The sequence below is a fragment of the Rhineura floridana genome, chromosome 1 (assembly GCF_030035675.1).
Source record: "Rhineura floridana isolate rRhiFlo1 chromosome 1, rRhiFlo1.hap2, whole genome shotgun sequence".
NCBI lineage: Eukaryota > Metazoa > Chordata > Lepidosauria > Squamata > Rhineuridae > Rhineura > Rhineura floridana.
Window position 1 is genome coordinate 76,221,059 of NC_084480.1, and position 279,783 is coordinate 76,500,841.

Here is a 279,783-nt window from a genome sequence, read left to right on the forward strand (position 1 = left end):
TTTTACTTAGCAGATTTTCCATGTGTGCTGGCCTGTACCCCAGGGAAAGGGGCACATCAAAAGAGGAGTGTTCCATATCTTCTATGGGCCCACACCTGATTAAGGGGTCAAAAAAGGCACTGACTCACAAGTAAGGCTGCAACTCTGGCCTTATTTCAGGTCTGTTGCTTCACAGGCCAGCTTCCACCTTGTCCCAGGTTACTCTCAACAATAAGTACAGTCCTTCTGTAGGCCTCCTCTCTTGGGGAGTCTGGCTTCTGTGCTGTTGGTCTCGGAAGGTTTAAGTCCAGGACTCCTCTTTTTTTCTGTAGAGGACAGGGGCTGGGCAAACCTAGAATGCAGCTATTCCCTCTTTGCTGCCACTCAATGGCTTAGAGACAGTGGTGGCTAGTGCTCACTGGATCTGGGGCAGGCCTGCTAGGAGGTCAAGGAGGAATGGTCAGTGAGAGGTCACAGTGCATGGGAGCATTGCCAGCTCTCAGGATTTTACTCAGAGATTCTGGGTTTTGGGGGTCTGCCCTGGGTCTCTGGGGGATCCCCTCAGTCTCCAGGCAGGCAAGATGTTGTGTGAGAGGCAGCGGCGGCAGCCGCAGTAAGTGAACCCAGGCCTCCCCAAAGGTTGAACATGAAGGAGGCCTATACCACCCAACATGAGGCTCCAATGAAAGAAGGTGATGTGTGGAGGTAGGAAGGTGCCTGGGGGAGTGAGAGGGATGGGGTGGGGGTAAGAAAGTGAGTAGTAGGGTGGATAGGGGAGTGAGTGGAGTGGGGTGGGGAAGGTGCCTGGGGGAATTAGTGGGGTGAGTGGGCGGGCATAGGAAGGTGCCTCGAGGAATGGGGGTGGGGGTGGGGACAGGAAGAAATGACATCACTAGGGTTTATCCCTGAAATTTCAGGGTTTAGGATGCGTCTGACCTGGCAACCCTGGTTAGTGGCCAAGTTGTTCTGGTTTTGTCCCCATCCTCCTATCTTGCAAAGATACTGTAGACACTTAAAGCATTACAGTTTTACAAACAGCACATAACTAAACTGAAAAGTGTCTTACTTTGGTTTGGTTTGGTCTCTGCTATTGCGGTTGCTGGGGGGGGGGGAACTGTGTGGGCTGGCCTCCACCTGTACTGGTTCTCTCCCTGTCCTCCTTTGCAAAGAAAAAGCAGACACTTAAACATTCAGTTTTATTAATATTTAGCACCTAAGTGTTATACCTTGGTATAGAACTGTTGTCACAATTTCTAGTGAGTTCATGGCAAAGAAACCATACATTACTGAGGAGTAATCCCTACTGAATTCCATGGGGATTGCTCCCTGTTAAGTATGTACAGGACTGCAGCCTAAATTGGTTAGTCTTGAAAGATGCCACACAGTATTGTTAACGAGGGACCCCATACATTTCCAGACCGATGGGAAAATATTATTCCCCTCCACCAGCTTATTCATTTCTATATCTTTTTCTAGAATGTGGAATAAGGTGTAGGGATATTAAGCAGACTAGGACCTGAGAGACAAGAATTGTAATCAGCCATAAAACTCACTGGGTGACCTTGGACCAGTCGCTGTCCCTCAGCCTAACTGCCCTCACAGGGAAATGGAGACCCTTGAATACCACCTTGAGCTCCTTTGAGGAATGGATATAAAAGTATTACTCATAAATAAGGAATAATTTCAATGAAAAATCTCTCTTCAGCCTTTGTTGTTGTTATGTGCCTTCAAGTTGATTACGACTTATGGCGACCCTATGAATCAGCGACCTCCAAGAGCATCTGTCATGGACCACCCTGTTCAGATCTTGTAAGTTCAGGTCTGTGGCTTCTTTTATGGAATCAACCCATATCTTGTTTGGCCTTCCTCTTTTTCCACTCCCTTCTGTTTTTCCCAGCATTATGGTTTTTTGTAGTGAATCATGTCTTCGCATTATGTGTCCAAAGTATGATAACCTCAGTTTCATCATTTTAGTTTCTAGTGATAGTTCTGGTTTAATTTGTTCTAACACCCAAGTATTTGTCTTTTTCACAGTCCATGGTATGCGCAAAGCTCTCCTCCAACACCACATTTCAAATGAGTGGATTTTTCTCTTATCTGCTTTTTTCACTGCCCAACTTTCACATCCATACATAAAGATCGGGAATACCATGGTCTGAATGATCCTGACTTTAGTGTTCAGTGATACATCTTTGCATTTGAGGACCTTTTCTAATTCTCTCATAGCTGCCCTCCCCAGTCATAGCCATCTTCTGATTTCTTGACTATTGTCTCCATTTGGGTTAATGACTGTGCCGAGGTATTGATCCTTGACAAGTTCAGTGTCCTCATTGTCAACTTGAAAGTTACATAAATCTTCTGTTGTCATTACTTTAGTCTTTTTGACGTTCAGCTGTAGTCCTGCTTTTGTGCTTTCCTCTTTAACTTTCAACAGCATTTATTTCAAATCATTACTGGTTTCTGCTAGTAGTATGGTATCGTCTGCATATTTTAAATTATAAATATTTCTCCTTCCAATTTTCACACCTCCTTCATCTTGGTCCAATCCTGCTTTTCGTATGATATGTTCTGCATATAGATTAAAGAAATAGGGTGATAAAATACACCCCTATCTCACACCCTTTCTGTTTGGGAACCAATCGGTTTCTCCATATTTTGTCCTTACAGAAGCCTCTTGTCCAGAGTATAGGTTACACATCAGGACAATCAGGTGCTGAGGTACCCCCATTTCTTTTAAAGCATTCCATAGTTTTTCATGATCTACACAGTCAAAGGCTTTGCTGTAATCTATAAAGCACAGGGTGATTTTCTTCTGAAATTCTTTGGTCCATTCCATTATCCAACGTATGTTTGCGATATGATCTCTGGTGCCTCTTCCCTTTCTAAATCCAGCTTGGACATCTGGCATTTCTCGCTCCATATATGGTAAGAGCCTTTGTTGTAGAATCTTGAGCATTACTTTACTTCCATGGGATATTAAGGCAATAGATCAATAATTACTGCATCCCTGGGATTCCCTTTCTTTGGAGTTGGGATATATATTGAACACTTCCAGTCTGTGGGCCATTTGTTTAGTTTTCCATATTTCTTGACAAATTTTTGTCAAAATTTGGACAGATTCAGTTGCAGTACCTTGTAGCAACTCTATTGGTATGCCATCAGTTCCTTGTGATTTGTTTCTTCCAAGTAGTTTAAGAGCAGCTTTCACCTCACATTCTAAAATTTCTGGTTCTTCCTCATACAGTTCCTCCATGAATGAATCTGTCATCCTTGCATCTCTTTTATAGAGTTCTTCAGTGTATTGCTTCCATCTTCCTTTTATTTCATCTCGGTCAGTCAGTGTGTCCCCCTGTTGATTATTCAACATCCCAACTCTTGGTTTAAAATTCTCTTTCATTTCTCTAATCTTTTGGAATAGGGCTCTTGTTCTACCCTTTTTGTTGTCCTCTTCTATTTCTGTATAGAAACTATTGTAATAGTTCTGTTTGTCCCTACATACTAGTTGCTGTATTGTTGCATTTAGGGTTCTGACCGTGCTTCTATCTCCTCTTGCTTTTGCTTTCCTTCTCTCTTTAACCACTTTAAGAGTTTTGTCAGTCATCCATTGAGGTCTTTCTCTCTTTTTAACGTGAGGTATTGTCTTTTTGCATTCTTCCCTGATAATGTCTCTGACTTAACTCCATAGTTCTTCTGGTTCTCTGTCAACTAAGTTTAAAGCTTCAAATCTGTTCCTTATTTGATCTTTATATTCTACTGGGATGCTATTTAAATTGTATTTTGGCATTATGATTGCTTTGTTGTTCTTCTTTAGCTTTACTCTGATTTTCGATACGACCAGTTCATGATCTGTACCGCAGTCTGCTCCTGGTCTTGTTTTCGTAGAAAGTATGGAACTTCTCCATCTTCTGCAATTTAATTTTTAAATGGAAATAAGACACAAAGTTTACTGGGTGATCATGGGCTACGCACCATCTCTCAGCCTAATCTGCCCCTCAGGGTGAAAACAACAGAGGGGGCCCATGACCACCCCAAGGTGCAATCCTATGCATGTTTACTCAGAAGCAAGTCCCAATGTATTCAATGGGGCTTACTCAAACAGGAAAGCATGCACAGGGCTGCAATTCAGTGATAAGGAACTTCACTCACCCACTCCAAAATTCAGAAACATGCCACATTAAGCTGTTTTGCAACTCTTTTATATTTGTTTTATAGTTACTGGACTTTAAATGGCTTTATTTCTTGTTGTGAGCTGCCTTGGTTTCCAACCCTACCTCACAAGGTTGTTGGAAAGACTCCATGTACACACACACACTGGAGATGTAATAATACATACTCCCCATATTTATTGTCAAAATCAGTTGCCATTGCAAAACATTTTCTTTAAAATATAAGTATTAGTTTCCTGCCAAATAAAAGCTGTGACACATAAATAAGACCTGCCTAACTGCTTGAAAAAAAAGGATCAGAGGGGGAGAGAAAGATTTACAACACAATCCTTTTCTATGTTCACTCAGAAGTCCCATTGATTTTTAGCACAATCCTAACCACATCTACTCAAAAGTAAGTCCTACTGAATTCAAATGGGTTAACACCCAGGTATGTGGAATTAGCATTGCAGCTTTACTCCCAGAAAAGCTTCATACTGGGAAGGTTTTCAAAACAGGTTATGAATATGACAAATAAACTGCCCTCTTCAACAGTCCAGTAAAATTTAAACTTGTTTGACTCCTTAATTAGAAAAGTATAACACTGCAGCATGTACACTTTTTAAAACTTCTGTTCAAAAATTATTTGAAAGTTAAAATGTATAATATGCCATTTTTGGAGGTAATCAAAAAACCCCGGAATGTACTCTTTTATGCCTACCAAGATTATGCTGTGATCTTCTGTTGTAGTGCAATCCTATGCATGTTTACACAGAAGCAAGTTCCAATCCTATGCAGAGAAAGTACTCTTTATGCTGCTGAAAGCTTATATATTTACTGAATTCCTGATGTGAGACAAGCAGGAAAAGGAAACCGAGTTTAGCTATTGCCAACAAATCTTGGCAATCACAACCCTGACTTCACTTATTGGCTAAAAACCTGAAAGGGCAGGGATTAGAGCAGCTGGTAGTAACAGAAGTTGTGGGGGGGGGCGGCAGCTGACATTTTGGTCTATATCTTTTGAACCAGACCACCTAGAAACTCAGTTTTCTTAAAAAATGAAAGCTAAGAGTCCTGAGATTAAGGTGAATCACACAGAGAGAACTGGAGAGGACCCAAAAAAAATGAGTCTCTGGGGAAAAAAACGGACACCTGGCAACCATAAACCACACCCTTTTTCTGGCTAGAATGCGCTCTGAGCTGTTACAAGGTGTGGGCTTCAAGGAAACAGCTCTGAACATGCTCAGACTGCTCTTCAAGCAGCCCTGCTTCATCCTATTAACAGAGGCTGAAATTGCTCTCATAACAACAGAAGGGAAGGGGAACCTTCACAATAAAAGGTGAAAGACTGGCAGTTCTACTAATATTCAAATTTCATATGGTTTTCCTGCCCAGACAAACATGGGAGTCATCTCTTTGCCTTAGTTATACTTTTGGATTAGGATTTGCTGAGTTGTGCAGAGACCTGATTGGCCAGAGAAAATTAGATTGACAGAAATGTCTGCAGAGCTTCTCTGAGTTCAAATAAAACGTGTGGGACAGGAAAGAATCTGTGGCTTTGTGATTTGGTTTTTTTTTTTTAATTGTTCAACATTCTTCTTGGGAGGGTTGTACCCCAGTAGACCTAGCAGAACAGCCTCCACTGCTTAGGGGAACAGCCTGAAGATTTTGATTAAATTGGGGAAAATGTGGGCTGGCAAAAACTTGCGTATATGGGCAGCACCAATGCCACAATAAAGAACAACCTGGAAGAGTTGCCACTCTCCATAGCCAAATCTTCCTGGGTCAACCATGAGATTTGATCTGTCTGACTCTTGTGCAAAATGATTTGGGAAGCTGACTGCTGTGGTGCTAGCAAAGCTGTTTGTAAGCTTTGTTTACTATAGTCGATCAAATGGTTGACACTGTAAGTTTATGCACTTATTTACCCCAGGATAGTTGCCATGTCTAGTCACATCTTTTTGGTGGACTGACGCAAAGCTTGTACTTGCATAATAGATAAACAGGACCACCATGCTCCAAAGCCAAATTGTCCTGTGTCAGCCAGGATTGAGGAACATCAGGGCTCTTTTGGGAAAGAATTTAAAAGTTCTATTAAGCCTCCCTAGAATAACCTGGTTTAAAATGATATCCAATGAGTCTTCCTTCAGTCTCGTAAAACTGAATCCATGACCCTATCAAACACACTGAGTTAAAGCCTGCTTCCTAAGTGAAAGAATTAAAAAAAATTGACTATTCAGATCAGGCATTATGACACAATAAATAATGCATTAGATGCAACTATAGTAAAAAGACTCTTCTACTTGTAGAGGGACTATTTCTGACCTAGAAGAAGAACACTGGGTAAGAAAAGTGACCCAAATTAGTTTTTTTCCCTGTTTGCATAAGTTCTTTGTGCAAAACTTTGTTCAGTCTTTTTCTCAAGACATTTAATGGTCAACTGCAGCCTGTACCCATTTTCCTTATTCGCTGTTTCTCATTCTGTAATACAGTGCCATAAATATGGTGGTGCTGCACTGTGAAAAGTGTTCCTTTAGCATGTTCATGGAACAGCTCCAATACTAGGGTTGCCATATTCCAGTTCCAGAAATCCGGCAGGCTAATTTGCATATCATGCAAATTATTTACTAATTATGCAAATTAAAAACATTAAAGGTTGCATTGTCCACTTGTTTTGTTTTAATGCCTAGTAATTACCACCAAAACTGGGGAAGGATGTGAGGTGTTCCTTTTTTTTAAAAAATGTACATTTTCAGCCTTAAATGCCTAGACTCTAGTTTCTAACACCATGGAATATTTATTTATTAAGAGGATTTTATAGCCTACCCTTCCACTATTAAAAACAGAGCTCAGGGCAGCTTACAAGCACAATAAAAACAATAAAAATACACAATCAATGTAAAAATATAATAAAAACACAAAATGGAAACAAACATAACACAAGTCAATACAGCAGTACAAAAATCCAGCATAAAAAGCCAGCAAAACATCAATTAAAAGCAATATTGTGACTGAGAGGCTGTCTGTACCAACAATTAGGAAATATGAAATGAACACTCCACTACAGATTGTAACAGATAGAAATCAAGATTTCAATACTATCAATTCTGTCAATCATCTTACCTAAAGAAAGTAGTGTCTGAGCATGTGAGAAGTGTCTTTAATACACTGGTTCTAACATACCACATCAGGGAGAGGGGAAATGCAGCCTTCTATGATAAAAACTGGAACTTAATGGAGACTTGGGTGGTGGCACCTCTTTTTTCTTAAAAAACATGCAGTGAATTCTAGAGACCTGGCAAGCTATGCTAGCATTAGATAGGGCAGCTGTTCCATTCCTATTGGTCTTAAGGTGGAAAAAACATTTCTATTGGTCTTAAGGTGGGGGAAAGGTAACATCCACCACTGCACTGAATATATATAATATAGTCATACATGCGTGTGTATACACACATGCATCCATTCCTGGGGATGAAATGAAGTAAGGAGATCTTTGCTGGGGGATATGCCTGCAAATCATTTTGAAGAAGGATATTATTAAAATACATTTTAGTTTTTTCTGAATTGTTGAACAGTGGCTTTGCCAAGGAACAAGGTGAGTGAGGCTGCATTCCAATGTAACTTTACTTGGGAGTAAGCTTCAAGTACATGAAAGGTTGTCACATAGAGGAGGGCCGGGATCTCTTCTCGGCCGTCCCAGAGTGCAGGACACAGAATAATGGGCTCAAGTTGCAGGAAGCCAGATTTCAACTGGACATCAAGAAAAACTTCCTAACTGTTAGAGCCATACAACAATGGAACCAATTACCTAGAGAGGTAGTGGGCTCTCCAACACTGGAGGCATTCAAGAGGCAGCTGGACAGCCATCTGTCGGGAATGCCTTGGTTTGGATTCCTGCATTGAGCAGGGAGTTGGACTTGATGGCCTTATAGGCCCCTTCCAACTCTACTATTCTATGATTCTATGATTAACAGAGTTGGGGCAGGGCCAAAAAATGCAAATACTAATACCTCAGGTTTTCTTCAGAGAGGTCTGCTTTTATATCTTGTATTTATTCAGGGGCGGGAGTGTTGGATGGATTCAAACCCCTTTATTCCATTGTCCATGATGGCATTACATTCACCACTTAAGACGCATACCTCCAGACACAGAGGCCATTGAGGTGAAGGCTGCTTCTCCTTACTGACTCAACTAGAAAGTCTGTGGATAAGGGGAGGAGCTGCAGATATTGATCAAGTGAGCATGTGCAGTTTTCCAAATTGCCTAGATTCTGCATATGTAACAGACAGGCAGACTAAATTTTTTGATTTTCCCAGGACAGCCATGGTGTCCCTCATCAGCTGAGAATAATGGAAGGCAGCAGTAGGCTGATTTCTCACAAAAGGAGCAGAAAACTGCCTCCACATTTTGCCTTGTATCTCTGAATCCACAAAGGCTAGGAACTTTCTTTTAAAAAAATGAAAGCTAGGAATCTGGGCCACCTAATGGGCTAAGTGGGTGCCAGGTAACTTGGCTAGAAGATGGTAAAATTCAGCTAACTGGGCAATATGGCAACCCCAACCACAACATTCTCTGCTTCTACTCACAGTTCTTTAGATCTAAGCCAATGTATTACATATTGTGGAAATTATTAATATATATTTGGACTCTTACTGTTGTTATTTTATATACTGATTGCCAAGGTGGCTTTTATTGCCTAAAACGGGATGGACATTTACTTTCCATGACATTAAAAAAATATTCTACCCAGTTAACCTTGCTTCTGGAAAGTTCTAGGCACTTAGGCTGCAATCCTACATATAGTTGCAGGAACTCAGTGGGACTTACTTCTAATGCATAAGATTGTATCATTGTGCCATGGGTCTTCAAGAGAGTGCTCTTTCTTAGGTTAACTACATGTAATGCTAAACGCATTAGAAAGCTCTCCAGGGACTTTTTCTTCTCTATTTGACAATAGAGACCAATTTTCATTGGGACTGCAGCAAATAGGGAGAGATTATTTAGTCCTTTCCTCTCCAACAGCAATCCTAGTTGAACCCCCTCACTGTTAAACTGGGGTGTGTGTGCTCCCATTGACACCTACAGGGGAAAAGATGGTAGTGACAAAGGGCTCCCTCAGATGACCTAGTTAATGAGCTTTCATCCTGATTTGCTTACACAAGGGTGGGGAACCTCCAGCCCATGGACGAAACTTTGTGCACTAGGCCTTTCCATTTGGCTTGCAATACTGTTTAGAGAAGCCATAACCATCCCCTACACCTGACATCACACATGATGGCAGGTGCAAGGCAGATAAGAGTGGAGCGTCAAAGAAACAATTGAGAGCTTAAAGTGGGCTCCTTATTGTTCCTTTGCTGAAGCAAAGCATGCTGTTAACCACCCATCACCTGGTTGGCGATAGGAGCGTACCTTCCTCAAAGAGGGAGAAGCAGTTTTCATTCAGTGGAATTTTTGAGGTTTAAAGAAGCATTGGACTACTTGTAAAGGGCTATGCAAGCCTCTTCACACAGCTCCTTTAAATGTCCAAAGTTATAGTGAGGGAGAAGTCGTTTCAAATGAATGGAAATCACTTTCCCCTCCTTTAGCAAGGAGCACAGCAAAAGGGCTTTCAAACAGCCCAGCACTGTGCTTTTGAAGTCCCAATAGTCAGGGCTTCAAAGCACAGCATCACCTGAAGTCACTATGATATCAGGTAATTGATTGGTGGGTGGCTGTGCCCACCTGTCAAGTTTGGCTTGCCAAGGGGTGGGGAGGTAACAATCTGGCCTCATGGCTAGAAAGGGTTCCCCACCCCTGACTTACACATTGAGCATTGATTTTGATTTGTTTATGGGGCAGTTATATGACAATGAGCACTCATCCTGATTTGCTTGTGGGGTGTTTATATGTCTTTCTGTTAATCATTTATTGATCCCACACTTTTCAATGCACTTCCCACCCAGTCACTTTCCTAAGCTTTTAAAAAGTGGATTTGTTGCGTTAGGGCCACAGAATGCTTTAATCCACTTTAATTGCACAAATCTAAATTTCCTGGTATGAGCTTGCCTTGAATCCCTCCTACAAAACACTGGCAATCTAGAGGCATCCAAAAAGAGTCTTGTGGCAACTAACAGTAATAAATTCATTATGGCATAAGCTTTTGTGAGCTAGAGCCCACCTCAGATGTGATCTTGCATCTAATGAAGTAGATATTAAATTGTAAACACTTATGTCATAATAAATTTGTTTATTCTGTCAGGAACCACAAGACTTTTTGTTGGTTTTGCTGCAACAACAGCTACCTGTCTGAAAGCTGTAACTATATTCTCATTCAGCTTGATCTGAAAAAGTGTCATTATAGTCAGTATAAGGCTGAACTTTTTCTCAAGAAATATGTTAGGAGCACATTTAAATATGTATTAATTAACTGGGCAAAAGGAAAGAGAAGCCTTGCTGGATTTGACCTCCACCTGTGCACTCACAGCTAAATCAATATCTGGTACTCATTTTTGTAAAGAGCAGCATTTTAATCTGAAGTGACTCTTGAACTTCAGTCTGTTTTTACTGAATTTTACATCATACATTTGCAAAATATTACTGTTTCATTTCAGTGTGTATTTTAAAGAGGATTGTGTGTACTAACCTCTGCAAAGTTCTTTTTCAACGTTTCTTCAAATGAATAATCTCCCTTGTCCTTAAGGATCCAGGCTGGTAAATTACATTTCAGGATTTTGTAAATGCCAACAAGAATCCTGAGTAGAATGTAAATGATTGCTATTTCCATGTTGCCGCTTTTGCTTGTGGCCCCACCCACCGCTGGCATGTTGCCCCCCAGAAGGGAATACAACCCTCAGCTTGAAAAAGGCTCCCCACTCCTATTTACAGTCCTCAATGGACTGAGTCAAACATATCTGAGAGGCTGCTTTCATTTCTTTTATGTTCCATTGTGATTCTCCTGATCAACCAGGAGTGCCCTCTCTGGTCTAGCTCCCACAAACAGCAGTGATAGTCTGTGCCTGGATCATGCCTTTTCATATTGTAGGTACGGATTCACATGACTGAATACTGCTTCCATACAAAACAGTTCCCTCCACACATCAGGGAGAAGGATTCTAGCCTCACCTCCCTGACATGCTAGCTTTCTATGTGTAGGATCCCCCCCCCAATGAGGGAGTATTCTGTCATGAGCCCACACCTAGTCTCAAAGGGTACAATCCAGATCTAGGCTTTATTCATCCATTTGAAGATTTACATCCCACCCTTCCAATGCATATGCATTAGTCAAGGCAGCTTACATCAATTAAAATATTACAACTTCATAATAAATAAATAAAACACAGCAAAATCAAAATATAGACAAGCTCAGCAAATAAGAACAAAGTTGACCATGTAAAAGCATTAAACCGAAAATTCCACTTTCTGGGCCTTAAAGCCAACAGAAAGCATCTTCTTCAACCATTTCTGCCTACTACTTGCATAACCTTTTAATCTTACAATCGAAGAGATTGTGCCTAATATTCTTTTGCTATCTAATAGAAACTAAGGCTCTGTTTCTATACTGATAATGTGAAAAATAACTCCTTTGTGAGCTGATCTGCCATTAAACATTGAAAAATGAACTGCCTTCAATTCCGACTTATGGTGACCCTATGAATAGAGTTTTCATGGTGAGTGGTATTCAGAGGTGGTTTACCACTGCATTACAGCAAGGTAAACCTATGGAAAATCAATTTTCACAGCACTGCTATAATATGTGAAGGTCACCATTCTTGGAAGCAAGGCCCATTGAACAATGTGCCACTTCCTTCCAAGTAAACACAATTTAGGCAGCCACTGCAAAATGTCTCCCTTTGTGTATGTGATGTTAGGCACAATTAGAATGGCCACATAAATGCAGAAGTAACTGTCACCCTTCATTTTTGTTTAATGATTATGCTATCTCTAACCCCCGTGAAAGGGCATCTCACACATTACAATGACACCAGCAAAAAAAGACAGGATAACTTGCATTCTTAATCTTAATACATGGAGGCCCATCAATTTTTTACTGCTGCAAATCTGTTAATCTCTTAGTAATGCTTCCATATGAAGAAGAAGAAGATGATGATGATGATATTCTGTCAGATCTATGGGATCACGAAAGCTGTTTAGAGCATTATAAACAGGAGCTTGTTAAAATACTTGGAGATAAAAAATTACTTAGATTACACAACTGTGGATACAAATTACTTTATTTGCCTTAATGACTTTCATTTTCATAATGCCACACGGAACATCACTGAGGGCATTAAATTATAATCTCTAAGGGCTCAAGAGAAACAAGTTAAATCATCTAAACTGGTTCTGTTTGGTACTTCAGGGCAGAACTATTTCTGGAGTTTTTACTGCCCTAGATAAGGCAGGAAAGATATGGCCCTCCCAGTTCAGTTAACACTTTGACTCTGTGGAAAATAATGGATTCCTTTTGTACAGCAATCTCTAGTATCTTGAAACATCATAGCATTCACCACACCCAGCAGTTAACAGCCACCAGCAGGCCCAAACTGAGAGAGAGAGTATAATGACTAAGATGTTCACCCCAATCATTAGAAGCTGGTAAAATATAGCACTCAAGAGTGTCAGATTAGGGCTGAGGAGACCCACAAAATTCAGTGTTGTTGAGCCAGCCAGACTCAGTCTAACTACCTCACAGGGCTGTTGTGAGGATACAATGGGAGAGGGAATAACCATACAGTACATATATATGTCACCATGAGCTCCTTAGAGGATGTGTAAGATATAAATGTAAGAATAAAAAAATTAAAAAGCAACTGATAACATAAGCTTCACAGTGTTCTGCTTGGCCCTAACAGCTACCAAATCTCTCTCATGGCCTTCTGTACTGCCTGGTTAGTCTGTTGGATCCCATTTCCTGAAGGGGATCCCTTATCATTGGATAGTAAAGCCATAGAGCCAGCCCTTTCTCCTAAACTAACAGATTTGTAGAGAATGATTTGCCAAGGTCTTCTTACACATAAGATGTCATGGTCTTAGTAAAGCCTGTAGGATCATATCACCAGTGCTTGAACAAGTTTGGCCTGAAAGGGTCTCCTGCTGATGTTTAATCACATTTATACAGGAGTACCTGGTAATTACCTGGTAATTTGCGCATTATATTTGATCTTTCACATGAATCACAAGCTAACTTCAGAATTCTAGTGGAATGTAGTGGAAGTTTAGGGCAAATTTCTGTAATAAATGATGCCAGATATAATCCATTAGCAAGGCTGGGAACCCAGAAGATTGCAAGAGTTTTTTGCTAGCTGCAGTCGCTCACGTAACAGGCATCCCAGCATGCAGTGTGTTCCTGCCCTTTAGTCTCGTGAGGGTGGGTTTTTTGCCCAATGAATGTTGTACCTGTATTCCGGCATCGGCGCAGATAGCAGCGGCATTCCCCCCCCCCCGTGTTGATACAACTAAAACAATTTAAAATGTCAAATCCTAAAGGGAGAGAGCTTGCATAGCAATGGAACGAGATTTTAGACCTCCTACACAGTGGGGAACAATGCTCATGGGGGACGGACAAAAACAAGCCGTGTGAAAGACAGTTGCGCGAAATGCAGGTATATCAGCTGAAAAAGCTGCTCTTAATGCAACAGGTACTGCAGTGTGAAAGGGGTTTTAGAAATCAGGACAGAAGCGCTACCTTTTTAATCTGTTAAACTAATGCAATCATGTGTGAAAGCAGTCAAAATTGCAATACATAATGCATATGTCACAATGTTACCCCACAATGCACTCTATGCCACACAGACCCAAAGAGACCATCAGCCAATATTAAATGTCATAAACTAATATTGGCATAAATCTATTATCATTGTCAAAGAAGCATGTATTGCTGGCAGACAAGGGTTATTTTTGTAAAAGTATTTTTAAGGGTGTGTTTTAAACAGTTTTAACCAATCCTGGAATTTCAGGATGAAGGTTGATGATGATAATAATAATAATAATAATAATAATAGTTATTGTTATTTCTAAGCTTCTGCTGCCAACTGTGTGTCATACTATTAGCACATTATAGGAATCAGAGGTTCCTTTCAATCCTAACTAATTGATTCAAAAGAAATAACACTACTTATATATTCATGCCACCCCTAATTTGAGTCCAGAGTCCAAGGTAAGCTATTAGCTCCTGTCCCAAGGCTTCAGCGGTAGCTTACACAGTCACTAGTTGTTTGTTGTTCTCTTTTTTCATACCTGTTGCCTCATAATTTGTTTCCAGCAGCAGAGTCAAAGCAACTAAATACAGACACACATACACACAGGTAGTACTACTGTCTCAAACATATTCTGAAAGTTGTTTTTTGTTCTCTAATCCTGGTTGCAGCTCAGATGAATTAGCTAATTATTTGTGTGTTAATTTGTTACTGCACAGATTGATAGTTAAAATATAGTTTTAAACATTGAGAGGCGCCCTCCTAAATGTTTTGAGATATAAGATGAAATATACATTTTATACTAAAAGAAATAATATTTTAAGTGTATTTAGAAACATAAAACTATAACAGATTAAACATCATGTAGGATTATTACCCTGATATTTTGCATACCAATTAGTTTTTTTTTTAAATGGCAATTTCTCCTTGAATTTATTTAACTCTGGCCACCTTCCTCTATACAGAGATGAAAATAGGTAAGCTTGCAATAGGTCAAAAGGTGATGCTTTTCAGACTGAAATTAGTTTTGTTGGTGAAATATATTTTGAAAATACTTAGGGCTTTTCCAGTTTCACTCTTGGCAGCTAATGTTCAGACTTTGTCTAGAACTGAGTGCTGAGGTGAAACTGACAGAGAATTTTCCTGATTTAGCCTTGACGTTGGTCAATTAACAGCTCTCATGCAGTGCAATTTTCTTGGCAGGCTGAGCACATGTCATTTTTAAACGTGGGTGAGGAAATGGTAACACTCCCAAATCTTTTCCCGGTTAAGCGTATCTGTGGAGTGGATATCAGCTCGTGCCTTTGAATTTAGAGCTTTTTTAAAGCTGTCTCACAATGACAAATATGAAGGAGGACAAGCTATGAACATATAAACCTGGACACAACCATAGCAAGTTTTTTTTAACCTGGTCCTTTGAATTCCTATCTGACTTCCTTATAGATAATGTTGACAAGAGTCTTGACTATGTTAATTGGATTCTTTTTCATCATTTTCAACCCTCTATATCATGTCATCTACATAAAAACCAGTCCATCGTTCACTGGAAAACATTTAAACCATTTCTAGTTATTAGTTCTGCCCCGCAAGAGACTTTACATAATTGTCATCAAATGATTTCTTCCTTTATTAATAAGTATTATTAAAGTGTAGATGCTTGTATTCTAGCTCTACATACTTAACATTCTAAGCCAAGTCAATATACTAGACAGAATGCTATGTTCTGATTTAAACAAACAAATTTGAGGGTTTTTTTCCTAAATAAATGTTACTATTCCTAAATAGCTTTTGGGGGGTCCACCCCAGAATGAAGATGCAAGGGTTTAAGGTGACACTTTTATTAATGTAAATAAGAGATCTGTAATGAGGAACTCTAACTATCAAAATCCTGTGGGCACCCCTATGTTGGGAAAAGGGCTGGGAGAAGCTCCTGGCTCTTGTCTTGTGTGACACCAACCTGGCTCAAGGCCCCTGATCAGAGTATATTGACCAGTGCCTTTCTTCACCCACTTGTCTAAAATGGCTAGGTGAGGAGGATACCCAAGAGAAACATCTCCCCCCTCCCCTGTTGTCCAGCATGCAGAGGTAAGAAGCTCCTGAGCCCAAAGTCAGCTCTTTGTCCTGTTTCCCCTTGAGCCAGCCCACAGTTAGAGCTGTGGAAATCCCTCTCTGCAGAGCTCTGGCCTCTTCACTGTATAGCTTTTGGCTTATGCTGAAGATTCACCTATTGTTTTAGTACCCACCTTTTTCTTCTGATTGTAAATTGTTTTAACTGATATTGTATTTTTAATAGTTTTGTAACTCACCCTGAACGGCAAGTAAGAAACTGAATAAATAATAGGTGGACAGAACATCTCTTCACCATGTAAGTGCCTCTGAGTGTTCACTTGGGCAGCTACTTTAAACCCTGCTCACAAGAGGAAGTCAGCTTAAGTGTGACCTTCTCCACCCTATCTGCCATCCACTAGGTCAAGTTAGCCTCACTGCAGATCCCTGATGAAACTATAATAGCCCTCAGCAGACAGGTGGATTCTATCATCCTGCTTCAGGCTTGGGATAGAATGTCTGATCACATTGTGAAAAGCCTTCTGTTTTCCTAAATAAGGTGTGGGGAACCTTTGGTCCTTCAGATATTGCTGAGCTACAACTCCCATCTGCCCTAGCAGTCTTGGCCAATTATCAGGGATGATGTCATTCAGCAACATCTGGAGGGCCAAAGGTTCTCCATACTTGTCCTAAATAAATCTTACCATTGCTAATTAACTTTTTTTCTTGGCCTGGGTATTCTGTAATGCTTGTTTAGCTACACAAAAGATGCTAGCAACTTCAAAACATTTCCATTTTGATGTAACATAGAGGAGAGACAAACTGCCCCACTGGATAGCTACCTGTGTTACATAGAAAATATGTGTATTGATGTATTTTAGTTTTATGTTTTCACCTGACTCTTGGACCCATAAAATCTAAATTTTTAAAAATTGTTTTTTAAATTGTTTAAGTGTTTTTAAATTTGTATATTTGTATATTTGTTTTTAATGTTTTTAATTGTTGTAAACCGCCCAGAGAGCTTTGGCTAAGGGGCAGTATACAAATGTAATAAATAATAATAATAATAATTCATCCTATATAACAGCATAAAAAATTGCTAGTCTTCTGCATATATTCATGAGTGTTAAAAGTCACCCCAAAGTAATTCCAATAGTGGCAAGTATAAGAGTCATCAAAAGCAATTTCTGGAATCCTCATAATGATATTTCTACTTCACTGGGGTTGACAATATGATGATCTCAGGTTAAGCAGAGAATTCCCTCTGCCACTAAAACAAGTCAAATCTTGCTGTGTTATTATTACTGCTTGGGTTTCAGGTTTTGTTCAGACATTTCACTTGAATGCCAAACTTATATGTGAGATGAGAATACATGCCAACATCTGGTGTTTTCTTTTAGCCAGTGGGTGAACCTAGGATACTGATACAAAACACATATTTGCAATTTAATACTGCACTCAAGCAAATGCTTCTTCAGCTAACAACATTGACCTGCTCTTAACCAAGTGACAAACCTCTTTGGTCAACACTTGTGATGAAGTACATTGACCTAAAAACAGAGAAAGCCAATTAGAAATTCTGGCCCTATTCCTATGTAGAACTAGCTGGTTAAAAGTGCTCTTTGTTGATCAAAATTAAACATAGGAACATTTGTTTCTTTGTATTTTTTAACTTACCCATTCCCAAAGGCTGTATATAAAAAGAAATATAAAAGAGCTAGTTAAATTAGATAATTAAATGTTAAAATCCACCCAGCAGTGTCCTACTAATTTCTCCCTGTTTAAAAAACACTAGACCAAAATTTTAAAATTCACATAGTGATGTAACTATCTCATTTGGCCACTAATTTGAATAATGCAGTTTCATGTTTGTTTTCTGAAAATTTTCAGATGCATGGTTGGTTAATCAAATGATTGGCTTGTCATGTGGTCATCTGCCACATGCACTTTACTCACTGTGCACTCAGGATCAATTTTGCATCATATGAATTGTCTGAAGTTAGTGGGAGATGTATTCTGTTTTCTCTAGTGGATGCCATGTTGGGCCAAATTGAGCGCACATGGTAACCCTGTAAGCCAATAGCATGAGCCCTATTCATGTATTCAGTACCTGTGGATACCAGTGTGTGAATGAGCTTGTAGTATGCATAGGACTAGCTGTTCCCCTCAGTGATGACACACACTACCCGCCTCCCAGCCAAGATGTGATTAGCAGTGAAGAGAGCTACCTACAGCCATGGAACTCCTTTGTGCATAGAAACTGCCCCATTCAGACCAATCCTATGCATCAGCATGCGAGTCATTGTTATGGGGCGGGGCTAACCAATGTGTCACTGTAGGCTCATTTACACATGCCTGGTCAGCTTGCGGGCTTTTTTCCGTATGCATTTGATTGGCTGCTGTAAAAAGAGGATGCTGTACTAGATGAGCCTTTATTCTGATCCAGTAGGGCATTTTTTATGTTCCTTGAGAACCAAATGCCTGAAAAGAACCATGAAGCATCTTGATTTAAGCCAGTTCGGTGTCATGAATTCTCATGGGACTATTCTACCTAAAATCCAATACTCTGTCTTAAATGGTTAAAAGTCAGACTATCAATATAATTATCTTAATACTTCTGTATAAGGATATGCATTCAATTGTAAACTGTTTCAAATTAGAACACAAACTAAAAACAAAACATCACTAGTGAGGTTGTTGTTTTTTAACATGGTGTGCATTTTCTGAAATATTTCCTCCTTGTTAATCTGTACATAGTTTTGGTCAGAAAAGGCACAGATTTTAACTGTGGAAAGACTTTTCACACTAGTCTATACTTCATGGACCAGTGTAAGTTTAAAGAATTCAGAAATGACATTATATTCTGAAATGTATTTCACAGTAAATAGTGGCAGAATCCCAATTACATTTTTATTTTCTAAAATAGCTAGCCTAGTTAAGTTGTATGCAATACAATGTGAAATCAGGGCAGCTCATGGAAGAGATCTTACAAAAAGGTATCCCCTTTTTGAAGATAGCATGCCACTGGTTGCAATATAAGACCTCAAGAAAGCCCTTGTGGCAACATCATTTGTGGGCTCTTTACCTAATCACAATGGAAATTACCTTTAAAGACACTAAAAAGTAAGTTGGGTGGAACTTTTTTATTGACAGAGCAAATATTATTCCCTTTATTTCTAAAGTTAACGGGAGAATGTAGATCTTTATGTAATTTGTCTTCCCACATGAAGACAAGTTTGCCACAAAAAATTGTTGAAATGTTATTGGGCAAAATCCAATGGTCTCCTTGCAGGAGCAGAATTCTAATATGACATTGGATGTCGCCCAGTCTCTTTAGAAACTTGATATAAATCAGTTGCTTTAACTTGCTTCAGACCATTTATATGTGCACAGGAAAAGTAGTTTAGCTGCATTCTCTTCTGAGTCAGTGATCCCTCTCCAGATCAGCAAGATCATGTATGCAAGAATTGATTGCGGAGAGTACCACTCACACATTTCACCTCATCTCTTTAGGAAAAATTCAGTTGGAATGAAGGCAATTTATTTCTAGGAGACATCTATGGACTAAAGGATTACTGTCTGGCTAATTTTTTTCAGAACACCTTTGATTTCTCAATAACCCTTTGATCAGTGAACTGCTAGGCCCATACCCACCTGTGCAACTTTGAAAAAAAATTATATAATCCTTTCTGCAAGCTAGAATTCCAAATCTCCTTTTACTCTTAATCTCTTGACCCTTGCTAAAAATTAACAGTGCAAACCTAAACATCTCTGCTCAGAAGTAAGTCCTATTGATCAATGAGGTTTACTCCCAGGTAAATGGGGTTAAGACTTGTAGCCAAATCAATAAAGCTGTAATCCTGTACACATTTCACATGGGAGTAAATCCCACTCAAGTAAATGGGACATACTTTTGACCACTGTCTACTAGCTAGCTTTCCATCAGAGACAGCTGGTGGAGATGTGTGTGTGTGTGTGTGTGTGTGTGTGTGTGTGTGTGTGTGTGTGTGTGAGTGTGAGTGTGAGTGTGAGTGTGAGTGTGAGTGTGAGTGTGAGTGTGAGTGTGAGTGTGAGTGTGAGTGTGAGTGTGAGTGTGAGTGTGAGTGTGAGTGTGAGTGTGAGTGTGAGTGTGAGTGTGAGTGTGAGTGTGAGTGTGAGTGTGAGTGTGAGTGTGAGTGTGAGTGTGAGTGTGAGTGTGAGTGTGAGTGTGAGTGTGAGTGTGAGTGTGAGTGTGAGTGTGAGTGTGAGTGTGAGTGTGAGTGTGAGTGTGAGTGTGAGTGTGAGTGTGAGTGTGAGTGTGAGTGTGAGTGTGAGTGTGAGTGTGAGTGTGAGTGTGAGTGTGAGTGTGAGTGTGAGTGTGAGTGTGAGTGTGAGTGTGAGTGTGAGTGTGAGTGTGAGTGTGAGTGTGAGTGTGAGTGTGAGTGAGAGAGAGAGAGAGAGAGAGAGAGAGAGAGAGAGAGAGAGAGAGAGAGGCTTCACTAATCTGTGCACTGTTTGACTGGTGCTTGTTTGCTTTCTTTTATCTATTCCCATTTTCTACATAATGGCATGTGTGCAGGTGGGTGGAGAATGAATTTATGCCTTTAGTGAGCAAACACAAAATGGATAAGGAGATACTCTTCACAGCAAACATTTGTTCTTCATCTTTGCTCACCTTTTTTGTCCTTGGCCTTAGGTTGGGGAGATGAAATTGCAGGGCCGAGCCTAGCAATGTGTATATTCCTCCTTAAACTAAAAGCCTGCTTCCAGATCAATATGGATACATTGTCTACACATCCATTTGCTCATTCTTTTCACTTATTTTTGTGCCTCTCCTAAACCTGGGAGAAAATGTTTGTTCTGCCAGGATGTAACCTTTCCAAGGTTAAAACATGCAGTCTGCTTGTGACTACTGTCTGGAATTACATATTAAAAACGCTTTTTTATTACACTGTTTGGCACTTTCCTGTCTTGAACATTCTAAATTTTATGTTTAAATGAAATAGAAAGTTAGTAACGAGGACTTATTGTGACACCAACCCTAAACCCCTAAAGCAGGAGTGGCTAAAATGCAGCCCTCCAGATGTTGTTGGACTATATCAGCCATCAGCTCCAGCCAATATAGCCAGTGGTTGTATTGGACCATCAGGGGTGCCAACAGGATTACCTGTGCCCTGTACACTGTTTGTAGATTGGGCACCCTATATTCCCAATCCACCTCCCGGCAATGTTTTGGCAAAAACTGCTTCTTATGTACATATATTAACAATATAAACAGTTATTTTGAATCCACAGTCCTGATGCATTTACTTAATAGATTTTCAACCTCTCCTTTCAGAGTTCCTGCCCTCACAAGTTATTTAACTATTTACAGTTATAAATAGTTCAAAAACCATAACAATATTATTAAATAACATTTAAACATTAAAATAGCATTACATAGATAGGAGTAGCAAAAAAAAACCTTGCACAGCTTGACTTAACCAACTCTCAGCCTAACCCACCTCACAGGGTTGTTGCAAATATAAAAGGGGGAGGGAGGACCCAGGAAGAAAAGTGAGGTGCAAATATATCATGTCATATTCACAAACCATGCAGGTAGGGAGAGAAAAACACACAAAGGCAGCCCCCCTTTTGTTTTAACTGCAGCATTCCACAATCCTGATATTTTTACAGGAAATTACCAAAAAGCAAAACAAAAACTAAATACTTGCCAACACACATACCCAGAGAGAGAGAGAGAGAGAGAGAGAGAGAGAGAGAGAGAGAGAGAGCAGCATGACTGAACCAACTCTCAGCCTAACCTACCTCACAGGAATGTTGAAAAACTCCATACATGCAAGCACGCATGCACACACGCAGACACACACACACACACGCACGTGCACACACACAGGAGAAGTAAAAAACCATACACCCATTTAATAGTTTGTCAAAACCAGTTGGTCATTGCAGAACATTTTTGAAATATGTTTTTACATATGTTTATGCTGTATTTTATTATGAGATTTTGAGATTTTTTGTGTTTTTGTATTTTGTTGTACACCGCCCAGAGAGCTAATGCTAGTCGGGCGGTATAAAAATCTAATAAAATAAATAAATAAATAAATAAAATAAATAATCAGTATTTGTTTCCTATCAAATAACAGTAGTGACACTAAGGTAAGCCCTGCCTAATTGCCTTAAAATATGATGGGGGCAGAGAGAGGTGTGAGATTAGGATTGCATCTTTACTCTCCGAAAAGTGAGTGTAGGATGAAAGCCTCATTTTGGAAAGGTTTTCAAAACAAGCTATGAAATAGACAAAAACTGCCCTGTTCAGTAGCCCAGGAAAATTTAAACTTGTATGATTCCTTATATTTAGAAAACCATAACACATTGTAATGGCATCATAAGCTGCATGTACACTTTTTATTTCTGTTCAAAAATTATTTGATAGATAAAATGGATAATATGCTGGGGGTTTTTGCAAAGGATTTAAAAAAACCCAGCATGACATGTTTCCTGTCCCTTTTCGTGACACCCACTGTTAACAGCAATAATCAATTATGCTAAATTGGAAAAACAACAAATTGAAAAGTGTGGCCATATTCAGTTTTATTTAGGTTGTTGGGCAGGTTGTAATACAACTCACTTTAAAAACTAAAAGTTGATCCAATTCAACATCATTAACAACTTTTACAGACTTTTTCTCACAGAACAAAACCATTGTACAAGACATTCATTATTGCTTCCATATTTTTTTTAAAATCAGGTCTTAACACATAAGATTTTAAAATGCGCAAAACAATTTTTAAAAGTTCCAACAGATCATTAAACCAAGGATAAAATGAGGTGGTTAATAGTATACAGTACAGAGTATAAATGAATACAAGTTAATGTTAACAAGCGACATTACTAGTAAAACTGGCATACATTCAAACTGGTAGGGCTGTTAAGAGAATCAAGTCATACTCAAAAGCCCGAATGCTGAAGTTGTGTACATAGTCCCAAAAGTAGAAATGAGGCAAAAAAGGACCCTGGCTTTATGGTAGACTGCAAGAGACATCTGAATTCTGCACCAATACGTCACACTACTCCCTTTAGTATTCAGAAAAAGAAGAATCATGAATTATAACTACATGACCAAGAAGCTGTTCTATTGTAGTCCTACATAAAGATTATTCAGACACAGCTTGGTACTTGCATCAACCATACAATCCTTCTGCTCTGGTTTAAAAACAAACCAGCAGGTCTTGTGCTTTTCAGTTGTTCTCTTGTGAAACTGTTGTTGCCTAGAAAGAGAGAAGACAGACAACCTTTATTGCCTAGATTTTGCAATTGTTTCAAATACAGAACTCTCTAAAGTAAAACATCTAAAAACATATTACATGAGTGAGAAGAGGATAAGGAAATTCTGCCATGGCTCTCATTTAACAATTTTTTGCAGATTGGGCATGTGCTCCAATTCCCAGCATTCTTCATACATGGGTGGGTTTGGGATGTACTCATATTGTTCAATATACCACTCTTCCACCCAAAGACTTCCAAGAATTTTAGAAAAGGCTCAAAGTCAGCAATATACCAATACTAAAATAGTAAGTAGAACAGCAAGGGATCTTCACAAAGCAGAGAAAAAGACAAAGAAACTAAAAGGGCTGGGCAAATAAAACGTCCATTCACGACCACTAATTTTAAAAAGTTGGGGGACCTAGAGAAGGGCCTCTGAGGATGATCTTAATAGGCAGGCTCATGAAGTGGCTCATCATTACTATAGGGAAGCCTTCATTAAAAAGCCATTTAAAAATTATGGAATGATTTCTGTGACGAGGTGCACCTGGCACCGACATTTATCTTTTCAGCACTAGGTCAAGACTTTCCTCTTCTCCCAGGCATTTTAGCATGTGTTTTTAACTTTTTTTAAAAAAAATGTGTTTTTAAATTTGCATATTTGTTTTTAATGGTTGTAAACTGCCCAGAGAGCTTCGGCTATGGGGTGGTATACAAATGTAATTAATAATAATAATAATAAATACCAGGAATAGATATTTTGCTCTTATTTCATTCTACTCTACATATTCATAAACACCATGTAGTACAGTCCTTTCAAAATTGAAGATAAAACAATTGCATATTTTAATATTCCCACAGGGCAAACCTCTTCTCGAGGAGAGCTGCAGTATCAGGGGTAAGAATTCTAGCGTAATCTTTTAATGGAATGCTAATTTTCTATGTTTTTTACAGTTTTATTCGTTTTTAAAAGAATTCTCTTCTTGCAGACCGAAGTGGTACAGTGGAAAGGAAGAGATGTAGCTGAGTGTTTCAATGAAATCTTGGTTTACTGTGTATTTTTAAATGGGAAATTGCAGAACATCTTTACCCATTTTAACTCTTAGGCAAATAAAAAATACCCTCCCATGGAACACCTAACTCTGCAAGTCTTTCTTCCCAGTTTGCCCAGCTCAGGGTTTATTGACCCCCAAGCTAGCTTCTTTGAGGCTTTCCCTTTCTTTCCAAACAGCATGGCAGTATACTACTCTCTACTATGGTCCTTGATCCAGAAGATTTGCCGCTCTTCAGAAACCCAAAGAATGTAGCAGATGATTCATTTATTTGCATGATATGCATCAGCTGAGAGTAGGGATGGGTGAGAAATTCAATTCAATTTGCAATTCCAGCTGAATCTACCAAATTTGCATTTTCTGGAACAATATGAGAACCAAAACACAGCCATTCTTCAAAATTCTCACATTTGAATTTTGCAATGCAGTTTGCCAACTATTATCATTATTAGATTTATATCCTGCCCTTCCTCCCGGTAGGACCCCAGGGCACCAAACAAAAGCACTAAAAGCACTCTAAAACATCATAAAAATGGACTTTAAAATATATTGCAACAAAACATCCTTAAAAATATATTAAAACAAAACATCTTAAAACATTTTTTTTAAAAATAGTTAAAAACATCTTTTTTAAAACAATATTTAAAAACATATTAAAAAGCAATTCAGATGTAGACTGGGATAGGGTCTCTACTTAAAAGGCTTGTTGAAAGAGGAATGTCTTCAGTAGGTGCCAAAAAGATAACAGAGATAACAAGGTTTACAAAAATGCATGTGTCAAGGGAAAGTGTGTATAAAAATGAATGAGTGAAAACAACATACAAAATGCATTATATTAGGAGAAGTTGCTTGTAAAAATGTGTACATTAGGGATAGAAAGATCTGTCAAGTTCAGTCCTCTCAGTTTTACATTCTTCCAATCTTATATTCAGTTCTCTACATTTCTGGAAGAATTCACAGATTTTTTTTACACATCTTTGCAAGCCATTTCTTGTCATATATGGCATTTTTGTATTTTATCCTCACTCTTATTCATTTTTATGCACTTTCCCCTAACATAATGCATTTTTATAAACATTGATTGGCGAACCGCAAAATTTGACTAAGTGCAAATTTCAAAGGATGGCTATGTTTCGGTTCTCATATTACTTTGGAAAGTGCAAATATGATAGACTCAGCTTAAAATGCAAACTGAACTGAATTTCTCACCCATCCCTAGTGTACATTAGTTAAAACTGCCTACAAAAATGTGTTTATTAGTAGAAATTCACACTAAAATGCTGAAGAATTTTCAAGAGAATTTTTTTTTAAAAATTAGTAAATTGTTAGAGAAATGTGGCAAACTGAGTTCAAGAATGGAAAAATGAGAAAGTGGGAGACCCAAAATTGACAGATCCTTGCAACCCTAGCTGAAAGCTACCATGTTTCCACAGAAAGGTTACACAGTTGAGCTAATGGTTAGAGGCAGGATGGAAATCCTTATACTTACATATAGAGTCCTTTCTCCAAACTGACTATAGAACGTCATTTTAACTTTTTGTTTGTGTCCAGTTCTTTGGTCAAAGGTATTGCAAGCTTCAAAGGGTGGACTGTACAAATGGAGACTAACAGCAGTTTCTGTATGGCTTGGGTTCTCCACACGATGCAAGCCAATGGAGTCTAACAATATAAGATATAAAGAGCACAGAGTACGTACAAAAACTTGTGTCAGATCATTTGTGCAACTATTTTCCCTTAGATTTTAGGATCTATTAAAATAAAGCAAAATGTCTAGCTTCTGTTACAAATCTAGGTGAATTATTTCATATTTATAGTCAGGTAAAGGCCCACTCGATGTCTGTTAATGTTTGTGGGATTTCAAATGCTGTGAATCTATCTACTGCAAAAGAATGCAATATTCCATTTCCTAGAAGATACAGGAATTCTAGGAAAAACAAATAAAATAGATATTTATTTTTCCATGAAGTCAGGAAAGAGGGATCCTATATGGCTATAATTTAGATCAGCCCCTCCCTGGCCACTCAGTCTGGGCCTAAGGTCTCTCCCTAGGCCACACCATCACCAGCCCTGTTCCACACTTTCTTAGAGTTCTTTTACCAGGCTGAATTTGTCTGTGAACTGCAATACTGCCTCCTGCTTGCCTGGCTAGAGGATGGAGAGGGAAGTGTGCAAAAAACCTGACTTCTGCATGACTAGAATGTAACCTATTGTATAAAGATAAGAGTCACATCTATTGCTCTGCCCACTTTTGCCTTTAGTCTCACTCCTCACTGGCATGTGGTCCCTTGAACGTTGCTCACAGGAGAACATGGCCCGTGGGCTGAAAAAAGGGTTCCCCACCCCTCTTTTAGACAGATAACACCAGTCATATGAGAAAGGGAACAATTGTTTTGGGTTGCTGCCTTTCTTCCAATCATTTGTTCTTCTGTATAAAACTACAGGTAGAACTAGCCATTTTAGTCCTTTAAATCAAAATATTAAGATGTGCTTTTTTCTACTCTATTTGGTCTGAATATCTTTCCTCACCCATTCTACCCATTTTTGAGTACTTGCCATCCCCCAATTGGATCACTCTATTCCAGCCATAGCAACCAACACCACCTGTTGCCAAAAGGATCCCAAGTTTGCTATCTATCTACCCGTCAGACAATTTCAGTCCTTCAAAGAATAGTGCTGTTCACTTAGGTCTCAAATGCCATCCTGGGCTCATTCAACTTCTTGGGCATCCATTTCCTCTACTTTCTGCTAACTTTTCCCTGACCCTTTTGTTTGTCAGCTCCTTTTCCCCATCTGTTTCTGAATGTTGAGCTCCAGCTCTCCCAGGGGAATCAGGGTGGGGAGCCGGCCGAGTCTCAGCCTCCTCAGATAGAGCAGGGGGAGGAATCAGATGATTCAGATGAGACTTTTGAGGACAATGAAGGAGGGGGAGTAGTTGACAGCCTGCCAGTTCCCACAGACAGTTCTGCTGCTGAAACAGACTTCACTTCCCCTACAGACACCCCAACAAAGCCATTGGTGGATGACTGGGTGGGCGCAGCAGCTCCACCACCCCCCAGGATTCCCCACCTGGCACTTCAAATGCTTTCCCACCTCCTGAGGCATCTATTGAGCCTGTACTGTCAGATGAGCTGGTGGAGGCTCGCCCCCCTTTGCCCCGCATGAGACGTCGAGAGAAGGTGGGACTTCACAGGAGTCAGAGATTGAGGGCGAAGACCTTCCCTACTTAAGGCGGCACCCTGCTGACCCAGTTGCTCAGTCAACTTTTTTCACACGCTGCAGAGTATGCCTAGGTAGCTTAGTTAGGGACTGTAGTGAGTTAGCATAGCTAAGTCTATGAAACGCATTGCCTTTGATGTTACTCTAATAAAACAGGATTAGTTACAGTCTCGTCTCCGTTTCGTGACCTGCACTCTGGGCAGGACACTGAACAACTGAGCAACAGGTACTAAAGCAGCAGTAAGAAAGCAAAGTCCATTCTGCCTGCCATTGCAGCAAAAATGCTGTCCCTTGCAGCCACAATTGTCAAAAATGGGGATATGGTATACACTATTTTAGGTAGTATGGCAATCAGGTATTAAAAACCAGTATTTTAGTACCAATAAAGCTTTTCGATTAAGGCTAAAAAACAAAAAGGCACCAGAAGTTATAATGTGCGCATGAAGTATTACCATGCAACTAGAGATTATTATTCACTTTCAACATCTAGTTCTTTACTTTGCGCAGTATACCGCAGATATAGTGAGAAGCGTGGAGCCAATTCTCATGTTCATTTTGGTGCGATAAATTCTCATATTTACTTAATTCTGTGATGCAATAAACAGGTCTTTTAAATATGCCACCATATGGTGATATCCAAGGTAACTATACCATGGATATAAAAAGTTAAGTTCTACAAAACTTGGCAAGTTTCAAATGTCAGCATAGGGTTTGTAAACATCCTATTATGGCAGCGCTACTTTAAAAAATACTGTAGGGCCCCACTCATACGGCGGGTTATGTTCCGGACCCCTGCCATAAAGCAAAAACCTCTGTAAAGTGGAACCCATTGAATAAAATGATGTGCGATGCCTGAAAACTACCGTAACAGCGGAACAAGTGCCGTATGAGTGGGGTTTTAGTCTAATTGCATCTAATTGAGACTGCTGTATTAGCGAATCGCTGTAAAGCAGGAACCTACTGTATGAACACATGAGCTAATCTAAACTGCAAAGCTTAAAGCTAAATTAATGTTGTGATAAGGGGGTCAAAATTGCCACCTACCCATTCTTGAGCTGACATGAAGATTCATTAGTCTATAGAGTTTCATTAGCAGAATACTCTAGCACATGTGAAAAACTTTCATTCTGTTTAGCATACCTTTCTGTGTAGCAGCTATTTAGTGTGAAGATGTTCAGATACAAGATACAAAATGTCTTTGGGCAATTCAAAGCAACTTGTGTGCACACAATATTTTTGATTTCATTCCAAACTGAAAGTGCCTGGGCATGAAAACTTAGCAGAGATTCTAGTTGCTGGAGAGAGTGGTATGCCAAGTATCAATCTGAAGTTCTTTCCCCAGGGAAATACAGAGAGGACATTTTTCTCATCTGGCATACAAGATCACACCACAACTGAAAATAACCAACCAAGATCAAGTAAGGGCAACTTTGCATGTGCCATCTTGACATTATACTGGCACTATTGGCTTCTGTAGTTAAGAGTGGAAGGATCACATAGTATCCTATCATTATTTAGCTACATTTATACCCCTCACTTCCATTAAAAAAATGCCAAAGGCAGCTAAGAATTATGAAATCCACAACACAAAAATAATCAATACATAATATGAGCTTAAACATTCTAATAATTAAAGTCAAAATAATTGATCCCACCTCAAATGAAAGCTTGGAGAATGCAGGTGGCAAGCATAAGCTAGCCACATTTCACAAAAATCTGAACAGAATTGGCTGAGATACAGTACAGGAGATTTTGCCTTGAAGTGCATCTTTCACTCACTTGTGATCCTGCTTTTGCAACTCCAAACATATTGCTTCTTTTTGCCTGTTAAGACTATGTCAAAAATCCCAGAATACTGCCTCTCCATGACTTGAATGAAAAACCATAGTGTAAGATTAAAGTTGTGAGCTCTTCAAATCCCCATTTTGATCCATGACGAGTGCACTATAGGCATCTGTTGCAATGGATGCCACCCAATGGGTCTAAAGCAGATACTGTACAGGTCCGGGTAAATGTTGTTGGCAGCCATGCCAGTAAATGGCTCCTGTATTATAGAAACGGCTGCTGCACAGGAAGAATTGGGCAAAAGACTAGACTGGAGGCAAAATAAGGTTGCAATATTTCGATTTAAGGGTGATGATAGACACCAACCCTCAGCTGAACATCATGTTGTTCAAAAAGACATACATGGGGACTGAGTATTTCTTCCTCATTGCAGTTCCTTCTGCCTACTCACACTTGCCTTTTGGGTCTCACATTTGCTACAGTACTTGGGATGGTATTCAATGCTAGTCCTACTCAGAGCAGACCCGCTGAATTTAATAGTCATGACTAACATAGGTTCATTACTTTCAATGGGTCTGCTCTGAGTAGGACCTAGTTGAATACAATCCTTGAATAGAATTTTTTTTGGGGGGTAGCTCTACCTATATGGTGTATCTTAGTTTTCAGAACCACAATAGTCGCCTTCAGGAGATTTAGCACCTTTTGGGATATAATGCAAGATCCTGAAAACAAAGATGAAGATTTTTTTATTTTTTTTTAAGTATAGCATGAAACCTTGATACCTATAGCAGGGTTTAAAATCTGTCCCATGGCATCCATTCCACTGGGTTTGTGTGTTTAAAGCAGGGGTGGGGAACATTTTTAGCCAAGTGGGCCAGATTGTTATCACCCCCACCTGTCAATCACCTGACATCACAATGCCCACAGGAGTCTTCAGAAGCCCTCTCCAAGCACTATTTTGTGCAGTGCTGGGAAATGGGCTTCTGAAGTGTTATGCTTTAGCAGAGAATTTAATTAAGATGCAACGGAGTTAAGCTACATGTTTTGCATGATTTACCTGAAAGGAGCAGGAAGGAAGACAACTAGAGTAGCACAGGTAACAATAGGCAGCCTAGCCAGCTGGAAGACCTTCTTCCTATCTCCCCTTAAGTATGCAAAGAGAACCAAATAGGAGTTGTTCTTGTCACACTTCCTATACCCCTTCTCAATACATATTTAGTTCAGGTCATGAATTTAATTTAATTTATTGGATTTCTTAGTCGCCCATCTGGCTGGCCATCCAGCCACTCTGGGCGACGTACAAAATGAACAACATAACACAAAATGACACACCAATACAATAACATTAAAATCTAAAAGCGATAATGATAACATCTAACCCACCCCAAAGTACATCTTTCCTTGTAGCTTCTGATGTCTGACTTTGCCCAAGTCTTGGTCAGAGCATCTTCAGTCATCTCTTCAGTTGCACAGTACTCCACCTTGAGTAGTCCTCTGTAACAGGTATCTCTGAGGTACTGGTGCTTCATGTCTATGTGTTTGTTTTGTGACCTCACCTCTTCTGATTCCATGAGTCTGATGCATGCTTGCCTGTCTTCATCTATCATGAGAGATGCTGGTATAGAAATGCCCAATTCTTTGAATAGTGCAAGCAGCCATGCCAACTGTCTGCTTGCTTCAGAAGCTGATACATACTCTGCTTCTGTGGAAGGGAGTGCTACAGTTTCGTTTGCCCAGCAGATCATGGAATTTCCATAGGAGATGTGTCCACTGGGGGATTTTCAACCCGCAATGTCATCAGCCCAGTCAGCATATAATATCCTACTAGTTTGGGATCTTGGGTAGCTGCTAACTTCAGCTTCAAGTCTACAGTGCCCTTCAGGTACCTCACCACTCTTTTGACTGTTTCCCAGTCCTTCTTGGTTGGCAAGCTGGTTTTCCTGCACAAGTATCTCACTGCTCCCACCACGTCTGGCCCTGTAACAGTGGTGACATACACGAGTTTCCCAATGGCTTGTCTGTAACTCTCATGGTCTTCCCACGACTGGTTGTTGTGATCTAGTTTCAGGTATACTACCTCATTGGAGTAGGTGCTACATGTGCATCCTTCAGTCTCAGACTCTAAAGATGATCTTGGATATTTTGTCTTTAACTCAGCAAGAAGAATCCATATTCTTCCCTTTCAATTTGTATTCCAAGGTGGTGAGGGACATCACCTAGGCACCTCACCTCTATCTCCTTGTTCAGATGATTCACTAGCTGTTGCTTGTCCTGTGAGTGTTCATAAGCTAACAGTATATCGTCTACATAAATAAAAAAAATTAGTCCATCTGTTATTTCTGAATCTGATGTACAGGCATGACTCTGGCTATGCTTTGTACAAAGCCTTCTTTCAAGAACATTTGGCTTGGTTTCTTGTCCTCTGCTCTAACAGCTTGTTAACTGCATAGAAGAATTTTTGCAGTTTGAACACTAGGGTTTCTGTTCTCGAACTTCAAATCCTGGTGCATGTAGATCTCCTCTTCTATTGCCATGCAAGAATGCTATTTTTATCTCCATGTGTTTCACTTGCATTTTCTTGTTGGCAGTGAAACTCAAGAGTCTTTTGATGGTGGTATGCTTGATGACTGCAGCAAAGGTCTGGTTGTAGTTCACTCCATATTTCTGTGGGTATGCTTTGGCTACTAGCCTTGCCATGTTACTCTCACATTTCCTTCAGTGTCTGGCTTCTTCTTGGAGATCCACTTGCAACCCATGGCCTTTCTCCCTTGAGGAAGCTTGGTCAGTGTCCAAGTTTATTCTTGTGTAGAGCTTCTAGCTCTTCCTTGGCTGCCTGCCTCCACTTCTCAGCTTCAGCTTTGGATAAGGCCTCCATATCCTCCCAGGTTCTGGGAGTTCATCATTTCTCATGAGGTAAGCAAGTCTGCCTGGTGGTACACTTCTGTTTGTGCATTCAGTGTATCTGGGTGTTGGCATTTTGGCTTCCCCTTTTGGCTTTGATGCCTCTTCTGGCTCAGACTCCTTGCCTTCCACATCTGGTGCATAACTGTAATCCCTTCTGTTGTGGAAGAACAACTCAGTTCCCTCTTCCTCATTACTGTCATCTGTTTAATGTTGCACCCTTCTAGTTTGTGTGCGTACTTTCCTTCATCAATGTGTACAGCCCTGTACCCTCCAACTTTTCTGGACTTGGAGTCTGTGACTCTGTATCCCTTCTGCTTTGCAGAATACCCGATGAATATTCTTTCTTTGGCAGTGTTGTAGAGTTTGGACCTCCTTAGTCTCGAGATGTGCACAAAGATACTGCACCTGAACATCCAGAGGTGGGCCATGTGTGGTGTGTGCCCATGCCACAGTTCAAATGGTGTCTTGTTGGTTGCAGCTTCAGGAAGTTGGTTCTGCAGATAGGTGGCAGTAACCACACTTGCCCTTAGTACTTCTGTGGTAACTGTGCATCTTCCAGCAAGGAATGAATCATCTGCCCAAGAGTTCAGTTTATGTGTTTCACCAAGCTGTTCTGTTCTGGGCAATATAGGACAGTAGTCTGATGGTCTATGCCTTCTTCATGCAGGAAGGTTCTACAGTCTAGATGCAAATCCAAATTTACATCAGAAATTGAAGAAATTAAAATGCTGAAAACTTTACAATTTCTGTGTTTCCCAGTGGTTGAGGCTGCTTCATCTTCGACTGGAGGCTGTTCTTTATTCAGGGCTTCAAGCAAATACATCCTTGTAGAAACACTACTAATCTGAGTACTCCAGAGAGCATAGTTATTTTTGTCCATCTTTTCAATATACATTTTAAATGCAGATTCTTCAGCCATGATTCCTATCCTAAGCTTCCCCCCCCCCGATCTAAACTCTCCCTTTCATCCGTTGTAAACCACACACCTTTTCAACTCTCCCACGTGCAGCATGCAGCCTTGTTTAGTGACTGGTGCCCATTAACATTTGATTATGTTAGCCGAGAATTTAATTAAGATGCAACAGAGTTAAGCTACATGTGCTGTGTGATTTACCTGAAAGGAACAGGCTTTTACCCTGCATTCAAATAACTGAGACTCTACTTTGTAAAATAAGAAAAGCTACTTTATTTATAGAATCACATAGTTGATAGAAAGGCATAACTAGTTCTAACTAAACTGAAGGAGCAATGGCCAGGCTTGGTCATTTGCCCCATGCTAGAGGACAGGAAAAAGCCAAAAATGTCTCCTCTCACTCTGCAAGATGGAGAAGAGGAGGATGGAAGTGAGGTCAGCTCGCTGAGTTTCAGTTTACAATGGAAGGAAGACAAGCAGAGGAGCACAGGTAGGCAGCCTAGCCAGATAGAGGACCCTCTCTCTATTGCCCCTTAGGTATGCAAAGAGAACCAAATAGGAGTTATTGCCACACTTCCAACATGAAGATCCAACAATCAGCTGATGGTCAATTTTCAGAAGCCTCTTTCAAAGTGCTGCCTAGCCCTATACTTTGAAAAGGATCTTGCCTGCAAACACCCTTTCAGCCAAGCCAAGTTATACATGCCCCACACCTGATGTCATATACAACAACAGATGTGGGGCAGATGGGTGTGGTTTGACCTAAATGGTCTGTTGGGCGATGTGGGGGTGCCTGGCAGGCCTAATTGGGCTTACGGGCCAGAAGTTCCCCACTCCTAGTTTAAAGGTATTACCAGCAGAGACTAGCATCAATATATACAGGAATTTTATATCCGACTTTTAAAGTAATTTAAGCTTTACTTTCAAATTTCTGAGTGAGCTGGAGTAGCATCTTGACAACAGATCACTGCAAAATGATGCAGTAAAGTTACTTGACTGATATGATTTGAAAAGCCGTGTGCAGAATTTGTTCATAAGGAGGAAATTGAATGGGCCATGAGAGAAGGCTAGATTTATCTACAACATGGTTTGTCCCCATGTGCAGGGCTGGCTCCAGGTTTCTGGGGGCCCTTGGGCATAAGGTATCAGTGGGCCCTTGTCCCCTCCCTTTCCTCCTCAAACCACATTCCTCCTCCCTTGTGGCCCCACCCCTTTCAAAGAAAGCAAATCTTTGCCAATATTGCAACTCCCTCTTATAAAATAAAAATACAAACTTTCAATTTATTTTAATTTGTTGGGGTAAATTTACCTATTTTGTAGGCCTCAACTCCTAAGAATTTAATCCAGTTTACCATGTTAATGGTAGGCAGACTATATGAATAGTATCAGAGCCTGGGATCTTCCACAAAATGTACTGAGAAATAATTCTCATTTTTTGCTGTTTCTGTTGGCTTCTCTACTTTAATGTTTTCACAGATAAAAAAGTATGTGTGTGTGTGGGGGGGGGTTGAAGCCATCTTTTCTAGTCATTTGCAAAGATCTTTCAAAAAAGGATTTCAAATAAACATTTTAATTCTCCACCAGGATTTTCTCCACCAAGAATCAGACCATTGGTCCATCTAGCCCAGTACTGTCTACACTGACTGGCATCAGCTCTCCAGAGTTTCAGGCAGGAGTCTGTCTCAGAAGATCCCTCAGGTTCAGTCACTGATAGCATCTCTCCTACCTGGAGATGCCATTGGGGACTGAACCTGAGGGACCTTCTGCATAAAAGGCAGATGCTGCAGTGGCACAGAACTGGTGGAGATTTAATGCTCTTAGTGCTACTAATATAGTGCTACTAACATAGCTCTTTGTATGAAGGACTGAAAAAAAGGGCCTTTCTAGAGACAAACTATAAGTCTCTGAACATGCCGTGTTACCAGCAGGCATCATAAATGTACAAGTTTCCAAGTTAAAGAGGCACATAACAAGGACCTCCTGCCAGACCTGGTTTCAAATCCCTGCTCAGCCATGAAGCTCACTGGGTGACCTTGGGCCAGTAACTTTCTCTCAATCTAACTTACCTCACAGGGGTGTTGAGATGATAAAATGGGAAGGGGAAGAACCAACTTTGAACTCCTTATAGAAAAAGCAAGATATAAATGAAAATAATAATAGCAGCGCTACAACTGGGAAGGTGGGGAAGCAAAGGGTGGGGGTGAAGGGAGATAATTCATATACAAAAGCTCCAGTACAGATCCAAACAATGGAATCTTGTCTGTAAAAGGAGAGGGAAGCTCTTAACACATGCATACACACACACACACACACACACACACACTTATGAGATCAGTAGGTCAAAGGAAATGAGGGGGTGGGGAAGCAATAATTTTTATGTAATTAAGGCTGCAATCCAATGCATTTACCTGGGAGTGAGTCTCACTGAACCCAATGGAGGTTACCTCTGAGTAGATGTTACTGGATTGCAGCCTAAGGAAACCAGGAAAGCCTTCTAACCTTCCTTCCAAGCTCCACATCCCACTATTAGGCTGCAATTCTAAGTACATTTACCTGAGAGAAAGCCCTTTTGAATTCAACAGGCCTTACTTCTGAGCAATTAGAATAGCCATAGATAGGCCCTTTTCCAGCCCCTTCATCCCCTCAGCATTGCCTCACTTCTGCTGCTACAGGCCAGTAAGCTCCGCCCCTCCTCCCATGCCTGAAACTCAGGGCAGGTGGGGCAGCTCCTGAGCAACCATCCTGGCACTTGTCTTCCCAGCAGCAGTGCAGCTGAGCAGGACAGACTCAGTTGCTGTAGAACTGGCCGGGACTTACCTGCACCACCGCCTGCTAATTCCCTCCTCTACTATTGGCCTGTGTTTATCCCAGGTAGGCTCCCTGGGGCCCTGTGTGAGATCCTGGACCCTCGGGCCAGTGCCCCACCTGGCCATGTGCTAGCGCAGGGCCTGCCCATGTGTCCTATTCTTTTAACCAACACAACTAAGAAATGTTACCTTCAAAATTTGAAACTTCTAGCCTAGTTGTTCTAGGTAAATATTATTTTAGTATTTACAATTTATCCAAACAAAACAGCTTACCTTTAATATAGGCACACTGGTTTTCTTTCAAAACCCTTTCCGATTTCTTCAGCATCTCTTCAGTCCCCTTTTTGCCAGGCCACTCAAACAGCGTCTCCTTTAAATTTCCTTGAAGTATCTTCATAAAGCAGTGCGAATCTGTGTGATCATGGATACTGCTATATACGTACACAAACGCACACACACAAAACCATATAAAGTCAACAGAGTTGATATCTTTATATAGCGCATTTAAAATGTTCTGTCATGTACTACAAACATAATGTACCATTAGATGACTTGGGCTGCAATCTTCACCCCATCTGAGTAAGTTCAGTTCAATTCAATAGGGCTTACTGCGCTGTGGATCTAATGCCAAGAGAAACCCTGTTATCACCCACACCATCTTAGAGTGGCCTAGCAAGCGGAATGAAGCTTAGGTCAAAATGGGGATTTGTTTGCAAAAACATGATGCAAAAAAAGGTCAGACTGAAAATGCAGAGTAGTTTAGGCAAGAGTGATACTATGATGCCACCAACTAAGTACTCTGTTAATCTGTTCTCTGGCAATGACAGGAGATGCCTTGGCTAAGAAGTCCAATTAAACTTTAGCACCATGTCTCAAAAGCATTTACTGGGAAGATAAGCTTGGGCTACAGTGAAGGACCCATTTTGACTAGCATTTGTACAGCGTGTACAAATTAAAAGTGTGGGGAAAATAGTGCCTCAAAGAAGAGATATCCATTTGTACAAGGCAGGGATGGGGCAGAGATGGGAATGTTGCTGGCTAGTTCTATGCTACTAGTCCACAGCAACTGCCACTAAAATTGGCACAATCTCTGTGTTGCTTCTGTGTACCAGGAGTGCAGATATTTAGCCTCCCTGATACTTAAAAACCCTCTGCATGGATGTTCTCTTTTGGATGTCAAATGAATTTAATTCCATTTAAGTTCACAACTGATACTGAAACTATATTTGGCTTTGTGATCCAAGTCTCTAACAGAAAAGCACTGTACTCATTCCATAGATGAAACTTCTCATTTCTGATGCACAACAATAATTTTAAAAAATCATGAACTAGATTAAAAACCATTTGCTCATATTTTCCATTGAAAATAGATGTGGCCATGTGCTTGATTTGTTATTGACTATTTTTTTAACAGGAAAGAAATGCCATGTTGTCACTCTTCATTCGGATTTAATTGAATGCTTGGCTATTTGGTGCTCCTTGTACAGCAAACTGAAATAAGCTGTGGTCTCTTATTTTTAAACAGCTGTTTGTCTATGACACAATTCACAATGCACTTGGCAGAAGCTTAGAGTGTTGTACAGAAGAGAAACAGAACTAAGACAACAAATGACCCTGATTTGGATACAACACTAGCAAAATGAGCCTTGAGCACCTGTACTCCCCCCCCACTCCAGCATGGCTGCAAGTAGGAGACTAGGAGCACCCACTTCTTGGTTTAAACTAACCAGTTTCTCCTTATATCCAGCTTTGGAACTCAGTTCAAACTGTGGTTTGTTGCAACAAGCCAGGATCATAAGCCATGGTTTGATCCTTGCTTGTTTTTTATCAATCACAGTTTAGTGGCCACAGTTTGCCCTTGTGATACGTTTGCCCTTGCCACCTTGGGCTCCTGCTGGGAAGAAGGGTGGGATATAAATCGAATAATAATAATAATGATGATGATGTAATGATAAATTGTGGTTAGTCTAAAACTACTTGCATAGGCTAATTCCTGTAGTACTAAAGTGTGGCATAACATTACATACAAATTGAGTCATTAGCTTGCTGTGATGAAATTATACAGCCACAAGAGTGGCTGTATACTATAGCAAGCATGGATTTTTCACATTTTGCAATGTTAAATTGAAAATACCCCCCATGCCATTCTGATGCTTCCCATAAGCTCATTTCAAAACAAAACCTTACAAAACTTATAAGCCTGGACTCAGAAATGCTTGCTTAACAACACTCTAAATTTTCATGGCAAAACACAAAACAGTCAGAATCAAGAGTTCAACGTCTAAAAAGAGAGAAAAAACCCAGAGCCCTTTTGGACTTTTTTCTGTCAGAGCTCTCATAATCTGTTGAAATTAATTAAAAATCAGCCATGTTCACAGAGTACCTGTAATCCTATTACTGACGTTGCCCCATACTCTGACCTTCATCTTCTTCAGTTTAAAAGTTTAAAAAATTCCTGGCAGATTTTTAATTAATTTAAGAAATTTTGCCTTGAACACAATGATAGTGTCAGGCATGCTCAGTAAGAATGAACTGTCAGTGTTCTAAAAGCCAGACTCTCAGCTATGGGGCTTGGCTAATCAGAGGGCTACACCCACACCAGACCTTTATTTCACTTTAGACAGTCATGGCTTCCCCCAAAGAATCCTGGAACGTGTAGTTTGTGAAGAGTGCTGAGAGGAGACTCCTATTCCCCTGACAGAGCTCCAGTGGCCAGAGTGGTTTAACAGTCAGCCGCTCTGAATGAAGCTCCATGAGGGGAACAGGACATCTTCTAGCAACTCTCAGCACCCTTCACTAACTACACTTCCCAGAATTCTTTGGGAGAAGCCATGGCTGTCTAAAGTGAAATAAAAGTCTGGCGTGGATGTGGCCAGGGACAGCTTTGGTTTAAATTTGGGTGGGAGGCTACATGTGCCTGCTGTAGAATACAAAGGTGGGTGAAACCCTGAAAAAGAATGATACTGTTCACAATGTTTTCCTTTTGGAAAGGAAAGGGGCTTCCCCTCTACCCAGTGCCCACCCACCCAATCTCTTCCCCTCCCCCTCCTACACCCCTCCCTGCCCCTCTCCCGGGTCAGTGTTGGACTATGACCTAGGAGACCGGGGTTCAAATCCCCAGACAGCCATGAAACTCACTGGGTGAACTTGGGCCAGTCACTGCCTCTCAGCCTCACAGGAAGGCAATGGTAAACCACCTCTGAGTACCATTTACCATGAAAACCCTATTCATAGGGTTGCCACAAGTCAGGATCGACTTGAAGGCAGTCCATTTCCATTTCCAAATATTTGCACAGAAATAAATCCCATGGAACTCAAAAACTATGCAAATGATCAAACCCACCCTCCCTTCTCCTCCCTCCTATCCCCTTTCTCTTGACCTTTTCCTCCCCTTCCCTTTGTTCCCATCCCCATCCCCTTCCAATCCCCTCCTCCCCCTTTCCTCTCCTCCCCTTCCTGTTCCCCATGGTCACTTTTACCTATCTTAAGCATGATTGCATGGGAATAAATACCACTGAACTCTATAAGCATGCAAATGATCAAACCTGCCCTCCCCTCCCTCTTCCTTTGTCTCCCTCCAATCTGCTCCTTCCCCTCTCCCCTCCTCCTTCCCCATGGTCAGTTTTACCTATCCTAACCAGGATTGCATAGGAGTAAATCCCATTGAACTCAATGAGCATGCAGATGATCAGACCTGCCTTTCCCCTCCTTTCCCTCGCCTCTCCCTTCCTCCTCTCCTGCCCTTTCCCCCTTCCTCCTCCCCTGCCCACTCCAGCCCTCCTTCCCTCCCCCCAGTCAGTTTTACCTATCCTAAGCATGATTACACAGGAGTAAATCCCACTGAACACAATAAGCATGCAAATGATCAATCCATTCTCAGCAAATTTGTACAGGATCCCATTTCTTACCTCCCAGATTAAAAAGCAGAGAAATTCATTAATAGGCAAAAAACCTTGAGGTTTAAGAATGCACCTATAGCCCACAGATCTTTCTATCAAACTTTAAAAAGCAGGGAAATTGGGCAGCTATAGTGAATGCACCAGGGGAACAGGAGACCTGACCTCCTCTCTGAGATATTGTACTGCCCTACAAATTTGTCAAAATGCAAACACAATTTGGGTTAGTTTTTCACAGTCCAATCCACTTCCTGTGTAGCTTGGAAGCTTAGTTATTGTAAACCGCCCAGAGAGCTTCGGCTATGGGGCGGTATATAAATGCAATAAAATAAATAAATAAATAAATTTTGTAACATGTGCCTCTGAGCATATGGTGAGTGGTGGAAACACCTGCAGTCAGCCCAAGTAATAAGAAAAATACATGTACTGTGCTGATCTTGTTTTAGCAGGGAGGAAGCAACATTATTAAGACAGTTGACATTGTTCACATAGTCATTTTAGATATGTCTGATTTACTCTGCAATTTTAGTAAAGTTTCCCATAGGACTCATTTTTTTTGCTTCTATTTCTGTGAATATGTGAAGTACAGCAACACTTTGCAAAATTTACACTAAAAAAGTCCAAAAATAATTGTGGAATAATGGCACTGACTATTCTGCCAAATAGTCTCCAGGGGACACCAGGAGTGTCTCAGTAGACACAAGATAAAACAGTGGAAGGTGAAACATATTCTAGCAAAATTCTTGGTGTGCTCTGTTTTTAATTTACTCTGCCCACCTTGCCTTAAATGAAGTGGTTTAAACATAGCAGGCTGAAAACATGCATCTTTGGCAGGCTAAGTTTGTTTTTTCCAACAACTAGAGTCACTCCTGAAGTAGCAACATATTGTAATCAGTCTGATTTTACATCAAACTGCAGTTTCAGATTCAACTGTTAATGCACCCAAAACAGAAATAGAACATAATCTCCAATTTGAAACACAAAAGACTGTCTTCACCATCATATGACACTGATCAATAAAAAAAGCTTTGAAATTAATAAAAATAAAATTGACAAAGATTTCTAGGATGAATAATGAGAGAAAAATAATTTTCTAGATTAGATTCTCTGTAGAAACAATAGTAACACAGGAATGAAGCAAAGTAAGAAGAACACCAACAAACACACAAAAATATAATTTTCCTTCTTTGGAGATGGCAGGTGTTGCCATCACTCACCATATGCTCAGAGGCACATGTTCCCAAATTCTTCCAAGCTACACAGCAAGTGGATTGGACTGTGAAAGACCAACTCAAATTGTATTTGCATTTTGACAAATGTGTAGGGCAGTCCAATATCTCAGAGAGGAGGTCAGGTCTCCTGTTCCCCTGATGCATTCACTGTAGCTGCCCAATTTCCCTGCTTTTTAAAGTTTGATAGAAAGATCTGTGGACTATAGGTACGTTCTTAAACTGCAAGGTTTTTTGCCTGTTAGTGAATAAAGAATGATCTTATGCTAGGTTTGTGATCTATCACCAAGTCAAATATTGGCCAACAGCCACATACTATGCCCTGCAACAGACCCCTGGTTTTTGCAGTCCCAGACAGGCAGAAAAAGCAGATTTATTAAGCTGCTGGCAGGCTGCTATACATGGTTGTTCAGCTTGATAGGCAACCAGTTGGTCAGGGTAGCCCTAGAGAAATTCATGTAGTGATGTGCCAGTTGCGTCACAGCTCCTCTTTGGGGAGTATGAAGCTCTGGCCCTCAGTGTTTCTCACTGCAATGATCTGTACACTTTGAATGGACTTGCACCAATTCAAGTTAGAGCAAGGTTTCTTAGAGATACAAGGAATTATTAATACTGTTTCCTTTCCGCAGGCCTGTAGCCAGGAAATTAATGGCAAGGGGGCCCAATGGGGTGGGGAGACATTATAGATTCAGTTATCAGAACTTAACACATGTAGCCTAACAGAGTTAATATTATATAGTTGTATGGCCCTGCTTTCCCCACTCATTTAACATACACCCAAGGGTGTTTGACCATTATATTCAACTAGTGCATGATTTGTGTACCCAGATAATTGGATTGCATACTCATCCAGTAATTCATATGTAACACTCAGCAAGTGTACAATCTGTGCACACAAGATCTGAGTCGTACAAATCAACAAGAATACACTCTTTCACACAACACTTGCACATGTGTAGACAGAGTTTGTACCTTGTTCAGTGCAATGTGTGAACTAACCTTTGGTCTACTACACACAGGGCAGAACGAGGTCACAGAATGGACTGTACTACTTCAGGCTGTAGGTGGGTGAAGTCTTTTTCCAATGTTCCCCCTGGGGAAAAGAGCCTCCCTTCAAATAAATAGCTAACATGTAAGCAAAACATTCTATCCCAGCCAAGTTCTTCTACTTGCACAGAGTTTCTAATGCAGGGAAGAAATGAGATCACTATCTGTAGTCTGATGCGGTAGAGTCTGTTCTACGACCGCATTCTGCTGCATCTGTAGAGCAGGTCACAAACAGTTCTTCAGGCACAAATTTCTTAATTTCAAACCAAGCACAGGGATCACAGGCCATTATGTCAGCTTTAAATGTGTATTAGGAGTTCAAGGCAGGTAACAGTACTGTTATTAAAAAGATACCATTCCCCTCCTTAAGGCTCATCTGACACCAGATTAAAAGTAAGCAAAAAAGTACAAAAAGATTAGACAATGAACTGCCTGTCATCCAAAGGTATATTCTCTGCCAACTTAACTTGTTGGATAGCTCACTGTGGCATCAAAAGAGCCCTGTAGTGCAACTCTTCTTCAGTTCTTTTTAACACTAACTGTATGAAGCTAGATGCCAGGCTCCATCCCCTCCACATATATCTTCTACTGTCTCAGCATCTTATCTCTGATGAAGCTAGGCAGCCAGAGGCCATCACGGATCTGGGAATCTGTGCTGCTGCTTCCTTGCTACACGGGGGTGTGTGTGCACATACGCACACGAACATATTTGCAGAGGAAAGACAGCAGCCAGGAGAGCTTCATCCTTTCCGATCTACTGAAACTCCCTCTCAAGGCAAGGCATGAAAACACCACTTAACTAGCGGCTTCTGTATTGTCAGTCCTAGTTTGACCCTCTGGTTTTCCGTAGAGGCTTGCTTGGTTCATCAGCAAACCACAAGAAAGTTCCATGCTGTAACCAGACAATAAAGACTGTTCCTGCTAACACTGCCTAAATCCCGTATTTCCATGATGCTACAGAATCCCAGCTGGAGGAAAAATCAGCAGGGGAAGAAGGGTTAAGAAACCCCCACCTGTAGCTTTCTCCTTAGAAATCACTTCTTCAGCCTTGCTGCAGAGAAGCTGCAGCCTCAGTTTCCTAAAACCATGTTTGCCATTGAGTATTGAATAACTGTATATCCCCAAATGAAAGTGGGTTTTTTTATTCAGCTCCTCACAAACAGAGAGGGTGAACTGAAAAACACACTCCTTTCTCCTACAATCCTCAGAGCCTTAAATAATCACATAAGATAGCAACAATGCATATATGTGCAGACTTGAATTATTGCTAGGGGCAATTAAGGTACATATTTTTACCTAAAGGAAAACAGGGTGTTTCAGCCCAGCATCTGCAGCTGCAGAGACTGCTGAACACAAAAGATTGGAATATTCTCTTCTGTAGAGTTGCCAAAGGTACATTGTACAGATATTATTCATATCTGATAACTAGATTTACAAAATTGGGATTAAGAGGAACTGTCTATCCCTTCACAAACACTGCTTGAGAGACAGGCAGAGCACAATGCCCCTTCAGTAAAACACTAGGACACATAGGAGTGTTCAGAGCAATGAAAAGCCTACTACCATTGTAAGAAAGCACAAAGAAGTAAGTCGCCAAATGGTTCTACAGCAGCTTGTTCTGACAAAGAAGGATCACATTCCTCACACGTGAGAGTTTTCTGATAAGTGTTTTGCAAAGGCTGGAAAAAATGGCATAGATTTTGTATCTATTCTAATACACAGTAGGAAATAGTTATCAAAAACAGGTATGACTTTTTTAAAAAGCTGGCGAGCCCCCTGTGGAAGCACTGCCACTGTATTTGGGACAACTGTCTCCTGTGGACTCTGGAGTCAGGTCCTTCTGGTTTGCAGCTGAAGCTGGATTTGCAAAGTGACAATTGGCCAACAGCCTTTGTGTCAACCACAAATCCCCTCCCCACTCCTTGAGCAGGGCGTACACAGCATTGATTGCCTGGCCCTTGTGTTAAGTCATGAAATCATCTTCTCCCTCCCCACTTTCATGCAGTCTTTTAAACGACTCTCTGCTTAACTAATTTAGCACCACAACATTAAAGTGTTAAAATTAAGGTGCCAAACAAATGTTTGGACAGATAAAAGCCAAGCAGACAGACTACCTAAAGCACTGGAGGGAAAGTATATCACTGGATCAACAGACCATAATATGCCATTCCAGGAGCACAATGGGAAATGAGAAGTGTGCTGCCCCACTTCACTGTGCACTTCCTTTTCCTGGTGGTCCTCCACCCCGCTCTAGCCACTAGAACCCACTGATAAAATACTGATTAACTGATCATCCCTAAACACTAGAAGCAATCAAATATACAAAAATGGCCCCTAAAGAGCTTCAGCACTAGTTTTGTTTTAAGTTTCGGGACTTTTAAAAAGCTGTTTCATGTAATTAACCACCCTGAGCTTTTGGAAAGGTTAGATTTAATGATATACCATCTATATGAGGCTACAATACAAATTATTGTAGCACAGATGCAATGCATTCTACAGTTTTATCTACATCATGGAAAAAGTTACATATATTTAGCCACAAACCTGCCATGGCCTTCTCCCCAGGATAAGATCATCAAATTGAACTTTCCATTTCCTTTATCCACAAGATTTCTTGTGTACCTGAAAGATAAAGATGCAGGGTTTTATTTTTAAGATCTGTCATCAAGAAACAGAAACAGGTATTGAGAGCACATATCTCCTGAACAGTATATCAAATGTACAAAAAATGGCAACAACCATTAACAAATTTCCATCCTGCCCACCACCCCATCATCTAGTAATATTTCCTGATTAAGCTTATCCCAGTTCTACTCACTGCATTATTATGAACCATGAACACTTATTATGTACAAGTGTCTTGATGACATTCTGCTGCCTCACCAGGCAGTTGTAAAGGTGACTGAGGTAATATGCGATAATATACATGAAGGGCTTTGATCACTCTCAAGTTTTATCTTTTATGAATAAACTTGTATCCTTTCTAGCATCTCTCTGATAAAAAAGAGAGCTATTAGAATGAAACTAAAAGAATTTGCTTTTATATAAAATGCTAATTATTAAAAACAAGGTTGCAATCCATGTGACAAACTTTAGGAGTTCAACTCCATTGATTGCAGACTTGGTATTATTTTATATTTATGTTACAAATACATTATATAGATGGGAGCATGAGAAACTGCCTTATATATAGTCAGACCATTGGTCCATCTAGGTCAGCATTGTCTGTGGATTGGCAGCAGCTCTCCAGGATTTCAAGCGGGAGTCTATCCTATCCCTAACTGGAGATGCCAGGGATTGAACAAGGATCTTTTGCATGCAAAGCATGTGCTTTACACTGAGTAACAGCCCTTCCCCCTATATTGACTGGATTGCAAAGAACCACGCAGCTCCTCCTTCTATTAGTTTTAAGATTCCAAAGCTGTCTGTGATATGGCATAATGGTTTACCATTCAACAGAAAAAGATTAATAAATCCCACTGGCCATGTCCTTAGACATAGCTGAAGTAGCTCTTTGAATTCCATCCGTCATTGAATCACAGGCCCACAAATGTGTTTTCAAAGCTACAAATCTAAGCGCATTGATCTGGGAATAAGACCCGCTGAATATAGTGGGACTTCAAAGTCAGTGGGGACTGAGTACACAAACAAACTAGATTCTGGTGTAAACCTCGTTTATTGTAGGCCAGTTTGAAGCCCATATCTGGAAATATTTATTCCTACTGCTATATTGTTTCAATAATTCTGAAATAGACCAAACAGATAAATATGAATTTCATATGAAATATAATGTTTAAAATTTGGCAAACATTGGTAAGTCAAGAACACATTTGAAGAAAAAATTCCAAACTACTCTGTAAATTAAATTCAGCAACAACTTGTAAACTGAAAGGCCAATGTAACCCAAATACGTCTTGGAAAATGTAATTTCTGCATTGAGATTGTAACTGCAGAAACTTCATTACAAGGAAGCTGGTGAATAGATTTTTATATATAGTTTTTTTTAATGGACTTGTTAATTCAAGCTACTTTTCTGCACTTACACACCCACACAAATTTTATAATGTTTGTGTGGGGGGGGGGCAGCAAGACTTCCCTCCTGATAAAAAGCCAACTTTACAGGGAATTCTGCCAAACAAGATAAGAACAAACTAGTTTTGCAGGACCAACAGCAAGTGTTGCACAAGAATCAAAGATTAGGAATTTCCTGCATAAAAAGATGAGAAGATACAGCGGAGTGGGGGTGGGGGAGTTGCACAGAAACACCTCTTACGCATTTAAATCAAAGTCTCCCTTCTTATATGGTGCCAGCAGACACACCCTGCTAAAATATTTTCATTAGACAGTGGTGTGTCTCTTAAATATCAGCAGGTGTATACACAAGTTTGGACCAGGGCACAATCCAAACATAAAGGCAAGTTTGCAAACTTGGATTGCAAAGAGACCTTTCCAAATGTGAAACAGAGAATTGGAATGAGAGAGGATTGGGAAGCCAGAAAGCCACTGATCTGCTATCAATGCCTTGTCCATAACATTGCTACTGAGAACACAGTAACTTCACACGGAGCTAGAAAAGTAAAACCTAACTATCACGGCCATGCCTTTCTCTCGGAGTTAGCATTATGCAACACAAACCGTTTCTTCGGGAAGCGAGCATGGAGGCTTAAAACCTGGCACCTTAAATCAATTCCTTTTCAAGCTAATGGCGGGGCAGCCTCTGAACTAGACATTGTCCTCTAGACCCGCCAACGCCCCTCAATCAATTTTTATAAAAGCACAAAAAACAAGATCCAGCCGCCCCGGGCGGGTCAGTCTGTCTTTTACCTTGAGCCAACTCTCATTGGCGGAACACTTCAGGGGTGTTGCTCAAAGGCGGACGCGATAGGCTGCCGGGTCCCCGCCCTCTCTTTGCCTCTAAACCTCCCTTCACTGCGTGGCACTTGGGTGAAGCCGGGGCAAATCAACAAGGAGTGGGAGGGGCAGAGAAAGTGTAGGGAAAGTTAGGCGAGAGCCGCCAGAGGCACTGCTTTCTTTCCCGAAAAGTGATCCAGCTGAACTATCCTGAAACGCGCCGCCCCCCGCACGTCCCGCAAGGCAACTCAAGAGTGCACAGAGAGGAGGGCGAATACTTTCCATGGACCTTAGGAAGCTGCTGCATATTGAGTCACACCATTGATCTTCTGGCTCAGTACTGTCTACACAGACTAGCAGAGGCTGTCCAGGGTTTCAGGCAGGGAACACTTCCAGATGCTGGGGAATTGAACCTGGGCAGGGGGTATAGTCGTTCAGGGTCTCGGCGGTCTTAGACCCCTTACTTTTTTTGGAGCAAAGTCCCAGCAGGGTCCCTATGTCTCCAACATCCTATGAGACAGACAGCATGAAAGGGGAGTGTGTTAGCCACTGAGAAGAGTCTTCTAACCTACTTCCTTGTCCTTTCCTGCAGAGTGAAAGGAGGTGAGTCAACCACTGAAAATACTTTTCTCAGCAGCTAACACTCTCCCCTTTGATGCTTATTGGCTCCTGGAGATATTTGTTGTTGTGAGAAACAGTTTAAAAAGGATCTCATTCTTAACCCAGCTGCAGAAAGGGGGGTCCATGGCTGTGACTAACATGAAGAGACACTGCACTTTTGGATTTGCCACTAGACTACTGTACGTGGGACCTTCTGTATCCACAGATGTTTTACCACTGAGCTACAACTCGCACTTTGCAAACGTTACAGTGCTAATCTATAAGGGCATCCATGGAGTGAGATCCAAAAACTAGTAGGCGCAGGTAATGCCTTGGGCTATAGCAGCCTGGTTAAGGAATGCTTCCCCACAGGGAGGCATTTTCTGGAACCGATTCTCATGTCTTCTGGACCAGGTGAAGCCCTTTTTATTTGCTAGGCCTTAAAAACAACTCCTCCTCCTCAGCAGAAAGGAATCTGCACCTCAGAACCCCAGCCATTGTTTTGGGTTGATTACCAGCCTCTTAATGACTTGCCTTTTAATCCACCTTTCTGCTGCTGTTGCTGCTTACATCCCTCCAAAGAAACGCTGATGGTGACTCATTACTCCTGTCCATATAAATAATTTAGAGGCCACAAGAACAGAATGCCAAAGCAGGGGGGCAGGGAACAGCGAATCCTCGATATGGGATGGGAAAATAGCTGTTTTAGATTATGCTAAAAATAAATTAGCAGAAAAATGGGCATTTGGGCTAATTATTAAGAAGCTCACTATGAACATACACACAAAGTTCTGTAGTTGAAGGAGACTGGGCAGAACAATAGCTAGGAGGAAGGGCAATAGGCATTCAGTGCCATCCAATGGACCATACTATGGTTTATACCCTCTTCAGTGAGGTGAAAGCTAGAAAGAACAGATAATGGGATAAAGTACAGATTATACCACACACACACACTATCAGACTATACATACACATGCTAACCTGGATGAACCTTATAACATACTAATAACCCACATATGTTTCCTCTAATTACTATTAATAGCTCCATAAAAGGATGCTTTAGTTTAAGTGCTGCGGGTTAATCAACAGTCATGCTCATTCATTCATATTAACAGCAGCTGTGTGTAAAGCCATTTGATTGAAGCAACTCCCCAAGTTGTTTGGGTGATTTTCACTACTCTTTCCAGACTGGGGGAATCCCATCAGTATGAAGTGATCATACATGCACACTGCCACAGATATATATATATATATATATATACACTCAAGATTGTTAGGGGATAACATACATAAAATGTGTCCCTGTAGTCGCAATTGCATGTAACGTCTTGGCAACCTATGGAGGAAAATTGTCAGTCACCTGTTCAGGTACAGATGAGCTTCTGCAGTTAAACTATTTATTATTTATTAATTAGTAGCAGAATGAATAATCAATAATTATGATCAATTATGTTACCACCAAGTTAATAAGTGCTTTGAATACTCTTTAAAGTGTTATATGACTGCATTGAAATATTATTCCTTTCCACTTGACAGGATGTTGCAAACTTCCCAAGCAGTTAGGCGCACACAAGCAACCTTTTCCACTTGGTCATCCAGTTCATCCTCCAGTATACTCAAGTTAGTACGATGAAAGTGAGGTCCAAGGGGCAATTATAAGTCATATTTATAACATGTATTTCTTTCTCCAAGAAAAAGAACTCAGGAAAAACTGGGTGGACTTTTGACCACTTTCAAACCCATGCTTATAAGTAAAGCAATTGTTTCCTTTTGGTGTGTGCCCCCTGGAGAGTTTGTAATTAACCAGTATGGCCCTCAGACTGAAAAAAAGGTTAGCCATCCCATTCTATTCCATGCTCTTGATTAAGGACCAACTGAAATTTTTGAACAGTTGTGCTGGTGCTGATGAAAAGCAATTGCTGCATGGTTATAGGAGGTCACACTGCTATGATTTTAGGGTCTCTGTTATACAGATTGATCTGTTGGATTATATGAAATGCCCACTGACAGAGGTGCTTGCTGATGCATATCCTCCCCGTGTAGTCCAGCAAACCATACGGAAAGGAAATGTAGATGCAAATCGCCAAGTACTTAACAGCTATCACTGTCCAAATTGGGTCTTGCGATTATGAATCAGGCCTCTGACTAAAAATGAGGAGTAACCATTTTTCAATAATGAACTGAACTACCAGACTGTCATCTCATGTTATGTGGCACAAGATTTAGAACTGCACTCAGCAGGCACCACTTTAGAGGCCCCCAAGGCACATGTGGAGCAACTTAGGCCAGGGTAGCTAACATGGTGCCTTCTAGATGTTGGTGGCCTTCAGTTCCATCAACCCCAGCCAACATGTCCAGTAGTCAGCAATGATGGATGTTACAGTCTAACACCATCTAAATGGCACCGCATTAGCTACTCCTGTTTTAGGCTATCTCCAGATTTCCCCGTGAAGCATATTGTGATGTCATTTCAATTGCATCCCTCAAGCGCTGGAATAAGAGACAGCCCTTTGGAAAAACCCTAATGCTGCAAGATACTATGTTACCGCACTGAGTGTAACATAGTCTAAAAGCCTATATACAGTCTAATAGCCTGGAGCACTAGTAATGCAAAAAACACAACATGCTAGCTGCAAAAAGAAGCCTAAGCTAGCAAAAACAGCTGTGACACAAAAGGTCGATGTGAGTGCTATTACCTTGACTCCCTGCAGGGGCGCTTTGAACTCGACTCGTAGACATCATTGGTACAGCGAAAGGGCTGGGCTGCGTGTAAGTTTCTGCGAGTCAGGAGGCCTTGCCCCAAACCTTCAAACCTTTTCTGTAGGTGTTTTGCTCCCAGCTGTTTCTAAGAGACTAAATTGTCTTTAAATCGCCAGCCAGCTCCAAGCTGCGTAGCCTCCCATCTCACAAGAATTGTTTAAGTTACTCAAATCACCCGTCTGAACCCAAACTATTAAAAAAGAAGCAGCTTTCTAGACAACACATGTATTGCCTATTAGAGGCAAATTAGATATAGAAAGTTCCAAGAAAGATACACGTAAAGGAATTTGAGAAAGGCATTTGGATTTGCAAAATGTGCAAAATACAAAGTATCACAACGTGCAAACAAAGAAAAAGTGTGCGCGTTTTGGAGAGTATAAAATTGCTATTTAGTTTCTAAAAGATCCGCACTAATTTTGTACCACAGTTAAAGCATATTCCGAGATAATTAGGTTAGTTTGGTGTTTTAAGAAAGACGACTCACGTAAAAAAAGTCACAAAAAGAATGCTTTTTCTTCCTGGGAGACTGGATTAATCTATAGTAATAAACCACCTGGCTTTTTACTTGGGTGTCGTTTGTTCAGGCGAACTAATCTCCTTCAGCTTCCTTCCAAGCTTACCTGAATTGGTCAAACTGGGCATATTTAGTCCACTCCGGCGGGTTGCTCTCGTAAGATTCCATTAAGGTTTGCACTTCTGCCACATTGACTTTATCGCCAGAAAACAACTGATGCAGGATTTGAATCAGTTCTTCCAACGTTTGTGGTTTCCACACTTCTGTTTGCATAGAATGATCCATGATGCACTTTCGAGAGCCTCTTTCGGGTTGGACAATAAAGGCGCTTTCCCGTGCGCTGCAATGAAAGGCAGTCGGTTCGGAGCCGGTTCCTTCACTTGCCTCTATTTATCTCCCAGAGTTAGAGTGGGAACGTACCAAGTGCCCAAGGAGAGCAGAGGGAGGCACTACCAAGCCGTTTTAGCTAGTTATGTTCCTAGGGTAGGCTGAAAGAAAAGACACCCCCACCGTCCTCACGATATAGTTCGCAGGCTGATTTTTCAAAGCCTCTCAGTTTCTCAAGATGGGGCGCCTGCGCTCCCCGCCTTTTGCGTTATCCGTGGCCTCGCTTCTCAAGGGGGCGCCGACTGACTTGGCGCAGTAGCTCTACAGTACAAAAACCCTATTTTGCATACTTAAAGAGGGGCGGGGGAAAGAATATACAATTGAAGAAATTAAGAACGATCCCCTCCCAGTGCTTGGGTATTCGAATCGACACTTTTAACTCAGCAGCATAGCAGATGCTGAAAGTTGTACATATATTCACTCACACTGTTTTACCGGGGGGGGGGGCACACTTTTAATTAGTCTCTACCTTTCATGGTGCAATAACCAACCAGTTGGGGGGAAAAACCTACCTCATGCTTATAAACTGAATCACATAAGACACTCAGACTTACCTATTACAAATTAAAGATACCCACCATGCAACACCCTTTAAAATAATCATCTTGTTTAAAAGTACAGAATTCTAAAAGGCATTTCTTCCAGGGTTGTCAGGTTAGAGGCATCCCAAACCCTGAGATTTCAGGGGCAGATCCTACTGATGTCACTGGGGAGGGCCCTAGCATGGTCACAGGCTTGGCCCCTAGTGTTGTCATTAAGCATGATACATTGAGCATCAACCACAGTTACTTGGAACATACCACTCAAAGAAAAAAAATTATCTGATTGGAAATTAGGATAGAAACCTTAGCAAAATGAGGGTGTTCTCAGGACCAGCTGAAATGGTGGGATCATTCATTCTCACCTGCTTAGGGAGCCTAGTGTAGTGGAGATGTTATATGGGAGCCCTCAAGAGTAAAGATAGATGCCCCTGTAGGCTGCAATTCTAAACACCCTTACTAAGGGACTAAGCCCCATAGAACTCAACAGGACTCACTTCTGAGTAGATATGATCAGGATTGTGCTGTTGGTAAAGCATAACTAACATATCAATACAGTATCTCCTATTGGGCTCCTACTGGGATATAAATTTAATAATAAACAAATAAATAAATAATCAAAGTAGGGTTAGCAATCTTCTGCCTGGAATGCCCTGCCTGCCTTTTAATGTGGCTGCTGTAAAGCTCTTTACAGATTTGACCCTTCACTGCAGACAGGTTTCAGAAATGAGTAAGAGTTAAGATTCTTTACCCTTTGTTGCCTACCCTGTGGGCTGTTATAAACTCACTTGGACAGTCAACCCAATTCTAGTGAGCAATACTGACAGACAGAACACACATGGTTTGATCTACCTTCACAGGCAGTAGTTTGGGAACAGCAGCAATTGAAGCCATTCATCCTGGTATATTAATTCTTTTACCACTATTGGACAAGAAATAAATGGTCATGCAACCAACAAGGTTCACCATCAGTGGATTTAAGGGGGTTGAGTTGAGTGTGTGGAAACACTGTTATTGCTGCTATGGATGTAAGGGAGTGAAGTCAGAGGAAAATGAAATGCAAATAGAAAAACTAAAGACAGTGATGATTTCCTAAGTGCAATACAGTATCAACTACAACAAGGTTCCTACGAGTAAGGCAGAAAACTCAGCATCCCATAACCAGAAAAGGTTCCTAACCAAAAATTTTAAAATCCTGGCAGCCAGTCAGCCAAAGTCAAAGAAATCCCTATGCAGCACAACTTGACCTGGGGGCTGCAGTTAGTGCAGAATGTTGTGCAACAATTTCTGACATGAGTGAGACTCTTTCAGCCCATGACACCTCTGCCCTGAAATATGCACTGGATGCCGATTTGTTACTAGGCCAAGTTCAAGGTGTGCTTTCCATGTTACAGGTGCCACATAGTTATGATCTTGTAAGAAATCAGTCCTTTAGTGTGGCAGCACCTACTCTTTGGAACTCCCTGCCTATTGACATAAAGGCAGATGCCTTCATTGTACTCTTTTTGGCACCTGCTAAAAACATTTTTGTTTAGGCAAGCCTACCCAGGCATGTAGAAGCTATTGTGTTTTTATGTTTTTAACTCATTGCTGGTTTTATTACTTTGAATGTTTTAAAATACCTGTCTTTAACTGTTTTTGCCAATTATTTTAATTCCTTCTGTAAACTGCTTTGAGATTTTTTACAATAAAGTGGAATATACACGTAGTAAAGAAAATACATAAGTAAATTCTGGAGTCACTGTGGCCCTTGAGACTCTTTCCACTTTTAAGAACAAAGGAATCTGCCTTATACTGACAAAGGCTGTTTGGTACTTTTCCAGAGATTGGATTTTGGACATTTGCAGGCAAAGTATATGCCCTACCACTACCACCCTTCCCGTTTTAAAAAAGCATTTTTAAAAAATTGTTCTTTCCAATTCACTAATGAATGCACATCATACCTAGGGCAGATCCACACCATCATTTAAAGCACATTCCACGCTTATTTGAAGCACATGAATCACACCACAGAATCATGGGAACTGTAGTTTGATAAGGGTGGTAGGAACTATAACTGTGAGGCAGAAACTACACTTCCCAGGATTCTTTAGAAGTCATACACTTTAAATGTGAGTTGGATGTGCTTTAAATATATTGTGTGGATCTACTTAATAAACCTTGCCTGTATATAAATTGTTTTAATTTTTTAAAATGGAAATGAGCTGTAAAGTTTACTGGGTGACCATGGGCACCTCACCATCTCTCAGCCTAATCTGTCCCTCAGGATGGAAACAACAGAGGGGAACCATGATCACCCCAAGGAAGGGCACACTTTATATGTAGAGGAAGTAATACTGTACAACCATACTGTGAAATCAGATACTTACCAGGACATAGTATGAAGAAATATTTATATAAGCATAGCTATCAAAGATGTTTATTTTTTACACAACCTGAAATATTTATATTTCATTCCTATGTTTGTTTACTCAGAAGCAAGCCCCAATGTATTCAATGGGGCTTACTCAAACAGGGAAACATGCACAGAACTGCAACCACAAGTGATAAGGAACTTCATTCACCCAACCCAAAATTAAGGATCATGCAACTTTAAGCTGTTTGAAACTGTTTATACTTGTTTTTATGGTTATACGATTTTAAAGGAATTTATTTCTTCTTGTGAGCTGCCTTGGTTTCCTATCACCAACCCTACCTCACAGGGCTGTTGGGAAGACTCCATACACACACACACACACACACTGGAGATGTAAAAATACACATACCCCATATAATAGTTTATTTCAAAAACCAGTTGGTCATTGCAGTACATTTTTTAAAAAAGCAATTATTAGTTTCCTACATAATAAAAGCAGCCCTGCCTAATGCTTTAAAAATAGGATTGGAGGGGGCAAGATTTACAATACAAACATAATTCTTTGCTACGTTCCCTCAAACACCCACTGATTTACAGCACAATCCTCACCATGTCTACTCAAAAGTAAGTCCTATTGAATTCAATGGGGTTTACTCCGGGCATGTGGGATTAGCATTGCAGCTTTACTCCCAGAAAAGTGAGTATTGGATAAAAGCTTCATATTGGGAAGGTTTTCAAAACACTGTCCTCTTCAACATTCCAGGAAAATGTAAACTTGTTTGATTCCTGTTTACAAATGATATTAAGTTTCTCAAACACCTGGTGTTTTGTTCCCAATTCTGCATTGTTTACTAAAAGCAGATAGATGCATGCTCCCATGAAGAACCCCACTGAGGTCAGCAATCATGTACCTTATTTAGTGAGCAGGTTTGTTTTTTTAAAAAAAATGGAAGCTAACCTTTAGCCCCAGATATACTGATAGCGAGTTACAGAAGTAAAGCTTCCGTGTTTAACAGGCAGATTGTTCTTCAGATATGCTTCATATTTTCTACAGTCAATTGCAAGTCCAAAATTCTCCACTGGGACCCAAATTATGTAATGCATTTTTAAAGTATAGCAGGCACTTTACCTTTTTAAATATCAAAGTCAGTGAGTTTTATGAAAACTTAGTACTTGAACCATTCCAATTTCCTCTTACGGCACTGTCATGTGGAACAAATATTTAACTGTGGCATACTGTGTTCTTGGCTGTACAGCTTGCCCTCTGTAGCTGTATTGACACAAAATTGACCAATGACATTTTGATCTCTATTAATGTTGCATTATATTAGTCTAGCTGGCAACGATCTAGATGACATTGTGAAAGGAAAGCTGTCCTGGCTATCTCGTTCTTAGAGATGTTTCCATGAACATGTTTTATTCATATATTACACTACATTGGGTCATGGGATGTTGTGACACCCAACTGCTCTTTTCACACAATGATTTTAGTGGTACAACTGCAATATGATCAGTACTGCATATATTTTTCAGAAACTGTTCAACTTGGTAACTATTGTCACTCTCCTATTAAGGAAGGAGAAGGCCACGTTTCATCAGAAAATTTGCAAATCAAATGACCACTAATGGAAAAATCACTGTAGTACATATTTGGAATGCTATGTATTGTAATTTTCACTTTTAATAGGTTTTGAATAATGAGAAATGGTACATTACTATAGATACTTACTACTTTGTTATTTCATTTCCTGAAGCTAAAATGAATAAAGCTAATGTGTGATCTCTCCCTTCCTACAAGGTCACTTTGGGTGTTGAAAGTTATTCATTCACCTAAACAATGCAACAGGGTCTAATAGGTTTCATTTGATGAAATCTGTTGTAAAAAATACAAGATGAAAGTCTAAAATGAATATAAAGGGCAAAAGGGCTCTACAAAGAAATAGGGATGAATACGCAATTTGTTAAATAAAAAACTTATTCTCAAAGCACTCCAATATTCTCATATTCACATTTCTGCAGTTCATAGTATATACTGTGTCATGTGACGGGGGAAGGAAGAGGGATTGGAGGGCTGTTGCTTGAGAAGCACCATTTTAATGTATATTTCAGCTTATTGACCCCAAAGTTAAATCCCAGCTACAGTATTTAAAACAAGGAGTCATAAGAAAATATAACCATTTTATGCAAATACAGATACTTATTGTACATGGGCAGCTGAAGTATCTTAAAAATGAGACTGTAAACTTCCACACAGTCTGGTGAAATGAGGATCTATTTACTCTTCAAGTCAGGAGATGGTATCCTTTCTCAGAAACAAAACTCTGAAGTCCTAGAGCAAGGAAAGGCTGTTCAGCTACAGATGGCACATGCACAAATTATTTGCACACAGCAAATTATCAAATGAAGAAAAGTGAGTCTGAGAAGCTTATGTAGTTCTTCTACTTATCTCCCATACTGACATGTAGAGAAAACAGGAGGAAGAATAAAGTGACCTGCATGGGCAACAATGCAGATATTTGAGTTTCTCCATGGGAATGTCTCTGAAGACAGCCCATTTTTCACTTTCTAACAATCTCAAGGAATTGTAGCTCTTATTTCATCCCCAGGCCTGAGATTTACAATAATGCAGTACAAGCTTGCCATCACTTCCAAAACACTGTAATGAACAAGAAGCAGAAGAAAAAGAAAAGTTAAACAATTTTAATATTTAATTAAAACTTATATCTGCAAACTATCAGGTTACCGTATCCTCTTGTGTCCCTATTATACAGCCCATTATATAAAGAGTTAATATTCCACTGAAGTTTTTTTAATGAAATACTGCCCTCTGTTGACAATATACTTTGAGAGTTGTCCCAATCAGATCTCTTTTAGGTATGTAGCATGATGGTAATCAAACTGAGACGTTTTACAGAGTAATCCAAATGCGGGCCAGGCAGTGGTGGGGCATAATGAAGCAACTGAGCCACTGATACTCAATTGCTTGGGGGATGAGGTAAAAGCTTGCTCCAGGTTATGCCAGCTGGGAGCTGGCATAGCAATCTGGCCTGCATTAGGCCCAAAGATGGCAAGTGACAACAGTGGGGGCCAGCCTGGGATTCAGTGCATTCCATGCTGGCTCAGCCACTCCTCCTCCTCTCCCCACATGTGCTCTGTTCTGGGGCTTTCTATGTTTTGCCACTGATGGGCCTGCCCTTTCAGTGGGTAGAGCAGGGAGCTGCATACTGACGAAGATGTTCTGGGTAGGGCAGGCGGAGACCTTTTCTCCATCCAAACTCCCCCCAGTGTGGCGGATCAGGTGGCCAGATTGCATCCTTAGTTTCCAATATAAAGGAGAAAACAAAATATTTAGAAGTCGACAATCACCTCATACAGTGTTCCAACTTCCTGGTCCGGTGAAGGAGCAAAGGACTGATTAACATAAATAAACTGCAGGAGAAAGACACATTAGTTAGTTTGCTTTGATAACCTTTACAGGAAGTTACACATACACGCTATAAAGAAAAAACTTTTCTCCTTTTATATGTGTTACAATTGTACCTTTGATTGTGCTAACCAAACTCTTTAATATTCACTCTGAAGTCGCAGTTTCTTATGGGCAACAGGAGGGTCATCAGTGATCATTGCAAGGGTGATAGAGGTGTGGGGAACCTTTGTCACACTGTATCTACAAGGCTGAAGGGAAGAAGAGCCTGCCTCCAGCGACAAACTAGAAGACCAACAGGTCCTCCCAAAAAGAGGCTCAATAGTTATCTTCAGTTACAAAAGAAACACAGAAGGCAACCTACTCATAGTTACAGGCCTGGAGTGGTTGGAGGTTTCCCTCCTTCCCTCTCATCTGCAGCTCTTAACTACTTCAAGTCCTTTGTAACAGGAGTGAAAGGAAGAATAACTTGCCCTGAAGATAACCTTTACAAGTTTCTGTCACTCTCACCCACAAGAAGAGTAACAACTGCAGTTTCTTTATGGGTAGCTGTCAAGTGGCTAATTGTGGAAGCTTTGGAGGAAAACTAGGTTGGGTATGAATCTAAATATGTGAGCAAGCTGATGTTTATGCTTTTCAATACTCAGCACATGATGCTTCTCTATTAAAATATTCAGTTTCAACATAATAATTTCAGAACAATTAGGTTAGCATTTGCAGACTAAAACCACTGCCAGTATATAACATGTAGATGCTTTGGCACCCATACAACCATTTCAATGGATGGTTTTTTATTGTTCAAGTTTACTAGCTTCTATGTTTCCCAAGCTTTTGATAGACTGAGATGATGTCATTTTGTTGCTAGTGTGCTGCCAAAGCTTCCTGTGGCTGTTATGGGAGATAGTTTTATATATGAATAATAGGTGTTTTGTATGATTTTAAAAAATGGTATAATATGTTTATGTTTTTAAATGTTTTGTAAGTCACTTGGCGATCTTTGAGTAATAAGTGACTAACAAATCTTAATCATCATCATCAACTTTAATGACAGATAAATCTATAGCTGTAATCTCAGTCATTCACTTGAAGTTGCCTCTTTTCATTACTTTTAGTTTCAAGTCACATCTGCTTAGGATCTAACTAAATTCAGCAAAACCAACAGGGCCAATTTATATCTTAAGCCATAATAATTCCACTACTTGGAGAAATAACTCTGGAAAGCTTGCCCATGTGCATTGCAGTAAATTCCCCAAGTAGAAATGGGGACTCATTAACAGTACTCATCAAGTATATATTTTGAAGATGGGTAGGGACAAACTAGGGAAGGTCTGATGCCTTCATGCCCTGCTTGTGAGCTTCCTGGCAGCATCTGGTTGGCTGAAACAGTATGATAGGCCTCTGCTCTGATCCAGCAGGGTTGCTTTTATATTCTTATTGTTGTCCTCATTTTCCTATTTAAAAAGGAGAAAACCAACACATACCAGTTGTTCTGAGGCCACTAGTTTGAGAAACTTTTTGATGAAATCAATGAGGCCTTGGATTGTACGGGTTCTCTCTACTGTCCATTTTTTGGTTTTCATTATAGGGGTATCTCCAACAGCCTTGAGCAAAACATCAACTAGAAAGCAGAAAACATTGTAAATGAGCACAGAAACGGAGCAAAAAATATAACTGAAGCATACTAGAAGATTATTAATAAAAGATAGAAAAAAGATGGGGCAGGATAATGAGAAATGCAACAGAATATGCAAAAACTCTCAAATCATAATCTCTTGTACAATTTAGCCATATATGCCTAAAATACAAATAAAGTGCAGTTGAGCCATTGGAGTAGAACAGAAAATATATACATATTACTATCTATTACTACTGCTACTGGATTTCTCAATTTGTGGGACTGCACAGTAAACCACAACAAATAATTTGATTTATGGAACCCTTTAGCACAGAGAAAGAGCAGCACTACGAAAACTAGGTGCACAACTAACAAATGAAGAGACAATAGGTTGGGTCTACTTTGAAACTTAATAGGATAACGTCAGCCCCCAACCTGTTAGGGAGAATTGCGTTATCTATTTACGGTGGCTGATAATATTTCCCCTCCTTCATCCTCACTATCAGAGCGCTTGCCATTTCGCCACCCCCTACTTTACTTTTTTTTCTCGTGTCTCCAGCAGGTTCCTCGGTCACTGGGGAAATAGCTGAAGAGGGAGCCGACTCGAACACCCCCAATGCAGGTCCGCCTCCGCTTTCCAAGGTATCTTCCCCACCTTCCCCGCGACCATCCTCCTGAGACGAAACAGTAGCCACAGCCGGCTGTTCTTGCTCTTCACCCACTTCCGACATATTGGCTAAACAGCGGAAGCAACGCTCGGCCCTGGTCTCGTTTTTATAGGGCGGTGTCACCACGGCGGCAGTCTTTTATCCCTCTCGAGCTGCCGTCTTGGTAGTTTGCGTCAGTCGGATGACAGTCCCGCCCTCTTGCTGTCACGTGAGCGAGAAGCAGTTCCGTGCATCAGTCGCGCGCCGGGGCTGTGTTTTAGAGGTGTGTGGGGTGGTGGCGTCTTCGGCCAGAGTCGAGAGCCTCAGAGTGGGGGAAAAGCAGCAGGAGCCCCCCCACCGCCCTTTTGGTTCCTCACCATGATTAAAGCAATCCTCATTTTCAACAACCACGGGAAGCCGCGGCTCTCCAAATTCTACCAGCGCTATGTGAGTGCCTGAAGGGACGAGTTAGCGGTCGAGGGAAGGAGCGGCGGGTCGGACTCGAGTCGGTACCGTGGTTGTGAGGAGGGGTTAGTTGCAAGTAGCGTTCCTGAGCAGGAGTCTTTGATTCCGTTCGTGGCGCGATGTAGATACCCTCTTCCTTCAGGCAGCGCCCTTCGCCCAGGCCCTTCCAGAGACGAGTATCCTCCCCCTGTTGGGCCTCTGTGATTACTTGCAGAAAAAGCACTTTGCACATGCTCGTTCCCTATCCCGAAAGGCCTTTTGTCGCTTCCCTCTCCCCAGTGTCTTTTTTTTCGAGTGTCGGCGCTGGCATCCAGGTTGACGTCGCGCGGCATCGCCTGCCCGTATTCTGGTTTCCAGACCGCAGTGTGGGAAGAGAGCTGAAGAAAACGGAGCATTCCCCACACCGCTTTTCCTATAGGTTCACGCCGAATAGTGTTCCCTCCTCCCGCAGTTACGGTTCACGGATGTCTGCCCGTGGCCTGTTCTTAACAGGCAACGGGTTATGTCCGAGAATGGAGGGAAAGAAGGAGTGTGTATCCGCTCACCATCTTTAGGAATATGCAGCTTCCTTACAGCGAGTTAGATAATCACTTAGTGAAGTTCACGGCTCCTCTTCGTTTTTGTCTGGCATGGTGCTAGGCGTGTGTCAGGCCCAGGATGTGACTCAGGAACCAGACCAACGGCTGTAGTTAATTCGTGTTTTATTAGGGTAATGTCCAAACAAAGACTGCGTTTTCTCATGAAGCAATACAGGGATACAGGTCCTGCGGCATTGGGAGAAAGTTGACAGAGCAAGGGACTTCTTCCCGCCTGTTCTTTAAGAAGGGGCCAAACGGGCGCGCAATCTTTCGCTCCTCCTTAACTGCCCCTCAGGTACTGCCCGCCTTCTCCCCCTTCTCTCCTGTCTTTTCAGCTGTCTGCGTGTGCGCGGTGAGGGGGGAAGCATCACCCCCTCCTCTTCTGAAGTTTCCGATTCCAGGATGGGGGATAGGGGAGGGGCTGATGGTAAACTGCCTCCCCGCTTTTCGGCTGTGAGCAGCCCTCCCTCTTTCCCCTCTTGCTCTGAGCCTGAAAGAGGGGGAGGCGTGAGAATATCCAGGGAGGGCTCAGGCTCCCCGTCGCTAAGCGACCTTATCACTGGCAGTTCCTCTGTTTCGTCTTCGCTCCAAAGGGGGGAAGTTCCTCCCCCTTCCCTCTGCCATCCATCCGAATACTCTTCTCCCAACTCTCCGGGATCCAGCTCCCCGGGATTGGGACCCCAGCTCTGCCTTCCGACAGCGTGCAGAAGTGTGCCCTGCCGCTGAGCTACTGCTCCCTCTCCCATGTTCCCCCCTTCAGGGCGCTCTGGAGTTGGCGCTGATGAATAAAAGAAAGCGTTCATGGCTTGGGGCTCTTTTCCCTTTGTCCATGGGGGTGGAATAGGAGGGGGCGGCAGCCCTAAAGCTCTTTTAGTAGGTAAGATGAGAAGCAGGAGACTAGTTTGATGCAAATGAGTTCTTATGTTGCTTGTTAGCTGAGAGTCTCTTCTAATCAATTACATGTGATACTTTGTCAGCCTTTTGGGGTAATGGTTGGTGTGGATCCAGGATGTCTATTAGCAGGAGGGGAATGGAAACTTACTTTTAAAGGTTGCTTCCCATATGACAGATGGAAACAGTACAATTTCCAATCAGAAAATGTTGAGTATCCTTCAATCTGTTTTGTGCTTGTGATTGTTCATTCTGATTGATAGCAGGTTTGCCCAGTGAAATGCATGCACATTTGCTATGCATGCAATATTTTTTGTAAAGAAGTATTCTTGTAGGAAAACTGTTGCATGTCAAATTGAAATGGCTCATAAAATTCCATTACTTTGTGATTGTCAGGGGGAAGAAGGATAGATGCTAATGTTCTGTTATGACTCTCCTATCATTCTCTGAGTTGCAGGAGGGAGTCTTGGTGGCCATTTTAGCCAAACTGAATGTTCCTCTTTTAGGTTAATCTGAAAATATTAGCCCTGTTAATGTATTACTCGCATACAGGGCCATACTGGCTTGACATACACTTATTCAATTATTTAATTAAAACAGTTCAGTAATAAGGGCACCGTAAAGTCTCTTTGAGCTAGGAGCTAAATTCTAAAAGATAACATAGAAGCTGAATGCTAGCGGTAGGAACCCTATAGAAATCTTGTTTTCAACACTACCTTAGCAGAAAAGCTTGAGGGGACACAGTAGTTGTTGTTATGTGCCTTCAAGTCAATTTGGACTTATGGCAACCCTATGAATCGGTGACCTCCAATAGCATCTGTTATAAACCACCTGGTTCAGATCTTTTAAGTTTAGGTCTGTGGCTTCTTTTATGGAATCAATCTATCTCTTGTTTGGTCTTCCTCTTTTTCTACTCCTTTCTGTTTTTCCCAGCATTATTGTCTTTTCTGGTGAACCATGTCTTCTCATTATGTGTCCAAAGTATGATAACCTCAGTTTCATCATTTTAGCTTCTAGTGACAGTTCTGGTTTAATTTGTTCTAACAACCAATTATTTGTCTTTTTCGAAGTCCATGGTATGCGCAACGCTGTCCTCCAACACCACATTTCAAATGAGTTGACTTTTCTCTTATCTGCTTTTTTCACTGTCTAGCTTTCACATCCAGACATAGAGACCAGGAATGTCATGGTCTGAATGATCCTGACTTTGGTGTTCAGTGATACTTCTTTGCATTTGAGGACCTTTTCTAGTTCTCTCATAGCTGTCTTCCCAGTCCTAGCCGTCTTCTAACTTCTTGACTATTGTCTCCATTTTGGTTAATGACTGTGTATTGATAATCCTTGACAAGTTCAGTGTCCTCATTGTCAACTTGAAAGTTACACAAATCTTCTGTTGTCATTACTTTAGTCTTCTTGATGTTTATTATTTATTTATTATTTCAATTTATATACCGCCCTTAGCAGAATAGCTCTCAGGGCGGTGAACAAACAAGGTAAAATACAATATATCATGGTAAAAAATCACAAAAACATGTACAAACAAACAACAGAAAGCACAACAAAAACAAATACAACACAAATTAAGGATACATATTAAAAATAGAAAGATTAAGAAAATTAAAAGATTAAAATGCCTGGGAGCATAAAACGGTCTTTACCTGGCGCTGGAAAGATAGAAGTGTAGGCGCCAGGCGTACCTCTTCGGGGAGGCTGTTCCACAACTCAGGGGCCACCACAGAAAAGGCCCTAGATCTAGTAACCACCCTCCGGGCTTCCCGATAAGTTGGTACCCGGAGGAGGGCCTTAGATTCTGAACGAAGTGAACGGGTAGGTTCATAGCGAGAGAGGCGTTCCACAAGGTATTGAGGTCCCATGCCGTGTAAGGCTTTATAGGTCAAAACCAGCACCTTGAATCTCGCCCGGAAGCAAATAGGGAGCCAGTGCAGACGCGCCAGAATAGGTGTTATATGCGAAGACCGACTGGTCCTCGTCAATAGTCTGGCAGCCGCATTCTGCACCAGCTGAAGCTTCCGAACTGTCTTCAAGGGCAGCCCTACGTAGAGCGCATTACAGTAATCCAATCTTGAAGTTACCAGAGCATGAACAACGGAGGCGAGGTCGTCCCTGTCCAGATAGGGGCATAGTTGGGCTACCAGACGAAGATGGTAAAATGCATTCCATGCCACCGAGGCCACTTGGGCCTCGAGAGACAAGGAAGAATCGAAAAGAACCCCCAAACTACGTACCTGTTCTTTCAGGGGGAGTGTAACCCCATCCAGAACAGGGTGAACATCCACCATCTGAGCAGGGAAGGCGTTCACCAGCAGTGTCTCGGTCTTGTCTGGATTGAGTCTCAGTTTATTAGCTCTCATCCAGTCCATTATCGCGGTCAGGCAACGGTTCAGCACATCAACAGACTCACCTGAAGAAGATGAAAAGGAGAAATAGAGCTGCGTGTCATCAGCATATTGATGGCAATGCACTCCAAAACTCCTGATGACCGCACCCAGCGGCTGCATGTAGATGTTGAAAAGCATGAGGGACAAGACCGACCCCTGAGGGACTCCACAATGGAGAGTCCAAGGTGTCGAGCAATGTTCCCCAAGTACTACCTTCTGGTGACGGTCCGCAAAGTAGGAGCGGAACCACTGCCAAGCAGTGCCCCCGACACCCAACTCCGCGAGTCTCCCCAGAAGGATACCATGGTCGATGGTATCAAACGCCGCTGAGAGATCAAGGGGAATCAACAGAGTCACACTCCCCCTGTCCCTCTCCCGACAAAGGTCATCATACAGGGCGACCAAGGCTGTTTCGGTGCCAAAACCGGGCCTAAAACCGGATTGAAACGGATCTAGATAATCGGTTTCATCCAAGAGCGCCTGGAGCTGGCCGGCAACCACCCGTTCCAAAACCTTGCCCAAAAAAGGGACATTCGCCACCGGTCTATAGTTGTTCAAGTTATCTGGGTCCAAGGAGGGTTTCTTTAAAAGAGGTCTCACTACTGCCTCCTTGAGGCTACCAGGGACTACTCCCTCCCTCAAGGAGGCATGTTCAGATGTAGTCCTGCTTTTGTGCTTTCCTCTTTAACTTTCAACAGCATTTGTTTCAAATCATTACTGGTTTCTGCTAGTAGTATGGTAACATCTGCATATCTTAAATTATTGATATTTCTCCCTCCAATTTTCACACCTCCTTCATCTTGGTCCAGTCCTGCTTTCTGTATGATATGTTCTGCATAGAGATTAAACAACTTTGTTGTTGTTATGTGCCTCCAAGTCGACTGCGACTTATGGCGACCCTATGAATCAGCGACCTCCAAGAGCATCTGTCATGAACCACCCTGTTCAGATCTTGTAGATTCAGGTCTGTGGCTTCCTTTATGGAATCAATCCATCTCTTGTTTGGCCTTCCTCTTTTTCTACTCCTTTCTGTTTTCCCCAGCATTATTGTCTTTTCTAGTGAATCATGTCTTCTCATGATGTGTCCAAAGTAGGATAACCTCAGTTTCATCATTTTAGCTTCTAGTGATAGTTCTGGTTTAATTTGTTCTAACACCCAATCATTGGTCTTTTTTGCAGTCCATGGTATCCACAAAGCTCTCCTCCAACACCATATTTCAAATGAGTTTATTTTTCTCTTATCAGCTTTTTTCACTGTCCAACTTTCACATCCACACATAGAGATCGGAAATACCATGGTCTGAATGATCCTGTCTTTAGTGTTCAGTGATACATCTTTGCATTTGAGGACCTTTTCTAGTTCTCTCACAGCTGCTCTCCCTAGTCCTAGCCTTCTTCTGATTTCTTGACTATTGTCTCCATTTTGGTTAATGACTGTGCCAAGGTATTGATAATTCTTGACAAGTTCAATGTCCTCGTTGTCAACTTTAAAGTTACATAAATCTTCTGTTGTCATTACTTTAGTCTTCTTGACATTCAGCTGTAGTCCTGCTTTTGTGCTTTCCTCTTTAACTTTCATCAGCATTTGTTTCAAATCATTACTGGTTTCTGCGAGTAGTATGGTATCGTCTGTATATCTTAAATTATTGATATTTCTCCCTCCAGTTTTCACACCTCCTTCATCTTGGTCCAATCCTGCTTTCCGTATGATATGTTCTGCGTATAGATTAAACAACTAGGGTGATAAAATACAACCCTGTCTCATACCCTTTCTGATTGGGAACCAGTCAGTTTCTCCATATCCTGTCCTTACAGTAGCCTCTTGTCCAGAGTATAAGTTGTGCATCAGGACAATCAGATGCTGTGGCACCCCCATTTCTTTTAAAGCATTCCATAGTTTTTCATGATCTACACAACCAAAGACTTTATTGTGATCTATAAAGCACAGGGTGATTTTCTTCTGAAATTCCTTGGTCCTTTCCATTATCCAACTTAAGTTTGTGATATGATTTCTGGTACCTCTTCCTTTTTAAAATCTAGCTTGGACATCTGGCATTTCTCACTCCGTATATGGTAAGAGTCTTTGTTGTAGAATCTTGAGCATTACTTTACTTTCATGGGATATTAAGGCAATAGTTAGATTAAACAGTAAACCAGGCTAAACTTCAGTTTTGAAGAAGGGATTGTTCACATACATGTTTGTTGGGAACCTGTGCGTGTGAACCCAGGTATCCCATTAAAAAGATGCCTCCTTAAGAGGAGGGGGATCTTTTGCTAGGGTTAGACCGGGCACTTTGCCCTGAAATGTGCCTAAATAGTGTGTGTATAACCCCCAAAAATGCAGGTCCAAATCAGCCTAAGCAAAGCTTTCTTATATTGAGAGAAAAGAGTAGAATAGCAATACAAATTGGTGGGTGTGTGGCAGCATCATAATCCATTCATAACTCTCAACTGAAGAGATAGAAGGTCCCTACTGCTACAAGAAATAAGAAGTCACAGATTACCTATCTTAGGTCCAAGGGAGTGGGCAGTGGAATACAGTTGAAGTGATGTGAAGGAGTTCTGGCTAAAAGGCAGGAAGGAATCTCTTTGCCTCAAGGTTTGCACTTAGATACAGACTCCCTTCCCAATCTGTCTCCTGCAGTCCTATGCTGCATTATTTTGAGAGCGTAGTTACTCATGTTGGAGCTTAGGTCCATATCTTGGGTCTCAAACCCTGTTCTTAACTACATGTTCTCTCTTACAAATCAATGTGAAAAGGGGAGGGGTCTGGGTATGCGGTGATCTCATGTTTTGTGTGTATTTCTTGCTAACGCTTTGAGAAACTAGTTCTGCTTTCTAATGCTGCATTTGAACAATGGGATTGTTCTGCTGGGTATGACGGAAATCAGCCAAGAGGTGAGATAACATTTAATGCAGGGTCTGCACGTTCCTCTGAAAGTGCCAAAAGATGGCCCTTGCTCCTTGTCTTCATTTCACAGTACTCAGGAAGGCACAAGAAGTCAGAAAACAGAGGGAGTGGAGTGGGAAATATAGTCCAGAATACTCCAGGGCTTTGCCATCCCTTTAACTCTGCATGAACCAAAATGAGGGTCAGCCAGAGCATTCCTAACAGGGTAAAAAGGAAACTCCACCAATACATACAGTGGAAGAGTCAGCTCAATTTTTAACAGAGGAAGCTAAGCCTGTTTTGCTAGGTTAAAAAAAAGGTTAGGCTGTTCTGGGTGAAAAAAAAATGCACACCTCAAAGTTTCAGCCTCCTCCTTACATAAAAAGCAGCCAAAAGTTCATCTAGTTTGTCCAGGTTAGAGTGTAAGGCGTCACTTAAAACTACAGGGGAACTTGCATTGATAAAAGTGTGTTGTTGTCAGCAAATACAATAACAATAAAGCAAAAGTAGTTAGCTTATCTTGATAGCATTAGTAAGTCTTTAAACAGGCCTCTTCTCTCAGGAAGGAGCTCTGAGGTAACCCCCCAAGGAGTTAATCCCCAGTTGACAGTTGAGCCATCAGCTGTGTGCTCTTTATTGCACTCCCCAACCCCAGGAGGCTAAAACTGACTGGAAATGGAAATGGTTTACCATTGCCTTCCTCTGAGGCTGAGAGGCAGTGACTGGCCCAAGGTCACCCAGTGAGTTTCATGGCTGTGTGGGGATTGCAAGGATTTAAGCCACACACCCCTGAACTCATTGGCTGGCAGCAGTAGCTGGGAAACACCAGCCACACACATAAATTTAGAACACCACAAGCTAGAGGGAGCCACCAGCTGATGAAGAAGCGTCAAGGCGAGTTCGGTAGCAGGGCAAGGAGGTCAGGGCACACCATGCTGCCTGTCTGTCCCTTGATCTGAACTAAACTGTAGCTTTCAACCAATTAAATCAATAAATTAGAAAAAAAACAAATGCAGGTGGGAAGCCAGCACGGGTGTGAGGGCTTTCCAGTGTTTTGAAGTACAGTAGGGCCCCACTCATACGCTGGGTTATATTCCAGACCCCCGCCTAAAAGCGAAACCCACCGAAAAGCAGAACTCCGTCAATAAAATGGCACCTGATGCTCTAAAAGCACCGTAAAGGCAGAACAAGAGCCATATGAGTGGGGCCTTACTCTAATTGAAAACCGCCATATTAGCAGAATGCTGAAAAGGTGGCCGCCGAAAAGCGGGGCCCTACTGTACCTGTAATGTGTATGACTGTCTACCTGTTGGACAGAAGTCGTGGGTGTGCTCTTGGTGCAGCGAGCTCCTGGCTCTCCGGGAACAAGTTCATTTCCTTGAGGATAAGGTGGCTGACCTGGAGAAGCTGGAAGGCAGGGAAGTTTGTGGATGAGGCCTTCAGGGACATTATAGCTGTGTCCCACTCCTAGGATGACAGCTCTCCTGCTGTGTATGAAGGCCTCAGGGAAGGACAGTGTCCATCCGAAGAGGGAAACGATTCCTTAGAAGGGACCCATTGCTTGGGGAACGAGCAGATATCCTCTCATGCCGAGGATACTTCTCCGGGAGGATAGAGGGATCCTCAGAGTGGGTGATTCTATCTTTACGAACGTAGATAGTGTGGTGTGTGATGGGTGTGCAGACCACAGGGTGATTTGCCTGCCTAGTGTGAAAGTTGTGGATGTCTCCTGTCATTTAGATAGCTTGGTGGATAGCGCTGGGGAGGGGTCAGTGGTCATGGTGCACATTGGCACCAATGACATGGGGAAATGCAGCTGTGAGTTCCTGGAAGCAAAATTTAGGTTGCTAGGTAGGATGCTGAAAGCCAGAACCTCCAAGGTGGCTTTCTCTGAAATGCTTCTGGTTCCGTGCACAGGGCAGGCCAGACAGGCACAACTCTGTAGTCTCAGTGCATGGATACGACGTTAGTGTTGGGAGGAGAGGTTTGGATTTGTTAGGTACTGGAGAACATTTTGCGACAAGCCGGGCCTGTATAAAAGGGATGTGTTCCACTTGAATCAGAATGGAACCAGACTGCTGACACTTAAAATCAAAAAGTTGGCAGAGCATCTTTTAAACTGATTGAGGTGGAAAGCCGACAGGAACTGAGGAGGGTCTGATTCGGAATAAACTTCCCACCTTGGATAAAGACAAAAAAAATGATGAAATGTAAAAGGGGTAGGCCTAGAACTAGGCATTGTGAGTGCAGGGGCACAGGATAGCAATTCAGAAAGGCAGAATTACCACAGCCCAAACCAGAAGTGCCAAAGACACTTGAAGAGAAACACTGTATACAAGTTTCTATATGCCAATGCTAGAAGCCTCTGAACCAAGATGGGATGCTTGGTCTTAGAGGAGAGCATTGATATAGTGAGCATAACGGAAACCTGGTGGAACAGGGAAAACCAGTGGGACACAGTTATCCCTGGATATAAACTATATCAGAAGGACAGGGAAGTATGTATTGGAGATGGTGTCACTCTATACGTAAGAGAGGACATTGAATCCAGCAAGCTAGAAATCCCAAAAGAGGCAGACTCCTCCACAAAATAGTTGTGGGTGGTGATACCATGCCCCAATAGTAACTTAGTGCTGGGGATGTTCTATAGTCCCCCTTGATCAAAATGCTCGGGGAGATCTTGAGATAAGAAATGAAATTGAGGAAGCATCCAAACTAGGAAATCATGCAGTAATGGGAAATTACAGGCCAGTTAGCTTAACTTTTGTCCCTGGGAAACTGGTAGAAAGTATTATTAAAGCTAGATTAACTGAGCACATAGAAGAACAAGCCTTGCTGAAGCATAGCTGGCAAGGCTTCTGCAAGAGAAATCTTGTCTCACTCTCCTATTAGAATTCTTTGAGACCATCAGCAAGCATATAGATAGAGGTGATCCAGTGGATATAGTGTACTTAGACTTTCAAAAAGCTTTTGACAGGGTACCTCACCCAAGACTCCTGAGTAAGTTTAGCAGTAATAGAATAAGAGGGAGAGAACTTCATGTAGATCAGGAATTAGTAAAGTAGCAGGAAGCAGAAAGTAGGAATAAATGGACAGTTCTCCCAGTGGAGGGATATAGAAAGTGGAGTCCCCCAAGGATTGGTATTGGAACCTTTGCTTTTTAAGTTGTTCATTAACAACCTAGAATTAGGGGTGAGCAATGAGGTGGCCAAGTTCACTGATTATGCTAAATTGTTCAGGGTTCTTAAAATGAAAAGTGATTGCAAAGAGCTCCAAAAGGATCTCTCCAAACTAAGCTAATGGGCAGTAAAATGGCAAATGCAATTCAACGTAAACAATGGTAAAGTCATGCATATTGGAGCAAAAAAACCTTAATTTCACATATATGTCCATGGGATCTGAACTGGTGGTGATTTGACCAGGAACGAGACCTTGGGGTTGTAGCGGATAGCTTGATGAAAGTGTCGACTCAGTGTGCAGTGGCTGTGAAAAAAGCAAATAGGGATCATTAGGAAAGATATTGAAAATAAAACTGCTGATATCATAATGCTGTTGCACAAATCTATGGTGTGTCTGCATTTGGAATACTGTGTACAGTTCTGGCTGCTTCACCTCAAAAAGGATATTGCAGAACTGGAAAAGGTTCAGAGAAGGGCAACCAGAATAATCAGGGGGATGGAGCGACTCCTCTAGGTTGCAGCACCTGGGACTTTCTAGATTAGAAAATGTTGCTGGTGCTAAATTTGTTAAGCAGCACAGTAACAGCAGTCTGAAATGCTAGTGTGCCAGTGTGTGTGTGCATTTACCTAAGAAAGCAGGCTTTTACTCTGTATCAGGATCACCGAGACTTAGTAAAATAAGAAAATCTACTTTATTTATAGAAATACATAGTAGATAGAAAGGCATACCTAGTTCTAACTAACTAAGTTGGAGGTGCAATGCCCAGGCATGGGAGCTGACCTCATGGCTAGGAGAGAGAGAGCAGAGACAAAAGGTGTCTCCTCTCTCCCACACAGCTGGAGAAGAGAAGAAAGGGCAGAAGGAGGAGGGGCAGGACGCTTCCCTAAAGACGTATCAGTCTAACAGCCGGAAGGAAGTCAGTCAGAGCATCACAGGTAAAGGTAATCAAGCCTATCCATCTGGAGGACCCTAACTCTATCTCCTTTCTGGAACATAAACAAGAGAACAAAACAGGAGTTGCTCTTGCCCCACTTCCAACAGAAAAAAGGGCATGTAAGACATGATATGATACAGGTGTATTATGCATGGCATGGAGAAAGTTGATCAAGAAAAGTTTTTCTCCCTCTCATACGACACTAGGACTCACAGACATCCAATGAAGCTGAATGTTGGAAGATTAAGGATAGATGAAAGAAAGTACTTCACTCAGTGCATAGTTAAATTATGGAATTTGCTCCCATAAGAGACATTGATGGCCACCAACTTGGATGGTTTTAAAAGATGATTAGGCAAATTCATGGAGGATAAGGCTACTATCAGTGGCTACTAGCCATGGTCAGTATGCTCTTGCTCCACAGTTGTCAGGAAGGCTAAAGCTGAGAATGAGCTGAGGTTAGTGAGGGATGCTAAAAGCAACAAAAAAGCTTTCTTCAGGTATGTCCATAATAAAAGACAGAGAAAATAAATGGTGGCACAGCTACTCAATGAGGATGGCAAAATGATATCAGATGACACAGAAAAGGCAGAAGTGCTCAATTCCTACTTTGGCTCAGTCTTCTCCCAAAAAGGGATCTGTGAACCTCCTGGGAAACATGAAGTAGAAGGGGCAGGATTGGAGCTTGAGATTGAGAGACAAATGGTGAAGGAATACCTAATCACTTTGAATGAGTTCAAATTAGCAGGGCCCGATAAACTGCATCCTAGAGTATTGAAGGAACTGGCTGAAGAACTCTCAGAACCGCTGTCTATTATCTTGCCAAATCATGGAGGACTGGTGAAGTGCCGGATGACTGGAGGAGAACTAATGTTGTCCCTATCTTCAAAAAAGGCAAAAAGGAGGAACCGGGGAACTACAGACCAATGAGCCTAACATAAATCCCTGGAAAAACTTTCGAGCAGATTATAAAGCAGTCACTCTGTAAGCAGCTTGAAAACAATGCAGTGATTACTAGGAGCCAACATGGATTTATGAAGAACAAATCCTCCCAAACCAATCTTATTTTTTGACCGGGTAACCTCCCTTGTAGACTGTGGGAATGCTGTGGACATAATATACCTCGACTTCAGCAAAGCTTTTGACAAAGTGCCCCATGATATTCTGATTAGCAAGCTAGCTAAATGTGGGCTGGATGGAACAACTATCAGGTGGATCCACAGTTGGCTCCAGAATCGTACTCAAAGAGTGCTTATCAACGGTTCCTTCTCAAACTGGGCAGAAGTAACAAGTGGGGTACCACAGGGCTCGGTCCTGGGCCCAGTGCTCTTCAACATTTTTATTAACAACTTGGATGAGGAGGTACAGAGCATGCTTATCAAATTTGCAGATGATACAAAATTGAGGGGCATAGCTGATACCATGGAAGACAGAAACAAAATTGAAAGGGACCTTGATAGTCTGGAGCATTGGGCCGAAAACAACAGAATGCAATTCAACAGGGATAAATGTGAAGTTCTACACCTAGGAAGAAGAAACCAAATGCACAGTTAAAAGATGGGGGGTACTTGGCTCAGCCATATGACATGTGAGAAGGGTCTTGGAATTGTCGTTGATCACAAGCTGAATATGAGCCAACAGTGTGATGTGGCTGCAAAAAAGGCAAACGCTATATTAGGCTGCATTAACAGAAGTATAGATTCCAAATCACATGAAGTATTAGTGCCCCTCTATTCAGCACTGGTTAGGCCTCATCTTGAGTACTGCGTCCAGTTCTGGTCTCCGCAGTTCAAGAAGGATGCAGACAAACTGGAACAGGTTCAGAGGAGGGCAACAAGGATGATCAGGGGACTGGAGACAAAGCCCTATGAGTTGAGACTGAAAGAACTGGACATGTTTAGCCTGGAGAAGAGAAGACTGAGGGGAGATACGATAGCACTCTTCAAGTACATGAAAGGTTGTCACATAGAGGAGGGCCGGGATCTCTTCTCGGCCGTCCCAGAGTGCAGGACACAGAATAATGGGCTCAAGTTGCAGGAAGCCAGATTTCAACTGGACATCAGGAAAAACTTCCTAACTGTTAGAGCCATATGACAATGGAATCAATTACCTAGAGAGGTAGTGGGCTCTCCGACACTGGAGGCATTCAAGATGCAGCTGGACAGCCATCTGTCGGGAATGCTTTGATTTGGATTCCTGCATTGCGCAGGGGGTTGGACTTGATGGCCTTATAGGCCCCTTCCAACTCTACTATTCTATGATTCTATAAATACCAATTGTAGGAAACCACTGGAGGGGAGAGTGTTCTTACACTCAGGTGCTGTTTGTGGGCTTCCCATGGGCAACTGGTTGGCTACTGAGTACAGGATGCTGGACTAGATGGGCAGGTTTTTCTTAAGTTGTTATGGCATAAGCTTTTGTAGTTCCATGGTGCATCAGTTGAAGTGGGCTTGAGTCCATAAAATCTTACTAAGGTGTAACAAGACTGAGAGAAAAGGAGAACTTGTGGATGTGCAAGAAATATTGGTGTACTTTTCTAATGTAGTGATTAGTGACTGGAATTGGATCAGGGTGCATGTAATGAATAATGTAGTTTAATGCTACTTTCTCCCAAACAAAACCTGAGATGCTGGTTGGAATTTTCCTCTAAGAAATCCGTTTCAGTATCGCCACATCATCCTTTCAGAATAATGTTAACTTTTTTCTTATTGTAGAAAGAAGATTGTTCTGTATGTTAATATTTTGTCTGTTTCTAAAACAATGTGCAGTTGGGAACAATACCAGCAGGGTGGGAGGGGTATATATCCTAAAATGTTGCACCCGAATGACTTGTTTTTCAAAGAACATAGCACTGGATAGTGATGGAGAACTGCTTATAACATGCAGCTGTATTTAGAAACGTAGATTGTTTTACTACCCTATTTCCCCTCTTTTTCAGAGTGAAGATACACAGCAACAAATTATCAGAGAAACATTTCATTTAGTGTCAAAACGTGATGAAAATGTCTGTAATTTCCTAGAAGGTGGCTTGTAAGTATGATGAATTGAAAAAAAAAATGAAAAATTGTTTATTGTAGCCATTGGCCGCCACAATACATAAAAATAAGTACCCGAAATAAACATATAACAACAAAGAACATGATATGTATAGATAACATGAATTTAAAAACTTAAAAACAATTAATATTAATTAAGCTTAAAAAATTCAAACCTTCAGCCTAAAATCATTTACAAAATTTGCAATATCAAAATTAGGATAATTGTTTTTGTGTTCTCGCTCTAATTTTGCCCGCTTCTAGGGCAAATTTAGCTACTTGGAGGGTTATGTACGGGTCCAAGCCAGCTAAAAGTGTGCAAATTTGCTCCATGATAGATCTATCTGCAAGAATTAAAAGAATTGGGTGAAGAAATTTGAGCCTTGGGGCGGTATACAGTGAACAGTTTAATAAATAATGGGCAATGTCCTCAGTTTCCCCTGACTTACAAATACATAGTCTTTGATGAATTGGAGTGTTTACGTATCTTCCTTCCAAAAGGGCCGAGGGCATTGTTTGAAAACGGAGAGCGGTAAACGATTTTCTTAAAGTTCTAGAAGTTAAATAAACAAAATAATGTTCCATGCCAAAGCCTGTTTTAAACAAAGGGTACCAAAGGGAAAAGGCCAAATGAGTGACAGCATACAGATTCCATCTTTTGGAGTAGAGATGTATTCTTTCTCTAAGAAGGGACTGCGCTCGTTGAGATGGGTTAGATGGCAACATATCTATACTTACCCATAGAATGCGAGTATTGACTTGGTCCGTTTGAACCAAGAAGATGAGGATGGATTTTGTAATTGCTCAAGTAGACATTTCTTGGGAAGTCGCAATTCACTCATACCGGCCAACTTAAGCCAGTACAGTGCCAGAGCGGAGTGCACCGCTGATTGTAATGAGTGCAGTCCAGTTTCCATCCTCATTAGGGCTATTGGAGTGCCTCGGGGAACCACCAAGATAGATCTTAAAAAGGAATTTTGAAGGCACTCTAAGGAGGGGGAGTACGCGTATCCCCAAATCTCGGCTCCATAGAGAAGTTGGGGGATTATTTTTCTCTTGAATACTTCAAGAGCAGGAGCAACCAGGCTCCCGCCTTTGATGTTATAAAAACGAAGCAACGAGTGAGTAGAAAGAGAGGCCTTCAATTTGGTTGCTGAAAAATGGGGTTTCCATGTGAGATTAGCACTAAATCTCATACCCAAATATATGATACTGTGTTGTTGTTCTATCGGTTTAGCACTTAAATTCCAAGTGTGAGTTTTCCTCTTCCTACCAAAGACCATCACCTTCATTTTGTCATAATTAATCAGTAAGTGTTCCTTGGCACAGAACTTATCTAAACTTCTAAGTAACCTTCTCATCCCAATTTGTGTGATTGAGATTAAAACTAAATCATCTGTATATAAAAGTACTGAAAGGTTGGTATCTAAAATTGCGGGAGGAAAGTAGTTTGGGCCACTCAGGTATTGAACAATATTATTTATTGATATTATATTAGCAGCTATTAAAGTGAAATGCAAAACTCTGGACCTGAAAGTTTTATCAAGCCCAAAGATGGTGAAAAATGTCCGACTTCGAAGACTTGCCACATCATCAAATTCTTGGGATTTTGTGCAAGTACATCAGAAAACATGGCTTTTCCCTGTAAAATGTTTTACATAGTGCTACATGTGCACATAGTGCTGTGACACCTGTTTGGTGGTGAGCAGAACTGCCATTTATGTCAAAGTGTTGGATGTATTTTCACTACTTAGTTGGGGAACATCTGAACGACTAATTAGCATAGCCAAAAAATTTCTGTGCTAAAGATCCTTACCATGTTAGCAAGCATACATTGTTGCATTAGGACAATCATTCTTGGCTTAATAGGCTGAGATATGAATGAGCCTTCCGCCTGCACCCATAGCTCATCTCTTCATGCATACTACAATTAATCCTGGAAGTTTCTCTTTAGCTCTAGCTTTCTGTTCTTTGTTGTATCTGAACTGGCAAACTATGGCTACCAGTTTTGGAACAAGCCAAGAGATGGATGCCAGCTTTGGAACAGGCTGGCTCAAAGTGTGGTTCAATATCCTGGCTGTCTGAAGCAGGAAACCATAGGTTTACTTTTATTCTGAATCATTCCTTGAATATTGACAACTCTGGTAGTATAAAAGGATTGAGTTCAGATTGTAAATCATTATTTTGCCACCCTGGACTCCTTTGGAAGGAAGGGCAGGATATAAATCTAATAATAAATAAATGTGATTGAGTAATACCTTTGCAGTGCTTAGTATCTAAATAAGTAATGAATTTTTGTAGCATTATTGTTCATTTGAGTTGTTACCTTCAACATACTTGAAGTATATTCACTGTCAGTGGCTAATAACCATGATAGCTAAGCTCTGCTTCCATGGTTGGAGGCAGCGTGCCTCTGAATAGCAGTTGCTGGAAACAGCAGGAGGGGAGCGTGCTCTTTTGCTCAGGTCCTTCTTGCAGGCTTCCCATAGGCATCTGGTTGGCCGCTGTGAGAAAAGGATGCTCAACTAGATGGGTAGGCTTTTCTTACATTCTTATCATGAGTTACGCATTTCAGTAACAGTGTGGGATGATTTTGCACATTATCTGCAACTGTTGTATGTAGCATTTATTAGAAGGAATAGCTGTGTACTGCTTGAAATGAATTTCAGTGTGGTGTGGTTGACCCTAGTATGCTTTGGCTACATTGTGCCACAATTCTACTTTGCTTTGCTTGCCAATTAAAAATGCTGTAGCATTTTGGAATGTTTTTCTTAATTGCTATTTGATGCTTACCTTGTATTATTTTAGGTTAATAGGTGGGTCTGATAACAAATTGATATACCGACATTATGCCACATTGTACTTCGTCTTCTGTGTTGATTCTTCAGAAAGTGAACTTGGCATTTTAGATCTAATACAAGTAAGTAATTTATAGAGGAGTTCATATGGTTTTGAACTGTTGCTTTTTCTTTGTTTTTTATTAGTGGATAAAATACATTCCTCATTTTTAGATGTAAGGTAATGATATCTTGAGTAAAATATTTGTTTTGCTGAAAATATTTTGGATGGGCTAGGGCTAGTGTCTAAACCAACCCTGTGTATTTCTTGTCTGCAGGACTTGTTATGTCTCTGTGATAAATAATAATAATATCAATAGTTTCTCAACAATTAATGTTGATGCATATATCAAGAGAAAATATGTAAGAGTGGCCATACTATTTTGCTCAGGAGAAAATATGTAAGAATGGCCATACTGTTTTGCTCCCAGTACTGGTTGTAGGATGCTGATTGGGAGCTGGGCTTCTTTGTGTGAGCAGAAGCTCACTTGTATTGGAGGCTTTGGAGAACCGTGCATTGAGCAAAATCTTGCCAGTTCCGGTATATAACAGCATTTTAAAAATAAAATAAATCTCACTGGGCAAGAGGCACGGGGTTTCTGGCTGTCATGATATACAACATTAATGAATCCTTGTTGTTTCTGTTGCTATTCTTTTTGTGTATGTAGGCAATATGTAGTAATTAGGTGATGTAAATTAGTGGCCAGTACAGTGAAATGACATTTTAATAAATAATAATATTGCAGCTGCTCAAGCCTATTACTAAAGTTGCAGTCATATGCAGGCTACCTTGGGAGTAATCCCCTAGTGAGCTTAATGGAACTTACTTCTGAGTAAATATACATGCGATTGTGCTGCATGCTTATCCTTTTGAAATGTGTTAAAATAGAAGTGAGGGCAGAATATCAGGGTGCGAATATTAATATGGATGTGTGGATTTTGATAAATATTTAGTTTTGAAAGCACTGAAATTAATTGGAGTGGGGGGACTTTCACAACTTGTTTTTTCTATTTTGTAGGAAAGGCAAGTGAAAGAGCACTTTTATGTGTTAATCCTGCAATGCTCTAATTTGAACTTGACAAGATATAAAAGATGAGTGGATCAAATTACTAGGACAGCAAAACGCTTAGGGATATTGTTTGCAGCGTTACTTTTCTGTTTGGCAGGCTTCCCTAAATATCTGATTAGGGCCTACTCAGATATACAAGTCAGTTAGAGGTATGAAGGTATTAGAAAAAGAGTTTTCAAGATATTTCTCTTTTTTAGCATTATATTTATATTTTTTCCAGAAATACAAAGAAGTTATAAAAACAATTTCCCATCTTATCAAGTATGACTATAATGCTGATTCCAGTGTAAAATGAAACATACCCATTTATTTGCCAAATCTTTTGATAAGATCTAATTCTTTTATGTGTAGTATGTTTGCCCATTTTTGCCAAATCCAGACACTTTAAAAGCCATTCACTGTACTGTGTGCGGATTAATAAATTTAATACAAGATATTTTAAGATGTTAGATAACATCCTCCACAGTAATTGCCAACCTTTGTAGGCCCATAGGTACATTTAGATTTTTGAGCCCTGGGTAAAAGTAGAATCCTGTGAGCACTGGGTAAAAGTAGAACCTAATAGAATTAATATGAAAAGCACATAGAGCTGCAAGAGGAAGTGGGAAAGAGCACCAGTCTTATTCCTTCAGCTCTGTGTACTTTACATGGGAGGAAAAGATAACCATCCTCACCATCACATGGTCAAGGGGGCAGTGAGTGAGAGTGTGTGTGGGGGGGGGGATGGGGCTCATTGGCATTTTGGATGCAGGGGAAACCTCAAGGTGCCATTTTGCCCATGAGTGTCACATTGGTAATCCCTACGCTATGGCATGACACAGTGACCTTGTCTATACAGTGAAATCCTAACTTAATAAGCCAAGATCCATAATTAAAATATATAATAAAAAGCCCATTAAAATAGTAGAACTGGTAAAACAACAGGCATCTAAAAGAATACAGTGATGGCGCCTGCCTAATGTCAGTAGGCAGGGAATTCCAAAGAACAGGTGATACCACACTAAACTCATTACTCCTTACAAACACAGAACACACATTACATGGCACTTGTAGAAGTGGAAGTTCTGCAGACAATTTATTCTGTACTAGGCTTTTCAGTTTCTTATACAACGTACTAATAAATGAAAATAATTCTTTTATTTCCTGCACTGTTTTTGTCATCTGACTTCAAACTTTTAAAAGCAGGGATATCATTCTCCATTGTTATTGCTGCCATGCAAGCAGTTTATTTTGTTTTGGCCCCTTTCCCAACATACTATGGTTTCAAATACACTTACTTTTTTTGAACTTGGTAAGTGTTGACTTATTAACTATTTTCTAGTGCTAGCTGCTCAGATAACAATTGTTCTAATGTATTAGCAGAATGATCTACTTGTACGTAGTTTCTAGTATAATAATATCTCTTCAGGAGTTTCTCCCCTCTCAGTATTTAGTTCTAGCAGCAGGTATGGGAGGCTGCAGGAGGAAGGGGAATTGACAAAAATCGCATCCCAGTTTTCTTCAAAAGGGCTGCTTCCAATGTATATATTCGCTTCTGGGAATGGAAGAATCCAACCCATAATGTTGTAAAATATTTTCCAGATCAGTTGTACAAGGGGAAGATGGTAATGGTTCAAACAACAATAATGGACTCTGTAAAAGCATCCTGATTGTTTTAAGACCTTTCACATGGATATGAGTTTAATAGGCCCATTGATACAGCTATGACTTGGCAGTGATATTTGCACTTGTGACAGATGAAAAAATTGCCCCCGCAATTGCTGAAGTCACTGTTGGGCTGTTACGTTTATATCTATAGACAAGTCAATTACCTCTTTGCATTCTCCATCTGATTAAGGGCACATGTGTAGCCATGGATAACTCTAGATACTTCATGTCAAGCCAGATTTTATTGTGTGAATCAGTGCTAGCATTGAACTTAAGATAGACAGATTTTACTTTGGATCACCATCTTAGCCAAAGATACCAGAATTTTATTTGTCATCCTAACTAATGTGAATTATAAAATGAAAAGTCTAGCAAGCCTGAGTTTGGTATTAGGTAGCCTCCAGAGAGCTTGATTGTCTGCCTTTTCACATAATAAATAAATCCTTGCATGTACTCCTGTTGACATCTTTAACTGGATTAGCTACTCTTGTATCTACTGCAATATATATAAAATCAATGAGCAGGTCCTGGGCAATAGCCATAGAGTTTCCACCAAATTGTAATATTCAAGACTCATTCACCTACATTTTCAGCTTCTATTAAAACAGCAAACAACATTTATTTTTATAGTTGCATTACAATTAGTTAAATACAGATTTGATTAGTTAAACTTACTTCTTACTAAAGTCATGACTATTGATTTCAATAAGAGCTAAATTCACCTAACTTAGGATGCAATCCAGTACATGCTTACCTGTGAGTAAGTCCCCTTGAACCCAATGGAGCGTACTTCTGAATAGACATTTATTGGATTGCAGCCTTAGTCAGGATCTCATCCAATATCTCTAATTGGTCTATTTGTAAAACAACAACCTGTACTGACCTCAGTGGGACTTGCTTCTGCATAAATAAAAGAAGATTGGTCCTTCAAAAAACTTCCTAAGGGTAATTTGGCATATGCCAATTTACATATGCCAAACTTAGGAAGTTTACTTAATTCATTTAGGGACAAATCTTTTGTCCATGCAGAAGAAAGTCCTACTGAGATGATGATGATTACTGTTATTATTTAAACAATGATATGAACCATACTTTTTGGGGAAAAGATGGCTTTCCAATATTTAATCTTGTTAGTTTACTATGTATAAACCTCAAAAGGGCACTAGAGGGAGCTAGACATTTACTTAAATTTAGAACATAAAATGTCACTCTATACTGCCTGCTACGGTGACTGATGTACAAACACAGTAGATCAGTTTATATGCTGCTGTTTCATTTTAATTAGTAACAGGAAAGGCATCTTCCATCTTGCTCCACTAGATAGGACACTACCACAGCAAAACTAAAAGCTAACTGTACTGTGGCACTTTACGTTTGAAATAGCTGTTGAAATTAGTTGGAAGTTTGAATTTTTTTAAAAAAAACACATGCTAGTTCTGGTTGTATTGTTTATAATCTGATTCTAATATTGCTGTTTGCTGACATACTATTTCACCTGTGGACCCAGAAATTTTTCTGTATGTACCAGTATTAATGTAGATGGGTCGATCTTGTTACCTTAGTAATTGCTTAAAGGGAGCTAATGAATTTTAAGTGATATTCACTGAAGGTGTTGCTGAGTGAGGTGAGTTCATACAAGTTGGGGTCGCTCACAGATCACTTTGAACTACAGTTAAGGTTAGCTATGGTTTAAAGGTGAATCAGTAGCATGGTGTACAGACTGAAAATTGTGACTACTTTACTCCTCTGCTTTTGCTGTGCTACTGGGACCTAAGCCATAATTTGGGCTAGTGTTACATCTGAGTTGGGCTTGTGGTTTCTTTCTATGAGTGGTAAGCCAAGAACAAACCTTCGTTAGAGCTTGTGGTTTGTTTGGAGATAGGCAAACCATGGCCTTGAGTTGTGATGTAATGCTAAGACAACCATGGCTTAGTGTCTAGCAATGCAGCAGGAGGTTGGGAGGAGTGAAGTGGACACAGTTTGTACCCATGCACTTGCATGTAGCTCATTCACCTTTAAACCCGTTCACCTTTAAACCATAGTTTTGTTAGGCTTAAAGTGGTGTGCAAACCAGGCTAATGAGAGAATTGTGGAATTCCTTTGTTGTTGTTTTCTTTATATCCTTTGTAATTAAGCAGGGCCAGGAATACTAAGCTTTACTGAGAAGTTTGGTATAAAACACCTGGAAAGGCGAGTCTGAAAAACAGATAGTATTTAAATAATAAAAATGTACATTTAAATCTGTATAAAGTTTTGGAGAGATAATTTTATCAGAGAAGAAATTAAGGATGCATTAATTCTCAAACTTCTTTACCAAGGAAAACTACTTGTGGTATTTTACATTCCTTCCTTCTGGTTTGTCAGCAGTCTTTGGCACATTTGGTTGAACTGCCCACATTTATAAAAGGGGGTTTCTAACCACAGTTGAAAAGTACAGCATTTAAATGGCACATTTAAATGGTCTCAGGCTAAGGTTGATTGATAGATACAGAATAAATCTTTCAGGGAGACTTGTCTTGGTTCAAATAGGTTAAATTACCAAACATTAGGGGGAAATATTTTCTTTGTTCCTGAAATATTTTTATTTATTTTTTCAACATAATAAATCAAAATTGGAGTAAATTAGGTGAGCGCTAATCCAGAATTGCATATTAATTTTCTTTTCCAGAGGTTTCCCAGTGTTTGTCCATTTCCATCCTAGCTGCTACTGTTATTTTAAAGAAAACCCTCTTTGTGGGGGGAAATATCCTAGGGTTATTGAAAATTGACATGATGCCTAACAGTTTATCTGAGAATTTCAAATATATGTTGCTTTTCATATACATACACATCCATGAAGATTGTGGCTTTTCGCATACTGGCAAGTCCATGGTATGTGAGAAAATATCCTTGCTGTTTGTTAATTGTTCAGCAGAGAGGGACTAGACTATTGTTGATATGATGCAGTTTTACCAGAGTGAAATGTTATCTATTTAGCTTCAAATATGTCTTTCAGACCATTGCTGATACGGTTTTTAGTGGTTGTTTTGTCCATATACAATTCTAACCTATGTCCGCTACAGAAATTCCCTATGTCTGCTTTTCATACTCCTTTTAAACCCCTGGTACTCTCAAAAGACTCAGATTAATGGGTTGTAAATGAGGGAAAACAATCTCCTTACTATATTTATTTATTTATTTTATTTGTATCCCGCCCTTCCTCCCAGCAGAAGCCCAGGGTGGCAAACAAAGCACCAAAAAACTTTAAAACTTAATAAAAACAGATCTTAAAATACATTAATACGAAACAGCATTAAAAACAATTTTTAAAAAAACTTTTAAAAGGGTTAAAAACATTATTAAAAAACATATTAAACAATTCTGACACAGATGTAGACTGGGATAGGTCTCAACTTAAAAGGCTTGTTGAAAGAGGAGTCTTCAAAAGGCACCTAAAAGATAGCAGAGATGGCGCCTGCCTAATATTCAGCTGTATAAATACATAAGCTCTTAAACACAGTGAGTGAGCAAGTTGCTTCATTTGTGTTTAATTTTGGTGCAAAGAGTCTTATTTGAAACTTTTGAAACCAATCAGTTCAGAGATTTCTGCCTTGGACACTATAACCCTTAATCTATTATCCTAGATTTGCCTGCACAGTTAGGTGAAACAGTAGTTAATTGTCTCAAAGCTAATGGCAGATTAAATCAATCAAGACAATGCCCCCATCTGAATTGAACACCACTAGCTTTTTTGCAAAAAGAATATGCTCTACATTTCTAACCTTGTAAGAAGAAAGCTTACTGCTCAGACACATATCTTAAAATAGCAAGCTTTAGCTTCCTGATGAAGACACTAGAATAGGAGAAATGAACCTGAGAGACATCAGCTACCCAACGGCTTTCAGATATAGGACAGAATGACACATTTTAGTTCATTTCACAGACAAAAAGAATACATTAAGTGGCAAATTAGACCTTGCTATTACGAAATTTTTCAAGGCTAAAATACATTCCATATTTTGTTTCAGTTTTAAAACGGTGATTGTTTGTATTCTGGTATGTGATCTATTTCAATATCCTTTGCAGCAGTTAGCTTTGAAGTTAATTTTTGATTAAGCTAGCATTTCATTGCAATTTAGTTTAATTATCAGTTGATAGTTAAGACATGACAGAAAGAGGCGTGTAATGATTAGAAATCTATTGTTAGAAAAAAATGTAAAAAGGCAAGTTGCTGATAATTTCAGAGTTTTCAGGTTGAAAACTCTCCTGCTTACATAATAGAAATCTGTTAAGCCACAATTATCGTTAAACCTTCTATTAAAATATAGTATGATGATATGTAAACTTGTACTAACACCATGTTTTTATTTTGTAGAATTAATATTTTGTTTGTAAAGAGAAGTAATCCAATCCGTTTGGCTTTAGAAATGTGTTCTTTTGATATAAATATTTCTGTGTGACTAATTCTCAGTTAGAAAAACTCCTTATCTGAAAAGGACAGCTGTACAGCTGTAACCTACTACACTTGATTAAAAAGCAAAGTTTAGGATTTTTGATATATGGGGTGCATTCTAGGGAAATCCTCAGGCAGAGAGTAATCTGTCGCGCTTTATATACCCTGCTCCCAACAGACTTCAAATTGCTCATATTTGTGGAGGCTGCAAGTTGGGGGTGAGCTAGGAAAGTGTGGTTGATGGGCAAAGCTAAAATGTTAACCTATGTTTTCCACATCTAAAGTGTCACTTCTAAAAATTGTTTACACAATCCTGTCAGTGCAGGTGGTGTAAGTGATAGGAATGAAAGAGTTCATAGCAACAGAGAATGGGGTGAAGTTCCATTCAAACCTAGAGGATCATATGATCATTTCTAATTATATGGATTGTTTTAATTGAAAGGTGTTGTAATATACCTTGAGGTTTGGTAACACAATCCCCCACTATTTAATGTGTTTTTTTCTCACACTGGACCGCTGTACACTTGTGTTGAAGGTTTCTATTTTTTACCATTTCTGAAAATATGCTGATTTTATTGGCAATATTTGAAAGAAGAAAAAAACTTCAGGAAGAGATTTTTTTGATAGCTGCCATCCTGCCCAGCTAGGAGAGATTTAGGATTATATTCAGCTAAGTCCTGCTCAGCGAAGCTAATTATTTCTATTATTCAGTGGGTCTACTCTGACCAGCATTGAATGCCACCCTTAGTGATTTCAGGGGAAAATATTTTTTACTGTAAACAGCTCCTGAATGTTTGGGGTTCAACTGAGGCAAATGTCTAGCTTTAATGAACTCTGTTGGTCTTTTCCAGAACATTTTTATATGCTTTGGTATTATAAATACTGCTTTTAGTAATAGCCTTACTTACTCAAGAATTAAATAAAATACGTTTCTGTCTCCTTTTAAAAGGATCAATCTCCATGCATTGGTGCATGTTTGTGACAGTTGGTCATAGTTCCTAAATAGCAACAGTATGAGGATGCTGCTTGATACCACAAATATCCCTACCATAGTAGATAATAAAGCAACTGTAAAGAAATTGTTAAGGTTAATTCAGTCTTCAGGCATGTCTGTATCTTTGGTGAGATCAGGCTGAATGGTAAATTGGTTAGCCCACTCTCAAATCTGTTTTTGTTGGGTTAAGCATTTCAGCATGTTTGTATAAACTGTGCCTCGAAAATAAAGCCTTCAGACCATAAAAGCACACACAGCATGGAAAAAACTGATAAACTATATTCAAAGTGTGAATTTTGTTTGAAGTGTGCTATACTGGACTAAGGAGCAGGAATGTCATACTGTTACGTTAGTGAAGTTTGATCTTCAATAATGTACCTGGGATCTGCCAAGAGAATCCACTTCTTTAACCATACATGTTATACAGATACATTAGACTTCCAGAATTCTTGATGATCTTCTGTTTGCCACATTTGTAGTTTGTCCATAATGGAATGATTGAGTTGCTATTAAACCTTGACCTCTTGCCATTTTTCTTCCCACAGGTATTTGTGGAAACACTAGACAAGTGTTTTGAGAATGTCTGTGAACTGGATTTAATTTTCCATGTAGACAAGGTACTGTGGTGAGCTGCTGTAACATGAATTCAAAGTATTCTGTTGATGAGAAAAAAATATATTCTTGTATCTATCAGGGTAAACAGTCCTTTCCTTGTTCAAATGTTATTACTTTATATCAGTAATTTTTAAACTTAATAGATATGCCCTAAAAATGAAGAGTAAAATTTACACAAAATTATTGAAGACGTATCTGTGCTACTACTTTGTAACATCAAAACTCCTGGTCTCTATGTTACTGGTTTAATTCTGCTATCTTGTACATGCTTTCCTTGATATAAGCCATATTGGACTTAAATATGCAGAGGATTGTGCTGTAAAGGCACTGGTGGTATCAAGAAAAGTTCTTGAGTATCCTGCATATAGCCTCAGTTAGTTTGATGTTTTCGAGTTTCACTCTGGTAGCTGCTTAAAAACATGGCTCAGACTAGTATATAGAATATGTGAAGATAACATTTGCTGCAGAGAAGAACATATTGATTAGACAGAAAAAACAGAAAACCTACAAGAAAAGATGTGGGTTGAAAACTTAAAGTACCCCCTCACCCCAGTTGTAGAACAGCTTGATGCGTGTTTAGAGAATGAGGCATTGGAGGGAATAAGCTGCTTAATTCTTCCATTACGGAATTATACAAAGGCCAGAAGTTTTTGTAAAGAACAAAAAATTGTCTTTAATGGTTGTCAAGATTTCTTCCACATGGGCATGGCTTGTTAATGTGCTGCCAAGTTTATAATAATTTGTGGTGAAAAGGCGATTGGTTAAAGATACTAGAAAACAATGTTTCTGAAGGCCTTAACTGAACTTGTTCCTTTCATAGGAATTTCACCCCTCTGCCTTAACTGTTTGACACCTCTGATTGTTCCTCTGAGAGTATTGTAACTTCTTCCAAGAAATCAGACATTTTCTAAAACAGTGAATGCCTGTTTATGAAGGCCCGCAAGCTCCTCCCACATTTTCCTAAGGGAAGTCTTTATACACATTAACAATTGTTAATTGGTTTGCACATCTGGGTTTGAAGGAAATAGATGAAGAAGACTTTTAAAAAATGTTTTTTGCAATGTGAACTCACTTCTGACCTGAAGCTGAAATGCCTTTTAGTGATGAGATGTCTGAGCAGTATAGTACCTTTGTGCCTCCTAGGCTAAGTCACCTCTCCCCATGTCTCATGCCTTCCCTTTTCTGTTTGTCTGTTTCTGTTTATTTCTGCAAATCTGTTCCTTGCCAAAGAATTTTGAAATATTATTTAATTTCAAATATTTGTATATTACATGGTTTGAGACGCAATACCTCTACTATAAAATTTTCAGCACATCAGCTCCTAGGGCTGGAGGAAAGTATTTTATAAAAGATCAACATTTTAATCTCCCCAGTTCTACTTTGCTTTGTGCTATCACTTAAAAACGTGTGCTGACAATGTTCTACAAATGTTGACGTTTTAATATCTTACAGTGAAGACATACGCAGTATGAAAAGCTGGTAATCAAAGGACATACAGGCATCAATCAGTAATCTTTACGCAACATTTGCAAACTGAGACTAGAAAGGAAATCTATTTGAAAGTCCTCATACAGGAGGTACAGTAGGGCCCCGCTTTACAGCGTTCCGCTTTAAGGTGTTCCGCTGATACAGCGGCTTTCATTGTCCATTTTAAAGGGTTTTTCCCCCTTTTGCATCGTTTTGCGCCATTTTCGTGCAACGCGGCCCATTAAAGTCAATGGGGTTCCGCTTTACAGTGTTGGTCAGGAACGGATCCCGCCGTATGAGCAGGGCCCTACTGTAAGCAGTTTTGTGTTGAATAATCTAGCAGTCAAAAGTTCAGATTTTGACAGATCTGTAACATTAACTACATAATATTTATTAAATTTATATCCTGCCCTTCCTCCCAGTGGGAGCCCAGGGGGGCAAACAAAAACACTAAAAACATTCTAAAACATCCTAATGTTATGGAAATATTTCCATAACATTAGGATGTTTTAGAATGTTTATATATACATATACATATACATATACATATATATATGTATATATATATATATATATGTGTGTGTATGTGTATATATGTATATATATATATATATATACAGAGATCCTCAGCAGTCTGAGCTGTGTGTGCCAGTGTGTGTATTTACCTAAGTAGCAGGCTTTTACCCTACATTTAGATCACTGAGACTTAAGAGTAAAATAAAAAGAGCCACTTTATTTATAGAAATACATAGTAGATAGGAAAGGCACACCTAGTTCTAACTAAGTTTGAGGCAAAATGTCCAGAATTGGGTATTGCCCTTATGGCTTAGGAGAGAGAGCAAAGACAAAAATGTCTCCTCTCTCCTCGGACAGTCGAAGAAGAAGACAAAGGAGGTACAGATAAGCTTCTTTGAGCATATCAGTTTACAACAGAAGGAAGTTAGGTAGAGAACAGCACAGGTAAAGGTAGACAAGCCTAGCCAGCTGGAGAACCCTAACTCTATCTTCCTTCTGGAATACAAACAAAAGAACCGAAACAGGAGTTGCTCATGCCCCACTTCCAACACATAAAAACAGACTTTAAAATATATTAAAACAAAACAGATTTAAAAACATCTTAAAGTAATTCCAACACAGACTGGGATAAGGTCTCTACTCAAAAGGCTTGTTGAAAGAGGAAAGTCTTCAGTAGGCACCAAAAAGATATCAAAGATGGCGCCTTTCTAATATTTAAGGGGAGGGAATTCCAAAGTGTAGGTTCCACTACACTAAAGATCCGCTTCTTATGTTGTGCGGAACGGACCTGCTGATAAGATGATATCTGCAGGAGGCCCTCACCTGCAGACCATAGCGATCGACAGGGTATATAAGGGATAAGATGAACTTTCAAGTATCCTGGTCCCAAGCTGTATAGGGCTTTTGTACACCACAACTAGAACCTTGAACTTAGCCCGGTAGCTAATGGACAGCCAGTGCAATTCTTTCAGCAGCAGGGTGACATGTTGGCGATACCCTGCTCCAGTGAGCAATTGTGCCACTGCATTTTGCACCAGCTGCTGCTTCCAGACCAACCTCAAGGGCAGCCCCTCATAGATCACATTACAGTAATCCAGCCTGGAGGTTATCAGTGCATGGACAACAGTGGGCAGGCTATCCCGGTCCAGAAACAGATGCCTTCCCAGCTGAAATTGGTAAAAGGCACTCCTAACCACTGAGGTCACCTGGGCCTCTATCGACAAAGATGAATCCAGGAGCATCCCCAGAATACGGATCTGCTCTTTCAGAGGGAGTATGACCCCATCCAAAGCAGGCAACTGACCAGGTAGCTGAAGTCAGGAACCACCAACCCACAGTGTCTCCATCTTGCTAGGATTCAGACTCAGTTTATTGGCCCTCATCCAGCCCACCACTGAGTCCAGGCAGCAATCCAGGGCTTGCTCGGCTTCTTCTGATTTAGATGTTACAGAGAAATAGAGCTGGGCATCATCATCGTACTGCTGACAGCTCGCCCCAAATCTCCTGATGCCTGCTCCCAAGGGCTTCATATGTTAAATAGCATGGGGGACAAGATGGTACCCTGCGGCACTCCACAGCACAACTGCCAGGGGGCCAAAAGACCCAATGCTATTCTCTGAAAATAACCCTGGAGGTAGGATCGGAACTACTGTAAAATAGTATCTCCAATACCCACCTCACCAAGGATATCATGATCAATGGTATCAAAAGCCACCAAGAGATCAAGTAAGAATAACAGGGTTCAGGTTCTTCGTACGAGCATCCAGTGTTAGAGCTCCAACTTTTGCTGTTTTATTAATTTTACAAAGAAAAAGAAATATTAACAAATGCTAAAATATTAGTAGTGTGTTTGCTTTATCTGTTTGCCTTTGCTTATTTTGTGATTCTTTTAGGTCCATAATATCCTGGCTGAAATGGTGATGGGTGGAATGGTTTTAGAAACAAATATGAATGAAATTGTTACCCAAATTGATGCTCAAAATAAATTGGAAAAATCTGAGGTAAGAATTGAAAGTATTAAAATCAACTGGAGCATGTTCAAAGAACCTGCATGATCTGAAACTGTTATTTATCTTTTAGTATTGCCTTATATTCAGCTGTGTGTATTGCTACAAATGAGCATTTAGTATCTGGCATGTTGATTGCTTAAATAGCTGAACATTCCCTTTTCCTTCTATTAAACTTGCATCTGCCATTGGCATCTGTGTACATAAACATTTCTGAGCTTTCTTCAGTCAAGGCTTCTGACTCCTATGGCCTGTTTTTTTTCTCCCTTGGAGAATCTCATCTTGGTGTTAATTTCTTAGAGCACTCTATTGAACGTGTGTATCTGTTAAACAGAAATTAAATCTGTTAATGGAACTTGATACCAGAGGTGTCTAACTTGTGGCCCTCCAGATGTGACTGAACTACAGCTCCCATTATCCCTAACCATTAGCTACACTGGCTAGGGCTGAGGTAAGTTGAAGATCAGCCACATCTGGAGGGCCACAGATTAATTACCCTTGTGGTATACAGCAGCCAAAAACATTTGAACAAGAAATGGAGGAGCATGGCTAATCCTAGATTCTGAAGTGTTATCTAGCTTGGCACTGTAGAGCTTGGAGAATTTGACATCTAGTGCCACTGTGTCTTGCAATGATTTTTCCTTCCTAACAATGTAAGCCAGGATATCTGGACTTACTGTCCCACAAACAAGAATGAATTGGGAATATAAAAGTCCTATAAATAGTCAAAATCAGGGACTTTTCTGTTCAAACTAATTACATTTTAGTCTTCTTATTATTTTAAAGCAGTCATTGAAAGCAGAGTTTAATGCTTTCCCCATGCCGTTCCCCCCCTCCCCGCAATTGTTTGTCCCAGGATGAAAGCTGTTGGGGGGGAGTTTCAATTCTTAGTCTTTTGTATGTAGTTGGATATGACGCACATTATTCTTGTGCTACTTGCAAATGAAATTTGTTTTCCATTTAGCGTGCTCATAAAATTGAAAAAAGAGTTTCTTAGCCATTTGTGTTGACCCTTTACATATCTTTTGCAATTTAATTGGACATTCTCCTTCCTTTTAGTTATCAAATGTACATTTAACAAAAGAGCAGTAGAGCATTGGCTGAGAAGCACAGAAATTTGGTCGGACATGAAATGATGCATGGCACTATGCTAGTGCAAGAGTATTAACAAAAATATATCAATGAAAATTGGATCAGACCTGAAACTATGTAACACTGAGTTTCTGTGAATGGTTCAATAGAGTTTGGCCTAAATAAGTTCATTATCCTTTTCTGAAGCACAGTTTAAACAAAAGCTGAGGCTTAAACTATTAATTTGTAATTTGGGTTATCAATTAATTCTCTAGAAGCAGGCCACTTCAGTGAAGTGGACAAGGTTCATATCAATTTCTATTGCCTCATCTACTCAGCATATTTTTTCTCTTTATGTAATATAAAACTTGACAGGTAAATCAAATAAAAATAATGAGATTATAGTGACTCTAGCTGCGCTTAGTACCACTGCTTATTATAGTACAAAACAAAACAGTCAATTAAAAAAGGCAGAGTAATCTCTGAATACACTGATTAGTCCTTTTTAAATTACTTGATATATTTTTTTGAAGATACACCTGTTTATATGCCAATTCCTAATTCAACTAATCCCAACTCCTGGCTTTGATCCAAAGTGCCCTTTCCAATTGTGCACGGGGTATGTGTATTGCTGATTCCCTCCCATCTGCAGCCCCCAATGCAACGTTGCACACCTTTCTGGAGTGTCCTCTGACCCCCCAGGAGTGGCTTTTCAGGGAGCATGAGGAGTTGCAGTGGGAATGAGTGAATGAGAAAGCCCTGGTGCATGCTCAGAGCACTGCATGTGGTTCTTTGAATCCAAGTCATTATTTCACCCATTTGTCTTATCTCAAATTGGTGTACAACAATCATTTTCCAAAACTGATGCAGCAAGGTATAAACTGGAATTGGCTCTAGGAGTTGTATATTTAATTTTCCCAACACAAACTTAAATTCCAAAGTAGCGTCAGGTTTACTCAGCCTTTAGATAGTTAGGCTCCAGTACACTACCCATTTATCCGGGTGGTTTTGTTAAAAGTGAATGGGGCTGCTCCAGAGTAAATGGGTAGCTTATTGTTTTAGAAATGAAGGATCTTTAAAAAAATGATCATGTTTGTCAGCTGAATTTGTAGGACAGGATATGGAGCAACAGCACCTTCTGCTTCTCTCTTGCAAGCTATGAACAATTTTAGTTGTCCATTTCTGATGCACAGAAGCAGAAGCTTGCCAATCACTCAGAAATTAAGTTGATAAGGCTTCAAGCCTTATTGGGATGAGGATTTGTCAGGTACTATCAGTGACATGGAAGGTGTCCTATATAAAAACTGAGATACTTGTGATGTTCTTGTAGTGTTCAGCTGGGTGTGACTTTGGTTGTTTAAGTCAGTCCTCATTTTTCCAAACCACCTGATCTTTTCTAGCTCTTTCCATTCTTCTCTTTACAGACCTTTATCTTTCAGTCTCCCAGACAGGACAGGTAGATCCAGGTATTGCCAATTTTCAGAAAACAATGTGCTTCTATAAAATAAAGGGAAAGCAAAATGATGTCAAAGGCAATTAATAAATTAGGCCAGACTCAAAAATTATGTGTTGATAAACCCATATTAGTCTTTGTAGCCTACTTTTTGTGCTAGCTTCCCTCATCTTTTATTGCCTGTAGTGTATTTACTAGATTGTCATTGACTTCATATATTTTTATTTTTACTTTTCCCTTTCATTAGTGTTCAGCTTTAGAATTTATATCTTTTTATAATGTAGTTTTCTCATTTGTATGCTCACATTATGAACAAATCTGATTGTGCTAGTGCAGGTGTAATGCTCCCAATTGCTTAACTAATTAGGCAGTCAAAGCAGAAATCATAGTTGTGTGCTCCCTCTTCCCCATTCCCATTTGTTACCTCTGGAGCATGAATTCCCCCCACTTGGGCTAACCATAACTCTTAGGTCAGCTATGACTTAAATAATGGCTGAGGCTATCTACACTTTCTGTTTAATAAAAATCTGAAACTAAGGCTTCAAGTTCATTTCAAATCAAGGATAAACAGGAATCCTGTTTAGCTGAAATTAACATCACATAACACTTAAATATGTGGAAAGCCACAGGGACTACGTAGTCTGAAAGGCCAGGAGAGTGGCGGCACATCATCTCACAAACAACTTCCAATTGCTTAAAAAAAAGTTTGCAAGAGCTGTTGATCCCTGATTACAAATACAGCAATACAAAGTGTGAACATCTTAAGTCTTACAGACTAAACTTTATTTGTGTGTAAGTGTGGATAATCCAAAGGTTAAGGCTTGAACCTAATAGAGGTTCTACTCATACTAGGGAGGACATATTGGATTTCTGCAGGTTCCACCCAACCTGCAGCTACAGACTCAGATGCAGCATTGATTACTATTCCAGAGGGTCCTCTGACCCTCAGGAATGACTTTTAGGGGGCTACGACATGAAGAAGGTGGGTAAGTCACATTCCATGAGCAGAATGTTCTTGATGCAAGTCTAAATTTTTAGCATGATGCTCCACAGCATGAATTTTCCATGTTTTACTTGTGATGCAATAGCACCAGGAAGATCTTTTCAAATGAAAATTAACTGCTTGTGTATTTTCTAGCTGATGTCAACAATGAAGCTTAGAAATGTGTTTTTTAAAAAGTTAGCTGAGATCCAGGAAATCAAAATTACCCCAGATTCCATACTGCATTGTGGATGGGTGCATACATTAAATAAACAGCCCTAGTGGTAGTTGAATTGAGCTGTAATGGTGCATACTGCAAATGCAGTGCAACTAAACTTCATAATTTTAAGTTAACTCTAGATTTTGAGAATTAAAATTTTAGAAGAAATTGCAAGCACACTTGTAGGAATTAAAAACAAACGAGTAATAATGTAGAAATGATGAGGAAAAACCTTTTAGGACTCACTGAATTGAAATAACTTCAGTTGAAAGGGAATTCTGCACACAATAAACTTCAGATGGGGGCTATTCCTGGTAACAATTGTTTCATAACAATTGCTAGCAATCCAGGTTTGCCAGTGATCTAGGAGAGCTATAACGAAAGAGCCTGCTGGGAAAAAAAGAAAAAAAGTTACAGTCGTAGTTCAGCATATGCTAAATGCCAAGTGAAAGTTTGACTATGGGTCAAACCAACTCATATTTCTGCCTGGCTGGGGGGAGTTGGATGCAGTGCCCTCCCCAGCTGAGCTGGAAGGTTCCTGGCGCTGTTGGTTTATGCCAGAAGGAGCCCCCTGCTGCAGCTGAACTGTGGTGCTATCAGGACCCTGCCGGTACTGCTGGGGGTCCACCAGGGATGGCCAGCCCGGTGGACAGATAGGTGGCAGAAGCCCCGAAAGTGGGCTGTTCCGGAGGCTTGATGAGGGAGGAGCCGCAGGGGGGGGCTTATGTAACATCGAAGTCCCCCTTGGAGTGCTCCCCTGGGTCCTGAACCCAACGAGAATTCTGCCGGCGAATCGGCTGGTGCAGTAAATAAATTACAGTGGCGGCCTATGGGGATCGCTTGTTTCCCGGTAGGCCTGTTTGTGGGAGCCAGGTCTTCCAGTCCAGCTCCCATGCGCAGTCCCTGATGGAGCTGATGCTCGGCTGGCAGCTCCCAAATGGATAGTGGATACCACGGAGCTTTCTGCCGGCTCTTTCTCTGCTGACCCCCCTCCTGCTGGTTCCCCATGTTTTGGATTGCCTGTATGTTGGCTACAAGTAAAATTGTATTACAATATGTTACTTGTACCATTATCTTTAAAGGGAAACTTAAAGATATTCAAATTGTTTTGCATTTTATAAGAAGAAAATTCTCTATAGAGCTGGTTCTTAGGTAACTTTAAAATGTTATTTCATCCAATTAACCCATGGGTGGAGGGGAGGAATGGCTTAAAGTGGCTATATTAGACAGTATTCAGAGTTCAGCTTAAAAGTGACAAAGCCATAGTACAATTTTGGATCCTTTACAGTAAAAGTATAACTTAGAAAATGAATAGTCTAGCCAGTTTGGTTCTTACTCTTTGCTTAACTTCCCCCAAACCACAAAAATATTCTATGATGTAAGAAAAGGGGCTTTAATTTGTGTTCCCCCCTTTTCTTTATAGTATTGCTCTATTTTACTTTCTGCGTGTATATGTTCTGTTTTTATTTTTGGGTCTGGCAATTTTTGACGGAGATGACAAACAAAAAATTTAAAAAATCATGCCCATTCATTACTATCTCTGTGATCCAAGTGCTTGAAATTTCCAAGAGTATGTCTAAGTCTTCTATCTGTTTGGCATTTTGATATACTTGCAGACTTCATTTTGTTTTTTCTCTAATTCTGTTCATTTATTTAACCTCACGAGAAGAGAACATGACCATTCTTTTATATTCTGTAGTGCATCCTTCCATCCTATTCATAACCCTGCTGCTTTGAATCATACTTGTTCTGGGAAGAAGGGTTTATGCAAAACACCAGCAGCTATGATATCCAAGTATTCATCACGGGAGGAATCATTTCCAAGAAAGGTGCATATAAAAGGAATCTCCTTTTATAATGAGCACAAGCTCTTGGTGCGCTAACCTGTCCACGTGTCTTCTGAGAAAGGCTTGGAAGGTAGCTGATAGAATCCTGTTATTTTTGGCATAATAAAGATGTAAAGAGATAATAGTTAAAGCACGTTTTATGTGAATGAAACCCATGCAATGTGCTACAGAAGAAAAACTGTACAACTTCCATATTACTAAATAGTGTCCTGAAAGCCTTGGCTAAATGCCCATTTTTTGTGGCTGAAAAGGAAATAGCTTTCCCAGTTGTGTTAACTGGGTGAGTGTACTAACCTTGATTGTATCACCTCAGCCTCTTCAGTATGTTTTAGAGTGCTCAATTTATAGCCACAAGCCAGTATCACTGAAGACTAAAGTTCTATGTCATTTCAATGACTTTTGATAAAGAATTGAAATGCCAAACTGCTGTGCTCATTTAAATTGAGATTGCGAAGCAGAAGGGGAAATGTGTTGCCTGATTAGTTGTAATTCGAGCTATATGTTAGTTCTTACTATACTTCTAAAACTCTGTGGACATGCTTAAACATAAAGATGTATACAGGATATAGTCTGTCCTTAACATTAAAACATGGGTGAATGGTGCTGAATCCTCCCTCTGTGTCTCACCTACCGTTGCTCCAGCTGCTCCCTTCCTGCTCCAATACCAGAAGTGAGACAGGAATGGAGAGTAATGAGTGAAGAAATTGGGGTGAGAGGAGATAAGGTGAATGATAGGTTCAGTACCCCTTTCCCCAAACTTCTTTAACTAATGGCAGATCCCGTCCCTTCTGCTTCATATGTGAACTGGGTGGACTTGTGAAAAGAAATGCATGTTTGCCACCATTGTATGTAATTAGTTCATACTGTAGATAACTGTTGCTTTTAGGTTAAAGTAGCCAGGCATTTAGAAATATCATTCCAAAATGGTTCACTGTGTCTTAGAAGTACTGTGTGACCTTAATGCCAATAAGTTATGTTTGATAAATCCAGCATCCTAATTTAAATTGACAGATGTCAGGTGACCAAATTAAATGTACTGTCTTCGTGCTCTTCTTTTATAGTGATGTATAGGTAAATATATTGACTGACTGGTCTGGCAACTGCCTGGCACTTATTGATGGAAGCAACCCAGAATGTAACCATATTTATATTTAATGTATACCATAATATATTTAATTTTCACTAAGGCCTGGTTATGGAAATCATACAAAACAAAGTCTGTGTCATTAGTACATAGTAGTCAATCGTGGTACATTAATACTGAAATTCCCAGGTGAGGAGTAAGAGTGTTTTTTTAGGTAAAAAGAGAAAGCTATAGGTTGGTTTTTATATTTAATTTTTTTTTGTAAATAGTAAAGTAGGATTAAGAAAGACTATAGTGTTTGAAAGTCTACTAAAAGGAACAAAAATTGGAGAAAGAGGTGCCTTGTTAATCCACATGAAGTTGGAGATGTTTGTGTGCCCCTGTTGCATGCCTATTGGACATGGGGTGTCAGGGTCTGTCACATCATCTCAGATCAAGTAATACATCAGAAGCTGGATGAATAGAGATTGAGTTGACAGGGCAAAAGATGAGTTCACCCCAGAGAAGCATTTGCAGCTGATGTTGGCAGGCTTGTGGTCAGAGCACAAAAGTTGCACTTCCTTGCAGTTGATGTTTTGGCATCTAGTGCTGCGCTTAAACAACAACCAATGAACATAGGGCATCTCTTTTTGCTTTTTAATATATTTTTAAACCTCCTTTTTAATGTTTTTAAAGCTTTTTAAAAATGTTTTTAAAGATGTTTTGTTTTAATGTTTTTAATGGTTGTTGTGTTGTAATATATTTTGAAGTCTGTTTTTATGATGTTTTAAAAGTGTGTTTAGTGCTTTTGTTTGCCGCCTACTGGGAGAAAGGGTGGGATATACAGGAATACCGCGCATTAACATACGCAATGGGTCCAGAGCGAGTACATAAACTGAAAATGTACTTAAAGTGAAGCACTACCTTTTTTCACTTGCGCTGCCACTGTGCCACCTTTCCTTCATGCGGAGCCTCAAAGCCCCGCTCTAAAGCCTCTGCTGCTGCGCTGCCGCACCTCCCAGCTGATCGCGATCGCACCTCCCAGCTGATTTGTGGTCGCGCGGTAGCACCTCTTTCCATCCCCCCCACCAAAAGAACAGGCCACAACCAAAGGTTAAGTGTCCGTTGTTGCAAAGCGAAGTACGTAAACGGAAATGGTGCTACTGTAAGTATGTCCGTACTCGCGAGTGTCCATAAAGTGAAGGTCTGTATAGCGGGGTATTCCTGTCAATCAATCAGTCAATCAAATAAATAAATAAATCTCTGCTTATTCTAGCTCTAATGTATGTCTTGAGGCTATCCATGAAGATATGGGCTGGGCTGCTTCTGGGAGGAAGGATATACATTCAATAAATAAATAAATAATTGTTCACAGCCCTAGCCATTTTCCAGGCATCTGATTTTGTAGTTCCATCAGCTGCAGCACAATCCTGTTCCTGCCCCTGATAAATAGGTCATTTTTGTACCTCATGCAGCCCTGCCTACTAGTCTTTCCTCTGACATTCAGTTGATAGATTTCTTTGAACCTAACCCTTTGGGAGCCAAAATTGCTCTGCTAGAAGTTTCCCTAAACATCAGTCTTAAGGCTATATCTGCATTCTGAGACTTGTAGTATTTTATCTTCCTGACTTCTGGCATCCTCCAGCTGTGATATCTTGAGGCTGGAACATGTAAGTGGATACATATTACAGAAGCTATCTGATCTAGATCATTCATAGGCAGAAAACCATATGAATATGTGAGGGATTAATCAGCCATTAGATGACAGTATAGTACATCATTTAGCTAGCCTTTCTTCAACATTTTTATTCAATAGGTGAATATGTGTAAGTCTAGCCTCCTCACCTGCTTCCCTCCCTCCTAATTCATCTTAACAAAGTTGAAGGGATCTTTGAAAAATTGCAGAAGCTTTTATGTTAATTTATCTTCTGCTTTAAGGCTGCAGTTCTGTCAATTTGGGAGCAAGTCACATTTAACTTAACTCAGGAATAAATACTATGACATATTCTTCTAATTTGTTGCTTTAATTATATCTTCAACAATAAGGCAACATTTATTATATGTTTATGGAAGATTATTCTGCCTTTTGCAGCTTTGTAATAAGACCACATCTAAATTCCGATTCTAGCTTCCTAATTGTATGTATATCATTATGGAAGCTAAACCTTTTGTCTTCCCTGTAAAGTGGACTCCCCACTTCCCACAAAAAGGGAGGGCAGGATCTGAAGTGCCAGGAGTTGAAAAAGCACAGCCTGGATTTTGTTGGGTGAGAGTTGTTAACTAGATAGGAGTGCTGACTACTTCTTATCCATCTCCATTTAAATCGGGACAGGACAATGAAGGCTTCATGCATTTTTGCCAGTGATACTTGTAATGACTAAATGTTCTTGCCAGAAATGAATATTTAGTAGAGGGGTGATAAGGTTGTGTTTGGAGGAAGAATTTAATGGCAGAAGATGAAACAGGTGGAATAACTTTTTCTTTTCTGCCGTTCTGATCTTAAACATGTTTACTCAGAAGTAAGGCTCACTGAAATGAATGGGACTTGGGGGTTTTGAACTCCCACCCTGCCAACACACTGCTCTTAGCAGATGGAGACATGCTTTAACCTTCACACCAACTATAACAGTGCTATGTTAGAGAATTTTTCCCATTTTCCCCAGCCCTTGCTATATATGTCCAGGTATCTAGGCAAGCCTCAACCCCCCCTCATGTAATTTTGTCTCTTTAAAAATCCACAGCCATGTTACTGTTGCAGTCTTTCAGGTAGATGCTGCCAGCATAGATAAACGTATCTAATTCCCTTGTACCGTAGCCAGTGACCAGGAGTGTGTGCATATGAAAACAAACAATATCAAAGTAACAGGTGTTAATAAAATAAGTAAGTTCACTCTGTGTTCAAAAGCATTTGATTTCAATATGGTACATCACTTAAGTGTTACTTAAGGTCTTTTTAACTGTTAATATTGTTGCGTGCCACTCCAGTCTCCAAGCAGTGAGATTTCCAGGCGTCCCTGTGCTCGCCCAGGGTTTGGTTTCGGAAAGAAGGTCAGTGGAGGCTGTGGTGTCTTTATGAAATATGGTTTATTTATTTACACACATTCCAACCTGAGCTTAGGATGGAGGGGTTCAAGGCATCAGCAGTCCAATATCCAGCTTTTCCATCAGGGTTACAGGAGGCCCCCTAAAGCCATGGTGCAGAGAGCCAGTCTGTCTGCCTGCCTCCAGTTCCCAGCCTTTCTCAGACCACTGACTACACAAGCCTCTCCTAGGCCCCGGGGGGGGGGGGAGGATCTCCTGAAGAGTTTAAATGACCAAAGGTTCTCCTTGGCACATTAACCAGTTGAAGGGCACCTGACAGACCCATTAACCCACCTGGCCACTCTATTAGATTAACAAAAGAAACACATCTGACCAGCAGAGGAGTTTCTCATCCCCAGGCGCAAGTCTCCAAATCAGAGGTTGGAAGGGCACTCATAGAAATTATCCATCTCAACCCCAAACCCATAACAATATCCTTGCCTACTGTGCCCACCCTAAATATTCCTAATCTATCTCCACCCCTCCTCAATCTAATCCCAAAACAATAAACATAGGTTGAACCCATACTGAGTGAGTAACCAGTTCTAAAAACACAACTCCGTTTGCTCTTCCAGATCATAACCCTATCCAACTGACAAACTGCCACACATTCAGATATAAACATTCAACCCCCAATCACTCAGCCAATCAACCAGCATAATCTAGCACTATGCTCATTCATTCCCCCTTCCCAACACTTACCACTTACCTTAAACATCCTAATACAAATTCTGACTGTAAATAAGTATGGAATATCACACTATTCAAACATATTTGGTTAGCATAATCAGGGCCAGCGCCAAAGGGTGGCCAGGTCGGGCCCTGGCCAAGGGCCCCTGAGGGGTCCCTCAATAGGGTGGGGGAGTAGTAGTGCTTCCCTTCCAGTCCGAGGCAGGGAGGGAGGTTCCTAGCCACCCACCCGTTCACTGGCTCCACCTACCTGTTATCTGCCCTGGGCCAATGGTGACTTCAAGGGAGTATGGAACATCAACATTGATAACTTTACTGTTGTAGTTGTAATGTTTGCTGTTTAAGGGTGTAATTAGGCAAACTTCAAGACATCCAAGTCCTATGTATTAATATTTGTTCATGAATCCAAGCACAGAAGAACTAAGTCTACACTCCCAAAGCAGGACCACAAAGCATAAGCAATGTGACTAATTAAATACTTTCACCTGTGCTGGCAAGCATTTTCTACAGTTCTTTTAAAGGAACAATGTATCACAATAGCGATTTGAATATTTAAGCCTAACAGTTGTTTTTTCTTACCCTGGCTTGCTCCTGAATTTACTAATTTGAAATACCAAAATGTAGTTGGGACAGTAAGGTCTGAGACAGTTACGAAGCTGTCATAAAGTAGATTACTTATGGAAGCAGGCTCTGCAGCTCAGCAGCAGGTATAAAAACAAATCTTCGAAAATCTGGAACTCTTGAATAGGGTGGGTAACATGTTCAGCACTGGATATATAATATGCTTGTAGAAATGTAGGGGATTTTAGTCTTCTAGAAACATTAATTTAACTTTAATTTGTATATTTTTCAAGTGCCAGAAATATTACATTATTTCTTTGGAAATCATACTTCTGCTTTAGCATTTATACATCTTTTCAAATGTTTCTCTGAAGCATAAGGCTAGCAATTTATTTTAACAAACATTGAGATTATTGGTATATAGCATTTATATCAGGATTCTAGTATATGGCATTTTGAGGCACCCCATAAAATGCAGAACCCCCAGAATCCTGCTGTTAAGGAAAACTCCATATGGAGGTTTCCTGGAGTGTTTGCCAGGTCACGTCTAAAGACATCTTGGTACAGTGTGCTCAATAAACCATAAAGAGCGAATGAAATTAAAATAGATAAGGGAACCCTGCTGAGGGGATTTTCCATAGGAATGCTAGTTAATATTAATAAAAATTTGCTTGCTTGTTTTGCTATATAATCATTTGAGTTGATGTGCTTTAGGAAGTTTAGGTGGCAGGAACATGTACAATTTTAGTAGATAAACACAACACAAGGCCCAAACTCTGTGTAATAATATGGAACATTATGGACTTCCCTTGAAAATAACCCCAAAGATTCAACTAATGAAGAATGCTGCAGCTGAAAGAACAGGTGCAGCCAGATGTGATCATATTACACCAATTCTGAAGGAGCTACTCTGGCTGTCTGCTTCTTGGCCCAATTTGAAGTGCTGATTTTAATCTTTAAAGCCCTAAATAGCCAAATATCTGACAGTGTGTCTCCGTATTCCAGCCTGCCCATGTCTTAATATCTGCTTTGGACCGTCTTAAAGTACCTGGTGTACATTTGTCAACAAAGGAGAGGCCCTTCTTGGTGGAACATCATCCATTTAGAATTGGTGCAGATCCCATTTTGGAACCATGTCTAAATGTTTCTGTTTGCCTGGACATTTTTAGTTGTTGAGTCTTTCCTGTTGTGTGTTTGCAGCCTTTTAAAGCTGTTTTGATTGGATTTTATTATTTTATCTATGGTGATATGACCACATTGGTCCTTTTTTGTACATTGGCCTAACGTCTAATTGATGAAGGGTGGTTACAAATCTTCAGATAACTATATGTTCTAATTATACCTTGTGTACACTACTAGAGAAGGTGTGGTCCATCTCTCCAAAATTCTCAGAAGAGAAAACATAGGAGGTTGGGGCCACCTTACTAGAGTTTCTTAGAAGAGGACCTCTTCCCCCCCCTCCACCAGAATAGAGATTACTATGAGGCATGGACACAGGTCAAAACCAGCCAAATCCAGTTTGGTCTGGACCCCTAAAGTGGTAAACTTTGCCTGATCATTAGATCACTTTCCACCACACCCTGAATCAAAAAATATAGTGTCACCAACATTTGCCTCCATCTGCCTCCTCTTTACTGGACTTGATCACCTTAGTCATAGGTGGTTGGAACCTAGACATAATGTATATGTTTGTTTGTTGCTGCTAAATTATTACAATTTAAGATTTCAGGTTTAGGAACAAGGAATACTGGCACATGTGTGTGCTGCCTTATTTTGGAATTATGTATTAATAAAACTGTGAAAATACATTCTGGGTCTGTTTCTTTGCGTCAAATGGTCCTTCAAGTTAGCTAAATAGAATCCTGTTATTGGGATATTGTTCACAAGTTGGCCCAACAATCTTTATGTTGCTTATCCCCTACCCTAAATGGTTGTATGCTTTAATCAATGTATTGGTTTAAAAACTAATTGTATTCTGTATAGAAAATAATTTTGAAAACAGCAGCTTTTCTTCATAGATAAATTATGGTAACCTAGGAAGTCTTGGCTCAGGGGAATTTTTCTCTAAATCTTAAGAATGGAAAGGGAAGATTCAATGCGGGGTGGGGAGGAAAACTGATTCATGTTTATAGTTAGCATCCAACTTGCTAGAATAAATATTTAGTGTATGTTTGTACTTTTGAAGGATCAACAGCTACTTGGTATGCAAGGTTTTTGTGTTTTAAGCATTTTCGATTTAATTCTTGGAACATCGCCTTTGAAGTGAAGTGGCGTGGGATAACAATTTAAAGGTTATCAGTCACTACTGCTAAATAAATAATTAGATATAAAACAAAAAAGTGTTAAAAATTGTTCATCTTTTTTGTATATGATCACCTTTAGCATTTGATTAAATGCTAAAGAAAAAAAAGCATTTTATATTTGAAGTAGTACCAATCAATTAAAAACTCTGTGATTATCAAGAGTGGCCACAACTGAAGGTGTCTGATGACTGGTACAGGTTATGTGCCATATTATGCACCATATTATGCTGCAATACCTGGAAACAGTAAAAATCAAAGACAGCATGTGCTTTAACTTCAATTAACCTCAATATGTTTTACAGATTATATGTTAATTTTTCATCAAGTTGCCATTGCACGTGTTAACCATATTTTAGAATTTGTGTGAACTGCTTTTTTCTCTTTCTTGTTAAATATTTCAGAATAGTCCATTTCATTCCAATCCAAACTACCATCTGGTTTTTCTAATCTTCATTGCTAGTGTTTGTATATATTTATTTATGGTAAGAAGTTTAATTTTAGTGGCATATATTGGGTGTAATGGACATCATCTTAGTGATATCTTTTTCTTCTGTATACAGGCTGGTTTAGCAGGAGCCCCAGCCCGGGCTGTGTCAGCTGTAAAGAATATGAATCTTCCAGAGATCCCAAGAAATATAAATATTGGTGACATCAGTATAAAAGTGCCAAACCTTCCCTCTTTTAAATAAATTGTGCACTCCAGGTAAAAATGAAAAACAAATCAAAGTTATCACATAAATGTTTACCAAATCAATGTTTTGCTGTTTAAATAAAAGGTCAAGGTACCCTATAGAAATCCTTTATAAAACTGTGTGAAGTTGATTGTGCTTTGCTTAGTGAAATGAAAGAGAGTGGGTCATTTGTGATTTACAAATAATATTTCTGTGCCTGTCTAAAATAAGTGTAATTATCTAGAAAAGTAATTCAAACCGTTTCTTTACTTTGTATAACATGTGTTTTGTATAGACTAAGCTGTAATGAGTACAGCAGACCTGATTGTATTCCTTCAAATTATTTAAGATCCTGATATAGATGTTGCATGAAAGTATTCAGGTGTTCTCTTTTTTTAAAATAAAGTCACAACAAAATGGACTGCAAGCATTTGTTACCTATGTTGATAGCAATAAAATTATTGTTCCATTAATAGACATTAACTTGCTTATCCAAAGGGCTGACCGTACTGGTTGCTTAAAAACATAAGAATTCGGTGTCAGATTGATCCGCATTCTGTCTACATACTTTGCATAATTCATTCTTCTTTTCCTAGTCATGGGGAGTAGTTAATTGCTGGTTTCATTGTCATCCACCTGACCTCTGGAAAACCCACTGCTCATGTGTCATTACTACCTTTTCTTTTGCCACACCTGATTTGATTCTCAAACCATCCTGGTAGTTATCTACCATTACTTGCTGAGCAGAAGGCTTACTAAGTCTGATGCAATTTTTCATCTTCAGTCCTTTTCCATATCCCTCACATATCCTTCCCTCACATATCCTTTAGTATGCTTCATCTGTGTTCCTATCAATCTCAAGTTCTGTGACCTTCCTGGATCTCATATAATATTCCTTTCTGATCTCTTCCTACCCTCTGGCTTCTGTCCTTGGTCTCCAGTAGTGCTTAGATCAGCTTCATCCCTGAAGAAGCTTTTCTTGACTTCACCTTTTCCTCTTCCTGCCTCTCCTTCTCAAGTTGTGTGAGTCAAAGTTAGTTTTTGCCTTTCACACTTTGTTAGAATTACTGTCACAAAAGTTACAAATAATCATCTGACCAAATTATGTGTTTTTTCTCAGTGTGGTTGTCTCTGGTCTAGTTTTGGCATTGGTTACATTGCACTCCTTTGACGTCATATCTCTCCTGTTGTCTGCAGAGATTCCACAGTGATGATCTTGGCCTTTCCCCCCAATTGACTGTACCTCATAATTGTTATAATTACTCCTAACCTTTATGCTGATTATTCAAGTAGTCAGGAACAAAATTGTAGATTAATCTGCCTGTATCAGTCATTCAAGTTCAGTTGGCCACTGAAATTTATATACTTTAACAGTACTAATCTGAAAAGCCTAGAGTATCTGTCACTTGGGATGAAGTGGCATGGATATGCTAGTTTTCAGTCAGAATTTTTTAGAAATTCTATTGATGGGCTCCTACAGTAGTAACAGCATATAGCATTGAGCTGCATTACAATTGGATCATATGATCCATTTGCAATTGTGTAGCACAGTATTTACCTTTAAGTACAGAGAATAGTAAAGGAAAACACCCTATGCTATGAAATCCATTATGTAATATGATTCTGGAACTAATTGGACCCTTTTCATTCTAGGTAAAAATTACAATTTATAGCATGTACTTAGAAATAAGCTTAACTTTCTTAAACTTCAGTCCTCTGAGCTTGTTTCAAATTATATCTTCCCAGCTGGATTTTTACATGGTCTGAACAGGGTGGTGCATGACAGATGCTCTTGGAGGTCACTGATTCATAGGGTCGCCATAAATCGTAATTGACTTGAAGGCACATAACAACAACAAAGGTCTCACGAAAGCACCCTTGTAATCAAATGCATTCTTTCCAGTACCAGAAGCTGGCTTTGTTAATTTGTATTGAGCAATATGCTGCATGAGCTGTTGTGAAGTTTTGGGTACATAAGGCATTGTTTCCAGATTGAGTTTTCATAACAAGTACTGGAACAATTTAATACTGGATCACACTTATTTTTGGTTATGTAGTTGAAATACTGCTGGTATATGGGGTAACCATCAGCATGGGAGTGAGGTGAGTTACTTTTCAAGTATGAGTATTATTGTTGCGCACATATCTGAGTAGATATCTAAGGAAAGCAGTTACACTTATTTTATTTTATTTATTTTATTTATTTGTTTCATTTATAGACCACCCATAGCGAGTGGCTCTCTGGGCGGTGTACAAAAAGGTTAAAATACAAAATATCAACAATAAAATCAGACAACAAACAAACACAAGCAGCAACTAAAGAAAAAAAGAAAAAAGAAAATTAAATTATAACATAAACGCTTAAAATGCCTGGGAGCATAGCCAGGTCTTAACCTGGCGCCGAAAAGATAGAAGCGTAGGCGCCAGGCGTACTTCTTCGGGGAGGCTGTTCCACAGTACGGGGGCCACTACAGAAAAGGCCCTAGATCGAGTAACTGTCCTCCGGGCTTCTCGATGGGTTGGTACCCGGAGGAGGGCCTTAGATGCTGAGCGAAGTGACCGGGTAGGTTCATAGCGGGAGAGGCGTTCCACAAGATATTGCGGTCCCACGCCGTGTAAGGCTTTATAGGTCAAAACCAGCACCTTGAATCTGGCTCGGAAACAAATAGGCCAGTGCAAACGGGCCAGAACAGGTGTTATATGTGCTGACCGGCTGGTCCTCGTCAGCAGTCTGGCTGCTGCATTTTGCACTAGCTGAAGCTTCCGAACTGTCTTCAAGGGCAGTCCTACGTAGAGCGCATTACAGTAATCCAGCCTAGAAGTTACCAGAGCATGAACAACTGAGGCGAGGTCATATGGAAACTAATTGAGTCTGGTAACAAACTTTTCACTGTTATAGAAGGCTTTTGAAATGTGTACAGTATGCTTTGTGAAGCTTATTTTTTGTATTTACACCAGTTATTTTATGGACCTAATTTCAGTTGAACAATTTTTTTTAAAATTGCCTACTAATTTTCAGTTAGAAGTTCTGAAGAGGAAGAAGCTGCCACATTTAGTATCTTTACAATATGAGTATTTTTAAAGTTGATTTTTTTCTGTAGGAAAAATTGGTCTCCAATTGTCCCAGTTTTCTCAGATGACATAGCTCATCAAGAACATTGTGAAAGCTTTCCCTAGTGTAAGGGAATACACAGGCAACTTTGTTCTTAATTAGGTATCTGGCCTAGAGCAGGAGTAGCCTATGTGAGTCCTCCAGATGTTGCTGGATTAGAATTCCCTTCATTTCTGATAATTGATCGTGCTGGCTGGGGCTATGGGAGTTAACTCCAACAACACCTGGAAGGCACCATGTTGGCTACTCCTGGGCTAGAGTATGTGGAATATGGCTTCCATAAAGGTTCCTTAGGAAGGGAATGGGGGGGGAGGGGAACTGTAAGAAATGGAGAATTCTTGCATGTGTTCGTTGTAATCAAGAACCAAGCATCTAGTGGAAAATAAAAATATCTTAAGTTTGAAGATCACCAGATCAGGCCTACCAGACCAATTTTTTTCTAAAAAAAAGTATTAAACTGAAAATGAAATAGAAAACCTAGGTTTTAATAATTTGCTTACTGAGTTGAACTACTTGTTAGTAGCTGGTAGTTCTTTAATGAGCACTAAAGTACCAGTGTTAATTCTATATTATCCTGCAAATGTTTTTTCTTTGATCTATCAAGCAGGAGATAGCATTTTTTAAACATGTGTGCTTATTCTTGCTGCAGGATAGCGGATTAAGGTTATAGTACAGTAGAACCCCACTAATACAGCGGGTTACGTTCCACACCCCCACCAAAAAGCAAAACCCGCCAAAAAGCGGAACTCCGTCAATAAAATGGCGCCTGATGCCTGAAAAATGCCATAAAAGCAGAACAAGTGCTGTATGAACGGAGCCTTACTCTAATTGAAAACTGCCATATTAGCGGAACGCCGAAAAGCAGGGCCCTACTGTACTTGAAAGAAGGGTCTACTAATGGTATGGGGTGTGATGCAAAGATACGTATAAAAAAATGGCTGGCAAAATCAAATTGAACAGAGAAATTGTTATATACAGCTGAGTAATAATTGAAAAATATTCAATCAGCAAGAGAAATATGTAAAGCAATGTTTCAGGCCCTGTGAGTGATATCAAAATAGGCAATTACGAGCAAGAGGATGTGTGTTCAGATTCAGTTGTATTTCATAGTGTTCATGTCACTATGGAACTAAATGAACAGGAAGTCTCAGATTTTTGTTTGGGAGAGCAGGGGACTCTAGTGTTACGAAGAGTGGCAATTACTAGATTAAATATGTATATCCTCAGTCTCTCAGGGAAAATGGATAAGGCTGACCCTACCCTGAGTACTGAAGTAGTCTGGAGGGGACACTGTGTGTAGTTCTTTATGCCTGATGCAGCTGACTTTTTCATTACACATTTTTTTTACCTTTTCATAGAAAGGGTGCTCTTTGCTTGCCTCTGTTTCTTAATGAGAGTGTGTGTGTCAGGCTTTTCCCTTCCAGGCCATACAGGGATCATATTTAGGTGGAGGAATCATAGTAAAACAAGTTTTCCATGCGAAAAGTCCAAGTTTCTAACAACTGCCATGGCTGTTGGTGAGTGGAGGAAAACATTTGAAGAACTGCTGTCGAAGTAAATAGTGTTTCATTAACATAAGTATATTGCTTAATTGTAAAAAAAACCCCAACCTTCTAAGCAGTTTACATAAAATAAAATATATATTACAATTATTAAAACCTCATATGGTCAACACAGGGAATAGCTTAATGCAGATATCGACCCAGTGTGCAGCAACTGCAAAAAAAGCAAATTCCTTACTAGGGATCATTAGGAAAACTCAAAATAAAACTGCTGATAATGTCTCTATGATGCATCTGCATTTGGAATACTGTGTACAGTTCTGTTCACCTCACTTCAAAAAGATCTGGCACGAGGGGTACAAATCCCAAAAAATCTACACAGGCTGTTTTATATTAACAACAACCCAATAATATAGAAACCAAAGACCTACCTAAAATCATGATCCCACCACATTCTGTCACTTTTGGTAGAATCCCTGCAGTACAAATGATGCTTGTTCCACAGTTTGTTACTTTGTTTCAGGTTCTGTCCTTATTGTTTAGGCAGTCATCCTCGGGTAGCTACAGCATCCCAAATTTGAAATGCTGTTATTCAGCATTCCAACTTAGGCAGCTTTTGTACATTGCAGGGGGAAGGACAAGCAATGGATGAAAATGGAAATCGAAATGACTCCAGGTAATTCTTTTAGAGCTGTACCTTTGAACCCATTTAAATTATGTTTCCTACAAAAAATAAATTCATTCATGAGAAACACCATTACAATCTGGAAGCTTTGGCAAAATAAGCTAGCACGAGTAGTTTCTACCCATAGCACATCGCCCAGGCTTTTATACACCTCCCAGGGAAGCACAATTACAAACATGGGACACTAAAGATCTCTCTTGTTTCTGTGATACTTATATTAAAAACCTTTCCATTGGGACAGAACAACTTAAACCTACCCTGAGAGGCACAAACATCCACTGGTTATCCATCATGCAGCTTTATTGTAAAGGATGTTGTTAAAATGCAGGCTTTAAGACCACGTACACAATTAGAAAATCTGCTTAGTACTATGAGAAAAGGGGAGAGGGGAATTTTATCGCAACTTTATGGAATGCTTTTAACTGTGACTTTAAAATTGATGGATTTCCTTAAGAAATTGTAGGAATCAGACATTCGCTCAGATTTATACTGAAGACTGGAATGTGACATGGGAAGCCCACCCTCTCAAATCTGTCTCCAACAACATTTGAGAAAATTATCTAAAATGAATCCACCATGGTTACCATACTCCAGTCCAAATGCCTGAAATGTTTATCTTAAGGCCCCCACTTTGCTGGAGACGCTGTGGCAGATTGGATACATATCATTGTTGGTGGGTGTGGTGGATTCTGGGGGGAGGGGCACACTGAAGTATCTAGGGTCCATTCTGTTTCCCATCAAAAAGACACCAAACCCCAGCTGCTTTCTACAAGTGCTCTTTTATTGGTTGTGCTATACAGTTTGTGGTCTGGTCCATGGAGTCCCATTCCCCTAACAGGCCCGCTTCTGCTGCCCCCAGGCTGCTCCAGCAAGTCTGTGTTTTTCCAGCCCCTTCAAGGCAGAGAGTCCCTGCAACACAGCTCAGCAACACCACACCTTTATCCACCTTCCAGTCATCTCGTGGATGGCAACCTCTGCCTATCCTGTGGACCCACTCTTTCCTCCACAAGCCCTGCTCTGCTGTCAGCCACTGGCTTTGCCCTCTGCCAGCTCTCATAAAGGCTGGGGATACGCTCTTGCTCTTCCTGCTCTCGCACCAGTGTCTCTCGAAGCAAAAAGTGGACTGGTGCGCAGATGAGCCAAGGGGACAGCCACCCCATCAGTCTTCCTGGGTTGTCTCTCCACTCACCTCCCCCTCGGCTGTGTCCCTAGAGAAGAAGAGCCCCTCCTTGGTCTTCCAGCAGGCTTTTAAAGGAGTTGGCCTTTGAGTGAATTCAGCTGTGTTGCTGCGAGGGATGAGCTGATGGATCCTGCTAAGTCTCCCTTGACTTTGCCCTGCTCCAGTGGCTGAATAATGGCTTGCACCTGCTGACAGAGGAGAAGGTAAAGGCAAGTCCACAGCTTCCTGTCTGGGGTGCTGAGAGTGGGAATGTGTGCATGTGAAACAATACTGGGAATTAGCGTACAATGAAATGCTCGTAATTTCTAATAAAATTGAAATTTGCCCAAAATAGATGTTGCTCAACATTTTTGATGGGGACCATGCCACGATCCTCTCTAAAGAACTGGTCATCTATATGTTACTTGCTGCTCGCCTAACTATAGCCAGTCAATGGAAGCACCCACAAGAACTTGCGTTGGACAAATGGTACAACTATCTGGCAGATCATTATAATGGATGAGATCACATACCACATGAAACTCTCACAAGGACAAGAATCTCCATACTCCTATTTGATTTGGCATCCTTTTATTTCTTACACAGCTGATACAACTTTTTCAAAGAGACCTCTACCAGATTATTGGGACATCTGGCAATACTTGTAACTCTTATCATTCAATTTTTTTAGATAACTCCTATTTACATGTACAGTCTTCTCTTGGTGGCTTTTTCTTTAGCTGTTATATATTTTGCTGTTATATTCTCTCACACCTTTTGATTAAGTTGGTAATAGTTTATTTTGAGACATGATGCATGCTCACAACATTGTCTTCTTTTATAATTTGTTATAGTTTTCCACTGTTTGTATCTCTGTAAAAGAAAAGAAAATCAATATAAAAATATATCCAAAAAGTTATGCATGGCAGGAGAAAGTGGATAGAAGAGTTTTTCTCCCTCTCTCATAACACTAGAACTTGTGGACATCTAAAGAAGCTGAATGTTGGAAGATTTAGAACAGACAAAGGAAGTACTTCTTCACACAGTGCATAGTTAAACTATGGGATTAGTTCCCACAGGAGGCAGTGATGGCCACCAACTTGGATGGCTTTAAAAGATTAGACAAATTCATAGAGGATAAGGCTATCGTTGTAGCTGGCACAATGTATCCTTTTTATGGAGAATATTTTAAAGTCTCGGTCATACTTATGTTAATTAAAATGCTCTGAAGGCTTGGAAAACTTTCTAACTTAATTATAGCATTCTGTAATTCAACAAATACGTTTCAGAAAACAAAATCAGGGTGTATATGGAGTTATGGACATGATTGTCACAGTAAGTGAGAGAGAAATGCTTCCAAGGTTTGGATGAGAGACATGACATGGGAATTAGGTTATACAAGCAGGACCAGCACCAAACGTTTGCAATATACCCTCCTAAGAGAAGTCCTGTTCAGGGCTTTAGCCAGCTTCAAACAGGAGCTGGTCATGCATAGAGGGGGGAGGTTTGGGACTCGCTGCCTGTTCGGAACCTGGTCATTTTATTCGTGGTGGATGATCTGAAGAGTGAGTAAACTAAAATGCATGTTTTTCTTCTTTCTAAAACATTCCTGTATAGTGTAGGGAAGACAGCCAGTGTGGCATAGTGGTTAGAGTGTTGGACTATGACCTGGGAGACCAGGGTTCAAACCCCACACAGCCATGAAGCTCACTGGGTGACCTTTGGCCAGTCACTGCCTCTCAGCCTCAGAGGAAGACAATGGTAAACCCCCTCTGAATACCGCTTACCATGAAAACCCTATTCATAGAGTTGCCATAAGTCGGGATGGACTTCAAGGCCTCTTCCCTAAATACATTTCGTAAAGCCATAAAGACCTGGCTCTTTCAACAGGCCTTTGGGATTTCCGGGGAGGGTTAATTACTAAGATTGGAATGCCTCCTACCCTGTTTTAATATTACTGTCTGCTGCTGTATTGTTCTTATATTGTTTTTATATTGTATCATTGTATTGTATTTTATCATATTATGTTTTAACTGTTGTACGTCGCCTAGAGTGGCCATTGGCCAGATAGGCGACACAGAAATTAAATTTATTTATTTATTTATTTATTTATAGGGAGGGGAGTGTTTAACTTTACAAGCATTCTTTTTCACTATGCTAAAACTAGCCTTCCAGAACACTTGCTGTAAGTAGTTTGGGGCTTAATCAGGTTAAGTTGCAGTTTCCACTCTCTTCCGGTCCTCCCTTTCTCTCTCTTCCCCCGCCTTTCAATATAACATCCAGCTTCCCTCAATAACAGCCTTAATTTATAGACTCATAAACAGTCTGTCTTCTAGTTCCTCCACATGTTGTTGGACTATAACTCCCATCAGCCCCGGCTTACATGGCCAATTCAGGGATAATGGGAGTTGTAAATCTACAGTATCTCAAGGGCATCAGGTTCCCCACCCCTGCTTTAGCCCCCTCTGTTTTTCTCCAGAGCAGCAGTGAGAGCTAGAAAACAACTGAGAAATCCAGGATTTTAGTGTAGCTGTGATCAGGCTGCATTAAGGGATTGGATAGAGTTGTACTTTCCCAGTTCCTCTCTTAGCAAAGGCCATCCATCAAAGCAACCAAGGCAGTTTCCATTCCAAAACTGGGTTTGAAACAAGATGGTGTTCTGTGGAGCAGTTTGCCTACAAATGAAAATGTGTTCTGTCATCTCTTGTATTAGCCAGCTTGCCTGCTGATTCTGTTTTTTAGACTGTTGCCAGTACATTTATTGACCTCGTCCTATTCAGTGCATTTATTCCTTCTGTCAGGCCCCTGAATAATAGGATTATAGAGTTGGAAGGGGCCTATAAAGCCATCGAGTCCAACCCCTGCTCAATGCAGGAATACAAATTAAAGCATAGCTGACAGGTGGCTGTCCAGCTACTTCTTGGATGCCTCCTTACAATTTCTTTTGTGATTTTTCATAAATTCTGCTCTATCACTAAGTGGGTGGTCATCATAATCACAAGCCTGGCCTAATTAGCCTAGTTAGAAAAACAGAAATACAATGCCCTCATTCTTTGTTGGACTTCACTTTCCTATTTATGCTAAAGTTAAAATTGCTCTTGTTTTCAAAACTACTCCTTAAGGACTTTCACATCTTTGTTTTGCCGCCCATCCCTAGCAAAAGAATGCAGAATGATTTAACAATTCTTCATACTAAATTCAAATTTATGCTATCCTGTCCATGGTTTTTTTTGTCCCCCTAAGAGTTAAAACAAAGGTTTAAGATTTTAAAAAAACGTAAATGCAAGCTAGGACAATGGGCTAAGTTGGACTATTGATCTAGAGCCAACTGTATGGCTTGTAATGTAGAGGATTCTTGGATTTGTAGATGCAGTGGGAACCTTGTTTACATTGAACGGACAAGTCTAACATTGCATACATTTAAATGTTTTAAAATGTCTAGTTAAGAAACAGCCTTATTACACTCTTAATGTACAGAGAGGTTCACTCTTAATGTACAGAGAGGTTATGACAGACAATCCAAAGAAGATGTATTCCAAAGAGTGTATGTGAAGAAGCCAACTTTATATAGTGCATAAATAAATGGGATTTCCTCTTGGTTGCTGCTTGATTCCAGGTGTATTTTCAGTGCCAGGGCTAAGCAACAGAGTGTCTGAAGAAGAAGAAAATCTTTCAATGTCAGCTCCTGGCTTCTCAGGATGCACTAGAATGTTTGCAACTTCCACACATACAAAAATTTGTTACTTGGCTCTCTTCTGTTTTTATAACAGGGTTAGAAAAGGACAAAAAGGATGATTCTTCAGAGTACTTCAGCATGTTTTCATTTTCATTTGTTTGGATTCAGAAAGAGCCAAATATAATGCATACAGCTGTATGACACTCCTGGATTTCCTGTGTGGCAAAGGCTAATGGCTGCAATATAGACAATTGAAGTGTTGCCTCTTTCTTATTTATTTGCAAATGCTCAAGCTCTTATCCTAATCTTGTGGACTTGAGACACTTTTAAAAAACATATCCATCACATCTGCCTTTCATAGTTGCTGAAAATACAGCATAGCCTGCTATTTGCAATTGGTAGAACAATATTTTGGCATGAAGTTACAGGTTAGCTTGATTGACTAGTCCAGAACAGAACACTGTGTTCCAAGAACTTCTTCTTGTACCATAAAATTCTGCTCCAGATCAGACACCAAGTGAAGCACCTGGAAGGCTCATCAGGATAAGAACATGCTAGCAGATCCCAAGAGATGTTAACCTATAATCTGATGGATATAGCCAGCAAGAATTATTTAGATTGGGTTGTATCCAGCCAAGTTCAGAGTAGATCCATTAAAATGAATGAATAGACCTGTTACTAATGCCCATTAATTTCAGTGGGTCTGCTCTGAGAATCACTAATATTGGATACAATCCATTACTTAGTTTAATATTTCTGTTGATGTGAAGAATGAGATGACGATGAAAGAGAAAAACAAGAAAATTGTTTTTTGGTAACGCTTGATCCCACCCCTACGTATAATGTACATATTGTAATTTTGTTCTGTTTTATTCTGTTTTTAAATGCAAGTATTTTTCAAAAGCTGTAGAAAACAAAAATGCATCTCTGCATAAAGAAAATGTGTGTAGAGCGATTGATGAAAGTACAAACAAAACAAAATGGTTTTTGCTTATAGTTTTACAGTTAGTATAATTGCTGAAATTATAAATAAGTCGGGTTTAAAAAATACCTTAGAAAGAACCATTAATTTAATGCAATATACATTAATGCATTCGTTTAAATAATGCTAGGCATCCTCAAACAGGAAATAATGGGGTCCCATCTGCACGTTTTATGAGAAAGGGTAGGCAAGGCTGTTACCTCAGAAAAGTTTTTTGTAACAACTGACTACAACAAGGAGATAACATCAGATGGTGCAGGCTGAGAGGAAAGGCTTGGCAGGCAAGTCAAATGTAGCCCATAGCTCTTAATTGACTACTGGTATTAGGTACCAGTGAAAAATAAATGAAGGCATAATACATATGATCAGTACTCTGTTACATAAGAATCACACTTGATCAGGATGGATTTAAAGACAGTAATACTTAGTAATGTAGGAGGTAAAACTGAGGTGAAGATTTTGAAGCCCTAATTTAGAAAGGATGTGTCAATAATCAGAGTAATTAAACTGGATCTCTCTCAGGCTTTGGGATTACTGCTTTGTCTCATTTCATTTCAATTTCATTAGCAGGTTTATAAGTTTTAGTCAGCTATATCATTAAATCACCTGTAAATACTTTCAATTCAGTGTTAAAACCATGTATCCTCCCTTTCCATATTTCCAATTGCATCTTTAATTTCTACAGGTGTGACCAGCATATTTTATTATTTATTTATTTTTAAATTAGATCTATATCCTGCCCTTCCTCCCAGTAGGAGCCCAGGGTGGCAATTTGCTGTCAGTTTGCATTTAAATCAGGTAGATTCGCCTTAAGACATTTTGAATGTTTGTCCTAGAAGGTTTAATATTAGCTAAAGAAATAGGTTGATAAAGTTCTTAACGATGCTTCACCAGTGTTTACAAAAAGACTTAATATTCACCGTTCCTCGGAGCTGACTTGCATTCATTGCATCTCAGACATGTGTCAAAGCTCTGCTTCCCATTTTACCCCCAGCTATTGATGCTTCCTGTCCCTTTTCCAGCTTAGCCTATGATTCTGAATGGGAGGTTCTTACCTTGAGGGCACAAAGATTGTGCTGCTTCTGCAACACCACCCCCTATCCAATGTCTATTTGATTCATTCAGGTGACTGGAGAAATTGGCAGAGCATGCCTCTGTATTAGAACTATGATCATAGCTTTGAACAAACAACAGATCTTGCATTCAGTCTTTGAGCCTATTTATATAATGGATTTATGAATATTCTATCTCTTCTTCACCAACAACTGGTATTCAGAGGCATACTACCTGTGAACCTGGAGGTAGCATATAGCCATCATGATAGTCATATTCTGTATGCTATGGATTTGTATAATCACTCTTTAAAACCAGCTACGTTGGTGGCTATCATCACAACTTGTGACAGCAAATTCCATAGGTTAACTATGTGCTGTATACTTTCTTTTGTCTGTCTTGAATCTCCTGCCCATTAGTTTTATTGCATGATGCTGAGTTCTAGTGTTATGAGAATGGAAGGAAAACATTTCTCTATCCATTTGCTCCACATCATGCAAAATTGTATAAACCATGATTGTGTTCCCCATAGTTTAAACTAGTTCTGGGGAACCTGCAGCATGGTGGCCACATAATTTAAAAAGGCATAGCTCAGTGGTAGAACATCCATTTTGCATGCAAAGCTCCCAGATTCAATCATCAGGTAAGGTTGGAAATATCTCCCTTCTGAAACCCTAGAGAGGCATTGCCAGTGTGTGCAGGCATTACTGAATTTGATGGACCAATGGTCTGATTCATAAGGCAGCTTTCTGTGTTCCTATGTTACTTTCACACAGCAGCGTCACTAGCGGGAGTGCGGGGGGGGCAGACCTCCAGCGCACATCCTCCCAGGAACATGGATGGGGGTGGCTGTTTTGTGTGTGTGTGCACACGCATGCACTCACCACGCGCTCCAGGCTAGCGGTGGAAGGCCCATCCCCGCTTCATCACCAGCGAGCGGGTGCCTGCTTTCAGTCTCGCCCGCCCGCCTCCGAGGAGGAGTTGGCTGCGCCAACCCGGAGTGCTTCTTGGCTCCTTTGCTGGGCAACAGCGCGGGGCGGGATGGCTCTGGGTGTCACCCCCCTCAGGGTGTCACCCCCCTCAGGGTGTCACCCAGGTGCGGTCTGCAACCTCCGCACCCCGGTAGTGACACCCCTGGGCACCAACATTGTCTTTTGGGTGCCAGATCAAGACTCTCCTTTTCTCCCAGGCATTCTAACAGCATGTGCTGAGCTCTGACCCCAGGTCTTTTACCTTGTCGGTGCTTTATGGTTTTAAACTTTGTGTGGTTTTTAAAAATGTATATTTGTTTTTAATGTTCAATGTTTTTAATTTTTGTAAACCGCCCAGAGAGCTTTGGCTATGTGGCGGTATATAAATGTAATAAATGTAATAAATAAATAAATAAATAAATAATACTGCAGGCCTGCTCTTCCTTTGTAGGCCATCCTTCTAGGAACTGCTTTTTTTCTCCTCTGTCATGTGTATGAATGGGTGTGTGTGTAGAGAAATAGAGACAGCTACTACTCAGTGAGCCTTACAGTGAGCTGTAGGGTGATTGGAGCCCGAAGGGAAAGGAGGGTGGGAGCTGGGGGGGGGAAACTGTTAAATGGAAGGAGACGAAATTGATGGAATGATGGAAGAGCTGGGGAATCCCTCTCTTAGTATTCAGTCCTCACCTATGTTAATGGAGGGGAGGAAATGGTGGTGGTGATGGTGCACAGCTGAAACAGAACAACAGTGACAGTTATGCAATGCTGCAAACTGTGTCACTTTTAACTCTAGCCCACACACTTTTTGCTCAGGCCCAGATTGCCGGTGGTATATGTCCCCTGATTGATTATCCCCATGGGACCGTGGCCCTCAACAGAAATAAGTTTTCCTACATCTGCTTTAAACAGTCTACTTCATTAATTTAAATAAATAGATTTGATGCTACCTCATGTACTTTTACTCTACTTAGTCTATATATTAGGAACTTACATTCTTTTTACATTCCTACACCATGCAGCAACTAAACTTCACAAGCTAGAGTTTGGCCTCCAGGGCTATGCAATTGCCAGCAGTTCCACATGTTTATGTTTAGTCTGGATGGGGTTACATTTCCCTATTGCAGTTTATTTATGCTCATATTTGTTGATGAGTATTCATAAGTAATCTTAGATGCAGGTTATATGTAAATACAGTTTGTACTGAATCCCATTAGAAAGGCTTAAATTATGTGATGGTTCATTTCAAAGCTAACTTGAAAACCACAATTTTCTGGCGCTGTTGAAATTAGATTAAGTACTGAAATTAGATAAGTCTCTGTTTTTAACTTAACTGGACATGTTCTAAATATTTTGACCCACCACCAAAAGCAAAACTGAAGAATTATTGTTAAAATTTACAGCTGAGTTTTTAAACTACAGCTGATGTGCGTGAATGGAATTCCCCCTTAATTCAGCCTATTCATGATTAGTCAGTGATGGATTTCGTTAGAAAAGTTGATGCTTACAACAAAATTGAAATTATGCTGAATCAAATGAAGTAAATTATAGTGTATGCATCCTCAGGACAGCTTCTTATTCTTGTATATGTTATCATAATTGAAAACATGTGGGTTTTGTACCAGTCACTAAAATCACAAGATGAACGAATAATTTAAAGTACAAGGCTATTCTCCATCTCCATTAAGGCTGTCTTACAAGGAGTACATGAAGGGGTAAAGTGTTGCAGGAAATGTGTGATTTTGGTATATTTGTTATTTCTGTGTTCAGTGCCATAGCAAAGAGCTCCTTTTTTAATATCAAGCAGGGCAATCCACATATTGTCTAGGAGAAGGCATGGACAAGATAAAATATCACGAGTGAGGTACTTAAGGAAAGCCAAAACCCACTGAAACCATGCCTACGCTGTAGCTGTATGCTAAAAGAAGACTCTTGACTTTAGATACATATTAGATATGTTTATGCAACTACACATATCAAAGAGGTGTTTTAGATACATTTCATACCACCTAGGCCACATATAAAGAAATCACTGTTCTTCATGTCAGAACAGATAAGACAAAAACATAGTGGGAACATGGTGAGAAGTGGAACATTATAACACAACAGAAAGAGCAACAGCTTTTTGGCAAACAACCCGTGGGGAAAAAATCTACTCGCCCATAACATAAGAAGAACCCTGCTGGATCAGGGCAGTGACCCATCTAGTCCAGCATCCTGTTATTACAGTGACCAACCAGATGCCCATGGGAAGCCCGTGAGCAGCACCTGAGCACAACAGCCCTCTTCCCACTTGCGATTCCCAGCAACTGATATTCAGAGGCTTACTGCCTCCCATAGTGGAGGTTCAACATAGCCATTGTACATAGGTGCCATTGATAGCCTTAACCTCCATGAATTTGTTCAATTCTCTATTAAAGCCATCCAAGTTGATGGCCATCATTACCTTTTGCAGTAGACCAGTCATGCTGCCTTCCTGCTGTACAGTAAGGAGATCGAGGAACCCACAGATGCCACTTTTTTAGGATGAGCCAGCCTGAACAATAGCCATGACAACAGAACTAGTAAAGGATTATTATACTACTCTTTCTCTGTAACATATGCTCACTGCTGATGCACTTCTACTTGCAATTTGATTTATGAAATAAGATACATGTTCAGTGCCTATTATTTCAGTCCATGGTGAAAACTGCTCAAGTTGATTAACTGGAAATTAAAAGCAAAAGTAACAGCTGCGCCCTTGAAAAGTCACCAGTGAGGGTCAGGACACCTGCCAGAACAGCATGGTATGAGGCTGGCAGATGCAGCTGGAAGGGCAAAGCAGCAGAAATCAGAAACATTCCTTCTTGCACCTTCTACTTACACAAGAAGTCCCCCAACCTTTGAGAAATGAAGGTACTCCACAGCAGATTCTTTGTATATCTCAGTTTCCACCGGTATGTTTTAACCTTGTTTTTTTATTTTAAGCTTATACAAAAAATATAACAAAATAACAAACACTTCATTAATGATACATAAACATGAGATCACTTACAGCTTGTTTAGCACCATTAGAACTCAATGATTTCATACTTCATTCACAACTTGACCAATATTTTGGTCTTGAAACACATTTTTCCAAATATTTCCATATGTTTCAGACACTTGTCTCAGGATAGAGACACACTTACTGTTCTGCTGTTTCCAGTGTGTCTCCCATCTCTCTTTTCCGTAAATGGGGCACACAACACTAGTCAAACACTGCCCCTTTTTACTGTAAAATGTGGTTGGATCAGCTTGAGTGTTTTTTTTTTCAAAAAAATCGCTTCAAAGAGATTTCGCAATTGATCCAGCCTGTTCCCCCTCCAGGTGGAAACACTTTGCTATAGATGACTAGTGTGCTCACAGCCTCAGATTCTTCTGTCTAGTCACATTCTTAATAAAATACCACACTTCATGAAAAGTATCCTTGCCTTCAATTCCACTTAAATATGACTAGTTTTTTTCCTGCCAATTATATGCTCCACAACCTTTGGTATCACAACTTGATAGTTAACTTAGCACTTTTCTAATTATTGACCACTTTGAGTCTTCCTAGCCTTCCCCTAGGAAGAAAACTATGAGGTCTTTTTGAGTGCGCCCCCATGATCAGAAACACATCTGATGTATATGGTTGCAGCCTACATGACTAATTTCAGTAAGAATTGCTGGCCTGCTTCTAAGCCCTATATTCTGACCTTTTTACATTTGAGGATTACTTCCAGCTTACATTTTACAGACACACAAGACCTTTGAGATTTTAAAAACAGAAAGAATATAGAACTATGTGTTCTTTAAACAATTACTACATTTCCTTGCACATTTTTTAAGAACTCCACAATAACGTTTTGCTCTCCCCCACTTTCAATACTATCTAACAGTGTCTAGGGTGGCTGGACATCTTTGCCCCAAGGGCCACATTCATTCTTGCCCATCCTAGTGGGGGCCAAATGCTAGTGGTGGATGCACCAACCCCCACAATGTTGCATGCACACTCTGACATTCAAGCATACAGGACACATGCACAAATCTCCTTCCCCATCCCAACACTGTGCTTACTTTAATGCTTCATTATTATTTCCACCATCAGCAAAATCAGTGGAACTAGAAAATTCGGCTTGGGAGTCATATGAGGCCCCTAGACTGGGGGTTAGCCACTTCTGGTCTAAAACCTAATAAAAGAGAACAGAGCAAATCTCCCACATTTTTCCTTCTTGTGAACAAAATACCCAGCTTCGGTATCTAAACCTGATGGTCCTACATCTTCCTGTGAGATGATGATGATTTTAAGGTTGCGTCACTTACATAAGAATATTCAGTATTTTATTTAAATAGACAAGAATGGAAGTTAGACTCACTCAGATGCCTGGAATTTTAGTTCACACTTTATTTATTCATTCAGTTTTTATGTCACCTTTCATTGCACAATGATCCCAGGACAGGTTGTATTATAAAACTAAATACATAAACAGTGCAATAAACATCCTTTATCTAATATAAAAAGGAAACTAAAATTATCAACATGCCCTCAGTCTGTTCCTAGACAGCAGTGCATTGCACTCTAATTATAGTATAGCTCACCCACCACCATTCCAATTACCAAAAGCCTGGGAAGAAAGGTAAGTGTTTCACTGGGCACCAGAAACTAAATGAAGTCGGCACCAGCCACACCTGAAGGGGGAGCGTATCCCACAGGTGGGGCACCACCACCACTGAAAAGATCTTATACTGGATAATTATTACACAATATGCTTCATCTGGGGGAGGAATAACAACAAGGGCCTCCCTGGAAGATCTTAAAGGATGGACAAGATGGTCCAGGGAAAGGTGATCTTTCATCTCTCTGGGTCCTAGGTTGTTTAGAGCTTTATATGTCAGCAGTAATATCTTTAATTGAGTTTGGTATAATATAAATAGCCAGTACAGGTTCATCAGGACCAATGTAATATGGCTGCAGCTGGCTGAACCACTCAAGACTCAGGCAGTTGCATTCTGTACAAGCTATAGCTTGCAAACCATTTTCAAGGACAGCCTCACATACACTGCATCACAGTAATATAATTAAGGGGTTATCCGAGCATGGATTACTGTGGCCAAGCTGTTTCTATCTACAGCTGTAGAATGGACTGCCTACGTAATTCCCAGACCTAATTCCCTAATTCCTTACCAGTTCACAGCACCTCCATTTTGTCAGGATTCAACTTCAATCATGGCCTTCATCCAGCCCATAACTGCCTCCAGGCAACAGTTTAGTGCCTGCACAGTATCACCAGATTCAAACAACATATATAATTTTTAGAAAGGGGGTAACCAACATGCCTGCCTCGATACTGTTGCATTACTATTCCCATCAGCCCCTGGCAGAATGTTCAGTGGTCATAGATAATGGGAGCTGTAGTCCAACAACATCTGGAGGGCACCCTCTTGGCCTTCCCTTAGAAACAGAAATAATGCATTTCTGAACATTCATCTGCAAATAATCGCAGAGCTGGAACAACATGTTTCCAGCTGGAAAAATAAGCCTGGAAAGATCATAAGCATCTGTCTGTTTCTTTTTATCATATGCTTTTAATTCAACCCAAACAAAGGAGAACCGTTGACTCATTATTTAAGATTTCACCCTGCTCCTTATGTACTACATAGCTAATGCAGATTTTACTCGGAAGTTACTGAATCTACAAAATTGTTTTCCTCACTGCTCTCCCCCCACCCAACAGTTTGGAAAAATTAAAGGAGGAACTGGAGTTACTAACAGAGGTATTTGCATTATCAGCATCAATGCTTATGACAAATCTGGTGGCAGCAGATCCTAGATGTGAGCTGGTATGAGACTTCTTGTGAAAAAGGATCTAAAAGCATCAGAAAATGATGAGAGGAGTGTGCAGATAAAATGCCCAGAGCAAAGCTGTCAGCCTTCTCTAAGATCTGAGTAGGTGAACCTAACTGCAGTCTTAACTGATGGCAAATGTTAAATGCTGACAGAACATGTAGCAATAATTGTTTGCACCTCAACTACCTGCAACAATCACACAGATGTGTACCAGTGAAAGACATACTCATTGCTCGTTATCATAAAAACTTTCCTTTCTTCACAGCGCCCTTTGGGACAATCATGTGACCATTCATATTCATTTCAAGTCAGAGACTCCCTGTGAGGAACCATCAGAGCTACAGAAAGGGAAAAAGCTATTTCAACTGAACTAGCTTCAACACAATCTGAACTAGCCAAATCTGCCTTAATATTTTCCTGAAAGTTAGCCAAATAATAATTATCCCCATAAGCCTTACTGCTAGGTACATGAATGAGCTGCAGAAATCTAAAGCATGCTTCTGATTGTGAGGCATTCTACCCTTTGTCATTTTTTTAATGAAAGAGAGATATTATTATTATTATTAGTCATTTGATATCCAAATGTCCCCAAGCGACTTGCACAATGATAAAACAAAACAAATCAAATACTATAAAGGCATAACAATACACAACAACAAAACAATAGCAATACCATTCCCACACAGCCACTAGGAAGCTTGGCAGCATATTAAAAACAAAAGATCGTCTCAATCTATCAAATGCCTGGGAGAAAAGGTACATTTTTACCTAGCACAGAAAAGATGTCAATGACGGTGACAGGCAGACCTCACTGCGGAGCATATTCCACAGATAGGGAGCCACAACTGAAAAGGCCCTCTCCATTGTCACCACCCTCTGACCTTCCTTCAAAGGGGGATATAGTTCTGTAACACCATACTGCTATAATGTTAATTTATTATGGTGCTATAACAGCATATTATGCTATAGTATGATGGTGTTAAAGCACTATACCACTTTCATTTAAAAATATTATAGCCAGAAAAGTGTTTTAGCAATAATTAAAAGATTGATAAAACAAAAAGGGTCATAAAATGGTGCCTACTACAAATATTATAAATGGAAAAGGTTTACTTTCCTGGTACATCACTACCCATGTCAAAACTCTGTCCCTTAAAAAGATGGAAGAGAAACACTAAAGATATCTACACCTGTGGAGATTGCACCACGGTACTCAGTTCTACCTTAATTGCCTAATGTGGAAGCTCCCAGTAAGTGTGTCCAATGGACTTCAGTCAGAAATTCTGCTCAGTGTTTAGCTAGTACAAGTTCTTCAAGCAAAATCTGGAGATATTACCTGATTAGAGAAATAAACTATGTATCAGATTGTATACATCTACATAAAATTATATTATTCAAAAATTATAATTATCTAAAGAAATGTTGACAGCTTTACAAAGAATGACTTGAGGTCCAGCTATAAATGGTTCTCAAATAGTGGACAAGGACCCACCAGTGAGCCTTGGGCCACTTTCAGCTAGGCCTCAGTGCCACAGACTGCCCATGGCTTCCTCACTTGTCTCCCTGTCCCCCCTAGCTCTGCCACAAACTGTTGATTTGACCAATGCCAACACCAGTAGCTCCTTGCATGCTGAGAAAAGATAGGTGGAAGCAGAGAAGTTCAGAGGGAAGAAAGGAAAGGAAGAACATCATCCCTGCAACATCTGTTAAACGAGCTAGTAGCTGGCTCCTCTAATCCCCGAACTTTCAGGTTTTTAGCCAATAAGTGAAGTCAGGGTTGTGATTGACATGGGGTTTGTTGACCTCCAGGCAGTAGGTAGAACATATTGCAAGTCCTGAAAATAGCTTTCTTTTCCTGCTTATCTGCATATCAGGAGATGAATTAGTTTGTAGCTTTCATAACTGAGCAGGAGATCTAGAACAAGATCACAGCACAATCTTGGTAAGCAAGCACAGTAAACAATTTCAGTTATGATTACAATAAAAATGTACATGCAGGGTTTTTTTAATTACTTGTAAAAATAGCATTTAATACATGCATGTTATGATGCCATTACAATGTATTATACTTTTCTAATTATAAGCAGTCAAACAAGTTTTAATTTTCCTTGGCTGTTGAAGAGGGCAGTTTATTTGTCTAAGTCATAGCCTGTTCTGAAAACCTCCCCGATATGAAGTTTTAATCCTTTACTTTTATCAGAGTAAAGCTGCAATGATAATCCCACATATCTTGGAGTAAACTCCACTGAATTCAATAGGGTTTATGTGTGAGTAGACATGGTTAGGATTATGCTGTAAATCATTGGGACTTTTGAGTTAACATAGCAAAGGATTGTTGTAAATCTTTCTCTTCCCCTCCAAGCTCCTCTGTTTTCACCTTGCGGGGAAGAGTAGGCTGAAAGATGGTGAGTAGCCAATAGTCACCCAATAAACTTTGTAGCTGATTTCCATTTTAAAAAATTAATTAAAATTATTCATATGCAGGCAAAGCTTATGAAGTAAGCAGATCCATAAAATACATTTAAAGCACATCCAACTCACATTAAAAATGCATTACTTCCCCCAAAGAATCCTGGGAAGTGTAGTTTCCCCCTTACAGTTATTAACACTTTTAACAAACTACAGTTCCTATGATTCTGTGAGATTCATGTGCTTTAAATGTGTGTTGAATGTGCTTTGAATGCATAGTGTGGATCTGCCCTAGATATGCTGTGCATTCATTAGTGAATTGAAAAGAACAATTTTTAAAAACACTGACAGCGTGGAGATCTGCTGGAGAGTCCTGCTACCCTTGCTCTTAGAGTTGCTAGGTCAGATGCATCCCAAACCCTAGATTTAGGGACAGCCCTAGTGAAGTCACAGGCCAAGCCCTGGAGCTGGCTGCATCCCATCGAGGGGGTCAAGGGATATTTGGACCCATTGATGCACCTCCCAGGTGACCACAAACCCAGAGATTGTGGTGACTCTCTCAGAGACCTGGGAAGGACTCCAAAAAGCCAAAGACCTGGTAACACTACTTGCTCCTCATCTGAGGGCACTTTATTTATTTATTTATTTCATTTGTATACTGCTTCATACTTGAAAAGAAGCCTCTAAGTGGTTTACAGTGTTGAAAAAAATCAGACAAAATTACACATTGAAAATAATACAAAACATTTAAAAGAAACCATCTTAAACATTAACATCTTAACATTAACAAAAAACATAAAAACCAAATTACATATTTAAGACAATAGAAAACATTTTTTAAAAAACAAACAATAATATAGCCTAAAATAACTAACATAATAAATCATAATCACTACTAACAGATTAAAACACAAATATGCCAGGAAGACAAGCAACCCCACCCACCAAACATATGAGTGTGGTGTACAGGTAGCATCATCATTCCCATTTCTGCTGCTACCAGCCAAAGATAAGCTCTCACCAAAGGTGGGGCAACACTCCCCACTCCCCACCCCTGGAGCTCCCTCTCACCAGGGAGCACACACAATAATTCTACCCTCATACAACACCTATAACACCATCATCCTGAGGATAATGCACTACACATCAGGTTTGAGTTCTGGGCAGAATTGAACCCTGACACCAAGGAACTTGTGGCTGCTTCTTCCCTCTTCTCATACCAGAGAGCTGGAGTAGAAAATTACAGGTAAAGAAGAGATTTTGCACTTTTGTAAAAGTGTGCATGCATCTTATAAATGGTTCCCTCAAAGCAAGCATAAAGAATTACTTTTGTCATGTAATGTATAATGCTAGTGAATGGTGTTTCATTAATATCAGTAGGACAGGTCTAAGTTAGCAGTCTAGAATGAATAAACCCTACCTATTTAAGCAAATGCATTACAGAAAATAACAGATTCTGGTTTAATAGTCTGATTGGTAAACCAAGTTAAAACTAAGGGTTGTATTCAATGTGTGCTAAGTCTAATGTTCTATCAGTACAAGGATTTTTCCTTGTGCAACAGAACATTCTCTCCCTCTCGTCTAAATCTGTGCGCTCTAAATCTGCCCTATAAACATGCCCTGTGAATCTGTTCTGGGGGTTCCCACAACCCTCTGGAGCAGATCTGGGGCTGCGTGGGAGAGGAGTGGGAGGGAAATCCTCTTGCACTCATTGAAGTTGTTCCATTAGCACAAGAATTTAGTTGAATACTGCATGTAGTTCCTTGTTTCAGACATAAAGGGAAACTTACTAAAACAAATCAGGATCTTTGTGCAGAAGCCTATGTAGGAGGAGGAAGGGAGGAGTGAAAGTAGAGTGGTCAGGCCCAATTCCTGCCTTAATGTTTAATGAAACTGGAAACATCATGTTTAAAGTGGCCCTATAAAAGAGGATGTTGCTTCTCCTATAACCATTCACTGCATCATATTTTTATTACTTTTGTCTCATGCATTCATTGAACACTAATCACCATCAGATTTGATCCAAAAAGTTTTTTTCAGACTTCTAGACATTTACAAGTTTGTATCTTGTACTTCCAAAGTCATGTCTTATAGTTAGGGAAGAGCAGGCTTAAGGCTGTGCAAAGCTATAACTGGCTGATGTTGCTTTTAGCAATCATATTTTCCTGTTAACAACTCTGATGAATTGGGGAAAACATTTGAGATAACTAGTGCAAACTGAGTGCAAAGTCATGGCAAGAATCAAAGTAAAGCAAAACCCTTGGCAGTTCTAAATCATTGCTTTGCATGTCATATGTTTAAACCACTGCTCTGAGGCTTTTAAACTGTTCCTATTAATATATAGCTCTCCTGCCAAAAATGAGTGATTATTTCCATAAAATCTGTTTTAGTAAAAACAAATGTATTGTGTTGAAGCTCTCCTCTGTATAATTCAGGGTGGGGGACTTCTGGCCTGCAGGCCAATTTTGGCTTGCCAGGGGGGTTTAATTTGGCCTGCAAGGGCATTTACCTCAAACCACACCCACCTACCAATCCGCTGACATCACTGGTGATGTCAGCTGGTGGATAGGGGGTAGGATCAATCCTGCTAGATGCTGCTTTGCCAGGGCATTCCCTGCAGGGAACATGTTGGTAAAGTGGACCCTTATAGAGAGCAGGACTGAAGTCCCCACTCATCAGCTGGTGAGTGGAGGGTTCAGTCCAGCTGGCTGCTTTGCCAGGGCATTTCCTGCAGGGAATGCCCTGGCAAAGCAGACCCCTGCAGAGAGCAGGATGGAACCCTCTGCTCATCAGATGGTGAGGGGAGAGTTCAATCCTGCTGAGCACTGCTTTGCCAGTGCGTTGCCTGCAGGAACACTGTGGCAAAGCATACCCCTTCCCGTGGGTCACCTTTGACAGATGGGTGGGACCATTCACCTATCAGTCACCTGGTATCATCATGATGTCAGTTTATGGACAAGTGGTTGGCCCTGCCCACCTGCCAAAGTTGTAGGAGGAGATAAAGATCTGGCCTGCTGGGCTAAAAAGACTCCCCACCACTGACATAACTGATGCATTTTCCACTGAATATGAACAGAAACTCTGTAGTGTTACCAGTGCTAGAGATTATTTGGCTTGTAGTAGAAGTACAGTTATAGCAATAAAATGTAGTTTTGAAAAAGGAACTGACAGAACCCAAAAACTTTTTCTGGTGTGTTTTACTGTTGTGTGGTATATTAACAGTCACAAGCGAAACAGCCAAATACAAGATTTTTTCAGGATCCTTCCCTCTTTTAATAATTGACTGAGAGTGTTAATAATTGACAGACACTTGGGGCAGAGATATACTCACTGTTGTGTCGGTTCCAGTGTGTCTCTACCTCTGTTTTCTGAAACCAGGGGAGTACAATGCTAGTCAAATTCTGCCCCTTTTTACTTTAAAACCTGGTTAAATCAGCTTGAGTGCGGGTTTTTTTTTTTAAATTCAGCTTCTGACAGATTCCACAACTGGTTGGTAAATCAACCCACTGCCACTCCAGGTGTGGCCAATGGAAATGCTTTGCTGAGTAAGCTCAGGCAGAGACCGTGATGGGCAGTCCTAAAAGGTCTAAAGTCAGCAGATGTGTCCAGCTGAGTTGCTTCAAAATGTAGGCAGAAAAACCATTCTCACTGCTTTTGAAGTGACTAGTATGCCCACAGCCTTAAGAACTGTCATTCTCGTTTCTGGGTCAGGCCAAGGTCTGTCAAACCAGCACTCTGTTTCTGAGAGTGGACAGCCAGATGCCTCAAGGGAAGATGGAAATAATAATCTCCTGATATTTTCCTCTGCCCCCCACAGTGTGTGATAGCAGAAGTACATTTGCTAACAAGATTTCTCTGCTCTTGCTTCACTAGATGTGGAGACACAAGAAATTCTACTTCTAGGAGAAGGTAAAATGTGGCCTAGGAAAACTGCATTGATATTGGGCATTTCCAGACCGTTTCTGATGGGATTCAAACGAATACTGGCAAATTCAGGTGCATAATTAAAGTTATTTTGGTCTTGCACAACAAACCTGCTTCTCCAAAATATCAGGCTTTTTGCAATAAGGAAAGTAATGTAAAAATGCACTGGACACAATGTTGTCTAACCTCCCTTCAAACAAATCGGAATAAATGCTTGATAAACAGGTCACCTGGAAGCAACCCTTGTTTCTGTCTGTACTAAGACAGCCCTGCAGTTGACCATCTTGTAGTGCAGATAGGCACAGCTGGGGAAGATGCACAATATGGACTGCTGAGTTGCACATTGTGGGGTGGACTGAATGAACAGCATACGTTGGCAAACCACGCTGCTGTTCTCAGTACACTATCTCTCAAGACATTGCGATCTGACCAGTGGAAAAACAGGATGTGGTTAACTTTATGGCTGTAAACGATACTGACATCTGTAGTGGTTAAATAACTGCCTGCATATTGCCACGTAGATAATGCTGTTGTACTATGTATGTACGTGATGTTATACAATAGTTAAAGGTCATAGGCTGTTTATGGAGAGAAAATAATCCACGCCTCCAAGCGGAGGTAAAATAAAAGCGGAGACGAGAATTACGAGGGGGGCTCCGAAATTGAACTCCGGTCTCACCGTGTCTCACTGTGTCGTGATATCTACATCTGGTGACCTCGACGTGATTCAGAACAAACACCCTCGTACCCACTGGCAGGATCAGCCAACGGTGCACCTCAGCGTACAGCTCCCATTCGTGAGTATGGGGGGGGAATTGTCAGCTCAGCAGAAGGTTCATGCACAAGAGCTACAAAAAATTTTAAAACAGGATACCTCAGCCTTTATAAGTCGTTCTCACATTGAATCATTGTTAAAAACAATTCAATGTCAATGTCCATGGTATCCAGAGCAAGGATCACTACGTCAGTCAGATTGGATAAAGATAGGGAGAAAATTACATGAAGAACCAAGAGCACCTATTCACCATCTCTTATTATGGCAAAAGTGTGCTGAGGCCATTAGTCATTTAGGGATAAAAGAGACATCGCTGTTTGCCAATTCTGACCAGAAAACTCCTCTTTATCCCCAACTTTCTTTACCTACACCTGAAAAGGATATTGAGAAATTTGTAAATGCTCCTCCATATAGCCCTCCAGTTCAACAAGAACAGGTTACTGGGAAGGTTAAAGCAGCCATAGCTCAGGCTGCAGCCTCAGGATTATTATCTATGGAAGAAATGGGAGACTGGGAGGGTACAATTTCAGCTTTTCCCGTTACATATCAGCCAGATCCTAATAATGCTAATAATCGCATAGCAACTTGGACAGCTCTTCCGTTTTCTGTTATTAGAGAAATAAATAAGGCAGTAAGAGAATATGGGATTACGGCTAATTATGTACAAGGGATGTTGGAAGGAGTAGCTACTGGATATAACATGATCCCTCAAGATTGGAAGGATCTCTTTAGGATGATTTTGACTCCTTCGCAATATGTAGTTTGGGACCAAGAATTTAGACATGCTGCTATAGCAGCTGGGGATGCTAATATCATTCCCGAGCAAATTTATGGGTCAGGTAATTTTGCTACCATAGCACAACAAGGGGTATTGCCTGAAGCCGCATTTCATCGAACTGCTGAGTGTATACAGAAAGCATTTAAAAAGGTGCCTGCTGGGAAAGAACCCTTACGTTCTTTTACGAATGTACGGCAGCAAGCAACAGAGCCCTATTTTCAGTTTGTTGACCGTTTGAAAGAGGCTCTGACACGGCAGGTTGATAACCCTCAGGCACAAGGGGAATTATTGTTAAAATTAGCTTACGAGAATTCTAACACAGACTGTAAAAAGATTTTGAAAAACATTATTCATAGACCGCAATATGAATTGGGAGACATGATTCAAGCTTGTGCAGAGGTAGGTACACATGTTCATGCCATGACATTGTTAGCTGGGGCATTAAGACAGGGTAACAAACCTACAGGCAATTGTTTTAATTGTCAAAAGCCTGGTCATTTCAGAAGGGAATGTCGGGCTCCTGGCGGAGGAGCATTTAAAGGTGGGGGCACTGTTACAAACCGGCCAAAGAAAATCTGTCCGAAATGTAAAAAGGGTTATCATTGGGCTAATCAGTGTCGTTCAGCTCCCACTACCAATACCAATGTGTCTTCCCGTCCTATTGAGGGAAACTGAACTTGGGGCAGGCTTCCAGCCCCGAATCTCAAGGAAGTGTACCCACCCCTGCTACTCAAGGAAGCGCTGGAATTGATTTAATACATGCAGAGTCAAAAGATGTTCCTTTGCCTGGAGCAGTTCTTTTAATGCCTACCACACTCACTGGCCCTTTACCAGAAGGCACCGTAGGCCTTGTACTACCGCGATCCTCTGCTTCCAAGAATAATATAATGGTGGTACCTGGTGTTATTGATTCTGATTATCAGGGAATTATTTATATTCAGTATTGGAGTCACCTTCCCCTTCAGTTGAAGAAGGGAGATTCTTTTGCGCAACTATTGTTATTGCCATATCGTCTTTTCACATCGAACACTTCCTCCCAAAAACGTACTGGTGGATTCGGATCTACAAGGACGAAATCGCCGAGTGTGAGTATTTCAGGTAATCCTTTCCATCCACAGGTAGCTGCAGTACTGGCAGAAGTGACCAGGGAGAAACCGGTTCGTAAGTATTGTTTAAACAATGTTATTTTTGAAGGTATTATAGATTCTGGGGCAGATGTCACAGTAATTGCTGAACATAACTGGCCATCCTCTTGGCCAGTAGAAGTGGCCCCTTCTGTGTGGGGAGTGGGCGGAGCTCAGGATTCAAAACGGAGTAAGGATTGGATACAAGTTGTTGCTCTTGATGGTGATCGTATAGCCCACATTCGCCCTTGTATTTTGGACATTTCAGTAAATCTGTGGGGAAGGGATTTACTGGAGCAATTCCAGACCACCATTGTTATTAATGATTAGCCAACAAAAGGCAGCTCTTCCTTTACAATGGAAGACAGACATACCCATTTGGGTAGAACAATGGCCCTTACCCAAAGAAAAATTAGAAGCTCTGCACCAACTGGTAAAGGAGCAACTGGAAGCTGATCATATAGCAGAAAGTAATAGCCCTTATAACACCCCAGTGTTTGTGATTAAAAAGAAATCTGGAAAGTGGAGGCTCTTACATGATTTACGAGAAATAAATAAATTAATTGTGCCCATGGGTCCGCTACAATGTGGGACGCCCAATCCAAATTTAATTCCATATGACTATTCCTTAGCTATTATAGACCTGAAAGATTGCTTTTTCACAATACCGTTACAAGCGCAAGACGCACCGAAATTTGCGTTTACTGTTCCCGTATATAATAACTCTGGCCCTGCGCAACGATATCAATGGAAAGTGCTACCTCAGGGCATGTTAAATAGTCCAACCCTATGTCAACAGTTTGTAGACATGGCCCTGCGACCCTTTCGGGCTCAATACCCTACATTATTGGTCTATTTCATATTCGCAGTCATCAACCTTTCCCAGGATTGTTAACAGAAGGTAATCAATATGCTGATCAGGCTCTTCGTGCCCTCCTTTGCACACCCATAGAAAGTCATGCCCTTCATCATCAAAATGCTAAAGCACTCCAGAAGCAATTCCATCTTACTGCCCAGGAAGCCTCTGCCATTATTCAACAATGTCCCCAATGCACACAGTTAACTCTATCCCCAGAACCAGGAGTGAACCCACGAGGTCTCATAGTTAACCAGTTGTGGCAAATGGATGTTACACATTTTCCTACTTTCTCCCCATGGAAGTATTTGCATGTTACAGTAGATACATATTCCGGATACATATGGGTAACTCCTCAGAAAGGGGAAAAAACTAAGAATGTTATTAATCATGTCATTCGTTCTATTGCCATCATGGGCCAACCTCAGACGATAAAAACTGATAATGGTCCTGCATATGTTTCACAGCAATTTGCACAGTTTTGCACTAAGTGGTCCATTACACATTTGTTTGGTATTCCTTATAATTCTACAGGTCAAGCTGTCGTCGAACGTACCAATCGTACCCTTAAAGAGCATTTGCTTAAACAAAAACAAAAAGGAGGAGTACCACTGGGATTGGCCACCAAAGAGGAGTGGCTGGCACAAGTGTTGTTTACCATTAATCATTTAAATTTGTCTCAATCTCCCAATACTCATTTTTCCTTTTCTACTCGAGCGCAGCGGCATTTTCAGCAGTCGGAGTCTCTACCTGCCCCGCGGGTGCAGTTTCGGCAACTACCAAATCCAGAGTGGAAAGGCCCAGTTCCGCTTATAACGTGGGGTCGAGGTTACGCGGCTGTGTCTACGCCTGACGGTCCTGTGTGGGTACCTGCTAGGTGTATCCGGCCCTGGAAAGACGATGTCCTGGCACGATAATCTTAAGAATCCCATCCCTAATTTTTCTCTGCAACTTCAGGATACTGGGATGTCTTCCAGGAAGCGTGGTCGGAATGTTCCGCAACCTCCCGTGACTTGGGGCCAAATAAAGAACTTAGCAACACAAGCAGAAAAAGCAATGGAACAAGCCGGGGTGGACAAGACAACTGAGAATACCATTCTTGCTTTAATTGCGTCTTTAAATACAAATTCTATTTTTGTACTTTGCATTTGTTGGATTTTAGGAAGCGCCGGGGCTGACAGGTTGGGGCAGGAGTTGGGGATGCGGTTTCAACACAATATCTGGGTTCAGTTAGCAAGAATGACAAATGTGAGTGACTTTTGCATGACTGAACATGTACAGGAAATGGGTATGTTGGGAACATGTTTAATACCCGTATGCAAAGCACCTGGGGATATTGGGAACATTACAGGACTTGGGCGGTTCATGAATACTTCAGAGATTAAATATCATACTGTTTCGAATTGGGGAACTCCAACCTTCCAGCTGCCTGTTAATGCTTTTCAATTATTTACATCACATGTTGCAAATTCCATTAATAATACGTGTGCTCGGATGGTTAATTGTAGTCGACATAAGGTGCAGAAGGGATGTCTAAAGGTTGGGAGACCCACATGGAATTGTACACAGCACATTAACATATCCAGTATGTACGGACACATTCCTTTACCAGGTGGATGGTTTTGGACATGTGGAGAAACCACTTTTAATTATGTTCCCGCTAATATTTCTGATACCATCTGTTGCCTGAGTCGACTGGTTCCCATTTTCCTTCATAAAAGGGAGTTGCTAGCCCAACGTAGGAAAAGAGAAGCTGTTGCCATGCCGGCTGATTGTAATGACAAGGTGGAATTGCTTAATAAAGCAGAAAGTGTATCACTAGCCATCTCCCTTGTTGGACTTCCTGCATTGGCAGTAAGTAACAGCAATCAATTACATAAATTAGCCTGTAATTATGTTAAGATGATAAATGCCACCTCTCGAGCCATTGCTTTGTTAAATGAAGAGCAGGGTATATTAAGACAAGCTATCTTGGATAATCGTGCAGCTATAGATTACCTGCTATTACAACATCAGTTGGGGTGCGAAACTATAAAGAATATGTGCTGTTTTAATTTAACTGACAACAGTTTTGAAATCAGAACACAGGTAAAAAACTTGAAGGATCTAGCTAATAACATTTTGCAGGACGCCCCTACAACTTGGTGGCAGTGGCTTTGGAGTTGGCTGCCCACTGGATGGCTAAGTCAGATTCTTAGATATGCTATTCTTTTACTCATTTTAAGTATAGGCTTATGCTGTTTTTTACAATACCTTTTCCAGACGTGTACACCTGTTGCTCCGCGACCATTACGTAGTAATTACTTTTTGCTAAAAAATAAAAAAGGGGGAGATGTGGGGTGGACTGAATGAACAGCATACGTTGGCAAACCACGCTGCTGTTCTCAGTACACTATCTCTCAAGACATTGCGATCTGACCAGTGGAAAAACAGGATGTGGTTAACTTTATGGCTGTAAACGATACTGACATCTGTAGTGGTTAAATAACTGCCTGCATATTGCCACGTAGATAATGCTGTTGTACTATGTATGTACGTGATGTTATACAATAGTTAAAGGTCATAGGCTGTTTATGGAGAGAAAATAATCCACGCCTCCAAGCGGAGGTAAAATAAAAGCGGAGACGAGAATTACGAGGGGGGCTCCGAAATTGAACTCTGGTCTCACCGTGTCTCACTGTGTCGTGATATCTACAGCACATATATTTGATCCAAATGCAAATTAAAAAAAAACCTTGTCCATGCAGGTGGGCCACAGATCCATGGAAGAGACTAGACTTGTTTGTAAGACAATAGATGTGAAATGTTAAAATGCAGAAGAACCATACTACTCTTTAAATGAAATAAAAAATTTAACATGCTTAAGCAAAGCAAATGGAGATATACATAAGACCTTCACAATGATTAGGCAACAGTCAGTGCTATCCAGTTTGCAGTCACTCTCAAGCATTATAATGACTAAGGCTGGATGTTCTGCCAGAAATGGGCCCTGGAACAAAGACTACAGATTTCTGGCAAGTTTTGTTTGCAGTTGATATGCAGCCATATTTTGTGGTGGGGCACAAACTATTTTGATTATGATTCTATAAGCCTGTTGCCTCCAGGAAACTTTTCTGAAACTTTATATAAAAAATATGCTTTTTAAATTGTTCATAAATGATCTAGAGTTAGAGGTGAGCAGTGAGGTGGTCAACTTTGCTGATGACACCAAATTATTCAGAGTGGTAAAAAAAGAGAGATTGAGAGGAGCTCCAAAAGGATCTCTCGCAACTGAGTGAATGAGCATTAAAATGGCAAATGTGGCTCAATGTAAGAAAGTGATGAACATTGGGGCAAAAAGTCCTGACTTTACATAAACTGTAATGGGGTATGAACTGGTGGTCGCTGACCAGGAAAGAGATCTTGGGGCCACAGTGGCTAGCTTGATGAAAATGTCAACCCAGTGCAGCAGCTGCGAAGTAGGTAAATTCTGTTTTGAGGGATCATTAGGAAAGGAATAAAAACTAAACTGCTAATACCATAGTACCCTTATACAAATCTATGGTATGACTACATTTTAACGCTGTGTACAGTTCTTGTTGCTGAACTTCAGAAACAATATTGTACAGCTGGAAATGGTGCAGAAAAGGACCACAAAATTATCAAGGGATATGAGCAACTTTACTATGAGAAACAGATACACTGTTTGGGGCTGATGCCTACGTCAAAACAGTGCTGCTGATGTAAAAGAGAGGGAGGTATTGAGCTCTGAGGTTTTCAGAAATACAAAAAAAATAAAAAATAAAAATCTAATAACAATATTCTAAGGGGAGTCCCAAAACATTCCAAAAAGGACTGAGCATACTCAGTGGCTGGGAAATGCAGACTGACTGTTGGAGGGAGAAATGTAAAATCGAGTGGAAGGAGGAATACGACGACGTATTCTAGAGGAGGACATGACTGATTGATGGGAACACTAAACAGGAGTTCTCCCCCTTGTCACATTTTGTTGCACTTGTCCCACTTGCTGCTTTATATTGCTGTAATATGAACTCTGACTGAATGCTACTAGGGTATGCTGGAAAATATTTGTGGTCTCTTGGGAGGTGACCCACATTGCTATAGCTTTCCTGCCTAAGCCTGGAGATGGGAGGGATTTTGAGGATCAATTGGGCAGCATGTATTATTATTATTTTTTAAAGTAGAGTTCATCTCCAACCTCTGTGCACATTATATACAATTAAATCCCTCTGCTACATCAGGAGTATATTATATACTCCTGATTATATACATTATATACATTGTGCCCTCTGGATGGGTGTGGACTACAACTCTCATCATGGGAGTTTCACCTCCCACTCTTTTATCTTGTGCAAACTGAGACACGCCTCATGTCCATTGGAAACTATTTTGCAGAATAGTCAGTGCTAATATTCCACAATTGTTTTTGGAGCTTTGTTTAGTGTTGCAAAGTGTTGCTGTACTTCACATATTCACAGAAAAAGAAGCAAAAGAAAATGATTTACTATAGGAAACTTCACTAAAATTGCAAGTAAATCAAACACATTTAAAGTGACTATCTGAACTCTGTCAACTGTCTTAATATTGTTGCTTCCTCCCTTCTAAAACAAGATCAGCACAGCACATGTCTTGTTTCTGTTATCTGGGCTGATTGCTGGTGTTGCCACCACTCCCCATATGCTCAGAGGCACGTTACCAAATTCTTCCAAGCTACACAGGAAGTGGATTGGACTGTGAAAGACCAACCCAAATTGTGTTTGCATCTATACAGATTTGTAGGGCAGTACAATATCTCAGAGAGGTCAGGTCTCATGCTCTCCTGCTGCATTCACTATAGCTCCCAATTTCCCTGCTTTTTAAAATTTGATAGACGTATCTGTTGGCTGTAGGTATGTTCTTAAACCGCAAGGTTTTTTGCCCATTAGTGAATTTCTCTGCTTTTTAATCTGGGAGGTAAGAAATGGGATCCTGTGCAAGTTTACTGAGAATGGATCGATAATTTGCATGCTTATTCAGTGGGATTTACTCCCCTGCAATTATGCTTAGGATAGGTGAAAGTGACCACAAGGAATGGGCAGAGGAGAAGGAGGAATGGCAGAGGGGAGGAGATGCAGAAGGAGGAGGGCAGGTTTGATCATTTGCATGCTTATTGAGTTCAGTGGAATTTACTCCCGTGCAGTCATGCTTAGGATAGCTAAAACTGACTATGGGGAGGGAGGAGGAGGAGAGAAAGAGAGGAGGACTGGAGTGGGCATGGGAGGAGGAAGAAAGAAGAGGGGAGGGGAGGAAGAAGGGAGGAGGAAGGGAGGGGAGAAGGAAAGGTAGGTCTGATAATTTGTATGCTTATTGAGTTCAATGGGATTTACTGCTGTGCAATCATGCTTAAGATAGGTAAAACTGACCATGGAGGAGGGGAGAGGGGAGGGGATTGGAAGGGGATGAGGAAGGAGGGGCAAAGGAAAGGGCAAAAGGGAGGTGATGGGAGGAAGGAGGGGAGGGCAGGTTTGATCATTTGCATGCTTATTGAGTTCAGTGGTATTTACTCCCATGCAATCATGCTTAAGATAGGTAAAACTGACCATGAGGGAGGAGGAGGAAGAAGGGAGGATTCGAAGTGGATAGGGGGGAGGAGGAGGGTAGGGTAAGTTTGATCATTTGCATGCTTTTTGAGTTCAGTGGGATTTACTCCTGTGGAATCATGGTTAGGATAGGTGAAATTGACCTGGGGGAGGGGCAGGGAGGGGAAGAGGAGGGCAGAAAGGGAATGGAGAAGGGAGAGATTGGGTGGGTGGGCACTGGGCAGAGGGGAAGCCCCTTTCCTTTCCAAAAGGAAATAATTGTGAACAGTATCATTCTTTTTCCGCATTTCCCCCACCTTTTTATTCTACAGCAGGCACATTAGTCTCCCACCCAAATTTAAACCAAAGCTCACTGGCCACATCCACACCAGACCTTTATTCTACTTTAGACAGTCCTGGCTTCCCCCAAAGAATCCTGGGAAGTGTAGTTATTGAAGGGTACTGAGAGTTGCTAGGAGAGGCCCTGTTCCCCTCACGGAGCTTCAGTCAGAGCAACTGACTGTTAAACCACTCTGCCTACTGGAGCTGTCAGGGGAATAGGAGTCTCCTTTCGGCATCTCACAAATGACACTTCCCAGGATTCTCTGGGGGAAGCCAGGACTGTCTCACATGAAATCAAAGTCTGGCCTGGGTGTGGCTCCCTGATTTGGCAAGCCCAGCAGCTGTGAGTCTGGCTTTTAGAACACTGACAATTGGTTCTTACTGAGCATGCCCGGGCTTATCATTGAGTTTAAAGTGAAATTTCTTTAATTAATTAAAAATCAGCTAGACATTTTTTTATCTTTTAAACTGCAGAAGATGAAGGTCGGAGTATGGGGCAAGGTCAGTAGTAGGATTACAGATACTCTGTGAACATGGCTGATTTTTAATGAATTTCAACAGATTATGAGAACTCTGACAAAGTACAAAAGTGCTCTGGTTTCCCCCCCTCTTTTTACACTTTGAACTCTCGATTCTCTCTGTTTTGTGTATTTTCATGAAAATTTAGAGGGTTGTTAAGTAAGCATTTCTGAGTTCAGGACTATAAGTTTTGTAAGGTTTTGTTTTAAAATGAGCTTATGGGAAGCATCAGAATGGCATGGGGGTATTTTCAATTTAACATTGAGGAATGTGAAAAATCCACACTGGCTATAGTATACAGCCACTCTCGTGGCTGTATAATTTCTGCAGTGTACTATGATGTGCTGCAACTGGTGCCCTTTCTATAAGAAGCAGAGTAGGGTGTTTGAATGAACTAAACCAGTATAAAATAATGTAAACTAGTATTTAACAAAATGAATTGTATTGTTATGACGGAGGGATAAAAACTTCTCTTTATCTACTCTCTCTATGCCATGCATAATTTTATACACTTCTGTCATGTCACCTCTTACGTTTTCTCTAAACTAAAAAGACTCAAATGCTGCAACCTTTCCCCTTGTTCATTTCAGTTGCCCTTTTTTGAATCTTTTCCAACTTTACATTATTCTTTTTGAGGTGAGGCAACCAGAACTGTAGCAGTATTCCAAATGTGGCTACACTATAAATTTGTACAACAGCATTATGATACTAGCGGTTTTATTTTCAATAGCTTTTCTAATGATTCCTAGCATAGAATTTGCCTTTTTCACAGCTGTCGCACACAGGGTTGACATCTTCACCGAGCTGTCTACTACAACCCTAAGGTCTCGTTCCTAGTCAGTCACTGCTAATTCAGACCCCATAGCCTATATGTGAAACTTGTTCGGTATTATAAAAAATGCACACAGAAATAGGAACTAATTTGGTTGGTCCTATTTCTCAGCAGAGTTGTAAAAATACAAGCAGCAGAATGAGAATATAAACCAGCCCCACCTTTCTCTATATAAATAACAACAGACACAATCCTTTAGGTAAAAGAAAAGAATGTTTACTTATGACTTCATATGTTAGGAACATAGGCTCTAGCTTAGAAGAAAAAAAATAGGAGTCTCAGTCCATCTTAGTCTTTAGTATGGATGCTCTCAGAGACAGCATCACGCCATGCGGCCTCTCTCAATGGTGGATAGATCAGCAATGGAGGATATTCAAAAATCCCCCAGGACAAAGGAGAAGGAAGTCAGGTAACTAAACCCCACCCATTTGGAAGTTACATCATGGTAAACAGGTACAAGGGATATTTCCCAAACATCCCTTAAAGTGACCATGCAATATTTGCCTATTCCAACAAAACTAAGGGTTTTTTTGCCCCAACATGTACCACTTTATACTTGCTCACATTAAATTACATTTGCCAATTTACTGCCTGTTCACTTAGTTGGGAAGGTCCTTTTGGAGCTCTTCACAATCTCTTTTTGTTTTAATGATCCTGAACAATTTAGTAACATCAGCAAACATAACTACCTCACTGCTTACCCCTAACTCTATATCATTTATAAACACGTTAAAAAGCACAGGTCCCAATACCGATCCTTGGGGGACTCCACTTTCTACAGCCCTCCAATGCGAGAACTGTCCATTTATTCCTACTCTCTATTTCTTGCTGCTTGACCAGTTCCTGATCCACAAGAGGACCTTTCCTCTTATTCCATGACTGCAAAGCTTACTCAGGAGTCTTTGTTGAGGCACTGTGACAAAAGCTTTTTGAAAGTCCAAGTACTCATTGTCAACCAGATCACCTGTATCTATATGCTTGCTGACACTCTCGGACACTCTGGATCTGTGGTATACACTCCAGTTTTCTAAAATTGTGTTTTTAAACATCTCCCAGGCATTTTGGAGTGATTTGACCCTTTTTACTCTGTCTTTCAACTTTCAACTTTCTTTTTACCAATCGCCTCATTTTTGCGAAGTTTCCTCTTTTGCAGTGAAATGTGACCATGTTGAGATTTTCCTGGCAACTGGCCATTTACATGTTGTTGTTGTTATGTGCCGTCAAGTTGATTTTGACTTATGGTGACCCTATGAATCAGTGACCTCCAACAGTATCTGTTATAAACCACCCTGTTCAGATCTTGTAAATTCAGGTCTGTGGCTTCCTTTATGGAATCAATCAACCTCTTGTTTGGTCTTCCTCTTTTTCTACTCCCTTCTGTTTTTCCCAGCATTATGGTCTTTTCTAGTGAATCATGTCTTCTCATTATGTGTCCAAAGTATGATAACTTCAGTTTCATCATTTTAGCTTCTAGTTATAGTTCTGGTTTGATTTGTTCTAACACCCAATTATTTGTTTTTTTCGCAGTCCACGGTGTTCTCTTCCAACACCATATTTCAAATGAGTTCATTTTTCTCTTATCCACCTTTTTCACTGTCTGACTTTCACATCCATACATAGAGACCAGGAATGCCATGGTCTGAATGATCCTGAATTTAGTGTTCAGTGATACATCTTTGCATTTGAGGACCTTTTCTAGTTCTCTCATAGCTGCCGTTCCCAGTCCTAGCCTTCTAATTTCTTGACTATTGTCTCCATTTTGGTTAACAACTGTACCAAGGTATTGATAATCTTTGACAAGTACAATGTCCTCGTTGTCAACTTTAAAGTTACATAAATCTTCTGTTGTCATTACTTTAGTCTTCTTGACGTTCAGCTGCAGTCCTGCTTTTGTGCTTTCCTCTTTAACTTTCATCAGCATTTGTTTCAAATCATTACTGGTTTCTGCTAATAGTATGGTATCGTCTGTATATCTTAAATTATTGATATTTCTCCCTCCAGTTTTCACACCTCCTTCATCTTGGTCCAATCCCGCTTTCCGTATGATATGTTCTGCATATAGATTAAACAACTAGGGTGATAAAATACAACCCTGTCTCACACCCTTTCCGACTGGGAACAAATCAGTTTCTCCATATTCTGCCCTTACAGTAGCCTCTTGTCCAGAGTATAGGTTGCGCATCAGGACAATCAGATGCTGTGACACCCCCATTTCTTTTAAAGCATTCCATAGTTTTTCATGATCTACACAATCAAAGGCTTTGTTGTAATCTATAAAACACAGGGTGATTTTCTTCTGAAATTCCTTGGTCTGTTAAATTATCCAACGTATGCTTGCGATATGATCTCTGGTACCTCTTCCTCTTCTAAATCCAGCTTGGACATCTGGCATTTCTCGCTTCATATATGTTAAGAGCCTTTGTTGTAGAATCGTGAGCATTACTTTACTTGCATGGGATATTAAGGCAATAGTTCGACAATTACTGCATTCTGGAATCTCCTTTCTTTGGAATTGGGTTGTATATTGAACGCTTCCAGTCTGTGGGCCATTGTTTTATTTTCTATATTTGTTGACAATTTTTTGTCAAAATTTGGACAGATTCAGTCTCAGTAGCTTGTAGCAACTCTATTAGTATGGCATCTGTTCCTTGTGATTTGTTTCTTCCAAGTATTTAAGAGCAGCTTTCACCTCACATTATAAAATTTCTGGTTCTTCATCATACAGTTCCTCTGTGAATGAATCTGTCATCCTTGCATCTCTTTTATAGAGTTCTTCAGTGTATTGCTTCATCTTTCTTTTATTTTATCTTGGTCAGTCAGCGTGTTCCCCTTTTGATTATTCAACATCCTTACTCTGGGTTTAAATTTCTTCCCAGACTTCTGTGTATAATCTCTCCAATTTCTTTCCTTCTGCGTTTGCCGTTGGAGCATAGACTTGGATGATGGTGATGTTAACAAGTTTCCTGTTAAATCTCATTGATATCACTCACTCACACCTTGCGTTATAGCTCCTAACTGCTTTTGCTACATCACTTCTCACTATTAAAGCAACCCTGTTTCTTCTTGAGTTCTCATTTCCTGCATAAAATATTTTGTAGTTGTCTGATTGAAAGTGTTCCATTCCTGTCCATTTTAATTCACTCATGCCAAGTATTGTAATGTTGATGCATTCCATTTCTTGCTTGACAATTTCTAACTTTCCCTGGTTCATGCTTCTCACATTCCATGTTTGTATTGTGCACATTGTACAACTCCAGACTCTCCTATTGCATCTGTGCACATCAGCCTCTGGGCTTCCATTTGGCTTTGACCCAGTGGCATCATTAGTCACAACGCTACTCGTACTTGTCTACTGTGCTTCCCCAGAAGCTCGTTGAGTGCCATCTGACCTGGGGGTCTCATCTTCCAGCACTATCTCATGTTGCATTTTGGATACTCTGTTCATAGGGTTTTTGTGGTAAGAGGTATTCAGAGGTGGTTTACCATTGCCTTCCTTTGAGTCTGGATGCATGTTTAATTAAACATGTATGTTTAATAGCTCTATAGTCATTTCTCCCAATTGGTGCAACAACTCTCTCACCAGGTCCTGGGCACCACTTAAGATTAACTCCAGAGTCGCCACCCCTCTAGTTGGTTCCATGATCAGCTGCTCTAAGGCACAGTCATGTAGAGTATCTTGGAATTTTACATCTTTGTCATGACTGGAACACATACGTAGCCAGTCTATGTCAGGGTAGTTCAACTCACCTATTACTATACATTTCCTTGTTTGGAGGCTTTCTCAGTTTCATTTTTCATCTCAACTTCTTCCCATGCATTTTGATCAAGGGGACAATAGAACATAAATTACTCTTGGGGCCTGGTATCACCACCCACAACAATTCTGTTGAGCAGTCTCCCTCTTTGGGAGTTTCTAGCTTGGTGGATTCAGTGCCCTCTTTCACATATAGAGTGACATCACCTCTAATATGTTCTTTCCTGTCCTTCCGACCTAGTTGAGTTGATATCCAGGGATAACTGTGTCCCACTTGTTTTCTCCATTGCACCAGGTTTCTGTTATGCTCACTGTATCAATGCTGTCCTCTAAGACATAGGGCTCATCCAGACGACTGTAAAATGTGTGACATGATTGCTTTGTGTTTTCATTATTTTTTGGTCGTCCATATGATGCTGCGTGCTTTTGCACATTTTCGTGTGGTTAAATCCGCTCCTGCAATACCGCAAATCATGCGATTTGCTTTTTTAAACCGGGAATAATCTGCTGTACCTTCAGGTGCTCAGATGCAATACCATGGACTTTACAGCTGTAGGCGTTTGATGGGCGGTTCTTGGGCAGTTCCCCATATCCCTTCCCTCATTCTCAGCCAATCACGTATTTCCACTGTTGCGCATGTGCGTGAATGTCCAGGGAAAGCCTGGGAAAAAGGAACCTATCAGAGCAATGGTGTGGTGTTGCCCCCCCCCTGCAACTTCTACTGCGCAGATGCAAAAAAGCGCATTTGCGCAGAAGCAGCAACAGCAGTTAATTTTTAGCCAGCCTGCAAACTGGGCAGCCACTCAGGGTGAGATCTGCAATTGTGGTTGTTTGGAAACTTTTTCAAGGGAGAAAATATTTATCTTTGCCTAACCTCCACCTCCCACCCCTCACCCCCCTCATCAAATGCCCTTCTTGAATGTATTGGTCTTTGCTTCCAGGCATCCAGAGTTAAGGGAGAGGGGGGGAGAAGAGAAATAGAGGCTTTCCTCTTGGATTACAGACACTCAGGCATCCTTAGTCAATTTCGCTTTCCTGCCTGCAAGGCTACTCTCTTTGAGTCTTGTCAATTTCAACCACAGCCTGCAGATTCTCTGCAGCCCAGCTGAGCTGAAAAGCATACAGTCACTTTTGTGAAATATCGCAAATACAAGCAAAAACCACACAGGAATTATTGGCATATAAGTGGTTTGCTAGAGCGCCTCAGCCACCCGCAACCAGAGACTGGTGGTATACCTTCCTAGACATGACACATCGTTACTTGCTGTTCTGGAGAAATAAGTGGAATTGCAATCATGTGTATCTCCAGAAATGTTAATATGCGTAAAGGTAGAAAAGCATACAGTCGGTTTTGCTAAATATCGCAAATACAAACAAACAAAAATACAGGAATTATAGGCATATAGCAGAGCTGGGAAAAGTTACTTTTTTGAACTACAACTCCCATCAGCCCCAGCCAGCATGGCCACTGGATTGAGCTGATGGGAGTTGTAGTTCAAAAAAGTAACTTTTCCAAGCTCTGCATATAAGTGGTTTGCATGTTTCTTTTATCAGAGGGAACACCGCAAAGCCTGTGCTGGTCGCTTCAGCGCAGATTGACACAGCAGCATGTGGGGCTGTTTGCCCGCATTCCCTGTCCGAGCCAAGAGCGGCCACCCAGGGGGGGCTGTTTGCTTCCCTCAGGGGCAGCATTCCTGCCACTGAGCTGCATAACGGTCCAGGGCTGAACTCTGCAGTGAATGAGCCCAAGGGTTACGGGGGGATTCACCTGGCGATTAGAAGTGCTGATCCCTTGCACTGCCCACAATCCCCCTGGATGGTCAGGGGTACCTGGAGACACCCCTCCGGCCGGCGTCGCTCCAGAGTGGTGAGCGACAAGGAACTCCATTACAGCCACTACTACCAAACCATCAGGAAATTCAAACTTTTGCGCTTGTACATTCAAGCGCATGCGCCCTGTTGTACTTTGTTGCAAAGGGGGAGAGGAGCATACATCATATTTTTGTGGACCAATTGGCTGATAGGGGGGAGTGTTATGGGTGGAGCTGGGAAAAAGCAAGAAGAAGTACGGGTCCTCTCGCTGCGTGTGGGGGCGCAAAAAAAGTGGGGTTTTTTATTGGGAAAGAGTGAACAAACAGGCAAAGTGAGGACTGTCAGATGAGGAACCGGATATGGAAAATGTGGATTATCCCGCTCCGTTTGGATGAGCCCATAGTTGTAGAAGTGTCATAAGAGCAACTTCTACTTGCTTCTCTTTGCATACCTAAAGGGAGATAGAGAGAGGGTCCTCCAGATGGCTAGGCTGCCCATTTATTTATTTATTTATTGTATTTGTATACCGCCCCATAGCCGAAGCTCTCTGGGAGGTTTACAGTAACTAAAAACATTAAAAACAAATATACAAATTTAAAACAAATCTTTTAAAAACAATTTAAAACACAATTTAATTTTTAAAAAACAATTTAAAAACACATGCGAAAATGCCTGGGAGAAGAGGAAAGTCTTGACCTGGCACCGAAAAGATAACAGTGATGGCGCCAGACGCACCTCGTCAAAGACATCATTCCATAATTTGGGGGCCACCACTGAGAAGGCCCTCTCCCTTGTTGCCACCCTCCAAGCTTCCCTTGGAGTAGGCACCCAGAGGAGGGCCTTAGATGTTGAGCATAGCGTACGGATGGGTTCGTATTGGGAGAGCCTTTCCATCAGGTATTGTGGTCCCAAGCCGTGTAAGGCTTTATAGGTTAAAACCAGCACCTTGAATCGAGCTCGGAAACATACAGGCAGCCAATGCAAGCGGGCCAGAATAGGTTTTGTAAGTTCGGACCGTCTGCTCCCTTCTACCAATCTGGCCGCTGCATTTTACACAAGCTGCAGTTTCCAAACCGTCTTCAAAGGCAGCCCCATGTAGAGTGCATTGCAGTAATCTAACTTGGAGGTTACCAGAGCATGGACAACTGAAGCCAGGTTATCCCTGTCCAGATAGGGGCGCAGCTGGGCCACCAACCGAAGTTGGTAGAAGGCACTCTGTGCCACCGAGACTACCTGAGCCTCAAGTGACAGAGATGGTTCTAGGAGAACCCCCAAGCTACGAACCTGCTCCTTCAGGGGGAGTGCAACCCCATCCAGGACAGGTTGGACATCCACCATCTGGTCAGAAGAACCACCTGCTAGCAGCATCTCAGTCTTGTCTGGACTGAGCCTCAGTTTATTAGCCCTCATCCAGTCCATTGTCACAGCCAGGCACCGGTTCAGCACATTGACAGCCTCACCTGAAGAAGATGAAAAGGAGAAATAGAGCTGCGTGTCATCAGCATACTGATGGCAACGCACTCCAAAGCTCCGGATGACCGAACCCAACAGTTTCATGTAGATGTTGAACAGCATGGGGGACAGAACTGACCCCTGTGGAACCCCATACTGGAGAATCCAGGGTGCCGAGCAATGTTCCCCAAACATCACCTTCTGGAGCTGACCTGCCAAGTAGGAGTGGAACCACCGCCATGCAGTCCCTCCTATTCCCAACTCAGCCAGTTTTCCCAGAAGGATACCATGGTCAATGGTATCGAAAGCCGCTGAGAGATCAAGGAGAATCAACAGAGTCACACTCCCCCATCTCTCTCCTGACAAAGGCCATCATACAGGGCAACCAAGGCTGTTTCTGTGCCAAAACTAGGCCTGAAACCCAACTGAAATGGATCCAGATAATCGGTCTCATCCAAGAGTGTCTGGAGCTGGCCCGCAACCACTCGTTCAAGGACCTTGCCCAGGAATGGAACATTTGCTACCGGCCATAGTTATTAAGATTTTCTGGGTCCAGGGAGGGTCTCTTCAGGAGTGGTCTCACTACCGCCTCTTTCAGGCAGCCAGGGACCACCCCCTCTTGCAGAGAGGCATTAATCACCTCCCTGGCCCAGCCGGCTGTTCCATCCCTGCTAGCTTTTATTAGCCAAGAAGGGGAAGGATCCAGCACAGAAGTGGTTGCACGAACCTGTCCAAGCACCTTGTCAACATCCTCAAGCTGTACCAACTGAAACTCATCCAAGAAATCAGGACAAGGCTGTGCTCTGGATACCTTGCTTGATTCACCTGCTATAACACTGGAGTCTAAGTCCTGGCGGATGCTAAAGATTTTATCTGGGAAGTGCCTAGCAAATTCATTACAGCGGGCCTTACCTCTGTTCCTCTACCTGCCTTTTTTCCATTGTAAATGGATACTCTCAAGGAGCTCACCGCACTTCTAGCCTCGCCTTCCTGCTTCTTCTTGGACCAGCCAAGGGAGAGCATACATCTTGGCTTTGTCTCTCTCCTTTAGCATGGGGGCAGTGACCAAGCATGGCCATTGCGCCTCCCATTTAGTTAGTTAGGTAGAACCATAGCCTTTCCTTCCAAGTATGGATTTCTAATAATAAAGTGGTATTTTCTTATTCTAAAACAAGCCTAAAGTCTCGGTGATTCAAAACAAGGTAAAAGCTTGCTTTCTCTCAGGTAAACCACTGTTACGAGTGCTTGGGCTAACCCCCACTTTGGTTCATTTGGAGTCAAAGAGGTGGCAAGGCCTGGAGTATTCTGGACTACATTTTCCACCTCATACCCCGTTTTCTGAGTTGTTCTGCCTTCCTACTGTGAAATGAGAACAAGACACAAGGACCATCTTTTAGCACTTTTGGAGGAAAGTGAAGACCCTGAATTAAATGTTATCTCATGTTTTGGCAGATTTCCCTCATGCCCAGCAGAACAATCCCATTGTTTAAAGAAAGCACTAGAAAGTAGTCTTAGTTTTCCTGAGTGTCACCAAGAAATACACACACAACATGAGATCACCTCATACCCAGCCCCTCCCTTTCATGTTGATTTGTAAGAGGGAAAGTGTATTTAACAGGGGGGTTGAGACCCAGCATGTCGATCTGAGTTCCAACATGTGTAACTACACTCTCAAGGAGCACAGTGTAGGACTACAGGCTACAGAATGGGAAGGGAGTCGGTTTCTTGGTGCAAACCTTGAGGCAAAGAGATTCCTTCCTGCTTTTTGGTCAGAGCTCCTTCACATCACTTCAGCTGTATTCCACTGCTCACTCCTGGGCCTAGGATAGGTAATCTCTACTACCTGTCATTCCTTATAGCAATAGGGATCTTTTATTTCTTTTAAAATTATGAATGGGTTAGTATATTAATGATTAATGCTACCACGTACCCAGTAATTTTGTAATGCTATTCTTTTCTGTTCTCTCAATAAAAGAAAGTTTTGCTTTAGTCTGGTTTGGACCTGCATTTCTTGGGTCATATACATATTGTTTAGGCACATTTCAGGGCAAAGCGCAGGGCAAAAGATCCCCCTCCTTTCAAGGTGGTGTGTTTAATGGGACCCATGGGTGGCAGATTCACACTCTCGGGTTCCTCTGCACAAAAATGCTGAGCAATCTATACTAAGCTAAACTCTGCTAATTTACCAATACTCTAACACAAAGCATTCCAGTTCTCCCATCTTGGCTCACAGGCTTCTTGCATTAGCGTATAAACACAAAAAGTAGGGATGGGGAAGAAATTTGTTTTAGTTTGCATTTAAAGCAAATTTATCAAATTCACACTTTCCAAAACAATATGAGAACTGAAACACAGCCATCCTTCAAAATGTGCATTTACCTGAATTGTGCGATGTTGTTCTCCAACCAAGCAATGTTTACAAAAATGCATATATTGGGAGAAAGCGTGCACTGAAAGAGAAATGCAACAGAAATGTGGAGAACCGAATTTAAGATGAGAAAAATGAGAAACTGAAACGAAATTGTCAGATCATTCCATCCCTAGTATACAGGCATACCCCACTTAACGTCGCTTCACTTAACGTCGCCTCGCTATAACGTACATGCTCCATATGCCTGTATTTCTCCAGAAACGCAGCGCAGCAGCAGAGGCCTTAGTGCAGGGCTTTGAGGCTCCACATGAAGGAGAGGTAAAAAAAAAGTTTTAAAAGGTAGTGCTTCACTTTAAGGACATTTTCACTTTACATACTCGCTCTGGTCCCATTGAGTACGTTAATGCGAGGTATGCCTGTACAGTGTTTCTTTTCAAATGTCTTTGGCACTTTTGGTTTGGCCTGTGATACTTTTGCTTCTCTGGATTGCTATCCTGTGCCTCTGCACTCACAAGGTCTAGTTCTAGGCCTACTCCATTTAAATCTTCATCATTTGTTTTGTCTTTATCCCAGAGTGGGGGTGGAAAGATTTATTCTGAACTGGACCCTCCTCAGTTCCTGTTGGCTTTCCCCCCGCCATCAGTTTAAAAACTGCTCTGCCACCTTTTTTATTTAAGTGCCAGGTTCCATCCCAGTTCAAGAGGAGCCCATTCCTTTTATATTGGCCTGGCTTGTCCCAAAATGCTCCCCAGTACTTAACAAATCTAAGCCTACATTATTGTCTGAGACTACAAATATGTGCTTGTCTAGCTGGGCCTGCGAGTAGAATCAGTAGCATTTCAGAAAAAGCTACCTTGGAAGTTCTGGCTTTCAGCATCCTACCAAGAAATGTAAATTTTTGCTTCTAGGATCTCACAAGTGCATTTCCCCATGTTATTGGGGCCAACGTGCACCATGACCACTGACTCCTTCCCAGTACTACTTACCAAGCTATCTAGATGATGGGTGACATCTGTAACCTTTGCTCCAGGCAGGCAAATCATCCTATGGTCTGCACACTCATCACACACCCCACTAGCTATGTTCCTAATGTGCACCCTAATCCTAATCACCCATTACCAGGATCCCTTCATCCCCTGGAAAAGTGTCCTTGGCATGAGAGGATATCTGCTTGTCCTGCAATGAATGGCTTCCTTCTAAGGGATCATTTCCCTCTTCCTCAGAGTGACACACTCCTTCCCTGAGGCCCTCATTCTCCACAATAGCAGGAGAGCTATTGTGGGGCACAACTATAATGTCCCTGAAGGCTTCATCCACAAACCTCTCTGTCTCTCTCAGCTTCTTGAGGTCAGCCACCTTAGCCTCAAGGAAACAGACTTGTTCCTGGAGATCGAGAAGCTCATTGCACTGAGGGTATGCCCATTACTTCTGTCCAACAGGTGGATAGTCATACACATTACATACAGTATAGAACACTGGAATGCCCCCATGCTCCTTCTGGCTTTCTACTTGCCTAATTGTTTTTGTAGTTCATTGAGTTAAGTTATTGAAAGCTAAGGGTTTAGCTCAAGGAACAGACGGGCAGAGTGGGGTGAGCTAGCCTCCTCACTTTGCTGCTGAATTCACTCTGCTGCTTACCTTGCCTTGATGCTTTGTCAACCTGGGGCCAAAAAGCTTCATCTGTTGTGAACTTCTTCTAGCTTCTGGAGCAGCAAAGCTTGCCCATGTGTGGGGCCATTTTTTATTTTTGAGTATTTCTGATACACCAGACTTGCACAAAACGGGGTAAAAAAAAACCCCAAACCATGTGACCGGTTGCACCAGCAACCCATTGAAGAGCGTCTCCATTCCCAGTAGGGGATGTGGTGATAGACAGAACCCAGCAAAATATCACCACACATTAAAAAACCCACCCACAGTATGTCAGTATGTCTGCTTTTGGGTAACATGTGATTTTATGTTGTCTTTTCCTTTACCTGCAGATCAGGAAAATCGGAACTGGGGGGGGGAGTGCAGGTTGCCATTTTGATATTTTATTTATTTATTTATTTGATTTATATCCTTCCTCCCAATAGGAAATATCATGTGGATTTTTAAAAAAGGAAATGTGCACATGAAATGCATCGAATCCACTTGATCACACAATCCAAGGTAGGAGCCCCCCAACACGTGTTGTTTAGGAATGCAATTAAAGAGAAAGAGAAGAGAATTATATTCCTACCTTGACAGGACTGGAGCATCTAAATTAAATGTTAAGGGAGTTTCCTTTCCTTCCTTCCCTGTCCCGTTTCTCAGCTACTAGCGAGTGCCTTCTGAAGTGACTCGCCTCCTTTCCAAAAAGGAGCAAAGGGGAACCTTTTCACAAGGCAGCTACCGGTGGCTCGTGTAAAACGCCACCTTCCCCCCTCCGGCTACTGAGCTACAACAGGGACCTTTGGAGGATGCAAAGCAACCCCAGGTACTCCTCAGCCTTCCAGGGAAATAGGAGCAGATTTAGTCCTGTCAGCGGCCGGGGCGGCTGTCGCACAGCGCTGAAGCGTGGAGATGATGATCCCAAGAAGGAGGGGGAAAGGGGCGGGGTGGAAGGATGGGATCTTGGATGCCGAAGGCGCGGCCAGGCGGGGTCCATTCAGACCACCTCAGCCAACCATTTGTTTGGCTTGTGGGTCTCTTCTAGTCCGGCCGCTCCCATTTCCACCCACCGTGAGGCAACGAAGAGGCATTGACCCTCGCTCCTCTGGGGTGCACCTCACCCCCAGGCCTCACACGCCCGACCTCGGGCCCCTGTGCTTATTTCTTTCTCGGTCGCTCAGTCTTCTCCGCCCGGCTGTTTGTTTTGTCTTTGGTTTTGCGCACGGGAAAGAGACGGGCGCCATAATGCGCGCCAAGTTGCGCTCAGGCTTTTACTTGGGCAAAAAGTCCGTCGTGCTGCTGGCGCTGCTGGCGGCCGCCCTGCTCTTGGCGTTGCTGGTGCTGGGGATTCTCTACGGGAGCTGCGCGCAGAAACTGAAGGACGAGCGGCTGCGGAAGGGCGCCGAAGCAAGCCCCCCGACGCCCTCTGCCAACACCAGCGCCGGGCCGTCAGCGCTGCCCCCCGGACCGTGGGACGACTGGCGCCTTCCGGCGAACTTGCTGCCTTTGCACTACTCGCTGCTGCTGTGGCCCCACCTGGCGCCCGGCCTGCCCGAGCCCCGCACGTACTCGGGGCAGGTGAATATCACGGTACGCTGCCGCCAGGAGACGGCCACGGTGCTTCTCCACGGCGTCGGCTTGGCATATCAGAGCGCCGCCGTCTGGGGAGCCGTCGAGGAGCCGCGAAGCACCAACGGCAGCCGCAGCATCCCCGTGGCCGAGCTGTGGCAAGTCCCGCAGAACGAGTACGTGGTCCTGGAGCTGCGCGAAAACCTGAGCGCGGGCGCCCTCTATGAACTGCAGTTCTCTTTCCAGGGAAGGATCTACCCGGAGCCGGATTTCCAGGGGCTCTTCCTCAACACCTATAAGGACGAAGGAGAGAGCAGGTAGTGTGCTGTGCCTGGCTGCCCTCCGCGGAACTAAGGCGGGAGATTTACGGAGGGGGGGTTAACATTCTCGCTGAGCGCTTAGCAGAACCTCACCCCGGGTCTTCAGGGTCAATATGGAGCAATGGGATGCCTATTTTTATTTGGCTGTGTGTATTCCTTCTTTCTTCCAAAGAGCTCAGCGTAGGTGGAATCTGTAAGGATTTTCTATCCAGACAGTGGTGATTCTTGATCCAGTGTGCACAATATGCTCACTCCTGCAGTTTTAAAGGGAGGGGAGAGATTTAAATCAATGCACATGTCTATAACTGGCACAACCGTTTGTAACTGAAACAATCTTCAAAACTTTTTACAAAAACAACACTTCCCATGTTCTATTTTCAGAATCCTGAATTGCTTCCTATACAATATTCTGGCATTTTAGCCTTTTCAGTGTTGTGGTGTTGCCTGTAGGATGTGATGACAGGCTGCCTGTTCTGCATAGCTCAGGCTGTACTATTCAAGACTTTTTAGATGAAACGTTGCTGCAAACTTCCAATGTCAGATCACAGCTCCTGACTCAATAAATACATTCTTGAAGGTTCCCCACCACTCATTCCACTCCACCCCCCCTTATTTTTCCACAGGTTAACTGTCACATTCTTTTCTCCCAACATTCCTGTCTCCTTGGTAACAGTTGCCGAGAGCTCTGCACTCTTTCCTGACCCCTCATTTCCTTTACCCCTTCCAGTGCATCTGGCAGATTTGTTTATTTAATGGGACCTGTGTCAGTGGGCCAGTGCAGGGGTGTAATTGCCGTTCTTGTGCTGTGAGATGCTTTGGGCACATTGATGAGGATTAGGATTATTTTTTATATTTCATACATGCCCTTCACCAGAAGGTCCCACAGCTGGTTACATCATATAAAAGCAAATGCAATTAAAACAATAACCACAACCCCTAACACCCCCAAAACAATGATTACATAAATTACAGATAGGAAACCAAAATCAATTCTTCAATTTTCAGAGGCCCAGATAAAGAGGTGCGTCTTCAGCAACTGGTGGAAGCGGTAAAGAGATGGTGCCAGATACACCTATAGAGATGGAGTTCTATATTCTTGGGGCCATCACAAAGAAGGCTCTCTCACATCCATGATCCTGAAACATCTGAGAGTGGTGGAACCATCAAGGGGACTTTCTTTATTCCTGGACTGATCTAAAGGGAAGGAGGCACTTTTTCTGATATCTGGCGCACAAGCCATTTATGGCTTTAAACCCTAACATGAGCACCTTTATTTGGGCTCAGAAGCTAAACTTGTATAGGTGCTTTAGTACAGCAGTTCTCACCAACAACCTGGCAACTAACTTCTGCGCCAGTTGCTCTCAAACTGTTTTCGAAATTAGAATCACAAAGGGTGCGTTGCAATGGTCTAATGTGGTGGTTACCAGAGCATAGAGTACAGTGGCCAAGCTACTTCTCTCTAAAAAGGCCCAAAGTTGGTGAACCAGCCAGAGCCTGAAATAGGCATCTGTAGCCACAGATCCAGTGGCAATGTTGGATTGGAGAATACCCCAAGCTCTGTATCTGCTCCTTCCAAGGGTGTGTAACCCTATCCAGAGCATGCCATCTCCCCACCCCTTAGACCTAAGTACTCAGAACACATAGCCATCTTATCTGGGTTTAGTTTCAGTTTCTTGGCTCACATGCATCACTGCCTCCAGGCACTGATCTAGCACCTAGATCTCTGCTTTCCTCATTCAGATGACAGAGTGACACCTCGCTCCAAATCTCCTGATGGCATCTGTCGGCTTCATATAGATGTTAAGTAGTATGGAAGGGCAAGATAGATCCCTGTGGAAACCACAGGATAATTCTCATGGCTCCAAGTCATAGCCCCCTATTGTTATTATTGGAAGTGACCCTAGAGATAGGAGCCAAATCCATTGCAAAATGGCGCTCTTGACTCCTACTTCACAAAGTTGCTCCAGGAGGATATCATGGTCAATGGTATCAAAATCTGCAGAGATAGAAGATGTGGGAAAATGGCATATAGGAACATAGGAATCTACCTTATACTAAGTCAGCCCACTGGTCACCTAGCTCAGTATTATGTACATTGCCTGGCAGTGGCTCTCCAGGATTCCAGACATGGTTTTCTTCCAGTCCTACCTGGAGATGACAGAGATTGAATCTGGAACCTGCTGCATGGAAAGTAGATGCTTTACCACCGAGCTATGGCCCAGGAAATTGAAGTGGTAGTGGTAGTGGTGATATTGATGATAATTTTATTTAAATTGAGCATTTGTGTATTTTTATTTAAATACAGGTTGTGGTCTTCACAGTAAAAGCTGTAGAACAAGACACCAAAATGTATTTTAGAAAGAGCCTGCTCTCATGTTCAGTTCACCCTTTGCACTTCTCCTATTGAGAAATGGAAGATTGGCTTTCAGCTGACCATGGCCCTTGAACCAGGCCATGGGTCTCAGCACATGGTCCACTATCTACCCATGACTCTGGCCCTGGAGTCATCACTTTCTAATCTTTAAGATTATAAGAGGCCCAGGGGCTGAATGTTGCTACTGCCTTCTCACTGTAGTGTAATTGCCCCCTTCTCATTGTGTGTCATTGTGATTTTTTGGACAGCTGAAAACCCCTAAATATGTATACAAATATTTTATTTAATATCAGAATCAATATGTTTTTAAATCTTTAAAATTAGGAAAAAATATTATTTTGGATTTACTTGCAATGTGTAGCACTCCTTCAGTCCTTCTGCTTATGGGATCCTTTTTTCAAGTTTCATCAGCTAATATGAACATCAGATACAAAGTTAAAGATGTTTACACATAATAGTTAACTATATTCAGGTTATTGTAAAAGTTATATCTCTTTTCCCTAGCTTTCTTGCCAACAAATTGAGCCAAGAGATTATCAGTAATTTCTCTCAGAAGATCCCATTAATAAAGGATAGTTTGGGGTATACACAATTTGAAAAAGGCAAAATTAGAGAACAGAAGAAAACTCCGGTAACATTTAGAAGTCTTCAGCCAGTTCTGTATTGTGAATTAACTTCAAAATAGTATGTGCAGTAGTCTCAGATCCATCAATTCCTCTGTAATATCTAAGATGATCCTTTTCCAGTACTATGATTTTGGGAAGAATGGTCCAGTTTTGCCAAGAAACCAAATTAATTCACAACTTTTAGTTGGCAGTAGAGCTCATCTCCTGAGAGAGTAGCTGATTTCATTCCTAAAATATTATCTAATTCAGGGGAGGGGCACTTTTTTGGCCAAGTGGGCCAAATCCTTATCTGTATCCACCTCATGGGCCAATTTGGACAAGTGTGCAGGACACAATGTCAGATGATTGACAATGGGTTATTCCACCCATCTATCAAAGTCCCTTGCACAGTGCTTTCCAAGTGCCCGACAGCCAGCTGGTTGTTGGGCACTTGGGAACTGCAGTGCAAGGGCCTTTGCAAGCCCTGTGCTCAGTATTCCCAAGTGCCAAGCACAAGGCTGGCAATGCAGCTTTCTGCAGGAATTGGCTCTGCAATCAAGTTCCCTGTGGCGGAATGCAGTCAATCCAGCGGGCTTGAACTCACTTCAACCCTGCTTTCTGCAGAGAACAGTGCAATTGAATTCCCTATGCGGAATTCAGTTGTGCACCTTGTCCAGCCACATCTTTATCTGCCATACACCTGCTATCAGCTGATGGATGACTTCAACCCTGTTTTCCATAGGGATCTGCTGTGGAATCGACAGCTAATCCAGCCACAACTTTACTTGCCCCAGATATGATGTCACATATGATGTCAGGTGGGTGTGGTTTGGGGGAAATGGCCTCATAGGCCAAAATTGGAACCCATGCCAGGCCAAATTTGGCCTGTTCTAATTGGTGATGTACTAGCCACCAGCTTCAATTTGTGTTGCTAAGATGTGTTTAATTTATTTAATTCATTGTAAAAGGATATTGCTACCTGTGATGTTCACAGAGTCTCTCACAAGGGCCTGACCCATGGTGGTCAGTAAAGTCAGTCCCTCAGCTACTCTGCAGACTCCAGGCTTCCCTTCAAATACCTGTTACGACAATCTATGAACTCTCCCTTTATATTATTACTCAAATACATCTACAGCTGATGTGTTGGGTAAGCTATCTTTATTTGAGAATCTACCCAAGAACACAGACAGTTAAACATAACATATATTTAATTCAGAACTCTTTAATCTTTATATACTGAGTTTTTCTAGTTCTTGTTTCCTGATCTGTTTCATTTCACAACCATGTATACTTTAATATCTTCCTCACCTCATTTCCCCCTCTGTCTTTCTGTCCCTCACAACCACTCTCTTCCCCATCTAACTGCCATTCCTCAACATCATTCCGTACCAGTCACTCACTCTAACTCCACCCAACATTCCATTCCACATCCCTATTGTCAATCATTCCTTCACTTTCTCTTCTTTCCTACCATCTCATAGTGAAGTGTGTTGTGTGATTTTCCCCATTAGGTTTATGGAGCTCAAAATAGTGGGATTTTGTGGGGGAAAGTTGGCAACTTTTGTAGTCCCTAACTATCAGTGTTTATTATCAATGCTGATGTGGCCCTTTCCATGTGCAAGGCTTAGGATAAGCATCCCCTCCAAAAAACAAAGTGCATGTAAGAGAGTCATGCTGTACTACTTCCTGTAGGCACACTTACCCAATCACCATGGCAATCTCCAACTACCCAGTTTTGTACTCCTTTTAATCTGTGCTGATCTGGCTAAAAGGAGTTTGAGAGATTTCCACTTTTCTCCTTTTGGGGAAGCTGCAAAGATGGGTGGGGTGGTGCAGAGGAAATGAGCTACTGTGGGAGGCTTACGGAACCCAAGGACCCACAAATTCCTGCAGATGGTCCTAGGTGATTCAGATGGCTCAGTCCTATACAGACACCAGTCGAAGTGAGTTCAGTTGATATCTGGGGGAGTCTGCTATTATTCTTTCATTCTTAGTGAAGCCTTTGCCTCTGTTTTGCCGATTCTCACAGGTGTGAATCTTGTAGAGACTGATGCTGCAATCCTAAGCACCCTTATGTGGAAATAAGTATCACTGAGGTAAGCAGGATGTCTTTCTGTGTAAGGGTGCTTAGGATCGTGATGTTAATGGACTTTTATTGTAAGTTATTGTCATGGTCCTCTCAGGTCCGTGACTTGGGAATGGTGCAGTATGCTGTAGGTGGAGCCATCACCAGAAGCTCATTGAAGGCTGGGTAGTGTATCTACCAAGTCACTAGTCTTGACAGGTATTATTATTATTATTCCTTATAAGAAAGTGGCGTATGTGTCCCCACTCATTTTGATCATCACAACTATTGGCCCAAGATCACCAGTGAACTTCATGGCTGACTGTGGATTTGAACCTGAGTTTCTCCAGCTCTATCTGGACACTGTAACTATCCCACCATACTGGTTCTCACTAGTCAAAACAGTATCACTGTCAGATATATCTTCAGGAGGGAGATCAGTGACCAAATCTTTTGATGTATTTTTTCTTCTCCTAAAAGCAGCTGCATCTCCCCCCACCCTTGGATTGGGGCTTTGTGCCTATTCCCTAATTTGGCCCTGATGCACATCCCCCTCCCCCTCCAAAGCTGCTAAACTGTGGAAGCCAAAACACACAAGCACATTACTTGCTTGCATGATTTCTCCTCTGTGGCATTCAGCAGCCTCTCTCAGTGTGTGCTTAATTTACATCAGGAGATCAGTTCAAGACAAAAGGGCCGACACACTTATTCTTAAAGGCCAACGCTACACATGATACGGAGAGAGACAGTCTGATGGGGAGGACACTTTTAGAGCTACTGCTGTTGCTTCAGCATCTTCAGGACAAGTGCCCTGTTGGGAGGAGAAATGCAAACTCTCCTTCTTTCTAGCAGGGGGCACTTCAGACCAGCACATCCCAAAAGCAGTATTTATCTTCCAAAGTGTTCCTTAGCCACTCCAGAGCTGCTGAAGAACTCCACACAATAACAACACTAGAGTCCCTATCATCCTTGGACCTTATTAACCTGCCCCCCTGCTACATTTGTTATAGATGTACCATTTCTTTTTTAAAAATTAAGCAGGTGGTTACTGGTGATTTATTTATTTATTAATTAAATTTATTAGTCGCCCATCTGGCTGGTTGTCCAGCCACTCTGGGCGACGTACAAAATAAAAACATACAAATACATTAAAACATTAAAAATCTCAACAACAATAATAAAACCTAGCCCACCCCAAAAGCCTGCCTGAAGAGCCAGGTTTTCAAGGCCCGGCGGAAGCTCATCATAGAGGGGGCATGGTGGAGATCATTTGGGAGGGAATTCCACAAAGTGGGGGCCACAGTTGAAAAAGCCCTCTTCCTAGTCCTCACCAGTCTAGCTGTTTTAACTGGTGGGATAATCTATGATGATCTAATTCAATGGTGGGAAACCTCAAGTCTGTGGTCCTAATAGATAAGGCTGGCCTCCCTATTTGGCCCACAAGGCTATTTTGGCAGAGCCTTGCCCACCTATACAGCTCATGATGTCTTGTAAAATGTCAGGTGTGGGGCAGGTAAAAATGTACTCCCTGCTGAAAGTGGAGTTTGGAGGCACACCAACTAGGTGATCAGCAGCATCTGCAAAGCCCTGTACCTTGCAAGTGCCTACAAGCATAGTGACACCTGCAAAGGCACAGGTTAGTAAACACTGATAATCAGTTGATCAGTGACACCTGCAAAGCCATTGTGTCAACCACATAAACAGGAGTACTATGCCACAAGCCAGGAATGAACTGTTCATTGAAGCTATTTCCCCAAGCCAGGAAGGGCCATTTAGTTTGAAAAGCAGCGTGCCTCAAGTCAGACACTAGTACATGGCCTGTTGTTGCTGCAAATAAAATGCTGACTTCTTCAGTGATTCAGCAGTGTCTGGATGGTGACCCCCTGGTAACCCCATGCACCTCCCCAATTTGCACATACCTGAGTGCATGTGTTCCGTAATTTTAAAACCTTTACAGCTAGTTGGCATCAGCTTCCATTATAGCTACTTGTTTATGTGGCAAAATACACCTGCAGCTGTTGCAGAAGGAGAATACCTGGAGAACAGAGTGGTTCCAGAGAATGCAGGAGCTGGCCATCCCTGATATAGGCGCCCTAAAATAAGAGAGACAAAATAACTTCTAAGTCTGTCCCAAGGTATATTCCTTCCAGTAAAACCCTGTATACTCTTTCCCTGACAATGACTGATCTAATATCCTTCACTCCTTCATTCAAAAAGCTGTTTGGTGTGCTTGTAGTTTATTTTGCAGGGCTAGATGTGCATACCTACTGGATAGCGTAGTGAAATTACGTGTGCCTTAGGGGAATGCATGTGGAAGCTTGTTTCCACGCATGTGCTTGGATCAGGCTAATTTTATTTATTTATTTATTTATTTATTTATTACAGAGCTAGTGTGGTGTAGTGGTTAGAGTGTTGGACTATGACCTGGGAGACCAAGGTTCAAATCCCCACACAGCCATGAAGCTCACTGGGTGACCTTGGGCCAATCACTGCCTGTCAGCCTCAGAGGAAGGCAACGGTAAACCACCTCTGAACACCGCTTACCATGAAAACCCTATTCATAGGGTCACCATAAGTCAGAATCGATTTATTTATTTATATCCCGCCCTTCCTCCCAGCAGGAGTCCAGGGTGACAAACACATAAGCAATAACAATTAAAGCATCTGAAAACAATACCAATGCAGATGTAGACTGGAATAAAGATATCTACTTAAAAGGCTATCTATTGAAAGAGGAAGGTTTTCAGTAGGTACCAGAAAGACATTAGAGACAATGCCTGCCTAATACTTAACATGAGGAAATTCCAAAGGAGAGGTGCCACCACACTAAAGGCCTAATACTTATATTGTATGGAAGAGACCTACTGATGTTATCTGCAGAAAGCCCTCTCCTGCAAAGCATAGTGATTCAGTAGATATATAAGGGATGAAATAATCTTTTAGGTATCCTTATCCCAAGCTGCAATGGGTTTTAGTACACCAGAACCAGCACCTTGAACTTAACCCTGGTAGCTAACTGGTAGCCAGTATAATCCTTTCAGCAGGAGCTTAACAAGATGGTGATATTCTTGCCCCAGCAAGCAGTCAAGCTATTGCAGTTTGCACTCGCTGTAGCTTTTGTGCCAACCTCAAGGGCAGCACCACATGAAGCACATTGTAGTAATCCAGCCTCGAGTTTACCAACACATGGACAACAATAGTCAGGCTATCCTGGTCCAGAAACTGTTGTAGCTCTCTTACAAACAGAAGCTGGTAAAAGGCACAACTAGCCACCAAGATCACTTGGACTTCTAGTGACAGAGATGGATCTAAAAGCACCCCCAGACTACAAACTATTAAATTTTACACTATTTATCAATTTAGGTGGTTGGTTGCATCACACCTAGAACCTACAGATGCCAGGAGAGTTTATCCATGCTTTGATGAGCCTGCTATGAAATCTACCTTTAACATCAGCATTGTTCACCATCCAAGCTATGTTGCACTTTCCAACATGCCAGCAATCGGTAAGTAAATGAATGGAAAACTAGGTTTTAGTATGATGGGATCTACTAGTAACAACAACAGTACTAGTCTTATGCTTAATTATGTTGCTGTTGTAGTTGCTGTCAGGGCTAGTGCTAGAGGGCGACCAGGTCAGGCCGTGGCCAAGGGCCCCTGAAGGGCCCCTCCTTAGGGTGGGTGGGTAGCGCTCCCATTCTGCAATCTGCGACAGTGTCAGCTCCCGACCCTGCTGTGGATCTCAGAGAGGGAGCTCTCAGCCACCCCCCTACAACCGTGCAGACCCGCGACCCCCACCTGCATGCCCCATCTACTTCTCCCATTGAGGTGAATATTGGCCACATTGCACGCATGCCTGCCATCAACCAAGATGGCAGCCAAGGCTTCCCTAAGGGGTTAATGCCCCTGCTGCCATCTTGGTTGATGGTAGGCATGTGCACACAGCGTGGCCAGCATTTACTGCAGCAAGAGCGGTGGGTGTGGGCAGGCACTGTGGGCCCAGGGCAGACTGGTGCCCAAGGGCCCAATCATCTCTGGCACTGGCGCTGGCCCTGGTTGCTGTAGCCAGAATTAAAAAATGCCAGGCACCCCTGATCTTCCAGGTGCCTAAAAAGTGGATGCTAGCACCTAGGAATCTGAAAGATGTGTTCAGTCCTGATACATTTTTGCTCTTGTTGTCATTATCTTCATCAGTTTGACTTGCAAAGTGTTGTCCTTTCCTTTCGTTCTGAGTGATCAGGGAGAGGCAGTCATCATATCCGGGATATAATTTTTTTAGGGGCTCAAGCACCAGCAAAACCCTGTTGCCTGCTAGCTAGGCAGGACCAGCCTTGGTAGTTGGGTTGCCTCCCCCCATCCTTTCAACTTAATCGTGTCTGTAATCAAAAGGAAGTGCTTTCCCAGCCATAATGACTGCTTTCCCCAGTACCACAGAATGGGAATTATCCAGGTCTTTCCTTGATCTTACAATACATGTGAGCAGGGCATGGAAGCAATAGAAATGTGTTCTATAAATTGGGCACCAACACCCTTCTTCCTTCCAAAGCGGTGTGCCTTCCAATCCCATTTCCGAACAGGATCCTGAGTATCACTTTGGACTTCTGTGGCTCCTTTTAGAATCCAGATACTAAAGAACAGCTTGTCACTCTGTTCTGGAGAGCAGGAGTTGCTGAAACTACAAGGGATTTAGCAGGGTTTTTTTGTGAATAAATACTTCTGTCATCGTAAGATATGTGTGTGAAGAAGGGGAGGAGATGCAGGGTTTGAGTATCAGTCTGATGAATAAAATGGGCCCTGCTATTTGGCCAAGGAATTAATTATGGCAGATGCAAAATACCACTTTTTGACATTCCATATAGTATGGATTTTGTGTTTATGAGATTGAAGGCTTAGACCCTCTTAACAACCATGTATTCAGATGTACTTCCAGAGTTTAAATTGGTAAATATGCTTTAAATGCATTAGCTAAATCTACAATCTGTACAGAATAAAATAACTGTGATATTCAGTATTCATGTCTATTGTTCTTTTACAGACGTATATGAGTACAAAGGTGTGAATGAGAGCATACTGAGTACTTTGAGTAATGGGACCACCACGATTAATTGGACCGTCACAACATTTGAAAGAACACCAAAAATGTCCACATATATCACTACTTTTGTGGTCTGTAACTTTGATTATGTCACCACAACAGAGAGAGGCAATGAGGTGAATAAGTCTGTTGATTTTATTATAGATGATAATATTTATTAAATACTTGCATTTATGAATGTGTTTTATGTTACACAATATGTACTTACGTTTAAATTATGATATAAAATTAAGTAGAATAATAAATTATATTCTGAAAATGCTTTTTCATTCTTATTCCAGCAGGGCAAGAAATAATTGCCAATATTCCTTTTAAGAGTATGGATGAATGTAATAAATTGTCATTTCAGATTATTTTGCAGATGTCTCTAAATCCAACCTCTGTAGAGTACAGCCTAGTATGATGTTTCTCATCTCCAAGTGCCATTGTATATGCATATTTACTTGGACCAATACCAAGTTGTAAGTGCACACTTATTTTTCGTTGGTGTTGCCTCCCCACAGAAGATGGATATGGAGACATCAACACTCCTCCCCAAAATAACAACTTCTTGCATTCATCCAAGGTCTTTGTGAGGATAAACTTGGCAAAGATGTTGTATGTACATTTGGTGGAGATGTTCACAATGCTGTAAGCAATACCTCTGAAAATAATCAGTCACAGGAACTGCTGAACTCATGCAGTAACAATTCTTTGGGAAGATATGATCCAATATTCCAAATATTATAAAGCTAATTTACTCATAAGCTGTCCCAGTGACCTCAGTTGTCAGTCTGTGGACTGTTGATCTCATTCTGTCTCAGAAGGCATATGTCTCAGGTGATTTGCAAACTCCCATAAGCATACAGCATCCAATATTCTGCTAGCAGCCAGAAGATAACTATTTTTGCACTAAGCTGCTGCAGTATCTAGGCCTAGAAAAGCCTGTCTTCACTTTTTTTGGTGGGAGTGGGGAGTGACATGGATTGCCAATCCCATACCCCTGAGCTCATTGTAATGTGGGGTTGTATCCTGCCATGGCCACTAGCTGCGGTCTACAAAACAAGAGTAGGTGCACTGCTAGGAAGGCAGACCTAGCTGTAAGTAATCAGCCATGGTAGCAGGTATAGCAGGTATGGTTGGTCTGGAGCAGCAGGATGACTTGCTTCTACAATGCCTGGAATCCAAACGAGCTCTTATTCTCCCTGTCCTATGCTCTGACCCCTTTGAAATGGATGCAGACATTTAAAAGTGCAGTTCTTGTGCCTTGCACTCCATCACCGTCTGGCAATTTCCACCCAACTGTGTTGGTGTCTTTAGGAGGTCCTTGGCAGAGAGTGTTGTGGCTTTTGGGGAGGTGTAATTCCAGGGAATGCATCTCACGGGGCTCTTTGTGACTTGTTCCTGCATTAGTGTCACAGGACTGTTGAGAACCTTCTCTTCTGAATCCATGCCCTTGTGACTGCTTGGTCATGACAGGGTAGGAGGCAGTTGCAGGCAAAATGGATGCTAAGCACTTTCCCTGCCTGCTGTATCTCCCAGTAACACTTCCCCGCTAGGATAATGTGAGGTGGTGGTGGTGAGAATGCATGAAAAACAGCTTGGGGAAGGGCCTGCAGGGGACAGTCACTGGGCAGTAAAAGGGTTTATGTCTCCTGCCCAACAGTTCTGCCATACTAACACTCTCCAATCCCTACACTGGTGCTGTGAGGCAAAAACAGTTTTTTAAATCCCATGTTTGCCTCATTACATGTAATTCCACCTTTAATCTGTGTTCACAGCATATTTTTTGGATGACTTGTGAGAGCACAAAGGAAAAAATGAGGAACATTTAAATGTTGAGCACGGTGTCTGTTCAGCAATACAAGCATCCTATTAAACTCCACTCGTTCTGTACTCTAATGCTGCTGTCCTGAATGCATGGTGTGAGTTTAGGAGGGAAGCACTGCATGGGAACAGGTAGGCCCTGCTAAGCTTGTGCGCACTTTCTGTCTCTGAGATATTTCTCTGTCTAGATATTCAACTATACTTCATTTATTTTAACTAGTCATTAGAGCTAATTCTTAAATTGACTGGTGGCTGACTGCATGCAATCCAGGTGTTAAATGGTTCTTGTGAATTGCAGCCACAATAAACAATTATGCGGAGCAGGCTCCATACAGAAACCTTTCAAGTGACTGCCTATGTAGTGCTCGTAATGCAGGAATTATCCTTCCTGTGTTGATTGTCAAATGTTTAACAGACTCAGAGCATGCACAAACCTAGTAGTGCCATTCCCATCTAGCAGCACTTCCCTTTCCCCTTCCTGCATATTCATTCTGAAATGTTAGGTAGTCTTCAGAGAATAAGGCAATCCAAACAGAGGTCTAAAATACAATAAAGTTTTAAGGAATTCTGCTTAAGGCCTGTGCATTTTCCATGAGAAGTATTTTCAAAGCAGAAAGTTATTGTAAAATTTCATGGTCACTGAAGAAGAAGTAGTTATATGAAATAGATTCTCAACTGTTGTCCAAAATAACAATTTCTGCGCATTTTCATAGATACGCATTTGGGCTCGGAAGGATGCAATTAGAAATGGATTTACTGAGTATGCTTTAAATATCACTGGACCAATCTTTTCATTTATGGAAGATTTACTTAACGTTAGCTACCCTCTTTCAAAAACAGGTATGTTTACTTGCTTATTTTTAAAGAAACAAAGCCTTAAAATGTTTAAAAACTGACAAAAATTGTGCTTGTAATTGTGTAATATGTTTATGGAAATGCTGTTTTACCTTTTTTTCCTGGCCTTTACTTAAAAACCTACACAATGTTTGAAGAATAGCTATTCTAAGCAAAAAAAAAACATTATTTTGACCCAGAAATTAACTGGTTTGTTTTGGTATGAACTCTCCTAATCAGGCTACACTTTTATTTTATTGTATTTTAAAGGCTTCTACTCTATTTTTAAAAATCTAAATAATTCTCAAGGTGGCTTACGACACAACTATGCAATTCAGCAGAAAGCTATTTGTCTTTTAGTAGTGGGGCAGCTAAGTGATGCTGGGAGGATCTGACATTCATGTCTCTCTACAGCTCTCTGATTTCTGCTACTGCTTTTAGGAATCTGTAAAGAACTCAAAGGAAATATCCCCCACTAGGAAATATGCTATCAGGCATCTCTAATGTGCTTGTCCTATAGATGTATATATGGTAAATGTACTGCCCAAGTGAAAGTAGTTTGTTTTCTTGGAAAGCTGAGACTAGAATACCCTCCAAGGTGTTACAATTTTGGGAGTATTTTTTGATGCAGTGACTAGCTGCTACTCTGGAATTTATGTTACGCAATTTATCTTATTCATAATAGTTCCTTCTTTATTTACTCATTTCATTTTTCTCTCACCATTCCTTCCTTCACCACACCTCCTTTCACCGCACTTTCTTGCTTTTTGTGGTGCACCTCACCTCTAAGTAATTAGCTTTTTCATGAATCTTCCAAGCTGCCATTTTGTTACAGAGAGTATGTACAGCAAAAGAAAGTACTTCTTTCCACTAATCGACTTATGGAATTAATTTCCACAAGATGTGGTGATGGCCAGATAGCTTTAATAGGGGACTAGACCAATCTATGAAGAATATGTTGATCAGTGGTATTTCTGTTGGTGACCATGTAGAACCTCCATGTTCACATGCCATGTGGCACTGAATATCAGTTGCTGGGATCAACAGTAAAGGGCTGTTGCCTCCAGGAAGCCCACAAACAGGGCTTGAAGGCATCTGATTGGCTACATGGGAAAGCAGGATGTTTGACTAGATAGACTTGATTAAGCAAGACCCTTTCTATGTTGTTTTGTATGAATACTGCCCTGTTTGTTTGCAGTATAAACATAGAAAATGGAAATCATATGGGGAGAAAAAAAAGCTCCCAATAGTATTTGCTAGGTTTATTTTCATGCTAATATTGTCAGTCACTGAAAATCTTGGAGATGGCAGGGTAAGCAGAGACCACTCGTGTAAGCATATTAAGTATGAAATTGTTAAAGCTACCTCTTTTTTCTCTCTATTTAAACCAATTCAGATCTGATTGCACTACCTGATATGGGAGCTGGTGCTATGGAAAACTGGGGGCTAATGACTTTCCAGGAAACATCCTTGTTGTATCGCCCACAAGATAAATTCACAGGCACGAAAATTTGGATTGGCCAAATTGTTTCCCATGAGATAGGACACCAGGCATGTGGTAAAATGTTCTGTACTTTAATTTATCTTCAAAATGAAGTCTTCAAAATGAAGTCAATATTTCTAAGTAACTTTAGCTGCACAGTTGTAATTTAATGTGAAAAACCAATCATGAGAACTGCCGAGTGTCTTAAATTGCTCAGGAACAAGGTTTTGGGGGTGTGTGTGTGTGTCCGGATACAAAATTCATTAAGAATTTGCCTTTGTTCAGGTGCAAAAACAGGAGTACTTCAATGGTACTTACAAAATGTGGAGTTGGAAAAAATATGCAGCTGGAAAAATGGGAGAAAGTTAGACAAGTTAGCTGTATGTGTTTATTAAGAATTTAAATGACAGTCAATGTCAGGAACAGCATGTACACAAATTATGTTCGAGTAAAATGCATTCATGTTTCCATACTTAAAACAAACTGCCCAAACCATATTAAAAATCTTCTTTTTGGCTGGTATCTCCTCATCTTCACCTTCATCTTTGGGCAAGTAATCCTTCATCACATCTTTGTAAATAGCATTGAAGTATTCCTGGTTTTAAGACCCCCTGTGGCACAGAATGGTAAGCAGTGGTAATGCAGCCAAAGCTCTGCTCGTGGCCGGAGTTCGATTCCAATGGAAAGAGGAAGTCGAATCTCCGGTAAAAGGGGTCGAGGTCCACTCAGCCTTCCATCCATCCGTGGTCGGTAAAATGAGTACCCGGCATATGCTGGGGGGTAAAAAAAGGCCAGAGAAGGAACTGGCAATCCAACCCCATATATACAGTCTGCCTAGTAAAAGTCGCAAGACTGCACCCTAAGAGTCGGAAATGACTCGCACTATAAGTGCAGGGACACCTTTGCCTTTTTATTCCTGGTTTTGCACCTGTTAGTAACTGAACTAAGGCAAATTCATAATTAATCGCCCTGTATAGTAGATAAGAACTACTGACTCCTATGGAGAAATCACCATTGATATAGGTATAAGCAAGGAGCAAAGCACAATTTGTGTTCATTTGGCTTTTTTTTCTAATGTGCGGTGTCTGATAGGGAATTTGTACAATTGGGAAATGTGCTTTAAAAAAAACCCTGCCGGTCAGGAGTATAGTTTCTTGGGAAGTAGAAGACTCATGTAGTAGATATATCTGACATATGACATTGCTAGTGGTTTATAGATAATTGCATAGAATTTTAAAGTTAATAAAAATGAATCCTGGCATGACATTAGAACAGCCAAAAACCATCCTGGTGTTTCCATTGAGATTAACATAAGCAATGTGGATACTTTTTTGACACTATTTCAACAGACCTTTCACTGAAAAAAGTCGCTAATACATGGAGCACATTTACTAATGAAGGACTCACTTAAAGCACTTAGATAAATGTTGCAACAATGCAAACAATTCCTTGCATTGCTGCAGGGCAGCAGAATTGTCTACTTGAAATGTGAGGCTTCCTGCTTCTCCTGCCGTAAGTAGCACAGCGGTATACACTAATAAGATGCTGTTTAAAAGAACGCTGCCAAAAGTAAGCCCTCTACATAGCATTTTGGTGCCACACAGAAGGGAAAGAGTGCCAAGGGTCCCTGCTGCATTAGCAGCATGGTTACAATCTGGTCCTAGTAGAAATGTAGGAGGACAAATAAATACACACCAATAAAGCACACAAGAATTACCTTGCTGGTTCAGTTTATAGTCCATCTGGTCTAGCCAGGTATATACGGGAGCTCCCGAGCAAGGCATGAAGGCAATAGCCTTCTCATGTTGTTTGTTGCTATCATCTGGAACTCAAGAGGTATTTTGGCTGCAAACATGGAGGCTTAACTGTCATGGCTAATAACAGTTGATGGACCTATTCTCCCACTTATGTTAAGAAAGAACTTACATCTTTAGGGAATTCCGTAAGTCAGTTATGCATTGTCCCTTTGAGCTCATAGTGGGGCTCCTTATAACAGATTCTATTTCCTGTCAGCAGAATGTAGTATGGCTGTATGTGTATGGTAAACAATGTTTCAATGTAGTGGTAGCAAAATAGGCCCACTATATGATTGATTTGGTTTGGCATCCTGGCATCCTTCTCTGCACAATACTAGTTTCCAGAGTTGCTTTGATTGATCCATAACATTTGAACAGGTATTAAACAATAGTGTAGACATACTCTTGCATATAAGTATTAGAGATGGTGAAGAATAACTGAGATCCAAAATGTCAATCCAAAATTCCAATAATACTCTTTAACTTGTAGCTGTACTTCTGTTTTGTTAGCTTGGTATAGCAATGCAGAGTTTGTTTCATTTTTTTACTTTACTTTGTTAAATGGACACTTGCTATCAAAGTGGTCTAGTCAATCAATTTAGGCTTTAAAGAAAAAGTTTAATTTGGCTACTGCACAAGCATACCCTCTGATTTTATCTATTCAGATTAATCTTTTTTTAAAAAAAATCACTTATGTGACTGCAGGAAGCGATGTGGTTCAACAGAAACAGATAATAACAAGGGGAAGGGTAGAAGTGGAAGCAAGGAAGGAAAGGGAACTGTGGGAAACACTTTAACATTTGTTTAGCACCAGACTATTTTTGTTAAAAGCCTAAAAAGTATTATTTATTGAAAACATAAAACCTGATTGATTGGCATCTGCTCTACAAAACCTCAAACCTATCAGATTATTATAAACTTTAAACTGCCACATGCCAAACAAACCTTTTGACACCCCCAAGTTACTTTTCTGCTTATGTTAAATGACCCTATTTCTCCTATTCTGTTTTCCATCGTCTTGCTTTCCTATTTGTTATGAGTTAAACTACAAATGTTTTATTTAAAAGTGTGTCTGAAAAAAAAGTATTTGTAAATATGAAGAATGCCATACTTCCAAGCTTTACTCCTGACAGTATTGGGAACATAGACACCCTTATACTGAGTCAGACCAGTTGGTCCATCTGACTCAGTATTGGCTACCCTGACTGGCAGCAGATCTCCAGGATTTCAGACTTATCTTGTCTTACCTGGAGATGCCAGGGATTGAACCTGGGACCTTCTGCATGCAAAGCAGATGCTCTGCTATTAAGCTACAGCCCTTCCCTTATTCATTGTGTTGCAAAATGTAAGAGTGACTCTTCTAAATTAAAGCAGAAAAAGTTAGGGCCAAAGCAGCGGGTGGGAAGGATGAGAGTTCTGACAAAAAAATCTATCTGATGCTGCTATTTGCATTTTGAGAGAAGCCTCCATTTGTGCTAATGGGAACTTCCGTTGAGATGCAAATAGCAGCTGGCGGGGTAGAGAGTTAATTCCCCTTCCTCATTCCACATGGTTCTGCTCAGATTTTTTTGTGGCTGCTGTGACATACACATTAATTGCATTCACACAATTGATATGACATCTAGTTTGACCCTTAGAGAGAATTATTTGGTTATGTCAGAGCTTGGAAAAGTTACTTTTTTTGAACTACAACTCCCATCAGCCCCAGCCAGCATGGCCACTGGATTGGGCTGATGGGAATTGTAGTTCAAAAAAGTAACTTTTCCAAGCTCTGGTCTATGTTATAAAATCTCAGACTTTTTTGTTTTACTTTAACTTCCCCCCCTATATTTGTGGATTTTCTAAAGTTCCATCTTCCTAAATTCATAAACCTGTAAACATTATGGCACTCCTTTGAGACAATGTGTGTATATTATGATGTTTTAGAGTGTTTTTAGTGTTTTTGTTTCCACCTTGGGCTCCTACTTACTTAATTTATTAATAAATAAATATTAAGTCAGGCCATGTACTGCTCTTTTGCCTGATGCTTTAGGAGTTTGAAAAAATGCATTGAAAGATTATCTTTTCCCCTCCCCTTCCTCCTATTTTAAGTGGTTTGGAAACCTAGTTACCATGAATTGGTGGAATGACTTATGGCTTAACGAAGGATTTGCATCTTACTTGGAATATCTAGGGGTATGCTACATTAAACCCACAGTGCCACTGGTAGGTATGAGCTATCTCAACATTTATATAATTTTAATCCATATAATTTTATGGCTTTGTTTTCAGTCCCTTACATTTCAGACAAGATACTCTCAGTGAGACCTCCTTCTTGCCACCAGACTGAGCTCAGTCTATCTTCTACTTCCTGCTGTCATTGCTGACATGCCTGCTCTCATATGAGTCCTTATCTGCAATTTGAACTAGTACGGTTCACAGGTTTACCACTTCATCTGCCATTTCTGAGAACTAACCCAATGTTTCCAAATCTCTGTCCCAGTAGCCTTGCATCAAGGTCAGTAGGTGGCTCCAGATCCACTAGATGATCATCATATACCTTGAGCTTTATGTCTAAGCTATCTTCTATTGCTCTTTTGGTGCTGTGGCAATGCAATTAACTATGGAAATTCTTTCTGTAGAAACTTGGTGCGCTGTATTACTGATTGTGTCACACTGATTTTATTTATTAATTTATTACATTTATATACCGCCCCATAGCCGAAGCTCTCTGGTCGGTTTACAACAATTATATATAGCAGTTGGTAATTAAAATTAGTGTGCAATACTGGTCTTCTGAAATTTTCATTTCACTTATTGGCATTTCACATATTGACTTTCTCTGATAGAGTTTCAGCAAAATGCAGATTTCCTTGAATGGGATATGAATGCAATGACTGAATGAAGGTTTTTAATAGGAAAACAGATAAACCATTTCTGTTCTATGAATTAATTGTTTCAAAAGTAGCTTAAAAGATGGCCTTTTAATTTTAGTGAAATACTGGTATTTTGTGGTTATTTTCAGGACGAAGTCTTTAGCTTTCATGTTGTGTTACCTATGTTGACAATGGATGATGAAATACCAAATCAGTCTTTATCAGACACAGATGAAGAACGACAATCAGCTACTTTAATAGACCTGTTCAGTGCAGTAACATACAAGAAGGTAAAAACAGAAAACAAATTTCTTTTAAGGTGTTATTGTACAAAAATGTACTCATGATTTAAAAAGGGAGAGCATGGAATTATCACGTTTTCACAGCATTCTTGAGACAAGGTGATGGCAAAGCCTTTATGACAGCTTCCTCCAAGCTGGTGTCTTCCATATGTTTTGGATGACAGCTTTCATTGGCCCCAGCCTGCATAGCCAATGGCCAGGGATATTTGGAGACCCAGGTTGGGGAAGGCTGCTTTATAGGAAGTGGAATTTGTATATCAAACTGTCACGGACAGAAACATAAGTGGATCAGGACTACTATGTCCATTTTATGGGCATAAAGCTTTGCATTAGCTTCAAAGAGAGGAGTTCCTATTGCCCACGCCATGCATTTCATCTTCCTGTTCATAGAAACAGAGAGGGGAGCACCCATGCAGACAGAGACTGATGCACACTTTGAAGCTGTTGGATTGCAGCCCATTGACACTGAAACACAATAAATGGCTCCCAACACATGCAAAACATGTTTCCTTCATAACTGAGAAGACATCATGTGCTCACATATCTGGAATTTGAGAGGGGGATTTTTATTTATTTATTTATTTATTGTATTTGTATACTGCCCCATAGCCGAAGCTCTCTGGGCGGTTTACAGTAACTAAAAACATTAAAAACAAATCTACAAATTTAAAACACATCTTTTAAAAACAATTTAAAACACAATTTAAAACAAATTAAAACAATTTAATTTCATTTATATCTCGCCCTTCCTCCCAGCAGGAGCCCAGGGCAGCAAACAGAAGCACTAAAAACACTTTAAAACATCATAAAAACAGACCTTAAAATACATTAAAACAAAACAACTTTAAAAACATTTTTTAAAAAAGCTTTAAAAATATCTTTAAAAAAAGGGTTAAAACATTATTAAAAAAACAAAGCAATTCTAACACAGATGCAGACTGGGATAGGTCTCAACTTAAAAGGCTTGTTGAAAGAGGATTTCTAGGAAAGAGAAGGATTGCCAGACAGGCTTGAATTTCACATGTGATGCCACAAGTGCCTTGTTATTCTCCAGTCCGTTATTTCAGATTTATTCCTAAATGCTGTATAATTATTTGATGAGATCTACAAACTCTTATCATTTGCAGATGCATGATATGAATAACAATCTTATTTTTAATTATTTTTGCTGCAACAGCTAAAATGGCTACCTCTGAAAAATATAATCAATGTATTTAAATAAAAAATGCTAATATAAATGTAATGTCGGTAATTTAACATTTTAAGGTCTCATTCTTTGAATAAATATATCTTAGGGGGCTTCCATAATCCGGATGCTTTCCAGCTTTGTAACAGAAAGACTATTCATCAAAGCACTCAATGTGAGTTTAAAAAACAACTTCACCAATATTAGAATTTTGACAATTTGACTAATAGCTTAGTTTTTTGTTTTTGAAACGTATTGCCACTGTGAATTAACTAATTGTGCTTATTTTATTGCAGTCATTCCTGAATGCGTTTTCCTTTTCAAATGCAGTCCAGGATGATCTGTGGAATCACATTCAAAAGGTGCTTAAAACTGTTAGGGTTTTTAGCTAGTACTCTTACAGTAACAATTGGGGCATTGTTGGCCTTGAAAGGGTTTGAACTAGGGCTTTGCATGCCCCCCCCTTCTGATCCAGGCCCCGATCCAGCACTTTGGGTCTGCCCTGACCCAACTTGGAACCAGGCCCCAAATCAATTCAGGGGCCAACCCAAATGTTCAATTAGGGATTTAAACCCCAACTGGAGGTGGGAAAGTAGGAGTAGTAGCGGTTGGCAGGGTGACGCAGGCAGGACAGAGCAGGGAGGGCAGCGTTGCTTACCTGGCTTCCTTACACTGTGTGTCACTGCTGATTTCTGAGAGGGGGAGGGGTAAGGCAGCAGGGATATCAGCATGGTGCAGGCACAGCAGCAGAGCTGATTCAATGCTCCTGCCACTGTACCCGCATTGTGTGGAGTTCACCACTGCTTCGACTTTTCCCTTCTTGGCAACCAGCAGTGATGCACAGTGTAGGGAAGCAAGGTGAGTAATGCTGCATTATTTCTGTGCGTGCTTACTTGAAAGGAAGTCTCAGTGAGACAAAGGGGGCTTTCTTTCTAGTTAGAGTGCATGCCTGCTTCTCTTTCTCTTTCCCCCTCCCCGCCACCTGACTATCTTTTGATAACCCTTGGTTGCTCTGAATGGTCCGACCTGACCCAGGACTATCCAGAGCTCTCTACCTGATTCAGCTAAAGCCCAGAATCACCTGAACAGGCCTGATTTGGTTCAGATTTTGGCCAGATCCTGTGAACTTGCCCTAGTTTGAACTAACGTTATTGGACTTAGTACTCCGGTGTTCTACCAGTTTGGGATCAGTGATCAGCACCACCAAAGGCCTATATTCTCCTCCATAAGCCTTCCTGACATGCTTCCTACTCAGGTCTTTGCCTGAGTAGCTTTTCATTTTATCATCTGATAGCTTATACCTGGTAGGTTGTTGATAGTGCTTGGCATGCAGGAATTAATCAGTAGCTAATTTATAATGCAAAAGTCTATATGAGTCTCATACTGATATTTATAGTTGTCTATATTCCTCTCCAGCTGGGCAATCACGTGCCAGCAGCCAGCAAGTCATGGCTGTGTTAGAAGAGCTTTCAGCCATAAACCATTGCTGGCTATCTTATTTCCATTGCTAAAGGGGGACGCATCATGCAACATGAGCCTTGAGCCCCCGGCATGAGGCACCATTTGTGGGGCAGAGCGTACCCCAGATAGCGACAGGAGGTATAGTATCATCCTCCTGTCCATATCAGCTCTCACGGGATCGTCTCATTAATTCATAGAGGAGAGGGGTCAGGCCTAGACCTATAAAAAGCCTTGCCTGCTGGAAGCCAGCTTCTTTATTTGCACCCCGGCTTTCCCACACACCCTGTATTGGTTTTAGTGCATCACTGAGCAGTTTCTAACAGGGACTGTGATGGGGCCTGATAGGAATTTTTTCTCTTATAAAAAAATCCTGATAGGAATTTTTTCTTGGTTGAGCAGGGTTTTTTTTCTGCCTATCCATCAGTGGTTTGCTGTGCAACTGTTAGGCGTTCACTGCTTCTATCACAATTTAAGACAGAGAAGGCATTGGGCAGGATCAGTCATAAGGGGGACTCTTATAAGGGGTCTAGTGGGGTACTTGCTGGCTGTTCCTCTAGCTTGGGAGAGGGGAGAGGTGCCACCTCATCCAGCTCACAACCCACCCTCCATTAGCTGGTCAGCAGGACCACAGGCACCTTGGGCCTGCATCCCACCTGGATCTAATGCTGGCCAACTCCTACTGGTGATTCCCGGTAGCTTGTTGGACGACTCAGCATTCCCTCAGCATGGAAGTAGATCCTTGCCAACCCTGTGTACCTGCTTTAATCAATAAAGTTCTGGCCTGTTTTCACTCAAACCATTGTTGGCTGACTTATTTCTGTTGCTTAACATGCATGCATCATTCTACTGTCTCACAAGTGTAAACTAATCCCTCATTTCCCACATGAAAAAATTCTACTTAATAAATGATGCCTCCCTCAGCTAGAACTGGTGGATAAAGCGGGTGCAGAAAATAGCAGAATGGAGCTGATGCATACATCTTTCTCATCAACTCCAGAAGAAAGTTAGAAATTTCACTGGACTGGTGTACTGTACTGAAAGGCTATACCAGTGGGTGTTTCTTTTTAAATGAGGTGCCAGTAGTCATATCTTGATAAAAGTACTCTGGGTGCCAGTACAAAATGGCTTCCATGGACAGCAATCAATCAATCAATCAATCAAAATAATAATAATAATGGTACTCCGTACTAGTGAGTACCATCAAAAAAAAAGCACCAGGCCTTACCAAATACCTGGGAAGCTATTTCCTGAGCTGTACTAGGGAAAGGAAGAGGTTTTGCATTGCAAATGGAAGTCCACACTCCAATCATGGCTTAGATCAGGCATCCTACACAAGATTGGCAATTTCATCACCCAATCATGAATTAGTATACTGGAGGGCTTCAACTGGTCAAGTTGCTCTGATGAGCCTGGAGCTCAAATTAAGCCTTTTATCCTTCTTGATCCAGACTATCCTTCCCAAGATCCATTCCCTTCCTGAAGAGTGGAGAGCCTTAGTGATGGTCCTCAGGCCTGAAGTCTAATACTCTGCTGTCTCAGAAGCCTTGTTATTGCCGGTATTGGTAAGGAGGCACTAGGGAGCTTGAGGCTTCTCATGTGAAGGGGCCAATTGCTCAAGGCAATCTAGTTTGGGGGTTGCTGTCTCTGGAGATCCCAATATTGAAGGATTCTGGCTTAGCGGTTCTTGGCTGATAGGGTTCAGTTCAGCCTCAGTGTCAGGGATCAGCACTCCTGTAGCTTGCACTGCTGGGCTGCCAGGTCAACTAGCTCTTCCACTTTTTAGTCCGAGCCTTAGTTGCTGCTCAGGATTGGAGTAATGACAACCTTGCTCATGAAAGCTGATCTATAGTGTTCACTGGGTCTTCCCCTTTGTGTGAGCTATTAAATGCTCAAGAATGTAGGACTTAGGCTGCAATTCAGTACATGTCTACTCAGAAGTAAGGTTCAATGGGACTTACTTCCAGGTAAGTGTGTACTGTATTGGATTGCTGCCTTGTGTGTGAACTGAAACCTGCTGTATCTGAAACACCTGCTGTTAATACAAATATTTATGTAAAATTAAATAAACTAAACTGTTTTCTAATCCAGACATTTCTTGAAGGTAATAGATGAACAGAATGATCTTCAGTTGCCGGCACCAGTAAAAGTTATAATGGACTCTTGGACCTGTCAGTATGGCTTCCCGCTCCTAACAGTAAATCTGTCTACTGGGAATATCAGTCAGGAGCATTTTTTTTCTGAAAAAAGGAAAAACAAGACAAAGTATGTTTAGTTTAGTACAATTATGTTTAGTTCAGATATTGTTAAGTTTGAATAGTACTCATCTCTTTTTCTGGCAATTGTCTATTTTAGCCCAAATAAGTTTGCCATGGCTTCTGAATCTGCTAATTATAATTTGTGCTTTTCTTCCAAAACAGACATGGAAATCCATTTTGGATATTACTGCACACTATGGTTTGTGCTAAAAGGGAATGCGAAACTGCATGTGAGGAGGGACACACAACCCCTTGTCTAATGTTTGTTTCTCCATATCATGGTTTGGATGATCATCCAAAATAGGCTGTTGCATTATGTTTTGTTCTGTATTAAGAGCTCTTAATAATAGTGTGAGCTAGAACTGATAGCAGAGTACTATTGCTTTTGTCACAGTGCTGTTGTTTCTCTTCATGTGAAACTGAAATGCTGTCTAGTTTCAAATATGCAACACATGCCATCCCAAGTATCATGGACACACTAGGTTCCCATAGCTCCTAGGATCTCAAATTTTTGGGTCAGGATCTCCTGGAGTTAGGGTTGCCAGGTCAGAAGCATCCCAAACCCTGAGATTTCAGTGGCAGGCCCTAGTGATGTCATGGGGTGGCCCCTAGTGATGTCATAGAGGGCAGGCCCTAGTGGTCATAGTGGGACACCCCTAGTGATGTCATTAAGCATGATACATTAAGCATCAGTCACAGTTTTTTGGAGCATACGACTCAAACAAAAAGAATATTCTGATTAGAAATTAAGATAGAAATCTTAGCTAAATGAGGGTGTTTCCAGGTCCACCTGAAGTGATGGGACCATTCCTTCTCACCTGCTTAGAGAGCCTGGGTAAAGAACATTTAATCTAGCCTACTTGCTTCCGGCAAGAAGGGTTTAAGTGCCCTCCGGCCAGGCCAGTACCAGAAGGCCATTATAGGAAGAAAGACTAGTTTTGTGTAGATGTTAGATGGGAGTACTCAGCCAGAGTAAAGAAAGATGCCCCTGAAGGCTGCAATTCTAAACACACTTACCAAGGGATTAATCCCATAGAACGCAACAGGACTTACTTCTGGGTAGATATTGTTAGGATTGTGTTGTTGGGTAAGGCTTGACTAGGGATCCTCTACAACGATATCCATATCCAAGCAGGGTTGGCAATCCCTTGCCTAGAATGTCCTGCCTGCCTTTTAACGTGGCTGCTCCAAACTTCTATACAGACTTGACCCTTCACAACAGAGAGAGGTGTGAGAAATGAGTAAGAGTTAAGAAGATTCTCAACTCTTTCCTGCCTTCTCTGTGTGCTGCTAGAAACTCACTTTGACACCCAACCCAATTCTAGTGAGTAATAATTGAGAGGAAACACACATAGTTTGGTCTACCTTCACAGGCAGTAGATTGGAAACAACAGCAATTGAAGCCACACTTCTCAGTATGTGAATTCTCTTTTACCACTACTGGGCAAGAAACAAATTATCATACAAATAACAAGGTGCATCATCAGTGGGTTTAAGGGGGTTGAGCTGACCACATGGAATCACTGTTGTTGTTTCTATGAAAGTAAGGGAATAAGGTTAGAGGTAAATGGCAAATAGAAAAAGAAAAGACAGTGATGATTTCCTAAATATAATGCCATACCAACCACAACAAGATTCCCTGATCCGGGGGCTGCAGTTAGTGCAGAATGCCATGGCATGATTGCTGACATGAGTGAGACCCTATCAGCAGATAATACTTCTGCTCTGAAATCTGTACTGGTTGCCGATTTGCTACCCGGTCAAGTTCAAGGTTTGTTTTCCACGTTACAGGTTCCACATAGTACTTGTTCTGCTCTTGTAAGAAATCGAGCCTTAAGTGTGACGGTACCTATGCTTTGGAACTCTCTGCCTATTTACATTAGGCAGGCACCTTCATTGTACTCATTTTGGCACCTGCTAAAAACACTTTTGTTTAGGCAAGCCAATCCAGACATGTAGAAGCCATTATGTTTTTTATCTGTTTTTAACTTATTGTTAGTTTTATTATTTTGAATCTTTTTAAATACCTGTCTTTAACTGTTTTAGCCAATAATTTTATTGTTTTAATTCCTTCTATAAACTGCGTTGAGTTTTGTTTTTTTTACAATAAAGCACTATATAAATGTTTTAGATAAAATACATAAATAAATTTTGGAGACATTGTAGCCCTTGGGTATCTTTCCTCTTTTAGGCACAAAGGAATCTGCCTTAAACTGAGTCAGGCCATTTGATACCACCTAGCTCAGCCTTTCCCAACCAGTGTGCCTCCAGATGTTGTTGGACCACAACTCCCATCAGCCTCAGCCAGCATTGCCAATGGTCAGGAAAGATGGGAATTGTGGTCCAACAACATCTGGAGGCACACTGGTTGGGAAAGGCTGATCTAGCTCAGTAGTGATGACATGGGCTAGCATTGGCTCTCCAGGATTCCAAGCAATAGTCTCTTCCAGAGATTGGATTTTGGACCTTTGCATGCAAAGCATGTGCCCTACCACTGAGCTGCAGCCCTGTTTTTTAAAGTATCTTTTAAAATTGTTCTTTTCAATTCACTAATGAATGCACAACATACAAGAGCAGATCAACACTATACATTTAAAGCACATTCAACATATATTTGAAGCACATGAATCCCACCACAGAATCATGGGAGCTGTAGTTTGTTATGCGTGGTGGGAGCTATAACTGTGAGACAAAAACTACACTTCCCAGGATTCCTTGGGGGAAGTCATGCGCTTTAAATGTGAGTTGAATATGCTTTAAATGTATTATGTGGATTTGCATTACTTCATAAATTTTGCTTGCATATAAATCATTTCAATTAAATTTTTAAATGGAAATAAGTGAAAAGTTTACTGGGTGACCATGGGCTATGCACCATCTCTCAGCCTAATCTGTCCATTCAGGGTGAAAACAACAGAGGAAGACCATGACCACCTCAAGGAAGAAGGGCACACTTAAAATGTAGAGGAAATATTTTGTAAATAATAATTTACAACCATAGTGTGAAATCAGATACATATGAAGACACAGTATGAAGAAATATTTACATAAGCATGAATGTCAACGATGTTTATTATTTACACAACCTGTAAAGATATTTATAGTGCAATCCTATGCATACTCAGAAGCAAGTCCCAATGTATTCAATGGGGCTTACCCAAACAGGGCATGCACAGGTCTGCAATTCAGTGATAAGGAACTTCACTCACCCAATCCAAAATTCAGAATCATGCCACATTAAGCTGTTTTGCAACTGTTTTATACTTGTTTTATGGTTATTGGATTTTAAATGGCTTTATTTCTTGTTATGAGGTGCCTTGTTTTCAAACCCTACCTCACAGGGTTGTTGGAAATATTCCATACACACACACACACACACACACACACATACACACTGGAGATGTAAAATACACACACTCCATATCATAGTTTATTGTCAAAACCAGTTGGCCATTGCAGAACTTTTTTTTAAGTATTAGTTTCCTATCAAATAAAAGCAGTGAAACCTAAGTAAGCCCTGCCTAACTGCTTAAAAAAAAAGGATTGGAGAGGGAAAGATTTACAACACAATCCTTTTCTATGTTCACTCGAAAGTCCCACTGATTTTCAGCACAATCCTAACCATGTCTACTCAAAAGTAAGTCCTACTGAATTCAATGGTGTTAGCTCCCAGGTATGTGGAAATAGCATTGCAGCTTTACTCCCAGAAAAGCTTCATATTGGGAAGGTTTTCAAAACAGTTTGTGAATAAGACAAATAAACTGCCCTCTTCAACAGTCCAATGAAATTTAAACTTGTTTGACTCCTTAATTAGAAAAGTATAACACTGCAGCATGTACACTTATCAAAACTTCTGTTCAAAAATTATTTGAAAGTTAAAAAGTATAATATGCCATTTTTGCAAGTAATTAAAGTGCATGCACACTTTTATTATAATTAAAATTGTTTACTGTGTATGTCCACCAAGATCCTACTGTGATCTTCTGTTGTAGTGCAATCCTATGCATGTTTACTCAGAAGCAAGTCCCAATCTTGTACAAAGTACCCTTTATGCTGCTGAAAGTTATATATTTACTGAATTCCTGATGTGAGACAAGCAGGAAAAGGAAACTATTTAAAGGAAGGGCTAGGAGAGCTAGAGTTTTTCCAAAAAATGTTTCCTAAATATACATTAGATAGCATTTGAACAATTTATTTACTTAGATTCAAGAAATAATTATCTGCTTTTGTTGTTTTTAATTAAGTAACATGTGGATGATTCCTATTTCTTGGATAAGAAGTGGAACCGTACAACCTTTGGTATGGCTTGATAAGAGGAGCAGTAAGTTTCCCCCCCTTGATTTCAAGAAAGCCTCTGCAATATGCACACTTTAAAACTGGATGGGGATGTGAGAGAGAGAGCATAAGGTGGACAAACTGCCAACTCCAGAGCCCTGCCGGGTGTGTAATGATAGGAAGGGAGCTGAGTGTTTCCCCTTCCCTTTCCAGGCTTATTTCTTTTTTTAATTCTCTCCCAGTGTTTCAAGGCATATTTTCCTCTCTGTTATGTTGTGCAAGAAGGAACACTTCAGATCCTTCAGATTCAAGCTTTCCCCTGACCTACCCCTGCATACTCCCATTTTGTTTCTACCAACACTGGAGCCCTAACATTGTTAGGGCAAGGACCCAGAGGTTTCTAGAGCAGGTCAGCGGGGCTTTATGACATAATGAGGAAGTACTCTTGTAAGTTTTGATAGCTATACTGGTGGTCACTGGAGGCACCTACATGAGTAAAGAGCACTCCCATCTCTTTTGGCACCCACTAGCTATATTTAAGGAATCTATTGTCTCAAGCAGCCTTTCCCAACCAGTGTGCCTCCAGATGTTGTTGGACTACAACTCCCATCTTCTTGACCATTGGCAATGCTAGCTGAGGCTGATGGGAGTTGTGGTCCAACAACATCTGGAGGCATACTGGTTGGGAAAGGCTGGTCTAAAGCATAGTCCTGCAATGTACAGTACTGCATCTTGTATTGATGTGGGGGGGAAATCATTCAGGTGGTGCTTGCTTTTTTGTGCATTGTAGCAAGCACATTTTTGTATTTTCATATGTTTGTCTTACACTAAAAATGACCCCTCATGTATACATAAAGTTTTACAGAAGACATCGTTAAATTCTTGCTAACTTTGTTTTCTTCATGCTACTTTCAGAAATATTTCCTGAAATGAAAATATCAGATTCAGAACATGATTGGATTATTTTAAATGTGAACATGACTGGCTACTATAGAATTAATTATGACCAAACACACTGGAGAAGACTGGCCAAAGTGCTTGAAAATGACCCAAAGGTAAAGTAATATCTATGGTTATTGTGTAGTCATGTGACCCTACAAGATAGCATCTTCTTAAGGCATCTTGTTCCTCTTCTGTGTTATCAGTGAGGGTTGTTCTGGATAATTTGCTTTGAAGCGCACCACTGCAGTACTTCTCCTTTGAGAAATACTTCTACCAAGTTAGGTTTCCCTCCTGTGCTGAATGGAGTCATCAGACCTATACTTTAAAGAGGTGTGGGGAAACCTTTGACCCCTCCAGATGATGCAGAATGGCAATTTCCATCATACTTGACCATTAGCTGTGCTTGTTAGGGCTGATGGGAGTTAGAGGCAGATGTTTCCCACTCCTGCTTTAAAGTGGGTTAAGTGTAGGGCAGCCTTTCCCAACCAGTGTGCCTCCAGTTGTTGTTGGACCACAACTCCCATCAGCCTCAGCTAGCATTGCTAATGGTCAGGAAGATGGGAGTTGTAGTCCAACAACATCTAGAGGCACACTGGTTGGGAAAGGCTGGTGTAGGGGTTACCCAGAGGGACATAATCCTGACCAAGATCTTTAGGAGAGGTTTAAGAGCTAGATGATGTAAGTGGAGCAGGTATGGTTAGGGCTGCTAGGCTCAGGGCCTGAGACTGATCCTGTATCTTTAGGAGAAGAGAAAGTCAGCCAAGTGCAGCTGTTCTTGCAACACTGTAATGGGAAAAACCACAAGGTGGAATTCTCCCTTCCCCCTGCACCACTTTTAAAGATACAGAAGACCTCTTGGTTGCTAGGCCCTGCCTCCAAGAGGTCTTCTGTATCTTTAAAAGTTCCAAATGAGCAACCTCTCAGGCATCTGCTCCTTAACATTCTTCTTGAATGATAGAGAACCATTTTAAAGTATGCATGAGTTTGACTTCAGGTGTTGCAGATTCTTGTGAATATTTTGAAATACAGTAGACATGTTGCTTTATAATGAGTTGTTTGGATCTCTTAGATGTATTGATTATATGGATACTCTTTGCAGGCCATTCCTGTTGTTAACAGGTTACAACTGATGGCAGATGCCTTTCAACTGCGACGGTAAGCATGTCTCCTACAGATAGTTTTTTACTACATTTATAATTGAGCTCCATAATATTTCCACTTCTGTCTTATTTATTAAAATATATACATATATAACTTTTTCTCCATCCCTTCTCCCAAATTTTGCATTGGGAGTGCAGAGCAGAATACTCTGTTGTGTGCTTTGGACACTGACAAATTAGATTAGCTGAAGGGGGAGTGGACATGGATTTAACAACAGTGCAGACCTATGACACACTGTTGCTGTGTTCCTAATTCCTTGGAATAACCTCACTAGCCATGATGATTAAAACAGCCAACTAAATGAACAATCTGCCCCATTCCTTACTACCCCTTTGGCTTACTCCCATAGCCAGTGAAAATACGTAAACAGATGAGCTGCTAGTACAGGAGCGGGGAAACATTTTGGTCCAGTGAGCCAGTTCTTCCCCTCCCCCCACCTTGTGGGCCAACTTTGGCAGGTAGACAAGGGCACCCACCTGTCAATCATCTGATGTAGCTTGGTTTCCTCAGCCTGTTTTGGTTTCTTCTCCCCTGTTCAGCTTAATGAAGAATACACTGACCACAGTGAAGGACCTTCCTATTGGTCCCTTCCAAGAAAAATATACCTTACAACACAATCCTAAACTAATTACTCAGAAGTAAGCACAATCAAGTATAATCAAGCATAGAGCTGATTCCTTAGTAAGTGTGCTTAAGATTGTAGCCTTAGTCATACAGGCTTTTGCCTGTGTGGACAGGCACATAGTGAGTCCTCAGGTACCTTTGATCCTGCTCTCCAAATAAGTGCTTCCTCTAGAAGCTCTACCTCTAGCTTGTTTCTTGCTCCTGCCCTTTCTTTGCTCCAGTTCTGAACCCAGCCCATCTGGCCTCCTTTCTCCAGCCTCAGCCTGCTTCCTGACTCTGCTTCCAGCTCAACTTCCTCCTTCTATAAATTGCCTGCATGGAATATCATCATACTCTAGCATTTGAACTGTGAGTATATCTTGCTGTCTGCTACAGCGAATTCTGCTGGAACTTTCTTTCATTTGGTCCCTGGAGCACGAACAATTAACAGTGGTATTGCAATAATAGTGAATGATGACCACATTAGTTATACTGTGTAGGATGCAACACTATGTGGGAAGTGATTTGTGTTCTGAAGCTTCCCTTACTGTCGTGTGATTTCAGACATGTCAGTGCAGATCCTTCGTGTCGGATGCTGCTTCACACGAAGTTTCTTGCATTGTATTGCTCTTGAATTGTTTTCTTTCCAAGTGTCTCTAATAAGTATACCCATCTGAACTGCAGGTATGTTTCTAGAACTTCCCTATTTTTCAAACTCTTGCTTTCTATCTTTGTATTTCTTACCTTCTGTTACAATCACTCTTGTTGATTAACTTGCTGTTTCTCGTCAAAACCTTCGGATATTGTAGCTGCCACAGATGACTAAGTTATTGCAGATGCATATTTAGACTTCTATTTATTTTGTATTCATTCTGAACACTTTCTAACATTGCAAACATTGTGAAAAGTTCTTGAACATAACAGGACACAAAAAGCTGTCAAACCTCTCAGGGTTTTCCACCACCCCCTTTTTAGCCCTTCTCAGGTGGAACAGGTGATATATTTTAAATACACCCTTGTAACTTTCCCACACTGGTTGAAGTGCATTTTCTGTTCAGTTTCTTTCAGCTGGGCTGGTGTAGAACAGTAGCTGTGCTTTTTAAAAGCCCTTTGTCTCAAACAAAGTTTCTGGGTTAAATGTTGTAACATCAAAATTCTGAAAGATCCTTTAAGTTTTCTCCTTCTGAAGATTTAAAATCAACCTTCCCAATGCTAGACTGCTTTGATAGGGCATGCTGCAAGTAACTTGAACTTTGGAATGTGCTCAAATCTCATTTATTTCATTTGGATTCAAGCTTAGCCATTGCCAACATGCATGGGGTTTTCTCAGGTCTGGTTGGTCAAAGCCCTCTGTGTATGTGCCTGTTAAACCTTCACTTCCCATAACTAACAATTGGGAAGCCACAGCTGTGCACGTGGCTCCACTTTGAACCAAATAATCACCTTTGCTGGATTGTGGCCTTTGCATGGAAGCAAGTTCCATGGTTTTCATCAGTAGAATCTGCTTCCATGTAAAGGGCACTTGGCTTATCTATAAATGGATACATTTCAGCTTATAAATGTGAGAGGGAAACCAGCCATTTCCTTAGCAGAAGATTCTTTTGTGAGCATCATTAAAACATATTTCAGGAGGAGCAGACCATTTATTTGCTTAGAATCATATTCTCATTATACAGCCACGAGACTGGCTGTATACTATAGCCAGTGTGGATTTTTTGCATTCCTCAATGTTAAATTGAAAATATCCCCGCATGCCATTCTGATGCTTCCCATAAGCTCATTTCAAAACAAAACCTCACAAAACTTATAGTCCTGAACTCGGAAACGCTTGCTTAACAACCCTCTAAATTTTCATGGCAATACACAAAACAGTCAGAGAGAATCGAGAGTTCAAAGTCTAAAAAAATAGAAAAACACAGACCCCTTTGGACTTCTCAGAATTTGTTGAAATTAATAAAAAATCAGCCATGTTCACAGAGTACCTGTAATCTAATTACTGACCTTGCCCCATATGCTGACCTTCATCTACTGTAGTTTAAAAGTTAAAAAAATGTGTGGCTGATTTTTAAGTAATTTAAGAAACCTTGGCTTGAACTGAATGATAATGTAGGCATGCGCAGTGAGAATAAACTGTCAGTGTTCTAAAAGCCAGACTCACAGCTGCTGGGCTTGCCTAATCAGGGGCCACACCCATGCTGGACCTTAATTTCACTTTAGACAGTCATGGCTTCCCCCAAAGAATCCTGGGAAGTGTAGTTTGTGAAGGGTGCTGAGAGGGGTCTCGTATTCTCCTACACAGAGCTCCAGTGGCCAGAATGGTTTAACAGTCAGAGGCTCTGACTGAAGCTCTCGGAGGGGAACAGGGAGTCTCCTAGCAACTCTGAGCACCCTTCACTAACTACACTTCCCAGGGTTCTTTGAGAGATGCCAGTCTGTCTAAAAGTGAAATAAAGGCTTGGTGTGGATGTGGCCAGGGACGGCTGTGGTTTAAATTTGGGTGGGAGGATACATGTGCCTGCTGTAGTATAAAAAGGTAGGGGAAATGCTGAAAAGCAATGATACTGTTCACAATGTTTTCCTTTTGGAAAGGAAAGGGGCTTCCCCTCTACCCAGTGCCTACCCACCCAATCTCCTCCCTTCCCTCTCCTCCTCCCCACACTGCCCCTCCCCCAGGTCAGTTTCACCTATCCTGAACATGATTGCACAGAAATAAATCCCATTGAATTCAAAAAGTATGCAAATGATCAAATCCAGCCTCCCTCCTCCCCCCCACCCTCTGGCCCCTTCCCTCCCCCTTCCTTTGCCCCTCCTACCCCCTCCCCTTCTGCACTCCCCCTCCCCCTCGGTCAGTTTTAACTATCTTAAGCATGATTGCATGGGAGTAAATCCCATTGAACTCAATAAGCATGCAAATGACCAAACCTACCCTCCCATCAGCTCCCTTTTGCCCCTTCCCTTGCCCCTTCCCTTGCCCCTTCCCTTGCCCCTTCCCTTGCCCCTTCCCTTGCCCCTTCCCTTGCCCCTTCCCTTGCCCCTTCCCTTGCCCCTTCCCTTGCCCCTTCCCTTGCCCCTTCCCTTGCCCCTTCCCTTGCCCCTTCCCTTGCCCCTTCCCTTGCCCCTTCCCTTGCCCCTTCCCTTGCCCCCCTCTCCCCTCTCCCCTTTCCCCCTCCCCTCCCACATGGTCAGTTTTATCTATCCTAAAAATGATTGCATAGGAGTAAATCCCATTGAACTCAATCAGCATGCAAATGATCAGACTTGCCTTTCCCCTCCTTCCCCTCTTCTCTCCTTCCTTCTTCCTTCCCCACTTCCGTCTTCCTCCTCCCCTGCCCACTCCAGCCCTCCGGTCAGTTTTACGTATCCTAAGCATGATTGCACAGGAGTAAATCCCACTGTACTCAATAAACATGCAAATTATCAAACCTGCCATTCTGCTCCCCTCCCCTCCCCTGTGGTCAGTTTCACCTATCCTAAGTATGATTACAGGGGAGTAAATTGCACTGAACTCAATAAGCATGCCAATGATCAATCTTGCACAGGATCCCATTTCTTACCTTCTGGACTAAAAAGCAGAGAAATTCACTAATAGGCAAAAAAACACCCTTGCAGTTTAAGAACGTACCTATAGTCCACAGATATTTCTATCCAACTTTAAGAAGCAGGGAAATTGGGCAGCTGTAGTGAATGCACCAGAGAAGCAGGAGACCTGACCTCCTTTCTGACATATTGTACTGCCCTACAAATTTGTCAAAATACAAACACCATTTGGGTTGGTCTTTCACAGTCCAATCCACTTCTTGTGTAGCTTGGAAGAATTTGGTAATATGTGCCTCTGAGCATATGGTGAGTGGTGGCAACATCTGCAATCAGCCCAAATAATAGAAAGAAGACATGTACTGTGCTGCTCTTGTCTTAGCAGGGAGGAAGCAACATTATTTTTTTTTTTTATTAATAATTTTTATTCAAATTTTTCAAAAAACAAACAAAACAAAGTCAAAAAAACATAACAATACCACAACAAAAAATAAAAAATAAAATAGTTGACTTCCGATTTGTCACAGATCAGCTATAAGTATACAATATACATCAAACCTGTCCCTTAATATATACATACAGAATCCCTTTTCTCCATAGGCTGTCTTAATTAATCGTCAAATCCCAATATCATCATTTTATTTTGATCTTTCAACAAAAAGTCTAAGAGAGGCTTCCATTCCTTAAGAAATGTATCTGTCGATTTTTCTCTAAGTAAACATGTCAATTTATGCATTTCTACTAAGTCCATTAATTTCAATAGCCATTCTTCCATTGTTGGTGTTGATTCCATTTCCCACTTTTGTGCATATAATAATCTTGCTGCCGTAATCATATATAATATTATTCTTCCATATTTCTTTTCTATTTGTTAATCCATAAAACCCAATAAAAAAAATTCTGGTTTTGATTGAATATTTATCTTTAGAATTTTTTGCATCTTCCTACCTATCTGTGCCCAAAATGATTTTGCCTTTTTACACAGCCACCACATATGATAAAATGATCCTTCTTGTTGTTTACATTTCCAACAAACATTAGAAACATTACTATACATTTTTGACAACTTTTCTGGAGTCATATACCAACGGTACATCATTTTATAAAAATTTTCTTTAAGATTATAGCATAGTGTAAATTTCAAGCCTTTTTTCCACATATTTTCCCATTGATCCATTTGTATGTTATAACCAAAATTTTTTGCCCACTTTACCATACACTCTTTTACTTGTTCTTCCTCCATATCCATTTTCAATAAGAGTTTATACATTTTCGCAATTATATTTTCATCATTTGTACACAATCCTATTTCAAAATCAGATTTACTTATTTCAAACCCATACATTTTCTTATCTATTTTATATCTTTCTAACAATTGTAAATAGGCAAACCATTGAAAACTATATCCTTCCTTTGTCAGTTGTTCTCTCTCTTTCATTATATATTCTCCATGTACATTTTCTAATAGTTCTTGATAAGTTAACCATTTCTCATTTCCAGCCATTTCTCTTCTGTAAAACGCTTCTTGACTTGAGACACATAATGGTATTTTCGAATAAAACCTTGGTTTATATCTATTCCATATTTTCAACAGGGGACGTCTTATAAAATGATTGTTAAAGTCTACATTTACTTTTGCTTTGTCATACCATAGATATCCATGCCATCCCCACTTCAAATTATGGCCCTCCAAATCCAATAGTCTTTTATTCCTCAATAAGATCCATTCCTTTATCCAGACTAGACAGCAGGCAGCAAAATAAAGTCTCAGATTTGGTAATCCCAGTCCTCCTCTTTCTTTGGCATCTTGTAGTAGTTTAAATTTAACTCTTGGTTTTTTTCCTTGCCATACAAATTTAGAGATATCTTTTTGCCATTGTTTAAAAGGTAAATCAGAGGATATTACAGGTATTGTTTGAAACAGAAACATCATTCTCGGTAATACATTCATTTTTATCACAGATATTCTACCCATTAATGACAGTTGTAGTTTATCCCATTTTAGCAAGTCTTTCTTAATCTCTGTCCATAATTTTTCATAATTATTATGAAACAACTTTGAATTTTTATTTGTCATAATGATACCTAAATATTTCAACTTTTTCTCTATTGTAAAATCTGTCTTGTCCATTAACTCTTTCTGTTCCCTTAAAGTTAAATTTTTCACCAACATCTTTGTTTTTTGATTGTTGATCTTAAATCCTGCTAACGATCCAAATTCTTTTAATTTGTCCATCAATACATTAATTCCTTCCAAAGGGTTTTCTAGTACAATTATCAAATCATCAGCAAATGCTCTCAATTTATATTCTTCTTTTTTTATCTTTAATCCCGAAATTCTTTTATCTTGCCTTATATCTCTAAGCAGCACTTCTAAAACCAGAATAAATAAAAGGGGAGATAAAGGACATCCCTGTCTTGTACCCTTTTGTATTTCACATGAATCCGTTAAATCTCCATTAACAATTATCTGAGCCTTCTGAGATGTATAAATCGATCTAATCCATTTTATAAAATTATCTCCAAAATCCATTTGCTCCAAAACCTGAAACATAAATTTCCAATTCAAATTATCAAATGCTTTTTCAGCATCTAAAAAAATCAAAGCTGCTTGTTTATCATTTCGTTGTTCTAAATATTCCAAGACATTCAAGACATTCCTGACGTTGTCACGTAATTGTCTTTTAGGTAAAAACCCTGATTGATCTTCCTGAATAAATTGTTGCAATATTATTTTCAATCTTTCTGCCAAGATCGTTGTAAAAATTTTATAGTCATTATTCAATAGAGATATTGGTCGATAATTTTTTGTTTTAGTTAAATCTTGCTCCTCTTTAGGTATTAATGTTATATTAGCATTTTTCCAACTATCCGGTATCTTTCCCTCTTGCAGAATAAGATTCATTGTAGACTGTAAAGGTAGTAAGAGTTCTTCCTCCAAACATTTATAATACATTGCAGATAACCCATCTGGTCCTGGTGCCTTTCCTAATTTAATTTTGTTTATAGCTTCAGATATCTCTCTTGACGTAATAGGGCCATTAATAGCTTGTCTCTGAAAATCTGTAATTTTAGGCAAATTCTGTTTAGATATATACTCTTCTATTTTTTCAGATGGAATTTCCTGACATTTGTACAATGTTGAGTAATATTGATGAAAAATCTTTTTGATTTTTACATTATCTGTCAACGTCTCTTCTCCTTCTTGTATCTTTAAAATAATATTTTTTTGACGTTCTTTTCTTAATTTATATGCTAACCATTTCCCAGGTTTATTTGCAAATTCAAAAGTCCTTTGTTTAGCAAAATTTAGTTTTCTTTCAATTTCTCTAACTGTCAGCATTGATACTTGCTTCTGTAACATTTTAATTTGATTTACAATAGAAACTTTAGTTGGATTCTTTTTCAATTCTTCCTCTTTTTGTTTTATTTCTTCCAAAATTAATTGCATTTTCTGTTGTTTCTTTTTTTTTAATTCAGAGTTACATTTAATAAAATATCCCCTCATAAATGCCTTACTTGTATCCCAAACGATATTTTCACTTGTTCCTTTATGTAAATTATGTTCAAAAAACTCTTTTAATTTCTTCTTACATTTTTGTACTACTTTGTCATTCTGTAATAAAGATTCATTTAGTCTCCATCTAAATCCAAGATTTTTTTTTAAAAAAATTAATATCACAGGATTATGATCCGAAAAAGTTTTTGGTAATATATCCATTTTAAAAGTATCCTTCGCTAAAATTTTAGACATCCAAATCATATCAATCCTCGAGAATGTTTTGTGTCTTTCTGAAAAATAAGTAAATTCCTTTGCATTATCATTTATATATCTCCAGGTATCCACCAATTCTAAATGTTCCATCAGTTCAAAGCAAATCTTTGGTAATTTACCCTGTGTCTCTTTGATATTTTTTTCAGAAAGCCTATCAATTTTTGGTGAGATTACTCCATTCCAATCACCCATGACACACCAATGATCATATGAAAACTCTGACAATTTTTCCATAAGTCCTGTGTAAAACCTTGTTTTATCTTCATTGGGGGTATAAATACCCACTATCAAAATGTTTGTACCTTGTAGAGTAATTTCAACCCCCACAAATCTACCACTATCATCCAGTAATACCAATTTAGGAAGCAATTGTGGGTTAATGTAGAGAACAACTCCATTTTTTTTTTTTGGTCCAGCCGAAATAAATTCTTTACCCAAATTTTTACAAATCAAATATTTGGAATCTTTCTTCTTAATATGAGTTTCTTGTAAACAAATTATATCCAATTTTAGTTTTTTCAAATAATGAAACACTTTCTTTCTCTTCTGCGCCATGTTGGCTCCATTTATATTCCAAGTTAGATATTTGTAATCCATCTTTAAGCGTGTATTTTAAAATGTGCCTGATGCTCCTTTTAATCCATCATCTTCCTTCCCTTTGAGTTTATCTTCATCCATGTCTTTTGAAACTTTTCTCAAGAAGTCCCTTGCTTTTTGAACAGTATTCAATCTATATTTCTGTTGTCTGAATGTAAAGATCACTCCTTCTGGAACATCCCATCTAAATTGAATTTTGCGTTGCTTGAGTTTCTCTGTAAGGAAAGCATATTCTTTTCTCTTACGTAAAAGTCTAATAGGAATTTCTTTCATCACCAGTATTTCCTTACCATCAATTTTAAAGGTATTTTTAAAGTGTTGCTGTAATACCATATCTCTGGTCGTCTTCTTTATAAAATGAACAAGCACATCTCTTGGAATTTTATTCATTGTTGCATATCTGGAATTAATTCTATACACTTTGTCTATTTCAAATTCCATCCGATCTTCATTCAAATCCAGAAATTTTACTAAAGCATTAACAATTTTATCTCTGATGTCTTCACCTGTTTCCTCAGGGATTGCACGGAATCTCAAACAATGTTCTTTGTTTTTCATTTCAGTCACAGCCATATAGTCCAAGTTTTTTTCTAATTCCAGATTTAATATATCTGTTCTATTCTCCAAGATTTGTACCTTTTCTTTAGTATTTTTTGCATCCTCCTTTATTTGCCCAATTGTCCCTTTAATCTCATCCACTTGTGTTTTAATATAGTCTTTTATATCTGTCAGTTCAGTTTTCATTTCCTGTTTTATATCATTAATCCCTTCCATTATTTTTTGAAACATATCTGGGGGTATAGCCCCTTCCTGTGGATCAGTAGAACCTCTTCGCTCCTGGGCCCTAGTTGCTTTTTTAGTTGTCATTTTCAAGAGAAGCCTTTAATTTCTGATATTAATCACTGTTCCAAAACCTAGAGGCAGTCTATTTCTTTTTTTTTTCCTCCACCAACAAAAAAGTTAATATTCCAGGCCTGTTATTGTAATCCAGTCAGCACAACACAGTTCTTATCTACGTCCAAGAATGCAAAACAATTCTGGTTCCCAACACCAAACGATTAGTAACATGTACGAGCAGCAGATTCGTCCAAAAAGAAATAGTCCAAGGAGAAAAATAGTCCAAAATATATTTCCATCAAATAATAATTACCTCTCATCCGTTTTTAAGCTTTAAAACTCCAAATTCAGGCCAGCTTTTTGTCGTAAAAAAAGTATATAAGTTGTTTACATTTTCTTTCTTCCTTAATTATATTTAAAAGAGAAAAAGTATGACTCACCCAGGTTTCTCAGTTGCTGATTCGTAAACAAATCCCTTTTATTGTAGTAATTTAAGCCAAATGATAAGATTTAGACAGAAGTAGGCTCGCTGGTTAAGGACGTTTTTTTAAGAAGAAAAAAAACGCTTCGCTTTTTTTTCAGTACAGCTTGCATGGAAATCCTGATTCCGTCTTCAGCTGATCGGCATGCCTTCTTATCTCAGGGATTTCCTGGTCAATTCCAGCCGCCGACAGCTCAACGAAGTCTTGTGGAAAATCTGATCGGTTCTCCTATACGTTGGAGAACATTTAAGCCAGTCAAAGTTTCCTCTGGCTGGCTTTTAACCTGAAAAAAGCTTCCTCTGAGGCAGAGATCTCTCAGAGACAGTCACCAGCTGAGCACTCACTTCCGGGAAGTCGAGGAAGCAACATTATTAAGATGCAGTTTATATAGTTTGGATAGTCACTTCAAATATGTTTGATTTATGTAATTTTAGTGAAGTTTCCTATAGTAAATCATTCTCATTTGCTTCTGTTTCTGTGAATATGCGAAGCACAGCAACACTTTGCAAGATATACACTAAAAACCTCCAAAAACAATTGTGAAGTAACAGCACTGACTATTCTTCAGAATAGTCTCCAGTGAACATGAGGTGTGTCTCAGTTTGCACAAGATAAAACAGTGAGAGGTGAAATATATTCTAGCAAATTTCTAGGTGTGCTCTATGTTTTTAATTGACCATGCCCACCTTTCCTTAAATGAAGTGGTTTAAACATAGCAGGCTGAAAACATGCATCCTGGGCAGGCCAAGTTTTTCCCCCTCAACAGCTAGAATAATTGCTTACGTAGCAACCTACTGTAATCAATCTGATTTTACATCAAACTGCAGTTTCAGATTCTGTTAATGCACCCAAAATAGAAACAGAACATTACCTCCAATTTGAAAAACAAAAGGCTGTCTTCACCATCGTATGACATTGACCAATAAAAAGGCTTTGAAATTAATAAAAATAAATTTGACAGAGTTTTCTAGGATGAATCAGAAAGGAAATAAAATTTTCTAGATTAGATTCTTTGTAGAAACAATAGTTGCACAGGAAAGAAGCAAAGTAAGAAGAACAGCAACAAACATACAAGAATGTAATTCTCCATCTTTGGAGATGGCAGGTGTTGCCACCACTCACCATATGCTCAGAGGCACATGCTACCAAAGTCTTCCAAGCTACACAAGCAGTGGATTGGACTGTGAAAGACCAATCGAAATGGTGTTTGTATTTTTACAAATTTGTAGGGCAGTACAATATCTGAGAGAGGAGGTCAGGTCTCCTGCTCTCCTGGTGCATTCACTATAGCTGCCCAATTTCCCTGCTTTTTAAAGTTTGATAGAAATATCTGTGGGCTATAGGTACGTTCTTAAACCGCAAGGGTTTTTTTGCCTGTTAGTGAATATTTATTTCTGGACAATAATTATAAGCACATAAAGAGGAGAGCCTGGCTGGAAGTCAATAGTCTGTGACTTCAAATCCCCGCTCGTGTCTCCTGGGTGACAAGGGCCAGCTAAAGATCACCCTCACAGTGAGTAGCATAAGGGTTATGTGCCCTGCCACCTGTGCAGCCGTGGGCAAGCTGCATAGTCCCAAGGATCCCAGTTGCCCCCCAGCTGGCAGTTGCGGACAATGAAGGGGCTGGCTTGTGCAGCTGTGGCAAGCTGAGCAGGCCCTAGCCAGCTGGGAAGGACTAGCCTCAGAGGGAGGCAATGGTAAAGCCCCTCTGAATACCGCTTACCATGAAATCCCTATTCATAGGGTCGCCATAAGTCGGGATCGACTTGAAGGCAGTCCATCTTCATTTCCCCCCAAAGATTGGACAAATTACTGGGCAATAATTATAACTCTGTGCATGCATGCATATGCACTTGAATATATCTCTTTGAATCTATTGCTTAATTATGATTTCTTTTAATGCAGGTCTGGTTACACTGAGTATAATACTCCACTGTATTTAACCAAGTACCTTGAAAAAGAGGATGATATCTTAGTGTGGAATATGGCACTGAGTGAACTAGAAGTTTACAATTGGGGGCTCATTTGGAATGATTATGAATTATACCCAGTTTTAAAGGTATATAACTTCTGAAATTTGGGCTATTTATTTAAGTGACAATGCGTATGGGAACTTACTGATGTGATATTTTCCTATTTGAATGCATGCAGAAAAGTAATCAAAGTGCATGAATGTAATGTCTGAAGGGTTAGCTGTTTGCTATGCACAGCTCTTTTAAATCACATAACGGGTTTCCTTTTTGGCAAGTCGGTAAGAAGAAATCACTGCATTGTGGCCCTTGGCGTTACCCGATTCTTCCTTTTTTAAAAAAGGAAAGATATGGTGTTAATATTCTAATACTTTGCCACTGAAAATAGTTTTATTGTAGTACCAAATATGAGATATGTAGCAAAGATTAGAACTGTCTTTCACCAGTGCTTTGTACCCATAGGGATGCAGGAGGGGGAGAGTCATGTTTGTACCGCCCTTATTTATCTTAGCAATGTTTTAATTTCAATACAGCAATAAAGGTTGTCGCATGTTTTACTCCCAGTTTTGTGTGTGTATTCATCTTTTTTCTCCTCCTTGCTGTCCAATTTACATACAACATGTGTAGATGCACGTTACAAGTCGTTTTGATGGTCCAGAAGCAGGTCTGGCTCAACCATTAGGTAGAGTGAGGTGGCCATCTCTGGCACCAGATACTGGAAGCATTGACTTTGGCTCCCCTGGCTGTTCCTCATATCTTCCTGAGCTGGTGCCTTAGTGGTGGCAGTTCTTCCATTTTGCCAGTCTATGCTGTCTATCTCATCTCATCTCATCACCTTTTCCCACCATGTCACTTACTGCACTATTGGGAAAAGCCTCTGACCAAGTGAGCAGGCAGAGAGGCAGGCAGCTCGGGCCATGCACTCCAGCAGACATAATTCTTGTGCATGTGGTGCTCTACTTATGTGATGCATACTAGTGCCGCTGCCGCTGCATTGCAGCATTTGTTTGCGTGGGCAACAAGATGCAGGGGAACAACGTTGTGTGTGCCACATGGTCTGATCTGTCTCCCCTAAGCTAGCTATGGTTGCAGTGGAAGATGCTGTGCCATTGTCAGCCTAGTTGACTTCTGTGTGGACTCTGTGGAAGCCATATGACCTTACTGTAATATTTCTAGTGGCATTAAAGGAATTTAAATATGGAAAGGCATTACATACACCACAGTTTGACTGCTAGTACATGCTAAGATTTTTGAAAGTATCAAATGATGATCTAAGCAAGAGAGAAATGTTGTTCTATTTGAGATAAATTTTATTCAAACAGTTGAGAATACATACATGCGAACAGTTTAATGTGCACACTCTACCCAGTGTGAGACAAGAATGAGTGCTTGCCTACCACCTCACTCTTTCCTCCACACATAGAAATTTAACATGTGGCCTCGTGCAATATTAAGTTCAAAGATAGCAGTGATCCTTACTCCTTTTTCAGTCTAGATATGGATGGAGGTTTCAGAGAGATTCAGGGTGCAGTGAACCCAGTGTTATGCCAGGTGACATATTTCTACCCTCACTGTTCTGCTGGTTCCAGTGTGTTTCTACCTCTTTCTTCTGAAACTGGGGCCACTTTCTACTGTAAAGCCTGGTGGGATCAGCTCATGTGGTTTTTTTTTTAAAAAACCAGCTTCAAAGAGATTTCGCAACTGATCAGCAGATGAACCCATTCCCCGTCCAGGTGTGGCTAATGGAAATGCTTTGCTGTAGGCGACTAGTGTGTTCACAGCCTTACTTCCCACTTGGGAATAGTGTGTTCTTTCCCCCCTCATTCTGGGTTTATTTATGCAGTGTTTACATATGCGGGCCCATAGTATTATTCTGTTATTTCATCAGTGAAACAAGTTTTGGGACATTTTAGGGTAGAGTGTCATAGTTTAATATAAATTAGATTTCCCCCCAATACTAGCAGAATCACCTAGATATATATTACTATATGCAGATGACTTAGTTTTAATATCCCAAACTCCTATAGGTTTAAAACGATTACTATCCGCTACAACGAACTTTTGTGATAAAGAGCACCTTATAATTAATTATGGCAAAACAAAAGTTATGACTTTTACAAAAAATAATAGACCGCCGATCCATCTTTGGCGATTAAACGGGCAACTATTACAACAAGTATCTGCTTTTAAATATTTAGGGATAATTTTACAACCATCTGGATCCTGGAAATCACATATAAAAATGATTACCTTAAATGCGATGAGGACATCGAAAGCTCTGCTATCTTTTTTCTACAACAAAGGGGGTCAAATTATTCCTGCTGCTATTAAAGTTTTTGTGGCAAAAGTAATCCCTCAGTTGACATATGGTATGCAATCCAATACCTGTCTAAATTTCGCACCACTTGAGGCAGTCCAAAATTTCTTTTTAAGGTCGATTTTGGCAGTTTCTCGTTGTATCCCAAATGTTATTATTAGATTAGAATTAGGACTACCCTCAGTAGAATCACGTATTTGAAGTTATAGAATCTCATTTTGGCTGAAACTTCTATTTAATCCAGTAGGTCTGGCACCTCACACATTAATCGATAATCACCAATCTACTTGGAAACTAATGATATTAAATAAAATATCGTCTTTAGGTTTTTCTACTCAAATAATTCTAGACCTAGGCTATGAAAGAGCCAAAACAATTATTATCCAACGGATCAAAGATATTGACTACCAACAGAATTTGATGCTCATAAGACATCATAGATATAACTTAAAACCTTTGAGTCCGATGGCCTATATATCAAACTTGACGATTCCTAAATGGCGTAGAGCCTTTACTCTAGCAAGATTTAACATTTTACCATCTGCATTGCTAGAGGGTAAATACACAAAAATCCCTTTAATTGAAAGAAAATGCCCATGTGGCATTGATGGAATAGAAACAGTTGCACACGTCTTGCTATATTGTCCGTTTTATAATACTCTTAGAACTCAATTAATTACCCCTATTTTGAATTCGATTTCCGGAAAAAATGACAGTTTCTATGTGGAATTTTTATTATCTGATCGACTTTTTAAAATCACTGAAAAAATTGCTAAATTCTGTGCCTCAGCTATTCAGATTAGGAAAAATATGATGCTCTGAATGTGATAATATTTTAACTTGTATTGAATTGTTTTTAAAATAGTTGTTTTAACTATTTTTATGTTGGAAAGCTTCTATAATATGTCTGTCTGTGACCGCAATAAACTTATTGTATCGTATAAATTAGATTTAATATAAATTAGGTATAATAATTTCTGCCATAATCATAATTGTTGTTACCAGTTTGAGTGTCTAAAACGCTAGGTATTAAACAGAACCCAGGGGAAATGTCCCTGTCCAAATAAGCTTACAATCAAATATAGACAACAACAAAAAGTATAAAATTAAAATTAGAGGAGGAAAAGAAAAACGGTGAAATGAAAACCATAATGCCATAAATGGCTTACATACTTTGCAAATGAAAATGCTGTTTGCACTACAGGAAATAGAATAAAGATAGAATGCCTCTAAATGTTTTATCTTTTTCTGTTCTCCAAAGAAATACATCTTACCACGAATTTCACCAATATACCATCATTATGCATATCTCCTTCGTCAGAGTTTTGAAGTGCTGGAAGCTGACTTTCATACTCTGTAAGTCCTTACATATTTTAAAGATAGACCAACATTCTTGTTGTTCAACATACAGCATAAAAATAAGTTCCACGCATGTCAGTCATGCTCACTTCCAAGAAACAGGTTTGCTGGAAGAAAATAATGTAAATGAGCGATTCTATATTGCGGAATTGTTATGCTTTGTTCACTTGCTTGGGGTGCCATTCACACAATATTGCCAGCAAATTGTTACCGCCTTTTTGCCCCAGGCTGCTTCCATCTTTTTTTAGACAGCAGAAAATCCTTAAAACACAACAAAAAAGAACAGTACTGCAATCCCTATAGCAATTATGGGCTCTGCTTATAATTTATAATTGGATTTGCCATTGGATTATTATTTCTGATATTCTCTATCTTTGCAGAGAGAATTTTGAAGTAGCAACTCTCCAGTCCTGGTTTCCAATTCATTTTTCTTTTTTTCCAATTCTTTTTTTTTAAATCGCTTTGAAACCATCAATAGTGTGATACCTTTATTGATCTACTTCCTATGTGAACTCTTCAAATGTGTATTTACTTTCACTGATGTCAACGAAGTATTGGTTGTAACTGAAAGCAGCAGGGGGGACTGAGGTGTTGATTGGCAACAGCTGCAGCACGAGGGGACTGAGGAAGACCTGCCCTAGGAGTGAGTATCTGGCATCTGGGTGCCTGCTACTAGCTCCTTTGGGCTGCTGTCTGTCAAGACAGCTGAAGTCCCTGGTAAGTGCTGCAAGGACTAGGACCCCCTGCCTGGCCCTTGGTCCAGAGACAGGCTGCAGTTAATCTCGCAGCCTCTTGCAACAGCTGCTGGCTGGGCCAGGAGGTATAAAAACCCAGCAACCCTTGGGCGGCGGGTCTGCTTCCAGCGAGGTTGCCCCTTGGGGAGGGGGAGGGCGCTACCTCCTTCTATTACTTTTTCTTGGTTTTTTTAAAAAATTTGTTTTCTGTTAAACCAGACTAAAGAAGATTGGTGGTGGGGAGGGCATGTGGTGTATGTGTAGTTCCTGCACAGGGTGGGAGCCTGTGCAGTGAACTGAGTGAGAGGAGAAAGTTGCCAGATGCCTTCAGAGTGAGAGTATGTAACTGGCAGAAGGCTGGCCCTCCCTGGGTGTGAGACAGGAGGGGGAGTAGATGGGCCCTGTGTGAAAAAGTTTGAATGGGTGTGACTGTTCCCAATCCTCGCTGGGATAATTCGCTCCAGCAGGCTTTGTTGGTGGGCTCGTGTTGGGCCCATATTAGGTGTTTAGGAGGAGTCTTAGTACAGAGGAACATGGGTGATGCCACCCCAATTTCAATTATTACGGGCAGAGGGAAATATAGCCATGGGGAGGTGGTGAATTACCCGAGAAGGCGAAGGCAAGGCTATCTGCGCCTTGTTCCTTGCTGCCACTTCTCTCGTGGATTGGTTCCTCGTTGCTCATCTGCTATGCCCACTGGCCTGTGTATGTTGTTGTTTAATGCCAGATCGGTACATAATAAGACTACTCTCATCCATGACTTGATTGTGGATGAAGGTGCCAATTTGGTGTGTATTACTGAGACCTGGGTGGGCGAGCTTGGAGGGGTTGATCTGACTCAGCTTTGCCCACATGGATACTCGCTGCAGCACCAGCACAGGCTGCAGGGATGGGGGGGAGGGGAGGAGTTGCTGTGGTCTACAGAACTTCCATCTCTGTCACCAGGAAACCACTCTGTCTTGGAGCTGGCTGTGAGGGCCTGCATCTGGTGTTGGGCTGAGGAGACAGTAAACTAGGGTTGCTGCTGGTGTACCGTCCACCCTGCTGCCCGGCAGCCTCTCTGACCGAGCTGGTGGAGGTCATCTTGGCTGTGGCATTGGTGGAGCCCAGAACTATAGTGCTGGGTGATTTCAATGTCCATACTGAGGCTACCTCCAGTGTTCCGGCTCGCAACTTCATGGCCTCCATGGTGACCATGGGCTGTCTCAACTTGTTACTGGCCCAACACATAGGGCAGGGCACACCCTCGACTTGGTTTTTGCTCCAGATGGAGGAAGGGGTGGTCTGGAGATAGGGGGGTGGATGTCACTCCATTGTCATGGTCAGATCACTTCCTGGTGAAGTTTAGACTTACGGCTCCGATCGTTCCCTGCAGGGGTGGTGGACAGATTAAGATGGTCTGCCCCCAGAGCCTAATGGAATCCACTGGATTCCTGAATGCCCTGGGGGAGTTCCCAGTAGATAGAGCAGGTGACCCTGTTGAAGCCCTTGTCACGCCGTGGAACAGCAAGGTGCATTGGGCTCTTGACATGGTTGCCCCCGGCACTGTGGAGCCCGACTTGCACCATGGTGCACCAGTGAGCTAAGGGCAATGAAACAGGCTGGACGACGGCTAGAGTGCAAGTGGCGAAAGACGTGCTGTGAGGCTGATCGGGCACGAGTAGAACATCATAACCGTGCCTACTGTGTGGTGGTGAGGGTGGCGAAGAAGGCCCACTTCTCTGCCTCCATCCCATCCTCAAGTAGTAGTCCAGTGGAGCTTTTCTGTATTGTCAGGGGTGTGTTGACATCAACTCCAGGAAATGGAGTCTTAGACCCTTCGGAGGCCCACTGTGAATTGTTTGCAAGGCACTTTGAGGGTAAAGTTGCTCACCCCCATAGCAGTCTTGATGCCCCATCCACATCTACTGTAGTCCCCAATGAGGTGTCCAGTGCAACGTGTGCTGCAACTTCTTGGGAACGGTTTCAGTTGATGCGGCCTGATGATGTGGACAGGGTCCTTGAGATGATGCAGCCAGCAACGTGTCCTCTGGACCATTGCCTTTCTTGGCTTATTAAAGCTTGCCGAGGGGGTCTGACTGAGTGGATCCAGGGTGTGGTCAACACATCATTGCGAGAGGGAGTGGTTCCAGCTACTGTGAAAGAGGCGATGATTCGACCACTCCTGAAAAAGCCCATCCTGGACCCATTGTTTGTGACAACTACCGACCGGTTGCAAATACCCCTTTCTTAGGGAAGGTGATTGAGAGGGTTGTGGCGCAGCAACTGCAAGTACTCTTGGATGAAACAGATTATCTTGACCCATCCCAGTCTGGGTTCAGGCCTGGTTATGGGACTGAATCAGCCTTGGTTGCCCCAATGGATGACCTTTATCGGGAGAAGGACAGGGGGAGTGCGACCCTGTTGTTCTTACCTGATCTCTCAGCGGCTTTTGATACCATTGACCATGGTATCCTTCTGGGCCGACTTGGTCAGATGGGTATTGGAGACACTGTTTTACAGTGGTTCCGATCCTATCTCCAGGGTCGTTCTCAGAGAATAGCATTGGGTGACTGTCTTTCGGCCTCCTGGCAGCTGTGCTGTGGGGTGCCACAAGGTACCATCTTGTTCCCCATGCTGTTGGGAGCAGTCATCAGGAGCTTTGGGGCGAGGTGTCAGCAGTATGCTGATGATACCCAGCTCTATTTCTCCATAACATCTGAATCGGGAGAGGCTTTGCAAGCCCTTGACCACTGCCTGGACTTGGTGGTTGAGGGCCAGTAAACTGAGTCTGAATCCTAGCAAGACGGAGGCGCTGTGGGTTGGTGGTTCCCGAGTTCAGATAATTGGTCAGTTGCCTGCTTTGGACGGGGTTGTACTCCCTCTGAAAGAGCAGGTCTGTAGCCTCGGGGTGCTCCTGGATCCATCTTCGTTGCTAGAGGCCCAGGTGACCTCTGTGGCTAGGAGTGCCTTTTACCAGCTTCAGCTGGTGAGACAGCTGCGGCCGTTTCTGGACCGGGATAGCCTGACTGCTGTTGTCCATGCACTGGTAACCTCTAGGCTGGATTACTGAAATGCGCTGTATGTGGGGCTGCCCTTGAGGTTGGTGCAGAAGCTGCAGCTGGTGCAAAATGCGGCAGCAAGACTGCTCACTGGGGCAGGGTATTGCCAACATGTCACCCCGCTTCTGAAAGAATTGCACTGGCTGCCCATTCACTACCTGGCCAAGTTCAAGGTACTAGTTTTGGCATACAAAGCCCCATACAGCACGGGACCAGGATACCTGAAAGACCGTCTTACCCCTTATATACCCAGCCGATCACTGCGCTCTGCAGGTGAGGGCCTCCTGCAGATACCATCTTATCAGGAGGTTCATTCTGCATAATGTAGGAAGTAGACCTTTAGTGTTGCGGCACCTATCCTGTGGAATTCCCTCCCCTTAAATATTAAGCAGGTGACATTTCTGCTATCTTTTCGGCGCCTTTTGAAGACTTTCCTCTTTCAACAAGCCTTTTAAGTTGAGACCTATCCCAGTCTGCATCTGTGTCAGAATGGTTTAATATGTTTTTTAAACATTTTAACCCTTTTTTAAACTTGTTTTTTTAAAATGTTTTTAATGCTGTTTTGTTTTAATGTGTTTTAGGATCTGTTTTTATGATGTTTTAAAGTGTTTTAGTGCTTTGCTTGCCGCCCTGGGCTCCTGCTGGGAGGAAGAGTGGGATACAAATAAAATAAATAAATAATTGTAAGCATCAGGGGGAAGACACTGACTTGATTATCTGCCTTAATCTGCTTTGCAGTGCACTTGAAAAGAATGTAAAAGGCAATCATTACAGAGTTCAGAATAAAGATCGATACCAGCAGAGACTTGTGAATGAATAACAATTATAATATTGATAATTCTCTGCAAAGCAGGGAAAGAGGGGGAGGATTTCTGAAAAAATGAAAAGATATTGGAGGAAAAAGGAATTGGATCGTTACCAACCACTAGGGGCCACACTCAAAAACCAAATTTAAAAAAGGAGAGGATTCCATCCCTACCCTATAAGTGTAGATCACCATAACATTACTTTTCATGTTTGTTGTTGATGTAGTGTAGATATGTGTAGAGATGTAAGGAACCACAGACTTGAACTTACAAGATCTGAACAGGGTGGTTCATGACAGATGCTGTTGGAGGTCTCTGATTCATACGGTCGCCATAAGTCGTAGTCGACTGGAAGGCACATAACAACAAAGAGATGTTTCAGTGGTTGAGCTCTGTTCATCACTTCTATCCATTAGTGGACATGAGCACACTTTTTCCATTTTCTTTCCTACTACCACCATTTCAGAGTGTAAGGTTTTGGTTTTTTTTATCCCCCTCCCCACCCCAAAATCAGGAGTGCTTCTTTCCACAATTCTACCTATTATGACTAATAAGCAACTCAAAAACAAATGATTTTGTTGGTTGTTTTTCCAGTTTAATAAAATTTAAATTATACTTAATGAGACAGATAGGAGAATACAAAGTGATTTTGTTCTGAGACTAAAGTACCACTGAGCACCACAACTTCACCACAGGCCCACACCGTACATTTAAAGTAAGTTTACTCCAGAGTGTTAGATTTCTTCATGACTTTGTTTCCTTTTTGTTTTTTCCACTCCAATTTGCAATTGCTTTAGAAAAACTGCTGGGAGCCAAATGATCAAGGGTGTGGGGTGCTTTGCAAAAATTCTATGCCTCTCTCCCCACTCCTTCCCCCTACCCCATTTCTCTGAATATAATGTTTGGACCCTGCTTTCTCAACACACAATGTAATTTTTAAAAAATTCTTGAAATATAAAAATTACTGATCACCCCACCCACCCTGTTCTCATACATCCATATTCCCTTTCTCTTTTAGCAAAACCTGGAAATGGAAATGGGGATGATCAGCAGTAGAAACCTGGCCAGTTCACCACTAACTATCCAAATAAGAAAGAAGTAGAGAGGAAATGAATGCAAACAAAAAATTAAATAGAGAATTGTTGGGGTTAAGGAAATAAGTCAGGTGGGAGGTGTGAAATTCTAAGCACATTTTCTCAGCAGCCAATCCCAACTAAATAATGCCCGATCTTTACCTTGTCAGGGGGGCAAGTCTGCAATTGTGTTAAGCACTATATGAAACACAGCATAGAACCACAATTGCAGTTCCGCTTCCAGGTTCTCATGTAAGAGCAGTAGTCCAACTGCACAAAATGGCATTAGTTTGGAGTAGGGATGTGCTAGAATTCCGCCCAATTTGGGCTTGGTAGCAAAATTTCCATTAATTTGGTTATTCTCAATAGTTGAGGATTGGATTTTAATCTAGCAAATTTCTGTGGCTATTTTCGAGAACAGCCTTTTTTTTAAAAAAATCCACCTTTAAAACATTGATTGTAAAAATGATACTTTATTGATATTTCCTTTAAAATATCAATATTTCAATTAAAAAACCTGATATTAATATAGATATTTTTCTGAGTAGGGAAAAAAACATGGATTGGTAAAAACAGTGGCTAGCAGATAGAGAATGTCCTTGAACTGATACCAGCCTGTTAGGTCGATGGAATGCTTTTGAACCAGCACTGGTCAATGGATCCCATCCCTAGTTAAGAGGTACCCTTTGTTTGATGGAAATTATATCTATAGTCAAAAATGTGAAATGAGCATACACCAGAGGGAACTCTAATATTATTATATATTTATTACACTTTTATCCCATCTTTCCTTCAAGGAACTCAGGATTGTATACATGCATGTAGTTCCTTTCTCTTTTTTGTCATCATAATAACCCTATAAGGTTAATTTGAGAGACAGTGATGGACCCCAAATCATTCAGCAACTTGGCTGAACAGGTTTTTGAAACCTGGGTTCCTCAGTCTGTTGCACCAGGCACCACGCTAGTTCTTTAGCACATCATACATGACATATGCAAGAGGAGAAAGACTGTTTAATTATAATAAATAAATTGTAAAAAGAACCAAGCAGATAACAGTGATGAGTGAAATGTAGTACCCTTCACAACCCTAAATTTGGGGGTTCAATGGTGCAAATGTTATAAAATGTTAAGGTTTGTTTCTGTACACTGCTACTTCATTATTGTACTTTCCTTATTTTAATTCCTTATAGTTATAGCTGCATTTACTTCTGGAATTCCTCTCTCCATCACAAATTTAGTGCTAGCTGTTTGAGCAAATTGTATAGATTCCCAATCTAAGTATATGAGTGTGGAACATAGATTAGGAATCTATACAATCCCAGGATAGAATTATCAATTTGAAAGAAATTAAAAAGCCATCTAGTCTGATCTCATGCTCAAAAGCAGGACAATTCATCCATCAATTCCACTTGCAATGAGATTATGAAATCCAGATGAGAACATGGGCATATAGGTGTCTGCAGAAAAAAGTAGTTCCAGGTGACTCCAGTAAATATGCATTAGTTAGCATCAACATTTTTTGAACTGCAGCTTGCTTAATGAATTGTTCTGTCTTTCTCCTTTCATTTATTCATTTACATTTTGGCCTTTCTTCTAAAAAGTCGTATAGAAAACATACTTAAAACAGCATGTTGGTTTGGGCTTCGTGATTGTTTAGACCTAGCATCTGAAATCTTCACCAAGTGGATGAATGACCCCAGTCATCAGTGAGTATGGTCCATAATGTATATGTCAGCCTATAAATTGTGTGTGAGAAGACTAATGACACCTCACTAGAAATACTTTGTTGTCTATCTTGAATTTTCTTCCAGTCAGTTTCATAGAATCAAATTTTTGCATTATGAGAGAAGGAGAAAAACTGTTCCATATCTACTTTCTCTTAGAGATGTAACATTTCTGGGAAATTTGAATAGATGGGGAAAATCTCTTCTACCCATATTAACAGAAGTTTCTTAGTCGCAGAACTGTTTTGAAAATGTGAAATATTTTCAGTATTCTAGCTATAAGTGCGGGGACACCTTTACCTTTACCTTTAGAGTTAAAACACAAAATTTCAAGCCTGACCTAAATATTCCCATGATATTGTTCTCTTTATGCATAGATTATGTTTTCATAGGAATATTTTTTTCTGAGGAAAAAAATGTAGCATTCCCAAATCTGAATCTTCACATTAGTAAACACTCACTTTTGAAATTCAAAACTAAATTTCTGTTGTCGCAACTACAGTTTCTTGACATCAGTGGAAAATGGAACTCGGTGTACTAGGAATTTATGAATCATCATTACTTTATGTCAACAACTTGTTTTAAATTGTGCAGCAAAGCATTGTGTTGTATCAGTTCTAATTGATATTTTATCTTGTAGGGTTCCTGTTTTTATTAGCAAAACGATTCATTGCTATGGTATTCAAGTGGGTAGTGAGAAAGAATGGGATTTTGCATGGAAAATATACAAGGAGAATGATACCAGACTGACAGGAAATAATTATGATATATTCTCTGCCATGAGTTGTACCCATGAGCCATGGTTACTTCAAAGGTGACCTGAATTAACTTATCTTTTTCAGTGCATTAAAAAATTTTTTGCCAAGCTGTTGTTTGATAATCAGTAATGTTATTTATCTTATCCATTCAAGTTCTCTCTGGACAGGAAGTAGCTAACTACTTTTATTGTTGTTATTGTTTTGTTATTATTATTATTGATGATAATAGCGTTTTTCATTTGCAAATAAAACTGTTTTGGATGGATGAACGGATCAATTAACATGAATTTATGCTTAGTAACTGAATAATGCATAGAAGACAAACTGAATAGAAATGGCCAGAAAAGCATTACACTTGTGTAGAAATGAAAACAATCTGTTTCATGAACTTTCCACAGTGTTGTCATGCTGCAGCTCTCCTATGTTTATGTGGGTAGAGTGCCATGAAACACAAGGCATGTGGTTTCCAGGTCTGGCATACCATTTTGTAGATTCTTCTGTTGATTTGGGTTTGTTAAGAAAGTTGTCTGGCTATATAAAACCTGATTTTCAAGTTAAAGTTAGCTTATGTGCACTCAGAAATCCTCTTTCCTCACAACACTACAGAATTTGCTCCTTTATTATGAGGTTGGCAGGAACCAATTTCACCTAACTAAAGTATCACGTGTGCACACACGATAGATCATTTTAAAATCGTAAATCATGAGTAATCATTGGCCATCAGAGTTTAACTAATAATTCTGATCAAGAGACCATAGTTATATGGAAATTACAGGAGTAAAATTGAATTAATCCCACTACTGAAACAAAAATGGAACAGACATTTTGATTCTTAGAAGGGATCTGAGTAGAGTTGTTAAAGGTCCATCTCTTGATAATAAAGTCTCTCCTAGTGCTTGTGAGTTTAGAAGAATTTGTCCACAAGTGTATCTGTGCAGTGACAAGACGAAATTAGAGTAGATTTCTTGCTTTAAAAATGAGACATTTTTAGGATGTGGACATGTCAGGCTTCATCAGGGGCTTGGTGTCAGGTGTTCAAGACAAATACGCATTCCGATGCCTTACAGGGGGCTACTGAATTTGACATTAGAAAGTCAGATTTTGTATTTCACATACAGACTTTTTATATCTTTTTCCATTATGCTTACCTGAAAGGATATTTCCAAGAATAAAATCTGGCTTTTCCTTGTACCATACAGGACAGAACTGAAGTACATCTAGTCCTAGTTCCATGTGGATTTTAAAGTACAAATATGCACAAATCCTAAAAAATTGGTATTTTTTTCTTTTTGGAGTAAAGATAACCCTGCTTATGAGGTGACCTGCCTCTCTGTCCTCTTGGTTGCTTTTTAAAAATTGCTTACAAGTGGCACGTTAGTATGAGTGTGTGGGGCTTCTGCTGTTGTACCACACATTCAAAACAATGTAATAGCAAGTTCCCCTGGGAGCAATAGGACTTGATGCATATTTTGTTTTGAATGTGCACATGCATGGTGATGGCAGGAGCTAGGCTTGTTAGTGAGCGGCACGTAGGCAGTCCTGATCGTTTTCTAAAGGCAACCAGGAGGACAGAGAGGCAGCCCTCGGACCATCTCAAGTGAGAATATGTAACAGTTGGAGTAAGGCAATGTCCAGATGCTGGAGTTGTTCCCTGATCAGATCTGCACAAGTGTGCATTGGTCTGGGGAAATCAAATTAATTGAGACCTCTTTGGAATCCCAGTTTGCTGGATTCTTCCCCCAACACTGTCTATCAACCCCCACAATGTAAAATGTATGAAGGTGAAAGACTGATGCTCAACATAGTAGCGTTTTGGAAATAGTTTTCTCTATTATGAATGTTATATTGAGTTTGAATAAACTTCTCTATAGATTCTTGCAGTATATCCTGAACGATTCTATAATTTCACCAGATCTTGTATCAGAAGCAATTGGAAATGTGGCAAACAGTAAGGCTGGCCACTGGATAGCATGGAAATTTGTAACAGACAATTGGTCAAATTTATATAATAGGTATGTCAAACAGCTACTTCATGTTATTTCACTTTAACTTGATTTTCTAATGTTAATCTGGGGTAGAGTGGGGAGGAGAGTTAATTACTTTGCAAATGTTTTCTTTCACGTGGATATAAGGGGTAGAAACCAAAAGACAGACACAAGGATGTGCTTGAGAATCTTTGCTCTTTGGCATATTAATTTATTGGAAAAGAGAATAACCACCACAATGGGGGGGGGGAATCTGAATAAACATTCAATGTTATGTTCAAGATACAAAGCATTCAGAAGTATGCACACTGAATTATATCCAGAGTAATATTGCAAGTCCATTCACAGAAGGGACCGTAATAAAATGGAGGCTCCCGCTCCTGGGAGGGAAGACCATTTTTTGGCCAGTTTCAACTTTCCCATGGAGCTTTCCATATCATCATCCATACTGTTCCAGAGAGTTTTCCAACCCTTCAGTGTAGGTTTTTGTAGGACACTTAGAGACACAGACACACACAGTTCCATGCTGTGGGGGCCCTCAGCCATGCCCCCTCTTCCCTGCTGTTGAGCTGTTTTCTGCTGATGGGTGAGGAGATATTGCAGGGAAGGGATTCTCACAATCTCCCACTGCACTGCTCAGCTGATTGGAGTGAAATAGCTGAGCCATGGAGAAAAGAGAGACCAAAAAGAGGGAGAGGAGTCTAGGGAGAGATAGGATCAGATGGGGCTCCCCTGCAGGCTGCTTATAGCCCACAGGGTGGGTGTTCTCCACACCAATCTAGATTTAAACTAGTTTTTCAACAGGGAAACTGGGCAATTGCCAGAGGAAACTGAACACAGGTATTCCAGAATATGCTGTCATATGTCTAGAGCCACTACAGACCCTCCAGAAGCAGCAGAAACATCCGGAGCACAGGGAAAGAGGCATCAGATCACCATCCTGGTATCTGTTACTGTTGGAAATTTTAAGAACTGCACCAGAATATATAAGAGGGTGGGGGACGTGAGAATTCAGGTTGCAATTTTCTGGGCTAGGCGTTTTTGAAGAACTGGCTACTGATTATATTATTTATTAATACTTAACTGCGCTAGAAAGTTTTATCATTTAGTATTCTGGTTTTATGTTTTCATGATTGATAATTTCCACTGATATGTGTTTTAAATTATTCATATTGTCTGAGGCTGTACAAAATAAGCAATACCAGTCATAAAACACATATCAGTTGAAATTATAATATTTTCTCTTCATTGATAAAGTTAGTATTTCCAAAATGAATTATTAATTTGGCTTGTTATCTTATGTTTTGGAATGATCTGGTATTATGTTGTTTAGCACAATGATGCATTTTTGTTATTGTTATATTGATGTTCTTGTAAGCTGCTTTGGGTACATTTATACTGAAAGGTGGCATATAAATTGCAGTAGTATTAGTTGGAGCAACAGCAACAGCAACAATAAATTCCATTTTTATTATTAGCATCCAGTCCTGGCCAGTGGAACAGGGTGGGGCAGCATTGCCTACCTGGCTTTTCAACATGGACATTGCTGCTGGTAAGCAAGAGGGGGAGGTGGCTGGGAGGTTGGTGCAGTGGGGTGCAATGATGGGAACAGCAGATCGGCTCCTCTGCTGCTGGGCCTGCACCAACTGCCCTGCTGCCTTGCCTTTCCCCTTCAATTATTGGCAGGGATCTCTGCATTGGGAAGCCAGCTAAGCAATGCTGCCCTGCCAGACACTACTGTTGTTATTATCATCAATCAGTATAGGAAGAAGGAGCAATGTTCCTGGAGAGGCAGAATGGATATAAATGCATACACCCACACAAATATAATCCTGAGATGCAGTAGTCAAAAATCACACCAAAAATAATATAAGTAAAACATAATAATGGTGTTAAATCATGGAACATTCATTTGCTTCACTGTATGAATTGTTCTTCTGGTAATCCATACAATAGTTTTATCATAGTTTTACAAAATACCTTTGAGTAGAAACAGAGACAAAGAATGGTGGCATACACTTAGCATCTTATCAAAATGTTTTCTCTCTTATGAACACTTTTTTATAGGTGTGGGTATGGAGCATTATATGCTTTCATGGATACTGTCAGTACAGACTTAGAGGTCCAGTTGGTAAGTAGAATAATCATAGCATAATTTAACATAGAACAGTTCCACTAAAATGTGAAGAATTTAAGCCCTTAAAAACTTATATAAATTAAAAATCACATGAAATAGAAAGAATAATCAAGTTGGGTTTTCTAAGTAATTATACTGGTTAGAAGCATTTGCACATCTCTGATCCATTTTTAGTAGGGGCTGGAATCAAGAGACCTTCACTGCAATTGTCCCAAACCCAGTATCGGCAAGAGTCCCCCAAATCCTTTTTTCTCTTTCTTTCTTTATCTTTTCTTCAATGTTGTCTCTGGTGAAGGTGGACATGTATTGCACAACTAAAGTGAAACTACAGAGCTTTGAATAACATCTGTAGACTTATTATATATATATATATATTCATTATTTTAGGTCCAGGTTTTTCTTAACAGTACACTTGAAACACAACAAAGAATAATTCATACAGACAGACTGCTGAGAGTAAAAGCTGAAAAAGAAGAAAGAAAAGAACCAATTATTAAAATGATCAAGTGGCTAAAAGAAAATACGGATGGCTAATATTTGAGAAACCTTCCAAATATCTGTGTTTTTAGTAAGTGCCTTGGTAGCATTTTTTTTAAAAAGAGCGCACATTATTTTGTGTGTAGAGCTCTCACTTCATGTTTTAAACGGTGGCAGTCTTCTTGCAATAGTGCCCAGTGCAAATCAGGATACTGTGGAGTCAAATTTCTGTCCAGGACATTGTTGTACAAAACAAATTACTGAAGTTTAATGAATTATTGCTCTATGGGGATGCACTTTTTTAAAACCTGAGCCTAAATAAAGGCAAAAGGAACCTCAAGGAATATCTTTACACACTGTGTCCAATAAACTGAATGAAGCAAGCTTGAATGACTGAAATGAAGAGCTAGAAGAAGCAATATGTGATGTGGAACTCTTGTCTACATAGTTTAAAAAGTTCAGCTTTCCTGCCTTTTAAATGGAGCTGATGATAATAATAAAACATAGTTCACTGGTTTACCATAAGGTTATACCACATGAATGCTTCATTCTGATAGATGCAGGCAGTGATCTGTAAAAGTGCAACATTTATTATTTAAGTACTAAAGATTTTTCTACATCAACTACATTAAAAATGACTTTGAAAATTATCTATAGATGTTTAGTGTTCTGAGTTTGTTGTTTGGCCTATTAAACAATCCTAATCCCGTTGGGTGATTAGTACTCAAGCAAGCTATATTTCTTTATTAATTTACTTATTTGCATGCAAAAATGAAACTGGACTGATATACCAAAGCTTTTGTATTCTTGTTTGATAACGCACAGGCAAACAATGAAAATCTCAGAGAGGGAAATTAATTAATCAATGCAATTAAACATGCCTAACCTGTTTATTATTATTTGACTCTTTGGGGGAGGGGAGGAAACCCCAGCAGATAACCTTGATGCAAGATTAGAGAAAGATAGCTACAGACATGCAAAATTCATGTGCTCATACCCAGGGTAGCACATCAAGAATATATGCTTGTCATTTTTTAAGTTTCTTTTTCACTGCTGGTATGGCACAAACAAGTACCTCTATATACCAGGGATGGCTAACCTCTGACCCTCCACCTATTGTTAGATTACAGGTCCAAATTCAACAACATCAGAAGGGCTACAGATTAGCCACCCTGTTATATACTAATAGAAAATTTGTTCTCCATATGTGTATCCTTATGTAGCCAAAGTGCCACTATCCATGCACAAGAAGAAATAAGTAGCCTTGGAGAGATCTCAGTGTTTGCTTAAGTACAAATAATCTTTTGGTGGTGCATATGGAGGGAGGAGACCTCAATAATGCCTGAGCATGCAGCATGCTAAGTGAACAGAATGCTGACAGGGTTGGGGTAGTTGTGAGGGAATGGAATGCAGTATTCTGGAAGAGGCTGGTTGGAACCCTGAACAGTACTACTGTACATGCCAAAGTTTTGTTGAAGCTTCTTCTTGTTGCCTAAAATTCTTCAGCATGGAGCAATTCTTATTAGCAACAGTACTGAATTGTGTGTTCATGTTTCTCAGAGTATTACAAGTTTAAGTTCAAAGAAAATATGATGGGCCATTATCATCTAACACAAGTTAACAAATTTGGAGTACTTTCTATATTCAAAGGGCTTGGTTAGTCCCAAACGCTCAAGAGGTCATCTAGACCTCAAGCACACGTTATGAAAAATTAACTCTAGCAACCTCACTAGTGCGTTAGGAGGTATGGTGAAATGTGAAGAATATTACTGTGTGATTAACTTTCAATTTTCAGATGGTAAAATGCCATTTGGATGGCACTGCGTATTTCCCAACATATATGCACCCATTTTTTCTTCCATCCATTTAAAAAAATGTTTTTATGAACAAGTAATTTTTAATTGAAATTGTCAATTTGTATATGTTTACAAAAGCAATTTTAGATAAAAAATATAGAAAAGGCCTATAGTGTGTTATTTTCTCTGTGCTGTGTCTTAGCCATTTCCCTGAGCAGTTGGAAGATCAGGGCAGCCTTTACAGGGTCAGTGTCCTTTGGAAGAGAGGGCACTAGGGACGTTAAGTCTTTAAAATACTAATTCTGGCCAGGTTTCACATTGTTGCAGCAGCAGCAAGCATGCAGACAGTTCTAGGTCTTGAGAAACATGAAACAAATAGATGAGTCCTGTGTTTTTCTGCTTTGGTGCTTCCACTGAACTTCCAAAGAGGATGAAAGTGAGGTCCTAAATTTGCCCCAGTGGACGAAGGGGGGGTGACCACATAGGATCAGAGGGTGAAATCAGTTCAGAAAATTTATTTGAAATGTATCAACAGAAGATCAGATAATGCTTTTCAGTTTTTGAAAGAATTACGTGTAAAGAATATCAAAGAGAAATGAAAGGAACATTATACATAAATAAATCTTGGGGAAGGGAAGAATATAAGGAATAACATATGCAGATAAAACACAGTACACTGGAAAATAGAATATGAAATAGACTGTATTAAAACATAACAAAGTGGTTATTGCATGTGATTACACTATGTAAGATTAAAATGAACTACAGTCTAATCATTGCTAAACCCTACATTGGATCACCTAAAAGCCACCAACCCTCTATTTAAAGCTTACTACTACAATTAGGGCATATGAGATGGAATACCTTCGTTTTGGCATATCAAGATCTATGCATTTTGATACTTGATCTAGAGAAACATGTACTGATCATATTGTGATATACATGGGGAGAGAGAGAGAATGTATTTTTTATTGTTTTATATGAAATAGTAGAAAAAAGTTAAATCAAGATACAATTCTCATAAGTATATCTAATACAATAAGTTTGAATGTAAATAAATATAAATAGACCAATTAATAATTGCATCAATCATATGCATGTTTGACTATAGTTAATCAAATATATCACTGCTGCCCCTGCTTGCCCACCCTATCCTCTAACCCCAGGAAGACCTACCCACTATCCCACTCAGCAAACCCCCCACTGCCCCCAGGCTTTGCCAAACTCCCCCTCCCCTTAGACCTGGCCAAATCTCCTTTCCCTCCAGGTTGCCAAGCTTCCTTCTCTCCCCCCATGATCGCCAGGCATCCTCCTCTCCTCCCCCTTATAGGTCGCCAATCCTCCTTCCCCCCCCCTCCTTTAGACTTTCTCCCATGAAGGGGAGGGAAGCAGAGGAGAGAGGCACCCAGCCAAGATGAGCAGCACAGGAACAATCAGGACTGGCCAGGACCGCACCTCAGCAACAGTCCTGCTCTCCTGCCACTTCAGTCCTCCTAGCCCTCCCTGGCTGAGGCTGAAACAGCATCGTTGGTGGGGGTGTGTGCAGTGGCAGAGCAGGACAATTGCTGAGGAGCTGTCCTGCCCTGGCTGCGTCCTTGGCTCAACCAGGCACCATCACACTCACCTGCTTTCCTTGCTTGCCCGCCTCACACCCACCCACCTCACTTGCCCACCTGCCACCATGGAATGCTATCGTCATTCTCTGTGATGCCCTAGAGAAATATGGTTAGATAATATTTCCTCAATTTACTTTATATTTCTCTGAATTTATACCACCTGAACTAACTGATTATATGTTGTTAAACTTCCCCCAACAAGGAACATGAATTTGCTGAATCTTGTACTTTGTTGTTTATTTATTATTTGATTTATATCCCGCCCTTCCTCCCAGTGGGAGCCCAGTAAAAAATTGTTCCAGTAAGAAATAAACTCAACTTTTCAATGAATGTATTTTCTTGTTGTCCCCTTCTCACTCCAATGAAATATGTCAGTTTTTATCATGTATGCCATGTCCCAAATTTTGACTAACCATGAATCTATAGAAGGCAAATTGGTACTTTCCACTTCTGACATATTTATGTCATTCTGCCTGCCGTTAACTGATGAATAGTTATTTCTAAACCTTCTTCTGGTATTCATTCCTTGAGATCTCTAGGAATATCATGACCTAAAACGTTTCTTCTATTAATAGAGTTTTTAAAAGTTTGAATCATTGGGCATGTCCACATTATATAAAATATATTCGCTCTAAGCATTTTGCACTTCTAACATTAGTCACAAATTTCTGGATATATTTTATTTAATCAGTTAATCAAATTGGTGCCATATACCATCTAGTTAATAATTTGTAGAAATTTGCCTTAAAATTTCATGAATAAAGTAAACTGAGGAACATTCTTCCAAATTCAAATCCATTTATCAGGTGAACAACAGATGGCATAACTTGTTCCTATTTAATCTGATAATCTTCATTCCCAATGAGACACAATTAAAAGAAAAAGTTTGAAGTGACTTTGGACCTGCACAACTCTCAATGGATAAAAGGATATCTACTCCTGGTTTAGCAAAAAAAAAAAAAAAATCCCTCTATGAACAGATTAGTCTGACCTTGCTATGTTGGGGGGGGAGCGGGCGCATGGGCGGGAAACCCAGGGAAAGGTGAAGAGCAAGAAATGAAGGGGCGAAAGGCCAAAGGAAGCCTTTGGCAGGGGATGTGGGACCTTGATCTGGAAATCTTCAGATCTGTGTGCTGCTGCTCCATATGGTGAGCCACAGAACAGCAGTTTGAACATCATTCTTATCTAGGCAGTTAAATAACCTCAGACCCTTGACTGGCTGTGCTTACCCAAGATGGCCATTGAATCCTTCTGGGCAGGAAGTACTATAAAAATGGGACACATCCACACCATACATTTAAAGCACATGGCTTCCCCAAAGAATCCTGGGAATAGTAGTTTACCCCTCACAGAGCTACAATTTCCAGCACCCTTAGCAAACTACTGTTCCTAGGATCCTTTGGGGGAAGCCATGTAATTTAAATGTGTGGCATTTCCTTTGTGAATTCAACCTTGCCTGAACAACAAAGCCTGGCTCTGTCCGGTTGTCTGTAATTGGCTTGTTCAGTGCTCGATTTTGGTGCTCACTTGCTTGACTTGCAGCTCACTTCTGGCTTGCTAACCAACACTGGCTCCAATCTTTGGCCTGCTCCTTGTTTCTGATTACTACTTATCCCACAGCTCCAACCTGTGGCCAGCACCTTTGTGTCAATGTCTTCTTGGTCCCACAGCTCTGATTCCATGGCTCAGTTCCTGTCTCTTAAGTCATCTTGGATAGCTCTCTACAGCCCAGCCCTTTCACTCACATCACAACATAGATATTTCTATCATTCTTAGCAAAGGCTTTATGGACACCGCTTAGGAAACGCTAAGTAGCTATTGCTGGCAGTGCTGTACGAGGATGAACTGGTACAGTGATGCCAATGGCTGCTGTGATGGTACTTCGGCTAAGATTAGGTCTTTGCTCTGACATGGAGGACAGATTGCACTCTTCTGCTAGCATTGGGAAATTTACATATACTAGCAGAATCACACTGCCTGATTCAGCATGCCCCACACTTGCAAAAAACTTGATCTGGAAATATCACTCAAGTGAGGCAGCTGCTCTTAGGATTGGATGACAATTTAATCAAAAGACATGCAAAGGCTCTTGCCATGCATCCATCTGAGTGATATTGCTGGTGATATTGATAATACATTCAGAATTTAGATGCTCAGGCACAGCACATGAAGTCCTTTCAGCGCTGATTCTTGAGTGGGTTTGAGCCATAAAGAGAGCCTCAGAGCATCCCCTGCCCCCTATGATTTCTACTATACCAACCCCAAAGTGGTAAAGTCTACCCTTGCGGGAAAACAATGCACCTATCACACTGACATTTGGCAGGCGTCGTCCTCTGAGGGTTGATTAATTTTGGCAGAAAATGAGAATTATTTCCCCCTTCTAAAAATAACAAAAATTTTAATTTGCCCTGCATGAAAATCCCTGGATGTATCTGCCTCTAATTTGGTAGGCTCAATCCACGCAGAAGGAGCTTCTTTGCCTGTAAAGTTCATCCATTTTCTCCAAAAGGGAAAAAAATTATAGCCATTTTAGATTCCTTAATATAATGAATAAGGAACAACGAGCTTCATTTTACACAGAGTGACTTGGAGTGCAGAACAGACTGCAGCAGTGAAAGCACAGAGCAACTCGGAAACATCAGAATTTTAACATGCACATGTAGAAGGTGAATCTTTGGCCTGTGCAAACCCCTAGTTCATAGCCCTTTGTGTTAAAAGGGAAAGTAGGGTTGGGCCTGGCAGCTATGCCCCTGCCATCTGCACATTTGGTCAGTGTGCAAAGTGACCCTATGCACATGAAGTGTGTCCTCATGAAGAGGGATTCTCAAGTGAAAAAGGATCCTTTGTGCATGGGCTCTCTATGTACACAGGCTGGCACACACATAGGCTGCTTCACAGTCTAGCTGAACATGGGGCTGGCAGGGATGTAGTCAATGCATGCATCAGCAGCATGGAGCATGGCCTTCTGGGAACAACCATGCTACCTCAAGCTTGCCAAACGTGACCTACAATTTAACCCTATTTTTCCCATCATGGTAGCAAATTTGCTCTGGAACCCCAGACCCCACAAATATATACTGTTTTTCCTTTTGTGCTTGGAACTATTTCTAGCATTCTCTTGCAGAAAGGATATTCCTCTCCATTGTGTTTATACTGATCTTTTGGGACAACATAGTGAAAGGGCTGAGTTACTCCTGGTGTGTACGTTTGCATTGATGGATGGATAGATAGACAGACAGATAGAATATGTGGGGTTAAAGCATGTTGTAGTAATACAATCTTGAGGTTACTAATGCCAAGATCACAATGGCCAAGCTATCTTGGTCCAGCAATGGCTGTAGCTGTTTTAGCAATCAAAGCTGGTTAAAGGCACTCCTAGCCACTGATGCCACCTGTGCCTCAAGTGACACGGATGGATCCCCAGACTATATACCTATTCCTTCAGAGGGAGTTCAACCCCATCCAGAACAGGTAACTGACCTACCTCTTCTTGGGATGACACATGGTCTCTCAAGGAGTGCCTGCCAGTTCAATCCTTTCCAGCTTATTTATCCCTCTGGTTGAGCAAGATCTTGTGAAGGTCCTCAATCATATTCATAGCCTGGTGGCTCAAATCTTCCCTTTGGTCCATAATATAAATGCCATAGTCAGCCAGGTTATGGCTGAAGGCTAGAATTCACCAGATTTTTAGTGGGAAAGAAAAGAAGATGGAGCTTGTTAGGCATCCCCAGTTCCCTCAGCCTTACTTTCTATATAACCAGTGTAGGCTTCTGTATTACTTAAATTTTCTACTGCCACCAATTCACTCAGAATGCTTTCAACACCACCTAGTAATGTGTATAGCAGGCTTAGGTGTGAGATGGACACCAATATTAGAAACAGAATGAATTAAGATTGTTGGTTTATTAAGGGGATACTATGTTCATAAAGGAATACTGATGCTTATATTGGGGTATTTAAGGTGCTTGGTGATAGTTTTTGAAGACTCAAGAGACATCATTACTGACAGCAGCCACTGGCTTTTACCTCATGCCCTTTTCCCTAAACTTCCATCCCAAACATATACTCCCACAACCCAGTCCAGCTACTGGGAACAATCTGCTTCTGTACTCCAAAGTTCCTCTGATTGTACATCTAGCTACTTGGATCATTGAGCCAACTTAAAAACCCTTCATTTGGTAAGCCCTTTATAGAGGGCAGCTTCTAAGCTTCACTGGTTCTCTTCCTTTGACCATCCCCATACAAGTATTAATAAATATAAATATCCAGGCCTCACTTTTTCCCTCAGCTATACTCCAGTTTTATTCCTCACACTGCTCTCATCAACCAACTCCCTATCTTCTCAACTCTCAACTAGGGTTGCCAGGTTGGAACCATTCAAAAACCTGAGAAAATGGGGGCGGGCCCTAGTGATGTCACGGGGCGGGCCCTGGTGACATCATTAAACATGATACATTGTATCAACCACAGTTGCTTGGAGCATACCATTCAAAAAAAATTCTCTGGAGATTAAAATAGAAATCTTACCTAAAATAGGGTGTTCCTAGGTCCAACTGAAGTGACAAGGTCATTCTTTCTCACAAGCTTATGGTGATGCAAAATGGAAATGGACTGCCTTCAAGTTGATCCCAGATAGGGTCTTCATGGTAAGCAGTATTCAGAGGTGGTTTACTATTGCCTTCCTCTGAGTCTGAGAGGCAGTGACTGGCCCAAGGTCACCCAGTGAGCTTCATGGCTGTGTGAGGATTCGAACCCTGGTCTGCCAGGTCACAGTTCAGCACCTTTAGGGAACATTTAATCTAGCTTATTTGCTTCTGGCAAGAAGGGTTTACGTGCCCTCAGGCCAGGCCATTATTCGAAGAAAGAAGCTCAGTGTTGCACAAATTTTAGATGGGAGCGCAGATGGATGCCCCTGAAGGCAGCAACTGTAAACATGCTTATTAAGGAACTAAGCCCCATAGAACTCAATACGACTTACTTCTGAGTAGATATGGTTGCAGCCATGTTAAGGACAAGGGAGGGCATTCTAGGCAAGCAGTTGGCAACTGTCTGTCAGCATTGTGCTGTTGCGAAGACTTGACTGGGGATCATCCACGAAGTTACTTGGCAAGAGTTTAGGTCAGGCCTCCCTGTCTCATTGCATTTACTTCTCTCCAGACCAGTACAGAGCCATGTGCCCCCATCTCTCTTTCTGTTTTGTGAATTGCATCCCAGGGGCTTGTGTTACGTCTGATCTGTTTCTGTTGTGGGGTTAGAATGAGTGGAGTTGTTGTGGAGGTGGTGAAGGTGAGACACTTTCTGCTTTTGCTCCACACACTCCCAAGGTGGGTTCTTTGAACTATTTGTATGGGGGAGTCCCCTGGATACTGATTTGAATTTATTTACCTCATATTTGGGGGGTTTGTCGTATATATGTATATATTTATATATATATTTGTAATGTATGAGAAAAACTTTGAGGCTAGGATGTGTAACACAATGGTACTTAAGTTAGACCTGGAGGCTAAGCACAACTGTTGCTGCAGTTTGCCTTGGTATAGAGCAGAGTTAGCCAATGTGATACCTTCCAGGTGATGCTGGACTACAACTCCCATCATCCCTGACTATTGGCCATGCTGGCTGGGGCCGATAGGATCTGGAGTCCAGTGACAACCAAAGGGCACAACTTTGGCTACTCCTAGTTTAGAGATAAGAGTGGGAGCCCTTTTGAAATGGCTGCACTGATGATATATTAGGTCCATGCCCTTTCTTCCTCAACCCTGGTATTTAAATCAATACTTTGGCTTAGGAAATAAGAATACCTTAACAACCCATGTGAAATCTCTGTGGGGCAAGCTCGGATGAAAAAATAAAGAGATGGAACAGGGCTAGAGAGAGAGTGTGTGAGAATAGAAAGGAGCATGTTTGCAGAGGTGACTGACTGCATGGTTGTCTGGGTTGGTGATGGCATGGTGTGTGTGAATGAGGAGCTCAGAGACATCACAAGGGTTGTTAAGTTTGCCATGATTTTTTTTTAAGGCTCTTGATAAATAATTTGAGGCTCCTAGGTACATGTCATCTGGAAAGTCTCCTCTTTCTCATCCTCAAGAGGATATTGACATTCCATTGTGCCTGGTTCCTTCTGAAAATCTACATGTGTTTCAGAAGTTGCTTCCTCTAGGCTAGGGGTGGCTAACCTACAGTTTTTCAGGGGCCTGATCCAGCCCCATCCCAAGCACCCCTGACCCCACCAATTTTGGTAGCACCAATTTTGGCAGCACCACCACCCCCAAAAAATTAACCACGGCACTCCCTCAAATGTGACTTAGCCTCCAGGATAGGGGAAAAGTTTTGGAGGGCGACCTTCTAGCCACAGTCATCTCCCAACTACCGGGAGTCAATTTGCCTTTTGTTTTACTTTGTTTTTTGGATGATTTATTTCTTCCTTGAACTTTCCAGCTGTTGATAATTTTGTACTTCTTAGGGAATGGCCAGCCTGATGTGACGCTGTCATCAAGGGTGATGGGGAGGGTCTCTCTTTTTCCCTTTTTGGCCTCTTCATGTCCCAAAACAGGTTGTGTGGGTGCTGGTAGTGGTATTGGGGGTGGGAGGGGAGGGCGGGGTGGGGTGGGAGGGGAGGGCGGGGTGGGGGAGCCATGATGTATATTGTTCATTTGTTGTTTGTGAACGGTGCGTTTTGCCCATCTCTAGTTTGTTGCATTGCGTCAGGATGGCACCCTTGGGGGTGTAACAATAAAAGGAAATCTCCACTGCCAATTTGAAAAATGTTTTGTGTCTGTGTTTTCTAAGTTTGTGTGTCTGTCTTTTGTTCATTGTTTGTGTGGATGTGTGTACTATTTACCTAGCTGGGAGAACACCAGCTTTCAGACAGCCACAAGGAGGCATTGCTCCAAGAAAAAGCTAATATTTGGGCCGGAGATCAATGAGGAGCTGATAGAAAACCAACTCACTATAGTTAGCACAACTTGGAAGAAAGTGTTTAGACTCAGGGGCAAAATTTTAATATTTAGATTTTAGTCAGAATCAAAAGCTTTAAGTGTCAGATGAGAGGAAAAGTACTTGAAAGCACAAAGCAGGATCGTCTTGCTAAACCTCTGGCTTGGTTTGAGTTGGTTCTGCGCTTGGAATCTGTTTATACTCACAGTCATCTAGGATTGCCAATTTTCCCCCTGAGATATTGTGACATTAACAGCTGCATGGCAAGTACAGATGCAGCTCTCTCTCTCTCTCTCTCTCTCTCTCTCTCTCTCTCTCTCTCTCTCTCTCTCTCCAGCCTCTCTCTTTCTCTCTCTCTCCAGCCTCTCTCTTTCTCTCTCTCTCCAACCTCTCTCTCTTTCTCTCTCTCCAACCTCTCTCTCTTTCTCTCTCTCTCTCCAGCCTCTCTCTCTTTCTCTCTCTCTCTCCAGCCTCTCTCTCTTTCTCTCTCTCTCCAGCCTCTCTCTTTCTCTCTCTCTCTCCAGCCTCTCTCTCTCTCTCTCTCTCTCTCTCTCCAGCCTCTCTCTTTCTCTCTCTCTCCAGCCTCTCTCTCTCTCTCTCTCTCCAGCCTCTCTCTTTCTCTCTCTCTCCAGCCTCTCTCTCTTTCTCTCTCTCTCCAACCTCTCTCTTTCTCTCTCTCTCCAGCCTCTCTCTTTCTCTCTCTCTCCAACCTCTCTCTCTTTCTCTCTCTCCAACCTCTCTCTCTTTCTCTCTCTCTCTCCAGCCTCTCTCTCTTTCTCTCTCTCTCTCCAGCCTCTCTCTCTTTCTCTCTCTCTCTCCAGCCTCTCTTTCTTTCTCTCTCTCTCCAGCCTCTCTCTCTCTCTCTCTCCAGCCTCTCTCTTTCTCTCTCTCTCCAGCCTCTCTCTCTCTCCAGCCTCTCTCTTTCTCTCTCTCTCCAGCCTCTCTCTATTTCTCTCTCCAGCCTCTCTCTCTTTCTCTCTCTCTCTCCAGCCTCTCTCTCTTTCTCTCTCTCTCCAGCCTCTCTATGGTGCGGCCGCATTTGGAATACTGTGTACAGTTCTGGTCGCCTCATCTCAAAAAGGATATTATAGAGTTGGAAAAGGTTCAGAAGAGGGCAACCAGAATGATCAAGGGGATGGAGCGATTCCCTTACGAGGAAAGGTTGCAGCATTTGGGGCTTTTTAGTTTAGAGAAAAGGCGGGTCAGAGGAGACATGATAGAAGTGTATAAAATTATGCATGGCATTGAGAAAGTGGATAGAGAAAAGTTCTTCTCCCTGTCTCATAATACTAGAACTCGTGGACATTCAAAGAAGCTGAATGTTGGAAGATTCAGGACAGACAAAAGGAAGTACTTCTTTACTCAGTGCATAGTTAAACTATGGAATTTGCTCCCACAAGATGCAGTAATGGCCACCAGCTTGGATGGCTTTAAAAGAAGATTAGACAAATTCATGGAGGACAGGGCTATCAATGGCTACTAGCCGTGATGGCTGTGCTGTGCCACCCTAGTCAGAGGCAGCATGCTTCTGAAAACCAGTTGCCGGAAGCCTCAGGAGGGGAGAGTGTTCTTGCACTCGGGTCCTGCTTGTGGGCTTCCCCCAGGCACCTGGTTGGCCACTGTGACAACAGGATGCTGGACTAGATGGGCCACTGGCCTGATCCAGCAGGCTCTTCTTATGTTCTTATGTTCTTTCTCTTTCTCTCTCTCTCTCTCCAGCCTCTCTCTCTCTCTCTCTCTCTCTCTCCAGCCTCTCTCTCTCTCTCTCTCTTTCTCTCTCTCTCCAGCCTCTCTCTCTCTCTCTCTCTCTCCAGCCTCTCTCTCTCTCTCTCCAGCCTCTCTCTCTTTCTCTCTCTCTCCAGCCTCTCCCTCTTTCTCTCTCTCTCCAGCCTCTCCCTCTTTCTCTCTCTCTCTCCAGCCTCTCTGAGCAGCCTGCCACCCACAGCAGCTCCTTCTTAGCCCCGAGGACGCCTGGCCGCTTCACCCCTCCTGCCGTAGGCGCCGCTGGGCGGCAGCGGCCGCGATGGCCTCCCCCAGCCAGAGACTGCTGAGCCGCATCGCGGCCACTGCCGCCCAGGGGCACCCACAGCAGGAGGGGTGAAGCGGCCGGCCGGCCTTTCCGGAGCAGGGAAACTGGCTCCGGGCCGGGGCTAAGAAGGAGCTGGCCCAGCCTGGCCTCCACTGCCACCGCCTCTTCACGCCTCCTGCTCAGGCTGCCAGGCCGCGTGGGCCCCGTCTCGGCAGCGGTTGCTAAGAGTCGGCGTCCGAGTGGCCTGCCAGCCTCAGCAGGAGTGGAGGCCGGCCAGGGCCGGCTCCTTCTTAGGCCCGGAGCCAGTTCTCCGGCTCCGGAAAGGACAGCCGGCTGCTTCACCCCTCCTGCTGTGGGTGCCGCTGGGCGGCAGCGGCCGCGATGGGCCCCCCCAGCCAGAGACTGCTGAGCCCAATCGCAGCCACTCCCGCCCAGCGGCGCCCACAGCATGAGGGGTGAAGCAGCCGGCCATCCTTTCCGGAGCAGGGGAACTGGCTCCGGGCCTAAGAAGGAGCAGGCCCAGCCTCGCTGCCACCGCCTCTTCACGGCTCCTGCTGAGGCTGCCAGGCCAAGGCCGCTCAGATGCCATCTTCTAGCAACCGCTCCTGTGGGGGCTGCTGCTGGGGGGGGTCCCTGAAGGGGCGGCAGCTGGACGGAGCCCACGTCGTGGCAGACGCGGGCCAGGAGGCTGCCCTCGCTCAGCCAGGCGGCTGCGGGCTCCACGTCCAGCACCCTCACCCGCAGTTGTGTGTGGGTGCTGGGCGGTGGCTGCTACTGCAGCTGCGTGCCGCTCGCTAGCGGGCAGGGGCTGCTGCTGGGGGGGTCCCTGAAGGGGCGGCTGCTGCTCAAGTCCTCCTGTCTCTGCAGTCCCTGCGTCCTGCCTGACTGACAAAAGGCGGGAAGGCGGCCAGCCACAGCCCAATGTATGTGTGTGTCAATCACGCATGCGTGGCTGAGGGGGCCAATTAAAAGCCGGAGATCCACCTGTTTAATGAAAGTATAGCCGGAGGCCGGAGACACCCCCCTTTTGCCGGAGACTCCAGCAGAAAACCGGAGACCTGGCAACCCTACTCTCAACTGACAATGAACTCCCGGCTGACTGGAACCTCCAGCCAAACAGTATCTGTTGTCACCCAGACCAATCAGAACGAATTTACTGCCTAATAAATTCTCAAAGCAATCTTGTCTCCTCTCAGAACCCGTCACTAAGCAGCCACCGCTAAACAGGCCTGCAACACAGCAACACTATAAGGCCTCATGACAGTCACAGATGTCATAGAAAATAATTTTTATTGTCAAACACAAACTTAAACATATATACAGCAGTTCTCCACAGAGCTCTACCCAGATTTCTCTCTCACCCTCTCCCTTGGTTTCAAGTGATTTCTATCCAGGGAGGGCTCACTGAAGCAAGGAGAAGAGCCATTCGCAGTTATGGACCATTTCTAGTTCTCTTGCACCCCTAATCCAGGACTCAAAGGAGTGCCAGCATGTGGGGGCACTCACATCAAACTCTGAAAAAATGGGGGAAGGGAAACAGATGGCTCTTTATATTTCCTGGGAGTCTGTACTCTGCATCCAGAAACTGATGTGTTATGGAAGGAAGCAATAGCTCAGAATTATTGCAGCATCTGCATATGGTTTTCACAGCAAAGTTCACCCAAGCCATGCTATTGAGGGCTATGTTCACACAAATTGTGTCCACTCTGTGCTGCAGACAAACTGTGGTTCTAGATCCTTAAAAAAATCTAAACGAGCTCTCTTCTTGTTAGGTTGCTTCTGGTGTACATCAGGCCATATTCTCTTATATGGCTGTATAGTGGGGGATTCTGCTGTTCAAAAGTGTGTCTAACATGGTGTGGTGACCAGGGCTGTGGAGTCGGTACGTCAAACCTTTGGCTCCAACTCCTCTATTTTTCTACTGTCCGACTCCAACTCCGACTCCTTCATAAATGGCAAATGTGTATTATTTATTTATTTATTATTTGATTTATATCCCGCCCTTCCTCCCAACAGGAGCCCAGGGCGGCAAACAGAAACAGAGTGGCTGGACAACCAGCCAGATGGGCGACTAATAAATTTAATAAATAAATAAATAAATAATAATAAATAACTCCATTGGGCAGTGCTGCTGGTGCCAAAACCTCTGCCACTGCTATCATCAGACATACCAGTAGACCTGGGAGTGAGGCACCACATGGTTTGCCAGCAGTATAGGTGCATTGTGTCACATGACTAAACACAACATTGGACATCTAGTAGTGTGTGCACATGACACGTTTCCTGCTCAAACAGTATATGTAATCATATCTCAATGTATGCTGAGATTAAGCAATTTATTATGGCTGAGTCAGAGAACTCCTACTATGCATAACATTTTTGGTATTCTGAGTGCCAAGAGTGTCCAATGCTCATCATGCCAAGGGCCTAGTACTCCTCACTTCTACAAATTCACACACGGATTCAGTGCAATTGCAAGCAGTGACGGGGCTACTTTTCAGGGTCATGTTATATTTCTGGAAGCAACAGGAAACAACCCATTTGCACACCTTTAAACATTATGGGATCACCTCACCACATACAGGAAAAACAGCAAATCTGGTCTAGATTATGTTTATAGGTTCTAATTTCAAGCACGTTGCTAACCATGAAAGCGAATAGAACCTACTGATGGTGTTTTGACACTTAAAAGTAGGATTGTCCTAGTTATCTCTAAAAGGCTCTTGCTTAAAATATGAGTACATCTTATGTTAGTTAAAATTAATATTAAGGGGGCAATCCAAACCCCTGGCTGGCAGCAACAGAGGTGAATAAAATGGTGTAGCCACGGCAACATCACAGACCTGGCTCGTGCATTGTGGAAGGGATGCATGGGCAGTAGGGATGAGCACAGAAATGTACCGACTCCAACTTCAAAATAAAATTATTTATTTATTTATTTATTTAAATGTATTTTAAGGTCTTTTTATGATATCTTAAAGTGTTTTTAGCTGTAGAGGCTATCGCCTGGGCTGGAGAGGCAGGTCCCCCTCCATGGGTGACATGCTTCCCTCCCTCTCCTACAAAGAATCTGCAGAGAGGACTAATGAGCACCTGCTGGGTCCTCTCTGAGCATCCTCTCTTCTCCCCCCTTTTGAAACGTTTGTGTGTGTGTGTATTCCCAATCTCTATGTACGGATGTGAAAGTTGGACAGTGAAAAAAGCAGATAAGAGAAAAATCAACTCATTTGAAATGTGGTGTTGGAGAAGAGCTTTGTGGATACCATGGACTGCGAAAAAGACAAATAATTGGGTGTTAGAACAAATTAAACCAGAACTGTCACTAGAAGCTAAAATGATGAAATGGAGGTTATCATACTTTGGACACATAATGAGAAGACAGGATTCACTAGAAAAGACAATAATGCTGGGGAAAACAGTAGAAAAAGAGGAAGGCCAAACAAGAGGTGCATTGATTCCATAAAAGAAGCCACAGACCTGAACTTACAAAATCTGAACAGGGTGGTTCATGACAGATGCTACTGGGGTCACTGATTAATAGGGTCACCATAAGTCATAATCAACTTGAAGGCACGTAACAGCAACATAGGCAATGTCATAATTTTCAGTACTGCTGATGCTATTTCCCCCTATTGTTTCTATTCACAAATTAATGAGCCAGCTAATTGCCCATCAAGTAGCCATCTTCCCACAGGGTTGTTGACTGTCTCTGATAGGGTTGCCAGGTCTCCTGTTCTCACTCGGATACTCCGGATTTTTGGGGTGCTTAATTTCCAATCAGAGAAATGTTTTTGTTTGAATTGTATGCGCCAAGCAACTGTGGTTGATGCTTAATGTATGCTTAATGTATCATGCTTAATGACATCAGTTGGGCCTGCCCCATGACATCAGTCGGGCTTGTCCAATGACTTCACTCAGGCACACCCCCTAAATCTCAGGGCTTGGGATGCTTCTGACCTGGCATCCTTAGTCTGCGATAAGAATGATGAAAAAACACAAACTACATGGTCGGGTGCCCCCACCAAGAAATGATGCAGCTTCCTGAGCTGAATAGCATTATTTTTAAATATATTGTGATGGTGAAACTGAACATACTAACCTACGTCATGGGTTTGTTGTGTGATGCTGAGAAGGGGACTTAAAAAAAATACAGTGTCACTAACAGCCGCGAATGCACACAAAGAATGGAAGCCTTTTGATGATGAGACAAACTTGCAGATTATCCCAGAATTCAATACCAAATACATATTTGCGAATATTCTCCATCATCCCTACTGCACACCCACGTATCAACTCTTTAAATAACATAAAAAGACATTCATTTATTGCAAAGACACTTGAGAGTCCCATGAAAGTAAAAACTAGCCATATTTGTAGAGCTTTTACACTACTGCATGGTTAAGGAGATAATGATAAGATGTTTTTGCCTGTGTGTACAAATGGGCTCTTCTTACTTGATTTAAATAATAATGTGGGATCTCTTTAAGGTCAGAACCTTTTTTTCATTAACAAAGAGTGACAGTAAGCAACAAATATGAACTCTGGGTCAGAAAATGCAACTGCTTTTTTATCATTAAATTTAATAATACAAAAATGCTTTTATATTCATGCCAAACATTCTGCTTATTATATGGCACTAATCATGAAAAATCAAATGTTGATCAAACCGCTGTTCACAGTCTTAAAAATGTGTATTTTCCTAATGCCATAGAATATTTTTCTCATGCAGTCTATAGAATCACTGATTAAATCATGTCTCAGATGCACTAACTATTTTAATTGGCACAGTCGATGGTCCATTGTGTCCAATTACATTTGTGAACAACAAACAAGCAGTGTCGCTACTAAGAGACTATTTGCAGACTATTGTTTAACTTTACTATCAGTTGAATTTGTGCTGTCTGCAGCTCCAAACGAAATGTAGTGTCATGCTGTTTACTGCAGTTTAATTATCAAATTAGGTAAGTTATACATTTAAAAAATCTGCATAAAATTGCTAACTTGGTAGAAAACATTAATTTAGGTATGTATCTATTCATATAACATTCAGATTTCAATTCCAGCTGGGGGAGAAATGACCCTTCATATTTTGCAGAAAAGGACTGGTGGAACTTCTGGTGTTCCCTCTTAAATTCTGAGCCTGCGAAGCTCATACTATTGGCCTTCACATGGCAATTCAGTACAAAAATTCAATATGAAATATTGTTCCATTGATATGGAAAAGAAGGAAATGAGTTAAATGGAATAATAGGTTTTTTTTTTATGGATATCTTCCTAGCACACAGAAAGTGTATGAAATTTGTGCCCACATGAAAAAACTGACACACTATCTTAAGTTGATGCTAACTTTAGTAAATGATTAGCTACTGTCTCTCATTGCATTCACAACATTCAAAACATGTTGCATGCATATTTATATTAATTGTTGCATGATTCCCTCTTTAGAAAAAGGTTACATGGAAATAATTAATATATCTTAATATATTTAAAGGATTAAGCAAACTTTTTTATTCAACAATCAGTGTAGTTTTCATTAGTGGACTAATTCGCTTCTTCCAGACAGAACTAATTCACAGTGAAATTTGTGAGAAAGTAAAAACAGATTCACGTGGCAATATGTTTCCTCCTGCTGTTGTAGAAGGGATTGCAATTAGAAGCACATCTGTTTGAATGTATTATGGTTTTGTTTTAAAGGCAGGAAAACACATAATGCAACCTTCTGAACAATACCTTTTGAACCAGCTTGGTATAAAATATTTTATAACTTATTTCAAAAATCCTGATGAAAGTAGTATAACCAGTTGCAATGCTGTAATTCCAACTAATCTTTTAAAATTAGTCTTTTTGTAAATGTGTGTCAGAGGATGCAAAGTTTCCTAATGGTCTACTTGTGGAATAAATGGGAGATATCATAGGGTAGCATTTGGTCCTAGGCTATGGTCTGAAGGCACATGAGGCCAGCACCCTGCAGGGTCAGGTCTGGTCAGTCCCTGGATGGGAGATGGCCTGGGAACCATATGTAGGGCACCTTGGGTTTCTATCATGAAAAGAAAGGCGGGGTATAAATGAAATAAATAATAATAAATTTGAAACGGTTGCTTTTAGATAGCAGTTGCTCTTTACAAAAAAATGTGTTTGTATTATCAGTTCTTTCACAAGAGATTGAAGCTGATCTGCAAACTTGTAAGTTGTGTATTATATATGGAAAGAGACTAAATTAAAAGGTGGAAAATTCATTTATCTGGCATTGTGAAGCTTGGTTTTGTGGGGGGCATTGTTCTGATGCTTGGTCTCTGGTTTCAGTCTTTTGGAAATAGGGTGAGGAGATGGCGTGTCAACTAACTTCAACTACTGTAATTGTAAACCAGTATTTCTGGGCAATTCTGTTTTTGGTGTGCCCATGGTATATCATTATTGAGTATAATGTAAACTTGTGGTAATAATTGCTTTATTCTAATTGCAAACTTGCCACAAAAGCTCTGTAAATAGAGTGTCCTGCCCAGAGTGCGATTCATGAGACGGAGATGAGGATGAAATTAATTCTTGTTTTATTAGAGTAATTGAGACATCAAAGGCAGTGTGCTTCATAGACCTTGCTACGCTAACTCACTACGGTCCCTAACTGAGCTACCTAAGCATACTCTGCAGCATGTGAAGAAAGATGACTCAGCACCGGGGTCGGGGGGGCTGTCTTAAGTAGGGAAGGTCTTTGCCTGTAATCTCTGACTCCTTCGAGGAGCCTCCCTCTGGATGAGGTGCTTTTCACAACATCTTGCACGGGGCAAAAGGGGGCGTGTCTCTGTCGGGTCATCTGACAATACAGTCTCGATAGTTGCTGGCTCGGCTTCAGGAGGCGGGGATGTGTTTGAAGTTTCAAGAGGGGAGCTCAGGGGGGGTTGAGTTGGCTCGCACACCAGGACATCCTCCAACGGCTCTGTTGAGGCGGCTGTAGGTGGTGTGAAGTCTTCTTCGGTGGGAGAACTGTCTGTAGGAACTGGCACAGAGTCAACCACACCCCCTCCTCCATGATCCTCGAAAGTGTCTACACCCTCTGATTTTTCCCTTTCTCAAACTGAGGGATCTGCAACTCATCCAGCCTCCTTCTGGGGCTCGACAGAGAGGATGCAACTGGATCCTTCCACTTTGGTAGAAATTAAGGATGGTCATATAATTATATAGAATCTAACTGAGCAGTCTGCAGACTTAAATGCATCTATGAAACATGTGTGATGTATGTTTCAGATAATAATAATAATAATAAAAAATAATAAAAGCAGATAAAAGCAGAATTGTACTAGACAGATGTACAAATACAGAGAGTCCAAACTGCAATATTGGATATGCAAGCATAAAATGAACTTTTCTTGTAAGCATGGTGATACAAAAAACAGTCAGAGAGAATCGAGACATCATAGTGTAAAAAGAGAGAGAGAAAAACCCAGACCCCTTTTGGACTTTTTTCTGTCAGCGTTCTCATAATTTGTTGAAATTAATTAAAAATCAGCCATGTTCACAGAGGACCTGTAATCCTATTACTGACTTTGTCCCATATGCTGACCTTCATCGTCTGCAGTTTAAAAGTTAAAAAAATGCCTAGCTGATTTTTAATTAAAGAAATTTTACATTGAACTGAATGATAATGTCGGGCATGCTCAGTAAGAATGAACTGTCAGGGTTCTAAAAGCCAGACTCACAGCTGCTTCACTTGGCTAATCGGGGGGCCACACCCATGCCAGACCTTTATTTCACTTTAGACAGTCATGGCTTCCCCCAAAGAATCCTGGAACATGTAGATTGTGAATGGTGCTGAGCGGAGACTCCTATTCCCCTGACAGAGCTCCAGTGGCCAGAGTGGTTTAACAGTCAGCCGCTCTGAATGAAGCTCCGTGAGGGGAACAGGACATCTTCTAGCAACTCTCAGCACCTTTCACTAACTACACTTCCCAGGATTCTTTGGGAGAAGCCATGACTGTCTAAAGTGAAATAAAAGTCTGCTGTGGATGTGGCCAGGGACAGCTTTGGTTTAAATTTGGTGGGAGGCTACATGTGCCAGCTGTAGAATACAAAGGTGGGGGAAACCCTGAAAAAGAATGATACTGTTCACAATTGTTCCCTTTTGGAAAGGAAAGGGGCTTCCCCTCTGCCCAGTGCCCACCCACCCAATCTCCTCCCCTCCCCTTCCTCCCCACCCCTTACTGCCCCTCCCCCAGGTCAATTTTACCTATCCGAAGCATGATTGCACAGGAGTAAATCCCACTGAACTCAAAAAGCATGCAAATGATCAAAACTGCCCTCCTTCCTTCCTCCTATCCCCTCCCTCTTGCCCCTTCCCCTTCCTTTGTTCCTCCTTTCTCTTCCCCATCCCCTTCCAATGCCCTCCTTCTTGCTCTCCTCACCCATGGTCAGTTTTACCTATCCTAACCATGATTGCACGGGAGTAAATGCCATTGAACTCAATAAGCATGCAAATGATCAGAACTGCCTTTACCCTCCTTCCCTTCTCCTCTTCCTTCCTTTCCTCCCCTCTTCTTTTTTCCTCCTCCCCGCTCACTCCAATTTTCTAGATGATATTCTCTGTAGAAACAATAGTAACACAGGAAAGAAGCAAAGTAAGAACACCAACAAACATACAAAAATGTAATTCTCCATCTTTCTGAGGTGGCTCAGAGGTACATGTTACCAAATTCTTCCATGCGTCACAGAGAGTGGATTGTACTGTGAAAGACCAACCCAGATTGTGTTTGCATTTTGACAAATTTGTAGGGCAGTACAATATCTCAGCTCAGGTCTCCTGCCCCCCTGGTGCATTCACTATAGCTGCCCCCTTTCACTGTTTTTTAAAGTTTGATAGAAATATCTGTGGCTATAGGTACATTCTTAAACTGCAAGGTTTTTTGCCTATTAGTTAATAAGTTACCTGATTATCACATCTTATGGTAAAGATACCAATATTCCAAATACATATAGAAGGAAAGCATGAAGATGATTTCTTCCAGTTCCCAACTAATGTACCATGGTATTTCCACTAAACTCCATGAAGCTATTAAATTCTCAGAACCACCTTTGAATTGATGATTGGTCCAGCTGTCTCATGCTAATCTTGGTTTACATGTCTTCATTCAAATGTGTGCTACCAGCAGAGCCCTGGAACTTCTTTTTGGAGTCCTCCATCTGTACTCCTACTGTACTCCCATAGCTTTGATTTCCTGGCTCAGTTCCAAGCTGCTAACTTATTTTGGACAGCAGCTTACAGCCCAAGCTTGATACCTCATAGCCAGCAGCAACAGAATCCTTGAATGGCAGAGACTAGTGAGAGAGCCTGATCCACAGTTTTGTATTAATTCTTATTTATTTTATTTAACAGAACCCGCATATTACTTAATTGTAAATAAAACCTCTAAGCAGTTTATAAAGCACATAAAATATACAATTGTCATTAAAAATAAATGTTAAAACAAGTTTTTTAAAAAGAAAAATATAAATAAAATAATCAGTTTAATATATATATTATAAGCTAAAATTACAGATGAAAATACATGTCAGCTATACATATCTAAGTAAGGAGAATGTTACTTTTTATATAGTCTATTTATTTATGTGTTAAAATTATATCCCACCCTTCCTCACAAAAGGGTCTCAAACGATAAGCAGACAAGTGATAAAACAATAAAAACATCTTAAAAACAATTCCAGTTTGTTAGTTTAGATATATGGCTCATATTTTGAAAACTCAGAGCTGCCCACATCTTTTTTTTACTTCATTCAGCCTCATGATAATTGATGAGCCATTGTAATTCCTATTTTACTGATTAGGGAACTGTTTAAAATCCATTTGGTGTTTTCACTTGGATCTGCAAAGACATAATAGCCTAGGGACAGCTAGAAACAGCCAATAGGATGTGTTGTCATCGCGATGGACTGTAGCCAATGGAGTTCTGAAATCCTCTTCCAGTCATGAAGCTCACCAAGTTAGGTTGGGCTAGTGACACACTCTCAGTTGACCTCACAGGGTAGTTCTGAGGCTACAGGCAGGGAGATAGTGGCTTGTTGGATCCTATGGTACTGTCCCTTTTCGTAACTGATGGCAATTTCTACTTGGATGACATGGAAGAAATAGTTTAAAATGTAAAAGTTTGGGTAAATATCATGTGCAGGTTGGCATATGTCTGTGGAAGCCATTTTCCAAAATGGCCACTGGCCAGCCTCCTGCAATTCCTATCTCATGAAGCATAGCATCTACATCCATCTCATTTATGTCAATCTATATATTTTTGGGTGTTTCAATAGTTGTCCATACAACATAATGGAAAAGAATAAGGAATTGAGGATGTAGACCCCCAACTAAACTTTAGGCTACCCAAAATGATGCATACACATACACATAGCAAGAGAGTGTCCGCTATGTGAATGGTATTGAATCATTTCCATTCTCTTTGCACCTTGGGAGCAGCTTGTGGAGCTCAGTGGCCACATATAATGAGGTCAGGACTACATGTGACTCTGAACCACAAGCTGACCACTTGCGGTTCTCAAACATAATATGAAATTTAGCCTCATATTTTGCCTTGTGGTACTGGATTTGCAACTCTACCCTGGATCCCCAGCAAAGTGTACCACTTTTCTCCTCCAGGGTGGGACCTGTCTTCAGCAAGGCTATTCTCCTCTCTTATTATGTTTGTACTGATCTATGTTGTACTTATCTCCCATGTCTGTACTGTACTGATGGAGCTTTGTGATTACGTATTGCTAGGGATCAATTACTCCTGTTATTTTAAAAAAGTTTTTGAGCTACCTTATTGTTTACTTGATTGAGAAAAGCTGACCACATTTAGTTTTCCACAAGTGTAATTAAGACAAAAAGGACAGAGAGTGCACCTAAAAATGTTTCCATTTGCTCTAAGGATGAGCAGACTTCAGGAAGAGAGCCCATTTGAGCCCACAATGGGAAACAAAAGGTCTTGGACATAAATAGTGAATTGGGCCAGTGCTGTCAGTTCATACAATGATCATCTTCATTGTATCGGTCGGCTTCTTAATAAAAGGATATACAACATAGCTGACTGATTCATGTTGTATGACCACAAAGTTTGGTTTTACTTTGGTCACTTTCACCCCATATAAACAGATAAAGCTGTCACACTATCAGACCGTTGGGCAGTTGACTCCTCAGACTGATAGCAGCTCACCAAGACTTGAGACAGAGGCAGCCCTGTGAGCTGAGTTCCTGTGAGCAATGCTAGGGATTGAACCTTATGCATGCAAGGCTTGACCTCTTCAACTGAATTATTCCCCCCCCCCCACACACACAAAAGGAGGGCAACTTTCCATTCCTTTGCCAACTTTCTAATAACAGCTGTTTTAACCCAATGGTGTATAGAGGACAGAACCTTTTTATTATGGAGCTAGTATAGCACAGCAGACAAAAGAGTAATGAACCAGGAAATTCTAGGTCATAGAATGTTTTCTGCCACACACTGACGCGGTGGCCTTAGGCAAGCCATTGTTATTTCAGCCACCTATAATAACGACCAACTTTGTTATGATACTGATGCAACTTATAGCATTGTCGAAGGGATTTACTAAAATAATATGTGGAATCACTTGGACATGCAGCAAACACTATATAAATACTCAGTGTTGTTATGATTTACATGCTGATTAGGGGGTAGGGGGAATATATTGACAAATTGTCTTCAAACCAGTCAAGAATCGCATAGCTGAAAAGGGGCTGGGATGATAATTAAATCTCTTTTAACAGCATTCCTACTGCCTATTATGCTATACTCTCTATCCTCTCTCCCATGCTGTTTAACATCTATGTAAAACCGCTGGGGGCTATCATCAGGAGTTTTGGGCTGAAGTGTCACCAATATGTGGATGACACTCAGCTCTATCTCTCATTTAAGTCCTCACCAGAGTTGGCTGTGAATACCATGCCCAAGTGCCTGGAGTCCGTAAGTGGTTGGATGGGAGAGAACAGACTGAAGCTGAATCCCGATAAGACCGAGGTGTTACTTGTGGGAGACAGAGGAAGGTTGGGTATTACAGACCTAATGCTTAATGGGGTGAGATTACCCCTGAAGGACCAGGTCCGCAGCCTCGGGGTCATTCTTGACTCCCAGCTGTCCATGGAGGCTCAGGTTTCGGCGGTGAGTCGGGCAGCTTGGTATCAATTACATCTGATACAGAGGCTGCGACCCTACCTCCCTGTTCATCTGCTCCCACAGGTGATACATACCCTGGTCTCCTCTCGCTTAGACTACTGTAATGCGCTCTACGTGGGGTTACCCTTGAAAACGGTCCGGAAATTACAGCTGGTACAGAGTGCGGCGGCGCGCTTGATTAAGCGCAGCCGTCGCCGTGATCACATCACCCCAGTATTACTAGATCTTCACTGGCTATCAGTTGTCTACCAGGCCCAATTCAAGGTGTTGGTGTTGACCTTTAAAACCCTATACAGTTTCGGCCCAGTTTATCTGAAGGAACGCCTCCAGAATCACCAATTATGCCGCCTGACAAGATCAGCCTCTCAAGACCTTCTCTCGGTCCCACCGGCTAAAACAGCTAGGCTGGCACGGACCAGAGAGAGGGCATTCTCGGTTGTGGCCCCCACCCTTTGGAATTCTCTTCTGTATGATCTCCGACATGCTCCCTCCCTGATACGTTTTCGTCAAGCCTTAAAAACCTGGCTATTCAGGCAGGCCTATGGAATTGAGGAGGGTTAATTTTATGATGTTTTAATTGGAAATTGGTTTTAAATTGTTTAGGACTGTGGTTGTTTTGTATATTGTATATTATGTATAGCTTTTGCTATTGTAAGTCGCCTAGAGTGTCCACTAACCTGGACAGATAGGCGACCAATAAATAAAATTATCATTATTATTATTATTATTATTATTATTATTATTATAATACCTAATCCCTAACAGTAGTGTAGTGGCAAATGTAGAAGTGCAGGGTGTGATGTTCCTGTATTAGTGTATATATGGTAAGTGCTGTTTGTATAGGAGATACATGGTAAGTGGAATGAAAGAGGAGGGGGGAGTGAATGGGCAGTAGAATGCTGGATGATTGGCTGAGAGTTTAGAATGGCTGAGAGTATAAATGGAAGGATGACAGTTAAATCTGGGTGGACATGAGAGGGTTGTTTTGGTGGGTTTGGAGAGGAGATTGTGTGGAGAGTTGGTGGATGTGAGGAGAGTGTGGCGTTCGGATTAATACTAAGACAAGTATCATAGCAATAGAAGAAACCATATGCTTATGTGCCTTTATAAAGTAATCTTGTTATCTTTGCTATTTAATAAATACTGTATTTGGTTTACCAAAGGCCTGATCCTAGGCTGGGGTTTCACAGACCAGAAGGGAGGGTAAGGTAAATACCAAGGCTGAAGAGTGACAAATGGTGGCAGCGGGGAAGGGAAGAATAACACCACAAGTATTCAGAGCAAACCAGGATTATCTGCATAGATACAAAGGGATTGGGACAGTTTAAGCACGCAGTCACAGAGGTAACCTGATAGAGAGACTCAGGCAGAGTTCTGGGAATACGGGTTATAGGACGTGACTGGTGGTGCTGCCTAGCAGGGGGATCTGGTGAGGTCTATGCTAGAGCGGGGAGAGAAACCATAAAAAAGGACAGTCCAGACTGGTGGAGTCCCTGGTGGTGCCTAGCGACAGGCAGTAACCACGAGCAGGTAGGAACCTGACAGGGAGAGCCAGGGAAGGGCGTCACACAGGGTCCCTTCATGATAGTCAGAGCCACACCCCTCCCTCCTTTTTTAGCTGCTGAGTTGAAAATGAGATCCTTGTTGATGCTTTCTCTCACAACAACAGCTGTCCCTAGCAGCCAATAAGCATGAAAGGGGAGAATGTTAGGTACTGAAAAGAGTCCTCTCAGTGGCTGACTCACTTCCTTTCATTCTGATTGGCTCCAATCAGCAGGAAAAGACAAGGAAGCATTTCAGAAGACTCTTCTCAGTGGCTAACACACTCTCCTTTCATGCTGATTTGCTCATAGGATCCTGGAGACATAGAGAGTCTGCTGGGACCCATCCTGTTCCCCAACAAATAAGGGGTCTAACACCCCCTGAGACCTCAGATGACTACACCCTTGATAACTATAGTTTCTGGCACTTACAGACTTACAGGTCTTCAGAATAGTGGTGCTCTGTAGTTGTAAATTTGGTTTGGCTATGGAAGGATGATCAGGTTTCTAATGTGAAGATTTTAGGTGCCATTCCACCTAAGCTCTCTCAACTGCTTTGTCAACACATTGGTGAAACTGTGGCCAAAGTGATACTTCTGTAAACCTATAGACGGAGCTGGTGTAAAACTATGCTCTGGTAACCTCTAGTTTAGATTGTTGCAATGAACATTTTGTGAGGCTGCCTTTGAAGGTCGTCTGGAAACTTCAGCTGGTACAAAAGGCAATGGTCGGATTGCTGTCATATAGCACTTTTTCTGGCACAGCTGCACTGATTGCCTAAACATTTCTGAATCTAATTCAAAGTACTGGTTTTAATCCACAAAGCCCTATACCACTCAGGGCCCAATACTTGACAGAACACCTCTCCCGACAGAAACTCATCACCTGAGACCCTTCTCCTTGTGCCCCCTCTGAGCAAAGTCCAGAGAGTGATAACACGGGGGAGGGCCTTTTTGTGCATCCCCCAATTTAAGGAATGCTGTTATCAATGAGGTCCACCTGGCTGGCTCCGCCCTGGTGCTTTGCAAGAGGATGATATATAAATACTGCTATCAGTTAATAAACATTGTCTGGGTGTCAGATTAAGATCTTCCACTTTCCCCAGATATTTGGTGGATTTTGACTGGTTATTATGGCCCATATACTGCTAATGTTTTCAGAGCTTGGAAAAGTTACCTTTTTGAACTACAACTCCCATCAGCCCAATCCAGTGGCCATGCTGGCTGGGGCTGATGGGAGCTGTAGTTAAAAAAAGTAACTTTTCCAAGCTCTGGTTTTACTGATGCTGTTGTTGAGGTGATTCTTGAAGTTGTCGTTTTATTAGTGTAATGACTGCTATGTTTTAACTGTATTTTTATTCTGTTTGTAAGTCTCCTGGTGACTATTTTTGTATGGACTGACAAATAAATAAATGATTATGATGATGGCAATAATAAAAAATCCAAGTTGAGACTTTTTATGGTGGTTTACATTTTCACAAATATACAGACTGGGTGGCTGATGAATGCAACTCAGGGCCAAACTATGTTATGTGCAGCTCCATGTTTCTTTTTCCCAATAGTTTTTTTTAGTTCAGTGCTGGGTTTGGGGCTGAGTGGAGGACACATGAGGGGGGGGGAAGGTGTGATCATTTGCTTCCCAGCCACTCATCTTGCTTTAAATCCTCCCTTTAGCTGCTTTCCCATCCATAATGAGGAAAATAGGAAGTGTCTATGTATCTCCCTACCCCAGGAGCAGAAGGCTGGCAAAGAGAGGGCTAAACAGCCCTTTCCACTGGCTGGTCTTCTGCTCAACCCTTGAGCCACCAATCACTGCTTTTTTAAAAAAAATGCAGTGGGGGAAGAATCATTGAACCACATTTAATGTGTAGTGTGGCCTTCAGAGTGAAAATGTAACAGATTACATTGAGAAGGTAAGTCTTTGTTTGGGCTGTACCACTTCAGATAGCAGGGGGGAGCTCACATGACTGAATTTTCTATATATTAAAAAAAGCCCTGGAGCAAAGGATCATCAGCTAGACTTCTCCCCAAAATGTTCACTTACGTGTAGATATTTTGTTTGTTTGAATGAACATTTAAATAGGTGAGTCCCCACTTGCTGCCTGAAATGACACATTCCTCAGAGCTATCATCACCTCAGTGAGAACTAGGCCCCAGTGGCCCAGAGCAGCCCAGGGTGGTCACGTAAGCATCACCAGAAAAGGGTAATGAATCACTCAAAGAGGACAGAGATCTTAAAATATGCACATGCTCATTTTTATGTCTAGATGCAAACTGAGAAATAATTACTATAATTTGGATAGAAATACAATACATCTCCCCTTAATAGGAACGGTTGTTATAGGTAATCTCTGCTGTGCTAGTTGCTGGTGATCATTTTCAAAAGACCTGCACTCCCTTCTTATGGTTCTTTATCTTTTATCTGGACTTAGACCAGATAGCCCTTCAGACAAAGGGCACCTTCAAAGAAAGGCTTGTCTTCTGTAAAATAGGAAACATGGCCATCCTAGAGTGGCATTAAGCCAATTGTTATTTTGCTTCAATCAAGACTCTATACTGAAATCCTTGTAAGTCTGAACTGCTGACGCTTGGTGATACAAATGAGGAATGTCTTTTTCCTGTTAAGTTAAAAACGTAAACTGTGCAGATAAGTCGTGGCAGAGGATAGGATGGGAAGGATTATGGGAAAGAAACTGCACTGGCCCAAGGTATTTTGCTGCCTGAAGTAAAGGAGATATTCCCCCACCCCATTACTGACTGGAGCGGCTGTTGATTCTGATTTCAATACTGGCGATAGGATAACATCTTCCACTGACCCTGAGAGCACCAGGATAGTTTAGGGCTGCATGATAGGTTGTGTGACACACAGAGCTCTGATCTTCAACAGAAAGCAATTGTCAGGGGGCTTAGAGGGAATGGTATGGGGGCTGCTACTACCCCCCCCAAGTATCTGCTGCCTTGAGGTGATTGTCTCACTCTCCCTAATGGTAAGGTTGCCCTGGAGGTATGGAGGAATCAAAGTGGGTATTTGGGGGTGAGCTGTGGGCAACAGCAGAAATTGTGGCTTGTTCTGAAGTTCTTGAATTGGTGTGTGTTACGTATCCAAAGAAGTGTTAGTAATAATTTTTTACTAATTTAAATTAGTAAATTTTACTAATTTAAAGCTGGGACAAACATTTAACATTGACAGTGTATTTACTTATTTAATTTATAAGTGGAATGGAAACTGAAACTAGTAGTCCATAGTCTGTCAAAAAGAAGCACATATATTTTTAATTCCTAGATCTCTGTGAATTGTCCTTGTTCCTTCCTAGAATGATAGTGACACCTAATGGCATATCAGTTTAACTACGTATTACATTTTGCATATGCATGTAAAAATGTTAACCTGTTTTTTATTCCAAATTGACACAAGGCCTTTCAGCATGACCAGACAGGCCCCAATCTCCATTGAAGGTCTCCAACCTCTGTGAAATATTTTCAGTGACAGTTGATGGTATGCGTGGAAATAACAGTGCTGTGAGGGAAGACAACAAAGAAGTCCTAACTGTGTTATATATGTGTGGTCCTGCATAGCAGATATAAAGACAGTAGAACTCATATTTAAGCTGAAGATTAACACAGTGACACCAATGCTGCTGGAATTGGTCCTGCCATTTGACTGAGCAAGGTGGCCTATTTCAGAGGCCAGATCTGGGTATACCAATCCACATTATTATACACAAAATTCATAACATTTAAATTAATATGTATCACACCATATCTACGTATACTAAAACATATTAAATATACATGATTCTTTTTATACTGTAGGGAAGATGATATGTGGGTGTATCAATATAATATGACATATTATATTATGTATTTTAAGATCTGTTTTTATGATATTTTAAAGTGTTTTTAGTGCTTTGTTTGCCTCCTTGGGCTCCTGCTGGGAGGAAGGGCAGGATACAAATTAAATAATAAATAAAATAAATAATAAATAAGTAGTAATTGCTCAAAGTAAAAATTACAGAATGCTTATGGATAATGGAATACCCTTTGTAAGTTCTAACTAACCTGTTTATGCTTCAGAGTCGGAAAAGAAGAAAGCAAGATCTTTTGTACAATGTTAGGAACTTTCCATTTATTACTGGAACTTCACATGACATCTTTAAAATAAAGATGTATAAAGATCTTAAAATAAATTAAAAGTACAATAAATTAAAATAAATAAATAAAAAGATCTTAGAATAAATTTTAAATTGAAGAATAAAATAAAAAGATCTTAAAATATGTAATAAATAAAATAAAGATTTTAAAATAAATAGTATAGCTGTGTTCCTTGTATTCTATTATTTATAACATGGATATAATAACAGGCATGTATTATACTTAATAACAAACCCTAAAGATAGTTTCAGAAGGGGTGGTCATGTTCGTCCGAGATATGAAAACACAAACAAGGAGTCTGTTGCATCTTAAATAAATTTGTGAGTTTTTAAGGTGCCATGGATGCCTTGTTTGTCTTTTAATAAACCATAAACATTACTGTGGCACACTTAAGCCAAAGGTGGCTTGGCGTTCAGCAGTTCTTGTGATGAATTCATTCATAATATTTTCCAAAGGAATTTGGCCAGTTTTTTGCTTGTGCACATGAAGAAGGAGCAGATGTGTAAGGCGCTTCTGTGTCATGTGATTACACAAGTATGTCTTTACCCTCCTCAGAGCACTGAAAGAACGTTCTTCTGATGCTGCTGATGCAGGTATGGTGTGTAAGAGCTGTACCAGCATGACGACTTGGTCTAAGAGATTTCGGACTGTCTGAGGCTGTTGTCTCAATGAGATACCTTCAATAGTCTTTACTTCAGCAGTTGGAATGACTGTTGGGAGGAGTAACAGTTGTGCCAGAAGCCTGTTCAAATCAAAGTCACAGCTGTGAACTCCAAGGGCCTCTCTGAGCTCTTCTGTGCTGTTGAAATGTCTTCCACATGCAGCAGTTACTAAAGGATTTTCCAGTTTCACTAGTTGGTCCATTCCAGGCTGGCTGAACTGACATTTGATTTCAGATGTTATGTGATCAATTACATCAAAGGAATCCTTCTGGAGAGTTTTCTTTGCATCCAGGACCACTGGTGGTGTTGGTGTCTTTGTATGCTCAAAACATGCTGGCGGTTTTCTACCTCTTGAAATGTCAGGCATCTTCAAGCCCAGTTTCCTGGCAGTAGGGTTGCCATATTCCAGTTCCACAAATCCGGACAGGCTAATTTGCATATTATGCAAATTATTTGCATATTAATATTTGGATTGTCCAGTTGTTTTGTTTTTGTGCCTAGGAATTACCACCAAAAACTGGGGAAAGATGTGAGATATCTTTTTTTTTTAAGCAACATTTTCAGCCTTAAATGCCTAGTTTCCAACACTAGGGAGTATTTATTGATTGATTAAGAGAATTTATATCCTGCCCTTTTGCTGTTAAAAACAGAGCTCAGCACAGCTTACAAATATAATAAAAACAATAAAAATACACAATCAATATAAAAACATAATAAAAACACAAAATAGCAACAAACATAAAGTAAGTCAGGGCAGCAGCACGGTTAACCATAACATATACAATATATTTCAGAGATGTGGTGAGTGGAGAAAAACAAGCCAAAATGTTAGGAAAACGAGTCTTTCACACCACATGCTCAGTTCTAAATACTGTTGCAGCAAGTTTTACAAGTTCCTCCAGTATTCCACTGGTGCAGGCACTCAGACATTCAAAGTATCTGTATGTTTCTTAGGTTTTATAAAAGCAGAGCTTTGCTTAACTCAAAATTTCTCAACCACATCTACACAGGTTCCACCTCCATACTCAAAATGAAACAGGGCCTGGAAGTGTGCAACAACCCCACACATACCTTGCTAATTAGATTACCAATGCCAGGATGTCTGTCTTCTTGACTACTCTCCTGCTCGCCCCCCCCCCCCACCGGGCATCATGAAAGACCCAGTCCTGGGCTCAGAAAGAAAATAAATATCTGGTCCTCTTCAAAGTATTGATAAGCCTCTTGTTTTAATTGAAATAATAATTATAAATTCTTGTTCTTATCACTAATGGGAGTTAATTATCTTGCATATGCTGCTGTTGCTTCTATGGCTGTAACGGAGTGAATTTAAAGATAAGTGAAATGCAAATAGGAAAAAAAAACACAGAAGGCAGTAACACTTTCCTAAATGTAATACCATACCAACCACAACAAGATTCCTATGAGTAAGGCAAAAAACTAAGCATCTCACAACCAGTCAGGATTCCTAACCAAAAACCAAAAATATGATAAATGAAGAAATATGTATATAAGCATGACTATCAAATATATTTATTATTTACACAAACTGTAAAGATATTTATAGTGCAATCCTAAGTTTATTTATTCAGAAGCAAGTCCCAGCGTATTCAGTGGGGCTTATTCAAACAGGGACAGAACTGCAACCTCAAGTGATAAGCAACTTCATTCACACAACCCAAAATTCCGAATCATGCCACTTTACGCTGTTTTGCAACTGTTTATACTTGTTTTATGGTCATTGGATTTTAAATGGCTTTATTTCTTGTTGTGAGCTGCATTGGTTTCCAACCCTACCTCACAGGGGTGTTGGAAAGACTCCATACATGCACACTCACACACAGCAGATGTATAAATACATACAGCCCATATAATAGTTTATTGTCAAACCAGTTGGTCATTGCAGAAAAATCAGTATTAGTTTTAAAAAAATCAGTATTACTGTCCTACAGAATAAAAACTGTAATACCTAAGTAAGCCCTGCCTACTTGCTTTAAAATTGGACTGGAGACAGAAAGAGTTAGAACACAAACATAATTCTTTTTTACATTCACTCCAAAGTCCCATTGATTTTCAGCACATTCATAACATGTCTACTCAAAGTAAGTCCTATTGAATTAAATGGGATTTACTTTGGGCATATGGGATTAGCATTGCTTTTACAAAAAGCAAGTATTGGGAAGGTTTTCAAAACACTGCCCAAGGTCTGACTCCTGCACACAAGAGGAAAAAAAACTGAAATGTATATACTTACCCAATTTATGAGATTTTCAGATAAACGGGTGTGTGTGTGTGTGTGTGAAACCACCATTTTGTTTTCTAGACACTGCCTGAGGTCAATGAAACTGAAACACAATCCCTGATTGGCTGCAATGCTGAACGGGCGGGGTTAAAGCTACAAAGTGCTATAGTACAGTACTGTTTAAAGAAAGATTTAACAGTCGAGGGGGGTGGCTGACGTTTTTATGTATATCTCGAGAACCGGACCACCTAGAAACTTATTTTTTTTTAAAATTAAAGCTGAGAATCCGGGCCACGTAAGGGGCTAGCCGGGCGCCGGGTGGCATGCATAGAATCCGGGTAAAACCCGGCTATCCGGGCAATATGGCAACCCTACCTGGCAGCAATATTTGTGTCTTGCCAAATTGTTTCAAATGCACTCCCTGATCTTAGGTTTGACAAGTACAATAAGCATTTCTGCTGCTTGCTTTGCCCCTGCTGCACTGTATTTGGTGCCTTGTAGGGTTCTTGCAAGCTCTTCGCATGGCCTAAACACTGCTATGGATGTATTTAGCCCAAATGGTGTTTCAAATTTACCAAGGATTTTGTACCAAATTCTTCAAAGCTACACAGAAAGTGGATTTGGACTGTGAAAGACCAACCCAAAATGTGTTTGCATTGTTACAAATTTGTAGGGCAGTCCAATATCTGGGAGAGGAGGTCAGGTCTCCTGCTCCCCTGGTGCATTCACTATAGCTGCCCAATTTCTGTGTTTTTTAAAGTTTGATAGAAATAGCTGTGGGCTATAGGTACATTCTTAAACTGCAAGGTTTTTTGCCTATTAGTGAATATAAAGTACAATCTCTACTTATGAAACTAATTGCATTAAGTTAGTGAACCTGCTTATGTTAAACTGTTTGGAAATTTGAGAATCCTGTGTATTTGATTCTTTATCACAATTTCAGCTGTAGTATATGAGCAGCATTTAGTTCAAACTGATGTTTGTAAAACATTATACTCACTCAAGAACGATACTGAGTCACCGTGCTGAAGGCCTTTGTTCTTAATCTTCAGTAGGACTCCAACATACAGATTAAAAATGGCTGCTGCAATGCTCTCCTCCCTGAGTTCTCCCAGCTCCAAGAAGCAGTCCCTCTGTTAGCTCAATTAAAGTACTTTTAAAGAGAAAGTGTTCCTTTCTACGGTGTATGAGCCCCTTTTATGAACAAAATACACCCCAAATAATGGGACAAAAGCCTGGGGGGAAGAAATGCAACTATCAACCACTATCAATTTTGCCTGGTCATTTCAGGGGGGGCTCAGCTCACCCAACCTTAGTCTTATGGGGGGCTTGAGCCCCCCCTGCCCCCCTGTTCCGGGGTCCATGTCAGGAGGCACCCTGCAGATGCCAGAGGGGTGGGGGTGAGGTTGGAATTGGTGGTAAGGATGGTCAGAGGTTTGGGTAGTCAGCCAAGTAGTCACTTGTAGCCCATTATGGTCTAGAGTCTTCAATAACTTTTTAATACTTGTCACTGGTAATTTCTGATGTGGAAATTTCCAGAGTGGTTAGTCTGTTGCAGCACAATCAGTAGAGCCTTGTGGCACCTTAAAGACTAACACATTTGGCATAAGCATCTGATGAAGTGGACTCTAGTCCATGAAAGCTTATGTCATCATAAATATATTCGTGTTTAAGGTACCACAAGAATCACTGCTGGTTTTGCTAATAATTTTATTACTTAAAGCAGCCTTCAAATAGTCTTAGTCTACTGTTTTGTTTTTAAGATCTAAGTTGTGACTTCCAAAGTTGTATAAGTATTATTCTTGCAAGAGTTAACATGTAGCAATGAAGAATTCTTGCAGAGGATTTTTTAAAATGTAAATAAGAGGGAATAATAAAGGGTCTGGGTTCAATTGTTTTGGGAAAGAAAGGTCCTTGGTTCTGTGGATAGGTACATGTTTCCCAGAAAATGTTCCTTTGCTACTATCTCAAACAAGTCATGATCAAGTCTTTAAATGAAGTCTAAAATGTTACCTGTCTAAAGTCTGACATATGTTTTCACCTGTATATCTTGTGTAGCTGCCATTTCAGGTTTTGCATGTCTTTGAAAATGGATGATTATATGGAAGGAAATTGTCCTGCAGGAGAACAATCTGCACCAAGGGAACTGGTAGGAGGGAGCAGCACTTGCACAAAACAACAGGTATGACTTCTGAGTAAACAGTTATTTATTTCTATCTTTCAAAAGGTATAATATTTTTCTAAAATGTAGAAACTGGACCTTGAAGTTGATTATTGATTATGCATTGGTAAGTGCCTCTACAAAGCTGTACTCAAGGGCGGTGAAGGTGGCAAAAAAACAACATTTTGCTGCCATTATTAAGTCATCTCTTTGCCGACCAGCGGAGCTTTTTAGAGTTGTCCGCGGGCTACTTCATTCTGGCCCTAAGGACATGATAGTATCATCAGTAGCCCGCTGTAATGAGTTTGCTGGGCACTTCCAAAATAAGATCTTATGCATCCGACGGGACTTAGACTCCCAGATTATAGCAGTTGATCCGAATGAGGTGTCCGGAGCACAGTCCTGTCATGTTTTATTGGATGAGTTTCAGTTGGTTCAGCTCGACGACGTGGGCAAGGTGCTTGGACAGGTGCGTGCGACCACCTCTGCTCTAGATCCTTGCCCCTCTTGCCTTATAAAAACTAGCAGGGTTGGAACAGCCGGCTGGGCCAGGGAAGTGATAAATGCCTCTTTACGAGAGGGAGTGGTCCCTGGCCATCGTGAAAGAGGCGGTAGTGAGACCACTTCTGAAAAAATCCTCCCTGGATCCTGAAAATCTTAATAGCTACAGACCAGTCACGAATGTTCCATTCCTGGGCAAGATCTTGGAGCGAGTGGTTGCTGGCCAGCTCCAGGCGCTATTGGATGAAACCGATTATCTGGATCCATTTCAATCGGGTTTTAGGCCCAGTTTTGGCACTGAGACAGCCTTGGTCGCCCTGTATGATGACTTATGTCGGGAGAGGGACAGAGGGAGTGTTACTCTGTTGATTCTCCTTGATCTCTCAGCGGCTTTTGATACCATTGACCATGGTATCCTCCTGGAGAGGCTCGCGGAGTTGGGAGTTGGAGGTACAGCTTGGCAGTGGTTCCGATCCTACTTGGCGGGTCGTCTCCAGAAGGTAGTGCTGGGGGAACATTACTCCACACCGTGGGCTCTCCAGTGTGGGGTCCCACAGGGGTCGGGCTATTCCAGTGTAGAAATGGCTGCAGCTGTCTTGTCAGCCAAAGCTGGTAAAAGGCACTCCTAACCATCTTATCAAGAGATCTGTTCTACACAACATAGGAAATGGGCCTTTAGTGTGGCGGCACCTACCCTGTGGAACTTCCTACCCCTAAATAACAGTCACCATCTCGGTTATCTTTTCGGTGCCTATTGAAGATCTTCCTCTTTCAACAAGCTTTTTAAGTAGAAACCTTATCCAGTCTGCTTCAGTGTTGGAATTGCTTTTTAATATGTTTTTAAACCTTTTTTTAAAACAACAACATGTTTTTAACCTTTTCTAAAGATCTCTTCAAAGCTTTTTAAAAAATGATTTTAAAGTTGTTTTGTTTTAATATATTTTAAAGTGTGTTTTTTATTATTTTTAAAGTGTTTCTAGTGCTTTTGTTTGCTGCCCTGGGCTCCTGCTGGGAGGAAGGGTGGAATATAAATAATACTTGGGGAACATTGCTCGACCCCGTGGGTTCCAATATGGGGTCCCGCAGGGTTCGGTCTTGTCTCCCATGCTTTTTAATATCTATATGAAGCCGTTGGGCGCGGTCATCCAGAGTTTTGGAGTGCGTTGTCATCAGTACACTGATGACACGCAGCTCTACTTCTCCTTTTCATCTTCTTCAGGTGAGGCGGTCGAGGTGCTGAACCGTTGTCTGGACGCGACAATGGACTAGATGAGAACTAACAAACTGAGACTCAATCCTGATAAGACTGAGATGCTGCTGGTGGATGGTTTCTCTGGTCAGATGGTGGATACATACCCTGTCCTGGATGGGGTTACACTCCCCCTAAAGGATCAGGTTTGTAGTTTGGGAGTCGTTTTAGACTCTTCCCTGTCACTTGAGGCCCTTGTAGCCTCGGTGGCACGGAATGCGTTCTACCAACTTCGGTTGGTGGCCCAGCTAGGTCCCTATCTGGACAGGGAGGACCTTACCTCAGTTGTCCATGCTCTGGTAACCTCTCGATTGGATTACTGCAATGCGCTCTACGTAGGGCTGCCTTTAAAGACAGTTCGGAAGCTGCAGCTTGTGCAGAATGCGGCGGCCAGACTGATAACGAGAACTAGGCGGTCTGAACATATAACACCTGTTCTGGCCTGCCTGCACTGGCTACCAATATGTTTCCGGGCCAGATTTAAAGTGCTGATTTTGACCTATAAAGCCTTATACGGCGCAGGACCACAATACCTGCTGGAACGCCTCTCTCGATATGAAGCTGCCCGTACACTATGTTCCACATCGAAGGCCCTCCTCCGAGTTCCGACTCATAGGGAAGCTCGGAGGATGATAACAAGAACTAGGGCCTTCTCAGTGGTGGCCCCCGAACTGTGGAATAGTCTCCCCGACGAGGTACGCTTGGCGCCGACATTGCTATCTTTTCGGCGCCAAGTCAAAACCTTCCTCTTTTCTCAGGCTTTTTAGTCTTTTTTAGTCTTTTAATATGATTAACTGATTTTTAGACTTGTGGATGTTTATTTATATGTTCCTTGCACTGAATTTTTTTTTTTGGATTTTATTGTGTATATTTATATTTCTTTGTTGTACACCGCCCAGAGAGCTATGCTAGTCGGGCGGTATAGAAATTTAACAAATAAATAAATAAAATAAATAAAATAAATTACATGTAAATGTTCTAGTCAGCGGATCACTCAGAAATCTATTTGGAACCTGGATATTCAATGCCTTGATCTGCCTTTTGGGTTTGGATCCCTCCACCTTGGCCATTTAGCAGTTCTTGATTCCAAGTGCCACATATTTGGCCTGTTCTGATCTCTCACCTGTCTTCCTGCTGACAGGGCTGTTTGTGGGACAAGGGAAATTGTGGATGGGTGGTGCTATCAACAATGTGATGTGTACTTTTTTCATTTTAATAGGAGAGGGGATGCAGAACTCAGAGAGAATGTGTTGTAGGTTCAAACTGTGGGAAATGCCCAAAATTGCGAACAGTCCTGAAAGCATATGCAGAATCAGTATAAATATTTACAGACAAACCTGTCCCTCTTTTGCATGCTTGAGTCAGGGCCACTAATTCAGCCACTTGAGCAGACCTTACCAAAGGTAAATGTGCACTCTCCAATACTTCAAAGGAAGAGCAGACCGCATAACCTGCTGATAGATCACCCTTATCATCTCTGAGGCATGACCCATCTGTATAAAGAACTAACTCTGGGTTTGGGAGAGGCATTTCCCTTAGGTCAGGTCTTGGCCTACTGATTAGTTCCACTGTTGTTACACAATCATGAGCCACTTCACCTAACCCCTCCTCAGGAATAGGGATCAAGGTAGCTGGATTGAGACTCGCACAGCGCTGAACTGTGACATGGGCTGGGGTTAAAAGCAAATTTTCATATTTCGACAATCTCTGATTTGACAAATGTTGAGTTTTGGCTTTCAAAGGTAATGCTGCCACTGGATGAGGGACCATCACTGTTAATGGAGACATCAGGACCAATGGCAGACCTGAAGCTATTAGCTGAAATATCAGATAGGCCATTAAAAGTTGATCAAGCCACCCAGACTGAACCAGTTAAGGTGATCCCATTGGCTCCAATAACTCCCTTGCAAATAGATTTGTTAAAGATTTGTTTTAATTGTTTTTATATTGTTTTAAATTTTAAAATTGTGTTTTAAATTGTTTTTAAAATATGTGTTTTAAATTGTATATTTGTTTTAATGTTTTTGATTGCTGTAAACCGCCCAGAGAGCTTCGGCTATGGGGCGGTATACAAGTGCAATAAATAAATAATAAATAAATAAACTGTGTGTGTGTGTTTATTATTTATTTATTAACTTCATTTATATTGCTGCCCCATAACAGGAGTTCTCTGGATGGCACACAAAGCGAAAACAACAACATTAAAATACAGCATAAAACAGTAAAAACTATAACAAATAAATTAAAAACCTCTGAAACAGAATCTGAAGCTTAGCTTAAAACCGAGAGGTGCAGTCTATTTGAGAGCAGTACAGTCAAATGTAGGCAGAGGACATATTTTTAGCCACATAGGCACCTCATTGCAGAGATCATCAAGCAGAAGTCTATGTGATTTGGTAGACTGCATTTTGTCCTTCAGTGTTAATCTTTATCATTTTGCTTCCATTGTGCAAGCCTTTTAAGACTGATTTTTAAACAATGAAATCCAATGTTACCTTTGACAACTGAATTTCATAATTAGAATGAATCCTTATTTGCCTTATCCTCTTTTCCTCACCACCTTCAGTTCGACAATTAAACCAATACAGAAGTCAATAACTGACTTAGATTTTTTAAAAAAAGTCTAAATATGTAGGACCTTGTTCTTAGCTTCCACCATTTAGATTTGTGCATATATACTAGCTTACCATCATTCCATTATAAATCCAAATTCAACTCCCTCTTGCTTCTAAAAAAAAAAGAAAATAAAAAAATAGAATAATTACTCTGAAATACTTTTCCTAGCTTTGGCTCACTTGGTCTTTTCACTGCTTTGCTGTAGCCCTCTGCCTATTTTCTTGTTTTGTATCAATGATTCTTTCTATGCCTTTTCCTTGCCTTCAGATTCTTCAGTTGCCAGGCAAAGGGGATCAGTGGAAAAAGAAGATGGTAAGAGTATGGAGGCAGCTACAAAGCAGAGAGTAGCAGAGTTTCAACATTTCCTCTTGTAGGCTACTTTACATGAGGTTATGGTACTACTACTGCTGCTACTACTACTTCTGTTCACGCAAACAGTTTTATTTCAGAAGAATATTCATGGGGAGGAACCTTATTTGTGAACAAGGCAATCACAGATGTAGGGAACATTCCAGTGAGAAGTTTTCCTGCATATGCTTCATTGCATTGAATAGGGATTATGCAAGAACACTAATGTCCATGTCCCATTCACTACAAGGACTTGAACAAAAATCTTCTTGTTGGGCTGTGTCTATTGTACACAGCAATCCTTGTGATTGGAGCAGCTAGAAAAATTCTACTACAGTTGCAGGAAAAGCTGAGGATGTATATTTCTTAACTGTCAGATGAAGACACTTTGAACTGCTTGCATGAACAAAAATATTATGTGAACTGGTCCTGTGTCTTCTAGTTCAAGTTACACTTCAGTGGGCCTCTATCATAGTTGTTGGAAAAGATGCTGTATGCATATGGTGCATGCTCCTCATGAGATATTCTAGAAGTTGTGCCATAGCACTTAGGGTTTTGTTTTGTTTTTGGAGAGAGCTCCAGAGATTTACAGTGTCTGTTTCTACAGTGTGTAAAGAAAACTTGCAAACTAGCACTCTGACAACTGGCATCAAGTTCCCAAACAGCAACTTGTGCAAGTACCTGGAAGGCTGCATGCCCAGTTCCACTGTAGCTAAAACCTCTTACACTCTCTGCCTTTGACCAGTCATATGGCAATTTTGCCTTTTTCCTGCTTGTGTCTCTTTTTTTCTCCAAGCTCTGATGAGTGTAATCATTCCAAAAGCTAGAAAGCAAATCCCAGCTATGAAGAGGCAATCTCCTACCATTAGCACCTACTGATGAAACATCAACCACTTTCTTTGACAAGCAACCAGCTTTACAAAATAAAGTCTGTAGAAGCTGCAGCACTCATGATAGGTTCATAAAAAGGTGCCTTATACCAAGTTAGACCATTGGTCCATCTACAGTGTTGTCTACGCTGATGGGTCGTGGCCAGGCTCTTAGTTTTCCTCAGCCCTATTTGGAGATGCCAGAATTTGAACTAGGGATCCATTGGATGCAAAGCTATGGCCTTCCCTTCCCTTCCTTTTTCAGACTTCAGAGCTTTGCAATATATATGATCTACCGTGGAGACAGTTGCTCTCTCCTAGGCAATGGTCCCAAGTGTGGAATGGGGTACTAGTTCAAGTGAGGGCTTATGCTAGGCACAGAGTCCAGGGATACCAGGTCACATGTTGCCAGGATCAGTTAAAGATCCAGGAAGCAAAGTCAGGTTAAGCAAAGGTCAAGTTCTGGCAAGGCAAGGGCAGACAGAGCAGAGGCCCAAAAGGCAAACAAGCAAGGTGGGTAATACCCTGGATAACTCCAAAGTAGTGTCTAGGCTAGAAACCAGTCAAGGTGGGCTTTCATGTTTCTTCAACCAGCAGAGCTTTAAATGGGACTGCAGCTTCCTTTGAGCAGCTAGCCCTACCACTGGTGAGTGGAGCCAGTTAAAGGCATCCAGTCTATTTTAGGAGTTGTGGACTTGATAGCACAGAGTAGGTAGTTCTACTATGGCCTCTGAGGTGGAGTCCTTAGTGTCTGAAGACAGTAATGTGACTTCTTCAGGCTGGAGAGGCACTGACATCATGGGTTCCTCTGGTGCTGGAACTCCTGAGGTGGTAGGCATGTCACATGTGGACTCATAGAGGACACATCTTCCTCCTGGTCAGATATATCCTCTGTATCCATGGCTTCTTCCCCTGAGGATACAGTGTCGCAGTCCTGGGTCATGAGACTAGTACTTTTTATGTGGTGTGAAGGGGAGAAACGGCTTGTCTTGACACCTAGGGAGATTGAGGTTCTCTTAAGCGATCACAAACTTAACCCAAGTGAGCGACTCAACTATCAAGCCTGCCTAATGTTAAAGAATTTAGGCTGCTTCCACAATAGTGTTTTTCTCCATTGACATAATTTGCTTATTATTTATTATTAGTGGTCCAGATGATGTTTCCTCCAAAACCATTGCCTTCCTGTATTTTCTTTGTTGTCTTTTCCTTTTGGCCTGGCTCGCACATAATGGTGAGCTATAGTCAGAAACAAACTGTTACTTAGTGTGAACAAACAGCGTGCTGGTACAAGATGCTCAGTCACACCCACACCATCCTGCTTGCCTCCGGGGCAAACAACAAGCTTGGCTTAGTATTACTTGTGAACCGATGCTTGTGGTTTGTTCTCTTTTAATAAAGTACAAGTGGATTCCTTCCCAAGGCTGTTCTTTACTTTCCACTCGTGGTTCACATTTAACATCAAGTTTCATGGCCAGTTTCTCCTATAAGTAGGCAGGATGGAGTGAGCAGTGTGCATAAGCACGCTGCTCATTCACAGTGAGCCATGGTTTATTTCTGACTCTGGCTTAGTATTATGTGTGAATGACGTCCTTAAGTGCTGGTTTATAATGATTTTGTTTTTCATTTCGAGTTGCAGTTAGTGCAGTTGGCTTGCCTAGTGAGGAGGAGAGGTTGGTGATGGTGCTAGCTGACATTCGTGGTAACACTTAGCTTCTCCTTTCTGCATTAGTTGTTCCCTACCTCAGTGTTTGCCATCCCCTCTGTCTGCTATATTGTGACAACATGAGGGAAGCTGTGCCTTTGTTATAATTTTTAAAACTGCATATGCCCTACATCTTATGCATATTTATGCCATTGTAGCAAAATAATCATTCTCCTCCTTGAGCATGTATCCATGGTGGGCAGGAGAAAGGGAAGGAGAATTATTGAATAAGGGCCACTTAATCCTTCCCCCATGTAGCAACAGGAATTAGCTGGCAGCTTTTTATCACCCTGATTTCAGTTGTATTGTAATGGTAACCTCAACCACTTTCCCTCCCTTTATGCACCCAGCAATCCACCACTGTCACGCGGGGGCCAGCACAGCAGACAGGCTGGGGGAATGCCTGGAGCATCTCTTCCTTGAATGTCTTCTCATTCTGAAGTACAGAGGGTAGCTACAAGAGAGAGGGCAGTTTTGGTGGTGGCTCCCCTACGGTGAACACTCTCCTGGTGCCCACCTTAATCCCCTTTCAGCACCAGACAATGCCTTTTTTAAAATTCTCCCAGGTCTTTTAGTAACTATTACATAACTTTTGATAACTTATATATCCACTTAATCACTGTGCTCTGTAAGTGAGGGCCTCCTGCTGATTCCATCTCATCAGGAGGTCTGTTCCTCACAACATAGGAAGCAGACCTTTAGTGTTGTGGCACCTACCCTTGAATATTAGCCAAGAGCTATCTCGGTTGTCTTATTGGCACCTACTTAAGACTTTCTTTCAACAAGGCTTTTAAGCAGATATCTTATCCCAGTCTGCATCTATATTGTAATTGTTTTTAAGATGTTTTAAAATTATTTTTAAAAGGCTCCCTTTGGGAGGAAGGATAGGATATAAATTTAATTATGAATAAATCACTTTTGAATGACCTTGAATATCTTTTTATTACTTTTTAAATTAAATTAATTTAATGTCTGCTGTTGTAGGTTGGTTGGTTTGTACTTTTTTACAGTGGTTTTAGCTTTTCTGATGTGTATAATGAGTTGTTATGTTGAGATTGTTTTATTCTTTTGTATTGTTTAACTTTTAGAATGAATTTGTGTCATTGTTATATTTTAAAAGTGGCTGTATTTGATTTACTGTCATCTAGGGGATTTATATTATGAAGCGACCAACAGATAATAAATAAATACATGTTAGTGATACTTATGCCGGCAGACTTCAAATGATGTACAGGAATACCCCACTATACGGACCTTCACTTTACGGACACTCGCGAGTATGGACATATTTACAGTAGCACCATTCCCCTGTTTACGTATGCTCGCTTCGCAAGAACGGACACTTAATGGCATGACGCCACCGCCCGATCAGTTTCCAACTACAAACTTTTTCTTAAAATAAGGCCTACTGTGTTTATTTTAGTTATAAATGCGTTATTTACATCAGTTATGCCCGTATATGACGATTGCAGTGCAGTATATGCATTGATAAGTGAAAAAAGGTAGTGCTTCACTTTAAGTACATTTTTGGTTTATGTATTCACTCTGGACCCATTGCGTACGTTAATGAGGGGTATTCCTGTAGGTCAGAATGTGAATACCTTCCTGTTTAAAAATGCTTTCTCAAGTTAGGCCCAGGATCTTTTAAGTTTGGATCTGATTTGAAATGGGTCCACTGCCTGACTGAGAGCATTGTATCACTATAATATATGATCACCTCTTTTCTCATAGCAACAAATAGAACGTCAGCTGAAATGTCTGGCATTTCAGAATCCAGGACCACTATTAGCAGACTTCAACCCTGAAACCAGGGAGCAGCAGAAGAAAGCCTGCATGTCAATGATAAACCAGGATTGTTTTAATAATACAAAGAAGTAAGTAAGGTGCTGCATCCAGTTTATTCTGTATTTTAAATTGGGAGTAATGACAGACTGCCATAAGAATTATGATAAGGCTGGGTCCAGATTTTTAAAATATAAGGCTGCAGTTCTATGTATGCTTTCTTGGAAGTCTCACTGAACTCATTAGAATTTGATTCTGAGTAAATATGCACATAGTTGGTAGTAGGTCAATATTCACTTCTTGTACAATGGTAATAACCATCTTCTGTTGTTCTCCCCACACCCCCAACATATACCAACATATTTTAGTAGCCCCAGCAGGCGATGTTTATCTGGAGAGCAACCAGGATGATACCTAGGCCTCTCGACAGCCTTCAGTACAATTGATCGCAAGTATTACTGGCTTATCTGAAGGCAGAATTATTTTTCTATCTGCTGTGGCTGCACTTTGAAGGGGAAGAAGGGAGTTTTCCTTTTTTCTTTGCACCAGTTTTCAGCAGAAAATTGCCTCCCCTAAAGCGGAAAATTTTCCCCTTCCCCTAACGCAAGGGTGAGGAACCTGTGGTCCTCCGCATGTTGTTGGAATCCATCTCCCATCATCCCCAGCCAGCATGGCAGGGGTCAGGAATGATGGGAGTTGGAATCCAACAACATCCAGAGGGCCACAGGTTAGTTACCCCTGCCCTAAGTGAAGATATATGGGTTTGTATATTTTCCCTTGTGAAGTTAAGCAGCTGGGGGCAGAATTTTCAGTAGCCTCAAGCAGCTGCATTGTTTGTTTGTTTTAAAGAGAAAAGTCCAGAAAAGAGAATCTCATAACTTATTGTTCCACTCATAGGGATTTGTTGGCAGTTCAAGTCACTCTCCTCAACTGGCTTAGAATTTTTCTGATTATAATAAAAGTATAGTAATGGACAGCTAACATCTTTTACTCTCCCCTTCTTCACACATCTTATTTAATGTAAGAAACCACAGGAGAAATGTCCAGAGAGTTGGACAAAAGTGTTCTCACCCATTTCCATTTTTGTTCTTCATTTCAATTGGGAGCAATAATGTCTTTGAACGGGTACTTGGAGGCCCTAATAAACTGGATGAGGACAAAAAATGTGGCTGAATCCAAGCAAACTGTAATTGATGGTAGTTGGGAATTCTGTTGATGGGTGTGTGTATTAGACTTATTGATAGTTGGCCCATCAAGATAAAAATCTAGGACCTCTCTAATTTATTTTTAAACATGCAATTTGCAAGACAATACAGGAATGCAATTATCTATTTCCCATTAGTTTGGATTGGAATAAGCTTTATTACTGCAGTGTGTTACATAAGGGGCTGACTTTGAAGACAGTTCGGAAACTGCAGCTGGTGCAGAATTCAGCAGCCAGATTACTGATCAGGTCAAGATAGTTTGAGCACATAACACCAATTGTGGCACAACTACACTGCCTACCAATTAGTTTCCGGACTCAATTCAAAGTGCTGGTTTTGACCTATAGAGTCTTATACAGCTCCAGGCCCCAATACCTCAAGGACTGCCTCTTCCCGTAAGAACCAGCAACGACCCTGCATTTGGCATCTGAGGCCCTTCTTCATGTGCCCTTTCCAAGGGAAGTGCGGAGGGTGGCGACATGAGAGCAGGCCTTCTCAGTGGTAGCTGCCCGCTTATGAAATGCTCCCCCCAGGGATGCATGCCTGGTGCCATCATTATTTATTTTTAGGCACCAGGCAAAAACATTTCTCTTTTCCCAGGCATTTGGCTACTAATTTCGGAAGACTTTTGGAGGGCTCTTGTTGTGACCTCTTGTAGGGTGTTGGTTGTTATATTTATGTTGTTATATTTATGGATTTTTAAACTTTGTTTTGTTTAAATTTTTATACTGGCTTTAAGTTTTTTAATGATTGACCATCGCTTTGGGTTCACTTTTGTGAAGAAAAGCAACTAACAAAATAAATAAATAAATTGTGCCAGCCAGTCTTTGTAGCTAACTTATCTAGTAGTCCCCTGCTGAATAATCAATTGAACCTTAGTTTGTTTTAGGGTCCCTTTCTAAGTGCACAAATGATGGTTGTTTTTACATGGCTGTAGAGCTTTAACTGCAAATCTTGATAAGAGTCATTGTTGCCATGTAGATATTATCTGGAAAAATCTTCCTTTGATGTCTGTCAAAGCAATCCCCAACTCATCCTTTTCAATAGGACTTAGTTAATTTTCCCTGAGTTCAGGCTTGAGATTCAAAAGTGGTTTTTTCTGTATGTTACAGGAGTATTAAGAGGAAGTACTGGAGCTTTTTTTTTTTTGCAGTGACTTTTCTATTTTTATTTGCTCCATACTCTAAAAATCAATAAAGATTCCCTATTTTCTCTTTTATAGAACCGTGAAGAAATATGACAAACATGGCCGGCTGCTTTCCAGTAAAACAGATTTGTGTGACTGCCTAGAGAAGAACTGCTTGGGCTGCTTCTACCCCTGCCCTAAATGCAATTCCACCAAATGTGGCGCAGAGTGTCGCTGCAATCGAAAATGGGTTTATGATCAGATTCAAATAGAAGGTGGCCAAATAATCAGATTTCCATTTTGAAACACCATTTTCTTGACATCCTATGTTGTAAAGCAGAGGCTGGACATTCCTTTATTTATTTCAACAAGTGGGTGGGGTGCTTGAAATTTCCTGTTAAGAGGAATAAAAGTAGAGGAAAGCCAGAATAACTACATGCCTACAATCAGCTTTGGGACTCAGGATAATCTTGAATGGAGAAGCTGGGGGAGGAGGTTAATACTTTCACCACCCACCACTTCTCTGCTCTAAATCACAACTGAAACCGTCTTTTTTTTCCCCCTGGTGGTCAAAGTGCATGCTTACCTACATTTGGAGTGGAAAAACAGCAGATGGGGAAAAGATTAAGCACCTTCTCATACCATTTCTTCATCATTCCTCTGAAGCATGTATTTGTGCATAATGTGCTGCTTAGCCCTTGAACTTCTTCCATTTAAACAAGTTAGGGGTCGGAATTGGTTACTGGGAAGTTTATTTAATCTTTCTTTTCTGTTAAGTCTGTGAAGGAACAGAAGGGATTTTTAAAACATTTTTGTTGGACAAATTCAGCTGCCTTGGGAATAAACCAATTCAAAGCCAGCAGAAGTAAATTAAAGAAAAAATAGAGTTGCCCTCTTCTTGTCTTCATCTATACATGCCTCATATAGATTATTGTACCCTACTACTGCTCAGATGAAAAAGTCTGTGTCCCACAACACACACTGCAAAGTGACGACTGCAGGAAAGAGAACCAAGGCATATAAGATGAATGAAAGCCTGTTCTTGGTCCCAAATGGGCTGTTGGACAGCTTGAAAACTGATTCCTTTTGTGTTTATCATCTGTGTAGAATGAGGAGCTATCAAAGTAAATGTTTCAATCCTTGAGCAAAGTTGCAGAAAATAAAGCTAGATATAAAGAATGTCAAGCATATAGGTTTTATTAGTACAAAGACCAGGTTCTAAATGCGTGAAAGGAATGCTTAGTTTACATTCTCGACCATTTTACATTTGTCTGCCAATAATTACATGGAAATGGACAGTAGTGTTCATAAAAGGAAACATTCAGGTGATTTTTATTAAAGTGTTTTTATGAACATTCAGAATGTTTGGATTTAATTTCTTTCCTTAAATTAGTTGTTTACTCTTAAGATACTGTGGTCATATTAAAGTGAAACCCCAGCCAAGGATCAGGCCTTTGGTAAACCAAATTAAGTATTTATTACAGATAACAAAGCTAACAAGATTAACAAGATTTCTTCTTAAGGCACACAAGCATATGCTTTTACTCAATACTAATCCGAACTCCACCTCCCTCCTGGTAAACAACTCTCTAAACCCCACCAAGCAACCCACTCAGTTCTCTTCTCCCCCCCAGATTCCACTCTCACTCTTCCTTTTATACATTCAGCCATTTTAAACACTCAGCCAATCATCTTGCATTCTACTGCCCATTCACTCCCCCTCTTTCACTCCACTTACCATGTATCTTCTAAACAACCAACACTTACCATATATACATTAATATAGGAACATCACATTCCCCCCCCCCCTTAAACAACAGCAGAGTATTATTCCTGTTCCAGGATTTATACGTCGCATTAACAAATAAAAGTCTCTATGGGGAAAATGTCTTTCTTTGTTCCTCTGTCTGGTCACGTCACTGCAGTCCCAGCCACTTGCCTGGAAAGTCCATCGACCAGTACATTGTCCTTGCCTTTTATGAACTGGAAGTCCACTTGATAGTCCTGTAGGGCCCAGGACCACCTCTGCAGCATAGTGTTATGGTTTTTCATAGTCTGCAACCATAACAAGGCCCGATGATCCGTAGTCACTGTGAATCTTCGTCCCCACACGTATGGGCGCAACTTGTTCAGTCCCCACACGACCGCTAGGCACTCCTCTTGGACCAACGAATAGTTTTTCTCCCTCGGTGTCAGCTTGCGACTCAGGTACGCCACTGGATGTCTGGTGCCTTCTCTCTCCTGTAGCAAGATGACTCCCAGCGCCAGGTCCGACGCATCTGTAGCCACGATGAATGGTTTCTCATAGTCTGGTGCTATTAATATGGGTCCTTGGCACAAGGCTTGCTTCAGTAAATCAAAAGCCTTCTGACATTCATCCGTCCATACCACACGCTCAGAACACTTCTTCTTTGTTAATTCATGCAAGGGGGTTGCTATTTCCCCAAAAGTTTGCACAAACTTCCTATAAAAACCAGCCACACCTAGAAATGCCCTTACTTGTTTTTTGGTTAAGGGGATAGGCCACACTTGCACTGCCTCCACCTTGCTCCATAAGGGGGTGATTTTCCCACTCCCCACCTTATGTCCTAAATAGATTACTTCACTCACAACTTTCCCATTCACACAGCACGGTACAGATCTGATTGGGGCATGCTCTCCAGTATCAATGGAATGTCTGGCTATACTGGTTCGGCCAGGTTTATTGCCAAAGAGATTCCCATAGTTTTTCAAAACTCTCAGAATCTCTTCTGACCATTCCACTTGATCTACCCCTCCTTTGTCTTTGCTTTCCTGTACCAAATCCGGAAGTTCAGGCCCATTTCCCTCAGGGAATAAGGTAACTTGCAACACCTGTGCATCCCTGGTATGGTAAGGCTTTAACATATTTACATGAACCACTTTGCTTTTGTTTAATTGGTCTGTGGTGATTACATACGTCACTGTGTCAAGCCTTTCTCTGATGGTATATGGTCCTTCCCAGTTAGCCTGTAATTTGTCATGTTTCCTGGGTATGAACGCCATAACCATATCTCCCACATCATACACACGTTCCCTGGCTGTTCTGTCATACCAGTAACTTTGCTTCTGCTGTGCTTGACTCAAATTCTTTTTCACCACCTCCATCACTGATGTTAATTTATTGAGGAATTCCAATACAAAATCTACTACAGATGTTATGTACTCTCCCAGGGTTCCTTCCCATGAATTTTTTAACAGTTCCAAAGGTCCCCTCACTTTTCTAGTGAACATGAGTTCAAAGGGTGAGAAGCCTGTTGACTCCTGAGGGACTTCTCTGTATGCAAATAAGAAGCATCCCAAACGTTCATCCCAGTCTTGTGGGTGATCTTGAACATAGCTTCTGATCATGCCCTTCAAAACGCCATTGAATCTGTCTGTTAACCCATTAGTGGCGGGATGGTAAGTAGTGGTCTTTAGATGTTTTAGACCACAACATTTCCACATACATTGCATCACTTCTCCCATGAATACACTGCCTTGATCCGTCAGCACTTCATGAGGGAAACCCAGCCTCATAAAGATTTTTAATAAAGCCTCTGCCACTACAGGGGCTTCCACGGATCTTAGTGCTTCTGCGTCTGGGTACCTGGTGGCAAAATCCACCACCACCACTAGATATTTCTTGCCATGCCTTGTGGGTTTGGAAAAAGGGCCCACCAAATCTATTCCCACTCTATAAAAGGGTTGTCCAATTATAGGAAGGGGCTTTAAGGGTGCCTTGGTCTTTACTCCACTTTTTCCCACCTTTTGGCATATTCCACAAGATAGACAATGTTGTTTTACATCTTTGGAGATGTTTGGCCAATAATAGTGTGCAGCCAATCTCCTCTTGGTCTTTTTTATTCCCAGATGTCCTGCACATGGGACATCGTGGGCTACCTCTAGCAATCTGGTTCTGTATTTGCTAGGTACTATCAATTGCTTCACTGGTTCACATTCATCCTTTCTCTCAGCAGGCATCCACAGTCTATATAAAATCCCATTCTCACACACAACTTGATTCCTCAGTTTGTCAGTGAAAGGAATCTGTTGGGTCAGAGCTTGTTCCTTTATCTGCTTCAAACTTATATCTTTTTGTAGCTCTTCCCTGAATTGATCTGCCTCATCATTATCAGAGACCACTTGATACAGTTTGTCTCCTTCAGCAGGCCTGCTAGTGGTTGCTATGGTGACCTGAGGCTGGTTAACAGATTCCACCCTGTTTGTTTCAGCCCCCCTTAATATGGCTTCTTTTTCTCTGCCAATTTGCTGTCTGGTCACTACATAGATTTTCCCTTGGGCTCCCATAACATCTCTTCCCAGTATTACTGGTTCTTGTTGCTGGGCATTAATGCCTACTTTATATCTGCCCTCTCGGCCTCTCCACACCATTTTCACCAGGGCCACAGGCAAGTTTTCTGGTTGACCCCTCACTCCTTGGATAGTCACAGTTTCCTGAGGTAATATTTCCTCAGATTTTATTAAATCTGGCCTCAGTAATGTCTGAGCGGCACCAGTATCAAGCAATGCCCAATAATTTGCCCCTTGTACACTCACTTCCTCTCTCAGACTTGAATCAAGGTCTGTTACTTCTGTCCAGTTTATCTGGCAAAACTGAACCTTTTTCGCTGTTTCTAAAGCCTTGGGCTCTGTTTTCACTGCCCTTGTCTGAGCAGGATTACTAATGGGGTTGGCAACCTCACATTGAAAACGTAGGTGCCCCGGTCTACCACATTTGTAGCATAATTTCTCCTCACTTTTAGGGTACACAGATCCACTCTGGGGTGTCCTGTGCCCTTCAGATTTTATTGGAGGACTCACTCGCTGTGGTATCACATCCCTTCTGCCAGCATTATATGGTCTGGGTTTAAAATCTCTTGATGTTTTCCCCACCCAGCCAGTTCTATTGGAGGCAAAGTGATCCACCATCTCTGCGGCCTCCTGCACCGATGTCGGGGAACGGTCCTTGACAAGTAGCCTTATTTCTGGTGGTAACTGATGGTATAATTGATCCAGTATCATGAGGTTTTTCACCTCCTCCACAGACTGAGCTTTTGCACTTGTCAGCCATTTCCCAAATATGTCCATCAGTTTTGCCCCTAGCTCCACGAAAGACCTCCCTGTCTGTATCTGGCAGTTTCTGAAAAGCTTTATAAAATAATCAGGCCCCAGTGTGAATCTTTTGTAGACTGCCTCTTTAAACTCAGCATAGGTGACGGGCCTGTCTGAGGGGAAATATTGGTATACCTCCGCCAATTCCCCTTTGATCAGGTTTGATAAATACTACATGTATTTATCTTCAGGTAGCCCCCACAACTGAGCTGCCTTTTCAAAGGTTGTGAGAAAATTTGAGGATCTTGACCAGGCTCATAGACAGCAAAGTCCTTTGGAGTAATTTTTATTTTTGCTCCATCTCTGTCTTTCCTTGTCTCATCAGAATGAAACTTCTCTCTTTCAAATTTTAACTTTTCTGCCTGTAATTCCGCATCCACTCTCATTCTCTCAAATTCCAACTCCCTCTGCTTGTCTTTCCCATCAGCTTCCATCCTCAATCTCTCAGCTTCCAACTCCCTCTGCTTGTCTTTCCCATCAGCTTCCATCCTTAATCTCTCAGCTTCCCATCTTAACTTCTCTCTCAAGTACTCTATATAAGCGGGATTGCTTAAATATCCTTCTGGGGTCTCTTCCCTGAAAGGTTGTTTTTGCTGGGCAGTTGCAAATCCTATTAGTGCTACCCTCAATTCATCTACCCCTTTACCCTCGTGAGGTAAATTGAATGTTATGCACTTCTCCACCAGCTCCTCTCTTTTCATTTTTATATATTCAGCCATGGTGTTTGAGTTCACTCACTCTTTGCCACACACTCTTTGCCAGTCACTCTCACAAGTAATCTTGTTTTGTTATTTCTGTTTGCCACACAACTATTAGGGATTGTCTAGTATTCGTATCTCACTGCTACAGCCAACACCTGTGATGTAGTCTCCTTTGTCACCACGTGTCTTTGGGACTCTCTTTGGTTCGTATCTGGATTCTCTGTTGTTCGTATCCCACCGCTACCACCACATGTGACAGCCCTTCCCTGGCTCTCCCTGTCAGGTTCCTACCTGCTCGTGGTTACTGCCTGTCTCTAGGCACCACCAGGGACTCCACCAGTCCGGACCGCTCTCTCTTATGGTTTCTCTCCCCGCTCTAGCACAGATCTCAACAGATCCCCCTGCTAGGCAACCACCAGTAACGTCCCAATACTAGTATTCCCAGAGACTCTGAATACTGGTATTGTTATTCTCTTCACCGCTGCCACCATTTGTTACAGTTCCCCTTCAGCCTTGGTCATTACCTTACCCTCCCTTCTGGTCTGTGAAACCCCAGCCAAGGATCAGGCCTTTGGTAAACCAAATTAAGTATTTATTACAGATAACAAAGCTAACAAGATTAACAAGATTTCTTCTTAAGGCACATAAGCATATGCTTTTACTCAATACTAATCCGAACTCCACCTCCCTCCTGGTAAACAACTCTCTAAACCCCACCAAGCAACCCACTCAGTTCTCTTCTCCCCCCCAGATTCCACTCTCACTCTTCCTTTTATACATTCAGCCATTTTAAACACTCAGCCAATCATCTCGCATTCTACTGCCCATTCACTCCCCCTCTTTCACTCCACTTACCATGTATCTTCTAAACAACCAACACTTACCATATATACATTAATATAGGAACATCACAGTGAGCAACTAGCAGGATTTAAGAATAACAACAGTAAAATGGAAGTGTTCCAATTTCTTATTTAAAAAAGAGCCTATACTCTGATAGTTGGTTAGAAAGAGTTTCTAGAGAAGAGAAACAAATATATAGGAGTGCATATAGATTAGGATGGGAAAAATTGTCTATATTTTTTATCCTAATAAAAAGCACTACAACAAGAAACGTTTATCTATGATAAATTAATATAGTTAACAATAAATTACTTCCCAAATTGCTTATTTTAAACAATGTCCCATGTAATATTTCTACAGGAATGGCAAACTATAATAAAGAAGTTAGTAAAAAAACACAAGTGAATAAACTGCAAGGATTGGGAATCCTTGATATAAAGGGTTATTATGAAGTGAACAAACTAGTACAGACCATACAGTAGTTCCAACATCATCAAAGAAGCTACTTTGGTCTAGCTAAAGTTGCTAGTGCTAAGACAAATTTAACAAGTTTGCTCTGTGAGTGCCTAAAAAAACACGGGCAGAGCAATCCAACTTGGGGGAAGCTGGTGTTAAATGGTGCTGGCACAACAGAAGCAGGTGTAATGTTCTGACACATCCAATTGCCGTACAGCAGCCTTTGGGTTGGCTGAATGCCGGCTCAGCTAGGAGCTGTGTGCAGGGACCAAAAAGTAAAAACCTGCTCTTCCAAATAGCCCTCTCCATTGACTTCTATTGTATTTATGTCTAGACCAACCTTTTTCCCAGTGTAACTTTTGCTTCCAGAGCTTGGAAAAGTTACTTTTTTGAACTACAACTCCCATCAGCCCTAGGCAACATGGCCACTGGATTAGGCTGATGGGAGCTGTAGGTCAAAAAAGTAACTTTTCCAAGCTCTGAGGAGCGCTCTGAACATGAGTTAGACGTGGCCCAAGTCCCTTCACCTCAGCCCCTCCCCAGAAAGCCCCTTTTTTGGGACTTACGCCAGCTTGTGCCGGCTTATGCCAGTCTCAGCTGAGCTGTCTGACCCGGGCTGAGGGATTTACACTGGTGTAACCCAGCTGAGCCGGGATCCAGCCTGCTTGGGTGGAGATTCACCACATCCGATTCCTCTCAGCCCAGTGTAAATGTAAGTTGGATTGCACTCTCACTCATCAAGCATGAAGACTTCAGTCTAGATGGGGCAACTGGGTAACTTTGATATATGACAAATAAAAAGCTTATATAAATGTTTTGTTAAAAATGGGTTGATATTAAGGTTGAGGAAGTGATGTAGGACCTCACACCATGCAGATATGGAATTTTTAGAGCAAGTCAAAGAAAATATATGATATAAATAGAGAGCAAATTGTACTTGGAAAATTAGTATCAACTGAAGAGAAAGGGTTATTATCAAAAATGTGTAGGATAGTAAGTCAGCAGCAAGATGAGAAAGTTTATATAAAAAAGTAATAATTTGATAAATTGCTGACGAGTTGGAATTAATATTTAATTAAGGTTAAAGTTTGCAATTGCTGTGGAAATATAAGGAAAATATTTTCAAGACTGCTACCCAATACCATATTATTGTATGGAGAATGTTTTAAATATATATGAAGAAAATCCTAGATATGTAATAAAACAAAGGGTTAGTTTATATGTTATGGAGACTATTAAGAATAGCAGAAATGTTGGAGATAGAACCAATAATTTGTTTATTAAATTGAGTGAAAAATTGTGTACCACATAGGAAAAGAGGTCAGGCGTTGTACATTCTTAACATAGAGATAATTTTATTTGCTAAGAGGTGGAAGAGCAACCGGAGCCAGATACAAAAGAACTGTTTAAAGAGATATAGGAACAAATGGAATTGGTGGAATTGTCAGGTCTACTGAAAAATACACAAAAATGTAATACCACTTTTGCAGAGCTGAGATATAGCAATTAGATGTATGCCAGTCTCAGGAGAGCTAGGTTTAGAAGCTGATGGCAGGGAGTTTATGATGTTGTGACACTAAGCGAGGGGAATAAAAGAAAGGAAGCTGAAGGGAAAAGAGGACCTTTTGACATTTTAGGGAGCAATCCTACCAGTGGTTTGGGGCAGCAAACTAACAGCAGTTTGAGATACACAAAGACCTGCTATGATCTTGTCGGTAGAGCAGAGTGACTGTTTCCATTCTTCTGTACTTTCTTTATTTTGAAATTAATTTCATTGTTTCCAACGGGGGAGAGAAAATGCAAACATGAGCTCTAGGGCAGATGCATGGCCACATTCCCAAGACACTTATTCCACTATTTTTCCACTTTAAACACTCTTGGCTTCCCTCAACGAATCCTGGAAAGAGTAGTTTGTGAAGGATGCTGAGAGTTGTTAGGAGACCCCTATTTCCCTCACAGAGTTACAGTTTTCAGAGTGGTTTAACAGTCTCTCTTCCCAGAGACCTCTGGGAATTCTAACTCTGTGAGGGACATAGGGCTCTCCTAACAACTGTCAACAGCCAGGATTCTTTGGGGGAAGCCATGACTGTTTAAAGTGGAATAACAGAATAATTATAATAATAGTGGAATAAATGTTTCTGAGGTGGCAGAGAGGTATTATCCAAGTTCCAATCTCCTCCTCAATTGGACCTTTCAGTTCTCTGAGGGGGAGACCCAAAACTTCCTAAGGTCCCTGCCATGCCCTCCCAGGGACCTTAGAATTGCCAGGCCCAAGGCTTAAGTAGTATTTTTTTTCTAAATGTAATTATAGTTGGCTATGCTCTTTGTGTCTATCTTTAGTTTAATGACTAAAAAATAAATTAAATGACTGACAGTTCACCCTCTAGACCAGAGAATAATATTCATGCAATATATCAGAAATTTGGACCATCCAGTAAGGGTTGCATGCAATTCCCTGCATTACTCTGTTGTTTAAATATATATTTTCCATACCTGTTTTATTCACATAGTACTATCAGTGGCTAACATCACAATGAAAACTTTATAAAAATTCCAAGAGAGCTCCACATCTCATTGTGAAGAGTAATACTGACATATTTCACCTTTTATTCTGGTTAATCTTGGCTTCCATGGTGTTTGCTTCTCTTTGTAGTTGACTAATGCACATATACAGTTTTGCATACTTAATTTTTTTTAATGAGAATTAAAACTTTAAAGAACTTTGAACTAAATCAGAGTTTAGGAATCCCATCATAGGCAATTGGTTCCTCCCCCCACTCTAGCACCTCTTTGCCTGGTTGTAGGTTTCTCTTGACTTCAATTGACCCCCACAAAATTGGCTAGATAGCCTTGACTCTTTTTTCCTATTTCTGAAGGAACAGAGAAAAACAGAGCCGTTACACACTTCTCTTTCTATTTAGAGGCTTGACTGTGCACTTTCATTTTCCCCTCATCAGCCTTTAATATGAGACAGGCAGCAACAGAAAAAAAACTTCTATATGTCAACTGCTGAAGTTTTCAGCTGGTGTTATTTAGCGTAGCTCCAACACGTCAATGTGCTGTTGTGTATTGTTTGAAACTGGTTTAATGTCTGAGTATATCTATCAAAAATAGTCAAAGAAACTTAGTTTTAATGAAACCTTGCAAAATGTTCTGGGCCATAATAGAGATTGCAACTTTGCGAAGCCATAAAGGGAAGTGTTCAGTCACTTGTTTCCTTCCAACTGCTGGACCTTGGATTATGGTCACGTGTGCAATGCTTCCTGCATATCACACAGAACAATTTTTGGGAAGTGCCCAAGTCACACTCCTGTTTCCCCATGGTAGTCCTGCAGTTTTATATATTGTTATATTTGTATTCTGTACAACCTATAGGATTTGCTGCATATCATTTTAACATTGCGTTCCTCTAGGCATAAAGGCTTCCACTCTGTAGACAATCATACCTAATACACAGATGCCAAAGGCAAGGGAGGCCACATGACATTCGGGGTCGGGCCAGTGGCATGGACTCTTACAGTATATCATGTAGTGCCCTCACATATAACCCATGCAGGGGGCTATAGCTTCTCTGAAGCAGCTGTCCATTATTCATTTGGTGTATCAGTGGTTTAGCTTAGGCTTACACAACATATGGTCTGTGTAAATGCAGGCCGACAAAGGGATGTCATTTCTTCTGTTATATGGGACCCCTGAACTATGAGGCAGCTGATGGAAGAGCCTGCAGCACATCTGCCAAAGATTGATGGCATACCCCTCAATTTGTGTGCAGCATTGATTCCATAACAAGTGGCTAAAGACCACCAAGAGAGTCAATGCATGTACACCAAGAGAGCCAGTTGTGCAAAAGAACAAACTTAATTAAATTGGTGTGGGACTGCCTTATTTGAATGTTTCCAAAGAAAAGCTGGACAGACATCTGTTCTGACATTTGATGGCCATGCATATTCTATTCTAGGGCATGTCTTTTTCTTTGTACTTATACCCTGCTCTTGTATGGGGTGCCTGGTCTCATACCCAGTGAATCATCAACCTGCTTTGTTTCAGCAATGTTACAGGCCGGAAGCCTCAGGAGGGGAGAGTGTTCTTGCACTCGGGTCCTGCTTGCGGGCTTCCCCCAGGCACCTGGTTGGCCACTGTGAGAACAGGATGCTGGACTAGATGGGCCACTGGCCTGATCCAGCAGGCTCTTCTTATGTTCTTATCAGATGCTCTTAGATCATTCTCTAGATGAGAGCTGAGAAAACAATCTGCAGCCAAATTTCATCTGACTCTCTGGGTCCCATCCCAACCATCAGCTGTTCAATGGGAAGCAGAGGAAAGGGGGAAAGAGCTTTGATATGGAAAGTGTGCAATTGCAGCTCTGCCTACTTCAGGAAGATCAAAGCAGAGGGGAAATGTCTCAGTAGACTTTGGTGCCTTGCAAATATGCAAAAAAGGAGTCCATGCATGTTGTGATTCTATGCTTGCAATTTTGAGAGTACAATTGCATTTTGAAGTTTGCAGCTTTAAATAGCTGTAAGGCAGGGCTTTCAGTTTAGCTTTGTATTGATCTTATTTTCATTCTTCTGCTAAGATTACCTGGTGGTTTTTTTTAACTTTTGTACAATTAGGACAAATAACGGTGTTGAACAGCACTTTTTTGTATGGTTTACAAATGTAAAAAAAATGTATGGTGAAAATGGAAGGTGAAACGTGAATTACTAGGAATCAAATACATGCTTATTTCCATGGGGAATAGCTTGGGGGACAGTGGGTTTGGCCCTACCCACTATAGAGATGTAGCCCCTGGAACCTTTCCATTGGGGTCATGTGGTCATTGTTTCAAAAAGGATTCCCCACCCATTCTTTAGGCTTCAGGGTAAGGCAGGGATGGGTACCCTTCTGCCTCCAGGCCAAGCATGACCCTTCAGGGGGTCCCATTTGGTGTCATTTTCCCCATTTTCCAAGCAGGGAAGAAGATCATGCAGTCAAGGCCACAAGATTTAATCCCAGCTCATCAGCAGAGTGGGGATTAAAGCCCTGTGGAAAACTGTCTTGTGAAGCATCTTGAGTGCACATGCTACTTTAAAGAGGCCTTTGCAAAGGCTTTTAGATCGTTCCTGCGCTCCCATTTGCTGAAACAAGAGAGCAGGCACTGTCTTAAAGCCTTTTCTAAGTCTCCCTGCATTTCCCTATTAATTCTCTGTGATTGGGGACTTAAAGGAGAAGGGGGAGGTTTAGAAGAGGTTTTTCCATGTCACCCTGTCTGCCTAAGTCCCCAGTCATGGAGAATTGAAAAGGAAGTACAGGGAGACTTGGAAAAGGCTTTTGCAACCCCTCCCTTTTCACATCAGATCATGAAAACTTAAGGGAAGCACAAGGGATTTTGATTGGGTGCTCCACCTGCCAGCCAATCATGTGATGTCATAATGATGTCATGTGATTTGGCCTATGAGGTGGATTCTGATAAGGATATGGTCCATGGAGCCAAAATTTTTCTCCACCCAGGGACAAGGTCTAAACTAAATGGCTCACAAATCCTTTTCTAGATTTATGATCCCTTGGAACTAGCCTCCTAAAATACACACGTGCATACACACAGTCTTCTGAATTTTAAAAAATGGTTATTTTAGCATCAATTTATTCTGTCTCTAATAAGGAACAGTGACCACTTCTGATTTATGGAACTAGACTATGGAGTTCAGTGGAGGCATTGTGTGTGTATTACAGAGCCACAAGAGTGGCTGTATACTATAGTCAGCATAGCTTTTCACATTCCGCAATGTTAAATTGAAAATACCCCCCATGCCATTCTGATGCTTCCCATTTCAAAACAAAACAAAACAAAACCTTATAAAATGTATAGTCCTGAACTCAGAAATGCTCTAAATTTTCATGGTGATACACAGTCAGAGAGAATCGAGAGTTCAAAGTGTAAAAAGAGAGAGAAAACCCAGACCCCTTTTGGACCTTTTTCTGTCAAGAGTTCTCATAATTTGTTGAAATTAATTAAAAATCAGCCATGTTCACAGAATACCTGTAATCCTATTACTGACCTTGCCTCATACTCTGATCTTCATCTTCTGCAACTTAAAAGTTAAAAAAATGCCTGGCAGATTTTTAATTTAAGAAATTTTGCCTTGAACTCGGCTTCCCCCAAAGAATCCAGGAACGTGTAGTTTGTGAAGGGTCCTGAGAGGAGACTCCTATTCCCTTGACAGAGCTCCAGTGGCCAGAGTGGTTTAACAGTCAGCTGCTCTGAATGAAGCTCCGTGAGGGGAACAGGACATCTAGCAACCCTCAGCACCCTTCACTAACTACACTTGGGCCAGTCACTGCCTCTCAGCCTCAGAGGAAGGCAATGGTAAACTCCCTCTGCATACCGCTTACCATGAAGACCCTATTTATAGGGTCTCAATAAGTCGGGATCGACTTGAAGTCTCTTGGAGACCTTCGGGTATCAAGCAACTAGTAAATCTAAATAAATAAATAAATAAATAAATAAATAAGAGTTTTCTGTGAGGGGAATAGGGGTCTCCTAACAACTCTCAGCACTCTTCACAAACTACACTTCCCAGGATTTTTGGGGAAAAGCCATGACTGTTTAAAGGGAAATAAATGTATGGTGTGACTGTGCATGTGGTTCAGGTGGCCTTGCACAAGTCACTAATTTTTAGTTTAATCTATTGGTTTGTGAGGCAATGAAGCCCAATCCTATTTCAACTACTTTGTTCAACAGGCCAATTCCAAGCTAGTGCCTGGAGAAGACAATACTGAGCTAGACAGGTGGCTGGGCCAATGGTGTAATGAGGTATAAGGCAGCTTCCTAGGCTCCAGCACAGACGTGGATCAATCAATATGTTGTATAATAGCCAGTATGTATTCCTGGATTTGGAGGAAGAAGAAAAATGAACTGTGATAGATGTATCTGTAGGGGTAAGGGCCTCACTTCTGTAACTGTTCAGATGCACCAGAGGAATATTTTAATCTGTATTGAGCAATTTAGGATGTTGTCCTCAATGAGGAAAAAAGCACATTTACAGCACAATGCTTCTATTGAGGTCTTACTTGGCTAATAAAAGCTAGCAGGGATGGAACAGCCGGCTGGGCCAGGGAAGTGATTAATGCCTCTCTGCGAGAAGGGGTGGTCCCTGGCTGCCTGAAAGAGGCGGTAGTGAGACCACTCTTGAAGAGACACTCCCTGAACCCAGAAAATCTTAATAACTATAGGCCGGTGGCAAATGTTCCATTCCTGGGCAAGGTCCTTGAACAAGTAGTTTCAGGCCAGCTCCAGACACTCTTGGAAAAGACCGATTATCTGGATCCATTTCAGTCAGGCTTCAGGCCTGGTTTTGGCACAGAAACAGCCTTGGTCGCTGTGAGGCGTCCTTCCCTGGCTCTCCCTGTCAGGTTCCTACCTGCTCGTGGTTACTGCCTGTCTCTAGGCACCACCAGGGACTCCACCAGTCCGGACCGCTCTCTCTTATGATTTCTCTCCCCGCTCTAGCACAGATCTCAACAGATCCCCCTGCTAGGCAACCACCAGTAACGTCCCAATACTAGTATTCCCAGAGATTCTGAATACTGGTATTGTTATTCTCTTCACCGCTGCCACCATTTGTTACAGTTCCCCTTCAGCCTTGGTCATTACCTTACCCTCCCTTCTGGTCTGTGAAACCCCAGCCAAGGATCAGGCCTTTGGTAAACCAAATTAAGTATTTATTACAGATAACAAAGCTAACAAGATTAACAAGATTTCTTCTTAAGGCACATAAGCATATGGTTTTACTCAATACTAATCCGAACTCCACCTCCCTCCTGGTAAACAACTCTCTAAACCCCACCAAGCAATCCACTCTTTCTCTTCTCCCCCCAGATTCCACAATTCACCACCTCACATTTACCCAGATTTACCTGTCATCCTTTCATTTATACTGTCAGCCATTTTAAACATTCAGCCAATCATCAAGCATTCTATTGCCCATTCACTCCCCCTCCTCTTTCACTACTTACCATGTATACTCTAAACAACCAGCACTTACCATATATACACTAATATATAGGAACATCACATTTCCCCCCCCTTAAACAACAGCAGAGTATTATTCCTGTTCCAGGATTTATACGTCGCGTTAACAAATAAAAGTCTCTATGGGGAAAATGTCTTTCTTTGTTCCTCTGTCTGGTCACGTCACTGCAGTCCCAGCCACTTGCCTGGAAAGTCCATCGGCCAGTACATTGTCCTTGCCTTTGATGAACTGGAAGTCCACTTGATAGTCCTGTAGGGCCCAGGACCACCTCTGCAGCATAGTGTTATGGTTTTTCAGAGTCTGCAACCATAACAAGGCCCGATGATCCGTAGTCACTGTGAATCTTCGTCCCCACACGTATGGGCGCAACTTGTTCAGTCCCCACATGACCGCTAGGCACTCCTTCTGGACCGACAAATAGTTTTTCTCCCTCGGTGTCAGCTTGCGACTCAGATACGCCACTGGATGTCTGGTGCCTTCTCTCTCCTGCAGCAAGACGACTCCCAGCGCCAGGTCTGACGCATCTGTAGCCACGATGAATGGTTGCTCATAGTCTGGTGCTATTAATATGGGTCCTTGGCACAAGGCTTGCTTCAGTAGACCAAAAGCCTTCTGATATTCATCCGTCAATACCACACGCTCAGAACACTTCTTCTTTGTTAATTCATGCAAGGGGGTTGCTATTTCCCCAAAATTTCTCACAAACTTCCTATAAAATCCAGCCACACCCAGAAATGCCCTTACTTGTTTTTTGGTTAAGGGGATCGGCCACGCTTGTATTGCCTCCACCTTGCTCCATAAGGGGGTGATTTTCCCACTCCCCACCTTATGTCCTAAATAGATTACTTCCTTTAGTCCAAACTGGCATTTCTTAGCTTTTATTGTGAGGCCTGCTTTTCTTAAGGCCTCCAATACTGTTGTCAGGTGTTGGACATGCTCAGGCACCGACTTGCTAAAAATGGCCACGTCATCGATATAGGCCACTGCAAAATCTGACATGCCTCCCAACACAGTATTGATTAGCCTCTGAAATGAACTTGGTGAGTTCCTTAGTCCCATGGGTAAGGTCACAAACTCATATAACCCATCTGGTGTACTGAAGGCAGTTTTGGCTCTGGATTGCTCGTCTAGTTCCATTTGCCAAAATCCTTTACAGAGATCTAGTGTAGAGATAATGGTTGCTGCCCCCAATAACTCTAACATAGCGTCTACCCTAGGCATAGGATACGCATCTGGGACAGTAATTTTATTGATTAGCCGATAATCAATGCAAAACCTTGTCGTTCCATCTTTTTTCGGAACCAGGACAATACTTGAGGCCCAGGGACTGATGGATTCCCTGATCACTCCTAATTCCAGCATATCTTCCACCTCCTTTTTGATCTCATTCAAAACTTTCCCATTCGCACGGTACGGAACAGATCTGATTGGGGCATGATCTCCAGTATCAATGGAATGTATAACTATACTGGTTTGGCCAGGTTTGTTGCTAAAGAGATTCCTATAGGTTTTCAAAACTCTCAGAATCTCTTCGTTTACTTCCTCCTCTACCTCCTCTGACCATTCCACTTGATCTACCCCTCCTTTGTCTTTGCTTTCCTGTACCAAATCTGGAAGTTCAGGCCCACTTCCCTCAGGGAATAAGGTAACTTGCAACACCTGTGCATCCCTGGTATGGTAAGGCTTCAACATATTTACATGAACCACTTTGCTTTTGTTTAATTGGTCTGTGGTGATTACATATGTCACTGTGTCAAGCCTTTCTCTGATGGTATATGGTCCTTCCCAGTTAGCCTGTAATTTGTCATGTTTCCTGGGTATGAACGCCATAACCATATCTATCACATCATACACACGTTCTCTGGCTGTTCTGTCATACCAGTAACTTTGCTTCTCCTGTGCATGACTCAAATTCTCTTTCACTACTTCCATCATTGATGTTAATTTATTGCGGAATTCCAATACAAAATCTACTACAGAAGTTTTGTACTCTCCCAGAGTTCCTTCCCATGAATTTTTTAGCAGTTCCAAAGGTCCCCTCACTTTTCTAGTAAACATTAGTTCAAAGGGTGAGAAGCCTGTTGACTCCTGAGGGACTTCTCTGTATGCAAATAAGAAGCATCCCAAACGTTCATCCCAGTCTTGTGGGTGATCTTGAACATAGCTTCTTATCATGCCCTTCAAAACTCCATTGAATCTCTCAGTTAGCCCATTAGTGGCGGGATGGTAAGTAGTGGTCTTTAGATGTTTTAGACCACAACATTTCCACATACATTGCATCACTTCTCCCATGAATACACTGCCTTGATCTGTCAGCACTTCATGAGGGAAACCCAGCCTCATAAAGATTTTTAATAAAGCCTCTGCCACTACAGGGGCTTCTACAGATCTCAGTGCTTCTGCGTCTGGGTACCTGGTGGCAAAATCCACCACCACCACTAGATATTTCTTGCCATGCCTTGTGGGTTTGGAAAAAGGGCCCACCAAATCTATTCCCACTCTATAAAAGGGTTGTCCAATTATAGGAAGGGGTTTTAAGGGTGCCTTGGTCTTTACTCCACCCTTTCCCACCTTTTGGCATATTCCACAAGATAGACAATGTTGTTTTACATCCTTGGAGATATTTGGCCAATAATAATGTGCAGCCAATCTCCTCTTGGTCTTTTTTATTCCCAGATGTCCTGCACATGGGACATTGTGGGCTACCTCTAGCAATCTGGTTCTGTATTTGCTAGGTACTATCAATTGCTTCACTGGTTCACATTCATCCTTTCTTTCAGCAGGCATCCACAGTCTATATAAAATCCCATCCTCACACACAACTTGATTCCTCAGTTTGTCAGTGAAAGGAATCTGTTGGGTCAGGGCTTGTTCCTTTACCTGCTTCAAACTGATATCTTTATGCAGCTCTTCCCTGAATTGCTCTGCTTCTTCCCCAGAGACCACTTGATACAGTTTGTCTTCTTCAGCAGGCCTGCTAGTGGTTGCTATGGTGACCTGAGGCTGGTTAACAGATTCCACCCTGTTTGTTTCAGCCCCCCTTAATATGGCTTCTTTTTCTCTGCCAATTTGCTGTCTGGTCACTACATAGATCTTTCCTTGGGCGCCCATTACATCCCTTCCCAGTATTACTGGTTCTTGTTGCTGGGCATTAATGCCTACTTTATATCTGCCCTCTCGGCCTCTCCAAGTCATTTCCACCAGGGCCACAGGCAAACTTTCTGGTTGACCCCTCACTCCTTGGATAGTCACAGTTTCCTGAGGTAATATTACCTCAGATTTTATTAAATCTGGCCTCAGTAATGTCTGAGCGGCACCAGTATCAAGCAATGCCCAATAATTTGCCCCTTGTACTCTCACTTCCTCTCTCAGACTTGAATCAAGGTCTGTTACTTCTGTCCAGTTTATCTGGCAAAACTGAACCTTTTTCGCTGTTTCTAAAGCCTTGGGCTCTGTTTTCACTGCCCTTGTCTGAGCAGGATTACTAATGGGGTTGGCAACCTCACATTGAAAACATAGGTGCCCTGGTCTACCACATTTGTAGCATAATTTCTCCTCACTTTTAGGGTACACAGATCCACTCTGGGGAGTCCTGTGCCCTTTAGATTTTAATGGAGGACTCACTCGCTGTGGTACCACATCCCTTCTGCCAGCACTATATGGTCTGGGTTTAAACTCTCTTGATGTTTTCCCCACCCAGCCAGTTCTATTGGAGGTGAAGTGATCCGCCATCTCTGCGGCCTCCTGCACAGATGTCGGGGAACGGTATTTCTGGTGGTAACTGATGGTATAATTGATCCAGTATCATGAGGCTTTTCACCTCTTCCACTGACTGAGCTTTGGCACTACTCATCCACTTTCCAAATATATCCATCAACTTTGCTCCCAGTTCCACAAAAGACCTCCCTGTCTGTATCTGGCAATTTCTGAAAAGCTTTCTAAAATAATCAGGCCCCAGTCTGAATCTTTTAAACACTGCTTCTTTGAATTCAGCATAGGTGACGGGCTTGTCTGAGGGGAAATATTGGTATACCTCAGCCAATTCCCCTTTAATCAGGTTTGATAAATATTGCATGTATTTATCTTCAGGTAGCCCCCACAACTGAGCTGCTTTTTCAAAGGTGCTGAGGTAAATTTGAGGATCTTGACCAGGCTCATAGACAGCAAAGTCCTTTGGAGTAATTTTTATTTTTGCTCCATCTCTCTCTTTCCTTGTCTCCTCAGAGTGAAATTTCTCTCTATCAAATTTTAACTTTTCTACTTGTAATTCAGCATCCAATGCTCGTTGCTTCTCCCTCTCCTCAAACCCCAATCTCATTCTCTCAATTTCCAACTCCCTCTGTTTTTCCTTCTCTGCACCTTCCATCCTCAATCTCTCAGCTTCCAACTCCCGCTGTTTATCTTTTTCCTCAGCCTCCATCCTCAATCTCTCAGCTTCCAACTCCCTCTGCTTGTCTTTTTCCTCAGCCTCCCATCTTAACTTCTCTCTCAAGTACTCTATATAAGCGGGATTGCTTAAATATCCTTCTGGGGTCTCTTCCCTGACAGGTTGTTTTTGCTGGGCAGTAGCAAATCCTATAAGTGCTACCCTCAATTCATCTACCCCTTTACCCTCGTGAGGTAAATTGAATGTTATGCACTTCTCCACCAGCTCCTCTCTTTTCATTTTTATGTATTCAGCCATGGTGTTTGAGTTCACTCACTCTTTGCCACACACTCTTTGCCAGTCACTCTCACAAGAAATCTTGTTTTGTTATTTCTGTTTGCCACACCACTGTTCTGGATTCTCTAGTATTCGTATCTGGATTCTCTGTTGTTCGTATCCCACCTGTGCCACCACTTGTGAGGCGTCCTTCCCTGGCTCTCCCTGTCAGGTTCCTACCTGCTCGTGGTTACTGCCTGTCTCTAGGCACCACCAGGGACTCCACCAGTCCGGACCGCTCTCTCTTATGATTTCTCTCCCCGCTCTAGCACAGATCTCAACAGATCCCCCTGCTAGGCAACCACCAGTAACGTCCCAATACTAGTATTCCCAGAGACTCTGAATACTGGTATTGTTATTCTCTTCACCGCTGCCACCATTTGTTACAGTTCCCCTTCAGCCTTGGTCATTACCTTACCCTCCCTTCTGGTCTGTGAAACCCCAGCCAAGGATCAGGCCTTTGGTAAACCAAATTAAGTATTTATTACAGATAACAAAGCTAACAAGATTAACAAGATTTCTTCTTAAGGCACATAAGCATATGGTTTTACTCAATACTAATCCGAACTCCACCTCCCTCCTGGTAAACAACTCTCTAAACCCCACCAAGCAACCCACTCAGTTCTCTTCTCCCCCCAGATTCCACAATTCACCACCTCACATTTACCCAGATTTACCTGTCATCCTTTCATTTATACTGTCAGCCATTTTAAACATTCAGCCAATCATCAAGCATTCTATTGCCCATTCACTCCCCCTCCTCTTTCACTACTTACCATGTATACTCTAAACAACCAGCACTTACCATATATACACTAATATATAGGAACATCACAGTCGCCCTGTACGATGACCTCTGTCGGGAGAGAGACAAGGGGAGTGTGACTCTGTTGATTCTCCTTGATCTCTCAGCGGCTTTCGATACTGACCATGGTATCCTTCTGGGACGACTGGCTCAGTTGGGAGTGGGAGGTACTGCATGGGAGTGGTTCTGCTCCTACTTGGTGGGTCGGCTCCAGAAGGTGGTGCTTGGGGAACATTGCTCGGCCCCATGGATTCTCCAGTATGGGGTTCCACATGGGTCAGTTCTGTCCCCCATGCTGTTCAACATCTACATGAAACCGTTGGGTGTGGTCATCTGGAGTTTTGCCATCAGTACGCTGATGACATGCAGCTCTATTTCTCCTTCTCATCCTCTTCAGGTGAGGCTGTCAGTGTGCTCCACCGGTGCCTGGTTGCGACAATGGACTGGATGAGGGCTAATAAACTGAGGCTCAATCCAGACAAGACTGAGATGCTGCTAGTGGGTGGTTCATCTGATCAGATGGTGGATGTCCAACCTGTCCTGGATGGGGTTGCACTCCCTCTGAAAGAGCAGATTTGTTGCTTGGGGGTTCTCCTAGAACCATCTCTGTCACTTGAGGTTCAGGTAGCATCGGTGGCACAGAGTGCCTTCTACCAACTTCGGTTGGTGGCCCAGCTATGCCCCTGTCTGGACAGGGATAACCTGGCTTCAGTTGTCCATGCTCTGGTAACCTCCAAGTTAGATTACTGTAATGTGCTCTACGTGGGGCTGCCTTTGAAGACTGTTCGGAAACTGCAGCTTGTGCAAAATGCAGCGGCCAGATTGATAACAGGGACCAGATGGTTAGAACATATAAGACCGATTCTGGCCCGCCTGCATTGGCTGCCTGTATGTTTCTGAGCCCAATTCAAGCTGCTGGTTTTTACCTATAAAGCCTTACACGGCTTGGGGCCACAATACCAGATGGAACACCTTTCCCGACAGAAACCCACCCGTACACTACGCTGAACATCAAAGGTCCTCCTCCGGGTACCTACTCCGAGGGAAGCTGGGAGGATGGCAACAAGGGAGAGGGTCTTTTCAGCACCAGGTCAAGACTTTCCTTTTGTCCAAGGCATTTTTAACAGCATTTGAATAGCACATTTTTAATTTATCTATTTATTTATTTTATTTAATTACATTTCTAGACCGCCCTATAGCAGAAAGCTC

General features: G+C 41.1%; 5 protein-coding genes and 2 long non-coding RNA genes across 10 annotated transcripts; 4 read left to right on the forward strand and 3 right to left on the reverse strand.

Annotated features, from left to right (window-relative positions):
* Positions 1-22,403: 22,403 nt before the first annotated feature.
* On the reverse strand, positions 22,404-51,273 carry CDO1 (cysteine dioxygenase type 1). The gene is made up of 5 exons (XM_061624471.1): positions 50,773-51,273; positions 44,486-44,563; positions 36,043-36,200; positions 25,634-25,803; positions 22,404-23,097 (listed from the first exon to the last, which is right to left on the reverse strand). Exons 1-5 carry the CDS (start codon positions 50,949-50,951, stop codon positions 23,068-23,070), a joined length of 615 nt encoding a protein of 204 aa, XP_061480455.1. The 5' UTR covers positions 50,952-51,273; the 3' UTR covers positions 22,404-23,067.
* Positions 51,274-56,112: 4,839 nt separating this feature from the next.
* Positions 56,113-59,816, reverse strand: ATG12 (autophagy related 12). The gene is made up of 4 exons (XM_061624501.1): positions 59,526-59,816; positions 58,854-58,990; positions 57,315-57,377; positions 56,113-56,604 (listed from the first exon to the last, which is right to left on the reverse strand). Exons 1-4 carry the CDS (start codon positions 59,716-59,718, stop codon positions 56,545-56,547), a joined length of 453 nt encoding a protein of 150 aa, XP_061480485.1. The 5' UTR covers positions 59,719-59,816; the 3' UTR covers positions 56,113-56,544.
* AP3S1 (adaptor related protein complex 3 subunit sigma 1) lies at positions 59,799-103,953 on the forward strand. 2 transcript variants are annotated; one of them, XM_061624483.1, is made up of 6 exons: positions 59,799-59,917; positions 73,910-74,001; positions 76,815-76,926; positions 85,532-85,603; positions 89,477-89,584; positions 103,422-103,953. In XM_061624483.1, the coding sequence occupies exons 1-6, from the start codon at positions 59,837-59,839 to the stop codon at positions 103,548-103,550; spliced, it is 594 nt and encodes a 197-aa protein (XP_061480467.1). In that variant the 5' UTR covers positions 59,799-59,836; the 3' UTR covers positions 103,551-103,953. The 2 variants fall into 2 exon arrangements, with proteins under 2 accessions (XP_061480467.1, XP_061480471.1); XM_061624487.1 differs by having other exon boundaries at positions 59,825-60,081.
* A 6,505-nt stretch (positions 103,954-110,458) lies between these two features.
* Positions 110,459-152,321, reverse strand: LOC133383580 (uncharacterized). Its single transcript, XR_009762340.1, has 3 exons — positions 151,245-152,321; positions 149,032-149,102; positions 110,459-110,863 (listed from the first exon to the last, which is right to left on the reverse strand). It is a non-coding gene; the product is annotated as an uncharacterized LOC133383580 (long non-coding RNA).
* LOC133370489 (uncharacterized) lies at positions 129,530-133,785 on the forward strand. The gene is made up of 3 exons (XR_009759183.1): positions 129,530-129,647; positions 131,522-131,564; positions 133,106-133,785. It is a non-coding gene; the product is annotated as an uncharacterized LOC133370489 (long non-coding RNA).
* On the forward strand, positions 151,617-211,900 carry LVRN (laeverin). 2 transcript variants are annotated; one of them, XM_061624514.1, is made up of 20 exons: positions 151,620-152,541; positions 160,952-161,094; positions 162,624-162,799; positions 165,203-165,329; positions 166,720-166,874; positions 170,694-170,807; positions 171,607-171,747; positions 173,055-173,120; positions 173,242-173,307; positions 176,508-176,668; positions 180,906-180,982; positions 181,852-181,991; positions 182,978-183,033; positions 194,773-194,926; positions 198,416-198,510; positions 205,771-205,875; positions 206,534-206,707; positions 208,523-208,663; positions 210,704-210,767; positions 211,161-211,900. In XM_061624514.1, the coding sequence occupies exons 1-20, from the start codon at positions 151,901-151,903 to the stop codon at positions 211,305-211,307; spliced, it is 2,943 nt and encodes a 980-aa protein (XP_061480498.1). In that variant the 5' UTR covers positions 151,620-151,900; the 3' UTR covers positions 211,308-211,900. The 2 variants fall into 2 exon arrangements, 1 of the variants encoding a protein (XP_061480498.1); XR_009762339.1 differs by lacking the exon at positions 211,161-211,900 and having other exon boundaries at positions 151,617-152,541; positions 208,564-208,663; positions 210,704-210,766.
* A 27,442-nt stretch (positions 211,901-239,342) lies between these two features.
* ARL14EPL (ADP ribosylation factor like GTPase 14 effector protein like) lies at positions 239,343-259,226 on the forward strand. 2 transcript variants are annotated; one of them, XM_061598968.1, is made up of 4 exons: positions 239,343-239,414; positions 246,443-246,566; positions 255,562-255,704; positions 258,040-259,226. In XM_061598968.1, the coding sequence occupies exons 2-4, from the start codon at positions 246,462-246,464 to the stop codon at positions 258,245-258,247; spliced, it is 456 nt and encodes a 151-aa protein (XP_061454952.1). In that variant the 5' UTR covers positions 239,343-239,414; positions 246,443-246,461; the 3' UTR covers positions 258,248-259,226. The 2 variants fall into 2 exon arrangements, with proteins under 2 accessions (XP_061454952.1, XP_061454088.1); XM_061598104.1 differs by lacking the exon at positions 239,343-239,414 and adding an exon at positions 239,472-239,535.
* Positions 259,227-279,783: the final 20,557 nt, after the last annotated feature.

Coding starts and splice junctions, on each gene's coding strand:
- CDO1 (XM_061624471.1), bottom strand. CDS start 50,951: ATGGATCATTCTATGCAAACAGAAGTGTGGAAACCACAAACGTTGGAA. Junction 36,201..44,485: donor TGGGGAGAAGGCCATGGCAG/GTTTGTGGCTAA, acceptor GTACGTATATAG/CAGTATCCATGATCACACAG. Junction 23,098..25,633: donor TTGGAGAAAGGACTCTATAT/GTAAGTATAAGG, acceptor CTCTCTTTCTAG/GCAACAACAGTTTCACAAGA.
- ATG12 (XM_061624501.1), bottom strand. CDS start 59,718: ATGTCGGAAGTGGGTGAAGAGCAAGAACAGCCGGCTGTGGCTACTGTT. Junction 58,991..59,525: donor TGGAGACACGAGAAAAAAAA/GTAAAGTAGGGG, acceptor TCTGCTTTCTAG/TTGATGTTTTGCTCAAGGCT. Junction 57,378..58,853: donor TAGTGGCCTCAGAACAACTG/GTATGTGTTGGT, acceptor TTTCTCCTGCAG/TTTATTTATGTTAATCAGTC.
- AP3S1 (XM_061624483.1), top strand. CDS start 59,837: ATGACAGTCCCGCCCTCTTGCTGTCACGTGAGCGAGAAGCAGTTCCGT. Junction 59,918..73,909: donor GCCGGGGCTGTGTTTTAGAG/GTGTGTGGGGTG, acceptor CCTCTTTTTCAG/AGTGAAGATACACAGCAACA. Junction 76,927..85,531: donor GCATTTTAGATCTAATACAA/GTAAGTAATTTA, acceptor TTCTTCCCACAG/GTATTTGTGGAAACACTAGA.
- LVRN (XM_061624514.1), top strand. CDS start 151,901: ATGCGCGCCAAGTTGCGCTCAGGCTTTTACTTGGGCAAAAAGTCCGTC. Junction 171,748..173,054: donor GTGCAGTAACATACAAGAAG/GTAAAAACAGAA, acceptor AATATATCTTAG/GGGGCTTCCATAATCCGGAT. Junction 205,876..206,533: donor ATGAATGACCCCAGTCATCA/GTGAGTATGGTC, acceptor TTTATCTTGTAG/GGTTCCTGTTTTTATTAGCA.
- ARL14EPL (XM_061598968.1), top strand. CDS start 246,462: ATGTCTTTGAAAATGGATGATTATATGGAAGGAAATTGTCCTGCAGGA. Junction 246,567..255,561: donor GCACTTGCACAAAACAACAG/GTATGACTTCTG, acceptor CTTTTCTCATAG/CAACAAATAGAACGTCAGCT. Junction 255,705..258,039: donor TGTTTTAATAATACAAAGAA/GTAAGTAAGGTG, acceptor TCTCTTTTATAG/AACCGTGAAGAAATATGACA.